This window comes from Chionomys nivalis, chromosome 24 (genome assembly GCF_950005125.1).
Source record: "Chionomys nivalis chromosome 24, mChiNiv1.1, whole genome shotgun sequence".
Lineage (NCBI taxonomy): Eukaryota > Metazoa > Chordata > Mammalia > Rodentia > Cricetidae > Chionomys > Chionomys nivalis.
In genome coordinates, this window is record NC_080109.1 from 16,391,481 (window position 1) to 16,679,838 (window position 288,358).

General features: G+C 40.4%; 3 protein-coding genes across 4 annotated transcripts; 2 read left to right on the top strand and 1 right to left on the bottom strand.

Annotated features, from left to right (window-relative positions):
- Positions 1 to 836: 836 nt before the first annotated feature.
- Gpr149 (G protein-coupled receptor 149) lies at positions 837 to 58,542 on the top strand. The gene is made up of 4 exons (XM_057756882.1): positions 837 to 1,814; positions 2,682 to 2,874; positions 9,160 to 9,611; positions 55,277 to 58,542. The coding sequence occupies exons 1-4, from the start codon at positions 837 to 839 to the stop codon at positions 55,844 to 55,846; spliced, it is 2,193 nt and encodes a 730-aa protein (XP_057612865.1). The 3' UTR covers positions 55,847 to 58,542.
- Positions 58,543 to 64,111: 5,569 nt separating this feature from the next.
- On the top strand, positions 64,112 to 96,667 carry Dhx36 (DEAH-box helicase 36). 2 transcript variants are annotated; one of them, XR_009056275.1, is made up of 26 exons: positions 64,112 to 64,390; positions 67,197 to 67,321; positions 68,461 to 68,695; positions 71,625 to 71,663; positions 73,172 to 73,342; positions 74,400 to 74,479; positions 75,274 to 75,348; positions 75,607 to 75,773; positions 77,121 to 77,202; positions 79,016 to 79,156; positions 79,407 to 79,509; positions 79,838 to 79,925; positions 80,704 to 80,759; positions 81,564 to 81,628; positions 82,320 to 82,463; positions 84,587 to 84,704; positions 85,468 to 85,566; positions 86,845 to 87,018; positions 87,157 to 87,243; positions 89,140 to 89,223; positions 91,659 to 91,758; positions 91,894 to 91,984; positions 92,683 to 92,803; positions 93,412 to 93,564; positions 94,052 to 95,647; positions 96,416 to 96,667. XR_009056275.1 is itself a non-coding variant. In XM_057756880.1 (25 exons), the coding sequence occupies exons 1-25, from the start codon at positions 64,163 to 64,165 to the stop codon at positions 94,235 to 94,237; spliced, it is 3,012 nt and encodes a 1,003-aa protein (XP_057612863.1). In that variant the 5' UTR covers positions 64,112 to 64,162; the 3' UTR covers positions 94,238 to 96,667. The 2 variants fall into 2 exon arrangements, 1 of the variants encoding a protein (XP_057612863.1); XM_057756880.1 differs by having other exon boundaries at positions 94,052 to 96,667.
- A 3,936-nt stretch (positions 96,668 to 100,603) lies between these two features.
- Arhgef26 (Rho guanine nucleotide exchange factor 26) lies at positions 100,604 to 204,534 on the bottom strand. The gene is made up of 14 exons (XM_057757367.1): positions 202,934 to 204,534; positions 201,994 to 202,033; positions 198,560 to 198,705; positions 179,949 to 180,005; positions 176,187 to 176,347; positions 144,773 to 144,925; positions 140,731 to 140,860; positions 137,912 to 137,986; positions 135,566 to 135,655; positions 131,755 to 131,909; positions 113,430 to 113,639; positions 104,564 to 104,631; positions 103,288 to 103,392; positions 100,604 to 102,595 (listed from the first exon to the last, which is right to left on the bottom strand). Exons 1-14 carry the CDS (start codon positions 204,008 to 204,010, stop codon positions 102,453 to 102,455), a joined length of 2,610 nt encoding a protein of 869 aa, XP_057613350.1. The 5' UTR covers positions 204,011 to 204,534; the 3' UTR covers positions 100,604 to 102,452.
- Between the last annotated feature and the right edge of the window lie 83,824 nt (positions 204,535 to 288,358).

Sequence of the window (288,358 nt, forward strand, 5' to 3'; positions counted from 1 at the left end):
ACATGCATGTCGCACCTCTCCAGGGAAAGCCTCTCACACAAGGAAAGCCTGGATAGAGGGTAAGCAAGGATTCCAGGTATGTGTGTAGCTTATACCTGTTGGTAGTGATTTCCGTAGTTCAATCCAAGCCACGGCAAGTATTTGGACTAGTTTTATATGCCTAAATCAAAAGGCCCTATTTCTGGTTTCATATAAGCCAAGCTGAGAGGAGAAGCTACAAATCATTTTGTTACAACACTGAACTCTCTCTCCCCTTAGTCCCTGCTTCTCTCCTGCTTGCAGCTGACTCCTCCTTCCTGCAGCTCCCAGGATCACAGGCTGATTAAAGAACACAAAGGTTTGGTGAGAGCCTCTGTTCAAGCTCCCTATGACTCTCTCTCTCTCTCTCTCTCTCTCTCTCTCTAGCTGAGCCGAAACCTACCTGACAACCTCTGCCTTTGAATCCAGCTCTGGAAACAGATACATCATTTTATTGTTCTCCCAAGTGATTGCATCAACCTAGAGCTGCTCCCAGCATCCAGGCATGGGGACTTGGCAATCTGCCTGAGGCTTCTCTGCTTTCTTGTCTGAAATGTGGTGGTGGAACGAAGTTTTTCCTTGGCTTATTTACTTAAAATGCTGAAAAGTTTCTTATTGATGCCTGAAACGGATCCCAGTTTTAAAACATGGGTTGAGTCAGATCTTTCTAACTGAGACATGTCTGACCATTTCCTGCTGGACCAACACATGGAACATCTAGAGAAACTTGGCAGGAGAAATGACATCAGATTCGCAAGTCTCACGCTCTGGGAAAACCATCAGACTCGTTGAAGAGGGGAATTAAAATATTAAGGACAATGTCTTTCCTTCTCAGCAACTTAACAAATGACTCTAACCTGTGGAAAGTAAGTCAGAATTCTACGGACCTTGTGAATTCGCCAGCAACTCTGACTCTTTCTCTTTTCTGCCTGATATGTTTAATGACTCTCGCGGCTCTGGTGGGCAGCGTTTTCTCACTGTTTTCCCTGCTGACCATGCAAAACAGAACTGTTGTGTCCTTGCTTGTGGCTTCCTGGTCTGTGGATGATCTCTTGAGCGTCTTTTCAGTGGCCATCTTCATGTTTTTGCAATGGCCAAAAGAGACTCCAGGCTACTTCCAGTCCTTATGCACCACCTCTGCCTTACTGTATTTGTGCCAGGGCCTCTCCAGCAACTTGAAGGCATCTCTTATAGTCTTCTACAACTTTTATACGATGCACAGGACAGTGGCGAGTCAGTCAGCCTCCTTGCGATCAGGACAGGTGCTTGGTGTGGTACTGACTGTGTGGGCAGTCAGCCTGCTGCTGGCCACGCTCCCACTGTGTGGCTGGGGCTTCTTCGTGCGCACGCCCTGGGGCTGCTTGACCGACTGCTCCAGTCCCTATGTGCTGCTCCTCTTCGCCGTGTACGCTTCCGCCTTTGGGCTCCTGGCGGTTCTCTCCGTCCCTCTCACTCACCAGCTGCTGTGTTCGGAGGAGCCGCCGAGACTCCACGCCAACTACCAGGAAATTTCTCGTGGCGCCTCCACTCCCGGGACTCCGGCTGCTGGGGGAAGAGTGCTCTGTCTGTCGCCAGAGAACGTTGCGATCCCAGCTCTTAGATGCGCTGGAGGATGCTCCCCGAGCTCCGACTCGGTGCCTGGCCCAGGTCAGTCTGCTGCCTCCGGCTCCGGAGCCAGCAAGCGAGAGAATCCCGGGACTCCCCATGGCACCAGCAGCTTCCCCGTGAACCTGGCACAGAAACGCTTTTCTTTGATCCTAGCGCTGACGAAAGTCATCCTTTGGCTGCCCATGATGGTGAGTGCATGTTTCACGCGCGAGTGTGTGAGCTGAGCCCAGAGGTAGGTTTGGGGAGCCACCCAAAGATGCGCGGATAAGTCCGCTTCCAAACGCTTCTGTTGGAGCTGAAGAAAGCAGTGTTAGGCACCAAGCCTTGGCTGTTAAGTGTTTCTCAATTTGAGAAGGGTGGAGAGCCTTTTCAATCACAGGAGACTTGGTTTTCCTTGATCATGGTCAAAGATCTCTTAAGGCAAAATCTGGGCGTATTCAGAAAGAGAGGGAGGAACTAAAAGGGTTTTTCTTTCAACCTTCTGCCGTCCAGTTTCATCCCTTGTTTCCTCCTGCCTCATAGGGACCCCGCCCACATCCAGCACCAAGAGACAGAAAGGTGTGATCAACATGGGGGGGGGGGGGCGGTGAAAGGAAATTAGCTTTTGTTCCGGGCATCCTGGAGTGAGGTGGGAGGAGAGGAGACAGTGGCGCTTGCTGTGACCAGCGCACGAGGGTGGATGCCTGGAAACAAGAAGTGACAAGTGCTTTGGAGTTTCCAGTACAGGTCCCACCGGTTCCTGGCCCTTCTCTGCGTAGCATCTCTAGGTTATAGATTGCGTACCTCCTGGGGTAGACATTTCGAAGGGCAGCAGGTGCAGACAGAGCATTCAGAAAGGAAACCACTACAACCTGTCTGCTCTGGTGCACCGAGATGTGTCCCATGCATTCCAGAGATCCTGCCACTGAAGCCCCGGGGGAGTAGCCAAGAAGCAGAGCTCCTATTGATCAAGGAAGGGGTCTTGGATAGAGGACTTCAACGGAGTGAGGGCTGCGAGAAAGACTTCGAGAGTGGAAAAGAGGTATGAATGGCTTAAGAAGTTCTTTGCCTTTCAGATCCACATGGTGGTAAAACACGTGGTGGGATTTCAGAGCCTTCCGGTCGATACCCTCAGCTTTCTACTAACCCTGCTGGCCAGCGTTGTAACCCCAGTGTTTGTCTTGTCCAAACGCTGGACCCACTTGCCTTGTGGCTGCATCATCAACTGCCAGCCAGATGCCTACTCCGTTGAGTTCGATGGGAAAAAGTGTAAGTCCTCCCCAGTGGCGGAGGGGGAAATGTACATGCATACACTCAAAAGCAGAAAAAGACCCACTGAGAAAGTTACAGGGGGCGGGATGTGAGAATCCTAGGACAGATACACATGGTAAAGAACGAGAGGAAAGGATAAAGTTTCAGCTTAGTGTTGGAAGAGATTTCAAACAATCCTGCGAAATATTGATTCATTCGTGACTTTTACAGATAGAAGGGGGGGCATTCAACTCAGCCCTTTGATATCAACACAGTTCTTTTGTTACCTCCTTCCTCACCTTTAGCTCTGAGTAGAAAATCAATCTCTCTTCCCAAACCTGCATATGAGGAGCAGCATTGCTGAGCAGCCTGAGTTTGAAAAAAGAGGAACTCCCCAAAAGAACATAAAATTCCCTCCCTGAGCTGTTTCTATTCAGTAGAACAGTAAGAAAGGTGTTTTCATTATTTTGATGCCGATTTCCCCCTAAGATATTGGAAAATTTCTGTAGTATGTAACCACCTTGCCTGAAAATAGCCCCCCAGTAGATGTTCACATTGTTCCCCAACTGCTAGAAACACATTACACCCCTAACATCTACCAATAAGCAAAAATCCCCAAGCTTAAAAAGGGGAGAAGGTTTCTGGTTGTCCTTGGTTTTGTAGCTAAGAGTCTACCCACGCTATTTACTCTAAGAAGTTGTTTATGTTGCTAGAAGGGGGGGAGAGAGGGCAGTTGTTGCTGTATTCAGGAGAGGCAGGAATAGATAGAGTCTGGTCACATAGATTCCCATAGGTATAGAGATTAGATAGAGCCTGATCGCATCTATTAAAAGAAACAATATGATTCTTACTCTTCTCAATGAAAAGATGATGGGGGAGGAAAACAAGACCCAGAATGAGCTGTATATTTTGAGTTACTAAAACTGAAAGGGCATGTTTTGTCATTCTAGACGAAAGATAGGCACTAGACTGAATGAACCAGATGATTCGTTAGTGTATGATCAATAGCTTCTGCTAATTGTCCCTCACACTGAATAAGCAAGTATATTTTCTTTAACAGAAAAGAAAGGTTAAATAAAAACAGTTCATTCCAGATTATTTTAGGGTTATAAAATTTAGAGAATATTAAAGATAGTGTTTTTCTGTAATCAATTGAACAACAAGGTTATTTTTATAAATATTAATTACTGTCAATTTTCATGTGCTATTATATTTAAATTGTTGACTATCCAGATATTTTCCAATTGATGGATATATTTCTATTGTCAGAAATATCATTGTTTTATTGGTAATAGATGGTAAATTTATTTGTGTCTTTAAAATAACTATAACATAATAATGATGAGTTTCTAGAGATTAATAGCTAAAGCAATAACCACAGAGACAACTGGTAGTAAATTATGTGCACAATTTACAAATTTTTTGGTGGTTATAGCAATTTATTTTCAGAAGCGGGTCAGGCAAACAAAGAGAGCACTCATGTAAGTTACTTGCCTCGCCTTAGCTTATGTGTTTAAAGAGCCTGACATAAGCAGCAATTGATCCAACAGGTGTTAACAGTAACACCAGGAGAGCACAAACACAAATATTTCTTAATTTAGGGAGACTAAGAAAACATTAGGAAAGTTCCAGTCTATAAAGAAAACTCTTCACCTACAACAAAAAGTCCCAGAGTCAGTTTGGCCATCGTCCTAGTCTTTCTTCCCCTTTAACTTGGGACCACCAGTCGGTTCTGCCATGATGATCTGATCCTCTCTTAGTACAGTGACCACAGTATTAGTAGTCAATTTAATAGCCCAGCATTTTGTCAAGTAAGTATCTAAAATATTGGCTTCTAACATATCCTTTACAGCCAGAACTTCAGCCTCAATATCCAGTCACACATTTTTGTTTCCTCCTTGGTGCACTGCATAAAGTTTAGGGATAACTTCACTGGCCTTCACACCAGAATTTTCTGCCACTGCCCACGGAATAGCTTCAAATGCTTCAGCAAACTTCTTAGTAACATACTGGTCAAGTTCAGGAAATGTCTCTCCATATGATGTGATTTTTTTTGGCTACTTCAATTTCTGTTGCTCCACCTCCAGGTACAAGCGCTGTACTATGGAACAGGAAGAAATTATTTAAAAGCCAGTTCTAACAGTTGACAGATGTTATATTATTATTATATTAGGGCAGCGATTCTATCTTAGAAAATTTAAGATTGTGAAGGAGGTAAGCTTGTGCCAGTGGAAATGAATGAAGTCTTGGTGAAGTTGGTTAGACAAACATATTTAAAAACTGGGAAGCACCCACATCAGAACTAACTAATGCCAAAGCAATGTTACCAGCCTCTCGTTCAAATAACCAAGAAACCATATGTCTCAGTTTCACTAAATAGAGACAAAAAGACAAACAACCAGAAAAAGCAGGAATAAGTATCCTGTTTTGTTTTGGATAGGAGTTTTTATATTATCTCAAAACAAAAATTTTATATAAATCTTAACATAGCAATTTTATATAATATAGATATGGTTTTACGATTCATACTTTTTGATTGATAGGTTGTTCTCTTATTATAACAAACAGTTAAAAATCAGGTATTCTCTATGAAAGTCACATTTTCAGCTAATTTCTTCACAGAATCAGAGTGCCTCATGATATATGTGAAAATCGTTTATTTTATAAGATAATATTTTAAATTTTGAACTTGTCCATACTGTGATTCATGGTCTAAGCTGACGAGAACGTCTGACCAGGTCTCTTCCTCATAAGCTAATGTAATTATTATAAAATTTTAGTTGGTAAGAGATGGCTGATATATGCTTGATGCAGGATTTAAAAACAGTGAAGCTGTTCTTTTTCAGATTTCTCAAAGTATCAGACTATTCTACTGGTCTTTAGACTTTTTGCAAACTATTAATCAATTAAAGCTTCTCTATTCAAAACCTTTAAAATATTTTTAGATTGTGTGTGTGTATATATATATCAGTTTTAGTTAAGTGCCAGAATCTAAAGATTGGCCTATTTCCTATCAAATATGTGCAGCTGATTCGATCTTGGAATTATAAGTAGCTGGCAATGCTGCTCCCCAGCAAGTGGCTAGAACTGAGAAGCCTGGTTCAGAGTTCTCCCATTACCTATATTTCTCTAGACTATTAATTATTAATGTTAACTAATTGACTCCTGTAGACATTCAACTTTTTCTATCAAATATTCATAATTTAAAAAAGACATAGTGCTTAAGGAAACTGAAGGTGGTAGAGTTTTTGTTTGTTTGTTTGTTTGTTTTTCGAGACAGGGTTTCTCTGTAGCTTTGGTTCCTGTCCTGGAACTAGCTCTTGTAGACCAGGCTGGCCTCGAACTCTCAATCCGCCTGCCTCTGCCTCCCGAGTTCTGGGATTAAAGGTGTGTGCCACCACCGCCCAGCAGGGTGGTAGATTTTTACTTTGATGCCAACATTTCAGTCAATGTAATTTTAACTATCGTTTTTTAACTATTGTGTGCTGTGCTACTCTTGTGTGTGTGTGAAATGTGAGTGTGAAGGTCAATATGTGAGCATACAGAGGCCAGTGGTTGGCTTCTGATGTCTTCGCTCTCTATTTTACATTTTGAGACAAGGTCTCTCATTAGACCCATAGATCACTGTTTGGGCTAGACTGGCTAGCCAGGAAGCTCCAGACATGAAAAACTCCAGTGCTGGCAATTTAGAGAAGCATCACTAATACCCAGCTATTACATGGATCTGAACTAAGCTCCTAATACTTAAGCAACAAACATTTTACCCACAAAATATCTCTCCAGCCCCTTCATTGTTATTTTTAACTCACACAGTTAACTGTTCAGTATGATTGTAATAAATCATCTCCATCAGTTACCTCAGCCAGAATTTACCTTTAGTGTTAATGGGAGTCATTAAAAACAGAAGTTCAATGATTGGAAAATATTTTCGTTGTAAACCAATTTATGTACAGACTCTGACCTAGAAATGTTGTATCATGCCTTTCTGCTCCCATCATTATGTTCCTTTCACAAGTTTAAGCAAAAATAAAGTGATTTTATGTGAAGGAAATCGCTTGGATTCTGTAGCCAGTTAATTTTAAGTTCATATAATTTTGTAAGATAAGTAATCAAAAGTAGCTTTCCCTGTTAAACTCAGCTTTCTCTACAAAAGAGGATGAATAGCACTTCTATTATGTAGACAGACCATGAGACAACATGGTTGATTTACCACCTCATAATTACTATGGCAATTTTAATTTCTTTCTTCAATATGTATTTATTATTATTGTGTGAGATATCTAATGTATATATGATTATATGTGTAAGAGAATAACTTTTGGGAGATAGCTCTCTCTACTGTGTGAGTGAGGCCTGGACTCAGGTCATCAGATTTGAATTGCAAATATCTCTGTCTACTGAGTGAGCCTTTACACTGGTCCCCATTTTTCTTGTTACCTCAAACTTCCTTGTGTGTTCCTGACCTGGAAGCAGATGCTTCAGTAGCACATTCTGATCATGCCTTTAAAATGTTAAACATTTTTTACTCACTGTATCTCAGTGACAATATACAACTAACACTATACAGTCAGGTATTAATCATAAAATTGGTATTTTATGAGCACCCTTATTTTCTGAGTGGTTCTAGATTACAAATTTTTCACTTTATATCTCTTTGAAGAAGGGTAACTGATCACTAATTATGTCATCCTGTAGTTCCTCAGCTTTCAGTCTGAAAGCACCTTAAAAGTTACAACTTAACTTTACTGGACTATATTACTGGAAAAATAAAGTAGAACTATAAATGTCACAGTATACAGGATACAATCATCTGCTTCTACTTTTCAATTTTTTGATACAAATTTTTCTTATTTATGTTCTGGGTCACACAAAAATGAAGGGTATTGACTAATTCTATTTTCCAGGAAGCAGAACTGAGCTGTAAATCTTTGGCTCTCAGAACATTTCAGTAATAGAATGAGCAAGTGAATGCACTAGAGTGTGTCACAAAGTGAATCAAATTTTATGTGTTATCCCCATAAAAACTTTATAGCCTTTCATAATTTTTCTACCAAAGATAACTAAATGCCTAACTGTAAAGCATTGAGATATCAGAGCAGAAAGTTCTCTTGAAACAAATCATGTCTTAAAAGATAAAAAATAAAGTATCAAACTGCATTTGACTATCACTTTGATATAAGTTGATTCTTAATATATTAAAGTTATCTATTATTGACTGACACTTATACAAAAAAATTGCATCACTTTCTGGTACACTGTCTTCCAAGACTTTGAGCTATACCCATAATTAGTAGTGTGATATTTGGAATACTTGCTCTTCTAACTGTTTAATAAAATTTATGTATCCTTGCTAAATTTACCTTGTAATTATTCAGATTTGAGAGTACTCTAAAAATGCATCCATTCACAAAATCACACATGCATTCATTTAAAAAAACAAATGTATTCTCAGTTTATTTGTATGAGAAATGTAAAATTTGTCAAATATGACTTACGCCTGTGGCCCAAAAATTGAGAGAGAAAGGCCAAGAGTTCAAAACCAGCCTGTGCTACCTGGAAAATTCAACACCACCCTTATCTCCATAGTGACAGTCAGAGAGAGAAGATTTATTTACTTATTTAAAGTTTAAAAGCTACATGGCAAACTATGTTCTCATTTTAATGTGCATAATTGCAAATATAAATGTCAGAAGTATACAGATAAAACAGCTGCAGTGATAATATCTTCATAATAGATCATAATATGAAGATTATTTTATAATCAATTTCTAAGGCAGTAGACAATATAGTACTTTTTAAAGTAAAAAATAAAAACTATAAAATTGGTGAGTTGAGGGGCTGGAGAGATAGCTCAGCAGTTATGATCACTGCTATTCTTCCAGAGGACCTGGATTCAATTTCCAGCACTCCCGTGACAGTTCCATGGGATCTGACACCTTCACACCCATGCACATAAAACAAATGTAAACAAAGTATTAAAAATGATGAACTGAAAAACTGAACCTAAATATATTTGAGAATTTTCTAATTCAAAGTTAAGTTTTGGTCATATGAAATACCTTAAAGGCACAGTCTAAGATTGGCTGCTTTTCAGACTGCTCTTTGTGTAAGAGAAATTAGGCTCAGAGTAATAAGACGATAGAGTTTTGTAAGGCATATTGCTTTGCATGTATTACAATAACTAACTGAAGATATTTTATTCCAAGTAATCAGGTAAAAAAGTGCCTGTTCAGACTCATTATTTAAATCCAATGATGTTTATGTCTATCATATTAATTGTGGAATTTTGTTATTTTCATTCAGCCAAGAGGAAAGGCTTTGAATTCAATCTATCGTTCCAACAAAGTTATGGAATTTACAAAATATCACACGCAGATTACTATGAGGATGATGAAAATTCCATATCCTATCACAACCTGAAGAACTGTGAGTGCGAAGCTACAACGGAACCTGGGGGAGACAACCGCAATGTCTTCAATGCCATTACAGTAGAAATCAGCACCACGCCACCGGTGGACAGCACCACACTGTCGGGCGTCAACAAGTGCACCAATACTTCAGACATCCCAGAGGCCAAAGCCGGCTTGAACGGGGAAAAGAGCGCTTTTTCTGTTCAAACAGAAAGTGATATTAACTATGAAGAAACCACCATTTTTGAAGGTCCAGAAAGACGATTGTCTCATGAGGAGAATCAGAAACCTGATCTTTCAGACTGGGAGTGGTGCAGAAGTAAGTCAGAACGAACCCCTCGCCAGGTAAGTTCTTCTTCCAAGGAAATTAAAAGTGATGAGTTTATTCCTTCATTTAATCAAACCCAAGGGTGATTTCACTTGTCTCAATTGGTTTCCACAGCATCTCATTTTTATTACAAGGCCTTTGAAATATTCCATTTATTTATGTATCTTGGTTTTGCATTTCATGTGTGTGTGTGTGTGTGTGTGTGTGTGTCAGTAGACATACATGGGATCTTTGAGAAGTATAAGACATTTTATTTTAACCTCAAGTAATCTGTTAAATTCACACTCTACTCCAGAGCTCTGGCTCCTGAGTCCATTGGTTAAATAAGTTAACATGTTTGTTTTAATTTTTTACACACACACACACACACACACACACATGTCATTTATTTCAGGATGCATTCTTGTGAGCCATTTCAAGCCTTGTCAAATGTCCCATTTCTTTAAGTATAAAAATATTGTTTGATGATAATTTAAAAGCAAAAAGAAATTATATGTCGATATTCTTCTACTTTCTCCTGATTCCAGACTTATGAGTGATGAGTCTCTATTCGTGTTTCAGCAATATGTTCATCTGAGCTTGTTGTTTCTAAACCCTCACATTTGATAAAGTCGCCCTGGTTTGGGGGGCTATAAGGTTACTGGGGAAAAGGAGGGTTTTTCTGCATTATGTGCTGGAAACATCTGATCACTGGTCTCAATCTCTGAAACCAAAAGCTAAACTCCAGAAATATTTTGCTAGGATTAATGTATTCATTGATTAAATGTATCATCATATAACACAAGTAGGAATATGCATTTCTATGTATGAATAATATATTTTCCTATTATCATTCTCACATCACTATTTCAAAAGTAGTAGATTATCAAAACAAGAATATAAAACACTGGGGAAACATGCACATTGTTTTAGAACTTAGGAATCTTGGAAAAAATCAAATATTTGTCACAAATTTAATAGTGCAGACAAAAGAAGAGACAAGAGAACAAAATACTCCACATTTTTAGAACAATAGGAGTCACCAGCTTACAGAAGATATCTCACTCTTTCCATCATTGGTTTACTTCTAGATCATACGAACCTTTGGTTTTCTTGAACTGGAAAACCAGTAATTCTCATGATTGTGTGTGTGCATGTGTGTGTGCGTATGTGTCCAGAACCTACCCTACCTCATGTGCTCTTCTGTTACTCTATCTTTCAGCTTGACCCTTAAAGATTGTGTCTCTGTGCTATTTAGTTTTTATTGTCAAAGAAACACAACTCATCTGGAAAGAAGGAACCTAAACTGAAGGATCTCCTGGGTTATTCTGGCTTGTGGCTGTGTCTGTAGGATTATTTTCTTGATTAGTAATTGATGTAGGAAAGTCCACTGTGGGCAGCACCATCCATAGGCAGATGATCCCATCTATGTAAGAAAGTTAGTTAAACATGTAATTTTTACTTTAACACCTGCTTGAGAGCCTACCCTGTGTTGTGATAAATGTTACTTGGAAATATAAGCGAAATAAACCCTTTCCTTCCTAAGTTTTAGTCATGGAGTTACCACAAGAAAAAAAAAACATGCTAGAACAGTCTGTCATGGATCTTACTTATTCTTCTTGTTGTCTTACTTTATCACAAATGTATATTTCCAATACAATATGGTTTTTATGTTTTGTAAATTTAAGTTTCTTAAGACAATATAACATTGTATATAGTTTTATATATTGTATATAAGAGTTTGTTTTCAGCAAACATTAAATTATTCATTTTTTTCTAAATTGCATATTGTCAAAATTGTCACAGGTCACCACCAGAGACATGGTTATCTGGTAGAAGACTAATCCTGTCATGAACCTGGTGGTTTGACATCTGAACACTAGTTGCCACCTGCTTCTTATGGTCTGTGACACAAAATATTAAGAATTACCTCAAATTCACAGGTGATAGCCATCATTTACAACGTTTGGTAGTAGGAATTTCAATGGTCTAACTACACCTAGAAAAAAATGAAAGACCTAACCTGTTTTCACATGTTTTCCTATTTACAGTCCTCTTTAAATAAAAAGTAAAATAACACACCAACATAAAAAACTTTGATCAATCTAGGTAGCTTTCAATCATAAAGATTTGCTGATTGCATAATATCATTTTGACATTTATAATAACCAAGTACTTTAGGACATTCATATAAAATGATGACAGTGAGAAAGATGATTGGTAGTAAATCAAGCTGGTGGTACAAGGCTCAAAACAGGTAAAAAACCTATAAGAAACCAGTTGACATCAAGTATCATATTATCATGAACTTTAATTTGCATAATGAGTTAACTAGAAAACATCTAACTAAGAGTAATATACCGAGAAATACCCATGCAGTAGATTGATGTGTTGGTATGACCTTATACTCACAAAATTATTTATGATTTTTAAGATTAGCATTTGGTAAAATTATAAAATATTCATTTTTAATTTTGTAAGGCATTTTAAATTTTTTATTCTAAATATCAACAAAATACAGTGGAGCTGGACGGCTTATGAGAACTTTTCCTATCCAGGAAAATTACATCTTACTAATAACATCCCGTGGATGTAAATGGTGACATTTCCATTTTTAACCTTTTCTTCCAAGTAGCTTCTTCCCTCTGAAAACAATAACTTAATAGCTTATGCAGTAATATATTGAGCTTTAGAAGACTCTACAGTTGCTATATGATACCCTTACCCATTGAAACATTTAGACTTGGTTTCTCAGTTGACATCTAGCAGGACTATATTGAATACTGTCTGTTTGTTCTTGAAATTGTAAGAGCCATAGATTTTATTTAAAATATATTTCATAATCTCCAGGTTTTCCTTTTGATTTGTTTAATTTTAATATTAGCGTTTAAGTAGCGTTAAGTTTAAAATAAGTGAATTTTAAGTTTATTTTTTAGAACTTCAAAGTATAATAGTTAGGATAGATTTAGTAGATTTAAATACAATTTAATGTAAACCACAAATCAAGAATATTTGTAATGTTAAAATTAGTGTTAAAATTGAGTAGAAAATGCTTCTTTTTGGATGTCTATGTAATTCCTATGTGGGTCACTGTTCATGTATGTGGAAGGGGTAGCAGACGTGTGGATCATTCAGTTAGAAAGTTTAAGTGTGATGATCATGGCATGACTTTGTTGCTGAAAAAAAATGATAGCTTGTCCAAACCTAAAATTCCACCATTTATCAATCATGAAAATCGAGCATGAAATTATTTAGCAACTTGTGTGTCATCTCCCTAAATACTAAGCTCATAAAATTACCCATGATTCCACTTTTCCTTTGATCTGATTTTTTTTTAAGAGTTCTATACTCATTTGTTCTTAAGAATCAGGAACAGCTGGGCGGTGGCGGCCCAAGCCTTTAATCCCAGCACTCGGGGGTCTCTGTGAGTTCGAGGTCATCCTGGTCTACAAAAGCTAGCTCCAGGACAGGTTCCAAAGCTACAGAGAAACACTGTCTTGAAAAAACTAAATAGGTAGATAGATAGATAGATAGATAGATAGATAGATAGATAGATAGATAGATAGATAGATAGACAGACAGATAGATAGAAAAGAAAAGAACTATATAGGCAAGAAGATTGTCAGAAGTTTGTGGCCAGCCTGTTCTACCTAGTTTCCAGACCTGCCAGGGCCACATAGTGGCCTCGTATAAAAAATAAAAAGGTAAATTAAATGAATACAATAATATTTGAGAAATAAGAATATGTAAATACCACTGTTTGAACTCTAATTACTAAATAATGGACCTAAGCTTATAGATCAGAACAACATTAATTCTTCCTATTAATGAATGACTTACGAAATAATGCTATAGGAAAATATCCTGAAACACATATTTTTCCTACTCCTAAAAAACACAACTGTTCACATTTTAAAATAAACTATTAGAAGGCTAGATGCCAGTGTTTACAGTAACACTGTCAGTTTAATAACTCCAGAGGCTAAAACTAATCAAAGAATAACTATTGACTTCCCTAACTAAAATTACCAGAGTCAAAGAAAAATCCACTTATACCTCTATCTGGAGCTTCTACTCAGTTACCCCAGCACAGATGACTTCTGGGAGTTTATATATTTTGTTTTAACTACTTATTTTCATTTGAAGTGGTTAGTTCATCAATCAGAGGTCAGAGACCTGAAATCTATTACACTAATAAAGACAACCTTTACTGCTTTATTGTCAGAAAAGTAATGTGGAATTACTACATTTGGCTTAAAAAACAAGACAAACAAAGAAAATACACACACTCCAGTCATCCAGACTTAAGAAGGTTTTATTTTGTCCTGTAAACAGTGGGTTCTTTTCCTAGAACACAATTTTGCTTTTGTCAAACATGCCACATGGGCTGTTTTGGAGTCTGTATTGCTCTATTCACCAGAATAATTTTCACCTCCAGTTTCTGGCTATAATGAATAAAGCTGCAATGAACATTGTTGACCCAGTTTTGTTGAGACAGAATGGCGCTTCCTTTGGGCATATGCCCAGGAATGGTATAGCTAGCTGAATCATGAGGCAGATTGATTCCCATTTTCCTGAGGAAATCCATATTGATTTTTATATTGGCTATACAAGTTTGCACTCCTACTAACAATGGAGGAGTGTTCCCCTTGCTCCACATCCTTTCTAACATGAGTTGTCACTTCTATTTTTTTATGGTTTATTTAACTTTTTATTTTGTGTGCATTGGTGTGAAGCTGTTAGATCTCCTGCAACTGGATCTTCAGACAGTTGTGAGCTGCCATGTGGGTGCTGGGAATTGAACTCGGGTCCTCTGGAAGAGCAGTCAGTGCTCTTAACCACTGAGGCATCTCTCCAGCCCTGTCACTTGTATTTTTTATCTTATTCCCTGATAAGTGTAAGACTGATTCACAAAATGTTTTGATTTGTATTTACTTGATGGGTAAGGATGCTTAAGATTTCTTTAAAAGTTTCTTGACTGTTTGAGATTCCTCTGTTGAAAATTCTCTGTTTAGTAATGTACCCCATTTTAAAAAATTGGATTGTTTAGTTTGTTGACATTTAGTTTCTTGAGTTCTTTATTTATTTTGGATATTACCCTTCTGTCAGATATGGAGTTGGTGAAAATATTTTTCCATTCTGTATATTGCCGTTTTGTCCTCTTGAGAGTGTATACATGCAGATATCAGGGGACTTCCTTTATTGCTCTTTGCATTATTGCCTTAAGACAGTATCTCTGAACTAGAAGATCACATTTTAGCTAGGCCAGCTGACCAGTGAATTCTTAAAATCCATCTATGTCTGCTCCCTGTGTGAGACTACAGCATGAACAGCCTGGCTTTTTCTGTGAATGCTGTGGATTCAAACTCAGGTCCTCCTGATTACAAAGAAAGATCCCTTACCCACTGAATCATCATTCTGTGTGGCTTTTCAATCTGTTTGTTATCATGCAGATCTACAGAGTGTCCGAAATTAAACAGTATAATGAGAATGTGGAAAAGTAAAGACTCATATAATACTACTGGTAGGGCTGGATAGATGGCTCAGTGGTTAAGAGCACTTGCTATTCTTCAGACGATCAGAGTTCGGTTCTCAGCATCCACATCAAGCAACCCACAACTGCCTGGAGATCTCATATTCTCTTCTGACCTCCAAGGGCACCTGCACTCACATGTGCACATACCCACACAGATAAATGCATGCATACATGTAATTTCAAGCCACAAAAATGAATGTTAAAGAAATGAATTCCTTCTGAGAGAAATTCTTGAACTCCTTTGAAAGAGAGGGTGGTGATAGCTCCAAAAACGAGATAGATAGTCCCATATTTCACCAACTGCTCTTTCCTATATAGCTTAGAATTGGATGGTTTCTTAAAGCTACTAATCAAACGTCTTCTTTCAAATATGAAATGATTGGTTTTTACATTTTATATCTGTTTCATGAGTTATACTAGCTGCAGCTCAGTGATCAGTGGCTGGTGGCTACAATGTTGAAAAACTCAACTGCAGGGTATTTCTATTCCGTATTTCTCTTAGACATGTTGCCCGAGGATGAGTGTGTGCTTCTTGATGCTTTGTTTCAACAGCACAAGCCCCTGAAACACACACAGAATGAACAAAATGAAGTTTCAAGTGCGAGAACTGCATGTAGAAGTGTTATTTCCCATGGATCCAGAGGGCTTGACCTTTTGGCCTTGGACTTGTTTTGCTCTCCTTAGGAATATACAGAATCTTCAAAATGCATTCCCATGGCATTTGGTTTTATAAAATTAATTGAACGGGTGTCTGTATTCTTTTTTCCTAAAGAATACAACTCATGCAAGCTTCAGGCTCTTCAAACGGCTTCTAGTCCTGATTTTAAAGGAAAGCTAAAGGAAAGCTACACAAATGAAATGAGTTTTGCAAATATGAATTTATAAAACACCACATAGCCAAAACCAACTCTGTAATATTTGGTGGTGCTTGAAAACATAATAAATTAAATGGTTCGAGGATATGTGGGGAAGTGATAAAAGTGTGCTGTAGAGCTGGAGGTGATTATCGAAGAACTCTGTGAACTCTTTGCTTGCAGGAATGGTCTGTGACCTAGAAATCACACCTGTGATCCCGCAGAGATGTTGACAGTATCCCCCCTCTTCTCTTAAGGAATGACTATGCTCTCACAGACTACACGTTTATGCTGAAGTCTCCCCTGCTTGTGTGTTCAAGTTCACAGTCTTTTAAAGATTTTAATACACGTGTGCATCTCTCTTGCTCTCCCCCCCCCTCTGGTACATGTGTGTCTGCATGTGTGTGTGTATGTGTGTGCTTATGCATATGTGTGTGCTGCTATGGAGGTCAAAGAAGATGTTAGATGCCCTGAAGCTGAAACAATTGTGAGATCACTGACTTGGGTTCTGGGAACTAAAGTTGGGTCCTCCTATAGAGCAGCAAGAGATCTGAACTTAAGAGTCACTTCTGAAGCCCCTAATTACAAATTATAGAAATAAGTTTAAAATAGATAAAATTTGCCAAGCTAATTTTAAGGAGCATCCCCAGCCTTGGGCCTCTCACCAAATTGTCTTTTGTCTTTGGCCCTATCAGAACCTCTCTGTCACTCAGACTTGCTGTTAAGAGACGACAGTTACCCAGCCATGGCACATTTCCCATTCTGGTTAAACATTGCCCCTCTCTTCAGCACTCGATAGATGTACTCACAGTCGTCCACAGCCTTTCTATCTGAAATCCAGAAACAAGACATTTCTGATTGATCCTTGAAGAAACGCAATTATAACACTTCTCTGAATGTATATTAACTCTAAATTCGTTTCTTCGGAAGACACGGCACACTAATTCCTGGTGTGTCTATTTATCAGCCCAAATTCTTAAGTCGTTTTAGGCTCCTGTTGCTTAGCCACAGAACTATTTATTTGATACTTATGCTGACTCTTGTTTAAACCCATTTGTATCTCTTCCCTGTTAAATGTCAGCTTGGTGCTATCAGGTAACTTGCACTGCTTCTGACTGCCTTTTCTACTGGGGAGAATGTTCTCAGATGATGATGTTATGGCCAGGTACCTGTACCATCCTTCCTAAATTTGTGTCACCCATAGATCTAAGAACTTATCTTTTATGTTTTGCATAACCTTGCTCACTAAACATTGAAGCAGAAAAAAAAGTTGATTTTATAGAAGTAAAGAGTAGAATATCAACAAATCAGTAAGAATATAAAGACAAGTCAATGAAACAAAATGATTTAAGGATAGGAAGGGAGGTAGGGAGAGGAAAGAGGAGATCAAATAACAGGAAGTTACAGTGAGATGGTAAGAATGAGATCTAGTGTTCTCCAGTGCAGTAGAATTGACTGTAGTTCAAAACAGCTTATCAAACAATATATAAAAACTAACTGGAAAGTGTTGGAAACTTCCCAGCACAAAACAGCAACCAACATTTAAGTTGACAAACAATCTAAATATCTTTTAATGCCATCATTAAAATTACTACCCTATATCTCATCATAGGAACAACTAGAAAGTAAAGTGGAAGAAACGTGACCAATGAGAGAAGTTTTATACAAGACATCATAATTTTACTTTATTAAAAAGCATGACAACCAAGTGAATTTAGAGTTAATATGCATTCAGAGAAGTGTTAAAATTGAGTTTTTTGTTTGTTTGGGTTTTTTTTGTTTGTTTGTTTTTCGAGACAAGGTTTCTCTGTAGCTTTGGAGCCTGTCCTGGAACTAGCTCTTGTAGACCAGGCTGGCCTCGAACTCACAGAGACCCACCTGCCGCTGCCTCCTGAATGCTGGGATTAAAGGCGTACGCCACCACCACCTGGCTATAATTAAGTTTCTTCAAGGATCAAAGATGGTCAAAAATGCCTTGTTTTTGGATTTCAGATAGTTAAAAAGGCCATGGGAGGCACCTACACCATAAAAGGAGAGAACTGACGTCCACAAATTTTCCTGTGAAACCCAAATCTTCATGGCATGAACTGTCTCTCTTAATAAAAATAAATGTAAAAAGCAAATGCCAATGTTGTTATTATAATCCCCTTAGTTTCCCTTGTATTTAATATAGCTTTCCTCCTCTTTTTTGGCAATGATTCCATTAGTAACATATTAATATAAATGTAAGAGCGAGTTTATTTGTTGCCATTAATATGCTTGTTTATTCAGCAAGCATTTTTCACAGAGCAGCTGTCTATATGAAGTTGCAAGCCCCCTGCCTTCCAGTTACCTACAGCGCATAATGAGTGTGGGCAGCTGACTTGCATGCAAATGACTGCATCTCAAGGAGAAAAACGAGTGTGAAGAATGAAGATAAGGCTCTGTAGACTCAGGAGATGGGGAAATGGAACCAGCATCCTTGAGAAGGTGTAGAGCTGTTTTGAGCTCACACTGTGCCCTCATCCCAAAGCTTTATACTCTTGTCTTTCAAATTCTTTTTTTCATCTGGGGAGCTTGGAACCATTTAAAAAATTGTGACCATTTCTTGTCTCATTTTTAAGTTCACTTATTCCAATGTAAAACATTTCTACATTTTGAATATGCAATCTCTCTCCTACTTCCCTTAAGGCTATGGACAAACCTGTTTAGAGATGTCAGGGTCTTGCACAGTAGCAAGGCTCTCCTTTATGACTTCTTGTGTTAATTTGGACCCTTATTTTCATGAATATTTTCTCGACATTTAAAAATTTCCTCAAGAATAAAGAAGCAACCAGAAGCTGAAAATACAGTCTTTTTCCATACTGTCTCTTGACTCAATGAGACTAGTGTCAATAGTGAACCTGTTCCCTTCTGTGATCTGATGTGAACATACGATCCAAAGACCTTTTTTATTGCTTTGGTAGCTTTGCAAGCTGTGCTTTCTCAGTTTCCCTAAGATCAGTCTTATTGTCATAGAAGTGATTAGCATAGGCCCTCTGCCAGGGTCCAGCCTTGATGGGGTTTGCACATATCCAGGGTAGGGGCAAGAGGATTAGAATTATTAAGCAAAAGGAACAGAGATATGACAGAAATAAAAGAAACACAGAACACCAGGAGGGAAATTCAGTGAATACTGAAATCGCCCATGTTTATTTTCCACATACCTCATTCCGAAAGGGGAGGGGAAGGCAACAAACTTTACTAACATAATATAAGGAATAAACAGAGCATCCTTAGTCAAGCATTCTGTTGTTTGGACAGGACGTGTAATGACCTCACCTTAGACCAAGTATCCTGAAGGCAGTCACTCCCAGGAACCTCCTGTTAATCTCCTTGAAGGAGCAGGAATAGACTTGAATTCTCTGACTTTTAGTCAAGGTGGAGCAGAGCCACCTCTATACTCTAAGTACTAATTAACCACACCCTAGGACAGCATCTCTTATTTGTACCCACACCTGCTGTCAACAACTTTGAAAGAGCAAAAATAAACTCAAACTCTCTGACCTTTAATCAAGGTAGAAAGGACTCATATCCGTGGGCCCTGGAAGTCCTCCTTAAGCCTTCTGAATTGACCCACCTGAAATTTAAGACAGATCTTTCTTCACTATGCAACTGGATCACTGTGATTATACTGGAATCACAATCTTTAACACCAAGGAAGGGATCTGTTCTCTCTTTCCCCAAATTTGCCTTTTGAAAATTTAGAGATACCTTGTTTCCTGCGGCCAACATCATAATAATACAGATATTCTGTAGCCTAGGAATACCTACTCATTTTCCTCTTCATGTGTCCAACCGTTTCAATGTTGTAAGCCTCCTTTTCCTTCTCACTGGTCCGTTAATAAACTGCTCTCTCTGTCTACTCCACTCTGATAGATAAAACTTCAAGGAAAGTGAATCTATGCCAGGCGATTTGCTTGTAGCTGAATATGCCTTCGAGCAGGAGCATTTGGAAGTGCTGCCTTGCCTCTGGGCAAACAGATTCTTCTGTATTCAGAACCAGAGCTTTGTTCAAGAGTCATCATCTTTCCTACACTGAAAACTTGACCTACAGATCTACACTTCATTGAATGGCAGTATATGCTAAGCCAGAAAACTATTTTAAACACCCAGAAAATGTCCCATTTACTATAGTCCATGATAAGATCCACGAGTTTTATGCAGTTATACAAAAGACAGAATTTTAGAGAATACCAGCTATTCTTGAACATTTTATTATTTGGAAAAAGATGACATTTGAGCCAGTTCTTTCCTGCCACAGATCATACAACTTTGTAGTAAAATCTAAATGGAGACAAAGTTATCATGATCCTATGAAACAGAGTATCTACAATTTTAATGTGTCCAACATATGCTTTGCCAGCGTTCATTCATTTGAGAATAAACATTAAATAAATTAGATTGATTTATCATGGCAGCTTAGCTGTTTATCACTGTAACAAAATTTCTAAGAAAAATTGATTTAAAGAAGAAAAGATGGTTTTATTTTGGGTCATACCTTTGGAATATTTAATCCAAGATCAAATGGCACCATTGCTGTGGGTTTGAGGTGGTGAGACAGCCATCATGGTGACAGGGGATGGTGAGCAAGTTTACTAACTTTATGGCAATCTGGAAGCAGAGTGTCAGAAAAAAAGAAAGAAAGGCAAGAACCTACTTTCTCTAACAAACTCTAACTCTAATTTCTACTAACACCTAGTAGAATGCCATTAAATTGTGAAGCTCTTTATAATAACTAATTAATAATAAACTATCATTGATTATGTCAGGGCCCTCGTGATCTGTTACTATTTCTGAATTCACAAAAAAAAACAAAAAACAAAACAAAAAAACACACACACACACACACAAGCCAGGGACCAAATCTACAACACATGAGATTTCTAGGGACTTCTTTGTATCCAAACCATAACAAATGTATCTTCAAAATCAATAGTTACTCTGTATTTTCATTTTAGTAGTGACTACTGTAATGGAACATTTTAGATAAAACACTGGCTTTAGAAACAAGCAAACCTGAGTTCTGTCTGGGCTCCTCTTCTCTGTATTCCTAAATTTTTATTGAATATATATATATATATATATATATACACAAATCATCTTATATATACATATATACACATATACAAATCATCTTATATATGCACATATATACATACATACACATATAAAATGATTTTATTAGGTTATATAAGCCAACAGAGGTCAAATAAGATGGATAACAAACACACCATTGTAATGCCATTTCATTTGTATTTTAATAAATAAAGCTTGCCTGAGCTTCAGAAAAGTAAAACAGCCACACTGGCCAGCCATACAGACCAGGCAGCAATGACATACACGCTTAATCCCAGTAGCCACACTAGTTTGCCATAGAAACCAGGTGGTACTGCTGCATGCCCTTAATCCCAGAACTAGAGAGGATGATAAAACAGGAGAGACAGCTCTCAGTGTGAGTCTCATTCTGAAATTCTTGGAGGCAGGATCACCATTTTGGACTGAGGTAGAGGTAAGAGCCAATGGCTCACTGTTTTGGTTTTCTGACCTTTAGGCTGAACCACAATTTCTGTCTCTGAGGTTTTACTAATTGTGCTTCATGTTTATTATTATTCCAGTCACTCCTGTACCAATCAGGTATTCACTGAGTGTATACTATCAGGCACTATACTTGAAGCTAGTGGTAGAGCAGTTGATACAATGAACATTTTTTTTCTGCCCTTGTGGAGTTAATCTGTAGCATAAAAGAGAAATTTAAATATACAAATTTTTATAGGTATATGGCACTATTTGATAGGAAACTTAGAAAATATTTCCAAGAATATAAGTATTGAATGTGAACCTCAGTGATAAGTAAGATTTAGTAAGAACAAATTCTTGAAAATAGTTCAGGCCCCAAAGTATTCCTTCATCTCTAAATCTTAGAACAATGGGAAGAAGACAGGCATCCTACACATATTTCCTCAAATTGCTAATGAGTTCAGTTGCTCTGAGTACTTCAAGTCTGCCTGCAAAACTATTTACCATCTACATATGTCTTAATACTATGACTTTAGGAAGGCAGCTTTCTAGCTACTGATTCATGGAAGTAAACAGTGAAGCACAAATCAAGTGGAAATAATGTGCTAATGTCAACAGAATATAGCAATGTGCCATCAAGAACGGCTACATTCTTTATAGATTTATACATAGAGATATCAAAATGACAGTTTTGCCAAAGAGATACCAAATTGAATTACCTTATAGCAGTTTGTACTAAAGGCTCACTGGTGTCCACTGGAGAGCACGTTCATTAAAGTGTCTCTGTGAGCATCAGTGAAGTCTTTTGAAAAAGATACTTAAAGCCCACCCCCAAGTTGTGTCTTAACCAAACATGGTGTGTAAAAAAAAACATCATCTAAGGAAGCAACAGCTTTTCTAACATTTGTTAAACTCATGGGACTGCTATAAAGATTGGTTACTGAGATATAATTTATTTTAAATATATACAACTATCAATACATAAATTATACATATGGGAGAATCAGAAGGAAAACCGTAAGTATAGGTAAGAGTTTTGTTGACTGAATGAATGTCAGTCAAAGCAACTACATTTTATGCTCAAATATAGAGGTGAATTAGATGTTAACAACTAGGTTGTTTCCCTGCTGTTTGCTTAAAAAAACAAACTCAGGGTGTCAAATACAGTATCAACGATTTCTCAATAATAATACTTCAATAGTAAGCCACATCATTCCTTCAAATGCTTCTAGCAGACTTAGCAAATAAGTGGACATTAGTCTATGCCCCAGAGTTGCCAGTAACCTAGGAAGCACTCTGAACTCTGAGTGGGCTTTGATTCGTCATGGAGAGATGACAATTCCAGAAGAAATTTAGTTTCATGAAAAAACCCAAGATGATCAGAAATGAGGATCCTAGTCTAATCTAAGGATGAAGCTGTTATTTATTTCACCAAACATTGATGGACAATTTTAAAATGTTTTTTGAGAAAGGATAAGGTCTTCCCAGTAATTTTATCTTCAAAAATTAATTTTACAGAAAATTTTCTTTGCTTTTTAATGTTCTTAAGCTCAACTATTATATGAGAATTAGCATTATTTATTAATTTCCTTTTGATAAGAAATTCATTTTATGCCTAGGCTTGCTGGCTTGTACTTCACAACTGTGATCTCTGAAGTCCCTGCTAAACCAAAAGAATCTTATGTCCTGCTAGTGACTCTTATTCACATCTGGGCATTAAATTTGCATAAGATAATATAAAAATTAGATAAACCGCAGGGCCACTTCAAACTAAGCAGTTGCTACTCTTGGCGCATCAGCTCTAGCTTTTGATGATATTTATAAATAATTGCTCCCAATGAGCTGCCCAAGCTGAGTATCATTAGGTCATTTTTTTTTTAATCAGCATTGTAAAGTAATGAAAAAGAAAACTAAGTCTAGCTAGATTCCCTCCCTTCTCTGCTGGTCTTTATTTCAGTCACACTGAGCTCTGCGAATAGCTCAAGATGTTCCATATTTTAATCTGAACAAATGGTAAAAACTAAGCAAGGTTTACTTCATCTGGTCTCCCTTAGCTCCACAAAGTCAACCCAGCAGTGATAATGATGGTAGTCCATGAACAAATAATATTGCTTCTTCTGAAATCATTTCCACATTGATGAGATGAATCAAGATATTTTGATTCAGGGGTATTTATAAGAATAACTGATCCTTAGACTTGTTCTTCAGTCAGATTTCAATTCTCGCAATCGTTCTGTCTACCCCACCTCCTAATGGCATACAGAATCATCGATGCTTCTTTGTTTCTGAGCAGTATTGAACTGCTTCCTGTTCTCAGCCTTATATACTGGGAGACCATACCCATACAATTCAAATGCAGTCATGACTCTATATAATCTATCTAGCAGTTTAAGAAAAAGATTATTTAATCTAAACAAGGAAATATCAGGTAGATGAATTCCCCATGATTTTATTGGCTCTATAAAGCAACCTTTTCTTCAGTGAGTCTTTTTAAGAATTAAGATTATTTTTTTTCTAGCCAAGCGGTGGTGGTGCATGCAGCAGAGGCAGAGGCAGAGGCAGATAGATCTCTGTGAGTTCAAGCCCAGCCTGATCTACAAGAGCTAGCTTCAGGACTGGCTCCAAAACTACACAGAAACCCTGTCTTAAAAAACAAACAGAAAAAAAAAAAGAAAAAGAAAAAAGAAAAAAAGAAAAGATTCTTTTCTATTAAAGCATGAAAGACAACATGGATGAGAAGAAAAATAGTTTAACTTTTTATTTGCTTAATACTTAATAGTACATAAACATTTACCTATTCTTATCCTTTATCTAACTAGTGAGTGCTAGTTCCTTTGGCCCAAAAATATAAATAAATTGAACTATGATCATCAGTCAAAAGTGTTGACAACTAGGTCTGTAATAAAAGGTTTATGTTCATATACAAAAGGTACATTATCTACAAATAGTATTAATGTAGATACCACTCTTTATTGTAACTCCATATCATAACTTGATTTTTATAAATACTTGATTAACTTTTATCAATATCTCATATACATAGGTAATACAAGTGCAAATTACAATTTGAGTTCTGTTTAATATTTAAGATACCAGTAAGTGAAATGAAAATTAATCAACAAAGACACATGTGAAACTCATTTTTCAATGATACAAATTTCTATTTGAATCAAAAAATGGCTCTATTTTTCATATTGTTCATAACATAATGGCTACCCAAAGAATGTACTTTTTACTTAACCAATATTAATAACACTTTTGCATTTCTTTCTAAAGTTTAGATAGTCAATAAAACAGTAAATGGGCTCTGACATACACCATGTCCTGAATTTCTTGGCCTAAATACTCTACTCTACTTAGTTTCATGGTCTCCGAGAGATATTACTGAATAATGGGTTGGGAGGTATATATCAGCACATGTATCCTAACAGGGAGATAAAATAGGAAAATATCTCAAGATGAAAGATAATCATGAAATGCTAGGCTTCCTGAGTCCCCAGGAAAAATTGAGTGCATTATTTGCCACTCTGCAGCCCCACAACACAGGACAACCCAGCCTCACGATGCAGGACAATCAGACGTGATAGGGAGTCAAGTAAAAGCAGGAACTCAGCCTATTACTGTGAGCAGTTGCTTATAAAGGTTAAGCAACATCCTGTGATGTAAGGGTACCTCCAGCCAGTGAGAGGCAGTCAAACCCTCCCCCTGGCTGGAGGGGCGTCTACCTAGGTTTTGCTGTCTCATCCTCACTCAAACTTGAGCCAGGCTTTTCTCTGTCCTACAGGCCCCAAAGTCTAGCCCCTGAACTTGAGCCAGGCTTTTTTCTGTTCTATAGGCCTTAAGGTACAGGCCCTGAGATAATTTTGGCCCAACAATGAAATATTATGGAATTGATCAGGTGTCAGTTTTGAGGCTTACTTTGTTTTATTTTACTAGCATTCATTAAATAGTAATATTGTGCATTATAAATCATTATGATTTTAAAAATATAGGGCTGGCAAGACGGGTTGATGTGTAAAAAGTGCCTCCTGTCAAGTCAGCTGACCTGAGTTTGCATCTTGCAATACAGCCACAGTCCTTCATTACATATCAGAACAAAGAAAGCTTACTTCCTCATTTTATTTCTATTTCTTGTCCAATTATGCTGGCTAGGAATTCCTACTTCCATCTCCAACAGAAGTGGTAGGAGTAGACATCCTTTCCTCGTTGCTGATCTTAGAGGAAGGGCATTGAAAAGAAATTGTCTATTAAGTGCAATGTAAGCAATGAACTCATTCAAGGAATTTGCCTTTCCTAGTTTGCTGAGTTCTTATTACAAAAGGATTTTTAATCCAGGCCACCTTTTCTCTATCAGTCAAAACGACTCTGTGATATTTATTCTTCATCTGGTTACTGTGTGATAGAGTACCCCTCTTGATTTTCATATTGACCAGTGCTTGCTCCCCAGAACTAACTCACACTTGGTCATAATGTGTGCTCTGTTTAGTGAGAAGTAGTCCCCCCCCCCCAGTTTGTTTGCTTTAGGTCTCTGTGGACCCATTGGCCTCAAACTCATGACAGTTCTCTCACTATTGCTCCCAAGCGCTGGGATTACAGGCATGACCCGCCATGCCCAACACCCTAGTCTCATTCTTGTTCTATACATTGTACAATACCCTAATGAAAAGCAACTTAAGGGAAGAATGGTCAGGGGAGGGGGGAGGCTGGCTCACATTTCTAGGTTAAAGTCTGTCAAGTGCTCGAAGCAGCTATTCACATCACAGTTAAGGGCAATGAGAAACAGATGCAGGAACATTGGTATTCAGCTCACTCAATCTTCTCTGTTACAGCCCAGAGCCCCAAACCAGGCAATGATGTCCATACACCTTCAGAAGGGGTCTTCTCATGTCAATTAAGGCCATCAAAAAACTCTGCCACAGGCACACAGACATACCCACAGGACATCTGATCTAGATAATCCCTTAGTGAAACTTCTTCCCTGGTGATTCTATGTTGTGTCAAGTCAAAAATTAAAATGAATAATTACACTTAGGCTGCAGTTTTGATCTATTCTTATTAGAAAATTGGCTTACAGTTTTCTTTTCTTGTGGCATTTTGGTCCCGCTTTATTGGGATAGTAATGCTGGCTTCATAGAAATTAGTTTCAAGACATTTCATCCTCTTCAGTGTTTTAGAAGCTTGTGAAGGGCTGTTGCAATTCTCTGCATGCTAGCTCTAATTACCTAGTGTGATGCCATCTGGGCTTTCTTTGATGGAGTTCTTTGATTATTTATTCAGTCTTTCCATTAATCACAACTTTGTTCAGATTGCTTATTTTTTACAATTCAGTCATGGCAGGATGCTTGCTTACAAGATTTTATTTATTTCTTCTGTGTCTTCTAATTTATTACTATATAGTTGCTTATTATAGTTCCTTACTATACGTTCTTATTCTCCTTTCTTTACTGTTAGTCTACGTAATGGTTAATGCTTTTCTATTCTCTCTCTCTCTCTCCACTCAAACATTAAACTCTCAGGAAGCTAGGAGTGTAACTCAATGGAAGAAGAGCTCTTCATCCCCATTCTCCAGAACAAAATAATAAATAATAAATAAATAAATCAGTCTTGCTGATTTTTTCCCTAGTTTTCTGTTCTCTATTTCATCTATCACTAATCTTTATTAGATTTTTCCTTTTTCGACTTTTGGGCTTGTTTCATTCTTCTTGTTCTAGTTACTGGAAGCACATGGCTGTGTTATTTTAGCGCGTAAACATCCATTTTAATATTGCTTTGCCCTATCCAATAAGTTTGGGTATGACACTTTGAATTTTCATCTGTTTCAAAGTATTTTGTGACTTCATTTCTAACTCATTAGTTGCTTAAACATATGTGTAATTGCCACATTATTTAAGTTTTCTAACCTTCCTCTGTCAATAATTTCTAGTTCTATTTCACTATTATTTAAAATGACATTTGGTTTGATTTCAGTCTCCTTGAATGCATTAAGATTTGTTTTGTCATTAAAAATATGATTTATACTGATTTATACCGTGTGTGCTTGAGAGGAATGTGTATTCTGTTGCTGAGGGAGTGTTACAAATAGTTCTATCAGCCCCACTCGTCTGGAGCTTATCTCACAACATCTATTGTTCACTGATATTTTTATGCAAACGCTTTATCTTTTATTGAGACTTAGATATTCAAGTTTTCCATCGTGATCATATTGGTGTCAGTTTTTGACTCTAGCCCTACTGGTGTTTACATGTTTAGGGGTTGTGTTATCATGAGTGGGGGCAATACTTTCCAGTAAGGTAAACCTCACATCACTTCTCTCTTTCTCAAGGCAAACACCGCTCCAACTCTCTGAGATAATCACTTCTCGGTTTCCTCTGATGCTTTTACCATTTTGGTATAAACCCCAAGGGGATTTAATTTAGTCACAGCTGTTCTCAAAGCATATTAAATATAATAATAGCTCATTCATTTGTATCACAGGTAGAGAAAAAGAATTCCCAGTTTTGTTTCAGCATTTTCTTCTCAAGGTAGATTTATCAGTACTCTGGAAAGTGCCTGAAGTGAGCTTGGTATACTGATGGCATATTCTAAGAAACCCTGGTTCTTTAGATGTGTCTCATTCTTTCCCACATTGCTATAAGATAGGAAAAGGTCTTCCTTTTTGAAGTTTAATAAGATACCCAGATATAGTGATAGTTCTCAGGGGGGGATAATTTAAGCTCACTGACTCAAATTCTTCAGAAAGCCCCTAATACTTGTCATCTTCCACATCTTTCATAGATAGAATTTCTTTATATGCAATGAAAGGCTTTCCAAAGCCTGTCCTAAAGGAACCAGAGAGGAAAGTGGTCTCTCCTGAGGTCAGATGCATGTTGCACAAGGCAGCTTGTTTACACTACAAATTGTGTCCTGTGCAATAGGGGGATGAACGGTGGCTTCACTCGGAGCTCTGATCGCTTTTAAAATAAATATTTAAAACGTTTTGTTGAGGATAACGGAATTATGCAATGCAATACTAACACTTAATTCCTGATAGTGCGTCGTTGAGATTAGACCTGAAGTTTTTGGTGTCTGTGTTAGGTTGTCAGGCTGATCCTAGCTTGGAACTCCACAACTGATATCTGCTCAACATTGGGAGTATTGTACCTGGGAGTCTTTGTACTCAGACTTGGGCACAGGAAGGGTTGAATTTTCCACTTCTGATCCACAGTTATGTGTTTGATCTGTCTTGTCCCTCGGTTCCCTAAACTGAAAAAGACTGAAAGAACACTTATATCCAACAGCAACAAGAGGAAACAGGCTAAAATCACGATGTTTTCAAATACTAGATCTTTGTTATTAAGAACCTAAGCACTTGTACACAGATAGTTAACATTTCTGTGAGTCATTTTTTACCCCCTTTCCCTCTCCTAAAAGAGTCTGAGTTACAGAAATTTGTCAATGTAATTGTGTTAGACAATGGAGATATTAGAATATATGGCGGCCCCTTAATGACCTCCTAGGGACATAGTCTATGTGTAGACTTGATGCGAAGAGCTCCTTTGAAACTGCACAGTAAGTTAATAGATAGTATGGACAAATTCTACCCAGTGTCTGACTCTAAGATTAACTTTCTACTGTTCATGCCCTACTTGTTCCCTGAGAATAGCTCTGCATAGACTTGACAGTAATCACTAATGATTGGTGGAATGCAATCATACAAAGACATTGTACCCGATGGTATTATGCCACTAGTTAAGTTCCTCTTTCAAGTTTTAAGCTTTTTAGTGCTCACAAGGATGAGAAGTATGAAAACTCCCTTTAGAATTTTTATCTCAGTAAAGCTCCAGGGATTAGGGATGATAACCAGGCAGAATAATCCCCAAATTCATCAACCTTGTCTTGCCTGGGTCCTTGTAACAAAATACCACAAATAAAGTAAATTTATATCTCAGTTGTAGAATTTGAGAAATCCAGGTTAGATATCTTCAGTTTCAGCATCTGAAGACGGCTTTGGTTCACAGACAATTGGTTGATTGCTGTGTTTCTTTTTCTGATTCGGGCTGAATCTCTCACAGTAAATATGGACCAGCTTTTCTCTATAGAAGAAATCTATCAACAGGTGCCTGTAAGCAAAGAAAAGACAACTTACTACGTGGGCTATGGTGATTGATTGTGTCCTCTGGGCAACTTCTCAGCCTCATCATTGTTTTCCGTTTCTGCCTTCCACAGTTCTCCCAAACTGGGTCTCATTTCATCTTCTGCAGATCTAGGCTAGATGCTTTTGGAGCCCTTTGGGCTTTAGCAGAATATAAGTATGTAGCTAGGGATTCAGTTCTCAATCAACCAGAATTATTACAGGATCCCTTTCTAAAGGTTGGCCCCAGATACAGAGCATAGGAATTATGTCCTGAGTTGATATTGTAAGGTTTTATTGCTGAGAAGGGACACCATGACCATGCCAACTCTTATAAAGAAAAACACTTATTTAATTGAGGCTGGCTTACAGTTCAGAGGTTTAGTCCCTTATCATCATGGTGGGAAACTTGTCCGTTGTCAGGCAGCATATAGTGGTGTATTATTTGTGTTGTAATAAATAAAGCTAGCCTGAAGATCAGTGCAAAGCAGTCACACTAGTCAGCCACACAGGCCAGGCAGTGGTGGCACACACCTTTAATCCCAGCAGCCACACTAGTCAGCCATAGAGGTCAGGTAGTGGTGGTGCATGTTTTTTAATCCAAGCACTAGAGAGGAATATAAAATGGGAGGAGACAAGTTTCATTCTCAGTCTCAATCTGAGAATTCCTGGAGTCAGAATAGCCATTTTGGTCTAAGGTGGAGGTAAGAACCTGTGACTGTCTGCTTTGCTTCTCTGACCTTCAGGTTGAACCCCAATTTCTGTCTGTGGGTTGTTGTTATTCGTGCTACACAGGCATGTTGCTGGAAAGGTCGCTGAGAATTCTGCATCTGAAACCACAGGGAGCAGGAAGACACAGTGAGCCATTAAGCCTGGTTTGAGATTCCGAGAGCTCAAAGCTCAGCTCCAATGACACACTTCTTCCAAGAGCCACACCTCCTTATAGTGCCACCCTGTGAGCCTAAAGGGCAATTTTTATTCAAACCACTACAGTTGCTATAGCTCAACCCAAATTAGAGCCATTCTGTATAGAATTTGTCATTCCAGCCCTCCATTCTGTCCACATAGAAGACAGACCAGTTCATCCAAAATAAATTCCCTAAAGGACCAATTCTTAATAGATTAACTGCTGAGCTTAATAAACCCAGAAGCAATTCTTTTTAAGGAACATTTCTTTGAAATGTTTTAAATTATCTTGGATATGTTAGAAATTAAGGCTATATGCAAGGATATATTTTGCTTAGGTGTAAACAAAAACATATCCTTCTGAATATATTGAATAAGCAGAAATATTATGAACCTTCAGTTTAAGAACATTCTTAAAAGAAAATAAACTGTTCTTAGTTTGGCATTTGATAAATAGGAAATTATTACCAACACAGAGCAAAACATGATCATTAATAGAATGCATTCAGGACCATCCACCAGGACTCAGATTTTTAATCTTTTTTTTAATCTTGGATCATTTACCAAACTATTTTTTTCTTTGTCTATCCCCTAATTTCTCTTACTTTCTCTGCATGCTCCACCCACCCAACTTTATGTTCTTTTTCTCCCTATTTCTCTTTCAGAAAAGAAAAACAAGAAACAAAAAAAGCACAAAAATAATGCACAAAATGAAAATTAAAACAATTAGGCAAAAAATTCCAAACAAAGTAAACAAATGAAACAAAATCAACAAAAATACTATTGAGTTAATTTTGTGTTGGTCAACTAACTACTCATGGGCATGACACCTGCCCTAGGGTGTAGTTGATATATCCAATGAGATTCCATTGGAGAAAACTGATTTTCTATTTGCCAATGAGTACTAAGTCAAGATGACATCTTGGTAAAGGATAGGACCCAATGTCTACTTTCACTTCTCATTGCTGGGATCCTATCTTGAACCTGTGGAGGCCCCATCTCTTTGAGTTTATATGTGCATCATAGTCTTTCTAGATTCAGGTGCACATCAGCCCTTTACTGTGTTGGCAAAGCATTGTTTCCTTGAAGTTATCCATCACCTCTCGCTCTTACAACCTTTCTTCCTTCTCTTGCACATAGACCCCTGAGCCTTAATGGTCAGGATTTTATAAGACATCCCATTTAGAGTTGAGTGCTCCAACATATCTCTCTGTCTCTCTCTCTCTCTTTCTCTCTCTCTTTTCCTTCCTCCTTCCCTCCCCATGTGGTCCAGTTGTGAATCTCTGTGTTAATTCCTATATATTCCAAGAAAAAGCTTTTCTGATGTGAGTTGAGTGAAGCATTGATCTATGGGTATAGCAGCCTCAGGAGTCATTTCATTGCTGTGTACTTTCAGCAGAATGAGAGCATTAGGTTTTTTGTAGGCCCATACACTATCTAGTCTCAGGTTCTTGGCCCCCTTAGCAGTGTCAGGTATAGGTTCCATCTCACATAGTAAGCCTTAAATTCAATCAAAAGTAGCTGGTTATTCATACCACTGTGCTGTTATTGCACTAGTATATTTTGCAGGCATATCACTGTGGTAGGTCTCAGGCAAAATGACTTTTTAATAAATTAGCTTTCCCCAAAGTGATTTTTGGCAAAGTAATCTGGAGCTCTTTGAATTCAATGCTCTGAACTTGGTGCTCAGCCTTCTGTACTTCTCTCTTCTCAGCCTTCTGTTATTCTGTCTCTTGTAATCCACGGGGTCCACATCTGCGGATTCAACAATTTCATGATTGAACATAAAGATCATTTGATGCTTATAAGAGCAAAGATTTAATTGATATACAAATTCTGTCTTATCTTATAGAAAACACTGAACATCTGTGGATTTGGGCAACCACAGGGATTCCTAGAACCAATTTCATACAGATACTGAGATGCTGTATTTCTCCACCCTTTGCCTCATGTGGCTGCCTGTTATTAACTAAGACCCTCTCTGAAGCAGCTCAGACTTACATGGTTGAAACCTCACTGCTGACAATTCCATTCTGTACAAATGGGGCCATATGAAGCTCAGAGTTCCAGGACTTGCTCCCCACGCTCCTCCCACAGCTCTCTGGTAAAATTCCCATATCAAAAGAGCCCAAAGCCTGTGCTGCTCTACTTACAAGAGCCAATTTTAGTTCTTTCTTTGTCTCTCATACCAGTGCTAGAGTTAAAAGAAATCTTGGAGACTCCTACAAAGGCATATTGTAATTCATTTTCTTTGTTGAGAAGAATTTTTCTGACTTCCAGCAGGGTTATTAGTCACTGTTATAGTGTAGTGACAAATCACCAGGATCAAGACAACTCATAGAAGAAAGAATTGATTTGAACTTACAGTTTCATTTACATAAAAGGAGTTGGGAAGGAAAGTAGACAATTTTAGTGTACATTTAATCCATTTTGGTTGGCAATATTTTCCTCCACTTGTTTGGACAAATACTTATTCTTAAGCAGTTTTTATTTCTACAAAATAATAGATCTTTATAAAACATAGTTAGTACATTGTACCAAACTCAATTTTGCATATTATGTCAGAGTTACAAACTTTCACATTTTTATTGATGGAATTCATTGTCACCATTTCTCCAATTTAACATGGTGAAGTTGTTATCTTTTCTACCTTGTATCTTATGGTCTACCCTTTATTTTGGGTCCTCACTATTAATGACTTTTATACCAAATAAAGAAAGCAATGAGACATTGTTGTTATGGCCTCAGACATTTTAAGATAATCATCCACTATACGATAATGTAAATTCCATGTACTTGAAGACCAACAGAGCTGAATCAATTTGTAAAGATAGTAGAACAATCAATGAAACCTTATTTTGTAAAAGCACTGCCTGTAAAAGCAAAATGTCTCGGATGAAAGTGACAGAGCAGTTGCTGATTGGCAACATTTATAATGCTCAGTCATCTGAAAATGAATATGCAAAGAGTAACAGGAACACGTCCAGTTTTCTGCCCGTTTTCATTTATATTGTGGCAGAGTGCAACAAGCTCATAAGAACGGCAATTGCGCTGGAGCCCAGTTCTCAGCATGGTGCTCTGTGCCAGAGTGAGTGTGCAGTCAGGGAGGCAGAAAGGGAAAGGGAAGAAAAAAGGGAGGGGGAGGAAAGGAGGGGAGGGGAGAGAGGGGAAGGGAAGGGCAGAGAGGGGACAGGAGGGGAGGGGAGGGAGGGGAAGGGAAGGGCAGAGAGAGGACAGGAGGGGAGGGGAGGGAGGGGAGAGAGGGGAAGGGAAGGGCAGAGAGAGGACAGGAGGGGAGGGGAGGGAGGGGAGAGAGGGGAAGGGAAGGGCAGAGAGAGGACAGGAGGGGAGGGGAGGGGCTTTGTCCATTGCTCTCTGTCCCTAGAACCTGCTCACCGACTTTACTCTTCCTGTTTGTTTTTATTTTTGTTTTACAAGACAGAGTTTCTCTCTGTGTAGCCCTGGCTGTTCTAGAACTTGTTCAGTAGACCACACTGAGATTCACCTGACTCCGTTTCCCAAGTGCTGGGATTACAGCTGTTCCTGTTTTTAAATCTCATCTCTGACACTGATTTAGCTCAAAAGACGCTGAGCTTGGGTTTGCTGGAAATGCATTTTGATAGCAGCCTAACAACAAGTGCTTAATCTAATAAACTTCTTTTTTGAAAGAAAACACATATAACAAAAGCATCCCACCCATCAACAAAGCCTTCAAAAACTCTCCACATGAATAATCTAACCATTAAATACTTTGGGTTTTTAGAATCAGATATTGGCCATTTGAATGTTTTTTTAGATGATGATTTTTATTAGTTTTGAAAGAGTTTGAGGCACTAAAACAGAATTTGTTTTAGTTCATTCTCCACCCTCCCCTGGTCTGTGCTCCTGGCTTTCCCTGCCTGTCTGCTCTGTTACCTCCCCACCCAAGTCTCTGCCCTTGCTAGTGATTCTGATCTTACAGTAATTAATTTGTGTTCATTACAAATTCAGAATTTTAAATTTACAATGCTCCTTTCAAAAACTCTGATGCTTAAGGAAGTGGTTGATCTACTGAGGTGGTAAAGGGCTTCTTGCTGAACGAGAGATTCCAAGAGCAGAAATGCGTGCTGAGGGGACAATTCTCCAGCCAGAGTAGGGTTCAATATCTCACCGGGACAGATGTTTACTTTAGTTTTCTTTTTCATGAACGACTCTGTCTACGCTTTAGTTAAGGTACAAGGATAACCACCAAGTGCTGTTAAGATTCAGCAACAGTTTGCCTGAATTCCTGGACCTCCTGGCTTTAGTAATAAATACAGGATAAGGTAGTGGTCCATACCTTTAAAATCAGTACTCGGTCTGGGAGATCTGAGTTCCAGTTCAATCTAGTTTATATAGTGTGTTCCAAACTAGCCAACACTAGATAGTGAGACCTTGTCTCAAAAAATAACAAGAATAGCAACAATAATAGTAATAATTCAATAATAATGGCAGCCTCTAGATAATGAAACTGTTCATGTGTGATCCCTGATCCACATCTTAGGATGGTATTTAGGGGTGTCACTTTAAAGCGAGAGATGGGACAAATACAATCAGGAAGCCAATGAAGATATCACAGTTATCTCTGTTGTTTCTGTGATATGAAAGCTAAATGAGGGCTTATCCTCAGTGGTTCTCAACCTTCTTAGTGCTGCTGCAATGCTTTCATATGGTTCCTCATGTTGCAGTGACCCCCAATGATAAAAATATTTTGTTGCTATTTCATAACTATAATTTTGATACTGTTATGAAGCCTAATGTTAATATCTGATATGCAGGATATCTGATATTTTATACAAAGTTTTTGAGCTACAAGTTGAGAAACCCCTACCTCAGGTGAAATCATGTTGTTTTATTTTGACAACACACAGGTCTATTGCAATGCGATGGCATAAATGCAGGACTAAGTCAGGTAGGTGCACTTCGGTTGCAGGCCATGGTTTGCATTTCTCCTACTGGTTTTGCTTTCTTTCCTGTTTAAGCTAACTGGTGGTGACAACTGTGAAGAGCTGGCGCTATAGGGCATTAATTCTGTGGTGGAGAAAACCTGGTCACACATGAGTGATTTCACAGTTCATCATTTGGGTACTTGTTGTGTATGCAACCATCACTGTAGAAGAATGCCAGCAGAAAGTTTGGTTCCAGAAAGAACAAGGTCTGACTGGTATCTTCAAGTTGAACTAGAAACCTCACCCTTTATACACACTTTATCAGCTTCATTAATGAACAAATGCTGAAAAATATAAAACTGTGCATTGAAACAAAAGCCATTTGTGTTCACTTGCCATTTGGGCCCAATTCTTAGTTTTCTAGGCAATAGAAGTAGGATGGGGTGTTTTGGGTTTTCGTTGTTTCTTTTTATTTATTTCTATAAAAAATAAAGGACTTGCGTGTACACACACACATGCTATGACTTAGTCTATGCTGAAACTTTGTATTGAATCCCACATCAAAGAACAATTTAAATCACAGCACAAATAAAACAGAGTTGCATGACTTAAACTATCCAGTTTGAAAATTCACAGGAAAGACATATAGCTTCGAGACAGGCATAAAAAGATTCGTCGTAGAATTGCTTCTCCCTCTATAACAAACCAGGAAGTTCAAAGAGATGCCATCTGTGAGAAGAAGAACCTAGTTAGTCTGTAGCATCCTCAGTTACCTGACAAGCAGAAAAGCAAGCTGCTATGAGCCCCGCCCGAGTTCCCGATCCTTAGCATTGGCCCAACAGGGTCAGTCCCTGTTCAAGCTCAAAAACTGGAGAAATAGGAGTGTGGTATCTGAGGGAAGGAATTCAGATGTTTTGTCAAAAACATGAAAAAAAAAAAAAACGGTGTATTCTCAGTCTCTTTCCTCAGCCCTCAGACTCTGGTATTGGTGGACCATTCCCTTACTTAGTCTCCTGCTTCAAATGCTAATCTCTCCCAGGAACACCACTAGCAGCCAGCTAGGCATCCCTTCCTCTAGACAACTTTGCACCTGTAATGAACTATATCCACCTTTTACCATCAAAAATATAAACATGTGTCTGCTTTCAGCATAATTCACTTAGCATGAAATATAAGTCGTTAGTACAGACATATGAATTACAATAAAATATAATTTAAATCATGATAACTTAAAGGATTATGCTCCCTTTCTCATCTTCAAAGCTAATATTCTGGCATGTCTAGCTTCCCAGGGAAAATAATGTTCTAGTTTATGGCTCACAAAATCACCTAAAACACCTTGGACTGGAATTTACACAGATTTAATACGGATAGAAATGTCCTTAGGTAAACTGTGATTATGGCCTTGAATCAGTTTAATGGGAGGAGACAAACTCTTGTGGGAAAAAAAAAACGGATGAACACATTTGAAAAATGCAATATTTATAAAATTTAGTGTTTTACTATGGAGTTATTGAGAAGATATTCTCTAATATTATTAAATATTTAAAGTCATGACTGCTACTTACCTCAAATAAAATTTCATACTAAAACAGCAGTGTTCCTTAATAAGAAAATAAGAGGGAGAAAAGAGCAGTATTTGTAAGTGGCTCTTACGTGAACATTTGAGCTAACATTTTATATTAGATATTTCCTAAGAAACATACGGCATCTGAACTTTAAGAAACAAACTGCTATCAAGCGTTGTTATTTACCTAATACCAGACATCCATCATTGCTTAATCTTGGTGACAGCATGTAGCTTGAAAGTCTACACAGAGAAAGGAATGTCGCTGCAAAGCAAGCAGACAGCTAGGACAGAGGAGGTGGCTGTCAGAGACATCGCCTCCCTAATGATTGCTTGACATCAATGCACTGAGGGCTGGCGCTCACCACTTCTCAAACTTCCTTTGCTTCCAGTTTTTTTAGGAATGATTTTACTTAAAACTTGACCTTGAATTTACAATATCAACCCAAGCCATTTGATATGCCTGCATTTATTTTCATTTGAATCTAGGGTTTAATTTTTTTCTATAACTACCTTCAAGGACTCATTTTTCATTGAGTAGTGTGTTATTTAATCTCCCATGATTCTGTGCATGCTCTGGGGTTTCTTTTGTATTTTTTTGTATTTGTATTTTTTTCCATTGTGATCAGATCGGATAAATGGAATTACTTTCATTTCCTTGTGTTGTTAAAACTTGCTTTATATTGTAATAGAAGACCTAATTTAGAGGAAGTTCCTGGCCTGCTGAGGAGAATGTATATTTGTGGTTTTTGGATGGAATCGTCCTTAGATGCCTGTTAAGCACATTCGATATATGATGTCATTTATTTTGCATACTTCTCTATTTATTTTTGGTTGGGAAAAACTGTCAGCTGCAGAAAGTGAGGGATTGCGGTCACCCATTTCTTTTATGTTAGGTTTAATCTGTAATCTCTACATATAATAGCATTTTTTTTTTATGAATTTGGGTGCACCTGTTCTCAGAATTCCTGTTTCCAACTGCAGTATCCGCTTGCTGAACTGCTCAGTCAAAGTGAAGTGTCTTCTTGTCTTTTATCACCTATTTCGGCTTGAAGTTTAGCTTGTCAGATGACACCTGCTTGTTTCCTCTGCCCACTTCCCTGAAACATCCAGTTGCATTCTTTCATTCTAAGGTAGGATCTGTCTTTTGTATGCATCTTTTGCATCTTGATGACATGCATTTCTTGGAGGCAAGAAATAGATGGTTCCTGATTTTCAATCCATATACTCATCTATTATTGTGGGATTGGTAAATTTTGGAGGAGTTAGGTTTTCTTTGTTTTTCTTATTTCTTAAGTTACTATGTTGGAGTTTATACATCTTGGGTAATTTTGTTGCTCGAGATATTTTTTTAATGTCTGTATTCTTTCAGTTGAAGTGTTTGCAATTTTATATGACACTTTCACGTGGAAGATTGAGGTGCATAATTCAGATACTATTTCCTCAGTCCAGGAGCTCACGGTGATTAGTGCAGACCCTATATTATTTTCTGAGTACAATATTAATTGTGAGAACTACCATAGCTACTTCTTATTACCATACAAATGCTGTGCTAATTAGTTAAAATCATGGCCCTTATGACTTAAGAAAACTATTGAAAGATAAGCAATCATAAATAGTATGAAATACATTGGAGGTAGTTTTAGTTAATATGATTATGGTTGAGAAGGAAGTGTGAGGATAGGAATAAATACTAGATCAAAAGTAATAAAACTAAGGTGGATAAAGTAGCCAAGGGGGGAAAGTTAGAATATCATGAGGAAACACAAATCTTATAGATTGTAAAACACTGTGAAGATTACAATTCAAAGGTAAAAAGGAGAGGGATGAAAGTGAGAGGAAGAGGGAAAGATATAGGAATAAGAGCAGATTATTTGAGATAAGGGTGAAAGATGTAAGAAAGAGTTCCTTTTAGTAGATGGAGAAGAGAGACACAGATACAGCAACACTACGATGGAACTGAGAAATATGCAGACAAACATAAAAGCACTATGAGACATCCATACGGAAGGACCTGCTGGCACAGCTGCACTGAGTTGAAAGGGGAATGTCTTAGATTCCCCCTGGTTCTACCAGGCTCCAGATGTGGGGGTGGTGGGAAGGACCACTGAACTCTGCAGCCTCAATGTTCTGTGTTGTTCTGACATTTGGAAAGGGAAGGTTGTAACTCCTTTTCCTGTAGTTCGCCAAAAACATGGAACGCAGCTGTGGCCTATTGGAGGTGAGAATATACAAGGAACAGCACTTCCCTTACAAGCTATTACTGCTGTCCCCTAGAAAGCTTAATTCACTCAGTAGGTGCCAATTTGAGGGGATCTTTAGCTGGCTTCTTATTCTTAGCTCTCCCACCTGCCTTTCTGCAGAAGCCATGCCTGACTTGATACTATTCATGTACCACCCTGTCTCTTGGAGGATAAAAATGTATTATCTTGACTGTTTTCTTTCACTAAGTTTCAGTGGCAATACTTCTAATCTGCCACTGTACCCAGAAGTCCTAGATTTAGTAAAGGAGCAAGAACATTTTTCTATTCCTGACATTGGAATGAGTGTGTTTACTATTCTTTTCTCAGAAACACGCCAATACAGTGTTAATATTGGTTGTTAACAGGACTTAGAACCCCCTAGGAGACAAGCCTTTCACCATCCCTGTGGAAGCATATCTAGATTAGATTAGCCTTAGAGTATGCCTGTGTATTGGTTACGTTTCATTTGCTCCGATAAAACTCCACAATCAAAGCAACTTATATAGAAGAAAGAGTTTATTTGTTTGGGCTTACCTTTCCAAAGAGATAATAGTCCATGATGGTAGAATAAAGGCCTGGCTATGGGAGCAGGGAGTTGAGGGCTTTCATCTTCAAATCACAAGCAGGATACCCAAAGCAAATTATAAACAGCATGAATCTTTTAATTCTTAAAACCGCCTCTTCCAAGGCCATTCCCCCTAAGCCTCCCAAACGGTCATTAAATGGGAAAGCAAACCTCAAATGCCTGAGACTATACAGTCATTTCTCATTCAAACCATGACAGCCTTTGAGGGGTATCTATATAACATTAAATGAAGAGGGGAAATTAGCTTTAATTGTGAGTGGCACAGTTTGGGATTCTCTGGAAAGGAGCCCTGGAGTGAATAAAAACGAGAAAGGAAGAAGAACACGAGTGTCCATTACTCCCAGTTTTCTAACTGATAAAATGTGATAAAGGATAAAGGATATCCTTTAGAGGATAAAATGTGAGTTACTTCAATCTGCAACCATCGCTGCCCCACCATAATGGAGTGTAGCCTGGAACTGTGAACCAAATAAGCCTGTCTTTCCTTAAGTCACTTTGTGAGGTATTTTGTCACAACCATGGGGCAAGTTACAATGTGCTTCCCAGAGTAGCAGCTACCAGTTTTCAAGCGCAGCCTAAAAAGCATTAAACGAGAAAGTTCAAAATCGTGAAAATTTAAAAAAAAAAAATCATCTTTGAGTAATGATGAGATTTTGTCTGTCCCTCCCAGGCTATAAACTGTCCTTCTATATATTCTTTTAAATATAGTTAGTCACTTGTAGCCCTCTCAATCATCAAGTCTTCTGTTGCGGTTTACCAGGCCTTGTGTTCAAGTAATCCTTTCTTTACTTACTGACAACCCAGATACAAAAGTCGTGATGCTAATGAAAGGAAGAATGTTCTCAATTGAATAAAGAAAAGTGTGTGTGTTGGGAGGCAGCTGTTGAGACTGCTAAAGATCTATGGGAAGAATGAATTTCCTGTCTGTGAAATTAGGAAGGAGAAAAGAAGAATATGCCTGATTTGCTCTCATGTCTCCAGCAACAAACGCTATGGCCATAGTGATCAATAAGCGCTCGATTAAGATGGAGCACGTTCAGTCTGCATATCTATAAGTAGAGGGGAAGCATGGCATTCAGACTCAGCACTCTGTGATTTCAAACAGCCAGTGAAGATCTTTTCTTGTTGTTGTTGTTTTCTGGTTTTTGTTTTGTTTTGTTTCAAGACAGGATTTTTCTGTGTAACAGCCCTACCTGTCCTGAAATTAGCTCTGTAGACGAGGCTGGCCTTGAATTCACAGAGATCTGCCTGCCTCTGCCTTCCAAGTGCTGGGATTAAAGGTGAGCAACACCTCTGCCTGGTGCCAGTGAAGTTCTTAAATGTGTCCTCCATGGATATCAAGCAACTACTACAGTTGAATATTTTACTGTTACAAAGTTCTTATTCAAGGAGGCCAGTGCTTAAGTTAGACTGTGCCTGTGGCTGATGTTTTATGGATAACTTCATCACTAAACCCACACCTTTTATGAGATCCAATAATGTCAGTACATTTTTCTTTAAATTTTTCTACAAGAATCTTTGTTATAATTTCTGATTGCTCCAGTATTTGCCTAGTTGGGAAGATTCTGCAAACTTCGCCTTCTAAATCACTTTTAGTTTTAGGAAACAATTTCCATGTATCACATTCTATAGTTGTACAAGTAGTAAGTAGGAGGAAAATAGTTCAGGAAGTAGAGGAGAGAGGCTTTTCGACTAAAGAGCTGGATTTTACTTTTCAATTTTTTTTCTAAAGCAAAATGATCTGCATTGAGTTTTGCCTTAATAATGACTTTAGTTTTTACATAACAATAGTGTAGTGAATCTTCATTATTTTTTAAAATTCAAGCAATATAACAAAGCTCTGAGGAGAGAAAACAGAGTGAACTAAAGTGACACACCCAGAGAGAACTACAGATTGGTCTGCATGGAGATTATGACAGGCGGACAAATGTGTAGTTATTTTGTGACTTCAGGCATGGAAATAGGTGCTCAATTAAGATATAAGATAACGAAACATAGTGTATGATTTCTTTCCCCAGAGCCGTCTGTCAGATTTGAATCCTGGCTCGCCCACTTGCTGTCTGAAAAGGTGTCCTAGTTTTCTCTGAAAAATAGAGATAATAGTGTTCTCCATTATCCAAGGTGTTTTGCTAGTACATCTGTGTGTGTCCCCAGAAGCTGGAAGAGAGTGTCAGATCCCTTGGAGCTGGAGTTGCAGGTGCCCGCCATGGTGCAAGGGATTAAAACAGGGTCTTCTGGAGTAGCCATGCACTCTCCTAACCAGTGTTCAAGAGCATGCATGGGCTTTGTGGATATTCTTACTCTGTGTGCACAGTGATGAAACATACAATGATTCCTCATTGAATTTTATGGCAGAGCCTTCCTTCATGCTCACACACCTACTTTCCTGGTTATAGCTTCTACACCATCAGTGATCAGCTGTGTGGTGAATGTGACCAAGAAAGCCCCAATGGCTGGCACAGCCCCCAAGACCTTTTTGTTGTCTGCAGACCTCACGTCGAGTACCAATACCCCCAAACCACCTCTTCAAAATGAAATCTGCACACCAGGTGATGGTGACACTGCTTTTATTCTCACCACTCAGGAGGCAGAGGCAGACCTCGGTGAGGACAGCCAAAAAAAAAAAAAAAAAAAAGGAATCTATATCTGCAACCCTCTGACTGCTTAGTAACCTTTCTGTATACTTGTTTATGTCAGGGATGGGTCTTTTGTGTGTTCATTTGTTTCCTTGTGTTTCTTTTTTTTTAAACACCATTCTTAGAGGTTTATAGTTTCGTGGCTCTTCTTAAATTCTATGATAGAAGTTCTATGTTCTACATGATTGGAATGTGTTCTGCCCACGTCATCCCCTTGGATCCCTTGGGCTGGGAAGAAGAACCAGCAGGTAAAAGCCTGAAAAACACAGAGAGGAGGAAGAGAATCCTGTCTGGGAAGTTGTCCTCTGACCTGCACATGTGCTATGGCAATAAGAACCTATGCGCACACACAATAATGAGGAAAATAAAATAACATCAATATTTTCTTTAATTTAGTTATGTTTGGGTTTTCTCTTCTTTTCTTTTTTTAAGTACGTACCAGAGTAGCAGCTTATATCAGCTGAATGAATGAATGACACATACGCCCTGGCAATGCTGAAGCAAGCATGGGCATCCTCTATATGGTGATTCTGTTGAACTTGTCCATACTGGGTTTCATGGTCTGAGTTGATGAGGATGACTGACCGGGTCTCTTCCTCAAGAGGGCACCAGATCTCATTACAGATGGTTATGCGCCACTGTGTGGTTTCTGGGAATTGAACTCAGGACCTTTGGAAGAGCAGGCAGTGCTCTTAACTCCTGAACCTTCTCTCAAGCCCATCTCTCCAGTTCGTATCAGTAAGGACACAAAAAACAAAAACAAACAAAAAAACCAACCAGCCAAACAAACAACAAAAAAAGCATTTCAATTAGTATTATGGGATAAGAAATTTATTTTAGAATTGTTTAGAAATCTGGGAAGTGAGTCTTTGAGATAATTTAGAGGGTAAGAGATAGAGTTATGTTTTCTCATTCTGAGAACCCAAGTTTGCCTAGGCACAAAAGATATATCATGAAGAAGAAGGGGGCTTGTGGAGATGTCTGTCAAAAACTGTTGTGAGGGCTGTAGAGATGGCCCTGGGGTAAAGAGCAGTGGTTGATCATTGCCCATTTAGAAGTATATATATTAATATATATTATTAATTTAATATATATTAAGTAATTATATATATTTAATTTAATATATATTAAATTAAATATATATAATTTAACTTTATGAGCAATTGTACATACTACTGTATTTTCAGTTTTTTGGGGGGCACATATACATTGCTGGTATAAAAAACACCAAGGATCTTGCAAAGTTCTATCTTACAATCTTATTTAGATCTATGCTTAGTCTTGAGTTTTTTATGATTCCCAGGGATTTTCTCTATGAATTAATCATGCCACCTACAAATAGCTACAGTTTCACACCTTCTTTTCTGATCAAATCCTTTTTGTTTCTCTTCCTTCACTGTGAGCTGTGCTAAAACAGTGCTGAACAGAACAGTAAACACCTTTGTCCTTACCTTGCTCCAGCTCTTAGGAGAAAAGTCTCTTTCTCCATCGAATGCAGTCAGTTACACAGCTCTGATTCTACCAAAGTGAGGGGAGTTTCTTTCATTCCTCTTTTCGTATTGTTTAATCATAAATGGATATTTGATTTTGAAAACTGATTTTTTTTCCTGCATCAGTTAGTATGAGCATTGTTTTAGTTCAGATTTCTATAGCTTTGATGAAACACCATGACCAAAAATCAAGCTGGGGAGGAAAAGGTTGATTTGACTTACACTTTTACATTGTACTGCATCACTGAAGGACAGGAACTCAAGGAGGGCTGGAACCTGGAGACAGGAGCAGATGCAGAGGCTGTGGAAGGATGCTGCTTTGCCTTGCTTCCTGTGACTTTCTTAGCCTACTTTCTTAGAGAACACATGACCATGCCCAGTGCTGGCACCACCCACAGAGGGCTGAGCACCGTCCGCAAATCAATGACTAATAGGGAAATTACCTACAGACCTGCCAACAGCCCATTCTTATGGAGGCATTTTCTCAACCGCGGCTTCCTTTCCTCAGATGACTTTAGCTAGTGTCAAGTTGACACAAAACTAGCCAGCACAATCATGGAATTTTTCTTTTTTAATTGTGGTAGATCTCATTAATATATTTTTTTTAAATTATAAACCAGCCTAACATTTCTGTAGTAAACTTTACTTGGTCATAATATGTAATTATTTTATTAATGACTGAATTCTACTTGTTAAGATTTGTTCCAGACATTTGCATTGGTATCTATGAGTGATAGCAATCTCTAAGATTTTCTAATACTATCAATATAGCTTTGGTATTAAAGCAAAATCAAGTCTTTGAAACAAAGTGTCCCTTACTCTTTTAGTTCCTGCAAGAAAGTGGATTTTTATTGTTCAACTGTAAGCTGGTAGATTTCTCCAGTGAAACTATCTAGGCCTTAGGGTATTTCGCCTCTGGCGTTTTTCAAATTTTGGTTTCAAATACCGTGGCAGTTCCAGCGGACTTCAATCCCTGTTTAATTTTAGATGCACTGTGGTAGTTCTGGTGCTTTCAGGGGGTCAGTATGTTTCATTTAAGTTGTTGAATTTCAGTGTGTGATGTGTGTGTCACCCCTCGCCATCCTCCCAGCAACCAAGGTTATCACCTGACTCTTTCTGATGCAGGTCATCTGTACCTTCTCCTTTTTCTTTGTCAGTGCACCTAGAGTTTTCTCTGTCGTCAATCTGTTAAGAACCAACATTGTTACATGAACTTTTCTCTGTTACTTTCATTTACGTGATCTCTGTTGTCTGTCTTATTTTCTCCTTCATTGCTGCTCTGGCTTATTTTGTTTTTGCTTTTCTAAAAAATGAATCTTGCTGAACGCTTAGACTTGAGACTGCTTCTGCATTGTAATGCATGGGTTTAGTGCTTTCAATCCCTCTCTCGGTGCTGCTTTAGCATGGATTTTGATACGCTGCATTTATTTTAATTCAGCTCAATGTGCTTTTATTTCCCTCAGCATTTCGTCCTTGAGTCATAGACTGCTTCATAGTGTTTACTTAGTTTCTGAGAGTTTGGAAATGTTCTTATTATACTCTGGCTACCCTGATTCCACAGAGAGAACAATACTCTGCATAATTTTATTCTTTTAAAATGAATTTCCGTTTCTTTCGTGTCATTTAACAAATTAAAGATAACCTCAGAGAATACTAAAATGCATCCCTAACACATTAACAAGTTAAAGCAACGCCACTTCCTCTGAGATTAATTTGACCAAGAGTGAGCCCATGTTTGAATTCTCTAATCTACCTATGTCCTCCAATGGTCTATAGTCTGTGGCTATTAACTGATCTGTGAGTTCTCTGTTGTATGAGTCTGCTCTGTCATTGTCATGCCTGTCTGAATGTCCGTGTCTGATTTGTGTCTAACCCTGTGTCTGTCCATGAAAAGGACTTACTCTGTATTTATTGAACAGCACAGAAAAACTAGCCCGTGAGCGGGATGAGAAATTCTTTACAGAAATCCTTAGCAGAGTTTTACAATGGAAGAAACTGATCCCATCTGACTCAGAAGAGCAAACAAGCCTGCATGCAGATGTTATCCAGCTTTATCTATCTTGTTTGCAACACTTATGGTGACTATTTGCTTTAAAGATGCTTTCAACCTGTTGGCTGTTTTGGCTAACGATTACCACAACACACACATAGAACATTCTGGGTCAGGGTCAAGGAAGAGTACCTAATTGAAGATAAAAAGCTATGTATTTATCTTAGGTTTAAAAGCTCAATTGTATGGGAAATCCAAGGCAACCCATGTTGGTTACGTTGTTCTCTTAAAGGTAGGTTAAATTTGAACAGGCTGAGGACACAATAGGAGAGGAAGTTAAGTACACAATCTTAAAAGATCTGAAGGGGAATTATTAGTTTGCTGAGAGGTCTGCCAAAAGTTATCTTGGAGCCAGGGGTTGAAAAAAGATTTTCAAAAAATACATATCACTACATTGTTCTATGAACTAGAACAAATTTTCATCCACATTTCACTAACATTTGAAGAAAATATGTATTCTACAGTTGTCTTAAAATCTTCTACAGATTGATTAGATCCCATTAATTGATGAAATGTTTTCTTATTCTTGATGATTGTCTGCTTAGTTCTCACTTGTTGATACAGTGTTGACACCTTCAGCTTTGTGGAGAATTTTTCTTTTCAGTATTATCAGTCTCGCTTCATGTATTGCACTACTCTGTGGTTTGTTGGGTCCATTATAGGATTGCTATGTCTTCTTGGTGGATTGATCCTTTAGGCACCAGGTAATACTCTTTCCTGTCACTGGAAGGTTTCTTCATTGCAACGTCTATATTTTCTTTTCTCTTAAAGATAAACTATTGTATCTATGTGTGTGTTCCTACATGAGTGAGTGTACATGTATCACATGAGTACAAGAGCTTTTGAAGGCTGGAAAAGGACATCAGATATCTCAGAACTAGAGTTACAGATAGTTGTGAGCTGCCACATAGGTGCTGGGCACTGAATGTAGGTACTCTACAGAAGCATTAAGCTCTCTTAACCACAGAACCACCTCTCTACCTCCCTGAAACCTGTAATTTTCACTATTAATATAGCCACTCTTATTTGTCTTTATTTTTGCATGGTGTGCAATTTTTCATTCATGTATTTCAATCTATTCATCCCATTATAGTTGAAGTTTCTTAAAGACAATGTAATGGCTTGATCCACCCATCACTCTCTGGCTCTCGCTGACTTAGGTCTTCAACAAAGAATACTGTGAAGGAATAGACTCATATGTAGATAAAAATGTCTATGTCTTCCTCATCTCTATTTCTCAAGTCTTGATGAGGGACACAGAGGACAGAAACTTCCAAACATCATGGGCCCCACTGTTTTCATGTCCCGAACAGCTAGTACTCATGTGGCACTTCCTGTATGTGAAGTGTTCTACCCATTACTTCCTGCGAATTAATTTGTGTAACGTTCATGTTTCCAAATGACAAGCCTAATGACCAGAGAACTGAAGATTACAGTGATGGCGACTCCACTGGGTTCAAAGCCAGGTAAACATGACTGGGCAGCAGAACTTCAATACAATCATCCACAGACCTGAAAGTTTTGCCTTGGAAGTGTCCATGTATCCCTCAGTCCCTTGTCTGACACTTTCTTCAGGAGCACTCAAGTTCAGGTCCTCTTTCTTTTGCACATACAATTTTAAAACACCCCGTTTGCCTCCCTGGCACCTCATTCACCTTCTCTCAATCCCTCTTTCACTGACTTCTCAGTTATCTTCCTAGACCTGAGCATCAAGAATGAGAGGATCTGGAATCTGAACTGAGTTTAGAGTGCAATCCCACCCCACCTATGTAGCCTGGGCAAGTTGACTGAGCTCTTCAGGCCTGAGCTTTTTTTTTTTTTTTTGGATTTTTTGAGACAGGGTTTCTCCATAGCTTTTTTGGTTCCTGTCCTGGAACTAGCTCTTGTAGAACAGGCTGGCCTCGAACTCACAGAAATCCGCCTGCCTCTGCCTCCCTAGTGCTGGGATTAAAGGCGTGAGCCACCACCGCCCGGCAGGCCTGAGCTTTTGTCTGTAATATGTTATTGATTTCACTATCTTCATGGTTATCCTAAATTAAATTTCACATGTAAAGAGCCAGATACTGTGTCTGCCCAGTAGATATTCCACATATCTTCATTCTCTTCATAGTTGTAGAAATAAAGATCAGAATTTCCTCCTTGCCTATGGTGCACAAAACTAAAATGTTTGTCTTTGAATTGAGGACTATCATCCCTGAATGTTACATGCTCATTTTCTTCTCCTTGTGGCCCCACTTATTTGTTACATCCCAGGACACATTTCCCCCATCTTATCCCTGTTAAATAATCCTTGTGAGGTCCATTTAAAAACCTTTGTGTTAAAGTTACTTCTCTAAATACTCTGTTAGTTCCTAACATAAAGAAATCCTTTCTCCCTCCATGTTTCTCTAGAACACTGTAGATTATGCCCGGATGCAGAGAGTGAAATGTTAGCCTTGTTTATCTCAAGGTTGCAAGGAAGCAGACAGAGTGACGTGTTTCACTGCTTGGAGTAACCGAACACTTAGAACAAAAGGCATGACACAGGTGATCTTGGTCTTGGATTTGACTGGGATTTGAACTTAATTGTGCTACCTCCCACAACTCAATGACTTCATCTATAAGTTTTGGATCATCAGGGCCTTCATTTTATCAGATGACCATGGATAGTAAGTGTGAAAGTGGAAGTCCCCACCAGGAGGTGTGGCTCATGCTCCGCCTGAGGATCAGTACTTGTCATAGTGAACATCAGTCTTCCTGTTTAGACTTTCACCAGTCAAAAGGCCTGGGATGAGGAGATGTTTCCTGGGCAAGCCTGAAACTTGAATATAGAGACCCAGAACCCACATATAAAAGCACTATATTCTAATCCCTGTGCTGTGAGGTATGAATCCTGTGGCCAACCAATAAACCCAAAATAGTGTCTTAAACAAACAAAATGAAAAAGTGATTGAGAAAGGTCTACCTCTGACCTCCACAGGAGCCCACATAGGAAAATGAACCTGCCTATGCATCAAATTAAAAGAAAAAGGCTTAAGGCACAGGCTGACAGTCTGGGAGGGTAGACTTTGCCATACATCTTTTCATGTGAAAGTCTGGTATTAAAGATCTTTATATCCTTTCCCAACATTTTCTTGTTTTAATTAGTTCTTGTGTGTTGTTATACTTTGGTTCACTAATCATACAAAGAAGACATGGCAGGACAAAGGATTTGAGGAGCTGAATATATGAAAATATGTAACCTTTATAATGACTGAATTTCCATAAAGCAAATTTTAGTTTTCTCACGAATATCTTTTTTCCCCCATTGGTTTTTGTTTCCTTTCTGGTGTGTCTATTCCATCTTCCCCTAACTGCTCTAAGTCTTGCTCTACTTATGCGCCTCAGTTTATATACTCTTAAGTCCAAAAGTCACTGACAGGTCAGCAAATGACTTTTTTATTATTAAATTTGTCAATCGCTTTGAATATTCATGAGTTAATGGTACACTCCAGCTTCCAATTCAGAGAGCCCATGACCGACTGTGGCCTTGGGTTACCTGTAACCCACTGTGGCTTTGGGTAGGTGATGACCCTGCCTGCTGCCACAAGCCTTGCTTAAGTTGCATAATTCAGAAGCAGCAGAAAGTCTCACCTTGTTAGGATAATCACCTCGAGAGACTCTTTTTATATTATAATTTCACCCTGAATTCACCTAGCAGCTTAACTGTGAAAAAAATAAAAGGCATTTTGTATACCCAAGGTCGTCAAGTTTGAATCAATTATCATGAAAGATTATTTGTGCTAACGTGTTTACGTGGCAGGCTCTCTTGAAGTATTTGTGAGGTTCAGAAAAGCTTTTCATTTCCAAATGGAGGGAAAAAAAACCCTCCCAACCACCTACACTCCCAAGCATACTGCAGTAATGGGCTATCATTATTCCCAGGCAAATGCTAATTCGTTGGCTTTAAAATGGATAGAAAGCACAGACTATGAAATGAATCATCTTAGGTTATTTAAATAGGTTATTCTGATTGCACAATAAAATTGATGTCTTATTAAGTCCCATAACTAAAATGTTTTATCAAAGAAAATGCTGAGAGAATCTTCCCGTGCACGTACACCTCTTACACAACACTGTCAAAATACAAAAATGTGTACTGGACAGTGATACTGTTTTGCGTTAAGATGCAGTTACCCCATATATAGTTACTGCTCTTGCTATTCATGGTTGTTTTGAGCCAGGGTCTTGCTTTGTTACCCAGACTGGCCTCATAGTCATGATCTTCCTCCCTCTACCTTTTAAGTGCTGAGATTATAGATCTGTGTCACCAGACTACACTTATTTAGAAATGGCATCTTCATCAGAGACTGTACCTGGTTTCTTGTCCATTAACACCTAGAGTGAATTATTATAGCTTTAATGTTTAGAAATTTATCACACCAGTATGTTTTCATAGTTTCTTGCTTACTCACAAGCTTATAAAAATTTTCAGTTTACAAAGGAGAATTTCATTTTAAAAATGTATTAAATCCATAAATATAAGAAAACGATCAGATTTATAATACATCTAAGTACTACCTCTCTTGCCTTCTGTTTGTCTTTGCTATTTTTTTTTTATTAGAGCAGCATTGTCTTGCCAGGTTTCACATAGAACTGTTGTTTGAACCAAACCTTCTTTACTTTAAATGTGGGTTTTAAAGAATTTTGTGTCTGAATGTTTTGCCTGAGGTATTCCTGGACTTTGTGTGCATGCCTGGTGCCTAACCATGGGGGCCAGAAGACGGCATTAGATCAGATTTCCTGATATTGGAGTTACAGATAGTTGTGAGCCACTATGCAGATGTTAGGAACCAAACCTGGTTCCTCTGTAAGGACAGCAAGTGCTCTTAACCACTGAGCCATTTCTCCAGACTCTGGAATGGGGGTTTTTAAAAACATATTTTGATTGGCAGCTGTCAGTTTCTTGGTTTTACTTAGAATTCATCCGTCGTACTACATTCTGTCATTAATTCTCTCTCATATTTTTTTTCTCTAGAATTTTTAGGTAGGAAACACTTGCATCTATCAGTTGTTTGTCCTTGTTTCTTCCTGCCCAATGCTGATGCTTCTTATTTCTTTTTCTGGATTTCCAGCAAACTAAGACATTCAGAGCGGTACTGGGTATCACGAATGCCAGAGATTTCCACCATCTTTGAAGAGGTAGTCCTGCTTGGGGAAGGCTTTTGGGTCTCTTTTTCTTGAACCCAGTCTAAGTGTCCTTTTCCCATGACAGCCCTGAGTCCAATCTTGCATCGTCACATAGACTGCTCTTGCTGAGGAGATTGAGTCCCTCTGCAGTTTGTGGGTACTTAAGGATGAGCGCATCTTTGCTCCACTGTTGGAGACCAGCCAGCCTGTCCTTCACTCATAATAGTGACTCAGTTAGCCGTGTTCTCTATGCGTCAATAGTGCTAGAAAATTCTTATAAGTTAACTGGGTCTGTCAGTTCCTCTCTTGTATCTCTTTCCATGCCATGGTTCTCTGTTCAAGATTCAATTTTCTTTAGCCTAGAACAGTTTTCTCTAACGTAAACAACATACAAGTCCTGTTTAAAGGAGACAAATAATTTTACAAACAATGCCAGATTTTTATGATTTTGCTGAACTTGCCTAAAGGTGAGATGATCCTTTGGGGTTCCTGCTTCTTGAAAGAGTCTGCTAGACATTCTGCAGGACACGGAAGAAAGTGACTGACAAACTGCCAATAGAGGTGGAACTGTCTTGGAAATTTCCTGCTTCATGGAAAACTGCTGGATACTATGGGCCCATAGGCTGAAGACTGGATACCTCAATGTTACAGAAGAACTTTGGGTGACTGTCCAGGCAGCAAGATGTCTCTGTAAATTCTAGAATTTTGGAAGTTGCTTACACTTCCTGTTTGCTTAGGTAATAGTATATCCTTCTGGAGTCTTTGATGGAGTTGCAGAATAGATAGAAAGTAGATATAGTTTTCCTTAGTACGATAAAAGATAAAGTAGATATAACTATTATAACTGTGATTTTTACTTACTACCTGTTTTGTTATATGTAATTTTACCCCATTAAAGTTAAAACCTCCTTTTTTATTTAAACGGATAAAAGAGGGTGATTTTCGATTCCCCTCTGTATGCTGTGATTACCTTTAATGATTAAAGAAACTGCTTTGGACCTATAGCAGGGCAGAACTTAGTTAGGCAGGAAAAACTAAACTGAAAATGTTGGGAGAAAGAAGGGCAGAGTAAGGAGAAGTCATGTAGCCATGCCAGAGACAAATGCTGAAACCTTGCTAGTAGGCCATGGACCTTGTGGTAAAATATAAAATACTGGAAATATGTTAATACCAGATGTAAGAGCGAGCTAACAATATACTTATGTGTTTGGCCAAGCAGTAATTTAAATAATATAGTTTCTGTGTGATTATTTTGTGGCTGAGCAGTTGGGAACAAACAAGCAGCTCTCCTTACTACACATTGCCATGTCTGTGTCAGTTTGATCTGTTTGATACCTCAGTTTTCTCATGACTTTCTTTTTTATACACTAGTATACTACACAGCATTGTGTTTGTAAAATATAAAATGTCAAAAAAGAAAAAACCTTAGAAGTGACTTATTGAAGTAATAAGGTAGGTCATTTTTCCTATAACAAATCATACTGCAAGGAATTCAGCTTTCAGATAAGCTACTGCTTAGAATACAGAAAGAAGAGAGGAGGCCATGTTTACAACTCACATGATGAGACAACACTCAGAATTCTGTGTGAGTGTGCCTCTGTGTGTGTGTGCGCGCGCGCACACACTTCTGTATGTAAGGGTACATTCACACACGCAGGTGTGTATAAAGGTCAGAGATGGACCTTGAGATGTCTGCCTCGATTGTTCTCCGTGTTTGCTGCTTGACACTAGGTCTTTCACTTAGGCTCATCATTTTGGTTGGATTCCACTGAGCCCCAGGAATTCACCTGTCTCTGTTCCCCAATGCTGAGGTTACTGGTGCATGCCACCACACATGGCTTTGTACTTGAGTACTGGGGAGCAGAAGTCAATTCGTCATGCATGCACAACAAACTTGATCACTGAATCATCTCCCCAGCCCAGACAGTCACATTTTCTAACTAAATAATGCTTTAGCCAATTTTGTAGTAAAAATTCATAAATCTCTGTCTTTGATAAGAAAAACGTTTTGTTCAGGATAGGATTTTTCAGGATGAACTTTAAATTTTTTTTATTTACTTATTATTTTTAAAACATAATTCTTCATTGATTCCTTGGGAATTTCACATCATGCACTCCAATCCCGCTCAGCTCCCAGCCCCTCCATATTCTTCTCTTACCCCTGAAGCATCACTCCCCAAAGCACCCCCCAAAATCAATTAAAAACAAAATAAAGCACACACACACACAACCCCACCTCCTTTCTCCGTCTTTCAAATACCTCTTTTATTCATCCTAATGGCACTGAGTGTTACAGAGTGTCAACCCTTTTGTCCAATCAGCCCCACCCACAAAATGTTCATTGCAGTGAGTCATTAGTCTTTTTCAAGTCTTCTGGCACACCAGCATCACTGGACCCTCACTGGAATTCCTCTCAGATATCCTGATGTTGCCCTGAGTCATGGAGATCCTGTGGTTAGCATTCAGTAGGACCAGTCCACTTGTGCATTCCAGCAGATCATAGATGTATTAGTGTAGGCCAATCAAAGGCCTAGGATTTGGGTCTGAATGGTAGCTGAGCTGATTGGTCCTGGCCACTGAACTGCCCCCTCAGGCACACTGTGTAGTCAGTTCTCCTAGGTCCGAGCCTTAGGCACTAACTCTTCCATATCCCCGGTGTGGGGTGGGAACATCTCTCCCCAGCTCTTCCTTGGGAGGAGCAGGGTCAGCTCTCCTGCTGCAATGTCCAATGGAGGGCAGGACCAGCCAATCCCAGGGAAAGTGAGGGGTGGGGTGGTTCACCCTTAGGTTTCAACATGCATGATTCTTATGACCACCCTCCCCCCCCGTGGTAACACGGGCCATGGGCATCATCCCAAACCCCCAGCTACTGCAGGACAGACTCAGGCATGGCCCTCAGCAGCAGCTTGGTCCCTAACGTCACCATAGCCCCAATGGTAGCACAGATCACCTAGATGAGAATGGTCAAAGAGGTAGAAAGTCCTTGTATACCAACATGATCTCAAGTGTCTTGTCTAGACCCTGGGCAACTGCACAGTTTTTGGTGGCAACAGGAGCCATGGATATCAACTCAGACCCTGGTTGTTTCTCGGATACTGTCCTATACATGGCTATAGGAAACAGCCCAGGCTGTACAACACCAAGACCACGCTGAAAGTATAGGCCACCCAGGTCAATATGGTCACAGTATGCCACAGTCCTCAGGCACTAACATGGCCACAGATATCAATACATATGCCAGCTGTGGTAGGACCACAAACCCAGACATAGTTCTCAGCAGCAGCATGAACCTGAATGTCACCATGGGCCCAGGTGGCAGTGCATGTCACCCAGATTGGCAAGGCTGCAACAGTATGGCGCTCAGAAACCAATATGGTCCAGGTGGTGGCCCAGACACCAGAGTTCAACACTACCCTTGACTGCACCAGGAGCCATGAATATGAACACAGACCCCAGCTGAGGTAGAATCACGGACCAAGACAAGGACCCAGTGCAGGCCACCCAGACCAGAATGGCCCTGGAGGCAGTACAGTCTTTGAATGGCCACAGGTTGTTGCCTAGACCCTAGGCATCAGTGTGACCTTTAGTGGCACCACGGCCACAGGCGTCGACATAGACACTGACTGTGGGAGGACCACAGACCCAGACATGGCCCTCATCAGCTTTTCATGGTTTGATGTCACCATGGCCCCAGGTGGCAGCAAAGGCCACTAAATTTGGCACCATCCTAGCTGCAGAGTGGTTCTTGGGCCCCAACCAAACTTCAGGTCTATGTATACTTTTAAATGTAACTGGATATGTAGCAGAAATATAAAAGCAATTCTACATTGTAAGTATGCATTTAATTTATGCCCAAGTCCTACCCTTGGACAGGAACATCTATTCTACTGCTTTCTATCAGTACCCTCATTTCTCTTTCAACTCTGGAAATACCCCTTGTCTTCTTTTAAGTTGCTACACTCCTTCAGGTATATTTGCCCTAGGAGATATTCAGCTACAGAAGGAGAATCTCATTATCTGTAAATAGTTTCCAGGGAAATAGATCAAAAGTAGAAAACTTACCACTCTGCTGCATAAAATGAATGTCTATGTGTTGATTTCAATAATATAACCTTTATGTTTCTGTCCCCAGCGTTCCAGTGGGCTGGCTATTCCCTTATGTGCATTCCAGGGGACTGTGTCTCTCCAAGCACCTACAGGGAAAACCCTCTCCCTATCTACTTATGAGGTCAGTGCAGAAGGGCAAAAGATAACCCCAGCCTCCAAGAAAATAGAAGTCTATCGATCGAAAAGTGTGGGCCATGAACCCAACTCAGAAGAGACTCCCTCCACGTTTGCGGACACCAGCGTGAAAATACACTTGGAGGTCCTTGAAATCTGCGACAATGATGAGGCTTTGGACACCGTGTCAATCATCAGCAACATCAGCCAGTCCTCAACCAAAGTCAGGTCTCCTTCTTTGCGCTACTCACGGAAGGAGAACAGATTCGTCTCCTGCGATTTAGGAGAAACTGCCTCCTACTCCCTCTTCTTACCCACAAGTGATCCTGACGGTGATATCAACATCTCCATCCCAGACACCGTGGAGGCACACAGACAGAACAGTAAGCGGCAGCATCAGGTCAGGGAAGGCTACCAGGAAGAGATCCAGCTGCTAAACAAAGCCTATAGGAAAAGGGAGGCAGAAAGCGAGCTTAGTTAGGGATTAACCGGTCTTACAGGGTCAGACAGCTCTGCAACCCTGGACTGCAAAACTTGCCCTAGTCCTGAGACTCATTTCCCTCTTCCTTCTAATCATGGGCTTATATAAGCTTTCCTGGGTCTTAGTTTTTGGGGTGACTTGCTGTAGTGCATACATACAGTGCATTTCACACACTACTTAAAAATCATACACTGTGGTAATTTAACAACTTTGTGTCTGGTTTCTCAAAACCTTCCTAAGCCAAATCCTGATCTAGTTTGCTAATATTTTGCCTATTTATGAAAAGAACATACTGTTTTCATGCATGGGTTTCTGCACACAGGCTGCTTTTGACTGCAAGAGGGAAAAGTGATGTTGTGGAAATGGAAAAAAAATACACCAAACTCTGAGTTGTATCTGAATGCATATTTACCTAAACACGTTTAGCCAAATGAGCTTATTTCAGTTACTGCTTTGCCTTTTCAGTGGTCTAGGAAGTATGTTCTTGTATAATAAGGCAAATTAGCTTCTAACATGGAAATTTAGATGTAACCCTAGTCTATTGTTACTTCATTTATTGTTATAAAGTACAAGTAGTTTAGCAAGTGGTTCTGTTTGTTTCTCTTGAATATATCAGAGGTATTCTTTTGCCTATTCACTGTGTCAAGATCACTCTTAAATATTCTGTATATTGCAAATGGCATTAGAAATAATCTTTAATTCAAACATCTCTGGAAAAAAAGCTTGTTAGGTTTCTCTTCCTCCAACAAATACCCGTGATATGCTTTATTTAAACTCACGTGTTGTGGAATATTAGTTAAAGATGAGTTACATTTGTTTATGCTGTGGAACATTTGTTTAATGGTGCAAAGATGTGCTGTATTTTTTTATGTTGCATTTGTTTAACTCTGTGAAGCTGTGTTACTTTGCCTTCTAAAACACCTGATTGGTCTAATAAAGAGCTGAATGGTCAATAGCTGGGCAGGAGAAAAGATAGACAGGGCTGGCAGGCAGAGAGAAAAAATAAGAGAAATCTGGGAAGAGGATCAAGGAGCAAGAAAAGAAGAAAAGAGAGGAGGACTCAGGGAGCTAGCCACCCAGCTACACAGCAAGCCACAGAGTAAGAAGTAAAAAAACAGGTGTATAGAAAGATAAAAGCCCAGAGGCAAAAGGTAGATGGGATAATTTAAGATAAGTTGGCTAGAAACAAGCGAAGCTGTAGCCAGACATTTATAAGTAATAATAAGTCTCCATGTGTGATTATTTAAGAACAGGGTGGTGGGCTGCCCAAAGAGTAAAAAGAGTGAGACAACAACACTCATGATCTGTCTACTCTGTGACTTCTGGGATGTGACACACGGTGAAATGAGTTCAGGGAAGAACATAATCAATCTCTCGCTTATGAGAGCAAAGGAAAGGGACCAAGATGTTCCATAACCCTTTCTAGAACGTGTTGCCATGGCTTAAAGACATCCCATTAGGCCCCACGTCCATTTACCCCTCTCCTAAAAGTACTTTCCTGGGGACTACGACTCATGATATTAACCTGTAGGGTCCAAATTAGAGCAAGCCATAACCATCCTGCCATCCCACAACTGTTCTATTTCTTTGAATGGAGACTGGGAGAAAGTCCTGTCACATCCAATCCTGAGAGGTACAGCACACCAGGGCAACAAGCTTCTGGCTAAAGAAGAGAAAACCCCCAAGTCTAACCACAGAAGTCTGTTCCTGTGCTGAAGATTTCCAAGACTTGCTTTGCCATTCTTGAAGCATAAAAAATTTACTTCAAATATTATTTCTAGATTAAGAACTTTAAGATTTCCTCCCTAAGGACAATGTGTTATCTCAAACAATAACCAATTCAACTTGTATTATATTAAATGATTACAAGGAATACAGGACAAGATTTATTTTTCAGATCACCTTATCATCATACCACTGATGTATATTTCAAAAGTGCTGATATTTTAATTATTTTCTAATCTTAATTTTAAATATTTAAAATTATTATTTCCATATACTTTTAAATATATTACCTAAATATTTATTTACAAAAGTTCTTGTTTCATGTGCTTATAGATTATGCATACCTCTATTGTAGGCATATATGTTATTTACAGATTAAATTAATTATATTTAGAACAGTTCATTTTGGTTTCTATTTCATTATACTGAGTTAAAACTCTTTTAAAATTACTTTACATGAATATTTATATTGTTTTGTTCTCCAGAAAGTATTTGCCATCAAAAAAATTCTTCAAAAATGAGTATCTCAAAATGAATAAACAAATACATAAATAAATAAATGGTAGTTGTGATGGCTCATGCCAAAATTTCCAGCTTGAAAGAAACCAGAGAAGAGATGCAAGTTCGAGCAAGCCTGGGCCTTGCAGTGAGTTTTAGGCACCTAGACTACCAAGTAAGACTCTGCCCCAAAATAAATAAAATATTGCAAGAAAAACAATACAATTCAAATAAAATGATCTCAATGATTTTTTTCCATCTCTAATTACTACTCAATACCTCATTATCTAAACTTAAGAAAAGGTAGTGTCACTATTCATGTTTATCAAAACAGACCTACAATGTTATACATAGCATATACATTTCAACTTACAGGATTTCTCATTATAAATATATTGTTTTAAAATGTTTTCACCAAAATTGAGAACTATTGAACACAATGATAGTTTGGCAACTCTGTCTGCTTAGCATGCATCTGGGTTGGTAGAGTCTTTCCAAGTGTGCACCTGTAGTTCAAGATCATTCTCTAATTCCTGGAGTTTGAGGCCAACCTTGTACACATGGGATCCTGTGTCCAAAGGAGTTTTCATTAAGAAAGGAAGGAAGGAAGGAAGGAAGGAAGGAAGGAAGGAAGGAAGGAAGGAAGGAAGGAAGGAAGGAAGGAAGAAGGGCAGGCAGGCTGAGCTGGTGACATACACTTTTAATCCTCAAACGCCAGAGGCGGAATTGGAAAGCAGCCTGGTCTACAGGGCAAGTGTCAGAGCCGCCATGGCTGCATAATTCAACCCTGTCTCCAAAATAAAACAATGAGAAAGACGGAAAGAAGAAGAAGAAGCAAACAAACAAGGAAGATCTAATTGAACATTCTAGAGAGAATTTTTGGCAAATCTAGATGTCCAATTTTCTTAAGAAGAAAACAATATAGCCATTTTAAATGCAATTTTTGACTGTAAGGAAAAATTTTAAAGATCATGATTAAGATTTGAATGTAAACAAATCATTTTGGAGCCTTTGATGAGATGATGAAAATAAAGATTTCAAAGATTAGGAGACAGTACTATCTGGATTTCTGACTATATTCCATTTTCTTTTCGCTGGATAAGCTTAGGCTGGGAAAACCAAAAAGTAAAAAATAAAGTATATTCCTACTTAACTACCCTTGTTTCTTATGCTATACAAGGGATATTCTTTAAATGTTTTCTGTAATAAAGAGTACTGTGATTAATTATCTGAGACATTATTTAAAAGACTAATAAAAAATATGTAAAAAAAATTGTAATACATGTGCTGGAGAGATGGCTCAGTGATTAAGAATACTGACTGCTTTTTGCCGAGACCTGAATTGGAGTCTCAGCACCCACATCGAGTTCCAGGGGATCAAATGCTTCTTTTGACTTTTTCAGACTGCATACACATCATGCAGAACCATACATGCAGGCAAAACACCCACACACATTAAATTAAATTAAATTTAAAAATAAATTGTAACAACATTCTGAGCCATCTGTATTGCATCGACGAAAAAACACAAATTGGGTCATGTAGAAGCATAAACATCACCTCCAAATCCTTGTAACGAGGGAGAAGTTTTAATTACACACACCTACTTGAGCTTATTTACTCTTTAGAGTGAGGCTAATCATGAAACTCTTTTGACAAAGGAAGTATCTTGATATTTTGTACTATATATAAATGTCTTAACTTACCCTTGTAAGATAAAGTTATAAAATTCTCATTATTGAGAAACAGTAAATTAGGCAGAGCTTTTCTGTCTGTAAACTGATACACCTGAAGATAAAAACTGGGTCATTGTTAGTGTCACCATCTGGTGGTGACTCCTACCAACTGCAAAAGTACAATGCCTGTAGAAACCAAATAATTTAAACACATACTATATAATCCCTCATACTTCTGACAGCTGATCTTGACAGAGGCAATTCATTTTAAAGCAGAAAAGCCTGTTGTATTTCTCAGAACACAAGGGGAACTTGGTTGTGCATTATTTCAAAGCTCTTCTGATAAATTTCTCTGACATTAGATTCCATAAACAGATTTTCTTTGACTCACTTTTTTAGCTTATTTATTTTTCATTATTTTTGCTGTCTATTATTTACTATAAATTTTTCTAAGTGCTTGAGATTAAAATTCAAATAAAACAAAACACACAAGTATACATATGACAATTTAAGCCATATAAAGTTAGTGAATAGAGTCCACACAATATCAATTTTATGTTCAGAAGATTCTCTTAATTACTGTCAGTTCCCACAATTCATCAGACAGACTCATATAATGCATAAGTATTTTCTATTACTTGTATCTCACTGTCTCCTTCTTTTATTGGTCCCGAACAAACCAGACAATAATAGACTGGTTTATAAAGAGAGCTTTTGGATCTCCTTATATCAGCTTGAGCATTTGAGGGACTAGAAACTTGTGTTTGTCACCTGAACAGTCTACCAGACCCAACTCTGCTCTTCCTATGATGGAGTCACAACAAGCATTCAAATGAGCTTGTTGTCACGCAGAGAAAAGGAAGGTTGTCCATGACTCCATGAGAAAAGTACAATAGAAATTCTACACTTGGATCTTTTCCTGGAGTTTGTTCTATTCATTTCTTCCCCTGCCTGATTCTATTTATGTAATTTTCTCCTGTTTTAATTTTTATCCCATTTTTAAAATTTACAATTAATTCTTTGAAAATTTCATGTATGTGTATAGTACATCTTGTTCATAACCACTTCCAATTTCCCCACCCCATCCCCCAGGATCCTCTTCAATACATCACCTCCCATTTTTCATGTCTTCTTTAAAATCAAAAATCCACTGAGTTGGTGCTGGGCAGTGGTGGCACATGCCTTTAATCCCAGCACTTGGGAGGGTTTCTATGAGTTTGAGGACAGCCTGCTCTACAAGAGTAAGTTTCAGGACAGGTACCAAAGCTACACAAAGAATCCCTGTCTCGAAAAAACAAAACAAACAACAAAAATATCCTCTGAGTCCAATTATTGCTACCTATATGTACATCGGTGTGGGTACATCTATTGGTGCATGAGCAACAGTATCCCCAAAGAAAAGTGACTCCCTGTGTCCCAACATCCATAAATGTCCTTGGCTGATTTTAATCTACATTTTTCCTTGAAAAAAATTGTAGCCATCACTGCACAACTGTTCAGATGACAGATACCATTAACTCTTGTTGACCTATAACAGAGCGGTCCTTTCCCAGAATTTTCTCAGGACAGACCAATTTAAACACAATTTCCTGACACATAACATAGATTATATCTGGAAAAGCATGGAAATAAGGCAGAAGCCCATATCCAGATTCAGGGTATACTGACCAGATCGGGTTCTATAGCTATGTTCTGACACCCAGCAAGAATAAACATGTTCTATAAATTGAATGTCAATGTTTGTCACAGGGGACATGACATCACATCGAAAAACTGAACCTGAGGTAAAAACCCTCTGCCTTTTCCCCCCTTCAGCCTCTTTCACAGTTCTACTAAGGTTAGATGAGGTAATTGGGTAGGAGGATTGGGCCCCAAAAGCAAACAATTGAGTCAAAGACATCCCCTGCTCTATCTGCTATGAGTCTCAGACGAAGACCAAGTTATACAGCTGGAACATATATTGAGAGGACCTAGGTCAGGCCCTTGCAGCCTCCCTGGATGTCAGTTCAGTCTCTGTGAGCCCCTAGGAACATAGTTTAGTTGGTTCTGGTTTTTTGTTTTGTTTTGTTTTGTGTGTGTGTGTGGTGCCCTTGACACCACTGGGTCTTACAATCCTTCCTCCCTCTCTTCTGCAGGATTCCCCGAATTCCAACTAGTATTTTGATGTGGGTCTTTGCATATGTTTGTACCAATTTCTGGGTGAAGTGTCTCTGATGACAGTTGGGCTTGGCACCAATCTATGAGTGTAGCAGAGTATCATTAGGATCATTCTATTGACCATTTCTGCCATTTGTATTTGATTCTATTCTGGATCTCTGGGGTATCCCACTTCTGTTTCTCAATGGGGAGCTCCCGCTCAGGGTATGGGTCTCTAATTATGCCAGTCATCAGTTGGTCACTCCCATAGTTTATGTGCCATCTTTACCCAGCACATCTTGTAAGCAGGACAAATTGCAGGCTGAAGGGTTTGTGGCTGGGTTGGTGGCCCAGATCCTTCATTGGAAATCATGCCTGGTTATAGGAGATGGCTGATTCAGGCTGCATATCCCATAATGCTAGGAGTCTTATCTAGGGTCACCCTCATATATTTCTGGGAGTTTTCATTGCTCTAGGTTTCTAGCTCATTGTAAAGATGCCCCCAGATACCAGTTGTCTCTCCCTGTACTTGCTCCCTCCATCCTCTCCCCACCTGATCCCTACTGGTCCCATTCCCATTCCCGTTTACTGATCCCTCCTCCAATCCACTAACAATGTCTATTCTATTTCCCTTTACAGTGAGCTTCATGTAGCCTCCCTTGGCCTCTCCTTGTTACTTAGCTTCTCTGGCTCTGAGGGTTGTAGCATTTAATTTACAGCTAATACTCATTTATGAGTGAGTACATATCACGTTTGTCTTTCAGGGTCTGGGTTACCTCACTCAGGAATTCTTTTCTAGTTCCATCCATTTACCAGAAAGTTTCTTGATGTTATTGCTTTTAACAGCTGAGTACTACCCTTTTGTATAAATGTACAACATTTTCTTTATCAATTTTTCAGATGAGGGCCATCTAGGTTGTTACCAGTTTCTGGCTATTGTTGGCACTGTCAACAATGGGCTGGATCCTTCCACATTACTCATCAATCAAGAAAATGCATCACAGTCTCGCCTACTGGCCAATCCGAAGAGGGCATTTTCTCTGCTGAGGTTCCCACTTCCCAAATACTCTAACTTGTATTAGGTTGACCCAAAACTGCCTAGTACAAATTGTAACAACACCGCATAGCTTTCCTCAACTCTTAAACAGTTCAGAAAGGATCCAGATGCTCCTCTATAGTACACAGGAGATAAAAGGTCAAGAGTTGTTGCTCAGTGGCAAAGGAATTACTGGGATGGATCCAAGTACCCATAAAGCTGACGTCAACTGAAATTTTTGCTGGTAAGCCAACCAGAAATGACAGCCATCAGAACACCTGTTGATGATACAAGGTTGAATTAGCTGCACACATTCATCAGACTGTCATAGTCTGATTTTATCAATGAGCCCAAATATGATATCAAACCAGCAACTCTTAGAAATAAAACACACAAGCAAGGACTATTTGCTACAGTAACAAATCTCCCAACTCTCTTGCATAAACCCTTATCTTAAAAAGAAGGAAAAGCCTAACAGAGTAAAACCTCACAATGACCGAAAGAAGAAAATTAAGGGCTCTGATTTTCAAGGAGAATGTTAGCAGTAAGCCCTATTCCTGGGCCTTAATATAGATGTGAAAATGGGCCAATGTGCTCCAATTATGGAGCATTCCAGATTTCATGACAACTAAACTATGTAGTATCCCATTATTACTACACCCTGTGGTTCTGAGTGGATCCCTCTTGCTACATTCTAATTAGTGAGTAGAGTAAAGGATATGGAGATTGGGTGTTTATGAAAGCTAACACCCCAGTTCCAGTACTGAAGATTTTTTAAAGGTAGATTCCTGTGTGTACTTATATGACTAAAAGAGGTGCCAGGCAGGTTCTAAGACCGATGACGAACTTCTTTGGTCTTTGAAGAGCATACACATTGGGCCACGCTTTTGTTGTGCATGTATTTACTATCCATGGCTTTGAAAACAAATTCTTCGTTTTACCAAAGGAATGAAAATTTACAAAAATTTCCTCCCAGTCTAGGTTAAAAACCTTGCCGTACCGGAGCCGCTCTCCTCGCGGTATCATCCAAGGGGACCCCCGCAGACACAACTTCAACCTGAGCCACACTCTCAGCATCACCCGCCCGTGACGCCACCGGAAATGCCTGTTTGTGACACTCAAAGGACCGCCCTCTCGCGCTGGGCGCCGGAAGCCAAGCCGACGCGGATGTGCGCCCGCTTCCGGGCCCGGACGCCATTTTCAGCGGTTGAGTTTTTGCTGAGACTCGAGTGGTCGTCCGGGACAATGAGCTACGACTACCACCAGAGCTGGAGCCGCGACGCGGGGCCGCGGGGGTCCGGCCCGGGCTCTGGCGGCGGCGGCGGCGGAGGGAGCCGGGGCCCGGGCGGCGGAGGAGGCGGAGGTGGCCGCGGGGGTCGGGGACGGCATCCCGGACACCTGAAGGGTCGCGAGATCGGCCTCTGGTACGCCAGGAAGCAGACGCAGAAGAACAAGGAGGCCGAGAGGCAGGAGGTATGGAGGGCGAGCGGGACGCGCCGGCGTTGGCGTTACCGAGCCTGTGGTAACGGGGTGCGCGTCCTAACGCAAGCCATCCCTGCTGCAGCCCCGGTGCATGCTCTGCTTGCGGATTTGAGAACTGGAGGTGAATGCCTAATTCAGATTCCAGCCCAAGCAGACTTTTTTTTAGGAATGTCATCTTTTCCTTTAGAAAACTTATTGCCACTTTTAAGTTCTTTGTCTGGAGTAGCCAACGAAAGCAGTAACACCCTATCACAAATAGTTTAGCTAATAGTTTTAGCATTAAAGTGAATCACTTGCTCGACTCTTTCCTTTCTCCCTTTCGTTTCTGCATCTGAATTTTTTGTTGAGTAGTAGCTCCTCTTGAAGACGGAAACTTACCGTGCCTGCAAGGAAGACTCTATAGGGCAGTATAATCTCATCAGGGGATTGGCAGTTTGATTTGTATCGTGAAGATCTGTAGTATATGAAACATGATGCTTTTTGAAATGACCCATTCTAATGAAAAATAAATCATTGCCCCAAAGCTTTCGGGATGACATTTTTTTGGTGACTTAATGAAAAGCACCTTTTATAATACGTGGGAAATGTAATTCAAACACAGACCAGGTTTTTTCATTTTCTCCTTAACCACCTCCTTTTCAAAGGCGCATTTGCAGCTTTTAAAATTTATCTTGATACTTGATTACCTTCTTCATTTTGAAAATACATGCTTTAGTGACCTTGCTTCATACCTGGCTTTAGAATGCTGATTTGGGGGTGCTGAAGCCCTTTCCATTGTAATAGGGGGAAGGAAACAACATAAACAAGTAAGTTAAATAAGTGAAAGTTATTTTTCTTCGTGCATACAAAGGGTGCGCGTAACTTGTGCACTGGATATTAGTGGTGTATAGCGCAGGCTGACCTAAGTGCTGGGATTTCGTGTGTGTACGCCTCAGGGCTGGGCTTTTATTAGCGGAACCCTTGACTCCCAAGTCCATCCGCAAAGTTCCATTTGCCGGTGCCATTTATTCACTTGCCAGATGGAGATGAACATTGACTTTTCTTTTTCATTTTGCCAAATCTGTTAGCTCTGCTCTTTTGCTTATCTCTACAGCACTTACGGACCTGACCAGTATTTTGTTTTCTTTCCATAGCCTCTGAACTACTCATTGAATTATAGAGCCTCCCCCCACCCATGATGGTCTCAGAAAAGGGATTTTTGGAGCATTTTATTCTTTACTTTCCCATCTTGTTCTCTAAGCCATGCTCTTGTGTCTCATGCTCGCTGGCATTTTCTGGGAATCGTGGGAATCTGGGTTTAACGTACCTCCGTGAGTTGATGGTTCTGAGCTCAAGCCCTGAATCTGGTATAATTCTGCTCTTCATTAAGTTTTATACTGTTTTATTCTCTAAAATACGTCATGGGATTATCTTTGTGTTTTTCAGTTGTGTAATTTTCCCTTTCACCACTCAGCTTGTTATGGTTGTATCCTAGAATTTCCATTTCTTTACATTAAAAAAAGCCTGTACTTAAAAATGTATTCCACTGCAGCCTCGTTGTTCCTTCAACGTCTATGCATAGGAAACTCAATTTTTCTGAGCTGGTATCTTAGTCACTATGTTCATAATATAGCATACCTGATTTACAGAGATAAGTGTGTTGGGGGACTTAGAAGACAAGGTTATTATATAGAGAATATGGACTATCTATTCAAATGGGAGAATTTTAAAAGATAGAGTTTGATGGTGTAAGGCATACAGCGAGGATTTCAGGATGGCTCTGATAGCCTAGAGCAGTCGTTCTCAGCCTTCCTAATGCTTCGACCCTGTAATGCCATTTCTCATGTTGTGGGAACCCCCAAACTATAAAATTATTTTTGTTGCTACTTCATGACTAATTTTGCTACTGTTGTGAATCATAATGTAAATATCTTTTCTGATGGTCTTGGGTGACTCCTGTGAAAGGGCCTTTGGACCCCAAGAATCAGAACCCACTGGTTGAGAACCACTGACCTAGGAAATCTTTGACTAGAGTTAGCATTCCCATGGATACTTTTGAAGTGAGGGTTCACAATGAAAAGAACACCTAGTTTCTGAAGTTCACAGATTTTACTTCTCAAACTTGAATATGTGTGGGATTCACCTGGTACCTTGTCAATGTCTGACTGAGACCGGGCTTGAGAGAGTCTCCTTTGCTAACAGGCTTCGAAATGATGCTGTGCTACTGTCTGTAAAAGGTGCAGAAGGAGGCTGGAAAAGAAGATCAAAGGTGGACTAGCCAGAGGTGGGAAGAAGAGTGTATAAGGTGGTAGTGGCAGGCAGTGCATGGCTGTCATAAAGATGTTGATAAAAGCAGCTATGGAGACGGGTCAGTAGAACACTGCAGTGGGTGTCGAGAAATGGAAGGGTGAGGAAATGGAGCATTTGGCAGCAGCTTTGTTGGGAAGAAAGAAAACTAGACCATAGGGCAGAGAAATTGAAGGAATTCTTTTACTTTGTATCTTGGTGAAGAGATTGGGCATTAGTGACCACTTATTTTCTGTTTGGGACTGAGAGCATGAGACCAGCATGCCTTTCTCGGTGGCCATCTTTAGAGCTGATTTAGGAGACATGTGTAAACTAAGAGGTCTAGAAGGGCACATAAATGTTGCCATGAATCTGACTTAGGGAGTGAGATTAGGTTAGAGAGTAAGCGTGGATCACCAACTTTCTTATATGTATTTGAATATAACATTACTTTACCTTTATCTTTTCATTTTAGATGTAATTTTATGCATGTTTACATTAACAGATAACAATTTTCTTTTTTACAAAACAGAGAGCTGTGGTACACATGGATGAACGACGAGAAGAGCAAATTGTGCAGCTGTTGAATTCCGTCCAAGCTAAGAATGATAAAGATTCAGAAGCACAGATATCCTGGTTTGCTCCTGAGGATCATGGGTAAATAGAAAATATTCTCATAAAGAATATCGAAAAGGGGGGGCTGGAGAGATGGCTCTGTGGTTAAGAGCATTGCCTGCTCTTCCAAAGGTCCTGAGTTCAATTCCCAGCAACCACATGGTGGCTCACAACCATCTGTAATGAGGTCTGGTGCCCTCTTCTGGCCTTCAGGCATACACACAGGAAGAATATTGTATACATAATAAATAAATAAATATTTTAAAAAAACTGGGAGTGTAATCAGGCGGTGGTGGTACACTCCTTTTAAAAAAAAAAAGAATATCGAAAAGGGAAAGTTTTGTTGTAGCATTGACTAGACAAAACGCAAACAAAAAAAGACAAGACTTCCATTTTTAGTCTTTTCAGAAGTCAGAGTTAGTTTTCAAAAATCTTTTTAAGTGTGGTGCAAATAGATTTGAAGAAAGAAAAATGCATTTTATTTTTTTGAGACAGGATTTCTCTGTGGCCCTGGCTGTCCTGGAACTCAGGCTTGAACGCAGAGATCATCTGCCTCTTCCTACTGAGTGCTGGGATTAAAGGTGTGTGCCACCACACTTGACTCTAAGAAAGAGAAATTTTAGATAGTGTGTTCCCTAAGTGTCAAGAGTGTTCACTCCGTGTGAGATATTGACTATTACTTGTGTTACCTGCCTATCATCTTCTCTTTCCAGAAGTCTTCTGTGGGGCAGGTCTACATAAAGTTAAATTGCTGCTGTTTCAGAAGGCTGCAAAAGCCATGTTGTTTGTTGGAAAAAATTAGAAGTTTTTGGAGACTATGTAATGTAGCTTCCCATTTAGATCTCAGGAAGAACAGCAGCAGAAAAAGAAGTTGTCAAATAAACCAAGTCCTTGAAAAATCAAGAGAAGCAAAACAGTAGAAAGGGCCGCAAAGGATGAATGGCTGTTGTGTGGATTTTAATTTCTCAAATACCACAGGGAATTAATTATCTGTGATAATCCATGTAAAAATAGGGAAAAGTCTGAATGTGCTGTAAGAATCTAAGCGTAGTTCATAACTGCATTGTATTTCTTTCAGTGTTGGAGATTTTGAAGTATTTGGAGAATATAGTGCTTTGTTTTGTTCCAGTCCCTGAGTAGCTCTTCATCTGGTCCTTCTGCTCTTTATTCTGTGGTTATAGGTATGGTACTGAAGTGTCTTCGGAGAAAAAAAATAACTCAGAGAAGAAATTAGACAACCAGGAAAAGAAATCGCTGAACCAAGAAAAAAAGACTTTTAGGATCACAGACAAATCATACATTGACCGAGATTCTGAGTACTTACTGCAAGAAAATGAGCCAAATGGAGGCTTAGACCAGCAATTATTAGAAGATTTACAAAAGAAAAAATCTGACCCTCGGTATATAGAGATGCAGGTAATGGGAAGCAAGCGGTGAGAAGTCAGTCATTTTCCCTACCTTGGGAGAAGTGGGCTTATGGTCGAAGGTTAGTGCCTGGTATGGTTGAGTGCGATTCCTCAATAAGACACCTCCCTCTATGAGCAGACTTTGTTGGGTGGCAGAGAAAAGGTGGGTGAAAATTCTCTACAACCTATGCTGTATCATATTTACACAGATGCATATGGGTTGAGAAGAATTGCTTGAGATTGCTAATGCCTTTGGGAACACAGTTTTTTAGGCCAGTCTAGTAAGAAATTGTGAATCCAACCAGATTGTCAGAATTATGAAGTTTCTTCCAGCTCAGGACTCCTCCTTTTACAGATGATAAATTTTAAAATTTCCAAAGCTAGATGATCCATCTTTTGTTTGCCAGCATTTAAGTGTGCTGCTGCAACAAGGGCTGAAGTTGTACAGATTATTGTGTCGACAATCTGTTTAAAGTCCCCTTCAATCCAAACGTAAAATTGTATAATTAGTGGATGTTCTAGATGTATATGTGATAAAATATTCAAATGTGCACACATACGTATTTAGAGGAATATCAAGGTTATTTTGGGATCCATATCTTATAAGTACGTATTGCTATTTTTGAGAAGGCACACTATCCAATCTGTGAGAAAGTATTAACCCATTGGCTGCGTTGATAGAGGTTGAATTTCCTACTAGAATAAGATAAGCTGAGGTTGGCCAGGGTCTAAATTGTGTAGCTGTTTGATGCCCATTATTTGGAGCAATTTGATTTGGACACTGGTGAGACTTAAGAAGTGAATTATTTCAGAATCATTTGGCCAAGAGAACTTTTACATTATGAACAAAGAATTAATTACTGTCTCTCTTTGCTTTGTATAAGATGCAAAATTCAGATGGGTGACTGTTCTAGCCTCAAAAAAATGAATCTTCCTCTTTCTCAGTTACTAGTAAATGTTTGATTTCTATTAGAAAATTAACTATATTTAAAATTCAGCTTTTTTGTTTGTATGTGTATGTGTGCATATGGAGGCCCCGAAGTATCAGTCCTTAGAATCACCCACCTTGGGTGTTTAGTTTGTTTTTTGAGAGAGGGTCTCTGTAATGCTCACAGAGATCTGCCTGCCTCTGGCTTTCCAGTGCTCGGATTAAAGGTGTGCACCACCATGTGTGGTGTCATCTTGGCCTTTTTGGAAAAGGGTCTCCCAGTCTTTTGGAATTCGTTAAGTAAGCTAGGTTGGTTGGCCAGCAAGCGCAGTGATCTGCCTGTTCTTGCTTCCCTAATGTTAGCAAGCTACACCTAGCTCTTGTTCCAAATGTTGCTTTTGGGGAATAAACTTAGTCTTCATGATGGCAAGGCAAGCAAGCACTTTATTGATATTGGAGTTATCTCTCTATTTCTAAAAATGTTCTGAAGACTTATTACTTGAGAGAGAGACAAGACTCTGTGTGTGTGTGTATAGGCAGCTGCAGTGGCGAATGTGCTTGTGAGTGCAGGTGCCCATGGAGGCTAAAAGAGGGCATTGTATTCTCTTGAGCTGAAGTGACTGGTAGCTGCTGATCAACACATGGGTGCTTGAAACTCAATTCAGGTCCTCTGGAAGAACAGAAAACTTTCTTAATGGGTGAGCAAAACCTTACCTCCCAAAACCACTTTAATCATTCTTGCATTCTTGATAATACACACTGTGTTTCTCTCTCTCTCTCTCTCTCTTTCTCTCTCTCTCTCTCTCTCTCTCTCTCTCTCTCTCTCTGTGTGTGTGTGTGTGTGTGTGTGTGTAGGTATGTACTTGTGGAGGACAGATGTTGATGGATGTAGGGTACATTCTGCCTTAATTTCTGAGACAGGGTCTCTGAAGCTCATTACAGAAAAGAATTGACCATTGTAGTTTAAAGGCCGTGTAATAGTTTGTACATTAAGGTGACTGCATTTGATGTCATTGTGTATTAGGATTTTTTGATATTATGAAACAATTTTTAAATAACTTAAAAGTTGTAAAAGAAAAAAATTTTTTAAAAGATTGTAAAAGAAAAAATGAAGATACATGTAATGATTTTTGTAACTTTTAACCCTAAATCCATCACATTGACTGTCTTATTTACGGTTTCGAGAAAAATAACCTTACCACAAACAAGTGTGGTAATAATGTCCTTGATTACCTAGAATAGTTCCAATTTTTAATTTTCATGTATTAATACTTGTTTTTAAATTAAAAGTTATTTTGTTTTTCATTAAGACAGATGTTAAAACTGCCTTGTTTCTATGCTGCTGAGGATTGTTTTCATGACACAGGATGGAGCTAATTGAATATAAATTCTAATACTTATTAGTATGGGTCCAGGGTTCCAGAATAGCTTTAAACATTCTCAAGAAAGTTCACATCAGTCAAATAATTTGCTCTCTTTATATAACATTTGTTATCTACCAAATTGTAAATTTGGTAAGAAGCTGTGTGAGTCAAAAACTGTTACTTATATACATATATGTGTGTGTATAAAGATTTATGAAAGAGCTCTGTGAAATAAAACCCATGAGGTGTTGATGCCCAGAAATTGACTAATAAGAATTTTAGTATTGAAATGATAAACTAAATTTTCTATAATTGTCGGATCTGCTCCAGTGCCTATTGCATAGTAAATGGTGTATGAATGAATAGGGAAAGGAATGATGTAGAAACCAAATCTATGCTGATTATCTAGAATAAAAATAGAATAAAGTAATAGAAGAATTTAGAGGTTGTTACTGTATTACCAGGTGATGGGTCACTTGGCATTCTCTAACCTAGAAGAACACACTTCTAGTAAGCGTCTTGTAGTTAATTCTGTTTGTGCACTATGACATAGTGAAAAATTCTTTGTCTAACACATTTATCTATGATCTATTCTGATTATAATTTGATGATGTTTATTCTGAGAATGGTTTTTGTTTAAATTTCAGCATTTCAGAAAAAAACTGCCTTCATATGGAATGCAAAAGGTAAAAATGCTTTGTGCTCTTTGATTTTCCCGAAAGTTTAACATATTTTTTAATAGAAGGTCCACATTGTGAAGAAACCAAAGTTAGTGAACCTTTTCTTATAGGGATGTTAACTGAATGCTTTAGAGTTTGTAAAAATATATGAAGCAGTTTTCTGATATTTTTGTCCAAAGACTTAAATTAAATTCTAAAAGTAGAATTTCCATGTGTGTCTCTGAAAGATTTTGTTCCTCTTAACTCAAGATCACGCTCTTGAATTAAAATTAAGGAACTACAAGAATAGTGTTATTGATGGATGGGTCCCATTCATCACACACTCCCTATATAGAATAACATAGTCCTTTATCTGGCTCTGTCCTCCCAATCTTAGTGATTTTTTTCTTTTTCTTTGCTTTTCATAGCACTTATTACACCTGACATCTGTGTGTTCCCTTCCTAGTCTAATGTAAGTTCTTGAGGTCAGGGTCTGTTTCGTTTGTTCTGTATCTTAACTTGGAACAACACTTGCTGATACATTGGCAACCAGAAGCTATCTGTTGAATGAGTGAGTTACATTCCACTTCAGTGTTTGGGGTATTTAGGTAGCACAAGCCTGAAATGTTCACATCCTTATTAATGGTGTTCTATTTTCATAGAAGCTGTACATGTTCTCCCACATAGTTGGAGTCATCTCTAGGTTACCACAGCACCTCTAGTAATGTATGGAAGTGCTGTGTAGTTTTTTGTGGTTTTTTTGTTTTTTGTTTTTTTTTTTGTTTTTTTTGGTTTTTCGAGACAGGGTTTCTCTGTGGTTTTGGAGCCTGTCCTGGAACTCGCTCTTGTAGACCAGGCTGGTCTCGAACCCACAGAGATCCGCCTGCCTCTGCCTCCCGAGTGCTGGGATTAAAGGCGTGCGCCACCACCGCTCAGCGGAAGTGCTGTGTAGTTGAGTACTGTATTGTTTAGGGAGTTATGGCAAGTTCAGTGTAGGTGTAATTGTTGTTCAAAAACTTTTTATCTGCACTTTAGTTCTCCATGTATAGAAGCCATGGATGGATTTTGAGGATCAAATGTTTACCACCTGTTTTAGTGTTTAAACTTGAAATGATAACACATTGTTAGAATAGATAGGAAAAATTTAAATGTAAATGTAAGTTTTATATTAAAATACATAACTTTTTTTTTTTTGGTTTCTCTGTAGCTTTGGAGCCTGTCCTAGAACTAACTCTTTTGGACCAGGCTGGCCTTGAACTCACAGAGATCTGCCTGAGGGCTGGGTTAAAGGCGCAGGGCAAAAATACATAACATTCTTGAAGCAGCAGGGTGATTGTTTTGTTAATATAGTGAATTGTTAGTATGAACATTATTAGTGTGTATCTAAAAGTTTTAAGATATCTTTTCCTCTAAGATTTATATGTGTAATTTACTATATAATTAGTCTTTATTTACCTTTAGTTGGAAAGAACTTGAAATATTTTTTCAGATTGAAGTTAGTAAGTGTTCTTCACTTATTTTCTCTTTTGAACTAGGAGCTGGTAAATTTAGTCAATAGCCATCAGGTAACAGTAATAAGTGGTGAAACTGGCTGTGGCAAAACCACACAGGTTACGCAGTTCATCTTGGATGACTACATTGAAAGAGGAAAAGGGTCTGCCTGCAGAATAGTGTGTACTCAGCCGAGAAGAATTAGTGCCATTTCAGTAAGTAAACTGTCACTCACTTGTGAAAATTCTTTCTCTCCTCTCCAAGGAATTTTGATTGAACCTAACTGGTTTTTAAGATTTGCGGTGATTCTCTATTATACGTAGGAATTGTCCCTATGAGAGCAAATGCTTAATTGGCAAATATTTGATAGTACCTGAAAAGTGGATAATGTCTCCTCCATCAATAGTAGATGCTTGCACACTCAGGAACTAATTAGTTCCAGTACAAATCTAAAAACTGAAAAGCCAATAAAATGTTTATAGAATTGACGAGAAGCTGTAGTCTTTTTCGTGGGCTTCTGTAACTTCTGCCACTAGACTTACTGAGTGTTCTTTCAGTAATCTGTCCTTTAGTGTTTGAGTACAGGAATAATAGTGACCTTTGAAGCCTTGGTTAGTATTTGAAGCTGTATTTCTGTAGACCCTGAGTTTTGAATGAAGCTCCTCAGAGGAAGCATATGAGGGTAAAAGTAAGATATTGTTTCAGATGTCTCCTTTTGCTGTAGTGGTTTAGAACAGATAATCTGTTAGCCTACCATTGTAAGGAGTGAAAGAGTCACCAATGATTATAACTAAATTTCATTTTCCATTTTGATTTGATATTTGTATTTGCCTTCGAAAACAGGCAGCCAAGGAGTTAGACACCAGTCTCTGCTACACATAAATAGAAGAATAGATGAGAAATTATCAGTATGTACTTAATTTCAAATTGCAGTTTTCAAGTTTGGACTATGGTCTCTACTGCAGAAAAGTCAAAAAGAGTAATTAGTCAGAGAGTCTCATGGAAAGATGTTGTGGAAATAATGATGAAATAAGAAAGAATTTAGTCTTGAAGGTCTTTATTAGGATAAATGAGAAACAAAAGAAGCTGGTATTGTTCCATCCTCAAAGAAAACACCACATAGTTTTAGGTAACTCAGACATCAGGTGAGTGTTTAGTTTCTAACCTCATTTGAAAATCAACTACTTTTTAAAACTTCAGATTGTCATGACAGTTAAGTGCGTTTTTCTAAAGGAATTTGTATTTTATTTACAACTGTGTTTCAAATTAAAGGTTGCTGAGCGAGTAGCTGCAGAAAGGGCAGAGTCTTGCGGCAATGGTAATAGTACTGGATACCAGATTCGTCTCCAAAGGTAAACAGTGTTCACTTTGGTTCACTTTTTGTATGCAGGTAGATTTTCCCCCCTCTTATGTTGATTCTTGTTTTTAGAATTAACATATATTTTACATACTTTAAATTATGTTTATTTGTTTTTTTTTAATTTTTTAAATTATGTTTATTTGTGTGTGCGTGCATGTGTGTATGTATGTGCATTCCTTTAATCCTAGCACTCGGGAAGAAGAGGCAGGTGGATCTCTGTGAGTTCGAGGCCAGCCTGGTCTGCAAGGGTTAGTTCCAGGACAGGCTCCAAAGCTACAGAGAAAGCCTGTCTCGAAAACCAAAAATACCAAAAATTACAAAAGCAAAAATGTGCTTTCCCATTATAGACTGACTGAAAATGAGTTTTAGTAGCCGATCATTATTCCTGTTAAATGGGTGTTGTGTACCTGTTGATCCCACTTGTCTACATGATAGATTCTATTTAATGATATTTGTGTCATTAACTTCATTATCTATTTCTGCTAAGTTTGAGCTCCTTTTTTAGAGCTCAGGTCGATCTGTTCAAGTGAACAGATTTCTATTTACCAAACTAGACTCTTAGGTGATCCATAAATTCATTCAATCTTTGATTGTTAAAGGTTGCACCTGTAAAACAAATAATTTTAGTGTCAAAGTAAACTTAAGGGTAGTATTTCTCATTACTTCATTGTGGTTCATGCTATTATAATTAAAAGCTAAGTATAAAGATTTCTCAAACTTTTGTGGAAGTCAGTACTTCCTTAGAAAAGAAAACCAAGAATTAATAATGTGTATCTTCATTTACAGTCGGTTGCCAAGGAAACAAGGTTCTATCTTATACTGCACAACAGGAATCATTCTTCAGTGGCTCCAGTCAGACTCGTGAGTATGTTTCAGTAAAGAAGTAAAAAACATAGCATAGAGCTGAGTATGCTAGCTTATGCTTTTGACCCTGGGCTTGAGAGACAACTCAGAAATTCAAGTCCAGCCTTGGCTACATGAGACACGCACCCCTCCCCAAAGTTATATAAACACCAACACTTCACAGATGTCCAGAGACGTAATTATTAAACAGGACTGTGTTGTTAAAAATGGTTTTCAGTTTTAAACTGAGTTACAAATTTCACATTTGTCTTCTAGGCGTTTGTCCAGTGTTAGCCATATTGTACTTGATGAAATTCATGAACGGAATCTACAGTCAGATGTTCTAATGACTGTCATTAAAGATCTTCTCAATTTTCGATCTGACCTGAAAGTAATATTGATGAGTGCAACACTGAATGCTGAGAAATTTTCAGAATATTTTGGTGAGTAAAATTTGATAATTATACTAGAAAAGGTATCACAAAACAAGTAAATAAACTTCAAAACAACAGCAACAAAATATATACAGTACTAAATGTAATAAAATCGAGTGTCTACTAATTTATTGTATTTTAACTGTATGCTCTAGTTTCCTAGATAAAAGACCCATGCCTGCTGTTTTAAGTGGTAGCATCCCTTCTCTCCCACTCTGAAGATAGCTAGTTTCTTGGTGCTGCCGCCAGACAGTGATGTGGCATCACTGAAATCAAACCACAGGAATGAACATTTTTATGGCCTCTCTCTTTGTGTGCATGCAGATCTTCTGTAGCATTTATGTTGTGTCACAGGCTTGGCTGACAGTTTGCTAGTGTCAGTGCTCACTTAGAGAGCGATTTCAGTGTGCCATGTAGTAGTGAGCTACGTTTTCACTGTTTCTTGGGAAATCTTACGGTAGGTACTAGTATTGCTTCAGTTTTGCAAATGACAGTGCAGCTTCAACTGTTAAGTGACTTATCCAAGGTTGCATAATTAACAGGGATTGCCATTTCATAGTTAACAGAGACTCAGAAGCTAGATCTGACTGCTTGGGAAAGTACATTGTGTAGAATTATTCCTCATTGTCTTTCTCATAACAGTAACAAATACTTGGGGGAAGGACAAGAAATTGAAATGGTAGTATCAATTCAGTTGTTTTCAGTCTTTAAGAATGCCTATAGAATATATCCCAGCTCACACTTCATAACATGCTCTAGCTGGGGAAGGTCTTGTCTTTCTGGTTGTTAATGAGGCACCTGGACTTGATAGGAATAACTCGGTTTTATGCGGGTGAGATGCAGAGCAGGGACAGCTCAGGCCTTCTGACCTCTCCTGCTTCTCAGTGTTTGTTTATTGTGTACTTGAGTTGCTTGTTCTGAGAGACAAATAGGATTTTAACGGCAGAGATAATCTGTTAGTGACCTTAGGAAACATTTCAGTATTTGATTAGTTCCTGCTTTAACTTTCTATCAACACCCATTCTGGCTGCCACAGAGAACAATGCTTTTTATCTTGTCAGTTTAACTAAGACTCATCATTTTGTGATCTTGAATAATAGATTTTTAATGTATTTTGAGTTTAATCTAAAACGGCTCTAATATTCAGTTCTTACAACTATGAGCGCTTTATCCAGTTTGTAGAAGTAAAGTAACTCAAAAAACTAGACTTTGTAAAGTCGAGTGGGAAAGTAGAAGATGTAGCACAGAACTGTGTCTTGGGTCAAGAATTTTGTGCTGTCTTTGGTGTAGTGTGTTGATTTTTAATTTTGAACATTGAATACAAAGTCATGGTTATGTTTTTGTCTGCCGTTGTAGGTAACTGTCCAATGATACATATACCTGGTTTTACTTTTCCAGTTGTGGAATATCTTTTGGAAGATATCATTGAAAAAATAAGGTAAATGTTAGGCAGTAAAATCAGTTAAAAAGTACTAACATATCACTCTGCTTGTGTCAGATTTATTCTTTTTTTTTCCTCACTTTTATTTTTTTTAAAAAAAGAAAACAAATTATCTTTTCATTTTTACATACCAATCCCAGTTCCCACTCCCTCCCCTACTTCCATCCCCTTCACCTCCCCCCTCCCCATCACTCCTTCAGAGTAAGGCACATTGCTCTGAGGAAGGAACAAGGCCCTCCCCACTATATCCAGTCTGTATCCATCTAAAGAGGATGGGGTCCAAAAAACTAGTACTGGCAGCAGGGACAAATTCTGGTGCCACTGCCAGTAGCCCTGCCATCTGCCCAAGCCATACAACTCTCATCCACATGCAGAGGGTCTAGCTTGGTCTTATACTGGTTCCTTTCCTGTCTGGCCGGAGTTGGTGAGCTCCCATTAGCTCAGGTAAGCTGTTTTCAGTGGGTGAACCCATCATGGTCTTGACCTCTTTGCTCATATTTTCACTCCTCCCACTCTTCAACTGGACTTTGGGAGCTCAGCCCAGTGCTTCGCTGCAGGTCTCTGCCCGTCTCCATCAGTTGCTGGATGAAGGTTCTATGGTGATGTTTAAGATAGTCATCAATCTGACTACAGGGCAAGGCCATTTTGGGCACCCTCTCCACTATTGCTTAGGGTTTTAGCTGGGGTCATCCTTGTGGATTCCTGGAAATTTCTCTAGAGCCAGGTTTCTTGCTAGTCCCATAATGGCTCCCTCAATCAAGATACCTCTTTCCTTGCTCTCCGTCTCTGTCCTTTCCTTATCTTGACTATCCTGTTCCCTCAAGGTCTCCTCTCTCCTCCGTTTCCCCTTTCACCCTTCCTTTCCCCCACACTCCATGCTCCCAATTTTGTCAGGTGATCTTGTCTATTTCCCCTTTCTAGGTAGATCTATATATCTTTTCCTTAGGGTTCACCTTGTTACTCAGCATCTCTAGGGTCATAGGCTATAGTGTCGCCACCTCTTTCATGAGTTCCATTTTGGGATTTTCATCTCCCTGATAGATTTTGTGACTTAAATGTCATGTGAGACATTTACTCTGTCTGAGACAGATGTTCTTTTGATACTGAATTTAGACTCCATTCACCCTCCCCATTCCAGTCTAGATGCTATCCTTTAAATTCTGAGAGCCTTTGGGGTTAAAGTAGCTTTAGTTTTCCTTTGTCTCTTCCCACCCTCTCTCTCAGAGTGCACAATGCAAGTGAATAATTCTTGGACGCATGTACCTCTTTTGTTCTGAAAACTACGTCTGCCTCTCCCCTTCGCTGTCACGTGACAGCAGAACTGCAGTGCTAGCATGTGTCTGATACTCCTGGAGTATCTAATTGAAATCCTTGGGTTGAAGTCATGCATTTAGAAATCTTACATGTTTTACAAGGGATCTTATGCACAGTTTGGTTTGAAAAAACTTTCAGAGTCCAAATTATTCTCTTAAGCTGTCATTAGGTCTTACTTCGGACTTTCTATTAAAAAATTGTATTTTGGAGCAAACTTAAAACTAAAGATAAAGAGTAGCTCAGAAATCATTTTTCATTTAGATTGTTGAGCTGGCTTATAGATCTTATGTGCTTTAATAGGGAATACTTTTTATCTTAAATGTGAAGTTTTATGTATTAGTACTTAAAGTAAATTAATATTTTGGGTAACATTTCCTGGAAAATATAGCGACAGTGTTCTTTAGAATCTGGTTTGAAATCTCCATTGTAAAAGCAGGTATACTTAAAGCCATAATGTTTTAAATGTAGGAAGATACATAATACTCTTTTATTTTAGATATGTTCCAGAACAAAAAGAACATAGATCCCAGTTCAAGAGGGGTTTCATGCAGGGTCATGTAAATAGACAAGAAAAGGAGGAAAAAGAAGCAATCTATAAAGAACGCTGGCCAGCGTATATAAAGGAGCTGCGAACAAGGTGAGCATGTGCTTGAGGGTAGAACAAAGTGACTGAACAACTGAACCAACAGTGTGCTTGAAGGGAAGAATCGCATTTCAGCTAAACACTGCCAATTTGGCTTACCTGTTATTATCCCAGTAATTTTAATTTTCTCTTATCTGTAGATTGGTTGTTCATATGCGGACTGAGTTAACGTTAAGGTTTTATAGCTGATTAAGCTACAGAAAACTTGCAAAGCATGAAATGACTTTCTGTGTGATCTTGGTAGATACTCTGCAAGTACCGTAGATGTTTTGGAAAGGATGGATGATGATAAAGTTGATCTGAATTTGATTGCTGCCCTTATTCGATACATTGTTTTGGAAGAAGAGGTTAGTTTTGTTTAGTTTTTCTTCAAGTAATGCGGATTTTAATTTTATTAACATATCAAAGTCATGAAAACCTCACTTTCCTAAGTGCTTTTAAAAAGTGGACTGGAAGGAAATCTCAAATAACATATTTTAGGCATTTAACCTATTTAAAGAAAAGACTAAACAAATTATCTCTGGATTGTAAATCTGAGTTTTTAAGGGGATCTGTATTCATTTAAATAGCTAAAATTCAGAGCTGCTGTAATTTTAGTGAGGATTTAAGTGTGCATAGATTTGTTATTGTCATTATTGATGAGGTTCTTTTAATAGTGATTTCCTGTCTATATAGGATGGTGCAATACTGGTCTTTCTACCAGGCTGGGACAATATCAGCACTTTACATGATCTCTTGATGTCACAAGTGATGTTTAAATCAGGTATTACATAATGTATTATACTATAATTCCAACACTGCTACTTGAATTCATGTAGTATGTGAAGAAGTTGTTACTTATGGGACTACGTTAGTAAAGGATTTTGAGGGTCTAAGACCTGATGGATTTTTTTATTTAAGAAATTGAATGTTTTCTAGAAGTTCTGAGTGATAAGTGAAGATGGGATACACATTTTGAAGCTTTTTAGTTTTATGAGAGTATTATTTTACCCTTTCTTTGAACTTCCTTAATAAGATTGAGCTTTAAAATTAAAATATTGGTATTTATGGACTTCAAATTTTCCCCTCTCATTGGAGGTTTTATTAATAGGATACAATTAGTGGCCTTTCCTGGGTGTGATTTAGAAAGCTGCCTCCCACCACTGAAACAAATTCTAAGAATTTGGGCAGGAGCTAGAGTTATGGCTCAGTGGTTAAGAATGCTTGCTGCTTTTCCAGAGGGTCTGAGTTGAGTTCCCACCACTCCACATCGAAAACTGCCTGTAACTTCAGTTTGTCTTCTGGCCATCACAGGCACTCGTTCACATGGCATACTTACAGACACACACTCAGGTTCACGTTAACAGCAATTAACAAATGAAAATGTAGAAATATTAACTGGAACTCATTGGGGACCTCAGAAACCCATTGTAGAAAAGCTCAGTTTGACTATATGTAGAAATTTATAAGAACTGTGTGATTCAACAGCTAAATTTACTGTTTCATACATGTGCCATATATGTTTAATGGAGCTTTAATTTAATTTACTTTTTAATTTTCAGATAAGTTTCTTATTATACCTTTACATTCATTGATGCCCACAGTAAACCAGACACAGGTATGTTCTTCAATTTGTTTTTTGTCTGGGATTGAGGCTAACTGTACAGCTGCTTACCGAGTTTTGTTTATGTTCTGAGACAGAAGCATTACTTACAGTGTTTTCCCACACTTTTTCCTTCCTCTCACCTTTCCTGTGCATCACACACAACACTGCTCTTTCAAATTCATGACCTCTATTTCTGTGTTGCTGGTGGTGGAGTGTGTAAACACATTCTTAAATATATAAATGTGACCTGCTGAGTATGTATAATATTGGTTACGTGTATGTGATTTTTCGGGCTGCCCACTTGGTATTGGTTAATCAGCTGGTGTGCTCTTTCCTGAGAAAGACCGTTTCTCCTGCTTGCAACATTCCTTAGGTGTCTATAGTTCTCTCTCTAGGGTCGAGGCCTCAAGGCTTTCCCCTTTCAATGTTAGTATGTTTATCGATGTTGTCCTTGATCAGGCCTTGTTTAGGCAGTTGTGTTGAAACTTCATAGATCTTGCTTCTCTGATGTTTCTTGTCCGTGATTAAAGAGCTGTTTTTTCTTACTTTGCTCACCAGCTTTCGTTAAGGATGTGGTAAAAGTGGAGTGCCTCTGTTTGCCTCTTGTTTGTGATATATTTATAGCATCTGTGGGAGCTAACTTACTAAAGGAGGATTTCCTCATGTTGAAAATGAGTGTGTTAATGATAGATTTGTAAACAAAACATATGGCATTTAATAAAGAGAAATGCTAAAATTGATCACAATATCTCAAGAAGTAACATTGTAAAAGTATGTCAGAAATTAGTATACTTTTGATGTGTTTTTTTCTTACAGGTATTTAAAAAAACTCCCCCTGGCGTTCGGAAAATAGTAATTGCTACCAACATTGCAGAGACTAGGTAAGAACTATTTTAAATATCAGCTATTGGTGATCATATAAGTTTTGAGCCCCTACATTATTAGCATACTTAAACCTTTGTTCTCTATAAGATACTCTGTAATCCTTTTAAAAAATCAAATGTAAACCTTAGTTTTCTTTTTAAAGCTGTTATACTGTTTTCAGTTTTCTTTTTTGATGAAGACCTTTAAGAAGTTGTTTTTCAAAACTTCTCTAAAGAAACATGGGAGCTGATGTAGGTTTAGTTTTCTTTTCTGTTCTCCAATTAAGGACAGTATTTTATAATTAATTACATGCAGCCTTAGACATTTCTAATGTTTTAATGAGACATTTAAAGCTCAGTTGCTGAAACAGATTATTTTCTAGAAGCTGCTCTTAGACCCTAGTCCTTTAGGCTCTCAGAGCTGTCATAAGGTAGTGGAAATGGTGCGAAGATGGCTGTGGGATGATAAGGGTGTAATCGCTGCATAAGCGCTGCAACTACGGGATGATGCCGCCTGCTGTGGGCTTGGCTACTGTAAAACTGAAACATGGGAGAAGAGTAGTGAGATTCGAACTACTAAAACCATTCGACTCAGTAAAAAAATATTTTAAGTAAAATTAAAAATTATTTTTAAAATCTATAGGCATGGTATAAGTTAATGGTCCGCTTGATGTACTTACAATATTTTATGTATCTATTTTCCAAACAGCATCACCATAGATGATGTGGTTTATGTAATAGATGGAGGAAAAATTAAAGAGACACACTTTGACACACAGAACAACATCAGTACCATGTCTGCTGAGTGGGTTAGTAAAGCTAATGCCAAACAGAGGAAAGGAAGAGCAGGAAGGTAAGAGGGAAATAAATGCTGTCCAGGCCCTTGAGAACATGGGAAAAAATCTGAGCACATTTTACTGGTGTGATGTAGAAGTATTAGTAGGAGAGTTACCTTGTGTACTATATTGAACTCATAACACTTTTGGGCTGTCAGTATTTGATTTTTAATTGGCATATAAAATAATAAGGTTGTAAAATCTCTTTTACATTTGTATGATTACACTTCCCCCTTACCCTTTTCCTTTACTCAGACGGTTCCTCTTCCATGTAACATACCCCCTCTTCTCTGTGCCCCATATTTCCTGTGTTTAGACTTCTTCCTTTCCACTTCTTTTATATTTTCCTATGACCATCTACCAGCCTATCTAACCATCATCTGTCTAGTTCATGTGTATATAAGTTTACATTTAGGTTCTGCGGAGGGGAGAATGTTTGGTACTTGCCTTTCTGAGTGGCGGGCTTAACATATTCCTGCAGGTATCATAATTTCATCTTTACAACACATCTTCCTTATCAGCTCGTCTGTTGATGGGTAGTTGGTCTGACTGTGTATCTTGGCTATTGTTGAAGTACTTTTGTTACGTGCTGACTTAGAGTCCTTTGTGTGCGTGTGTGTAGGGAGCAGCACAGTTGTGTCATGTGTTAGTTCTCTAGTTTTTTGAAAACCCTTCATATTGATTTGCTTGGTACCCCCAGAAGGTCCTAAGAGCTCCTTTTCCCCACATGTCCACTAACATCTGTTTTCTTGGTGTTAGCCATTAACACCAAGTGAAGACGTGAGATGGGATCTCAGTGTAGTTTGCATTTGCGTTTTCCCACGCCTACCTGTTACAACACATTTTTTAAATAAGAAAATAGTTTTATTCATACTTTTTTGGGAAATATCTGCCAAGTTTCTTATTTTATGAATGTTTTCTTTGACAACCTAGTCTAGTTAGTTAAAATTAATGGCCTGTTTTAGTTACTTACAGTCTTGTTTCTGTGTCTATTCTTAAAGTATGCATTACCTAATAATAATTGAGTACCAGCTCCTCTCCTAAATGCTTTATGTGCTTGATTCTTACCTCATAGCTAAGCTATCAACTATGTGCTTTTAGAATAAGGAAACTGAGGTATAGAGAAGTTAAATGACTTCTTCAGAGTTCCAGTGCTTTGTACACAGCAGAGACAGAACCTGAATCCAAGCAGCCCAGCTCCACAGTCTGGGCTTCTAGTCAGTGTCCTTTTAAGCAGTACTGATTCTGACTGTTGATCCCCAGTAAAACACAAGGGAAGCACTTTTTCTCCTTTGGTGTAGTCATAGAAATAAGAGCATTTGTTTAGTGATGAGAACAGTATTTGTCTTGCCTTTACACATAGTTGTGCTGACTGATTTTGATTTGTACTTTTGGTCATGTTAGTAACAGTCATAGCTGATGTCACAAAAGGTTTTCCTTTATCAGTTAAAGGTAAATAGTCACTGTCTTACATATGGACTCATGTTAGAAAAGGAAAGTTAAAGAAAACATTATTGACATATATATATGTATATATATATATATATGCCTTTGTTATATATGTGTGCTCAGTCTATAAAGCTCTGTATTGCTTGCTATAACCTTTACAGATTGTCCCTATTTAACCTGATTTCCAGATGGTTTCTTGTATTGTGAAGTTGATGCTTCACAAAGCCTATAGATTGATAGTTTCTTTGGAGACCAGAATACAAACAAACAAACAAAAACTACTATACCATGTGATCCTTCTGGAAATATGGTTTCTTTCTATGAGGTGAAAGATAATATTAGGTCTATAACACCAGAGAAATGTTAGATAATAGATATTGAGTCTTTGTAGATATAGGCAAAACAACAAGAAAAACAACAAAAAACTGAAAGTTTTAGAACTTGTATTCTATAGTGGCTAGAGCCTTCCCAAAATACTAACCTGCTCAGAAGTATATAAATTCTGTCATATCACTTGTGGCACTAAATTGCAAACATAAAAGAGTTTCCAACGTCTGAGAGTTCACTATATAGAATACATTTAAATATGTTCTTTAATTAATAAAGGCAGGCTAAGATAGTAGTTTCCCTGCCTGTTCTTTTTGTGGCATTCTAAAAGTCATGTTCTTATTATTGCTTTTTTCTTTTTAAGAGTTCAGCCTGGTCATTGTTATCATCTGTATAATGGCCTTAGAGCAAGTCTTCTAGATGACTACCAGCTGCCAGAAATTTTGAGAACTCCTTTGGAAGAACTTTGTTTGCAAATAAAGGTATTTGTTGGGAGAAAAAAAAACTAAATGGAGGGCGATGCTCTTGTTTTCAGCATTGTTAGTACAAGAAAGTGTAGTATGACCCTACTAAAAGGGATTCTTTTTATGTGAGGCAGCTACTTAAACACCTTCCCATATATGTCTAAGAGGTGATAATGTTAGGGTCAGGGTATCTGTCTTTGATTCTCACGTCCTACCTGGAAACTTTGTTCTGCTTTAGTGAGCAGATATTTTAAGTTAATATAAAGTTCCTGTATTAAGACAGTGTTAGATGTATAATACTCGGTGATTGTTATCTACTGTTATTTAATTTTTGTGGTTCAAAGGATTGAACCCATGGCTCATGCTAGGCAAGCTCTCTACCACTGAACTAACTGCCTTTGCGTGCGCGCGCACACACACACACACAGTGTTGGTATTTTTTATTTTTTTATTTTTATTTTTTTGATTTTGAGATGGTCTCAATAATTGGCTCAATCTGACCTTAAGTTGTTGATCATCTTGCCTTAGCCTCCTGAGTAACTGGTATTATAGTCCTGTACCACCAGGTCTGTTTAGCTGTTATATCTTCAAATACTCTACCTTCTGTGTGTGTACATATGCTCAGCTAACCCTGTTTCTAAAGTAATCAGTAACCAACTTGTTGGGATTTTTTTTTTATATAACTTTTCTCACTAGTTAATTTGCTCTTGGAAAATGTTATATAAACTTTTACGTGCATGTTTTATGTCTTTGATCCATATTTAACTATTTGTCTCCACAGATTTTAAGGCTAGGTGGAATTGCTTATTTTCTGAGTAGGTTAATGGATCCACCATCAAATGAAGCAGTATTGCTCTCTATAAAACACCTAATGGAACTGGTAAATTTGATTCTTTTTTTAAAAAGTATAACTTGGATTTAGATGTTACAGTGTATACTAGCTTCTTAAAAGCTTATCACTCCAGAGTCCAGCACTGTCAGGCTTGATACAGCACTTTTCTTATGTTTTTAAGATATAAGACTGTGTGTTTTGTTCATGTACAAGACTGATTTCAAGATACATGAAATCTTGACATTTTTCTTTAGTGGTCTTCATATGTATCCTTGAACTGTGTTGACTTAATTTACTCCTTCTGGTTACCATGATATTCTCTTGTCATATTTAAGTGTTTTTATGGTAGAATAGACATTTGATAAAAACAAATTTGATACATATTTTGAAATATATATAAATGTTTTATTTCTATGATGCCGTAATAATACTTGGAACGATCGTTCACTATTATAGCTTATATCCACAGAACAAGATTTTTTTGGTTTTGTTATTTCATTCTTATGTTCTGAGAAACTCTTAAGTGACTGTAATTGACAGTCACTCTCACCATGTTGAGAGGCACAGGACTGGCCATGAATTAATGCCCAGAGTAGTAAGAGAAGCACAAGAGATGAGAAAAGTGCTGACTACTATTGTTCGCACCTATGTGTGGTGATTTGGGTTATGAGTCAATTAGAAGTTCATTACCTCAGCATATACATATGCTTTATAGCACCTCTCTGTACTGTACTGTACCATGTAGAAAAAGAATGTTTTTGTTTATTTGCAAAGTCATGTTGGTTAGTGTTGGGTTGGAGGGTGTCAATGACATGTCACAGGTTTGGAAGCTATCCATGTGGATAATTTTAAAGATAGGCTTTTAAAATAATAAACTGCTTAAAATAACACTGTAAATTATCCAGCCATGTCCTTATATTTCCTTGGTGTCTTCAGGATACTTTTCTAGCTGCCCTCATTTGAACCAGTTTACCCAGGGAATCGAAACTGAACTCATTTCTACGTATGCCCCTTACCTCTTTTTGCATCGTGGCACCTAAACTAGACTCTAGGGACTTTGCTTTCCACCCACTTCTCTTTTCATAACTGCTTTACCACAGGTGATTTTCTTTATTTCTGACATTACATTTCCATGTTGTAGATCAATTAGGTTTGTTTGAATAAGTCACTAGCCTTTGCTGACGTCAGAATTTTTTTTTTCTTCCTGTTGAAGGCACCTAAAACAGTGCCTGGGCATTTGGGAGCTTAAGAGAATATTTTACAGCTAACTACAGTAGCTTTTAATGTGCTTTGCTACGCCTGCTGTAAGAAAATTCTTTCTTTCAGAGTGCTTTGGATAAGCAAGAAGAATTAACACCTCTTGGCGTTCATTTAGCCCGATTACCTGTTGAGCCACATATTGGAAAAATGATTCTTTTTGGAGCGTTATTCTGTTGCTTAGATCCAGTGCTCACTATTGCTGCTAGTCTCAGCTTTAAAGATCCCTTCGTCATTCCACTGGTAAGAAAGACGGGAAAAAGGCTGGGCATTTTTAATGCTAAAACTATTTACTGCTCACACGTATTTTTCATTATATTTCAATAAAATACCCATAATTATTATGTCAGACAAATTTAAGCTACACCTGTTAATTTTTAGGGAAAAGAAAAGATTGCCGATGCAAGAAGAAAGGAGTTGGCAAAGGAGACTAGAAGTGATCACCTGACAGTTGTAAATGCATTTGAGGTAAGAAAAAACATTGTTCTTCTTTATAGAAGATTATTCAAGAGCATGTATTATAATACTTTTAAGTGACCATATTTATATCTTAAATGGTTGCTGAGAAATTGTTAAAATTTGGCGAACATTTTATAAAAGTTTCTGTACAACTTTCTCTGTTGTACAAGAGTTCATCTTTGTTTTGGGGAAAGGCTTATATAAAAAGTAAGACTGAAACAGATGAACACATTATGTTGTTTTTCATATGTAACGTTCCTCGTGTCTTTTATCTCCATGACAGTGTGTCTACTAATGTTCTACTCTTGGAGTCAGTAGTACAGCTTTTTGTGCGTATATTGTGTGTGTGTGTGTCTGTGTGTGTGTAAATACAACCTCAGATCATAAAATGGTACTTATATATAGAAATTTTTCATTTCTTTTACATTTTCTAATCTGGTGGAGTTAGGTCTCTAACCTATTTCTTTATAGTATCTTTACCTTCTTGGTGTCTGTGGTAATGTTTCTGTCTTCATTTCTGAGTCTGCTCATTTTTGTCCTCTTTTTGGCCTGTGGGTTGGCAGTGGATAAGTATGTCTTGGCTAGAGTCTGGAGGTTGGGGGCCACACAAAGAGGTAAGCCAAACTAGGCCAGGGCACTGGGTATGGCACTTGTGCTCAATGTAGGCCTTTGAGAAGGGTAAATGGGGGTAGAGTCAGATGGGCTCACCCAACTAGATCCTTATAAAGGATATGCAGGGTCTGGCTCAGCCAGGACTCATTTAATATATCTCTTTCCCTGTTTCCTTGTTATTTTTATTTATTTCCCTGTTTAGTTTTATTTATTTTTGTTAGGGGAGTGTTATGTTGGTACACATGTCACAGCATGCATATGGCACAGTCAGAACAATTTGTGAGAGTTTGGTATTTTCTTTTACAATATAGGGGGATCAAGGGATCTAACTCTGGTTGTCAAGCTTGGGTGCAGGGACTTACCTATTAAGCCGTCTTACAGACACCCCCTTCTTTCTCCTTCCTTCCTTCCTTCCTTCCTTCCTTCCTTCCTTCCTTCCTTCCTTCCTTCCTTCCTTCCTTCCTTCCTCTCTTTCTTTCAAGATTTATTTATTTATGTATATGTCTGCATGTCAGAAAAGGGCATCAGATCCCATTATAAATGGTTATGATTCACGATGTGGTTGCTGAGATTTAACTCAGGATCTCTGGAAGAGCAACCAGTGCTCTTAACTTCTGAACCATCTCTCCAGCCTGCCTTTTATTATTCTACTTAAAAAATCTATGTTTTGAAATTGAAAATGTATGAGAACATTGAAATTTATTTACTAATATTCTTTTTTATGAATACTTGATACACCATGGAAAGATTTTGTGCAAAATACACAATATGTTAGTATAACTTACACTATTTTGCACTTCAGTAGCAATGTTAGGTATTAGAATCGTAAGGAGCTTAGTTTTTTTTGTTCTGAGTTTTAAAGTCTTTGACGTCTTTGCAGAGAATATGGGACACCAGTGAATAAACTGTTAGTAAAATAAAGGTGGGAACTGCTAAGTAGTCGTTGGTGTGGTGGTGTGGGATTCCCCTCTGTATGCTGTGATTGCCATTAATGCTGGGAGGAGGGAGGTCGAGTCAAAGAGAAGACATGAGCCACTGCCGGAGACAGATGTGCTAAAACTTTGCTTGTAGGCCATGACCTTGTGGTGATGCACAGATTAATGGAGATGGGTTAAATCAAGATGTAAGAGTTAACAAATAAGAAGCTAGAGCTAATGAGCCAAGTAGTGATTTAACTAATACAGTTTCTGTGTGATTATTTTGGGAGTCTGGGCAGCTGGGAAACAAGCAAGTGGCCCTCTTACAACAGCATAGAACCATGAAAGTGAATTTCGTCATTTCTTTGTCCAATAGGGTTGGGAAGAAGCTAAGCGACGTGGTTTCAGATACGAAAAAGACTACTGCTGGGAATATTTTCTGTCTTCAAACACGCTGCAGGTAACGCTGAAAGATTTGCACTAATCATATATACTAGATTAGTATATGTGCAGGCATTTTGTTCAGTTATATCTGTAGTAAAATTAACTACATTCAAAGAGTATGGGTGCCTGTCAAGAAATTGACATTCTAGTAAAAAGTCCCAGTCATCAGTAGAGTGAAAAGTGATACGACAACTCAGAAAGATACTACAGCCAAAAATTACAAAGGACATAGGATATTTCCAGAGAAATACGTTAATAACTCTATCATAGGATAGGGTTCCTGAAAACACTATACATTCAGTAAAACAAAGGCAAGAAAATAAGGCAGTAAGAGTGAGTTTTCAAGGGACATGGGGTTGGGGTCTGCTAAGAAGGCAGATTGAAGACCAAAGAGCGCTACAAAACAGACTCCTAAGAAAGAAAATTATTGGCATAAAGGGAAGCTTTAGGCATTCAGGATATGCAGCTGAAAGCCACAAAATTCAAGTGATAAATGAAAGTTAAGGATAAGAACGATCCATCAGTGCAGTGAGTATCACTGCATAAGAATCGTGTGTAGTGGAAACTTGCCCAGGCACTTTTCCTTGACCGTTCCCTGAAATGGAACCATATTGTGGAAAGATGGCTAAATTCAAGTCATCTGTGAGAATAGCATGTCTATTTGAGATCTGTCAAGTGTATGACAAGGGCGAGCACTCAAGAAATGCTCTTCTCTGAGTTCCTGAAAACAGCCACTGACAGACAAGGAACCAGGGAAAGTTACATGTCCCATGATTGTCAATGCATGCTGAAACTGTTTAGATACAAAAGGAAAAAAAGGTAGTGAGGGAACTAAACAGTGAGGACTGTATAAGATCATTTCCCTAAAATCATAAGGCTATAATGACCAGGAGGATGTACCTGTCAGGCTCATTTAGAAGAATTACACAGGGAAACCAATTTATACCTTTTGTCAAAAGAAAGACTTTTTGGTAACCAGTTGTATGTTAAACTTGAAGGAATTCCTTAGGAAACATTTCTGTGGTTTTGAAAACAGATTGATCTGGACCATTGAATTTCATTTCTGTGGAACTTCTTTCATTTGAACTAAAAGTTAGTTTCTCTTTATAAAAACTTGTTTTGGGGATGGTCTTGCTTGCAGCCCAGGCTGGCCTGGGGCTCCCAGTTCTTCTCTTTCAGCCTCCTAAGTAACTTGGATTACAGATTTGTATCATAATGATTGTTGGAAAAAAGCTTTCTAATTTAAAGGCTCGTTTCAAGGTGAAAGTGGTATAATATACCTATAATCCTAACACTCAAGAGGTGAAGACGGGGAGCATCAGGAATTCAGGGCTAGCTTCAGGGTCATAGTGTGAGACCAACTGGGCTATATGAAATTCTGCTTCAAAAGTAAGGAGCAACACAGTGGATCTCATCTTAAGCTACACTTCTTTCTTATTTCTCTTTTTTGGTGTGTATGCATAATAAGTGTCTGCAGTATTAATGATTATGAAGATAACAGGTGGGCAACATTTTTCTTTTGCTGTACTGAGCCACCTATCATTTCTGCTTGACTCATGGTTTCTCTTAAGAAAATTTCTCCTGTGCAGTAGGCTAACAGTAGTTAATCTTGGTAATTGTTTGCATTCTTTTGTTATTGTTTCTGCTTGTTTTTTTTTAAAGAGTAAAAGGCAATTCCAAAACTTACACGTCTTGCAAAATGGATTAATTCTTTAAACCTTAATGTTTTTCCTCCCTTACATCATGTAGTTTTTATTCTCCACCACCACCAAATAATAAATTTAATCTTGCAGGCTAGTATCTTAAAAAACATTTATCTTTGTTATTAGAGTACAAAAGCAATCAGAAAGAATAGACAGTAGAATATAGATGTGTTACAGTAAAATTTATTTACGGAAACTTGATTTTCCAGTTCCCTCACTAAATGATCACAGTTAAGAGCCGAGCTGGAGAGATAGATAGCTCAGCAGTTAAAAGCTCTTGCTGCAGAGGAATCAAAGTTTTCCAGCACATGCATCTGGTGGCTCTTAACTGCCTGTACCGCCAGCTGTTGGCGGTCTGAAGCCTGCAGGCTTGCTTCCACAGGCACCTGAATGCACATGAAAAGAACACACGTGTATTAAAACTAAATGTTGTTGCCTGGCGGTGGTGGTGCACGCCTTTAATCCCAGCACTTGGGAGGCAGAGGCAAGCAGATCTCTGTGAGTTTGAGGCCAGCCTGATCTACATGAGCTAGTTCCAGGACAGGCTCCGTAGCTACTGAGAAAGCCTGTCTTGAAAAACCACCACCAACAACAAAAACACCAACAACTAAATGTTGTCTTAAATGTATCACATTTTTGTACCAGTGTTTTTGTAAAGTAGGAGAAGCTAAAAACTAAATTGAGGTGTGTGTGATTCGTAGGCTCTGTGTGTGAAGAATTCTAGCTGTTTGTTACCATTACCTTCTAGATGCTGCACAACATGAAGGGACAGTTTGCCGAGCATCTTCTTGGAGCTGGATTTGTAAGCAGTAGAAGTCCCAAAGATCCTAAAGCTAATATAAATTCAGGTAAAGCAAAGCAAAGGATACACACACACACACACACACACACACGCGCGCACACACCAGTGTAAAATCACTTTGCCCTTTAATGGTCTCAGTATTTTCCTTTTTTCCCTTCCTCTACTTTCCTACTCCCAATAGATAATGAGAAGATAATTAAAGCTGTCATCTGTGCCGGTTTATATCCCAAAGTTGCTAAAATCCGACTAAATTTGGGTAAAAAAAGAAAAATGTAAGCATTGAAGATTGTTATGAACTATTTACAAGCTATTTCTTCATCTTTGGATGTAGAAATGTATTCTCCTGGTTGCTGGATTCTGTGCATGTCTGATAACGTAGATACGTGGGAATTATTGAGCATAGGGAAGTGTCCTCACACACAGATTAGTCACTCGTCTGACCCACCCATTCACATAACAGGTTAAGAACGTGGACCTTCTGTAAACATCCATGGCTGACTGAGCAGTGTGAGAAGCAACACCTGACGAAAAATTGGCTAGAATGGATTTTGTTTTAATATCAAATATATATTCACTTTTTGGAGAAGTGGAATCAATTTCTACATAGCCTTAGTTCCTTCTTCGTCCTTCACTGTGCACTGTGTACTAACACCATTAAGTTAGAGTCTGTCACCTGTCTGCTGTGTTCAGTTATTAAAACTGTGAGTGGATTTGTTGTTAGCATGTAGAAGAATCATATTTTGCTCATGTGCTTTGACCTGTCCTTAATCAGATTCTATTTTCCTCAAAATTTGATTTTGAGATTATGTACAGCAGACATGTACTAAACTCATGTGTGGTATATTTTTTAAGATTGCTTCCATTGTTTGATTTTTACTAAGCTGCCTGTTATTTTTTAAACCAATATTTTATAGTAGTAAGGGAAAAATGCCTTAAGATACTTATGAACTGTATTCTAACTTTTTTAAAGGGTAAAAGTTCACACAAAGTCTGACGGTCTGGTTTCTATTCATCCTAAGTCTGTCAATGTGGAGCAGACAGACTTCCACTATAACTGGCTTATCTATCACCTGAAGATGAGGACAAGCAGTGTAAGTGCACATGTAGCATAATCTGAAAGTCAGTGTTGTACTTTTATGCTTTAAAAGTTGTATTTTTTTCTCTGAGATGCAGTGTAGCTTTATTTCCATGAGTAATGTACTTTTTGTGTATTTTCATGAGGTACATGAGTTACTTGATTTGCGTGGGTTTTCTTGAGAGCCTGCTTTCAAGAAGTGCTGTCAGAATAAAAAATTTAAAAAAAAAAAGTGCTGTCAGGAGTTTGCACTATGTAAAAATTTGTTGGCATGACAATATATCTATCTATGTAATAAGTTAATAAGCTTAGTAGTGGTCAAAATAGAAAGTGAGATTCTACTTTTTATATGTTGATATACAAATAAAGTACTCTAGGCTTTATTTGTGTTCATTAGTTTTGGCATTCAGAAAATGTTCAAGGGAAATCATATGCTTTAGAACAAAACTGTAAAATCTCAAGGAGTGAAGAATGGTTTATTTAAAATGTTATTTCTTCAGAATCATTTTAGCAGGTTAATACCTCTTTTAGAAGGAAGCTATCAGTGTCTGAAATGTTGAATTGCTGTGGTAGGAGTCCGGTCCTACTTCCTCATGCACTTGTCTATGTTAACACCCTTCACAGATATACTTGTACGACTGTACAGAAGTTTCACCATACTGCCTGCTATTCTTTGGGGGAGATATTTCCATCCAGAAAGACAATGGTCAGGAAGTTATTGCTGTAGATGAATGGATTGTGTTTCAGTCTCCAGAAAGAATTGCCCACCTTGTGAAGGTAACTAGTATTAATGATTGTAAGTTTGCAGGCAAATGAGTGTGTGCTCTTGGGGACCACCAGATGGCTCAGCATGTAAAGCAGCTTGCAACTGAGCCTGAAGACCCAGTGACTTGCATGTTTGGAGTACACATGGTAGAAGTTTTCTCTGACCTCCACACGCAGTCCACGGCACACATCATGGCCCCCAAGATAAATACATGTTTCTAAAAGGAAAGTTTCCTGTTCTATTGGAAGAGAGACAGTGTTGACTGATTACAGTTTTCCAAATTATTTTTGATATAATAATAAACTCTTCCAAAGTCTTTTGGAGATGAATGTTTGAATCTTTTAACGATACTTTTAGTTGGTTGCTCTAAGAAAGGCAGATTTTTGCCTTTCTTTCTAATAGTTTATGAAAATTCTTGTCACCACAAAAGTCACATTTGTCTTTGACATCTAAAAATCCATCTTCCCTGATGAACATGTCTGCTTCCTTCAACCTTAGGGGCTAAGAAAGGAACTGGATATCCTTCTGCAAGAGAAGATTGAACACCCTCACCCTGTAGACTGGGACGACACTAAGTCGAGAGACTGTGCAGTACTGTCAGCTATTCTAGACTTGATCAAAACCCAGGAAAAGGCCATTCCAAGGAACTTGACACCACGGTCACAGGAGGGCTATTACAGCTGACAGCTTTCTGTGAAGACCTGAAACTCACCTGATGTCCATGGTTCTCTCTCTCTCTCTCTCTCTCTTTTTTTTTTTTTTTTTTTTTTTTAGGTTTTGGGAAAGTTCCAAGCCTTGGGTTATGAATCACTTTTGCGTGTAAGATAGAAACTTTCAGTGGGTAGTAAAGAGTTAATGTGCATGATTAAACAGTGTCATCTAGCTCCTGTAGAGACACTGGGAAAAGCTGTATGCTCTCTGATCATATACTCTATTGTAGATATGTCCATACTTGGGAGAATTCTTCTTCCGTATATTAAGTGTTGTAACAATGAGAAATTCCTTTATGCCATTATGTAAAATTAATTTTCTGTCCATAGTGACTGTCTAGAGACAGTAAAAGTAGTATGTTTGGCCAAAAAAACAGTCTGTAGTTAAGAATTTGAATACAACCACTTTTTAAAAATCTACTTCTATTACAAGTAAGTTTGATGTAATACAGCCCAGTATTTAATAAAATGTACAATGTGTAAATCTCAGCTAACTTCTTGGTTCATTTTCTAGAAGTCTATCCATCACTTAGCTCACTTGGTTGTTATTTTTGTTTGTTCTTAACCACCTTACTGTGCTGTGTAGAACATTGTAGCACCTGAGCACATGTGGATGTGGTGGTGGATGTTATGTCCCAGCTCAGCCTCTTTTCCTTATCTGAAGGACAGGTAAAGGTTGTGAGGATTACACATGCTAATATGTGTAAAGGACCACAGACTAGTGTCTGATGCATATAAGCCTCACACAGTCTTTGTTACTATTTGTCCATGCAATATTTTTAACGTTAAATAATCTTTTTACCATTTATATTTTGTACCGAGGATCCTGGAGATGGTTGAGCCAAAGGCTTCACACATGCTTGGCAAAAGGGCTGGGTAACTGAGCCACATCTCCAGCCTATAAAACACCATTCTTATGCTTCTTTACCCTCTTGGAGGAGTGTGACAAAACATGGCTGTTTTCAGGCTTGTTAGAACTGTTGGTTTTTATCTATTTTGACTCCCTTCCTGGTTTCTTGTTTGAGTCCCTAGCTCTAGCTTAATGATGTTGGTTTTCTCATTGTAAGATAATCAAGTGTGGTCTTCCCTCCTAAGTAGTGAGATGGCCAGGGTGTATGATTATGGATTTGCTGACTGCACTGGTCCAGCTACTCCTCCTGTGTCTTGAGTGTATGTCACCTGGCACTGTGTGCGAAGATTTGAATGTACTGCATCCTGAATTTGTTCTTTTGGATTATCTCACCAAAATTAAGTCTGCCCCTGAACTCTTTAGAGTGACAGTGATGTTACAATACATATTAGTTTTGGCCCTAACGTCAAGGTGTGTTTCAAGCAAGTATTTCTTCTCCACAGCAAAGGAAGCATGCTTCAGAACTGTTTACAGGTAAGCAGTTCACAAAGATTAAATGTGGTATTGCCCTCCCCTCCCCGCACCATGATACCTCTGCAGCAGCCGGTGGGGGAGGCTGGGGTTGAGTTGCTCATCACTCTGAAGGTTCTGCTACTGCTGTGTACAGACTGTGGTTGCTAACTGGAAAGTGCATTCCAAGCTTCAAAATGACTTGTTCTGGAGTAGTCTTGAAAAATAGGTCATGAAAAAGAAAAGCCTGTGTGTGTTTCATCACTTTGCACAACAGAGAATAAGCTGGAACACCACTGAAACAAACTTAGGAGGAGACACGAAGAATGTTTTAAGAGCACTGAGTTCATGCACATGATACTTTCTTAATTAACTGACCTGGGAAAAAGGCTTTGGGTAATTTTAAGTCAGTTCATTGCAAACTGTATTTTGCTGCATTTGTAAAACAAAATCTACTTTAAAATTCTCCTTTTAATATTCATGCACCCAAGCTAAGTAAATGATGGCATATCCATATATCTGTAATAATCTTATTTGTTAAACAGCATTTTTCTTCTGATTTTTTAAAAACTATCTTGACTGGAGAATATTTGAAGATGTATCTAGCAAAGTAAATCATGTTACCATTGTTAGTTTTTGATACGTTCCCATACCTTCTTAAAGCTTTAAGTTATATATTTGAGTATAGCTCCAGTATGTTGTCTCTACTGTGTAAAAACATGCAGCTAACACACCACAGTCTTGATGTAGAACATTCTCATCAACCTAAAATTGTCTTTGTTGCTTTTGCAGGCAAAATTGCCCTTCTCCTGTGGCGCCTGGTGATCAGCATTTCATCAATTTTGCCTTTTCTAGGATTTCCAGAAATGGATTCACAATGTCTACATGACTTAATATAAAGCATTGAGATAACCTATATACTTACTGTACATATTAATGATTTTTATTGTTTAGTATTCTCTTTGTCATTGTATCCATTTACGGCTTGATGGACAGTTCACGTATGTTCAGCATTTTTGCTGTTAATAAATAAAGCTTCTCTAAATGTGTAGCCAGTTGTCATATGGTTCTATGTTTTCACTTCCTGTGTAAATATCCTGAATTAAGATCATTCCATCAGATGGTTAAGTGTGTATTTTTTAAAGATTTTTATTTTTATTCATGTGTATATGTGCCTATATAAGTTTATATGCATCCCATGTGTGCTGGTATCTGTGGAGGCCAAAAGAGGGCATTGCATCCTCTGGAGCTGAGATTGCCAGCATTGTAAGCTGCCATGTGGGTGCTGGGCACTGAACTCAAGTCTTCTGACTCAGATGACTGAGTCATCTCCAGCCACCTGGCACAGTATGTCTTTAATTAGAGACTACCAGACTTTCCTCAAGTGACTATACCACTTTTGCTTGTGTGGTGTCTTGTTTGTACTTGATATTTTCCATTGGTTTTTGGTGTGATTTTTAACAGTGTTCTATTTCATTTTTGCTTCAGTGATTAGCAATGAGCATCTTTGAACATGCTCAGTTGCTTCTTTGCCTAGTTGTCTTATACATAGTGTTTACATTCTTCACCTCATGTCAAAGGAAGGGTTCTAAAGTATTCCTGTTTAGGGAGAAGATTGGTCACTTTGGATAGATAAGCTGTTAGTGCTTGTTTCTTGACCTTGGAAATGGTCCGATGTGCCCAGAGAACGTGGCACCAACCGTGAGGGTCGGGCATCAGAACAAAACTGGGTGTTGAGAATACTGTGAGAGCGAGTGTTTTGGAAGCATTACACAAGCCGTGTGCATTGTGTAATGCTTTGGAAGCATTACACAAGCCGTGTGCATTGTGAATGGAGCCCAGCCAGTCCTGCATTGAGGGAGGGGACATCTTTTACGTTGTGACCTTCTCGGTGGTCCTAAATTTGACTCAGGAATTTTGAAGTTCAAGATAGAATGAGTAGCGTCTTTCTGAAAACAAAGGGTGCACAGATAGGTGAGTCATTTCCTAGAGCTTTAGTGCAGTAGTTTTGGACTTGTTCTAGGCATTCTTCCTGTATTGCTGACTTTTTTTTGTTTGTTTTTCGAGACAGGGTTTCTCTGTGGTTTTGGAGCCTGTCCTGGAACTAGCTCTGTAGACCAGGCTGGTCTCGAACTCACAGAGATCCACCTGCCTCTGCCTCCCAAGTGCTGGGATTAAAGGCGTGCGCCACCACCGCCCGGCTATTGCTGACTCTTGAACAGCATGGGTATGAAGAATTTGATGAATTCACCAACGTATCTTGGAGGGCCAGGGCATCAGAAAGATTTGATTTGAAAAGGTTGCACATTTTATGTTGAACTATTGAAAAGTTTATAAAGGGTATCTCAATGTATAAAATAGATGTGCATAATTATCAAAATACATAGAAATCGATTATAAAAGTTAAAAATTTACCAAAACTTAGATTAAAATTTCAGAGTATAGAGAAATGTAAGCATCAAATCTAAAACTAGAAGGGTCATGCTAATATGGAATGATACACTACAGCAACCTTGTAGTCACTTCTGGTTGCGCTTGCTTCCATAACTCGTGGACCACTAGTGGTCCAGGACTGGGGATGTTAAAACGCACACACTTCAATTGGAGAGGCTGTACCATGGTGGTTACTTAGAGTCACTACTGCTGCGGTGAAACACCAAAAGCAAGTTGCGGAGGAAAGGGTTTATTTTACTTGTGATTCCACACTGTAGTCTATCATCGAAGGAAGTCAGAACAGGAAACTCAAGTATCCTGGAGGCGAGAGCTGAAGCAGAGGCCATGGAGGGTGCTGCTTACTGACTTGCTCAGCCTGCTTCTAGAACCCAGGATCACCAGCCCAGGGATGGTACTGCCTGCAATGGGCTGAGCCCTCCCCCATGAATCACTAATTAAGAAAATGCCTTACAGCTGGATCTCACAGTAGCATTTTCTCAACTGAGGGTCCCTTTCAGGTGACCCTAGCTTGTGTCAAGTTGACACAAAACTATCCAGCAGAGTGGTATTCAAAGGGTCAACTATGTTTCCATATTTCTTTGCTTATGCTTTGCCGTAGCTTCCAGTCGGACTTTTAAAAAAAATTCAGTTGTTCGTATAAGGCAATTATTTTCCTTTAAGATAAAAATGGATGGTGTCTAGCTTATCCACTCACTCAGAGCCTTTGTGATTGTGAAAACAGCTGCTATAACATTGATACACATTTTTGTGTGAATGGACATGTATTCAACTCACTTGGATAAAACCCAAAGCCTGTTAATTGTGGTAGGGATGTTTTGTTCTGTCAGAAAGTGCCAAAAGGCCTTCCCAGGAGGTTTCTGCATTTCCACCAGCAGTAAGAGTTCCTGTTTTTGTTTCCTCATCTTTGTTAGGGATAATTAGAGTCTTACCTTGAACTCAGAGAGATTCACTTCCATCTGCTTCTCCAGTGCTGAGATTGGGGTTATAATTTTCCACAACCATGCTGGTCCTCTTTTGGCTGTTTCAGTGTTTGACAAGATCAGTCTGCAGCTCCGACTCAAGCTGATGTTCTATGTGAGTTCTGGTGATGTCCACATCTGTGCCATTGCTTAAAGTTGAGATTGTTTCTGATCTGTGTGTTAAAATGTAGGAGTTCCTAGTACATTTCAGATGAATACCCCCATTATATTTTTATTAAAATCATATTCTTCTCCCAAAACCTTCTAGATCTGCTTTCCCTTCGCACCCAACTTTACTTTCTCAAAACAAACAAAACACCAGTATAACAATATCCCCAAAGTCAAGATAACAGAATACCCCCCCCCCAAAAAAAAAAACACCTCACCAAACTGCAACAAACACAAAAACCTGTGGAGCCCATTATATGTTGGTCAATTACTGAACAGCCTGTCCTGGTGTGGTTGATATACACAAAGTTGCTAATACACACAAAGTGGAGAAAACTGATCTTCCCTGTCCCAGCAGGTGTGACAGTTCAGTTTTTAACCTTTATCCTAGTGGCTATGTTTCCAGGCATTCATTCGGTTGTTTTTTTTCTTAGAAAAATATAACAAAATGAAATGTAAAAACTATCACAACAAAGTTGGGCAAGACAAACCAATTGAGAGAGCACAGGAGAAGGCACAAGAATCAGAGACCCACTCGGTTCACACTCGGGAATTGCACCAAAACACTCAACAGGAAGTTTACATATGCAGAGGACCTGGTGCAGACCTGTCCGACCCTGTGCACACCGCTGCAGTCCTTAGTTCCCAAGAGCTTTACTCGTGTTGACTTAGAGGGGCTTGTGTTCCTTATATCCTCGATCCCCTCTGGCTCTTGAGACACTTGCTGCCTTCTCTTCCCTGGGGTTCCCTGAACCGTGGGAAAGAAAAGGAAGGATTTGGTGGAGACATCCCATTTAGGGCTGAGTGACCCAAGGTCTCTCTGTACTATCTGGGTGTGGTTCTCTTATTTGTCCCCATCTGTTGCAGGAAGAAGCTTCTGTGATGACAACTGAACATGGCACTGAATAGCAGAGTATCATTAGGAGCCATTTCCTTTTTCAGTGATAACTTGCCAAGCTTCATCACGGAAGATTTTTTAGAGACATTCGCTCAGTTTACCCAGTTTTCTTTCGTGAATTATCCTTTTGATGTCTTTATCACCCAAACCAAGGTCACCTAAATTCTACACAGATGCCAAGTGAGTATTGCTTCAAGTCATTCATTTTGTGGCACTCTTATGCAGTAATGGGAAACTAACATAGAAGGGTTTGGATTTTTTTTTCTTCCACCATGATTTACTAGATGATAAATTTTATAAGCACAAAGACAGTAGAGAACCAATTCTCCAAAGCACCTGTTTCCTAGGTAATCTGATGCCAGCGCATACCCAAGACTCCAGGTGAATCTTCTGTAAGGCTAGCTATAGATAACCATCTCAGTACAGCTTTGATTTAACCACACATCCCCAAAACCATACACTTCACCCCACGAGTAAATTAAATCACTCCAGCACAGAAAGGCAAATATATATAAAATCTTTATCAATTCACAAGCTTTGTTGCAAGTGTACAAGCAATTTCAATTTATTGGAACAATAGTAACATTTCTGTTTTGTAGGCATGAAGTCACTGTACAATTCAAAGAAGGCATTTTAAAAAGTAAGTCTGAAAGAAAAGCGCTGTGTTAAACACAATCACAGTTGAAATGAAACACTGTGACTCTTAAATACCAGCTATACTGGGACACTTTAATAACAGGGTTCAGCCGCTTGACTTAAAGGATATGCATATTTCCACACTGTTTAACACTTATAAATTAATTCACAGGATCCGTAGTGTTACTTTATAGCTCCAAATCAGTATTAGCAAAAATAATACAAAATGATTCTTCTTGCAAGCAACACCTTCTGTCCTAAGTAAAACATAACATTAGATTAAACTGTAATTTGTTAGCATTTCTTCTAAAAAGTTTGTGACATTACTGAATAGAGAGATTTCCTGTTTTATACTCTTAGGACATCTTTTGCTGGGGGCCACTGCTATTGCTCCAATCACATACTTACGTACATTTCGAAAAACTCAAGGCCTGGAATGTCTTGCAAGGAATACATGTAGAGGCAAAAGGAAAGCAACTCAAAGGTGAGAAAGCCCCTGGGACCTCTCTTCTGGCTTACTGCTGGGTTTGGGTTGCGGGGTATGAGCCAAGCACACCTACACACGGGCCTTCTGGAGCCTTATGGTTTGGTGCTGTTTAGACAGGAACATGGCCACCGGACAAATATCTGAGCCCTCCATAATGTATATTTAGATTTTATTTCGTGAACAGAATAGAGAGTGGGTATAGCTACCAATGAAAATAATTTTTTTCTATCTTTCAAAACTTCATTACTGTTCAATGAACTCTACTATCCTATCTTGTCTCTTTGTACTAGTAGAAAAATGATGTTCTATAGGAACTCACTCACAGCTAAGAGAGACTCCAAACCCAGCCGTCAGGTACTGAGTGCAATAAATTCCTGTTAAGGTCAAAGTATTTCAAATGAGTACCTTGTTGGCATCTTGATAGCGTCTAAACTTAACGTTCTCTTCCTTAATGTGTGTTCCAGCCACTCTGGACTTGAAAACAAGTAGAACAGTCAGGAACCTTGTGCTGCTGAAGGAAAAGCAGCCTCAGGTCAGCTGTTTAGCAGGCGGCCCCTAATATCCTGTCTTCTGATGTCCTCGCATATGGGAACTGTAAAGCCCGGGTCATTTTAGTAGCTTAGGTTTATTAAGCTAAACTTATTTAAGACCAATATTGAATGAGGTGGATTTTTACAAATCCTCACTGGGCAACTCCTCACTTTCCTTCTAACGAGGAAAATGATAGCAAAGTTCAAGTGTCAATTTCCCTTTCGTAGAAAGAGGTTTACAGTTTACAGAACATGACAGCTCACCTGCTGAACTCTTATCAGTCCCTTTCGGAATTAACAGCATTAGGCTAAGACACCAAAAGTATTTACAAAATGAACAGTCCTTCCAGACAAACAGGCTGATGCTGCGGGACTGTACAAAGGAGAAACTTAAGGAGGAGAGCAATGCTCTAAGTGAAACAAGGACAGAGAAGCCAAAACACAGCATCTTACATAACAGCGCAAGTGGCTGGAGCCAAGGACTATTGCTATCCCTGCAGCCGACTCTTCAGTGGACCCGGAGAGGTTTTCAGGAGTGTCAGCATGCAAAAACAGCTTTGTGGACCAACTGCATCTCGCAGCTGTTCTTCCGAGAGTACAGAACAACTTGGCAAGCTTACAGGCACGTGTTCCCATCCTTTTAATTAAGCAGTGATAAGGGGAAAACTAGCCCCTATTCTGTTGGTCATCTGAGAGGTTACACGTTGGTTTCCAGTCCTAACAAACGCCCCATCCTCTCCACATTCTTATCAATAGTCGCTTGGCACGTAATCTCCTTTGCACATTCCATCGGGAACCAGCCCCTTTCTCCATCTCGAAGTCGTTCCCCTTCATACCAGCCTGCAAGGAAAACCAGGTGGCATCAAACAAGACAGGTCTGGAGGGATTTTACTGTGCCAGCTCACTCTGAAGAAGAGATGCCCCATTCAGAGGTGGCTTTCTTCTGTGGGTTGGGTGACCATGGATAATAGGCAAGAAGAAACTTTAGTACAACAGATTCCTGTTCAGGTCAAAACAGCTGAGGTGAAACAGGACAAGGTTTCAAGAGACAATGGGTGATATACCAAAGACTGGGCATGAGCAAAAAACTCGGGAGGAAGCTAAGAGAGGGTGAACTGATTGGGGTTCCAAAGGGAACCCTTTGGGTATGAGAACAGGACACCCTTTCTTTTTTAAGTAAGGGAGCAGGGCAGAAAAGCCTTTTGAGTTGAGAACTACAGGACTGCATGACTGGAAAGAAAAGGAAATTTCATAGTGACTGCCTCGTCTTTCAAAAGCAAACAGAGAAAACAGAAGATGCCCACGAGGGGGCAAGGAAAGGGTTTTCAAATGGATTACTTCTAAGCACTCAACGGGGCTCTGAAAAGCTTGTGGTTTGGAGCATGGATTGTAAGGAACAGAGATTAAGGATTGGACAGAGGAGCTGGAGTCAGGAACTGGAATACAAGTATGGATGACAAAATTAAATTCCGTGCACCCAAGGCTCTGTGAGTGCCGGTCTCCTCTGTCCCTATGAGAAGAATCCTACTCACCATCACCAACACGCTGATAAATGAGGACCACGTCGGCCACCTGTAGGGAGAGCTCATCTGGCTGTTTGGCAGTAAAAGATCTAATGATTTCCACCTGAGTCAGTGCTGTGGAGGAAAGGGAACACACTGAGCTTGCGGAGGCTGAGGAACAAAACTCGTACAAAGCAGCCACGTGCATTCACTCACTCGGCTCTGTGATTCCAGGGCTGGCACTGGCCGACAGAACCAGGCTCCTACGGGGAAGTGACTTTAAGAAGCCTCATGCTTGTTTCTGAACTTTAGAATTTTAAAATTGGGGTTCAAGAGGGGTCTTATGATGCATGAATACGCTGAGCGATAGCCTTGATCAGGAGCCATTCATAGTATTATACACGGGAACTGCCAATCCCCATGGGACACGGGAAACTGAGGCAAGGGAGTACCCAGATCTCTCTCCACCGCGTTCTCACCCTACCAGCAACTAGGTATAAAGGCTGTGAAAAAGCTTAGAAAAATGAGGGCTCCAACCAAAAGGTTGCCAGACAAATTTGGAGTACCCTAAAATGATGATTTGCAAAAACACAACTTCAGCAGAACTGACTAGCATGGCTTCATTATTTTTTTTAATATAAAATTTAATGTTGCACCAACCACTTTTGCTTTGACTCTAAAAGCTCTGATCATTGGCCCTAGAAACCACCTTTGCAACCCCCATTCTTCAGTCCTCCAACTGAGGCAGAGCATCACAATGAAAGAATAAGAATGAGAGGACACCAGAACAATGGAGCACATTTTCTTGACATTGCCATTTACACTAAAAAAATGTAATTTTTTTTAGATCAAAAACTTGTAACTAGACACCCTGCAGTTCCAGCATTTGGGAAGCTGAGGCAAAAGCTTGAGTTCAAAGCCAGTCTGGGCTAGTGTGAAAGCAGGCCAGGCAGAGCTACAGAGCAAATCTTTTTAATAATAATAATAATAATAATAATAATACACACCACATTCTTCTGCATGTACTCAAACCCATTAATAACAGCTAAGTGTAAGCACTGCACAATTCAAGCAGGGTTTCACCCTCTGTAATTTACCGTCCTCACAATAACCCATGGTGAACCCCATGCCTCTGACTCATGGATAAAGAAACAGACTCACGAAGGCTAAGCAGCACCTTTTCATGTTTATCTAACAACTGCACCTGGGAGGAACCTTGCAAAGCAGGTAGAGATGGAAGTAGTGTAGTAACCACGCTAGCCAGCAGGGGGCAGAGCCCTTCCATGTTCCTCTCCTGGAAACTTACTGGTTCGATCTGGTGGCTGCTTCCCACTGCTGTGTCCCAGGGCTGTGATCCAGCGGGCTCGCTCACTCCTAAACACAGAGAGCAGTTGCAATTCAGATTCGTCCCTTAGACACCCGAAGTAGTATATCCCAGATAGCCAATGTAAATCCATTTCCAAAACATAAAGGATCCCAGAGGGTATGGGGACTGACCCTTGAAACAGGGGAAGGAGTGAGTTTCAAAAAGGCAGAAGCAAGCAAACATAAATCTGGCTCATTATTGGCTAAATGGAACTTTTCATACGGCAGTTGGAGATTTAATGAAGAACTAACTGATCCCGCCAGCACATGAAAGCGCAGATATTCAGCACATGCCTGGTCTGAAGTTTAACAGTTCAAAGATCAATTTCACCTGTACGCGAGCCTGCTCCCACACACGCAGTCATTCTGGTAAACAGGACAGGGAATCTGACATAGTTACAGTTATCTCTAACACAGGCACCTTTGGTCAGTGCGAGCTTTACTGAAATACAAATTCTGATGTGTTGAAACTATTCCCAAATGCTTTAAAATGTTTTCATGAGTATAATTAGAACGAAAAATAGCCAAACTACTTTAGTATCACGCTAAGGTGTAGCCGTACGAAACAAAGTTAACCATGACTACCACACCCTAAGTCTCGGGTAGGTAAGCGCCGCTCCGTTACTGTCACCCTTGTGTCTTTAGAAACCAGCATGAGCGCTGCAATTCATTAAATCACACTACACAGATTTTCATTCTCTTAAGCACTCACTGAATGCATATAAGTCAGATATATGTACTCAGCATCCATTACTTCATATAATCCTTCCAAAACGCCATCTGTGGGATGGGGCTAGCATTTTTGAGGTATGTAGTTTAAGCTAATCACTGTGCCAATGTGCCTTCTCGACAGATGTCTTTATCCCTAAATACTTAAAGAAAAAAATTAAAAATTTTCCCACTACCTCGCATCTAAACGCGTCTCTACAACCTAGCTTCACTCCCCAACATGAATTCCCCTGCCACACCATTCAGGGCAGCCCACATGAGACACGGCAACAGTGCACACTACCCAGGCTTCCCGCTGTGCTCAGCAGCCTTGCCTGCTCATCACTGCCTTCTAAAAACACTGCCTCTTGGGGATGCTGAGACAGAACAGATAGGTGACTGCCCTTGTGCAGGGCCCGAGTTCAGTTCCTAGCATGCAGGCAGGATGGCTTACTGTTACTCCAGCTGCAGGTGATCTTCAAACATCACACTCACACGTACATCCCCACACATAGACACATACATGGAATTAAAAATAAATCTTAAAAAAAAGTGTCACAAAATTTAAAGAAAAAAAAAAAACCAAGTATTTTAAGTATACTCAACTCTGCTTACGCAAACCCATGTCTATATGTTACCATACCAGGACCAGTCAATGTCTTCTGTCCAAAGAAATGTCACTTTAATTTTCATCCCACATATTAATCTTCCATTTTATATAATAGGAAGTGAGGTTCTACATGCATTTCTGTTTGTTTTGTTTCTATAGTCTCGATATTGAAAATCTAACCTCACCTCTTCCAGGTAACTTCCCTTATCCCTATCTGGTAGTCTGTCCACTGGGGCCCTCTGTCCAGCCTCAGCATATTGCTGGCCCACTGTAACCTCCTTAAAGCAGGCAGTGGGGTGGCCTAGTTAACTGGGTTATCTCCAGAGCACTGCTTAGTCCATAACCGGGGCTCAGTAAACATCTGCTGACAAGAGAATCAAATTACCAATCACACCCTGAACCTTGATCATTTATCAAGCCGTTTGTTCCTATGACCAGATCATAAGCTCTGGCAGGGCAGGAATCAAGTCTCTTTCTTAAATATATAGAAAACTGCACAAGTTAAAGGCCTCTCTTAGTAATATATTGAGACTGACTCAAAAAGAAAAAACAAAAATAAATAAATTGATACATGTTTAAAAGTAAAAATAATGGGTTAGGCATTTCGGATGAAATGGGTATGCTCAAATAATTTTCTTTTAAAGAGTGAATCAAGGGGCTGAGAAAATGGCTTTGAGGGTATAGCTCTGGGCACGCATGGGTTTGGATCCCCAGAACCCATGTAAAAGCTGGACTCTATAGTGTGAGTTCCTGCAGTCCCAGTTCTCCTGCAGGGACATGGGAGACAGAGAGAGGAGAGCCTCCGGAAGGTTTGGAGCCACCCGCTCTGGTGTACACAGTGGCAATGAAGCCCTAGCTCCAATAAGGTGGATTTCCACCGGGGACAGACCTCTGGCTGGCATACACTGGCATGCGCAGGTAGGTCCACACTCACACACAGAAAATGAAGGAGATGAGGTTTCAGGCAGTCATACATAGAGCTATTAGAAGCCGATGATACCATCCAGCTTCTAAAAGTGTTGTCTTTCTAGCGCAAAGGAAAATGCTTTACCTTGGTTTTGTGAGGCCTAAGTAATAAACAGCTTCCTTTAATCTAGTTCCCAAATAAACACTTTGAATTCTGCCATTTGATGGGGGAAAAGATCCTTATTATGCCACAGGCTCAACTAGATTTCCCAAGTACAATGTCTACCAGAAGGCGACTGGTTTACTAAGAGCAATGTCCACAGCTCTGTGTCTCCTTGCCATTTCAAAGGCATGGTAGGCCTTTACCCCACGTCTTATCCTGACCAAATAAATGGCTGCCTTCCTGGAGCACTTCGGAACTGAATCTTTTCCACAGGACTCTGCAGACAAGGCCAATCTCAAGATCCAGCAGCTGTCCCCTGCTACTGACTGCGCTGAGCGGTCCAGATGAAATCATTCACCCCGTGCCATGCTGTCTGGATACTAATAGCATCCTGTAGACAGCGTGGCCCCTTGCTGAGACTCTAGAGGACAGAACAAGCCACTTGTTGTTGCCTTTGCTGAATGGAGCTGTTTCTTGAAAATGTTTCAATTGAGCCAGTCCCACCCCCTCTTAGAAGCTGTCAAACCACACCACTTCCCCTGGGGCTTCTAAGCTCCTTGCCAAGGGGCTGCCCCACAAGGAAGATGGAAGGACCTATCTATAAAGCAGGGGCAGAGCGCTCACTGTAAGACAGAATCCTAAAGACAGGAGGACCATTATTAAAGCCAAGGCTCACCCTCTCTCCAAGGACAACATGAAACAAGAGGAATACGCAGCCTACCGCCCGTGCCGTTCAGACTTCTCCCGCCTGTGCAGTTCAGACTTCTCCCGTTGCTCAGAGTAATCGAGTGGGAAACGTTGGGCTAATGCAAACTCATACCTGCGGGGCATCGAATTCCAGGGCACAACTAACCCTTCTCCAACCGAGCTTCACTGCACACACAGGCTCTGCACTCGACTGGGGGTACAGAGTGGACAAAGTGGGGTTCTCGGCTGTTCACGGTCCTTAATACAATGGATCAGACAGAACAGAATGCATCCTATTCAAGCCTCAAACAGGATGCAATATGCTGGGGAGAGACTCTCCTTAAACAACATCTGACCAGAGGAGAAAGAACACGAAAGGGCGAAGAGACTGCCCAGTCCTTCCATCCCCTGGGTGCCTGGCACTCTAAGATGCCATTGCGCTTTCCTCATGGGAAGTCAGCAGCTGAGCACCCTGTCCTATCCCTTAACAGAGTAATAGGCACAGCAGGTTTAAACGCGATTGCAACAAGTCCCAGACCCAGGAGTCCAGTTTCTTACTGTATCTACTAAAGGCTGGATAAGCATTAGAAAGGAGGGCTCTAAAATGACAGCACACTGCATCCTCACACTGCTGGCCATCCCAGCACTCAGGCTGAGGAGACAGCATCACAAGTTCCAGGCTAGCGTGGGCTGTATAGGGAACCTTGTCTCGAAAATAAACAAAGCCGGGCCGTGGTGGCTCACACCTTTAATCCCAGAACTCTGGAGGCAGAGGCAGGCAGATCTCTGTGAGTTCGAGGCCAGCCTGGTCTACAAGACCTAATTCCAGGACTGGCTCCAAAGCAACACAGAGAAACCCTGTCTCAAAAACAAACAAACAAACAAACAAACAAACAAGCATTAAAGGGCAGCCTTATTTTTCCAACATTTTAAAAATAGAAGCGATCATTTAGAAAATAAGAGTAATTCAAATTTATAATTCTGTCACATGCAGACACATCCACACACCCCCTCCAAAGTCAGATTGGCTGTGATGCTGTTATCATGCTCCATTTCAATGTGAGGGTTCAGTGTAAGCCCTCAGAGAATCAAATGAAGCCTTCCGTAGTTTGGTCACCCACCCAATAAGTGTGTGTGCTCCCCGTGAAGCTGGAGAGATAACTCAGTGGTTAAGAGCACTGACTGTTCTTCCAGGAGACCGGAGTTCAATCCCCAGCTCCCACATGGCAGCACACAACTCTGTAATTTCAGTCCCAAGAAATTGGCACCCCTGCCCAGACAAACACATAGGCAAAACATCAATACCCATAAAATAAAAATGAACAAAATCTTTCAAAAATTTTCTCTCCATTTCTACTTGAAATATCTTACTTGTTTATGAAAGGTGTCTTTCATGAACATGGTTTTAATTTGGCTTAGAAGAAAAGAGACAGGTTGTTTGAGAAACACTATTCTCTTGCAAAAGATCATATTTTGACCTAGACTCTAGATTCAAGATGGGGAAAAAAAATACTGTAACCCGAAATATATTTTTCCATTATAGACTGTCTACTTTATATTGTGATTTTCCTAAAGGAAGGAAGATTGGCTCCGAGATACCATTTACAGTCTTATTCCATCCTTTTACTTCCTGTTGTAATTAAATTATTAAGTGAAGCAGGAAGAGAGGCAAGGCTCCCTGCAAACAATGCCTCTTTGTCCCTTGCCCAGCACCGGGTGGTCTGGATGGCTGACAGCACCGGCCACACTAGTTAGACTCCCGCTTTCTCTGTGAGAGACATGCAAAGAAGGATCTCTGATTGTGGTTTATGACGATTCTGTTCTACAGTTACAGGGACGAGGTGAAGAAAGTGTGTACCCCTCACTGAACACACACTAGATGTCTCATTCCTCCATACACTGGACTTGAAGGACAGCACTACTGCAAATGCAGGAAGCCAAGGTCATCACTTGCTACCTACAGTTGGCTGCCTTTGGGAGCTGCAGCTGTCTGGGCTTCATTGTAATGAAGGCAGACAAAGGGGACTCTCCATCTCCCACCATCTTCTTGAAAAGTCTCGAGGGAAAAGATCTGACAGTAAAACATTCTTCCCTTGTCTTTTCTTGAGGAGTAGCTCTTTATATTTTTCAAACTCTTGTCTGATTAGCGGTACAAACTTAAGGTTTGTGATAGCCCAACAGACCCAACACTGTGGACACCACTAGGCGTACATTCTACAAAATGCTCAGCAGTGTTCTCAGGAACAAACTGAGATCAGGAGGAACTGTGGCGGAGGAGTTGCTCCAGCAGCAATGCTTATAGATGCCAGGAAACTAGGAAGGGGCCAGTGGGGAGTAGCACATCTTAAGGGATGGGAGAACAGGCTTAAGCTCTGGAGGGGTGGGCGATTGGGAAAATGAGAGCATGAGGGAGGGCAGCCGAAATGAATAGTGTGTAATACTAAAATAATAATAAAGTAATACGAAAACTAACATTTTTATAAGCCCATTAAAAGTATAAATTAAAATAAGTAAGAGTTGGAAAGGAGATACCCTTCCTAGCTAGAGAATCTGTTCCTAGAAGTCACGGTTATGAAATAGGTATCACAGTATCACATGGAGAATCCTCTTGTGAGTTGTCCCAAGGGTCCCCCACATAATGCAGGTTCTTGCCATTCTTCCTGGTTATCCACCGGAACTAGATGACAAGACGCTATTGCTGAAGATACCATTTATCTTGATTGCAAAATATAGAGAATTAATGTCAGAACTGAGCAGAAAGCTACATCCCTGATGGCTAGCTTCCAGGATGTTAGGGAGTGCTCTAGCATAGGAGAGCTGAGGCTGGGAGAGAAAGGGCATCAACCTTGAACCCTATGAACTATAACAGCAACCACTCAGCAATAAGTGCCCACTGCTACTCTAACGGCATGACCATCATAGGGGCAACCAATGCTCTATGGTCAGAAGCGGGTCTGTTCCACGAGAGGAAAATCAAGGTTCATACTATGAGTTCAATCAAAAACCTGCTACTGGGAAAAACATACGCCACAAGAGGCAACATACTACTGTTCTAAACACACGTTTATTCTCATAGACAAATGCTACCCTCAGCCTTAATCAGGGAGGCTTCTCTTTACAAGTAAACATTCATGAATACAGAGATGTTTTGTTGCTTGGGTAAGGGACAGTTGAGTGCACAGCCCTAAATGGGACATTTATAAAGTTCAGAAAATACTGAGGTAGAAGCGATGGTAAGAATGGAAGAGCCATTTGGTAGGAATGGAGAAGAGCAACAAAATGACTATCTCCTAGACATGGCACAGCCATTGTAATCATGTACTCACGACAGCTGTGGCTGCTTTCACTGGGCTTGCACAAGGTTCAACCTGTCAACAATTGTGGATGGAAAAGGGGCTAATGGGGCACAACTCAGCCCTGCTGAACTACTTACTGGTCACTGGTTCTGGGTGAGAACCATTTGTCAGCCCACAGATCCAACCACTACTTCACAAATCTCAGATGCAAAGAACACTCCTTACACTGATCAAAACTGAGTGTTCAAAACCAGATAGACCACATCATAAAGACCTGGCAAGTACGTGTGAGCTCGAGATATCTAAGTTGATTCACACAGACCATAATGTGCACATTTTATAGTGCTCAATCAGTTTGCTCAGATTTTATATTTCCAGGTGTAAGCTTAAAACAAATAAATAAAGAAATAAAAGAAAACAGAAAAGCCAGTAACTCACGACCAATCTACAGATATCCACTCCCAGCGTGCAGCAATTTGCTAGACATTTAAACAGCTAATTGTGCATGAGAGTGTATGTGTTTTAAGGAAAGCACACTCGGGAGTCATTTACTTTTTACCTCTACCGGTACTATTTTGTATATTGCCAGCATCTGTCTATTTATCTTCAGAATTACTTGTTTACATTATGCCTTTAAATGTTTTGCCTGTACATATGTATGCATACTGCAAACAAGTCTGGTACTCACAGAGACCAAAAGAATGTACTCTAAAGCCCTTGGAACTGGGCTCACAGATAGTTGTAAGTCACCATGGGGGTGCTGGAAAGTGAACCCAGGAACTCTGTAAGAACAGCAAGTGCTCTGACCACTGAACAATCTCTCCAAACCCGGTCTATTCATTTATCTCTCAGCTGTATTTGAGGGCAGAGAAGGGAAGAGAAGAATGACAGTCACTCCTTCTGTTCTGCCCCCTCCCGTCCCTTCTGGAATGTTCTCTTGCTAGTAAAGAGAGAATGACCAATATGAGTCATACTCATGAGTTCGTGGGTGACATAACTAAATATTCTGAGAACATGTCTGATTCAGAAAATGGGTAACTGTTCAATCCAAGGCAAATCAAAGGCAAGAGAGCAGAACAGATTCTACGGTCCTGGTATGAAAAGAGCAGGACATTGCCTTGGAATATTTAAGAAACAAGTGATGGAGATTTCATAAATTATGGATGAGCCAGTCAGGAAGAGCTCTGCTGTGCACTGGCGAAGCCTGAATGAAGACCAAACTGTGAATAAAAGAAGAAACAGGCAAAAGCAGCACTGTCTACATCTCTAAGTACAGAGGGGGCACTTCCATGAATTTTCTGGGACATCTGAGCAAGTATTAACCCCCAAAGAGTTTAAGCTTTTCTTAACGGTACACAAAATCCAGCATATTAATCCCATTTTTTAAAAGAGGTTCCCTCACACAAAGGACACCGAATTCTGCCTCTGCTACCCAAGGATGCCCTCCTTTCGAAAGCAGCAGACATAGAAGGCAATGCTAGGAACTCTTGTGGGTTTTTCTACAGCCCTCGGGGAAGAAGTGCGAGCCCATAGAGCAGGACTTCGCCGGCAAGAAAATACTTTAACATAAAGACTTAACTAGAGTTGGGGCTGTTATTCACTATTATCGGTTGATTCATTTTAACCTCTCTACATGGGGATGCTGACAGATGATCAGGTGATGGAAGGAAACAAGCAAGGACCAGAGAGGACCCAGACTTAGGGAATCCCTTTTCCTCCCTTGCTCTGTTTCCTAATCCAACATAATACTTGGTCTATGACCGTTCGTGTGGGAGTGGACCGCACACTAAGTGTGGGTGAATCTATGGGTGCACACAGAATGCATGATCTGCTTTTAGAGATTGGCTGGAAAGCGGAATCAGGAAATGTTTTCCTAGGCCAGGTATAACTCCGAAAACCCTTGTGCTCTGTCTGACTTGAGACAGGTGATTCAAGATTCACTTCAAATTCAATCCCAAAGAAAGCAGCATTTGCTTGGAGTCTCTAGCATTTAATTTTTCTGCCCAAAGAGGGTGAGCCATTTTTCAAGGCTTCAAAGTGCAGCAACTATAAGGTGTTCGTGTAAAATGTTAAGCAGCCATGTCCTAGCTTTTGGTATTAGAAGCAGCTCCTCTAGGACTGCAGAAAGACAAACGGAGGTTGATGTAAAGTTCCAGAATATTCCAAATGAACTTGCCGGAATAAATAAGAAAAAGAACTTTATCCTAATGTTTTTGTTTTTCCAAATGTCAGTATTTAGGGTCCCAAAATGCAACATCCTACCCTAGAAATCCTCAGGAGATCATATCTGCTAAAAGCACCTGGATGCTGTGCTCAGCGCACAGGAGGTATACAACAACAAAAATAAATACCAGCCGCTGTCTGTGTAGAGGAGGAGCAGGTGAGTGAAGAAGAGGGAGGTCGGGGAGCTCTGAGCCTTCACCCTGTGTGCACTTACTGGGTCTCAGCCCCGAGCAGCATGTCCACCTTCTCATTGGCATGGTTGCTGAGGACCGTCAGAGTGAAGAGGTGCGTGGCTGAGCTCTGTCTTGAGTAAAGCATTGTGGAGGTAGTCTTCCCTGGGGAAGAATTAAGCTCCTCATTGTCGCAAGATTCCACCAACAGCTGATCCCTTAAGGAATAATCAGTGACGTTGTAACTCTCTTCACTAAAAGACAGGGAGGAGAACATGTCAATTAGCAGCAACGACTGTGAGAATGTCACACTTCATTCACGTCACTTTTTTTTTTTTTTTTTTTTTTTTGAGAATTGGGCATCCAGAGGAAGGAGAGAATGGCCTGTCTCATAACATGAACTGGAATCTGAATTTTATCTGTTGATTACTAATCATGAGAAGCACCAATACTCTATAATATGGAGCACACTAAAGTACATCTCAGATAAAAGAGCAATATATTTCTGAAAACACAGATCATTTCTTACACGGGCTTAAAAAAAATCAACCTAAATCCAAGTTGGGTGCTTCTTGAGTACAAACTCTGAGAAATTTCTACCGAAGATCCAAGCATCTAGCAGGCAACACCGCGAGACTTGCGTTCCCACTTCAGGAAGAATAAACAAAGGTTAGATCTCTGAAAAGATGAAGCATTGGATAAATTAACCCAATTCAGAGCCTCCTAGGTTACATTCGCCACAGTTCTCTAATTGTTATAATCAGTGAGACTTGCATGCATTATAGTTCATAAATGGGCTTCTCCCCAGCTTTTATACCCACCTTCAACACAGAATGAAGAGGGGACTGTAAAACCCTGCCCATGCACAGGAAGCCCAGCTTTCACCCCTTACCCCCAAATGACCACAGCAGAGGATGGAAGTAGAATCCCAGAGGTCTGCTTGCTCTGGCAAATGCCCAGTCCATCTTCTCTGACATTACAGACTCCCGTTTCAGAAGCCACCAGACTCAATCATGTTGTGTGCCCATCCTTGCTTATCCACCCTCAGACTGTGAGCAAGGCTAATAATTCCCTCTCAGGACAGCTTGTTCTGAATGCTCCCCACTGTGCCCTCCTGGAGTGCCCTTCCTTAGGGAGTTCAAGAGAGTCTGAGGTCTCGGTTTCTGAACCTTTCCTCTACCTTCTAATCAATTATGCTTCTTCTAACAGAATCTTGGTCTCTCTAGGGGATGCCATAACCCCTGCTGTGTCTCTGCTCACTTCTAGAAAATAATCACTTCTGGCTCCCTGGAAGGACTAGACTTTGGAGTTCACACTATTAGTCTCTGTCCTAATGACCAACTTCTACATACTTCGGGGTCTCCCAGTCCTCCCTTATGACTCCCAAACCTGTTGTCTGTCTCCAGCCTTACTTCCTTCTTTGCAATCCATAATCAGCTCCTTGTGGTCTCTCAGTTCTTTGACTTCCTCAGTGGCTTTGGGCCTGCTACCTCAGCTACCTCAGCCATGCTTTATCATCGCATCAAACACAGCCTCTCATCCATTTCCGTGTCAGCGAAGACAAACCATGCTCTACCTGGCACACCACATCTTACTGGCTCACCAAATCCTCATGCCCCAAACTTATTTTCACCTGCCAGTTCCTGCTCTTTGACTCTATGACCTTTTCCTCTGTTGGTTGATTAATTCCTCATGTCCCCTCAGTCATGCATATCAAATTACCTAGCCTGGAGTCCTTGTGCCCAGCTAAAATCATTTCTTGTACACAAGCTCATCTTCCAAGCCTGAAATTGCCTGGGAAATTTCGAATACAGCCCTCTGCTCTTTTCCATCCTCGCAGATACACCTCAACTGAACTGCTACAAATGACCCTACAATAAATTCTAACATACTCTAGAAACAACGATTATCTCATGTAATAGCAAATATAAGTATATGAACTGAGAAGAGCTGAAAGAAAACCCCCTGTGTCTAAATATACTCGAGTTTTTAGAACAAAACATTTTGTTCAAAGTTCTGAGGCTCAGTAGTAAACATTCTGCCTTGTAAATGTCCTTGGAAAATTTCACAGTCTCTCTCTTTTTTTTTTTGAAGTTTAGTTTGATGGATTCTCCACTCAGAAGACAGCACATACAGGCTCCACCTCTAAAAACAGAACACACCCCTGACCAGATCTGTTGTTAGGGTCATGTCTGTGTTTACTGGAAGTTCCCAAAGCTGTCCTGGGGCTGGCACACCCAGGAATATAAAGAAGTTCTCACATCTACAATGAGACCTATAAAAGTGCACACTGTGCTCAAAGGAAGAAGGCAGGACAGAACACCTTACAATCAAACATGGCTGTATCTTTAAAAGATCTTGTTTACTAGAAACAAAGAAGTCAATTGTTTGCAGCGCAGAAAATGTTTACAGTGTCAGGACATCTCAGACATAAATCTAACAGCCCAGGAGTCAGGATGTGTACACACACACACACACACACACACACACACACATACACACACACATACACATACACACACATACACATACACACGCACACATGTGCACACAAAGAGAGAAAGGAGGCAGAGGGATAGAGGGGACCCCTCTAAGACAAAAAATAAATAAATTAAAACAAAAGCAACATCTCAACAACAGTAACAAAAACCACATAGTAAAGGATTCTAAGCTCCTGCACCTACATCGGACAGTTTTGTTTGTTAGGTTGGCCCTGAAAGAACTCAAGAACGGAGTTCCCAGAAGACAAATGAAAGTTATAATGCTTAGTTTTTACTCTTCTTCATTTTCAGAATTCATATTCCTTGCTATTCTCCTTTTCCTATCTACTACCCTCTCTTTGATCCAAATCAAAAGCTACAAAAGATTATCACTCAATAGCAGGCCACTTGTTCCCAGTGAACGGTCATTCTCTGGGCAGAGAGATTGAAGAAACTGATATTGTAGAAGTGGGATGGCCAGGTAGGCCCCGAATAATGAGAGTTGCAATGATACTGAGGTTACATCCAAAGAAGCAAAAGTCAGGAGAATATACACACGACAGTGTCCTAATTTAAGACCAACTCAGCTCCTGCACCTCCAGCTTCAGCCACTTTTGCTCATTAGGTTGTCCTTGGTAGAAAAGGACTGAGTTCCCATGGGACAAACGTAAGCTATAATGTTTAGTCTTTGCTCCTCTTCATTTTCAGAATTCATACCTCCAGGGTTTACCAAAATTAAAAAAAAAAAACAACCCAGCTATCAAATTTCAAAAATGCTTTGAATTTTTTGAAAAGCATTTATTCTAAAAAGAACTATGTGCTTTGGTATTTCAAGAGCCAATAACCACCCATCACTAGTAAGCTAAACACCGGATCCGAAGTACAAAAGCACAGACCCATTGGCTCAAGGTAAGAAAGAGGCAGTGTGCAAACCAGCAGAAGACAGGGAAACCATCCCCTTCTCCAGAAAGGTGCCCATAGGACTGTAGGTGAAGTTTTAATTCTTAGCCATCATTAAAGCCAGAAACAGATACATTTTTAAAATGCACATTAAGTTTTCCTTTAAGCAATAAGTACAATGCCACTGATTACTAGCTACGGTAGTTGTTTGAACCAGTTTAGACCAGTTGGCCCTTCAATTGTCCACTATGGATGGTAAAACGGTGGTCACCCTATTCATAGCTATGGAACTTCACCTCCAGTGTTTGTTCAAACTGTGTTAGGATGGAGAACTTAGCTTGATCCAAAGCAGTCTCCAAGAAAGATGCTTTCTGTCTGTCTTTTAAGCATCAGGGCCTAACGCTTTTTAAAAGTGGGTTTCACATGAAAAAAGACCTGGCATCATGCAACAATAGGAGAGTTAAATTGGTTATTTACCCTGATTAGCTACTTTCAAACCCAGTGAAACAAAACTGACGAGCGGCTGGCTCCCTCTTGGAAGATACTTCTGGTGTGTTCTCTCATAGACTGTCATACTGATATTTAAGCTCCCAAAGGCTTAGAATAATGGCCATTATCCCTCTGCCTCTGAGTCTGCTGCCTGTTACACAAAACTCATTCTTCTGTTAGTCAGCACGTACAGTTTCCCTCCAGTTCAGAAGGACAGCTGATTACAGGGTGTGCCGGAGAAAGAAGAAGGAAGCCTACCAACAGGCACCTCTAGTCCAGGCTTCCCCTTCTGCTCGCTCAGGTCCCCGAAGGCTGATTGAAATGGGATAGAAACATTGCCTTTCCCCGGGGAGGTTGACTCTAATCAGACTTCCTCATGTTTGTCTCCATCATTTAGCAAACACATGGTTGACACAGTTTCTGAAACAACTTGAATCGTGTAATTAGGAAGCTGAATTGCTCAGAAAAAGGCAAATGGAAAATCCACCTTTCCTTGCCTGAACGAGTTTACACGGGGACTTCCTTCCATTGTGCCGCAGCCACTCTGCACTTGCAGCTGCTCATGCTCCCGGCTCTGTGCAAGCGGCTCTGCAAGCGGCTCTGTGCAAGCGGCCTCAGCTCAGGGACAGGGACCCAATCAAGTCCACAGAGTCCGCTGCTCTGCGTCTTCAGTGATGATGTGCCTCCCTGTTGAAACCCACTTGAAGGCTCAGTAAATCCTACCCACACTCTTCTTTAAATTATCATCTTAAATAAAAGAAATAAATATCCGCAGAGAGCAGGCTATGATGCTAATCACGCATCCGGTTATTTTCCCTTCTGGAAGGAATTCTGCGTTAAGACGTTCAGACGTCTGAATGCATGCCACACGTTGCTGTGGTGTTCAGACAGGAGCCTGATTGTAAAGAGGTCCTTTTAGCTTTTCCGTGGTGCTGGGAATGGATCCCCGGACCCCGCACAGGCTGAAGCAGCACTGAACCAATGAGCTCCATCACTGGCCCTCCCTTTATTAGTTGAATAATTATGGAGCACTTTAACTTCCTGTCCCATAGTTTCTGCAAAGGTTGCACACTTCTCATAGTGGAAAATTATTTATTATTTATTTACTTGGAATAATTTCTTTTAGACCAAAAGGACATTTAAACACCACATATAACAAGTTTGTACTTAAAATACCCAAATGACACAGTACATGAACATCTGCAGCATTGAGCACAGAAATAAGCACCTATTTCAGGCCCAGATGAGGACAAAGGGACCTTGATCTATGGTTTTGTTCAACTTGGGTTTTCTTATTGACTTAAGAAAAAAGTGTATTTCATTAAGAACTATGACAAGCTGGGACAATGAATGTGTTAGTGTGCGATGACTTTCTGTACAATTGACCTATTTCAAAGTAAAAGTGGAAAGAAAATATGTTTCACATCAAAAGTGCACAGACATGAAAATTATCAATATTGTCACTTCAGGTGTCTGTGGATGTCTGTGATTCAATTAACCACTAAGTAATGGGATGTCTTCTTTATCCCACCAACTGCTGACTGTCCGTAGAAATCATCACTAGTTGTAGTATAACCACAAAGTGACCATGAATATTACGACTAAGAAAAAAAACTGCAAATCATAGCTCTCTTAAACATCAATGATCCAGTTCAATATGATCCATGAGGGCCATTGAGATGGACTCAGGGATAAGGGTTACTCTGAAGAGCTGAGTTTGGTACCCAAGTCCAAAGGCAAGAACTGAAACCTATAAGCTTTCTTTTGGCCTCTACACACATGCTATGGTCACACACACACACACACACACACACACACACACACACACACACAGACATATACACTAAATAATTTAATTTTTGCAATAAAGTTTAAGATAAAATATAATTGACGAACCCACCTCATTTATAACATCAGAAAATCTTTTCAAATATTTATGATGATGCTTATCAGAATTTTCTGCAAGAAGACAACCTTGATATAATTAAGGTATCTGTTCTTTCTAACGTAACTTACAATTTTAATCCAGTCAATCCAAATGCAAATCCAAACATGGTTTTGTAAGAAGAGCTGAATGGAGGGGTTTATTTTAAATCATGAAATAGTGAAAAAGAATCTACAGAACTAGATGAGAATGAATTGGCTCTTGGACATCCTAAGAAGACATTTAAAAATCTATAGCAGTTCAAGGATCAGGACAGAGCATGAGTTGACAGATGGACTAGTGAAATAGAGTGATGAGTTCATACACTGATTAAAACATAACTAGGGACTTAATATAGGATACAGATGGTTTCTCAAACGTGAGGAATTGATAACCATTAAATAATTTTGGGAGATTTGGAGAAACATCTGACATTGCTAAAAAATTTCCATTCAAATCCTTAGATTGTGTCTGTCCAGGTCTGTAAGGAGTCCTAACACGGTGAACAAGACAAGTCAGGTCTGCCTTGTGGTAAGACAGAGGATTTTTAAATAGGTGTTGACCTTCTGGAGGACTCTCACCCTGACCCTTACTAGCTATCATCCTAGAGAGCGACTTTTGCTGGCCAGAAAAGGAGAAGGGATGCTTGAGCAAAATGAATCTAGCGGGTGAAGGAAAAAAGTATTGCCAGGGAAGGCCAAGGGCTGTGCTGTAAAGAGCAGCTTCCCTACTGTTTAAGGCACCAGATGCTTGCATGCTTCACATACTGTTCTAAGAACCTATTCCATGGACCAAGAATGACTGGCAGAAGCCTAAGCAACACTTTCAACTGTTCCTTTCATAAACACAGTTAAATTAAGAGAAAGTGGTGTTACAGAGATTTATCAAATATCCAAACAGCACACTGACTCCTAGCATATATCCTCAAGGTAGCGGCAAGGTTTTTTTTTTTTTCTTTCTTTCTTTCTTTCTTTCTTTCTTTCTTTCTTTCTTTCTTTCTTTCTTCTCTCTCTCTTTCTTTTTGCCTATTTAGTATGCCTTTTCCATAGGTTTTATCTAAAACATTCATACGGCCTCTGTCCTAAAATCAAATAAACAAAAAAGACTCCAGCACCAAGATGAAGTCTCCTGAACTAGTAGTTGCTTGTGTTTCCTCAGACCAGCACTCAGACTAAGGAAACGGTTCCCCAAGGTCACCAGGGCCTAGCATCCCACGAAATACAGTGCCCGGGGCATTGGCATCATTCTTCTGGATGCTGGCAGAGAAGTCGATGGGGGCATGCACCTGTGGCATTCTGAAACGCTATCCTCCCCAGTGCGTCCCATGGCATTTCCCAGGCATCCCTCTTCGGAGCCATCCTACAGCCACAGGGATGTCATGGTCTGTCACTCTCCCAGGAGAGCTCAGGCCAGGAGCATACAAGACTGCAATCAATGACAAGAACTCCTTTTTGTTTTCCTGAGGCTTGTACAGAGCTCTCCCTCTGCAGATTCCAACTTGTTTCCTTGCTCATTCAGTAGCATGACTTCAAAATCCCTATACTAGCTTCTGTGCTTAACTGGCATTAAAATGCTCCAGTCAAACAGAGGCCCTTGAACAATGCCAGAATTTACTTCAAGCTAAGGGATAAAACAAAACAAAGTGATCTACCTGGTTGAGACTGATTTCATGCAAAGTGTGGCTTAGCACACAGCTAACAAGTTATTTTATAAAATTTTCAGAAGTAATGGATTTCAGCATGGCAGGTAGGCTTACAGAACTGACTCAGCCGGCCTGCTTAGAGCAAGCCCATCACACACCTGCTTTGTGAACCTGATCAGGGCTTCAACCCTCTCCATGCGTCACTGCTCTCATCTGTGCAATGGTGGTAACAGCACCAAGGCACCAGGTTGTTGCGGGGGATTAAGTGAGATAATAGGTGTATAATTACCTCCTTGTCGTGCATAATGCTTCTAATCACTCCTGGATCACACCCAATGTTAGCTATTAGTTTTTGTTTTTCTAACAGAATACCATCCATTTCCACTGCCTGGGAATGCCTCAAAGGCCTGATAATCACATATGCCCTGCAAATGGATGAGCAGACTAAGCAGGATTCAAATTAAATACTCATATCAGGAGATTCATGATCTGCCAAGAGCCCTGACTAGCAAAGACACGATATTTACATTGACACTGATTTCAAATAGCCTTTCTTATTCAGTTCCTCAAAATAGTTCTCAAGACTAACAAACATGCTACACACTTCCTACCCATTGTCTGGAGAAGAACAAAGGGGAGAAGTAATGAGGCCCTCATTCGCTGGGATGAAAAGCATCTGTTGTGATTAACAGCCACCAAAAAAGACGGCCAGAGTCCGCAGGAGGGCCAGATTCCACAGCCCAGCAGCTGCAACACCTATCATCCTTAACCAAGAGGAGACAAGCAGTTCTGAGAGCTGTGCGCCTCTTGCTAGAGCCCCTGGGGTGATCAGGAAGTGGCATGATCAGAGAACAAGCAGACAGCCTCTCACATAGGTAACAAGGTGACCCCAGATTATAGGAATCACCCCACTCTGGTATAGGCGTACGGTCATTGATTTACACCACAAAAATGAAAAATGTGGTTGAGTTGTTCTTTACTATCCTGAGGGAACTCTCAAAGACGTCAAACCTGTGAATAAGTTATGTTCCTCATTCAGAGCTGCATATTCAAATATCATATTTTCAAATATGCTCAGCGTATTCTATAACAACTAGCACGCTATGGAAATAATTGTTATGCCATACCATCTAAAGAATAACAATATGAAAACATCTGCACAAGTGCAATACAGCAACTCCCAGCCTTAATTTGCCATCTACCACGGGCTGATTCCATGCCCATGGAGGCTGGCTACGATAGGAGTATTCCCAAGTACGCAGGAAGGGAGGGTGCTGAGAAAAATATCCCCACAAAAGCACTCACGAGTCACAGCTCTTTGGGAAGAATGAGGGTATGTCTCTAGTTATCCCTGCCCTGATGGCTAAGATGGGTGATGGGGAGAGACAGGCACTTATTCCTAAAAACTCTAATTTCAAAGGGCAAAAATTCAGGCCTAGTCCTGCAGTATGCTGTAGTCTTCCGAAGTGAAACATGGCCTGAAGATTTCAGACTAGTTTTTAAACAGTAAAAAGTAGTGTATGGGCAGTAATTTGATTTGTGACAAAACTTTTTAGAGAGATAAACACAATGCTGAAATTAATATCGATCACATCAGTTACTTCATAGGGATTACTGAAATAGCCAAGACTCTGTGCGTACTGTCTTACAGAATTTGAATACATTCCACACTAAAGATGACATTATCACTCCTATTTTACAGATAGGGACACTGAGATGCTGAGAGGCTGAAACTGCTTCATGCAAGGTCACATGGCCAGGAACTGAACCTTACTCTTTCTGACCCTATACATTGACAGTGTGCTTCTTAGGTGCCTCAATTCGCCTTAGAGACACAGAAGAAAACTTTTTGGAATGGTAGAAATAATGAAAACTAATTGAGCCTCAGGTATTAAAGAGACTCGTGCCACCAGGGTTCTGATGAAAAGCTTTAAAAATGCATAGTTTGAGCACCCTGGGCCCAAACAGCATGGTCAGAAGGTTTTAGTATTTAGAATTTTTCAGATTGAGAATATTTGTGTACATTGAATGAGCTATTGGAGGGACCAGTACTAAAGTATGATTCAAAATTACTAATGTCTCACATATGCCTTCATACACAGCTGAAGGTCAAAATATATATTATATAACCTGTCCCTTAGTTTTCATATTTTTAATTTATTCTTTAAGAATTCCATCAGTATGCATAATGTACTTTGATCATTTCCACCCCCATCCCCCAGTTCCTTGTTTCGTCTCTTACAGGATCTAAGTACACATAGCTACACACTTTTCTGCTGGGCTGGTGGTAGGGATCAGTGTGTAAAGGGGCTTGCTGCCAAGCCTAGCAAACTGATTTCAATCCTGGGGCCCAAATGGTGACAGAGTCGAGCACTGACTCCCGCAAGTTGTTGTCAGAGCAAAACAATGCATGAAGAGAAGCTGCACAGCACGGGACTTTCTGCTCCCCGGCCCTCATACGATTTTAGATTTTCTGTAGCATTTCGGATTTCAGAATGAGAGATACTCAACCTTAGGTGTTTTCATCTATAACATGTCATTCTCTGTAACATGACGAAGATTGTAGGAGACCGCGACAATGGTGCTGTATTGCATACACATTCAGAGTAGTGTGAACTGCAAGCAACACATGTTCACCATACATGCGCTTCTCTGTGACCATTGATCTAACTAGAAGTAGTCACATGGCTGATGGTTGTGAGGGGAGGTAATTAGGAGATGAATGGAAAACAAGCCAAGACTACGTAGGTTTCGGCATGCTTCTGATATTATGGCTAGCAGTCTGACAACGCCCATCTACACGCCAGCTTAAGTGTCTGGCAGGTGCACCTGGGCTGCTAGGAACAAAGAAGCCCCTGCCAAGCAGATACTCAGTGAGCCATAGACAAACAGCCAGTGTTAGGAAGAGGATGTGAGTCTAAAGCTTCTGTCACTGTTCCTCATCATCCATCCATCCATCCTAAAGGCAAGGTGTTGGGACTTCAAAGAACTCTTCTCATTCTCCCAAGAAACTTGTGTTAAAGGGTGACCTACAGGAAAGGGGTTCTAAGGTGTGGTTGTCACTATCTAGTACCTAATCGGTTCTGGCTTCATTGACTCAGCTCTGCCTTCATTGACCCAGCTCAGGGACACTGCCCGACTGAACCAAAAGAAGCATTTCTCTTCTAGTCCTTTCTGACAAGCCTGCTCTGGATCCTGTCTGTGGAGTCTTCCCCAGCCAACACAAAAGGAAAAGCCACTTAAGGAAAGCTGCCCTTTGGGCAATCATTTCTACATAGTTTCCTATAACTGGATGGCACCCTGCTGCTGCAGACACGGGCAAGCATGATGCTCTATTCATAGGGCCAAAAAGCAAGCCTGGATCCAGCATTAGCTGTGGATAGGAAGAGGTTGAGCTTTGGATAATGAATAAGCCTGGTTTCCAATGCTCATGTATCACTTGAAAAACCAACCATCACTATTATTCGAGCTACTGTGATTTGGGAATTCTGCTGAAAGCGTAGCAAATGATCCAACAATGAGTCTCCCAATGAAGAAGAGAGCGTGCATGGTTTCCCAAATGGGCTTCATTTTCTGGCTTTGTCTTTGGGCTGAGAGGGGGTGATAATTCAGTATTTCTACATCCTAAAATCTTTGGTATGAGGACACATTTACTGGTAGCCTAAAACACTCATCAATGCTATAATAAAAATCAGAAGCAAATAAAAATGGCCTCTGTGGAGTAGTTTTATGAATTAAAGCTACGTGGCATTTACAGAAGTATATGGGTGATGTTCCAGAAAATGTCAGAAGCCACATCACTTACTAGGCAGAGTCTAGTTTTTTATTTTTTTTTTAATCAAGATTAAGTTATTACTGTTTATTTAGGAACTGGGATATAGCTGAGTTGATAGAGGTCCTGCCTACCCTGTACAAAGTCCTGGGTTCTATTCCCAGGAGTATATAAAACTGCGGTGGTCCACACCCATAATCCTAACACTCTGAAGGTAAAGGCAGGAGGATCAGGAGCACAGTGCCATCCTTGGCTACAGGGTGAGTTAGGAACTAGCCTGAGATATGTTCTGAAATGAAGGAAAAAAGAGGAGAAAAAGAAATAGCACAAAAGTTTATTATTTATAAAGACAATACCCAAAACAAAGAAAGACATAAATATCCTTCCTGAAGTCTGAGCCAAAGCAAAAGTGAATAACAAGGATACAGAAGGAAAGGCTCTCTCTCTCTCACACACACACAGCCACACATCAGCCACATCTAGTCTACCTAAGACACTATAGATGGGAGTCAGCACAATATCCTCAAAAGGACTCCCAGGAGAAATGATCTGGATCACTGACCCATTAACAACTCCCAGGAGTACCAGCTCCACCATGAGGAAGACAGAAGACAACTCTATACACTCTGGAGGACAAGGCCAGACCAAGCCAGTCTCCAGAAGTTCCAGACACGAGACAGAATGAATAGGGCATCCATGCAATGGGGCTTCTGTTTGGCCACCTGTGGTGGTTTGGGAGGGACAATGGCCCCCACAGACTCATAAGGAACCACACTGAAAGGATTAGGAGGTATGGCCTTGTTGGAGTAGGTGTGGCCTTATTGGAGGAAGTATATCGCTGGGGGATGAGCTTTGGGTTTTCAGAAAGCCAAGCCAGACCCAGTCTCTTTGCCTTCTGCAGTAGATCCAGATATGGAACGTTTAGTTCTTTCTCTGGCACCATGTCTGCCTGCACGCTACCGTGCCCTGCCATGGAGACAATGAATTGAACCTCTGGCCTGTAGACCAGCCCCATTTCAATGTTTTCCTTTATAAGAGCTGCTGTGGTCATGGTGTCTCTTCACAGCAGTAGAACATAGGACAGGATCAGTCTGAGTGGCTCGTCCTCAGCAAATACTTGTCATACAAGTATTCTTACAGTTAAGTGCCTGGTTTCAGCACAGGGGACATAAAGGTCAATCTGAGACACAGGCTCAGAATGGACATTAAATGTTACAGCCAGGAAAGTGTCCAGTTTTATCAGATCACAGGGAGGCAGAAAATAGACTTAGGCAGTAGAGTAAAACCCCCAGGGGATGTGGCCATTAATGTAAGCCTAAAAGATGAGAAAGTTGCCTAGAGAAGGTCTGAAGTGAGGGGAGGGCAAGGCAGAGGGGAAGCATTCCAGGTAGAGAGAGAAACCTGTGTTAGGGCTGCCGTCTAAAGTGGGGTGAAGAGGCACAAATGCAGGACAACAAGGACAATGAGGAGGAGATGGAGATGGATGTGCTTGCGAGGCATTTGTGCTGAAAGCAAGATAAGACACGGAGGCTAAGTTTTGCAAAGGGTGAAGCTAAGTAGGTTCATCTTTAAAACATATTCTGAATGTGGAGGGTAAGGAGCAAGGAGAGGAAGTGCCTGGTGCCTGTTGGGTCTATCTTGTCGGAAGAAGTGGAAAGCACCGGCAGAAGGGCGGTGGTGATGTGGAAGAGAAGGATTTCACAAGCTGCACAGAACCGCCAGCTACACTGAAGGCTGTGACAAACCAACTGCCTGTGGGAGCCCGGCAAACCCAGACAGGAAGGTCACCTTTTAGGTTTCCCATAGCAGCCAGAGGACAGAGGGGCCATTTACTAAGAAGGGAGTGGAGCCGGGAGAAGGTGAGAGGTGATGGAAAGGATTTGAATATGAGCAATCTGTGAAACCACCAAACAGAGACGTTCAAGTCGCATGACCATGACAATATTCTGGAAACTATTTTAGAAAATGGAGTGACTTGGTGTAGAAGAAACATGTGGTCCTGAGCTACCTTAGACCATCACTGTACATTTTTTAATGGTGTTTAAGTGAGGTGACAGTAAGGGGCTAGGTATGTAGTGGGTTGAATTATATGCTGCAAAGAAGAAGGGTGGAGTCCTAACTCCTGGCACTTGGTTTTTTTGTTTGTTTGTTTGATTTGTTTTTTGAGACAGGGTTTCTCTGTAGCTTTGTAGCCCGTCTTAGAAACTAGCTCTTCCAGACCAGGCTGGCCTTGAACTCACAGAGATCCGCCTGCCTCTGCCTCCCGAGTGCTGGGATTAAAGGTGTGCGCCACCATTGCCCGGCACTCCCGGTGCTTTGAAATCTGCTTTATTTAGAGATAAATCCTTTGCAGATGTAACCCAGTCATACTGGAATGAAGTAGGCTCTGCATCCAGTAACTCAGTAATGAGAGGTGGGGGGCTCAGAGACACACAGAGGCACAGGCAGCAGAGAAGCAAGTCATATGGAAACACAGGCAAACTGGAAAGAATGCCTGGAGTCACTGAGAGCTGGAAGAGGTGAGGCTGGACCTTCTGGACCCCTAAGTCACTCATTTCTTAGTACTGTAATACGGCAGCTATAAAGAGACCAATCATGAATGAAAAGATGGTAAACTGTCTCCCAGACTTTGAGAGTTTTAACCAACTAAGGTCTTAGATTAGGGCCAAACATACTTAACTTCATAAGGCTGAACATATGGGTAGAGTCAAGAGCCAGCTTATTGTGTTATTCTTGGCATGTATCAGCTACAAAATGATAGTACTTATCAACCCACTACTATCTGATAACCTATCATGTTTATAATGCATTATTTCTATTACTGCTGTGTCAAGCCATGCACTGACATGCACCTGGTGTAGGAGCTCCTTCTGTTTATGTGTTGCTTTCATTGTTAATGAATAAAGAAACTGCCTTGGCCTTTTGATAGGGCAGAACTTAGGTAGGCGGAGAAGACAAAACTGAATTCTGGGAGGAAGAGAGCAGAGTCAGAGAGAGACACCATGGAGCCACCAGAATCAGACATGTTGAATCTTTCCTGGTAAGCCACTGCCACGTGGCAATACATAGATTAATAGAAATGGGTTAAATCAAGGTGTAAGAGTTAGCCAATAAGATGTAAGAGCTAATAGGCCAAGCAGTGTTTTAATTAATACAATTTCTGTGTGGTTATTTCGGAACTAAGCTAGCTAGGCAGCAGGGATGAACAAGCAGCTCCTTCCCCTGCAACATGTGCCAGTGGTACTGAGAAAGCAAATCTGGGTGTTCTGAAGAGGCTTCCACCTGGGGGAGGCATTAGGCAACTTTCCTGGAGACAGTTTTATTACCACAATGGGAAGAAGTGATATTAGCAAACAGTGGATAGAGACCAGAGATTCTGTTTAATACTACATCACAGGATTCCCCGCCCCCCAACAAAGAAGCACAGGCCCTATATCAACACTGCTGAGGTCAGAATCTAGTGGGGTCTAGGTAGCTTCCAGTCCCAGCTTCAAGCACCAACGAATTCACATTCTGATCAAAAGAAGTCAAATTAGATGTATCCCTTTGAAATTTGGCAGAATAAACTATTAATAAAATGACTAACTAGCAACCCAGATAGGATAAAAAAAAAATTATGTTTTCTTCCAATCTAAAAAATGTGAAAAAAGAAAGAAAAAGAAAAAAACACTATCTTTGAAGACAACTCTATGGGGCTAAACCACCAAGTCCTGTTCTGCAAACACCAGCTATATGGTGAAGGGCCACACACTCAGCAAGCTAGGAAATGTGTATAGTACGGCCTATGCAGCAGTCTGGAATGGAGGGGAAAGAATAGCGGTCTCCCATAGAGCCAGTCTCAGTAGGTAGAAAGAAAGCCTTCCCATGCTACAAACTACTGGCGTCCATGCTAAGCTCCTTGCTGGAACCTTATAGTTTCAGTCAGTCTGTGGGTGGGTGGTTGGACCAGCCTGAGAGAGCTGGCACAGATAAGGAGCCCTTATCTCTCTGCCTTGTAGATGGTCTGAATTATTGCCTGACTCCAAACAGCTATATCTCCTTCGTTGCCTCTGGCATGCAAAGCATCTGCAGTTGCCTCCCTGACGCTACTGTGTAAATACAGCAGCACATACTGTACATTTCACACCCAGCCTGCTTAGCAAGCCTCTTTCCCGCAGAATCGCGTTGTGAACCAGCAGTTTCCAAGGGTATCTCCTCAGCTGGGAGGACTTCAGACATACGACGAACTTACTGATGGGGCAAGAAAATGCCAGTTTTGACAAACGTTAATTAGATGCTCAGGTTGCCCTTTCTGTTGGGAAAATATGCCTTGCTCTTTCTGTCATTCGGATTATGATTTCAACAACGTACTTGGGCCCACAAATTTGGCGTAGCTGTATCAACATGAAATGTAGTGGCAAAGCCACCTGTGAGGAGGACAATCAGCTGCTGAGTGAGAAAACACCTGTCCGAATTCTGCATTTACTGCCTAGCTCTGTGCAAGTTCAAGAATAAAAGCTGTCCTGTACTATCCTGGTTTTAGAACGGCCTCTAAAGATGATAACTCTCACCAATTTAATCAGTCAACAGTCAAGACGACTCTAATATTTAAAACTGGCAGGCCTTTGTCAACCTTTATTTTATCATTCAACTCAGAAGATTAGATAAAACTGTGGGTCCACGTGGGAAGACAGCTGGAAGATGTTAGAAATCAAGAGTCTGACACACATCATTGTGCCCCCTAAAACTTACTTCGTGTTGAAAGCCAAGCTCGGTGTTACACAGTGTAATCCCAGTATTAAAGAAGCCAAGGCAGAAATGATTGACAGAGGCCAACCGGGTTACACAGTGAGCTTCAGGCTAGCCTGAGCTAACTAGAAAAAAACTGTCTAAAATCCCAACAACTCTGAAAAACAAAATCTTTATAAAAGTCAAGATAACATGTTGTGCTTGCTAGGTTTTTAGGAAGAGAGAACCTCAACTAAAAAAAAGAAAAAAATGCCTCTACCTGACTGACCTGTAGAAAAGCTGGTGGGACATTTTCTTGATTAATGATTGATGTCGGTTGGTACATCCTTATAGCGGGCACTGTCATTCCTGGGCAGGTAGTACTGGGTGTTATAAGTAAGCCTTGGACTAGCCAGTAAACAGCACTCCTCCAGGGCCTCTGCATCAGTTTATGCTTCAGGGTTCCTGCCCTGACTCCTCTCTGTAGTGAACATTTATGTAAAAATATAAAGTAAAATAAACCCTTTCCTCCTGGAATTGCTTTTGGGGATAGATCACCAAAGTTCCTGTTCTGCTGTCCTAGATATATGTGGTAGCTTGAATGAAAATGATCTCCATAAGCTCACAAGGATTAGCACCATCAGGAAAGGTGGTTTTGTTAAAAGGGGCATGGCCTTGTTGGAGGGAGTGTGTCACTGTGGGGGCAGGCTTTGAAGTGTCATATATGCTCAAGATTCCACTCAGTGAGACGCAGACTACTTCCTGTTGACTACAAGATATAGGATTCTCAGCTACTTCTCTGGCACCATGTCTGCCTGTATGCCAGCATGCTCCCTGCCATGATGATAAGGGACTGCATCTCTGAACTGTAAGCTGTCACCTCAATCACATGTTTTCCCTTGTAAGAGTTGCTGTGGTCATGGTGTCTCTTCACAGCAAAAGAACTCCCAAGACAGTATACACCTGAACAATTCATATCACAGTCTAATTAAAGAAGAAGCTCAGTCTCTATTTTGTTTTGATTCATCAGTTAACAAACTCAGCAACTCAGAACTAGTAGTAGAATAAATATCCCATGATAAATTTGGACATTTATTGAATATTTTCATAGGTAGGCTATTTCTATCACATGCCAACAGTTCATCCCATTTCCTTCATACATGGAAATGACCCGCAGGCTGCCATTTTTATTTTCAGACTATAGTCTAAGAAATATGTAAAATATATCTTATACCAACAAGAAACATAGCTGTATGTGAGTAATGTCATCATGTGGTACATGTGACAGAGAATGTGCCCTGGAGAAAGGCAGAGATGAGAGAGAGAGAGAGAGAGAGAGAGAGAGAGAGAGAGAGAATGAATGTATTTGATGTGTCCTGGGAATGGGCAGAGATAAGGAATGTGTGTGTGTGTGTGTGTGTGTGTGTGTGCGTGTGTGTGTATCCTGAGAATGGGAACTGGTTGAGATTTTTAAAATATATACTGTAAAGATATTAGGTTTGTATGAAATGCCTCTGGTCATCTCCTCAAAGAAGGACATGAATGCCAAGCAGAAAAGCAGAAGGAGAAAAAACACTTGTCAATCAACTGAGATACTTCACTTCCCCAGGGAAGGAGCATGCTAAACACCTTGCCATTCATGGGCACATTTCTTAGATTAATAAATTAAGTCACAAGGCACACCAGAGTTGTTCCTAGCATGTCCTTAACCATTTATTTTGATTTATCCAAATGCCCTGGGACAAAAGAAGCATGAAAAAATGTTGTGGGGATAAAGTGCAGAGCCTCACCAGGCATGGCAGGAGAACTGAGCGATGTGGAGGTGTCAGATGCCCAGAGCACTGGCTTGTCCCCAGTAAAAACTCAGTAGAGGATGGCTGTGATTACAAGGTTCATAGTGACGCAAGTCTTAACTATACTTGTATTTAGAGACAGTGATGGAGGAAGGTCATTGGCTAATAAAGAAACTGCTTGGCCCTCCTAGGTTAGAACATAGGTGGGTGGAGTAAACAGAACAGAATGCTGGGAGGAAGAGGAAGTGAGCTCAGATGCAGGGCAACTCCTCTGAGAGACAGACACCATGCTCCCCTCTCCCGGGCAGACACGATGAAGCAAGCCGCCAGGTCAGACATGCTGAATCCTTCCCTTTAAGCGCACCTTGGGGTGCTACAGAGATTATTAGAAATGGGCTAAATTAATACGTGAGAATTAGCCAAGAAAAGGCTAGATATAATGGGCTAGGCAGTGTTTAAAAGAATACAGTTTGTGTGTTGTTATTTCGGGGCATAAGCTAGCCAAGCTACCGGGAGCTGGGGTGGCAGGCACACAGCCCGCAGCTCCCACTACAAGACAGTGTAGGACAGATGTGACTTTGACTCAACACTTAGGAATTACACAACCTCCACTCAGGCTTTCGGAGGACGGTGCCCTAACAGGCCACACTTGACCGGCTCACCTTTTCTTCTTAGTGATGATGAGCACGTCGTTGAAGAGGAAGAAGTAGACCTGCTGTTTGGACATCCTCTTTGAGAACAGCACCGTGTCTTCCACGTAGGCTATTAACTCCCCTCTTTTCACCAACCACCGGGAAGAGGAGACGAGGGGAAAAGGCTATAAAGAGAGAAAAACTCAGTGCCCATATCCAACTGAAGGCCAATAAGACATTATAATCAAAAGGTACATCTGATGAGATGCATCATTATTTTATAGGCAGATGGTGGCAAATTGCAATTGGATATGGTATATTCTCCAGAAAACACACAATTATTTCTCAACATAAAAATTTACTAGCGTGTCCATACAAAACTGAAACCCCAAGAAAATGTTATTGAGCCACAAAATTATGACTCTTCTATTAACTCTGAACTTCAAAGGAAAACAGGTGCCACTTGAAATTCAAAACATTTAGTGGCAAAATCTATCAGTTATTGTAGATAGCTCAAAGCTGAACATAAACATATGGAAATCTGTAGATACCTGTAGTTACCAAGAGACCTCTCAAAGTCTGTGTTCACTTTCTGAACTACAAAAGGATTTTTCAAGAAGAAAAAAACCACAAAACTTATGTTTTGTCTAGAGAAATCTGCTTAGCCATAGACTTGAGAGCACCTGTTTTTAAGTTTATGGTGTCTCCACTGTGTAAACACGCCCCTGAAAACCTCACTCCACTTTCTGGCTATGGAAGTCGAGTTCTTTTATGGAACCCCTCAATCTCACACAAAAGGCTGCACCCAAGGAATTACATTCTGCCTTTGCTTTATTCAGTTTTGTACAAGCCAACTGGAAAACTCCCAAAACCACAGAATAATTTCTACCCTTTTGAATTCTTTCCTTTTTCTAAAGAATAAAAAGTAAAGTTACTAGAAACGCATACTGCCAAAAATTTAAGAGCATATATCCATAAAAGAAGCAACAGTTCCTAGACACATAGTAAACAGACAGGCACAGTAACGTGGCACAGCACACGGCATCCTGGTAAGTGAAGAATGATTAAAAATGGCTTAAGGAAATTGAGGATATTAAGGAGGAAATGAAGAAGCAAAGAAAGGGTTTCATATTTTTCCAACTTTATAAAGGGCTTTTATAAGAAGGTTATTCATCCGCTGTATACAAATTCAACAAGGAAGATCAAAGATTATGGCTAAACCCAAACTTTGCAAACTGGCTTCTAAGGGAGGTCCTGGGGTTTCCAGCCCCTTAATCGGAAGCACACAGTTATGTAATACGTACAGCAGAGTCCTGTAAGGTCAGAGGAGAAAGAATTGCTTAAGGTAAACTCTGATCCATGTGCTTAGGAATTGTTACAAAAACACATACATGTCAGGTTAGGTCCTGATTGATGCAAGCGTCGGAAGCTCAAGGCTGTCCCCCATTGTGTGTTGGTCCTGGGTCTGAACCAAGGACACTTATGATGATGCTCTACCATATATGCTGCCCTAGGACAATGCTTTGTGCATCAACTAGGTAATGAGTTTATCATTGCTTTGTTTTAAAGTAGATTGATTTTTGTATAGTCTGCATATTCCACTAGGAAATATCAAACTTTCACTTATTCACCCCAAATTGAGAGTAGCTTTCAGAATGTCTATGCTTCCTTTAAAAACTAAAGTGTGACTGGGCGATGGTGGCGCATGCCTTTAATCCCAGCACTCGGGAGGCAGAGGCAGGCAGATCTCTGTGAGTTCCAGACCATCCTGGTCTACAGAGCTAGTTCCAGGACAGGCTCAAAAGCCACAGAGAAACCCTGTCTCGAAAAAACAAAAAAAACAAAACAAAAAAACAAAACAAAACAAAACAAAAAAAACCAGTGTGTTGTGAATGAAGCATTGTGGGAAAAGCCTCCTCTTCCCCACCTCTCTCACCTACCCAGGTCCCACACTCTGCCTTTTGCCTCCACAGGTAATGACAGATGCTAGATCCTTCGTTGCCTCTCCAGAAATTTCTTCGGCAAAAGCACTTTTCTTAACAACTATTTTTTTTTAACTTAATGATATACATGATTACCTTCATAGGTACCCAAGAACCCAACCATCCTTTGTTTCCCCCAAAGCTAAGTGGGTCTATTCTGCTTCATTTTAATGCAATAAGTTCTCTGTGATAAATATCTGGATTGATTCCGATCCTCTGCTAAAACAGACTGTGTGATCTTTATATTCCCCAGTACAGAATAGACTCCTGGAAATAGACTTGCTGGGTTTGCAATAACTTGCTTTGTAAAAACGGCAGCAAGTTCCATGACTGCAAAATGCCGTTCCTATAACCTCAACTGTCTTCTCACACTTCTGGATTGCTTGCTGCCCTAATGCCCATTAGCAATTTCTTTATGAATGAAACCAAGCCATTTTTCAAAACCTTAATCATCCTGTGTCATTCCCGCTCTGGCAGCAGCTCCCTAACTTGTCATTTCCAGTGTTGGTCCCTTCTCCTTTCCTCGACACTCTGACTTTCCATGTGAGGTACGGCATGCATACTGAATGAACAAGGCTGCAGCTACTTCTTCCCCTCTGCAGGCTGCTATTTCTGTTTTTATTGTTCCTGTACAGTGAAAGGTTTATACATTTTCACCTAATGAACTAGGCATTGAACTAGGCATTGTTTTCTGTTACCTATTTATGACTTGTAGATTGATTATGTGTTAAAAGACCTTCATTACACCGCTGATGTTATCTTAACCAAGCATACCTGATTGCGTCCATACTTCTGGGACAAACCAGTACAACTTCTTTAAACTTCTAATTTTCTCATCTTTACAATGAACTGAATACAAATGTGTATTATTATCCACCAAAATAATAAGATATATCTTATTATCCAACTTAAAGGTCACAAGTTGTGCTAAATGACATTTCTAAGTGGTCTGAATTAGTCGACAATCTGTGTTTTGATTTATGAATCTGTATTCAGACAACTGTAGTCAGGGTATTACAAGGGAAGAGTTCACACCACCCATCAGTCAGGACGCCAGGGTCCTTAACCTGACTTCACATTGATCTTGATGTGCAGCATCATTAGTTGAGTGACTCTGTTGCCAGCTGGTCTCTGGGTTTGTTTTTCTGGTGTATACAATAACTGGCCGTAGTTGTCCCATATCAGTGGGACAACTGTACTGTGGCAAAGAATGTGGCTTCTGCAGAATACCATTGCATGTTGATCACCAGGACACTACTGTGTAAGTTAGAAAGTTTGGCTAGGAAAAATATAGGGTCATTTAAAATTGCCTGATTAAATTTCTGTGTTATATAACAAAAACTGAATCACACTCAGAAGCTTATCCATTACAAACTCCACCAAAGAATGAGCCGTGACCCAGGTTTGCCATTAGCTGCCACTTTCTGCTGGTCTGGGCATTCTGATCTGTTCATGAGCAGTGTCAGAAAGGTAGCAGAAGCGGCACAGATGTAGAAAAGAGCTACACGAGAAAACACACTTTTAAAAAAATGGTCCAATAACTCTCTCTTCTGCAAAAACAAAGTAGTAGTCTCACTTGGCTTAGAACACCCTAGTCCAGCCAGGGGGCACCATTATATGGCAGAACCTAATGACAACACTTGAGGACTCTCCTTTATCAACTATTTTAACTGTCCAGTGGTATTCTGAGGAAGGTCATACCGTCATGGCTTGGTGAGACGCCTGGAGACTACCCTAGGCATCTAGGGAGTCCTCTGTCTTTTCAATGGACATTCCTTCTTAGAAACACTAAGTCCAGCCTTCTCTGCTTAGATGAGCTTTAAGCAGCACTAACATGATAAACGCAGACAGAAGGCTACCTTAATTTTAAATTCCAGCTGGGAGTTAATCGTGTACATCAGCTCCGTCCTCTCCATCTTCCGTGCTCCCTCGTTGCACAGCCGAACCAACTGGGAACACAGCATAGGAGAGTGAAGAAATGCGAAGAGAAATTTTATTTACTTTCTTTTACTTTGTATGGCCCTTTCTCCCCTCCAAGAAACCTCATTTTCAATCTCAGATCTCTCCCCCCAAATCATCTAATCCTTAGAAGTTCCAAGAACTCATTTCTGGTCATAGAACTCACCGTGCCACCCGGCTGGGACATGGTGCTCAGATGTGGAGCGGGTAACCAGGAGTGAACAGTAGGGGTGAGGGTTGGGTAAAGGACTCTGAAATTTTGTTAGAGTGGTTTCCTCTGTGGCTCCACAACCTTCATACAAGGTTTCGCCACACACTCTAGATCTCTATCTATTCTGCTCCCATCCTCTGCCTAGCTTGGCTTTTACCTATGAGAACCCCACTCTACCACAAGCTACAATGCCTCCTCTCTTCCAGACCAGAGCAGCAGGAAGCAGACTACCAAGTTCAAAGGCAAAGTCTAAGCACAGTGTTATGTAAAGCATGAGACCACAAAGGGATGCCAGAGGAGGGAAGTCTCGGCAATTCTTCAAGAGCATCCAGCTAAGAGACGCTCTGCTCAATTAGAAATAGTGCATTATCTGCAAAGAAATGGATTCATGGGCCATTGATGAATACTTAGTAAATATTTGGGTCACTGGACTAACCCTAAACTTTGTAAAATGGCTTTCAAAGATAAGTAAAATAATGAGTGTACTTAAAGCTGATAAAAAGAAATAGTATTTTATAATAAAGTAGAATGAAGATCTTTTCCCCATTCATGCAGGAAGTAAACAACAAGAGATAATTGGAAGTTTCTGGCACGCTCAGCGTCCATTCATCTAAATCCTGTTCATATGCTACTCACGGGGGTGACCACACATTTTCAGCTTTCTCAGCTACCGTGTGCCTAGCAGCAACAAACACACAGCTTTCTGTCTTTAAACATTACTTCCCTTTCAGTCACAATTCTTTCTCTCTCTCTACTCCAGGCCTGATTCCTGAAGCAGTCAGCCCCGAGGGGCAGCTGATCGTACTGCTACACACCCAATTCATTGCTCAACATATTTCAATGCGGTTTCTGTGCCATTTACCTGTGGATGAACCCTGTAAACAGCTAAGTCATACTTGCCTCTTTCTCAGGAGCACCCTTGAGCTATTTAGCCATTTTTGCAATGCTAAAATCTGTTCTGTTTTCCTTTACTCTGGCATGTCTTATTTGTTTTTTGTCTCCTATGCTGGTTGCTTTCTTCCAAATAAGACTAAAAATTGGTATTCCCTGGGGTTTTCACCATGGGCTGCTGCACTTACTATCCTGTATCCTCATCGTGGGTAAAACCCTTCACGCTCCAACCTCGAACTATCATCTGTGCTGATGGTTCCTGAACCCAGGTCTCCAATTTGATTCTCTCCTCTGAGCTCTGATCCAAAATACAAATTTTATAGAATCTATATTATATGTCCAAAATGGAATTTATCTTTCCATAGTAATAAAAAGAGAAAGTGACCCAGTTGTCTATAATCAAGGATTATATCTCTTTGATGCCCGTCCTACAAAGTGCTCACCAATTCCAAGCCTACTATACATATACATTCACATACACACACAAAAATTTCTTTCCATCTTCTTACATGAATTCATAGCTTTATCATCATCTTAGACAATAGCCTCCAACTCTCTAACATTTTTAACAAGCTCCTTGCATGTCTTCCCTCCTTGCCTCTCTCCCTTCCACTTTCCCTCCTTCTCTTCCTCCCTCTCTTCCCCTCTCTCAGTGAGTTCTTCAGACTCTCCAACACCTGGATTTGGGTCTCTAGATGCCCAAGACACTCCTTCCACCTTCTACCCCCGGCTCACAGTTATTCTCGCTGTAGATTTCAGCTGAAACCACTCTGTACTTGCCTCCCACATCCCTCACCACCCTTGAGTGTAATTCTATTTCATGTGTGTCTTTCTCTTTATTCTGCACATACCTTAAATGCAATAACCACACCTGCCTTGTCACCAAATATTCAGAGGCCAGCGTTAATCCTGGTATAGTGGTTTACAGTCAATAAATATTTGTTGAAGGTAAGAATCAACAGACAGCTATTAACATACCAGACAAATGAGCTATGGATGGGCACATAACACAAAACCTGTCTGAAACAGTCACCATTTACTTGAATATGGTTGCAGAAATTTTAGTGCTTATAGCAAGGACAGGTCTGCTGGACTCTTCGAAGCTCTCTACATGGGGTTTACTGTTATCATGGTAAGCAGTTACCTTGCTCACTTCCTTCAAGGCCCTTTTGCAGACTTCATACTTCGGAGAGTCCTTAGGTGTTTTTTGACATATAGTCTAAGAAGAACGAAAAGAAGCAAAACCAATTGATTTGTCACATGAAGCCAAATAAATTACTACTCAGCCGTTTCCTCTTACTCACACAAACCACTATTTCTGGACACAATATTAGGGCGAGGATATTAACACACAACTAACAGAACTAGAAAATATTCTTTAAATACATAAAGACTAAATGAATCCAGCTATTTAAGAAAGAAGATGTCAGGGGTCAGTAGGTTGGCTAGCAAATCTCAGACCTGCCTTATGATAGCTATTTAGCTGTGGGCATGTCACTGGCCCTAGATAAGCATCATTGATCCTCTTTGTAAAACTGAAGCAAAGACAGACACAACACAGGCTATTGGTGCTTTGCCTTTTGTTCCTTGTGCAGGGATCCAACCCAGTCTCACCCATGCCCTGTTCCAGGAGTTAAATGGTAAGTGATCTACACATCCTAGCTGAGTGCCTGGAGTATGGTCATCACCCCCACCCCAAAAAAGTGTCCCAGTTCTGATGACCAGCTTAAGATAAGCTGAAATACAGATGCATTAAATATGAAAATCTGAAATTCTAAATCTTTAAAAAGGCAGAACTTTTTGATTGTCAGAACAGCACAAATGGAGAACTCCACACCAAAAACTGTTTCATGCACACAATTACTAGATACATATAACTGCCTTTAGAATATGTAATATACAAGGTATGCTTGAGACACAAATGAATTCCATGTTTAGTCTTGGGCCCCTTTCCCATGACACCTCCTCATACAAATGAAAATATTCCAAAATTATTCAAACTGTAAAACACATCTTTCTGCAAGCATTCTCAGTAAGGAACACTCGGCTTGTACATATAACTTTGAAAGCTCAGGGAACCGATGGAATTGTTTTAAAATGTCCAACCACTCCGACAAATTTAAGTCAATTTCCTAATGAATGAAGTTTAAGAGGCAGTGCTTGAAGCCGCCTGGGTTCTCACATGTGGGAAACAGATGAGGACAACAGTCACCAGGGAGGGCAGCAGAATGTGGCTAATAACTAGCAGGCCCCCATGTCTTAACGACCAATGAACGCAGTCTGTAAATCTGGAAGTCTGGCAGTGGAACTGCTACATGAGAGAAGTGCAGAGCGCATCACATGCGGGCTTACAGTGATGATTCTTCCTTTCAAAAGTGTGACCTGTTATAAAGAACACGTTTATACTACAAGCGGTTCCTATGTGTATGTAAATTAGGCAAGGTTTTTAGAAATAATATTTATCGACATTATAAGTCATATCAAATACTCCATATTCTGTTCTGTTGTACTTTGAAAACTCTGCTCATGGTTCCACAATCAATTCTGTCCCCTTTAATGGATATACAAAGCAATATGAAAAATATTGGGTTATTTCTAGGAGGGCAGACATCCTTCCCTGGAATCTATATGATAAAAAGTACATAAAATTATGTGCATACATTAATAATCTCAGAATCTCAAACAGGATTATGACAGAACAGCCTACTATGTAACCATGCCATAAATATCCAACATTGTGCAGTTCGGTGTGATAGAAAGAGGAATACCATTCTGGTCTCCAAATTTGGTTTAGATAGGATAAACACTGATCTAAAAAAATTATTCAGTTATTTGAAACTCCAAGTTACACACTGGGCCAATGACAAACTCCATATAAGACTTACAAGGTGATTTCTCCTGGGGAAGCTGAGGTTGTATTAGTAGATACTCCTAGTTAGATTCACTGACGCTACATGGCACCGGCATTGTGAGCCATGCGTTTCTCAGACTGCTAAGCAGCTGTGCCTATGTACGTGCAGGAAACAGTTTCCTAAACTACAGGAGCAGACACAGTAGACTGAAGTGACTTGGAGAGGGCAAAGGAAGGGCTTATGAATCAGAATTCTGAAATAACTGATAAAGCCTTCACACTGCTGTGGCAGAGTGAGGGTGACAATAACTGCACTCACTGCACACCTCACTTCTGTTTGAGAGTATCTCAGCATCTTATGGTGGAATATGGACAATAGCATCTACACTTGCAATTTTACTCAAATATGTATCTCTGATAAATTTTCATCCCGTGTGTTGGTCTGTAAAATCAAATACCTAAAAACTGATACCAAGCCAATATAATGACCCAATTTTAAAGTGCATCTGTGACAAACTGTCCTAATTAGATCAAAAGACACTATTTGCCCCCGGGCTAAGCAGGTCCTATCACAGGCCAGATGGTCTCCTCCTACTTCCCTCAGCAGGCCTTGCCATTATTCAAAGTCAAAGGCTTCTTCCTCTAGGACTATTACCTAATACCGAAAGGATGTTGGGCTTTTTACCATTTACACAATGCATGGTAGAAACTAGCTCACACCTTATCATGCCAGGAGAAACAGGGACCAAAGCATCTTGGAATGTTCAAGATGCAAGGACCCAAAAACAAAGTGACTAGTCCAAGGTCTCATGCTTAGTGGTTCAGGCAGAAATGGAATCCACGTCTCTTGACCTCAAAAAGCTAATGTCATTCCCATTCCAAAAAAGAGGGTAATGTAAGCAAGCTTCACCAAATTGACCATACAAGTCTAAATTAATGATAAACTCCAGTGATCTCAAACATAGACAGACTTTCCAACCGAGTAGCATCTTCTCAATGAAGGGGTTTTATAAAAGAGATACGCATCAATTTAAGCAGAATAACAGTGAATTAGTTACTAAGATTTGTAGCAGCGACTATCCAGAGGACAAAGCCATCAAATCCTGCCTTACATCCATCAGCAGGGGAAGGCGAGTCACTCTCTGCATGGGGAGAATGAGGAAGGAGATCATGGGTAAGTTCCTGCAGTCTTCATGAGACTCGATCCGCGACAGTACTTCCTTAAAGGAAGGGTTGGTGGCTCTGTGGGGAGACAAAGCAGAAAAAAACTTCAAAATGTTTCCTCTGCAAGCTCAGAAGCAAACAAAAACATACTACCAAATACTGAGGTCAATTCTCACATTACCAATGATTCTTTTTTTTTTATTTTTTGAGACAGGGTTTCTCTGTAGCTTTGGTGCCTGTCCCGGAACTAGCTCTTGTAGACCAGGCTGGCCTCGAACTACCAATGATTTTTTTTTTTTGGTTTTTCGAGACAGGGTTTCTCTGTGGTTTTGGAGCCTGTCCTGGAACTAGCTCTTGTAGACCAGGCTGGTCTCGAACTCACAGAGATCCGCCTGCCTCTGCCTCCCGAGTGCTGGGATTAAAGGCGTGCGCCACCACCGCCCGGCACCAATGATTCTTATACATAAGCATAACATAAACTGTATAATAAACACCCTAGTAAAGACAAGTGACTTTTCTACCTTTTATATTTAATGCTAAAAATAAAACATAGTACCCATTAATAATATTAATAATAAAATAAACATATGAATTAGATCTTTGTAAAATTGGGGTATTAACAAGAGGACACAGGACTGTAAAGGAGAATATGTCAATCATGAGTTAGCATGAACGGATCAGATCTCATACTTGATCACGTACAAATCACACACCAGCAACACAATAATCAAGCTTCAAACCACTGTTTTGGCCCTGGGTAGAGCCAAGAAAGAAATATTAAGAGGTTTAAATCCCCTGGAAGTAATGCCGCCGCCGATATAATAAGTCAGATCAGATCAAATGAGTTGAGTTAATCCGAGTTTAAGCAAAAAAAAAAAAAAACCAACTCCTGGGAGACTCTTGGGAAGGCAGGGGAGGAATCCCATGGCAAATATGGCTGCCAGGTCTTATATAGCCTGTAAGCGTGATCTTGAGCAGCACCAGGGAGGGGCTGATTTTTGACAGGCTTACTCAGAGGCTGTATTTGGAATGAGAGGAGTGAGACCAGAATTTGGAATAGGTCCCCTAGCTGGAGATCCCCAACAAATATCACTTAGGCAAGATTTTCAAGGGACATTTGACCGTTTTAAAGTTAGATCATCTTTCTAACAAAGGAAACTCCTTTTTGTTTGTGTCGCTTCATTGTTTGAGGGTTGTAGATTTTTTGGAGGGTGATGCTCTTCAAGCTAACCTCCAGCTTGCAATCCTTCTGGGTCCTTCCTTGGATTATAGACATGTCTAGCCAGGAAACCCTTGGGCCACATAAACCAGAATATTTCTCTTCCTCTCCCACTGAGTTGAAAACGGCCACGATACTGGCATATATCCATGTAGCGCTGCCAGATGCTCCATACAGAATCTCAGTGGAGCTGTCTGTAGAACCTTACAGGAGGATGAGGTGGAGATTCCAAGAGAATGGCGCTCACAAAACTCTAACTTGCAACACACTTAGCAAAAACAGCAGAAAGAAGTCAAACTGAATCTATCTGACCCTTGGTCCCACCTTTCTTCCCTGCTCCTGTGGTGGTCTGCAGCATCCACAGCCTTCTACCCATGGGAAAGGAAGGCTGCAGAACCAACCACTGGACTCCAGAACGAGAGAGGAAGACAGTGCCCATCAGGACCATTTTATTTAAAAAAAAAGTGACTTGAAATTCATCAGATGATGTGGTTCAAGGCTACTAAAAATAAAGTGTGAAACACCTAGAGTAGCAAATTAAGAGAAATTACACAGAGCTGTCTTATTTTTTATCTTCTCACAGTGGGATTTTTTTTTTTTTTTTTTGGTTTTTCGAGACAGGGTTTCTTTGTGGTTTTGGAGCCTACACAGTGGGAATTTTTAAGTATCCTTTCCTCAATAGTTTTCAAAAGATTTCTAGGAAATTAAAAACAAACTTCATGTAGGTTGCACCTGTATCTCACTCAGGTCCCAGGCTCCTCCCACACCCAAAGGGTTCTGATTAAGACATCTGGGGTGGACTAGAGAATCTTGGTTGGCTGGGTTTTGAAGACTTCTGGGGTTTCTAACATGCGGAAGTAGAAAGTTCCCCTAAAGATACAAACACTAATTTCCATTGGAAACCTCTCATGATGGTTTGATTAAGGTAATCTAGACAAAATCTATTTTTGAGAGTCATAGAATACAGATGCTGTAACTAATCATATATATATAGTCCTGCAAAACAAAATGAAAAGCAATGTCCACCCTAATTCAGGGCTTTGCTTCCAAGTATGAACGTATATGTTCAGGTACAGAGCCCTAGCCCTGTGTTGGGTAAAGGAAAATGAAGGGCATGCAAATCTGGAGACATTTCTGGCATCGAGTGGGTGGAAGCCAGGTATATGGCTAAATACTCTGCCTCCCTGAGAAGCCACCACAACAGACTTAACAGGCTTTGAAATCCCCAAAGTACAAGTGAGCCCTCTTCACATGGAAAACCTAATCACAAGGCGGCCGGCTGGGGTTTCCATCCTACCCATGGAGCACGACTGGGGGGGTGACAGGAAGACAGCATTATCTGCCCCCCTTACCAAGTTGGGAACGATCACTGTTACCAGGAAAACTGAGGTCTCCTTCCGGTTATAAGTCTTCACTAATAAGATAATTTTAAAAAATACTTGGAAGGAAGTTCATAGGCAATTGTTAGTGTGAGAGAAAGATCCCATGGGTAGGCAAGTGGAGATCTCAGCAGGTGCTTGGAGGACAGAGATGTGGAAGAGGAAGGCAGAAAGTTACACCTTTGGCAATGGCTGTTGACAAGGAGTTGAGTGGCAAAAAGGTAGGCCCACAGAGTCTGGGTAAGCAGGCTTAGAAGTGCTAAGCCAAGGAGCTGAGTTTGGGGCGGGTGGAGGGGGCATATGTTTATAAACAGAAATACGAATACCTTGTTAAGAAAGGGAAGAGCTCCCAAGAGTGGGAGCCCTGAGCAGGGAAAGTGTTGAGCCTCCAGGGGCGTGATTCCTTTGTAGGCCATTCACGCAAACAGCAGTTGCTCTCAAGTTTGTATCTGAAGAGCTGTTCTCACCGGTGATGACTGTCACCCGAAACCCACGTGGGGAAAGTTACCAGGCTCCCCACTCCCAACTGGCTCTTTTTCCATATGTTAATCTCCATGTTTCTGTCTCCAGGCCCCCATTCTCCTGACACACTGTCACCATCCCCTTAGGCTCTTCAAAGATCTCACACCTCGCCTGGGGTGGCAAGAGGCACCATAAACGTCACTACTCTTAGGAAAGAGTGAGAATGACAATAGCCAGGAAGTCCTAAACTGGGTGGTGGACAATGACAGTATAAAACAGCTACTTATGATCATTGGCGCCTCTAAAATAACAAAGCAGTATACAGAGAACACTTAAAAATTGTTGATTCTCCTATACCTCAGTTCCAAACTATAAATAATCTAAAAAGGAAAGACATGTGGTGAGAAGCAGAATGCTTGGCTCCTTATGGTGGCATAATTAAAATCTCCACGCTTCTCTTATTCTTCTGTTCTTTTAAACCCTCCCACAGCAAGCAGCTCAGCCCTATCTACCCAGGGAAGGAGAAGAGGGATCCTGCAAGTCCTGTAAACAGTTTACAGAGGTTAGAATAGTAAGGGAAACCCTGGATCCTAGGGACTCGCCCTGGTCCACTTAAGAATCCCCTTATGCCGTCTGGCAAACCACTTAATGGCCAGTTACTTGTTTAGAAAAGTGGGAGGTTGGGTGATGATGAGTCAAGTCTCTGGACAACGGAAGGGATGTGCAAGGGGGAGGGGGCATGACTTCAGCATTCTTTAGGGAGAAAAATTCTCCACCACATCCTCACTCAAAAAGTAACCCTCTTACACATTGCTCAAGGAGCAAACAGTCTCCTAGGAGTCTCATGTCTACGATTAATTAATCTCTATCAATGAACTCTAATCAAAAGTAGGTTAGACGATCAAAACCCGAGCCTTCAACCCTGCTTACAGCAACTTCTGTAGCGTCCTCTGTTGGTAGACTTCATTGGTGCAGTATTTCACATAGGGGTCAAAGGTGGACGCCGTGTGCTTTTCTACGATGTCACTTATATCGTCTATGAAGATGTTATTCTGATGTCTTGCTTCTAACTCTGTAAAGAATCTGGGAAAGAAAAAGGAAAAGCATTTACACTTCTTTAAACTTTTAGAAATAACAATTATCTCCATGGAGGGTTTAAAAATAATAACAATACACAGTTTAAGATTTTAAAGTAAATTTTTAAAAATAAAACAATTCCCTGACAAAGAAAAAGCATTGAAAATTTTATCTGAATTTAAATCTACTGTATAATAATATATATTGTATATAAATATTGCTTTAAATTTTGATCTTTAAACATTGATAATCCTGTATATTTCTCTGCTTTGGGGGCGTTTTAAAAATAAAGAGGTTTTCCTATATCTTAAGAGCTCCCTGATGGAGGAGGGAGGGCCTTGCTTACAGATTGTCTTGCCACTTACAGCAGAATGTGGGACACATCTTTGTAATCCCAGCACTGGGCAGGTAGGGGCAGGAAAATCAAGAGTACTGGTCAACCACTCAAACCCAGTGAGGCCCTGTCCTCAAACCAGACAAGAGAGAAAATGCAAACACACACCCAAGTGAACGATGACAAAATGAATCTCTCACATGCACTTGCAAAATAAAAATTTTGTCTTAAATACGTTAATATGCACAGTATTTAATATGTTCACAACTTAATCAGGCTGCAATTCAGAGTAATCAGATCTTGTCTAGGAGGCAGATGGAAGAGTAATTTAAGGTTGCCTGATTTAGTCATTACACACACGAGAATAACCACTGGTTATACAGTCGTTGTTGATGGTTCTTTTGGCTACTGTGACTGAATAGTCTCATCTAACTATCTGTTTGAATCTCTGCTTTCAGCTCTTTGTGGGTATAACCAGGGAGACTGGAATTCAGTAGTGAGAGAGTATCCACCAAGACAGGACCATGTACTACCAAGAACCAGCACGGAAGAATCTGGGTCATTCGCCAGGGAAAATTAAGTCACTGAAGGAAAGCTGAGGAAAAATGACCCTTCCTCCCTCAACACTCACAGTAGTGGCTGATGGGAAACATGGGGGCAATTACAATAAAGCAGAGTCATGGTCTGATTAGAAAAAATAAAGGCTTCGTTTTCATTCCTAGATTTTTGAACACAACTCTTAAAACTCTTGGCATCTCCATGCCAACACATGTCTTTCATATGATGCCGGGGAGGCACTTTGAGGTTGGGGAAGCCTAGGTATGTTCAGGAATTGTCAGCCTGCATCCTAGGCTGACAACTAGAAAAACCAAACCATTTTTATAAAGATGGAATTCTCAGGTGCTCTCTCCTCACAGGCGCTCTCTCCTTACATCCAAGGCGGGAAGGAAGCTGAACTTCAGGTTCATTTCCCAAGTGCCTGTGGCCTATAATGCCGATCCGGTACCACCTTTACAAAGACCCTTAACAACAGGCTTCAGAGAGGGCCGGATGCACTGGCCACCCACCCAGCCTGGAGAGGGCGTGGAGGCTCTGTATCACCTGCCCCATCCCCAACACTAAATATTTCTTCTCTTGGTTCTCCCTGAAGTTCCTCCCTTCTTAATGAGCTAGTGATAATAAGAAAAATGCATTCATGCATTCTGTGGGCTGCTCTGGCAAGCCAGCTGCCAAGAAAGGGAGGAGGTTTGAAGGAACCCCTGACTTTGTAGCTACATAGGGCAGAGGGCGTGATAAATGGAGACCCAGTGAAAACTCCAAAGGTGAAGTCACCATAGGTGAGGAGGCTTTGAGTTGCTCAGTCATCCCTGAAAAGAGGACAATGCAGTGGAAGTAGAGGAGAGAGAGCCATGTGGCTACAGTCTCTCATTCAGGAAATGGGGAGTTTATGCGGCTGAAATGCAAACCACAGAATAAATAGGCAGACAGAGACGCCTGCGGAGCAGATGAGAGGTGCGCTGCAAAGGTTTGGCTGTGTGTGACCTCAAGAAGGACTAGAAAGGGGAACCAGAAAGTCATCAATCAGAGTCAGAAGTGGGACAGAGAGAAGGGACAAGACAGATGGCCAGCAGCAGTCCAGGACGGTGGACTCATGACAATACAGAGAGGGAGCACAGAATGGGCAACAATTTGGAGGAAAAACGAATAGAATTGAGATGCTCGAGGAAGATGCTAAGGTTTCTGAGAGAGGGTTCCACATGCAGAGCAGGTGGCTCATTAAACCCTGAGTGGAGACAGGGGCTTCAGAAAGGAGAAACAGTGAGGAAGCTATTCATTTCGCCGGGGTGATTTCTAGGGGACAGCTGAAAACACACATCTGTGAGAAATCGGAGGAACTGGAATTCTAGGCACAGCAGAGCCAGGACCGGTGCATTTTTAGCTGATTTGACATAAATGCAAATACGTGTGATTTATTTGAATCCAACTGTTGTAAGAAAATATTCCAAGAAAACTGATTAAAGAAGTTGCTATAAGTAATCACCATGCAAACCCAGGATATAAATATCTAACAGGTGAATAACCTTCAGAGCTTTTTGCCTTATGCAGTCGTCAACAGCCTGAAGAATGCAACCGCTAAGCAAAAAATGGTAACTTTGCCTTCCCTAGTGAAAAAGAAAATCTCATTTATTACTTGAGAAAGTTTGTCAAAATGCAGAATTAAAAACAAGGTACTAATAAAATATCTGTTCATGTGACTTATTTAATACAATATAAGCCAAGTTATATTCCCGTTGTTTTCACATTAGCATAACAAGGACACATTTTAAGGCTTTCGATATTAGAAGACCTGTTGGTTATTTGGAAAATCTACATACTCTGCTAATCAAGCTGAGCGGCAAGAAGACCAATATATTTCTGGAGAAGGAGTTGCCATCTCAGTAACCAGGAAAGCTGGTGATTCAAACCAAATATGGAGCCAAAGAGAAAACACTGAAGTTCTGAATAAAACAGGACCAAATTCAAGAAGCAATCTGGCAGACAGCTCTGAAATGGAAATTTGGACTTTGGCTCTCTGAAGTTTCTTCCTTCTGCAACAATACCATATTCTTCCCGCCTTACAAGCGCCACCAGCCAGACTGTTTTACAACTAACCAAGCTGTAGAACCACCCCACCACCAACAACAATACAAACAGCACTGACAGTGTACACCACAGAAGTCACCAGGGGGTCAAAGGGATCTCCACCAAACACCTCCCTGACCACAAACCTATTTTCCCTGCCCATGTGGCTCTTAGCACACCATCACCAGAGCACTTCACTCTGCCAGATTCCTCCAGTGCTTTCAAAGACAACAGCCAGCTGCAGTTCCTCAGCCAACAGTCGGATTTGCTGAGCTCAGTGTCGCCGTGGGTAGGAGTTCCCAAGGACTCAATTAAAGAATCCGTGTGAAGAAAGCCCGATGCAAAACATACTCCTGGTGCATAATCCATCCCTCAACATTCCCCAGAACTCCAGGACCGGATTTTCTTCACTCTTCCCAGGCTGTGTTCTTCTATAGGGCACTACACTTCTGAGCAGGAAACAAATTCAAGGGTAAAGTAGTTCCTTGGATGCACAACGCCTGTGCTTACTTTAGCTCCCCTTGCCCTTGTTGAATAGGTAAGATCGACTATGAATGAGGCGTAGCAGCGGCCTGCAGCCCACTACTGACCAATAGATTTCTTAATGAAATCACGAACTCTGCAGGTAAATGGGTGGAACTGAAAATTATTATACCGAGTGAGGTAACCCAAACCCAGAAAGATGAAACACCATATGCCCTCTTCTTATTTGCGGATCCCAGCTCCAAATCTTTAGATTTGAGTATAATAAATGAAACCCCCAAAGAAGTCAGACAAACGGGGACCATGGTGGGGGTTGGGGAACATGGTTAGGAGAGAGTGAGCTCTAGAAAGAGGAATAATAGGAGACAGGCCTATGAACATGCATGAAATAAGGGGAAAATAGAAGGCTTTAATTTGTGAGAAAGAGGAAAAGGTAATACAAGGAAAAAGGGCAAAAATAGAAAGGATGTTTGAAAGATCCATAGGGCTACATACGTCTTATAAGCTTAATTCTAAAAGTGTGTGTGTGTGTGTGTGTGTGTGTGTGTGTGTTGAGGCACACCCACATCGGTGAAGCCCAATCCAAACTGACCAATCATGGACATATGTACTGGACACAATACTAAATGGAGGTGGGAGTACTTTTGTGATACACATACGCGCTTGCGCGCGCACACACACACACAAGCACACATGTACACACACAGTAACTATTAAAGGCGACAATAGATGGGGGGATTCAAGATGAGTTGGGGAGGAAAACAGGAGGAGTGATATAAATACAGTGCTCATATACAAAGTTCTAAAGAAAAAAGAAAGAGCAGAAGTTAATTGGTAATGAAGCCGGCTCAGCAGATGACAGCCCTTGGAAAGATGGCCCAGTAAGGCCAGTCATCCAGAGAGGATAAGAGATCCCGTAACACAGACCTACAGTTTGCTGTTCAGAATATCCTCCAGTGTCTAGCACAGGAAAGCAGGCTCTGGTGGACATCAGGGAACAAACCCTTCAGTCTTTCACGCCTCCCATACAGTCTCAAATTCAGTCCTCACACTCACACCTATGGTACTTATTTTAAAGAGACGCAAACCAAGACTAACAGAGCGTGAGTAAGAATTCTAAGCACCTGATCTTAGTTTGAACCCAGAGACAGAGGCCTTCTGTATTCACTGCAAAAATCTGCCGCCTCTGCTCTCCTGTGAGGCTCATCTCGCCTACCTGATGGTACTGGCCAGCCCTGAATACACACATCCAGGAAGCAGAGCAACAGCTGAGACTAAAAAGAATCGTTACTTTGCAAGGACAGCTGTTGACTAAGTCGATTATGCAAACAAATGGTGTGGGAGGTTCTTCTGTCTATGTGTTGCTTTTACCGGTTAATGAATAAAGAAACTGGCTTGGCTTATAACAAAAGATGAGGAAGGCAGAGACAGAGAGAAGCCATGGAGCTTCTGCCAGAGTCAGACATGCCAAAACTTTGCTGGTAAGCCACTGTCATACGGCGATACACAGATTGTTAAATTAAGATGTAAGAGTTAGCAAATGAGAAGCTAGAGCTAATGGGCCAAGCAGTGATTTAATTAATACAGTTTCTATGTGGTTATTTTGGTTCTGGGCACCAGGAGGAACAAGCGGCCTCCTCCTACAATCAAAGACTGCAAAGACCTTCCCAGGAGACCTAAGCCATGGCAGTGTGTGATGACAACATTAGGGGGGCTCAGCCTCCAGGGGAGGATTGCAGCCCACAATGGGAGTGAGTCCTAGGCCAGAAAGAAGGAGCACAGGCCTGCAGTGTCTTGTGGAATTGCCCAGGAACCATTCTTTTCCCGCTCCTTGCCCCTTGCAGCCCTTCGTTTTGCCCGGTGACTCTATACTCATGTGTCAGATTTCATCCCACAGGCTACAGGCAGCCATCTCCAACTCAGGTGGGCTGGTTGTGCTCCCTGTCTTCTACCATCCTTCACTCTTCCTGCTGTCATCACAGCTAAATATTTTTAAATTTCTATTTCCTTCTGTCTGACTCAAGTCAAAGAGGGGGAAGTATTGTCTTGTTGTGTTCACTGTTAATAAAGACCTGCAGTTAGGTACTTGAACTTTGGAGACAGTGTTTCATAGGTATATAAGTGGAGAATAAATACAATTTATTGTTTTAAATTGGGCATTCATATAAAGATGAAATCTACCCCCCTTTTTTTGCTTTATTGTTATTTTACCAAGAATGTGCTAAGCGAAATTGAAAGTTCTCTTTCTAGTTTTTCTCCCTAGTAAATCAAGTCAGCACACATTTATAGACTGTGGCAAGTTGGGCTCTCAGAACTACCTAGAAGTAGTTACGGCCATCACTAAAGACGCAAACTAGATGCAGTTCTGCCCACTACCAAAGATGCAAGACTCCCAGCACATTATTTTACAGTCATATCAAACTGAGACACAGTGAAACCCTGGGCAGCCCAAGTATCTTCAGTTCAAGCTCTGCTTTCTGAATAACCTGCCTGACCAGCCCTTCTTCCCCAGTCTAGGAAGGGTGCCAGCAAGGCTGGGCAGCCCAACTCTGGAGGAATCACAAGTGGAGTTCTGGCAACCATCACCACTGTCTTGTGTCCCTGGAATGGCATCCTTCAAAGGATGTTTCCTACACTAACATCCATCTCCCTGAAGCAAACCCAGGTCACTCCTGAACTTTTCTACATCACTGAGCTGTCTGTCAACCTAAGAATCTAAGCTCTCTGTCACTTTCATCTTGTGACAGTGGCTCACCAGACAGGATCACAGTCAGTCAGGATGAAAACACAGAACACATCAGGCAGTCTCCGCATACCCAAGTTGCTGTTATATAATGCAATATCTTCTCTAAACACAAATATTTCATCACCTATGTGCTCCTCAGTACTCTTACAGAATCGCCAAAACATTCTGTACTCCATCAAAATGAATTTATATTCTGTTATAGAAAAGTAAGACACACACACATACACACATAGATTTCTTTAAATATCATTAGGTGTATATGATTATGCTGGTTTCAATGACAAGTGTCAGTTTGGTTTAACACATCAGACTGAGGACAGCAGAGGAAAGAACTGCCGCCACCAACCCACAAGAGTCATTATTAAGGGACTGTGGGACCCTGCCCAGGGGTACAACCTGGACTCTAGGCAGCCATTATCAATCAATCTAACTCAAAGACAAAGATCATATCCATCACCAGACTAAGGCTGAGAAAGTAATGTGTTGGTTCTACAAAACTATGGGGCTGCCACATCTCAATCAGAATATCTTGTAGTCTGAAATGGAAAAGGTTTAAAGAGGTTTCTCCTCACTAAACAAACAGACAGCAGACAGATACATACACACACACACACACACACACACACACTTGCCCATCTGGTGCTTGAGTGTGTGTGTGTTTCTGTCTATCTTCTTACACTCTTTTTCAGCTTTGTATTTTGACTCTAAACTGATAACAAAATAATAAAGGTGAAAGTTAAAGTGGTTCAGAATAAGAAAAACGTCCTCAAAGAAGAAGTTCTCAGAAACAAAAAGGAAAACTGCCTCAGTGACTTGCATTCCCACTTTATTTTACGTGTTTTCTGTGTGTATGGGCCGGCATGTGTCGTATGTGTATGGTATATTTTGTGAACGCACCCACAACAGTCTACACTGTATGGCTTTATCATTCTCCACTGTATTTGAGATAGCATCTCTCGTTGAACCTGGGGTTCACCCAGTGACTAGACTGGCTAGCAGCAAATCCTAGGAACCTGTCAGCTCTGGGATTATGGTGCATTCTGCCACTACTACCATTCCCAGCTTTTCACAGAAGTGCTAGGTATCTGAACTCAGGCCTTCATGTTTGAGCACTGAGTCTTTCCCCAGCTCCTCTTTCCCATTTTAATAGCTACTGCTTGCTCCACTAAAATCTCTAGGCTAAGTTTGGCTACAAATTCTTTTTTAAAAGTTTATTTTAATCTACGAGCACACATATATGAGGGTGTGCCACATGCATGCAGGTTCCTAGGAGGGCAGAAGAGAGGGTTAGATTCTTTAGAGCTGGAGTCACAGAGGTTGTGAGCTGCCTGATATAGGTACTGGGAATCCAACTAGGGTCCCCTGGAAAATATGGCAAGTGTTTTTAACTACCAAGCCATCGCTCCAGCCCCCTAGGAATTCTGATAATTTTGTTAAGACTTTTAAGATGTGTCTGAATTGTGTGAACATACCACGGAGGTCTATATCAGATATCTTTATCATGTTCCACTGTAGCAAGAAAAGAGAAAAGACTGAGGCAAAAGAGGCAAGCCAGGTGCTGATCAAAGGGCTGCTTATCCATTACACCATGCAGTTCAAAGCTTAGGTTTAAATCCAAGTCCTTACAGTAAAGTTCAGTTTGCAATCCCTCCCACCCCTGGGCAAAGTCCACAGAAAGGTGTGAGTTAAGGCTAGAAGAGGAGGGGTTAAAACTACAAAACCCAGGTGTCCCTGGAAGCTCCCACAGCAGTGAAAGTTCAACTTAGTCCATACATTCAGGGATGACTTATGTTCTAAAAGGAATATACACAAGACTATATAACTATGGTAGTATTCTTAAAGTTTTTGAAACTTAATGCCATTCAGTTTTTACTTAAAAGTAAGAATGCAAAGTACTTGTCATCAGAAACTTCTTCATGAGAAAGTACACACAAAAAAATTGCTGGTTTCCATGGCAACTTTTGTACATACGTGCACCTAGTGTTCCGTGCTGGTCCACTCATGCATATTCTAATTTCTTCTGGGGGAAAATAAAGGATAAACTGTAAGAAGGACACAAAGCACGTGATAACACTCTTATTAAATGTCCTTAGGAGAGATGGAAACCTGGGTGGCTCTGGGTTGTTAGGAAGTTTTCCAGTTTCTGATTTTCTTCCTTAATATCCATTGCCATAATTAAAGCCTTGCCCCCACAGATATATATGACAATGAAGACGTAGACCAGCCATGCGCGGCTCAGGCAATGTCTAGGACCTAAGAAGAAGGAATGCTCCGAGAACACGCTAAATGACTTCAACTAGCACTTTCCAAGGAGAGCACTAGCAACCAGCCATACCGAGCAAGCGCCCATCAGAAGTAGCATAACGGCTATGGTCAAATATGAGGGTCCTGCGCCCTGGGCGGCCTGGAGTGAGGCAGTGCTGAGAGGCTCTGTCTCTGTGGCCAGGCAGCCTCCTTAGCTGCCCTTATCTCCCTACATAGCATCCTCGATGAAGGGTGAGGCTCTCCCCAAAGACTTCCAATTCCATCCTAGCAAAATTCCTCAGAATCCCCCAAAGTAGAACAGGTTTACTACTTCAGAAAGGCTGTTTCCTTTTAGTGGGCAGTGGCTACAAAGAGTCGTGACCTTTTCGCCTTGGCTGCCTGGAAGGACACTGCTGTGTTTAATCCTCGCTGGAGGCAACTCCCTGGGGAGAGGTGGCTTGGCCTGTTTGCTGTCTAGGTCCCTGCTGTGTTTTCCACGTCCCACTTTAACAGCCTTATTGTATACATGCCATGGGCAGTAAGTTGCCTGAAGCTCTCCACGGGTACCATTGGGGGTATAAATTAAAAGCAAACCAGGCAAATGAAGATTCTTGTCTGGTGCCTGGAAACACTGCTAACATGCTGGAACGAAGAGAAATAAAACAAGAAGGGCCCTTATGCCAATGGCTTCTTTCCTATGCGGGTTGGCCATTTTGGGATGAAATTACCATAGGAAAGAACACACACTCTCTGAGCTCTACACCGAGATCCCTTGGAGGCTGTATATACAATATTTTAAATTACAATTTAATCAACGGGCACAAAATAACATGTAACATCAACTCCAAGTTCCGCTCACTGAAATTTTCATGCTTTACACCTCAAGCCTATCATCCTAAAGAGACAAGACTTTAAACACCCCGGCTCAGGCACCGGAGCTGTCAACTTGAAGGAAAAATAATCCACTGTCTGCAAAAGGGAAACAGAATTGCCAGGTTTCACTGCATTTCAGAGCCGCTCAGGCTTAAGAGGCAGCCAGCTCCTGCTTGCCCAGTTTACAGCCAGCAGCCTCCTTCAACTTTCATGGCCCTCCTTTTCAGATGTCTATTATGGCAGGCTAGAGAAGCACCAGAAACATGGGATTTGTGGTGAATGTAACTTCTTGCCCAATTCAGGAAAAAAAATAAATTCCCCTTTCTTATTGAAGCCAAACAAGCAACAGAGCACAGAAATCTGAGTCAATAATCTCTCCAGGCCTGGTACAGCCATCAGTGCTCAGAAGTCAACTGGGAATTGGGAAAGAAACAAGTCGGGAGGAAAAGACCCAGTAACCCAGCAGAGCATGCTGGGAAGGAGTGGGAAGAGGCGAGGCGGTGACTATCGCGCACGCACATACAAACTAAAAACCCAGGTCAGGCATTCTGCTCTCTCGTCCTAGCCTTCATGTTTTTCTTTCCCTTGGGTGCTGATGCCCAGAACCTTTTACTATGGAAGTATACTGAACAGGAGGCCTGTAAGATATGAGGCTTCTGGGGAAAGGCCATGCCACAGGTGACCCGCTGCTTATAATACAGCACGGCTAATGACTTAGCCTGTCTTCAGTGTAGGCCCTTAAAGCCAAACTACGTGGCTCAAATCCCAGCCTGTCTTTCACTACCCATGAAACCCTAGCAACTTATTCAATGTCTCAGTGTCCCTATTTCCCCATTTATAAAATGGAATGATCACATGGTTCTCAGGACTAAACACTATCAGGTAAATATGACACGCCCCCACTCCCACACGAAACCACATGACTTACAGATGATACCCTATCAATTTCTTCCTTTCCCAGCCCACTCAGTTCAAGGACTGAGTGGCCTTTTTCTCTTTTTCTCTATTTCTAAAAATTAAATAGGGGCAGAGAGAAAGAGAGAATCCTGACTTGGTCCACAGCTGATGGCACTATTTGGGGGGGACCTGAGTAGGTGGAGGTAGCTGGAGGCCTTAGCTCACTGGGATTGTGGCATTAAAGACTGTACCAGATTCTGAAATTTTTTTCCTTTCTTCTTTCCTTCCTTCCTTCATTCCTCCTTCCTTCCTTCCTCCTCTCTCTCTCTCTCTCTCTCTCTCTCTCTCTCTCTCTCTCTCTCTCTCTCTCTCTCTCTCTCTTTCTTTTTTGGTCCACTGTGGTAGAGTATCATGTGCTCCTGTAGCCATGTTACAACAAAATGACCCTTCTACCCTAAAGGTGTTCTGTCAGATATCTTGTCTTATCAAAGAAAAGCTGTTGTGAATATTACTTAACTAAGTGTTAGTGTGCTGCGTTTGTTTATGCTGCATTTGTTTCATTATATAAAGACATGTTGCTGTTTTACCTTGCCTCCCTAAGGCACCTGACTGGTCTAATAAAAAGTTGAAGAGCCAGTAGCTAGGCAGAAGAAGGATAGGTGGGACTGGTAGGCAGAGCCAAAGTGCAAGGGAGGAGCTAAGGAGACCAGTCACCAGCACCATAGGGTGCACGCTGAAAGGAAGGGGGAGCACCTTGGCACGTTAATTTCCATGAGCCTAAGGAATTCCACTCTGAGGAATGGGCCCAAAAGACATGAAAACCTAGAACACAAAAGCTTACACACAAATGTTCACAGCAGCAAATTATAGTAGCAGAAGGAGAAACAGCCCTATACCCAGGAACTCGTGAATGCATAGGTAAAATACGGCAAGTTTATTAGCAGTAAAAGTGAAGTATCGGAACAAGTGCATCATGGCTGACTTTGAAAAGACTGTGTTACTAGATGAAGCTGCTCCTGGAGGACCACAATTGTGTAGCTTCGCTAATATGAATTGCCCAACAGAAAAGAAGCCAGAAGCTGCCTAGTGCTCAGGAAATTCGGGGCAAGTGGAGAACGCATGTTAGTGAGCACAACATTTGTTTCTGAGAAATGAAAAAAAAGAAAAAAAGTGATTGTGATGGCTGCACAATCTGCGAACACAACCAAAAAAATAGTGAGTTATGTGATTGAAGTGGGGTATTTGTATAGTACATCAATTACTCTCTCAACAGAGACTGCTTCAGTAAAGAAGACCAGAAAATGCATAGAGGGACAAGAGCTAAAGTCAGCTACTTCTGTTCACATACAGAAGCCTCCTTTCTGCTGCCCAGATGACACATGTAGTGTGTGCTTCATTTCCTTGCAACGGACTCCTATGAAGTCCCACAAGAAGCAACAAAGGCTAGCTGTTCTTCTTTTTTTTTTTTTTTTTTTTTTTTTTGAGTTTTTCGAGACAGGGTTTCTCTGTGGCTTTGGAGCCTGAACTGGAACTAGCTCTGTAGACCAGCCTGGCCTCGAACTCACAGAGATCCACCTGCCTCTGCCTCCCGAGTGCTGGGATTAAAGGCGTGCGCCACCACCGCCCGGCTAGCTGTTCTTCTTGAAGCAGGGTCAGGAGGCCCCAACCCAGTTGTTTGCCTTCTCTGACACCCAGACTAGCAGACACGAAAGTGCCTCTAAGCTCATGGGATGCAGTCTGAAGCCATTCCACACATCCCTAATGCTGAGATACGTGGGAATGCTAAGCATGTTTGTAAGGAAGTCAGCCAAGAGTCCTGTCACGCCCGGGAACTGGAAACTGTATGTCCTCACAGAAGCCAGCCTCATTCCAGCGAGGGTAGCCCTTCAACCTAAGACACAGCCGTCAGCCTTCAGCTCAACCACAGTGAGACCAGCGTCAGGAGAACCGGCTACATTTATAGAAAGTTGGGCAAGTTGGCTTCTATACCTCCTCACAGGCTTTCTGAGAGCGTCTTCAGTGGACGCGACATAGTCTAGACATAGTGCTAAAATGTTGAGAAAAATCTCTTTCATATCCCAGTCTCATGAAGTATTTGAGCATAATCAAGGTCCTGGCAACCTTTAACTTCAATAATGGTGGGGTTTTGAATTGCAAAATAGCTTACTTACTCCATTAGAGATACATCCATAGGATGGATCCCCATAAATATGCATTTCCTGCTTCCTGACCTCATTTTATAAGCCTTAAAAAACGAATGTCACCGTTGTTTGATCACTGTTTTATACATAACCCTTTCCTTCCCTTACTCCTTTAGTTAAACCCTGGTCCCAAGGCACACAGGCTCTTTGCTCTATGCCCAATCCCTCACCACGCTCTGACCCTCTTTCCCAGTTCTATTGAAACCTTGCCTTCTAAAATCTTCTCTGTAGTCATCTTATCCCTCTGAACAACAGCATGACCTACGTTTCCCAATCTAATTCCTAACTACCAGTTTCTAACCGCAAACCACCCAGCGAGGCCTGTGGACATAAACCTTAGCTGGCTTCCTTCCTATTCAGCCTTCTTAGTCACTTAATTCAGGCCACTCTAAACACCTGGACCTAGCTAAATCACACGGAATCTTATCTTCCTGAGGATGCTAAGGAGGGCCATAGCAGATCGCCATGGCTGTATCATTCACAAGGATACAAAGCGCTTGGTTCAAGGCAAGATGGTCATTTATAGCTTGTAAGCAGTTAGCCATTATCCGGCTTCACTGATGTTTCTACAACTCTTATCTTGATGTCAACCAACTGGAGAAAGCTTGTCTGAAGTTCAATGCATTCATGCACACACATACAAACACGCACACGCGCATACGCACACTTACACACACACACACACTTTACATCTGGTCCTTTCTCCACCAAAACATAGTCCCAGTGCATTTTCCATTCTCACCCTCTGCCACTGGAGCAGAGCTGGCCCTAGCCAATAGTAAGAACTGGAGAAAGATCAAAGAAACCACCTGCTTGTCATTTACTTGGGAGGGCTGCCCTAGAGTCCTTCAGGAGGGATGGAGGTAGGTATGTCTGTGTGAGGGAAGGGGCAGGAACATGACTGGATAGCTGGATGATAAGATTCAGTACCTGCTGGCATGTGTTAAGGCTCTTGTTACTGGCAGTTCTTTCTTCTCTCAAACATAAGATCCTGAAAATATCTTGGGACCCGTGCTAACAAAGCCAGCATGAACCTGAACTAACAATTCTCCACTATTATACCTGATAGATATACCTTGTAGTGTTTTATTTTCCATGTGGATATTGACATATCGAACTGTTAAACTGTATCATTTCTAAGTGCTGCCCTTAGAGTCCATTAGAACCAGGCAAAAGAAACACACACTGGGTTCTTTCTCAAATAAAACAGGATAAGATAAAACAAAAGCCAACGCATGTGAATATTTTTTTATATGGGTCTATAGGAAGAGGATTAAAAGCCTAGTTCAACAACAGAGAACAGTTTTCTCATTTGGGCTATACAGGAGCAATGAAAAGCAGGTGTCTTAATTAGGACCTCAGATTTTGCAAAATGAAATTTCAAAAAGGTTGCTTTCTTTTACAAATATCCAGATTTGTGTAAATTAATTCCTTGAGGAACTTTTTATTAAAGCTAATCTAAAGGTTTATAGTAGAAAAATAAAAGAGGGAAGTTTTATTTCTGTGGGAAGTCAACAGAACTCTTAAGCTTTTATTTTTAATCAATTTATTTTTATGTATGTGTACGGGTGTTTTGCCTGCATGTACGGCTGTGCACCATGTACATGCAGTACCTGCACAGACCAGAAGAGGGTATCAGATTACCCTGGAATTGGAGTTACAGAGGGTTGTGAGTCACCACGTGGGTGCTGGGAATCAAACTCCTCCAGTTCCCTGGAACAACAGCAAGTGCTTTTAACCACCCGGCCATCACCATAACTCATGAAACAATCATGCTTCAGGTTAAAATGGGAGGGGGGGTGCGCAAAATGCCTGCTTCTTTCCAGCAGCAGCTGCTGCCTGTTCTACACAGCATCCAGACTGCCAGTTCTGACGACAGCACTAGCCCCTCAGCATGAACTAAATGCAGTGAGCTGCAGGGGCAAGGACAAAGTTCTACCAGCACCAAGTCATCCATATCTATAAAAGTCTGAAAACAAAAGAAAGGGATGCCCACCTGTATCTCTCTCCCCAGACTTTCAGAACCCAAACTTCACCTGCACTCTGACACAGAGTGGCGAACTCCGTGTTTGAGAAGAACAGAGGATAAAAGTATTCTACGCAGGATGCCCTCCATTGAGGACCTGGGGATTCGATATGAACATGGTGTTTTTATCTTCATCTTTTTTTTCAGTGTTTACACAATTTTTTTTTTTTTTTTTTTTTTTTTTTTTGGCTGTGTATTTGTTGAGACGGGGTTTGTCTTCTGCTTCAACCTGGAAGTGAAGGTCTTCCTGCTTCAGCCTCTTGAGTGCGGATACTACACTCATCCCCTCCACACCCAAGGCTTCGTTCTCATTGTCGTACTCATTAATCTCAGTATTTCCTAATATTTTATGTTCCTATAGGCCAACTCAATTATAATCAAAAAAGGATGAGTATGGTTATACATACATACATATAGATGCATACATGTATACCTAATACATTAGATGCGCTACAGTGTGTATTTTTTAAAAATCTTCCTGAGAAATTTACTCAAAGCTCTCTATTGCACATGAGTAGAGAAGAGAAATGAGGGAAAGTAAGCATATTTTATCACTGAAAACCACACAGTTGTATTTTGTTCAAAATTTATGTCTCAAATTATATAAAGGTGCTTGAAAATATTTATGTGCTGGGCAGTGGTGGCACACACTTTTAATCCCAGCACTTGGAAGGCAGAGGCAGGAGGATCTCTGTGAGTTTGAGGCCAGCCTAGTCTACAGAGCTAGTTCCAAGACTGCTAGGGCTATACAGAGAAACCCTGTCTTGAAAAGCCAAAGAAGAAAAGAAAACATTTATGTTTAACTTCTCTAAATCATGATGGCAGCGCTCACCCTCATACTTTAAGACATATTTTCCTACCCTCTACTCTGGGCTGAAGATGTACAGAGGGTCATGAGGACCTTTAAGAGTGTGACCCTGAACATTGGCACAGGCTCTACCCACTTATCGGGCTAACTTAAACTAACACAGTATGCAATAGACTAGTAACTCATGGCAGAAGGACTCAAGGTGTATGCAGGAGGACTTAATTTGTTTATCTCTCAACACTGAAAATGAAGAACGCATACATATCCAGTCTTCCCTATTTTCCCGAAATGTTAGGACCTAGGACAATATTGAGATCACGGTAGCAAAGATGGTGAAGGCTAAACTCGCAGCCCACTCTTTGGAGATCTCTTGCCACTCGGCACCATCCTAACTCATAACTTCCTCAGTCACAAGAGCAGCTAGCTGGCTCTGCCTCCCTATAGGAACAAGCTTGACCCAGATGTGGGTCTGAATGCTGGCCTCAATCCTTGTGTACTGTTATTCTACTCTGTGGTCTGGGAGGTCCTTCTGTCTATGTATTGCTTTTATTGGTTAATGAATGAAGAACTGCTTTGAGCCTATGGCAGGGAAAGCTAGGCTGAATGGTGGGAGAGGGAAGAGTGGAGTGGGAGAGAAGCCATGGAGCTGCTGACAGAATCAGACATGCCAAAACTTTGCTGGTAAGCCACTGTCACGTGGCAATACACAGATTAATAGAAATGGGTTAAATTAATATGTAAGAGTTAGCCAATAAGAAGCTAGAGCTAACGGGCCAAGCTGTGATTTAATTAATATAGTTTCTGTGTGATTATTTCAGGTCTAAGCTAGCTGGGCTGCTGGGAACCAACAAGCAGCCTCCTCCTACAACTGTGTCTGCTGAAGAAGATCACTCCTCCACAGGTGATGGTGAGATTGAAAACATAAAGCAACCTACAGAAATAGCAGTTGACATATTATCATCAAATGACTAAGACACGCTAGTGAAGAACTTCCATAGAAGCCAAAATGATTACAGCAATCTATTTCAATTCTTCCAATTTAGAAGCAAATTTAGTTATTAGGGACTCACTAGGCTTTTCCTTCTGCGTGGCAGGAACCTGTAAGCACACATTCTATGTCAGAAAAGAAACAGACTCTTATGTGCAACTTCTGGTTTCTGTTTAGTTATGAAGAAAAGCAACACCTTGTTCATTGGGAAGAATTACATCTATGTCAACCAATCTGTCCCACACGTGAAGGGTTTCCCAAATTAATATAAATGGGAGCAACGACTCGTAAGATTTCACAAATGTTAACAGTGTTATTTTTACCGTGAGCAAGAATTAATTACTGCAATTTCCATCACATTTTGACAGATGTATACTTGCAAGATATTTGTCTTTCATTAGAAAGGCTTTAAAGTTTGCAATTTTCAGTAATTGACGGCACTGTATGTAGTTTAATTAATTGGGGACATTTACAGTTCAGTTACAGATGGGGGTAAGTGAAAGAAAAAGTGTGCCTGGCCATTTCTTCATAATCTTAATGTGGCCTGATCAACTGTTATCAGCAGAAAAATCTTGCCAATGTATATTCACAGTCTGAGCCAGAATAAACTATATTAGAAGCTAAGTCCAATTATTTATATCACTCTGGCAAAACTCCAAGGCAGGAACATAATCAATTTTCAAGGGAGTGTGGCAAAGAATCCACGAAACCTTGATGATAAATTTTTCCTAAATATGAAAAGACATTAATAGCACCTGGTTGAACACACTATATTCTGATATGTAAACTATGCTATAATAACAATTTCTCAACTGTTAGTTTTGGCTTCAAGGGGCATGTGAAAATTCGTATGGACAAAGGCCTTATTTAGCTGACTAATTCCCATGCACTAGTGAATTATCACAAGACCTGAAAAAGGCGGCTCTTTTTTCATCTCCCTTAAGGTTAGTAGATGAATGCCGAGGCCCAAAGAAGCCAGGCATCATTGTCCTCAGGCAGCTACCCAGCACAGGTGGTGACACAGGGCCTGGAACCGGGCAGACCCATGGCATATTTAGGTACCAAGCTAAGCCATTAGGACACCACCAGCAACATTCTAATTGTCAGTCTTTAGGATGTTGAAAACAAGCATTTAAAAAGTAATTAAAGTCTCTAACAGTTCTGAATCACTTCACTACCAGGGTGTTATTTTCCTTTCTCATTACATCTAAACTAAGTTATTTCTAGTTTGCCCTAGGATATAATGAAAGAATACAAATAAATAAAGCCAAGTAATCCTAGCACGGAACTGGACATTTGTGGTTTTATAATATCCATAGTACTTATGCTCCACAAAGTTGCTATGAACGTTGAATGAGTGAAGGCTGAACTAATTAAGCTGCAAGTGGAAACCTGAGTCAAGCTTCTGGAAGCCTCCAGTCACAGTATTTTCACCATATACAACATTGTTTAATGTGCTTTAACACATCTTATTATATACATATACATATATATAGGGAGACACAAATATTTGATTCTTTAATATAAACTAACCCCAATACAACTGGAACTATAATCACAATTGTGTAAATATGGTAATTTCTTGACATTCAACTTGTGCTAACAGCATTAAAAATGCAATTTAAGGGCCAGGCGGTAGTGGCGCACACCTTTAATCCCAGCACTCGGGAGGCAGAGGCAGGCGGAACTCTGTGAGTTCGAGGCCAGCTTAGTCTACAGAGCTAGTTCCAGGACAGATAGGGCTGTTACACAGAGAAACTCTGTCTCAAACAAACAAACAAACGCAACTTAAAACATGATAAAATGTGCACATTTCCTTCAAACGTGTTCCACAGCCATGTTGTGAAGGAATACTACATACTTGATAGCACTCCAGTCTGCTGATCTGAGACCATTTCAAGTAGCAGAAATCACAATTGAAACATGAAGATGCAACAAATATGTCACCAGCTCACCAGAAGGTCCCTAGTTAAGGATATGACAGCCGGTGGTTGGTTTTGACTATGAACATGACTGGTCATTCGTGAGGTACGCCCTTTGGTGTGGCTGTGAAAGTTCTTTTAGAGAAGATTAACCAGGAGAGGAGATTCACCCCGAACATGAACACACTGATCCATGAGCTGGGGTCAACTGAATCAAAAGAAAAAAAAAAAAAAGGAGAAAGCCAGGCAAGGGCCAGCATAATCTCAGATGTGAAGCGCGCTTCAGCCATGTACTCTTGCAGCCATGAGAGTTACCACATCTGCCCAGCCGCGGTGGACGGTGCCTGCCTTCAAACCGGTGACAAAGAAGCTGTTCTCGTAGGTCGCCTTTTGTCACAGGCACGGGAAAAAGCTAGTACGGGCAGAGCGCCCTTGTTCAACTTCAGAAAGCTGGGAATGGGTACATGGAAGAAGTTAATCGCAAAGCAAAGTCAACATAAGAAGAAGTCGGGGGTGCCGTGCAATTTGTTATGAGAACTAGACTCCCAGCGGTCGCGGCTGCCTTTGTCAGCCTCATGCTCCTGCTGCGCGTGCGGCTGGCGGACTCTGCTGTTTACATTTCCAGTTGCGAAGGAGCTAACTGGGTATTTTAAAAATAAAGTGAAATCTTGACTTACAGAAATTTTAACAAAACTAAGCATTCCCTGAGGACATGATGTAAAAAGGAGATTTAGTGAGCATGCATAAACCAGATGCCTTCTCCCTAAATTGTATCAAGTGCCTATTACCAAACCCTGGAAATGTATAAACCCTCCAGAGACAGGGAAATACTTGAAAACTATACATTCAAACTAGACATATGTTTAGTATTTTGAACTGTAGCATGACTCAGGTTTTGGTTTTCTTTAAATTATATATGTATTATGTATGTATGTATGTATGTATATGTATATATATATATATACACACACATACACATATATATTTGTTTTTCAAGACAGGGTTTCTCTGTGTAGCCCTTGCTGTCCTGGAACTCACTTTGTAGACTAGCTGGCCTCAAACTCAGATCTGCCTACTTCTGTTTCCCGAGTGCCGGATCTAAATGCATGCACCACCATGGCAAGTTTAAATACCGTATCTTCATACTGAAAATAAATAATTAATTTATTTGCAGCACAGAAATGTTGGTTTCTTAAGTAAGCTATGTTCCACACGTCAGTTGTCCAATTTTAATGAAGGTATTTTTAAATATAAACAACTAACCTGTGATGAGAATGGTATTTCTAGACAGGTGAAGGCCAGTACCTTTTGAGGTCAATCTCATGAGGACCAAAGGCAGGAAGAGTAATTACGAGGTGAGGAGGGTCACTGCATGGTTTCCTGCACCAGGTGTAGCTCCCAGTTTCATGCACGCTCATCTCACCAGGTCACAAGAATAGGCATTTTGTCTACTAAGTTTACTCTTCTATGTCCAGGGCCTGGGCCCATAGTAGGTGCTCAACAGGTAATTCTTAAGAAAAAAAAAAAAAAAAAACTCATAGCCTAACTATGTTATGAAAGAAAAAGAAATGATGCTTTAAAAAGTCCTATACTTACAGAAATGACTATTATCAATGTAGAGGTACTCATTACAAGTTCCTAAAGTGGGGCCAGTCAGAGGGCTCAGTGGGTGAAGGCAAAGAGCCACCAACCATGCAGGCCTGATGACCTAAGCTCAGGCTCAGGCCTTCTGAAGTCACGTAAAGCTGGAGAGAGAACAGAGAACTGTTATCTGTCCTCTGACATTCAGGTATGTGCCACGGCATTTATCCATCTCTCTGTCTCTCTGTCTCTCTCTCTGTCTCTCTCTCTCTCTCTCTCTCACACACACACACAAATAATAATAAATAACTTTTTAATTTCCTAAAGAGAAGAGAACAGAGAAAGTGCCAGCATATTTGGAGAGTAGAAGGGAGGAAAGGATACTCACTGCTACTTTCATGTCAAACTCTGGCTATGTGACAGACCAAAAGTCACCAGCATCGTGCCTAAACTCTGCCTGTGCATCTCTGGAAGCTACAACCAAAGCTACTTTATTAGGGATTTATTTTTCACTGCCTAATCCTCGATAGAATTTGAATTTTTCATTTATACAATTATCATTTTGAGTGATCGAAGGCAGAGTCTCTAAACCACGGTTCCTGGAGTGGTAAAATAGAGTAACTTCCTCCAGATGGGCAAATACAGAGCACGCGGCTAAGGAGGGAGATGCGGGCACCACAACTGGGTCAAAGGCAGTTCTGGATGGCGCCTATTTTAATGAAATCGTATTTTGCCTACAAGTCAATGCCAGGCCTTTTAAAAGAAACCCGGTAACTAAAATTATCAAAATATTGTGCTGTATTTCCCTCGAAGAAGGGGCAAAGCCCTCTTTCTACCTGCTTTTTAGAACTTCGACGTTTACCCTCAGAAAATAATTTGCAGAGCTATCTCGTGTAAGGACAGTGGTTCTCAACCTGGAGGTTGCAACCCCTGTTGGGATCGAACGATGCTTTCACAGGGGACACATATCAGATATGCTGCATATCAGATATTTATATTACAATTCAAAGCAGTAGCAAAATCACAGTTATGAAGTAGTAACAAAATAATTCTATGTGACAACACAAGAAGGATGACACACTAGGAAGGCTGAGGATCATCGGCTTAGATTATTTGCTGTCATAAACTCATCCCTGCCAAGTTTTAAAAGCATTATAGTGACACGTACAGCGACACTGTTCAAGACATCTCCAAGGCTCTCACCACTTTCAGACCCTAATATGAGACACATGAACCTTAGGTAAAGTCTGCATGTGCTATCTCTGTGAGAACCACATAGCACTAGAAAAATCTACAGCCAAGGGAAGGCAGGCACTGGCAGGAATTCAGAATTCTCCAGTGGGAGTTAGTGATAACAAGGCTTCAGGAAAGTCCTAAAAGCCGTGGTTTTGGGTCCCAAGGTTATTCTGATAAACATCAGCTCTCTCTGAGGGAGGGCTCACTCAGCAGCTGATAGGCAGAGGGGAAGTGACCCACTCAAGGATGAGATTGACACTCTGGCTCCATTATCGGGAAAAGAAACATGATCAACAAAAGCCAGCCTTCAAAGTTGGGAATTAGTTAATGCCTTGAAAGCTGAAATAAAGCAGGCAAAGGCACGTGTTTCTCCACTATATAACCCTACAGAATACGGGAGGGGGGTGGTATTTCGCTCAACAGCTTGTAAGGAGAGAGAGTTTTGAATTTTTTTTTTCTTGCTTTTTTGATTTTTCGAGACAGGGTTTCTTTCTGTAGCCTTTGCTGTCCTAGAACTCACTCTGTAGTCCAGGCTGGCCTCGAACACACAGAAATCCACCTGCCTCTGCCTCCCAAATGCTGGGATCAAAGGTGTGTGCCACCACCACCTGGCAAGAGTTTTGAATCGAAATAATAGCATTTTTTTCAAGAATAACTCACGACAAATAGAAATCACCTGGTCCAAAAACAATAGTAAGAGGGTCATGACGCTGCAAACTAACTCCATTCTGATCACAGATGGAGTTCTACAGACATAAACTAGTTATTGGCCAGGAAAGCAGGAAAAGGTAAAGGGATAAGGGTCAAATCTAGGGGTGGCAATAACACAGCCGGGGCAAACTAACTGTTCCTTCAGAAAGAGAACATCTTGGTGCTTTGTTTTGTTTTGTTTGAGACAGGGTTTCTCTGTAGCTTTGGAGCCTGTCCTGGAACTCGCTACGTAGACCAGGCTGGCCTTGAACTCACAAAGATCCACCTGCCTCTGCCTCCCAAGTGCTGGGATTAAAGATATGTGCGATCATTGCCCTGCAGAATGAGAACTTCTTTTTTTTTTTTTTTTTTTTTTTTTGATTTTTTGAGACAGGGTTTCTCTGTAGCTTTTTGGTTCCTGTCCTGGAACTAGCTCTTGTAGTCCAGGCTGGCCTCGAACTCACAGAGATCCACCTGCCTCTGCCTCCCGAGTGCTGGGATTAAAGGCGTGCGCCACCACCGCCTGGCCGAATGAGAACTTCTTAAAACCTTCCCCAAAGTATCAGTTGCTCCAGAGTTAAAGACATACAGTTAAACCTGTGACAGGGAGCTTAACAAAAGCATTCCTCCTAAAAGACCTTTAACTTAATATTAGAGACAGCTAAAAAAGTAATTTAGTGCCATAATAACTTCTGATTTTGTTTTGCTTTTGTTTTTTGATTTTTTTTTCAATAAAATGGAGTCAGGTAAAATTCAACTTGGGAGATGGGTGGTTGAGGACAATGGAAGGCGACCTGCACATATTCTTCAAGGGCTCCACATACACAAGCCGAGACCTGTGTCTGTATAAGTAAACGTGCATCAAATGGTGCACGAGACGCAAAGAATGAGAAGCAGGGCCGCTTCCACAGGCGGGCACAAACACTGCTATTGTGCCCTGGGCTGGTTCTCCAGATGGGTCTCCTCTGCAGAGAAGACATTCCAATGAACTCCCAATACAAAGGCAGCTTGCTAGCTACAAGGAGACCTTTGTCTGAGTCTCCCACAAGTGACAGGGTCAATCTCAGCCAATCTTGACATTCCCATGGAACCTTTCCACAAAGTTTTTTTGGAAGCCCAAGTCATTTCCCGAAACCCTTTAGAAATCCAAAGAAAACACTGTGAAGATAAAGGCTCCGTTAAGAACCGTACCTAACGCCATTCACTAAATATATGAACCGCTCAGAATATTCTTCTTAGACATTCAATGATTTAATCCAGATCCTGGGAAATTGTAGAGAATGGTAATAATATGCTGGGTTGATAATTAAGATATTATTCATCTCTCTTCCTAGAATACAGAAAATGAATTTTTAACTTGTTAAGGGAAACTGTTATTTTCACAGCTTTTTACACGAAGTTGAGGCCTTAAAAAATTACAATAAAACCTGACCACAGATTGCTCAATATTTACATTACCACTTTAGAGTTAAATAACCCGCTCACTTTCAAACTTTTCTACAAATGTTTATTTTGGAAATATATTTCTCATACTGAATATCAGAAAATCATAAATCTGAGTTAAGTCTCCACTTTCCAAACATACAGTTTCCTTGTCTTCCTCAACTCACTGTCGAAGTGGTTGAAGGAATTTAACACAAGCTTTTGTATTAGATGTCTTTTTCATCTGGTGAACTACGAACTGTCCGACACTTATACAGCCTATTTGCTTATTTTCAGGTTACACAGCAGCCCTGCAATGGGGCGGCAGGAGGCACAGTCAGAGACCACTTATGGCAAAGACACTGGACAACCGCCCTTGCTTACAGCGGCAATAGGACATGTTAACAGGGTAATGAAAACAGCATGTCCCAGAGCACGCGATGCCTTGGCTTGTAAGACCTACATATTGGAAGAGGTCAAAGTCATTCAGATAGAAGAAAAGCATTTACAATTTTCCATTGGAGGACATATACCAAGGATGCAAATTATAGTCATGTGTGCATGTGTGTGCATGTGTGTGTGTGTGTGTGCGCGTGTGTGTGTTTCCTAGAACCCTAAATTGAAATTTAGTTCTTCAGACTAAAATCTCTTTGGTTTTCTAAAAAGGGTTTCTCGGCGTAACCCTGGCTGTCCTAGAACTCATTGCGCAGACCAGGCTGGCCTTGATCTCACCGATCCGCCTGCCTCTGCCTCCCAAGAGTGGAACTAGTGGTATACCACCACCACCTGGCTAGACTAAACTCTTACTGGCAACACATGCGTGTTTTTGTTAGCTTGCCCAGGGTAAACGCGTCTGAAGAAATAAGAGTCTCTCTTAACCAAAGTTAAGTAGTAGAGTCACGTAATTACTTTTGGCTCGATATCTTTACTTGGAGGTGGAAAAGGATGGTACTTGATAGTATCCTAAAAGGATCCAGACGAAACGTCCAGTGTTAGAACATGGAAAACTCACACTACGATGCTTATAATGAGCACACAACAGCTAGAAACAAACAACCAGAACGCTCACAACTGCTGGCCTTTGCAACTTCATTCATCAACCATCCCCCCTGTGCTTAAACCAAGTGCTAGATTTAACTTGGCTAGATCTTCAAGTTTACATTAAGATCTTTCCCATTGCCAAAAAATAAAATAAAATAAAATAATAAAATAAAAAACTGGGTGGTCTTGCTTGTTTTACTCACAACTGGCAGAGTCAAAGAAAAAAAAATACATGAACTGGTTCAAAATCCACAGCTGCAAATGGAAGGCAGATGAAATACTGCAACTAAACCCCAGTCATTGTTTCTTTTTCCAAAGATTTCTACTCTAGTTTAAGGTTGGTCAGAGTGAAACACAGTTGCTAACAGTGTAGTGGGCTCCAACTGGGATCTTTATGTGAACTTAAATCTCTGTGTGACAACTCAGAACTCATGGGCTTGAACAGTCAATGCATGTAGGTGAAGGGGGGTGTATAGTCCCCAAGTGCCTGCACGAAGGCAATCGGAATAGCCTGGCTGGCAGTCGTAGCATGCCATGGCCTTTGCCAAACACGGAAAACACCAGGTTTTAGTTGCCAACTACGTCCTAGCTAACATATTCTGTACGATGACAGTAGCCTCCATTTGCTTTGGCTCTGACGTCGGTCAATGTCAAAATAAAGCAGACAGTTAAAAGGGATTGATAATATGCTGTGGCCATCACAACTGTCACAGGTTCACAGCCCGGCTGCTGTGATGAAATACTGACAGGGCCAGCTTGGGAAAGGAATTTTCCCAAGGGTTTATTGGCTTACACATTCACATCACAATCCATCCTGGAGGGAAATCTCAGGGCAGGGATCTCTGGACAGGAGCTGAAGCAGAGGCCATGAAGGAAAGCTGTTTCCTGGCTGATTCAGACTGCTTTCTTATACAACCCTGACCCAGGGTGGCCCTGGACCACAGGGAGATGGATCGTCCCATAAAGATTATGACTCCAAGATAATATCCCACAGATATGCTCCCAGGCCAATCTGATGGAGGCAGTTCCTCAGCTGAGGTTCTCTCTTCTAGATGATTCTAGTTTAGCCTCCTCTTAGTCTTGACTAAGGTTGGCAGAGACAATTAAATAGAAAAAAATTTTTTTAAGCTGGAAAAGCAAAATCCAGACATGTTTCATAAATCTCCATGGGTAAGGATGCTTGTCTCCAAGACTGATGACCTGAGCTCCATCCCTTGAACCCAGGGAATGGACGGACAGAACAGATTCCTATGAATTGTATTCTGTCTCCATTCACAGGCTGTGGCATGCACACTTACACATACACAAACACATGCTCCCACCCTACTAAATAAATGCCTGAAAGTATTTAAGATATCTGAAAAGGAATTGTTATATGATGGCTTACATGTCATCCTAAAAACTTTGCATGTAGTTTTTATCATCAAAACATTTCAGAGAAAGTTAAGGGCATTTTTTTTTTTTTTAGAAAGAGGGGGAAAATACCCTAAGATTTAGAATCAGTAATCCCTTGCCTGATATTTTCCTAAAATGAATGTATCTTTGAATTTGAGGGTTACGTGTAGGAACCATAATTTTCAATGTGTTGTTTCTTGCAAATGCTGGTAATAGTAATAACAACATATTAGAGCATAAATACTATCAATGAAGTTTGCAGAATGGTTCAAAATACAAGGGCCGAGGGTCCACAGGTACCCGGGTAGGGGTGCTCTGGAAGAAGAGTGGGAATAAAATGTTCCAAGTGTCCACTGTTGCAAGATCCTAAGTCCACAACTGGGCCTGCATCATCCACCCAGGGTTCACTTATTTTTCTTTGTCTATGAGGTCCAGAGGAGCATCATCTAGATATCACGCAGATATGCCAAATCAAAGACGGGTCCAAATTCTGACTGCTTCTTAGTCTTTCACAGGGTTGAGTCATTGATACCTTCACCTCAACGTCACCTATTTCTGTCCTTTTCAGAGCAAAGCATATTAAATGTAAGCAGAGTATGATTCTGGCTAATTTTTTTGGCTTCCTTTACTGTCAATTTTTATTTAAACTTTTTGAGTCACCTGAAATAGTAACTGAGCATCCAGCTTGGGTTTTCTAGGCCCCAAAATACCACTGCCAGCACCCATCCCAATGAGTTTGCTATTTGATGGCCCACATTGTCTTCACCGGGACTTTAGAATGAGTTTGTGTTTCCAGCTCCCCACATCTCCCCAGCAGCACCTGCTACTCATCTTTACAAACCCTCAGCTCGTCCACCTGCTTCTGCCTTCTTAGCTTGAAGAACTACATCCATGAAAACATCAGTAGCCCTCATTATTGCTTGAGATGACTGCCTATTTCTTCTCTTGTCACCTCCCACACGTTTGTGTGAGAGATTTGCAGAGAATTTCAGATAAATTCCTGGGACATCTGTCTCCAGGTGGAGAAAAGGCCCATAAAGGTCACAGAGAATGTCTGTGAAGTGTTGGCTGAAGAAATTGGCTTTAGAAAATAAAATAAAATTAAAAAAAAAAAAACCTACACACATTTATCTGTTTAATAAAGGCAAGAAGAGCAATGGGTTTCTTTTCCAAAGATTCTATGGCAAATTATATTACATGTTGAGTAAAGAAAGAACATTTGCTAGCAAGAAACTCCAGAACAGCCATCATTTCAGGGCAAAAGCTGAAGCAGGGCTCTGGATCTAAGGAGTCCTGTATTCTCTGGCCCAGTTAGGTTTCATATGCTTTTCTTTTAGAAGTTGGCTGTATGAATCAGATAAAAGGGGAAACACTAATACTAATGCCATTAAAGACTTCAGGTTTACCGCCATTTGGTTAATGCACTAAAGCTCAGAATTTTAATCCCAAATAGAAAACATATTTCAGAATACACATAGGCTGTGCCAGCATTTGAACAAAATGCCATTTTTAGTACTATTAGGCAATTTCATAAGACGTGTGCAGTTACAATAATATTTAATGCTCCTTGATATCTTAATTTGAATTAACTTGATATAATGGATAAGCAAATCAGGTAAGGGTTGTTTAGTGTGTTTACTGTTGTCATAGCTTATTCCCTAAACAAAGCGGGAGCTTGAAGAGTTAGGATTTGCTGCTCATCATACGCCAGGAACAAAAATCACCTCCCAGAATACAAAAGCACATTGAAGGACAGTCTGACTGTACTCTGCAGAAGACAGGAATAGTTTCTGCTTCAAATGGCTTTCCAACAAAATCGTTTATTTTTTTATTTTTTTAGTGGGAAAAAAAAGAAGTAGCTTTTTCCACTTGCGAAACTCTGGTGCTACCTATTTACATGTTGAGTAAAGAAAGAACATTTGCTGGCAAGAAACTCCAGAATAATAGCATGTAGCACGGTTAGTATGACATGATATTGAAAATGAAAGCACAGAATTGGAGGTAAAAATATATTACATAGAACAAAGAACCATCTAATTTTCATTTTGCAAAAAACTTCCTAACACAATTGGCCCTTGTTTAGACCGTAGTTTCTGACCACAACTGGGTGACTAATACTTTGCAGCAATGAGTGATTTCCTTTAATGACAGTATCCAATCTTCAATAGGGAAATAGTTCAAGTTCATAAATAATTAAAATTGGATATATTCTACTGAAAATTGACATAAAGCAATAACACTGACTATTAATACAGCAATATTATATGCACATTATTAGTAAATGGACACCCAAGCAAGAATTAAAGGGAACCACTTAACAAGCAAAGCACATGCCAGGTGTGGTACCTATTTATGAAACAAACTCATCTGTTTTTAAATGGAAGAATATAGCAAATGTTTCTATTTTCATAATCAGGCTTTTAGAACGTCATTGATCCTTAAAGGAGAAAAAGACTATGAGTCAGGTTATCTCATGAACTTGAAACACAGTCAAGATGTCCACCCAGTGAAGTTGTAAGTAAGATTGGGAGTCAAAGGTCGTCCACAGGCTGGCCCAGAACCATCCCGGTACCACAACTTTCCAGACTTTTCTCTAGTCATTCTATGAAAACAGAATAGCATTCCTTTCTAGGAGAAAACACATACAGAGTCAGCAGGAGGCTAGCTTTCCCTTCATAGAGACTTCTAACCCTGAGTTAGACAGCAGACAGCTGCCAGGCCAAAGCACCAAAAGAGATGCGATCTATAAGGAGACAAATTTTCTAGGATCAGAGGCTCAAAGGTCAGAACCCACTGTGTAGTTCTCATACTACCTAGCACTTATGCCGGCCACAGGCTTCTCAAATATTTCTGGGTCAAAATTTCTGATACTCATCTTCTTTGTTTCCCAGCTATAAATTTGTCCAGGACTATTATCAATTGTACCCAAACCCCATCTACTAACGTCAAGTCACAGAATTACCCCCAAAAATGCATTTCCTTGGAGGTATCTGGTTTCATCATCACCACTTTAAAAACTGTTCAAACACTGATAAGTTATTTAAATCCGTAGTGACAGGAGTCACCTTTGTGACTCAATTCTGCACTACCATTCAAGACTTTAAAGTTGTTTCACTCCTTCCTTCCTTTCTTCCTTCCTTCCTACCTCCCTCCATCCCCCCTCCTCTTTCTTTCTTCTTTTGTTTCTTTGGGACAGACTCTCACTATGTAGTTCTGGCTGTCTTGGAAATCATTCACTACGTAGACCAGACTGGTCTCAAACCGAACTCACAAGAGATCTTCCCGCCTCTGCATCGTGACTACAGGGATTAAGGCTTGGCTCACCAGGCCCAGACAGGTTTTCTTCTTTCAATTAAGACACCTTCTCTGTATGTGCCACATTTTCACGTTTAATAGGTCCCATACAGGAGTCTTTATCTCCTTCCCTAAGTGTCAACCGCATACATAGATCCTCCAACCAGTCAGCCAGGCAGAAAACTAGAAAGCCAATGAAACTTTCCTCATTCTACCAAGTCCTCGAGGATTCATAGTCTAAACATCTTCTGAGTTCTTCGTTCTTGTCTGTGTTTACCATGTTGCCATCATAGTTGACTATGCTACTAAAACCACCTCAAATCTCTCACCACCGGTTGTTTCTCTCTACAATAGATTCGACACTGTTCTTTCCAACACCAACACTTAGCTCCCTATACAATCGCTAAGTGTGAAATTCCTCAGCAAACAGTAGAAACCCAGCCCTGTGAGCCTTGCCGTCCACCAACCCTCTTCCTCTCCTTTGACCTCATCATGGCCCATGACCTCTAGTGTGACCCAAACATTCTTGTTTCCAGAGATGTGTTAGGCTTCCAGGTCCCTCTGCACACATGCTAGGGTTGTTCTACCAGCCACCGCTAACTCCTCAATACCAGCATCCACAAGGCAGACACTGGCTAACCTATGGTGTAGCCCTTAGCATAGCAGAAGAGGAGGCTCTGAAAGGGTGACTGAAATGAGTGATTTGTCACATAGAAGAGAATCTAAAAGGGAAATACTACTGACAGGTGCCTATTTATAGACTTAAAATCAGCATGGTCTTTATTCTTGCTGCTCGTCCATGTGCAAACAATGCTATCTCACACGGAAGGGTTCCCTGGTGTTTAATCAGCAAACAGAGGAGCCTGAGGTGCCACCAAGGGTACCAGATGTCAACCTAGATGTCAACAGTGTTCTGACCTCAGTCTACACTAAATATGCTAGCACCGACGGCTACCTCTTTCATTCCATAAAAGAACAGTCACGCCGACAAGCCTGGCTTTGCTGCAGCCACAGTGCTCTCCTCCATTGGCAGTGTCCGTTGTCCGTAAGGAACATTTATCTGTGGTCTTGCATTTTCTAACACTGGAGAGTCTTCCATGAGTGCCATGTTTAAGATCTTAGGAGTCACTCCTGATGTTCCTCAAGTGGATGCCCGGCAAGTCTTTTAAGCACATTCCATTTTGAAAAGGCTATCTATGAAATGGCATTCCAAATTTAATCAAATAAATGCTTTGTCACTGGAATTGTTATAATATAAATGCAGAGTTATCAAGCAGAAGGGGCTCAGTTGAAATATAATAACAGGTCACACAACATGGGCAGCTCTCCAAATCAGAGAACTGCATTGCCAGGGAAACCAAGAAGAAGTACGATCAATAAGGGTGCTTCTGGTTTTATTTTTTGTAATGAAAACTGAGAAGTTATACACTTAGTTCTTTTGTTCAATGTTTTATTTTAAAGTTATCTATTTTGTGTGTATGAGTGTTTTGCCTGCATGTGTACAGGGAAGCCAGTTGATGGTATTAGATCCACTTTTAGGTATCTAAAAAGGAGAAACTTTTAATTACAGACTTGTAATGGTTTCCAAAATTTAAATGAAAGGGTTATGGGGAAGAATGGTTTCCCACAGAGTGTTACCATTTAAATAAAATGAGAAAAAGTATATTTTCTTACATAAATTTTCATGTACTTTGAAGGATACGTAAGGAAGAAATGTTTTCTCTATCTGCTTTTCAGGCAGCCAGCAGGCAGTATATGAAGGGAATTCTTACCATATAACCCTTAGTGACATCAGCATTTTAAAATAAATGAACCTATTATATACAGACCTCTATACACATAAAAAAATAGAATAGCATCATAAACCAAAGTGTAGTAATATAAGAAAATATTTTTCATTATCAAACACTGAGACACATCAAATATCCATCAAATATGATATGTGTCTACCTAGAAATATTTAAGTGAAAAAAGCAAAGCTGGTAAAAATGTTAAATTTAAGTTCTGAATGTATGAAAATATATTACACAAATGTAACTTCTCATGGCATAACTCAATGTGAAATAATTAAAAAAAATAAAAACACTGTTACAGGTTACCCAACTATTTCATACAGAAGATGAAAACCTGAAGACTCTCTCTCTTCTTACTAAAATAGACAAGTGACACAGCCAAGCCCAGAAAGGACCCCTTCTCCGGTAAATGGAAGAAACAAAAGAATAAATGCAGGGAAGGAGAAAGGCTAGAGAGGCCTGGGCTAGCTCCCTGCTGAGACAAGGAGCAGGCACAGATGCTCAAGACTTAAATCTCCAGCTCAAAGCCCATCCTAAAACTGACTTCATGGGGTGAAGACACGGGCCAGCTGGGTGGAGAGAGACTGCCTAACCCCAGCAGCTTCTCAGTCAGAGGACACACTCGTAAGTGCTGTGGCAGACTGGCCCCAGGCAAACTGAAGCGTGCTTACTTTTTGCTGGCCTCGCAGACGTCTGTGATGTTGGAGAAGAGGTGGTGCCTCTCTGTTTTCGTCATCGTATCGCTCAGCTCTTTAGATTCTTTAAACATCCGAATCAAGATCTCCAGGCTGAGTAAGTAGGAGTGCTCAGAGGATATGACTTCAAAGATGGCCTGACAACGTGAAAAAAATGAACACCTTCTTAATGATTGTAACTGAAGAATTCCATACAGCTCTCACTGTTCTCTATAGGAATGACATGGAAAAAACACATCATCCTTAGAGAAGACATGTGTACCCAAACTGAGGACTGTCACTGCCTCTCCATAGAAAAAGCTAAGAGCCAGGATGATTTTCCATGGCATCCTGAGGTCATGCCTTTGCCACAGGGTACAATCTATGGAAGGAAGTAGGGCATGCCATAAAATCTCACTGTGACACTAATTAACCCTTGGGGTCACCTCCTCTAGCCCTGCTTTCAAAGCGCCCTGCTTGAGAGACAGTAAGAATTTGTGGTCACCATCTCACAAGAAGTCCCCTGCTCCTTTCTTGTATTTGTTCCTTCTCTCTGTGTTCTAATACGACTAATTTGCAGTTCACAGCAGCAAATACTGTGTGGCGTGGCCGCACCTACCCTTGGAAGGTTCTTAGCAGCCACAGGAATTCTTTTATATAACTCATACAATTGAAAGTAATTCCATCTGCTCAACAAGCCACCCACCCTACTCTCGTCCGTGTCTCAAGAAGGAACAAAGCACTCTCGGCAGAGACCCTTGGTGACAAACACGGATGCTTCTGATAACTATGAATGATGTAATCCCAGGCCACAGCCAAAGAGACACCCACACCCTGTGTAAAGAGATCATCTACCTCTTCAACAAAGTCGGACTTAGATTCTCTACGAACCGGAATGCTAGGAGCATTTCTCAGTGTGGGGTGGGGGGAGGTGTAAACATTCTTACAGGCCTGGATACCTTGATCTTTAGGCCTTATTTCCTTCAAGACCCTGCACAGAGAATGAAGGCTGGGTTGGGGGACAGACACAGGCAGGAGGATTCCCAGCTGCTCATGGCTGGGCTACATCTTGTATATCACGTTAGCAGAGCTAACTTGTTCAGGGCTAACAGTGTTCACTGCCTCTTTTATTTATTTCTTAAATATTTATTTATTTTTTAAATGTAGGGTTTTGGAGGCCTTCACCTTAAAAATTCTGGTCTGGCCTCAGCTAAGCTCCAATGAGTTAACTGACATACCTGTTTAAAAAATAAAAAGTAAAAGCAGTAAAAGTTAGCCTGCAACTTGTACAAGTCCATGCAATCAACACAGCTGTCCCTAAGAAATAGAAAACAAACTCAAGAAAACTCTCCATTCATGAGCAAAAAGAATAGGTAACAGGTGGCTGATGGATTTTGTGCCTTGGAATTGACTTCTGATATTTTCAACAGCAAAGGCTTCTGCAATCATACCCAAAATGCAAAGACAGACAAAGACACATTGGACTATGCACAAGAGATCACAAGCAAAGGGAAGGAAGGAAAAGTTTAAGAGAGTAATGGCTGACTACATCCCTAAAGAGACATTCAGTACTGAAGAGCAAAGAAGGGAATGCCCGAGGAAGAAAAAGGAGTTAGACCACAACAAGACTTAAGCTGCCATGATATTTGTTTGTGAAACCTCAATAAAGATTTACAATAGAAATAGTCAAAATCCAATCTAAAAGACAGATTGTTTTAATAGACTGAAGACTATGGAGAAATTCTTGAATTTGTCAATGAAGAGAAAGAAATATCATTTATTCCATGAAGCATGATTAATAAAAACTCGGAGACAGAAACTGGGGTTCAACCTGAAGACTAGAAAAGCAAAGCAGCCAGCCACTGACTCTTACCTCGACCTCAGTCCAAAATGGTGATTTTGCCTCCAGGAATCTCAGAATGGGACTGAGCCTGAGAGCTGTCTCCTCCCATTTTATAATAATCTCTAGGGCTTGGATTAATGGTGTGCACCACTGGGATTAAAGGCATGCATTGCCCGGTCTCAATGGCAAACTAGTGTGGCTACTGGGATTAAAGGTGTGTGTCACCACTGCCTGGTCTGTAAGACTGACCAGTGGGGCTGTTTTACTCTCTGATCTTCAGGCAAGCTTTATTTATTAAAATACAAAAGAAATATCACCACAATTCCATAATAAGAAGATTGACAAAAGCTCTAGCCTCTGCTAACCTTTAGTAAAACTGAGGTAGGCGCCCGGCGGTGATGGCACATACCTCTAATCCCAGTACTTGGGAGGCAGAGGCAGGCGGAACTCTGTGAGTTTGAGGCCAGCCTGGTCTACAAAAGCTAGTTCCAGGACAGGCTCCAAAGCTACAGAGAAACCCTGTCTCAAAAGAAAAAAAAAAAAAAAAAACCCTGAGGTAGGCATTCAGAGAATGGAGCACCACATGGAGGCTCAAACAATAATCAGAAGGAATATATAGCATCACAGACAAACCCCTAAATATGCTGAGTGCAAAAAGTGAACAGGCTAACATTTAATGCAAATATATGTACATGAAATACATGATTTTAAAATACAGATTGAAGGATATACAGTAACATGTAATTAAACTTACCTCTGGGGAAGAGAGAAAAGAATTGAACCACAGAGAACACAAAATTTTATTAAGTTGTATTGTCTTTTAAATGTGAAAAAGGAAATAAGCTATATTTGTTAATTTTCCCCTGTGGGTATCCCCAAGTGCTATGCTGTATTCCTTAGTCTTTTTTTTTTTTTTTTTTTTTTTGGATTTTTTTCAAGACAGAGTTTCTCCGTAGTTTTTGGTTCCTGTCCTGAAACTAGCTCTTGTAGACAAGGCTGGTCTCAAACTCACAGAGATCCGCCTGCCTCTGCCTCCCGAGTGCTGGGATTAAAGGCATGCGCCACCACCGCCCGGCTTCCTTAGTCTTTTTAAACTTAAAAATGTCATTATTATGTACCCACATATTTTTCCTTTATTCTGTGCCATTTGAGAAAGACAAAGGTACTTGTGCAGAATTAGTTTACCTGTATGTAAAAGAACATGTACATATACATACTGAGATACATAAAATGAGAGAAAGTGCCAGCTTCACTATATAGTAAGAATGAGCAAGGCAGGGTGTGGTGGCACCTGCCCTTGCTCCCAGCACTCAGGAGGTAGAGGCAGTGGATCTCTGGGAGTTCAATGCCAGTCTTGTCTACATTGTAAGTTTCAGGAAAGCCATAGCTACATTAAAACAAAAAAAAGCAAAACAACAACAAAAAGGAACAAAAAATTTAAAGTAATGATTTAAATTTCAAACTACAAAGTCCTGTTATCCGCCTTTTCCTTATGGAGACTTCATTTTTTGGTGCACTTCCTAACGTACAGAACATTTGCAAAGGCAGTCCATAAGTCCCGTATCCTTTCCCCAGTTACCCCATGCTGTGTGCCCTACACCATCAGCGTATACTGTGTAGCGACTAATAAAGTACTAGATTCTGAGTTTGGCTTTTTCAACTCCTGGATCGACCATCTCTGTATTTCAACATATTTCTTCCAGGGGCTTTATTGTTTAAATGCAAATGATGTTAAGACACTTATATTACTTTCTCTGTTCTGGGGGCTGAGGTGTGTGACGCTTCATTCAAGGACAAAACCTGCTTGTGTTCATAGAAAGAAAGCAAACATGTTTCCAAACACGGACCAAGCACACAGAGTAGATGCAGGCAAAGGTGTGCGTGCCACCATGCATCACTCAGAGCGGGGAACATACCTCTTGTCTCTTTCTTTCCTCCTGGCTCACTGCGTGAGATAACCCATTTCTCTTCACCTAGAAGAGGAAGCAAAGGAGAGTTTATTGCACTGGCTTCAAATGAATGAAAAGAAATTATATCCAACATGGGATTATAAAAGTTCAATGTAAACACACACACACACACACACACACAAATGCGTGCTACAATGCCATCAGTTCAGGTTTTTGCTTTAGCCTCTAGTTATGCCTATTTCCAGAATATCCAGTTACCTCCAAGTCATAAGGAAATCAGAAATCAAAGGAAATGATTGACGGCTCTGAGTGTTAACGGTCCAAGTTTTCACCCAGAAGTCATTCCATCACTTAACCACTGTCTGCGTTCTTTACAGAGCTCTAGTCCAGAAAAAGCTCCTCCCACAACTGTGCCCAGCACCAGAGGTCTCAGCAGATTTCAAACTGATGAGCAAAGATGTCAATCTGCCTGTTCTGTGAGAAGCAGCAGTGTCTCCAATCCGCATGGGCACGAGCAGTGTACTAGATGTAACACTGTCGAGCAGTGTACTGGATATAACACTGTGGTGTCATCGTTTGAGTGGCTGAAAGACTCATCTCAACTACCACCCTGTGTAACTGCTGTAGCTACCACCAAAATCCAGTTGCTAAACCTAAGAACAAAGGAGGCTCACAAACTCCAAGAAGCGGGTTCTGGTTTTCTTCTAGCATTCCTGACACTTCTGTCAGCACAGGAAAGATATTCCTGATTTTCAGTCCTGGACTCACTTACCAGAAGGTCGTCATGAAGAGGAACAGCCACCCCTGAGCATGACAGACAGAGCTGCAAGAGAGGAGCCTGAGCTTCTTCGAGGGGGAGAAATCGACAGTAAGGAAGCGGGACTGTCTTTAAACCTTGGGTTGTCTTACTTTCCCCAAAGAGTAAGAGCTGATTCTCTAGGCTCATTTGAAACCGACACCTAACATTTTTCATCATAAGCTTAAAAACCTAAAAGAACATGGCTGATACTGGTTGCATCTTCAAATTTTAAAACGCATCCAAAGAAACATGAAGATTGTAGTCATTTGCTATCCTCTATCTTCCATGTAAACAAAGTTCCTCAGCAGCTGGACAGTTCACGTTGTTCTCTTCTCTACACCATAGTCTCACGCCAATTTCCCACGAAAATTTCATAATGTAATATAAAAATCTAAGTGTCAGGGTCCCCTTATTAACCACTGTTAGAGTACTTTGAAATCAGAGATATTTTTCAAGTTTAATTTTCTAAAATTCCCTTTAGTCCCTAACAATCCCTCTAGGGAGTCCCAAGAATAAAGAAATTCTCCTGAAAAGTGTAATCCCCACAGATGTCATAAACAACCTAAGATCAAGGCCTCACAATTACTAACAATTGAGGGGAGGTTGTTCGTTTTTTTGTTTTTCAAGACAATGTCTCACTATGTAGCTCTTGCTGTCCTGGAACTGACTATGAAAACCAGGCTGGCCTCAAACTCACGAAAATCTACCTGCCTCTGCCTTCTGAGTGCTGGGATTAAAGGAGTGTACCACCATGTCCGACAATTTTAATTTATTAAGCAGAAAAAGTAAAATATTTTTTGCGAAGATATCTCTCATTAAAAGGGGGATTAGATTCCCGATGCCTTTAACAAAGAAGATTCCATTAAAACCAGTATTTCGAACTTACTGGGTCATCGGGGTCCTAGTTTCACACCTCAGAACAAAAATGTTACGGAAAGATTTGAGATAAGAGAACCTCTGTGTATAAAAAGGGCAAGAAAGTAACTCTGAAAGGGCAGTGGGGATGAGGTTCTGTCATACATACTATAAGAAAAATACTCAGGAGCTGAGGGTCTAGAAGATGAAACCTTTAAAGCATTCCTGGCCATCAACACGTGCTCTTCATGAGGTCACAAGAGAAGGACACATACCCTATTGTGAAGGCCAGGGGAGCATAATTCTCTCTACACAGCACTGTCATGGAAACTACAGACATTCTGTTGTCCTCAGTTTGCTTTTGATAACATTTTTTAGAGAGCAGTAGAATAGAGTGATCCTAAATCAATGGCAATGATCATTTAACACTCTTATTAAATGCTAGGAACTGGGTTGAGCATTTTATGTATTTTCCCATTGGATTCTCATAAAAATTCTGGGGAATGAATGATGTTCACAGATGGTGGCAGCTGAGGCTTAAGATCCAAAAGAACACAGCTAGCAGGAGGAAGGCCAAGACTGGGTCTACGTCTGTCCAACTGCAACCTTTGATGATTTACAGTAAGCTTCTGCTCTCTATGAAAGGCGCCCCGTTTTCAGGGCGGGGCTATCATCACCAAGACTCCTTTGCATGCCAGCTCCGCAACACAGTTTCCATGTGTTTTGTGGACCATGCCCATGGTGGAACGCTCTTATCTTTACCGACCATCGTGACCTGAAGTCAACCTGCCAGCAAGAACTCATGGGTAAAAACAGGCTTCCGTACGTGTTTTAATAAGGCAGGAGAGTGGCCAGAAGAATGAAGCCCTTCAGAGCTCCATTTGGTGAGCCTGGGCAGGAACTTCACAGGATTTCCTGCCTGACAAAATCCTGGCGGACGGATGTGCAGGAAGGCACAGGGCCCACAATCCCTACAGGTGAGGTCATCAGCAAGCCTTTCCCCACTGCTGGCTTCTCTCTCCCTCCAAGTGGACTTTAGATCTCAAATTCTGCTGGGGAGGAAAATGAAATACCCTGCTAAGAGGCCCACAGAGATGGCAGCTGGTCTTTCTGGGAGATGAAGAGTACTTCATCCTCTCCAGGGGAGAGAAGAACAGCTAACACAATTACCCTATTGAGGAGGAAAAGTAAGTATTTTGAAGAGGTTGAACGATCAGTGCAAAGAATTACCACTCCTCTGTAATATTAATGCAATGAATGACAAAATATTCCTTTTACCAAGTCATGAATAAAAACCAGCGGCGTCCCAGACAAACGGAGTGCCAAACAAAGGCTCCAGAAAGTGTTCTTGAATTATGACTAAGGAAACTGAATTGGAGCACATACGGGGAGGCTGAAAGTTCATTCTTGTGAGTTACGACAAAGTCGCCCCTTGCGGCTCAGGGTCACAGGGCCTGTCCTCCTCGTACCAGACACTCACACCATGGACAGGATGCAAGAAGAATCCTTTGTCTACCTGAGGGCACTTCCACATTCAACTCTAAATTTAGCAGTCATCTGGAAGCACAAGGTCGTGAGCAGGGCAGATAAGCTGAGAAAGAGGAGGAGCGTGGAGAGAAGACCAAGGACGGAGTGATCTGCAGAGCCACCCGGAAAGAGTGGCAGAAGCCAGAGAGAACTGAAGGCGAGGAGAGCACAGAAGCATAACGTAAGAGGGATGGCAGAAAGAGAAGGAGGCGTAGCGCAACGGAAAGGGGGAAAAAAAAAGAATGTATACAGAAGGTCCTTTAAAAGAAGATATTCAAAGTCAGAAACAGTGATCTTGTTAGTAAACTGAAGCCAAAATGACTAGAAGGACCAGGGCTTTTTTTCTTTTTTAATTTTAAAACAATAAACTGTGCAGTTTAAATGATTCACACTTTCTGAAGTTTGCAAGCTTTTGCTCAGAGAATCTAATGGTCAAGTTTATTCCATGTCCGCATGTGTGTTCCTTGTTTCGATGTGTGGAAAAGGAAAAACAACATAGTAGCTACCGAGACATACGAATCCCAATTTGCCATCTAAAGTCAAAGGACCTAAACTGTTCAGCATTATTTTTTTTCAGCATTCTTTTTATTCCTATTTTTTAATCGCTTTTTTTTTCAACACGAGAATCACAGTGCCCACTTCATTGACTTTATTGATACTACTGCTGGAGAATGGGGTTTAGCCCTGGGGTAGTTTCTTCTTTCTTGCTTCCATAAGCCAAACATTCACACTCCCTAGATGCTGAACAAGTTCCCAGTCCACTCCAGAACCTCCTGGCAAGACTCATGCATGGCCTCTTTGTATACATCCTATCCAAAGCCCCAGCTGGGTACAAATGGAAGCACACAGTTGAGCAAAGTAACTGCATGTGAACTTTGTTGCTTAACTAGATTGACTTATCGTCAATAAGTAGAATTTTCAAAGTGTCTTCATGAAACACTTAAGAACTAAAGTCAGTATGTCTAATTTTTACAATCGTAAATTATGTATTTGCTGTTGTAATCGGAAATTCTTCTCCTTTGATCTTTGCGATCTATATATTTTGAATATCTGAATGATAAATTAACAATTTGCTTAACTTAATAAAGAGCACTTACTTGGACATGGAACTCTCTAGTTCCCCCCCAAAACAGAGTTTACCAAATCTCTAAAAGGTAAACACCTCAAAGGAAACACCCACATGTTAATTCCTGCCAATTTCCTCCCTGAAGTCTGAAGTTGGGTCTTCCTCTAAATTCACATTCTGAAACCCTATCCCCCAAGTTGATGATATCAGCTGGTAGAGTCTCCTAAAAGGTGATAAGCTCATACAGGTGGGGCCCTCATAACTGGGACTAGCGCCTTTAAAAACAGGCCAGAGGGAGACAGACCCCTTACCCCTGACACCCAGCAAAGATGCCCCAAACGGAAACTGAGTCAGAAAGCAGCCCCTCATCAATCTCAAATCTGCCTTGAACTAAACTTTTCAGCCTTCAGAGCCATAAGGAATACACTTCTGTTTGTGCTATCTTGTCATAACAGACTGGACTATTGCACTCTGCAAGTCCAAGAGCCTCAGACAACTGTCACAGGGAAGGAAGATGGGCTTCTCCATCCGGTACACTTCTGCAGTCGGTACAGTACACTAAGAATCTTCACACTGCAGAGAGCTGTCCGGAAATCCATAGGCTTTATTATATTATGACCCAGGACAGAATTATCAGTCATGTTCTCTAAGAAAGACCCCTAACACCGAACCTGCCCGTGATCCTGTCTGTGCAGAGCTGAGACCAAGAGCACCAGTACTTAGCTCAGTAGACCAACATTTCCTGTAGTGCAAAGACATGTTCTTGCTCCCCTGTGATGTAAGGCTCTTTCTGGATAAGATGGATGTCTGTATTGCTTCTATTTCTCCACCACTCAGGAAGGACAGAATAGAGGGACCCATGTAAATGGGCCAACCATGAAGACGCAGAAATGTAGTCAATTTGAAATGATGCTAATAAAATCACACTGGTTTCACAAAGCAATGTATACCGGATTCCTATTTGAGCTAAGCCATTTAAATGCGCCAACGTTTACTCAATTGCTGAAAATAAGCTGCTTGCTCATCTCCAGCAGCCTCCGTCTACTCACGAGTGCCCTTCTCAACAGCCCAAGTAGAGAGGGGTTAAAAAGAAAATATGATACTATAGAACACAGTCATTCCTGGATCCTTTCAGCCCGCCACAACTGAAGTCACCCCTCAACTATAAATGAGCCAGACATCTCTCAGTGCAAAGAAGACATGGCAACGGCAACAGCTTGCAACAATGACATAGCTGGCAGAGTCCAGAAATAGTGCCCTCTTCTTAGACTCCATAGGCATTCTCCATTCCCACTTCATCTACAGAGAAGGATCCTGAGACATGAAACTAAAGAAGCTACATCCCTCTTTCAAAGGATCAAAGTCCTACATATCTCAGAACAGACACATAAGGTCAAGATGGAGACAGTGTCACTCTCCTGGAGAACAGTGACTCAGTAGAGAGGATGCTATCTGGAGGGATAGAAACAAGCAAGACAGGAAATGAAGGGTGGAAGAGAGAGAAAGAGCCAGTAAAGAACTTACATATTTTAAGTTTGAAATATATCAAATAACATGCCAGTGACTTCTTGATTCCTTTGTTCAAAAGACCAATACCCTCTTCTATCTTCTGTTGTAAGATCAACTCTGTCACCTTCACTAAAGTCCTGGGCCCCCAATAGCAAGCATGCCTTTTCAAGCAGGTAGGATCAGAACTGTTATAACAATGGAAAGCCAGATAACACAGGCTGGGGATTGAGGTTTTGCAGTCATATACTGGCCAAGATTCCCAAATGAACTTAAGTTATTTCAATTTAGATCTGAGGCTGAAAATCCAAGCAAACAGGTAATTAAATGCACAAGACTTACCTGCTAAGTTAATTAATTCTTGAGATGTAAGACATGAGCATGCATTCCTTCCTTGGTAGCCAGCTCTCACTAGCCAGTAGTTTCCTGTGTTTAGCCAACTCCTGATTCAGAGTTCGTGGTTATTACCAATATATCAAATGTTTCATACGCACCAGGCACACTTCATGCATCTTAAACCCACACCCATGCAAGGTAATTACTATTATCTCTAGTTTACCAGTTAAAAACTAGGCATAGAAATGTTTGCCTTTCAAATCTAAGCTTCCCTGCCTGCCTATCCCACAGCCTGAGCTCTCAGCTACTGCAGCACACTGACTTCTTCTTCTTTTTTTTTTTTTTTTTTTTTTTTTTTGCTTTTTTCGAGACAGGGTTTCTCTGTGATTTTGGAGCCTGTCCTGGAACTAGCTCTTGTAGACCAGGCTGGCCTCGAACTCCCAGAGATCCGCCTGCCTCTGCCTCCCGAGTGCTGGGATTAAAGGCATGCGCCACCACCGCCAGGCTAGCACACTGACTTCTAAAACTTCTTTGTGTGTGGGTTTGGGTCTGTTGTCATTTGTGGGTGCATGTTTGTGAGTGTATGTGTAGAAAGAAACCGGAGGTCAAACTTAGCTGTTGTTCCTTGGGAGCCAACCACCTGTTTCTGAAACAGTCTCTCATTGGCTTGAAGCTTAAGGGTTAGGCTAGGCTCACTAGCCATCAAGACGTAGGAATTCTACCTTGGCGTCCCCAGTACCGGCATTAAAGTGCATGCTACCATCTCAGGTCTTTTAAAATAGGATCTAACTCAGGTCCTCATGTTTGTTACCTGTCCTGGGCCCCTCAGATTTCTTTTTTTTTTTTTTTTTTGGTTTTTCGAGACAGGGTTTCTCTGTGGTTTTGGAGCCTGTCCTGGAACTAGCTCTTGTAGACCAGGCTGGACTTGAACTCACAGAGATTCGCCTGCCTCTGCCTCCCGAGTGCTGGGATCAAAGGCGTGCGCCACCAACGCCCGGCCTCAGATTTCTTTATTGAGGTCAGAGTCATGATTGGCAGCTACCCCTGCCCAGGTTCTCCCCGCCAATGCCCCAGAAACTATAAGTCATTAGATACCCAGCGTCAGCTGCAACAGGAGCTGAGCTGTCAGCAGGGCCTCCTAACTGAACATGGGTCCTGATGTTCCTCCCACTAAACAAATTCCTCTCCTTTATTTACTGTTCTCTCTAACCTACATCCCTTCCCAACAGTTTGCTTCGGAGTTTGAGCCCAAATGTATTAATTTTCTTTCCCCAAATAAGTGTGAGCTGTGCTTTTTATGTATACACCATGAATCAGAAAAGAGTATGAGGTTAGCTACCACATGGAAGCTGGAGACACAGAAGCAGAAAGCACACGAGGCTGTAAAAGGGAAATTCTATAGCGCCATTTAACAAAGAGGAGTAATTTCAAAAAGAGGACTATTTAATAAAATAATGACGAGCAGAGGGGGGATAGCAATTTGCGGTTGAATAGCTGGGACTCCGAGTGAAGATGGCAGCTGCAAGGAAGTGCATTTGCATTGGGTCTGCAACTAAAAACAAACTACTTTATAGACAGAAGAGAGAGTTCAGCACTTAAGAGCACTTGCTGCTCTTGCTGAAGTTAGCTTCCGTTCCCAGCACCCATGCAGTGATTCACGACCATCCGCAAGTCCAGTTCCATGAAACCAAAGCCCTCTTCTGTTTCCACAGGTACAGAAAAAACATGCCCCTAAAGTTTTAAAAATAAATATTTTTACATTATTTTAAAGATGTTAATATTAAAGTTTTAAACAAATAATTAGAAACTAATGGCAAACCGTAGGAAATTAGTTAAAGGAACTAAATTTCGACTTGCTTAATGAAATAGTTTATGGGCTTTAAGAAGAAAGCTTGATAATAGTAAAATTCATATGAGGCAGTGCTAAATGAAAACAGAAACATGCATTTTATTACTGCAAGTTCACCAACACAGATATTGTTAAAATAAAAAATAACAGGTGGCAAAGCTACTTTTACGTTATTGAATTTATGTTTAAAAGAAAATATCTATCTCTCTATACATATTCTTAAAAAAATAATTTTAAAGAATTCTTTTACTTTTAAGAATGTATATTTGTAGGGGCATATACACATGAGCACAGGCACTTATGACTAAAGCAGAGTTCCAGATCTCCAGGAACAAGAATCACAGGCAGTCGTTAAGGCACTCAATGTGTGTACTAGAAACAACTTCAGTCCTCTGCAAGAGCAATATATGTTTTTAACCACTGAGCAATCTGTCCAATCCCTCTATATACACATTTTTTAAAAAATTATTATTATTATTATTATTTTTTACATACCAATCCCAGTTCTCCCTCCTCTCCTCCGGCCCCCAACTTCTTCCTACCCCCTCCCCACCCCGTACTCTTCTCAGAGAGGATAAGGCCTCCCCACCTCTTGGTCCTTAGAGAGGACTAAGCTCACACACACACACACACACACACACACACACGTGCTGCCCCTGTGCCCCCATGCCTAGGCTGAGCAAGGTCTCCCTCCATACAGACCTTGGGCTCCACATACTGCCCAAGCCACACCATTGTCACCTGTATACAGGGGGGCTAGTTCAGGCCTATGTCGGTTCCCCAGTTGTCAGTCCAGAGTCAGTGAGGTCCCACTACCTCAGGTCAGCTGATTCTGTTGTGAGTTTCCCCATCATGGTCTTGACCCCTTTGTTCATATCATCGCTCCTCCCTCTCTTCAATTATATATACACATATACACATGTATATACATATAAGATGTATATACACATTTTTTTAGAGATCAAAGAAGTTATGAAACAATTTTCAGCAGTAATCAGACAAGGAGAGATATCAATTAATTTCAACTTCCTTTTGTCTCCTAGTAATTCTTGAGACTCCTATAATAACTATGTCTTGACAATGAAATGAAAGGATCACTTTCAATAACAAAAACTAAAATGTGTTTTAATATCTTCCATCCAAACAAAGAGAAACAAAACAAGTAACACATGCGAACAGAAGTGTTTAAGGATGTCAATGGTAACAGTATTTCCCTGTAAAAGGGAAGCCAGGGAAAGGAGGAATGGCCGTCAGCAGCTTGAAGAAATGAAAACACGAAGATAAAGGGAGGCAACAAGACTTGAATCGGGTCCCAGCCAAGCAAGGCTAATGAGGCTGTGCTGAAAATGATGGTGACAGACAGAGCTGGGAGTTCCAGAGATAAGGAGGAGGATCAGGCTGGAGTCAGCATACCTGAGAAGGAGGCCACGACACATAGCGATGGCCTGAGTCAGGAGGGACCGAGGAAGACGGGGTGAGATGCCTTTCTCAACAGAAGAAAGAGCAGCCGCTTGCACAGGCCGTGCCAGCACCTTAGCTGCTGCTGTACTGGCTTTTCTAGTAAAGTGGTAGTTAGATAGGAATGGCAAAATGCAAAACGAGTTACTTGAGCAACACTCACACTGAGGTTACTCTCCCGGGTTTGCAAGAAATTTAACTTGAGCACAATGTACTTCAGAAAAAAGTGGGTGATAAAACTTGAAGCTTTCTATTAGGCTTACGAAACATACAATAGTTTTTTTTTTTTTCCAAGATGCAAAGTAGCTCATCATCCAGAGACCCGAGGAAGAGACACAAAATTCTGACTCCCTTCTCCCACTGGCCTATATGCTAAACATTATGACATACTTTATACAAGTATCACGTCTATTCCAGCTTTTCTGCTTCTCTGGCCTGTTTGACCTGCGACATCCCATGAACAGAACTCTCCGAACCTTTCCTGCTCTCTATGTTTTCTATGTCACTCACGTCCACATTTGTTACATATTTTGCAAACATCACTTAGGCCTTTCATAGATCATCTTCTAAACGATACTCCAAGTCCCTAGAGTACAGGCTGGTTTCAGGACTGTTCTATCGGTACCGTTTATCACAGCGCTGCAGAATACAAGCAAACTGCGTCATGAGATACTAGCATTTTCCCCAGACATTACAACCTTGTAGTGGATATAGTGACTTTATTACTTAAATGTGTGTGCGTGCACACATACACACACATGCAAACACACACATACATACACAGAGCACAATCAATTTGTCATTATACTACACTGATACAGACCATAGTCGCAATAATATTCCTACGGACCCTATAAGAAAAGCTAGACTACAGACACAGCTTCTGGGCTGCGGGGAGGATAGATGAGAGAGAGAGAGAGAAGAAAGAATGGAGGAGAGAAGAAAGAGGAGTATCTTCATTAGGATTTCTATTGCTGCAATGAAACGCCATGACCCAAAGCAAGTTTGGGGAGAAAGGGTTTATTTGGCTTACACTTCCACACACTGTAGTCCATCACTGAAGGAAGTCAGGACAGGAACTCAAACAGGGCAGGAACCTAGGGGCAGGATTTGATGAAGAGGCCTTGGAGGGGTCCTGTGGGTTGCTCAGCTTGCTTTCTTATAGAACTCAGGACCACCAGCCCAGGGATGGCACCATCCGCAATATCCAATCAAGTTAAGAAAATGCCTTACAACCAGATCTTATGGAAGCGTTTTAAGTTGAGGTTCTCTCCTATCAGACAACTCTAGCCAGTGTCAAGTTGACATAAAATATCAGGTCAAGGAAAGAGGAAAGAGGAGAGAGGTGATTTCAAAACAGCAGTGGCTGCTTTGGATGACAAGAAACCGTACATTTGGAAGTGCTGTTCAGAGGTGTGTGGTTGCGTGCTCACAGGGCAATAGTGAGATTACAGATACAGAGACTCATGGATCCGAGTCTCCACACTAGTAGCGGTCCTATAAATGCTGGCATGAAAGCTTGGGACCTTCTATGGATCATCAACATAATGATTAATTCATGTGTAGTTGAACTACTGACCACACTGATGTGCCAGACAGATGTTCCTCCACATGGAATCCCCAGACAGATGTTCTTCCACATAAGATCCACAGGGGATCCCCAGACAGATGTTCCTCCACATGGGATCCCCAGACAGATGTTCCTCCACATGGGATCTCATGGCATGATGACACATTCCTCATAGCTTGACCAAAGTGGGAATTTCGCATTCATTTATGAGAATGCTTGACATTTGGTGTCTGCTTCATGGTATTGGCAAAGACATCAAAGCAAGGGATTCTTGCTCTAACTCACTGCTCAGCATAGGGACTTGCAGAAAGTCAGTCCTTGATAAAGACTTGATAAATGAAGCTGTCATCCATCAGTCTCTCTCACTGGATTTTTACTCAGTGAAATAATATCCTCTTTATCTGACTCCCAGGAGCTGGCTTTAGGTGCTTATATTATCAAAATGAAATAACTATGCTCATCTCTTCCCACTTTCTTGGGACAATAATTTCTACTTTCCTAAGGCGCGCGCACGCGCGCGCGCGCACACACACACACACACACACACACACACGGAATGAAGCGGAGTGGAGTGGAGGAGGAGGCAGAACAGAATGGAAAGGCCCAGAAAGAAACCCACACAACAACACCTGACTTTTGATGAAGTCCATAGTGCTGGGGAAACACAAGAAGAATAAAACTAGATCTCAGTCTCACATCCTGTACAACTCAAGGAATTCAAAACGCACCCAAGGCCCAAGTCTAAAACTAAAACTGTTCGAGAAAAACACTTCAAAATACAGGGTGTAGACACAGACTTTCGGGAAAAAAAACTCAAATAACTTGGAAGTAACTATAAAAATTGACAGACGGAATTTCATAAAATCAAAAACTTCTATACATCAAAGGAAAACAACTGAGTGAAATGACAGACTACAATGTGGGAGAAAGTCTTTCTTAGCTATGCATCGGATATAGACTACTGTCTAACACACAGACACAGTGCATCAGATATAGACTACTGTCTAACACACACACACAGTACATCGGATATAGGCTACTGTCTAACACATACACACAGTACATCGGAGGACTACTGTCTAACACATGCTTACACACACAGTACATCGGATGGACTACTGTCTAACACATACACAGTATATCAAATAGACTACTGTCTAAGACGCACACAGTACATCGGATAGACTACTGTCTAACACACACACACAGATACACACAGTACATCAGATAAACTACTATCTAACACACACACACAGTACATCGGATAGACTACTATCTAAAGTATATAAAGGACCACACACACACACACACACTCTAATTATCAAACTAAAACCCGACAACCCAATCAATAAATGAGCTAAGGCAGTTAGCTCATTTAGTTCTCACACAGATAGTTCTCACAAGATGCAAAGCAAAAGATCAGCAAACATATTAAAGTACGCTCCACATCTGTGTCCACCAAAGAACGCAAACTGAAATTATGACAAGAAAACATGCACTGGTGAGAGTTGGGAGAAAAGGAAACAGAGACAACAGGAATGTAAGTTAGACGGGTGCTATGGAAACCAGTATGTCGGACCCACATAAAACTGAACATATGATGCAGCTAAATCAATTCCAGATATATCCAAAGAACTCTAAGTCAATATGCGAGAGATACTGTCACAATTCTGTTCATTGTGACTCTGTTCCCAATACATAAGTAACGGGGTCAGCCTATGTGTTCATCAACAGATGACTAGATAAAGAGAATGTATAAACAAACTAATGTAAAAAGGTTGTATGGACACAATGTTTTATTCAGTCATAAAGAATAAGAAAATTACATAACTTACTAAATATGCAACTTGAAGTCATTATATCAAGCAAAGTAAGTTAGACTCAAAAAGACAAATATCATGTTTATTCATTAGTGAACCCTAGGTTTTATACAGAGACATGTAAAACCATTATATATAAACATAATATATACATATATGGTATAGCAAAAGGAAGGCTGGGAGAGGAAAGAAGACTAACACAAGTGAGATAAAAGGGAAGTTATGGAGGAAATAAAGTCAAAATACATGATACGTTGCATAGAAAACATCTTTATGAAATCCAGCTCTGCATATAATGAGTACATGCCAGTCAAAAGAAAAAGTAAAAGTATTATACATAAATCCTACAGAATAGTGAAGCAATCTCAGCAATGTCAATCATTTCACCTATGGACCTCAAATGTTTGTAAGACTCACGAGTCAGAAAAGGCAAATGTTATCTTGTAAACGACCTAATTATTTATGTGAGCATATATAACCTATTTTTCTTAAATATGTATGTAGATTTTATAAAGTGTTACTAAACTTAGAATAACTTATCTGTGGGAAAGGAAAGAAAATTGGGATTATAAAAACATTTGGATTGTGTTCTCCATAGGGACCATGTTACATATTGCTTATGTAAGTTAAAATTAATTTTCAAAAATGCTAAGAGAACACTTCAACATAATTACAGCGACATGCTAAGACCATGCCTAGAAGTCCTATTATCCATCACAGACATGTGACTAGTACTCCAGGTGACCATATATCAAGGGGTAAAATAGTCAAACATGAAGGATGGTTAATGTCTATACTTTAAACAGAGATGACAGGCAAGAGCTCAGAGGGACTTGCTGACCTTACTTCAAACCTCATTTCAAACCCTGGGACCTGAGAAAACCAAGCCCAAGTGTACTCTGACCTCCATGTGCCCTAAGGTACGCAAAGGCATGGGTCCATGATTGTGGGCACTAGATAAATGAGCTTAGTAGAAAATTAAGATCAAAAGATATTAGACAACATCAATTGCTATCAAAGGTTAAAAAAAAAACTTTATGAGATTGCTGTCTTACAAAACTATTAATGAAAACATATTGGCCTGCAGAAGCTTCTATTTTAAGCAACAATGTGGGCAAGTGTTAAAATTTAAAGACCAGAATGAACATTTTCTTTGGCTTTTAAATGTGTTAAGTATTTCTCCAAAAGGGAATGCTATTCATGGCTTTTATATTTGTTCATCTCTGGTTTTAAGCAAAAACAGTATCTTCTGCAATACATGTAGGCTAAATCCTAGAAGAATAAGTCCCATCTGATTATACTGCTAAAATTCAAAAGACGCGCTTTATCTTTAGCCTAAACAAAATTATTCTTGTGAATGTCCTGGTTTCCCTTTCTCATTTCTGCACGTTCCAAAAAGCCTTCCAAAGGTTACTACCCACATGCAGAAGCAGAGAGTATAAGATCCTAATTCTGGATTCCACATCATAGCATTAGCCAAAGCACTCTGATGAAAATGTAAAACAACAATGCCTGACTGAGAGCTTGAATTCTTTAAGCACAGGGAAGAAACATCTGAACTGATGGCTGATGGCTGATAAAGCTGCACGCCAGCAAGCACAGCAGAGTCCACGAGTGGATGACTATATTAGGTGTGGAAAGAATGCCGGCATGTTCCAGCTTCTGCCCCGGGAGCCTGAACACCCTGCTCAGAGGTACCTGGCACTTCAAGGTAAGAGAAATTATACAAACACACCCCATTGCAATGGGGTCAGGGCATGGCTGGCAAGGGTTGCTCTGGTGCTGTCACTGAATGTAACTGAACAAACACGGGTTTCACAGGCCACTTTCTAAATGTGCCAGCATGCGCCTGGGGTGAGAGTTAACGACGAAAAGCAAAAGTCCATGCAGAAAAGAGCGACACTCCTGAGATCCTAGTAATGACAAAACTTTGGAGGAAACCAGAGCTCACTTTCCACCCAGAGCTCAACTGGCAGTGCACCTGGCACTCAGCGTCACAAGTACCCAGTGTTCTACCCCTGACTAACACAATCAATATTTCCCTTTAAACCCACAGCTTTTCCCAGAGACCCAAGAACTGCTGGCTCGGGGTCCTGCCTTCATGTTGGTGAGTCACTCAGCCATTCACCTGTGTGAGGCAGGTTCCCTGCCTCTGGGCTCGGTTCCAGATACCGAACCCTTGAGGTCGAAACAACTTCACGATCTCAAACATCATTTAAACAACTAAACCCTGGGTACTGAGATGCGGTACAACCCTGAAGGGAGGCACTGACAGCGACAGTCAAGTGTATGAGGTCTGAGCCTGCTCCACCCTAGGAAATGAATGAATGCAGCCACTTTCTGGACTACAATATAATTCTATTTCTACACGGGGAACCTGTGGGCTGAGATAACATTGATAAACGCATAAACCACCAGTTCGCTTGAAGTCTGTGCAATCGAAATGCTCATTCCAACGAGGGAGTAACTAACCTCTCTTACATGGGTCTGCCTCTCCTTTATCCCTAAATGCTCATAACACCGCAGTTAAAACTGTCCCGTCCCTGTGTTAAAACTGCCTGCACCTGTGTGGCTGAGCACTTCCCTTCCTGGCAGTAGCCAATAAAATCAAAAGAGTCATATGCTTAAAAACACACAGATAAATTACACTACAGAACGAAGGCCTACAGAGCTTATATAACTCATAAATTACTGCAAATTGCTGCACATCAAGAGACTTTGGCATACTGCATGCTCCGTACAGTCAACAGATAAGAAAATTGCATCATGCTAGGAGGCAGGCAGGTGTTTGCCACACAGATAAGAGCTTTTTCAAAACTAAACATTCAACAATGGCCAGCGCGCATGTGCGCCCACGCAGGGACCTCTTAAGTGAAAAGTTAAATGTGTGCCAAATTGAGACATGCCAACTACTGGAAAACTGCTTGTCTTGTTCTCCTTCAGGGATCACGGCTACACTGAAGGAAGAGTTTGGGTAAAAGTGATACATGCAAGGACTTTACGTGGGGGCGACACCACTAACCCAATAAAAGTTAAGTGTGGCAAGATGATACCAAGACCAATCTCAGTAACAGAAGTCTTCTAAGAACTGTCTTCAATGCTGTCTCTGCTGTCTAAGAAAGCATCAGGATAGGAGGGCAGACAGATAAGGAGGGACCATGACTACTTACCCTGACAATGTTACTTATTCACGAAGCCTCCTCTACTTGTGGTCCCGACTAAAACGTGCCCATTTATTAACACGTGCTAGTAACTACCTTTTAGGATTACAGGATCAACTCTGCTGAGTTCCAGAACTGGTTCCACCTTTGTACTAGATAGAGTTCCCACCTCAGCTAATCCTAGCACTCAGAAGACTATGACAAGATAAACTGAGGACAGTCTGGGCTAAACACAGAGACTGGATCTTAAATAGTATTTTAGAAAAAGGAAAGCCATATGAGGACAAAGACCCTCAGGATAGTCATTCTCTGGGGAGAAAAAACAAGAACACAGGAAAATAGGGGCATTGAACTTGACTGCCTCAAAAGCAGAGACTGAGAAATAGGGGTTAAAATATTAATATTCATTGTTTATAATTGGTGAATACATGGAGATCTACTACCCTTATGACTATCTGTTTGGCTCTTTTTTTTTTTTAACTTTTCTGTATGTCAACAGCACTTTATAATATGATAAAGTAAAATGTTAATGAAAGGGAAATAGAAAATTTGCAAGGAACATGCAGATTCATATATAAGCATTTATGTAGGTGGCAAAAGTCTGACCATGCAACAGCCAAAGAACTCCATAAATACACATGAGCTTCCTGGGAACACTCAAATCAAAGACGCCACACTCTAAGTTAAAGGTGCATCAGCATGTTTCCTCCCGGCCAAGTGAAAATACAAGCTCATAGGCAAAGTTGTACTGAAGGACATCCAGCCTGACTTAACTGCATTGTGTTTGTTCACTGCAATGAAAGTCAGATGCCGGGAGGTCACGAGCATGGCAGCCTCAGTTTTAGTGTTGAAGTTAAGCTGGATCAAACGGTGACACAGAAGTCACATTTCTGCTGAGAATTCAAAAGCCATCCCCAGGACTTAGGCTTACAGCAAGTACAGCGGCTGTCACAAGTGAAAACACAAAAAATAAAACAAAAAAAATTCTCCCACATCCTTTACCAAATGGTCCATATCAACAAATGAATGGGAACTGAACGACAGTTGTTAAGAGCTACATTTTCCAGGTATCTGTTCTGATACACGCATATCATCAGATCATTTTATTAGGGTATAACATAACTAATACACCAACTTTCTGGAGACATTTTACCACCGAGCCCCATAGAAAAAAAATCCTAGGAATGTCATGGAAGAGGCGCACAATTAGTGGAGAAAATACAGATGGTTTGCTGGATCCACATAACATTTCCCTAAAACTTAAATTCAGCTCATACTCACCAAAGTCTAGATTTTTGTATCAGAGCACCTGGCGTATTATAATGAAGCTTTGAAGAAGTAGTTGTTCAATTTACAAAGGCCTACCCATCACAGCCCTCACTACTCCCTATCACCCACACTCAAAAGAATCACTGGTTCTCACTGACTACCCTGTTGCTATCAGCATTGTCATTCTGGGCATAATTTCATACGTACCACAGCTTGGATGTACCACAGAGGAACAGATTTGCCATAGAACAAGATTAGGAGAAGAAGATGACCAGGTGTGATGGCACACATCTTTAATCCTAACACTGAAGAGGCAGAGGCAGGTGGATCTCTGAGTTCCAGGATAGCCTGGTCTACATAGAGAATTCCAGGCCAGCTAGAGTTACATAGTGAGACTCTATCTCTGAAAGATGGAGATGGGGGGGGGAGGGGAAGGGACATGATTCTAGACTTTGAACTTGCATACAGGTTAGACGAGGAGAGACGGAGCCTAAAGTAGAAGCTGTGCTCCCCCCCCCCCCCCCCCGCCTTTAGCACAGAATTTCCATGATCCTGGCTGCACAGCACCAACATGTGCAACTGTGTGCTAGGCTGGTGGCTTCTCAAAACCCATGAGGATCAGGACTGAACAACCCTCAGCACGGCTTAAGAGGGAGCTGCCTCTGTTCCGATCGTGCCTACGACACTCAGAGCTTCACTGGCCTGCTTTGGATGCAGTGTCTTTACCACCCTTACCTAGCCATGGGAGCTCCTTCCAATTTGCTAATGCACCAGGCAGTCAGACAAGGTATGCCCAAACTCGATCAGGAAAACACAGTGACACATGGCATTTTATAAGCCAGGGAAAAACTGACTATGGCTAAAAACAAAATATGTTTGATCCAGAAAGAAGAAATTATAGATTATTACAAAAACATTAGAACCACATATACAGAAGATGTACAGAGAGCCTCACTAGCTAATTTCAAGAAAATATCCATATGGTTATATAAAATAAAATGCCCAAGAACAACTGTAATTGATTCTCCATTGTACATACACGCAAATAAACATATATATCTATACAGCACATTTATATGTATATATATGGGCAACTATGAAAACATCCGGGCTATATTATCATTACATGCATACTGAATGAGAATTCACTGAGTCCACACAACATCAGTCTCAAGGCACGTTCTGTCATTTTATCAAACCTGCTTTTCCTGACCAGAAGTGTCAAACTCCACGTTCTTACTGGTCTGCAGTTTCCAGAAACATTTTGCAATGCAAAGAGTCTTTTTTTTCTTAGAATTACAGGATCATCGGTAGAAAAAAAATAAAAGCCGCATTCATGCACGACTTCCACAAATTGGCCTTTTCCTCGCGCACACAGAAGAGGAGAATGGAAACACTCACCGCAGAGAGCTGGCTCCACGTGGACCTCAGTGGCTTATGGTGAATCACGATTTTCTCCTCTGGCTTCTGTTCTTTGGGCTCTGACTCTTCATCAGAGTCGATATCAAGGGCCTTTTCTTTGTAGTTTTGATACAGGACTGCATTTTCTTCAAGAAAACAAGTCAGTTAAGTCACTAGTTGCCCCCAAATAGCTCTGTCACTTGCTCTCAACAAAGGGCTGCATTTATACAATGGTTAGTGCTGGCTTAATTATTAGTTGGGTGGGGAAGCAAATATGTTTTGTCACAAAAGAATATATGGCATTCCAAGTTTCGATATCTCTGTCCACTGTTCATAAAGCATGGTTAGCCTCAACCCACTGTAACTCATGTTAAATTAAGTCCATGTTATGTTTTCTCAATGCCTATCACTGGTCCTTCCACTTATCTATTTAGCAGACACTTACTGTACATCTGCAATGTTTTACTTTCTGAAAATAAGGGGAAAGATACTTGTTATCCCTCCATGAACCAAAGTTAAGTTAGCAAAAAGAATGAACCTCATAGTCACAAATTTATTCATCCTCCTGACATTTAGGAAATGTCTACTAGATGCCAGCAACTGCTAAGCAACTAGGAATACAATGGACAAAAAAAGATAAGAAATCTCCATGCTCATGAAGCTGACATAAAACGAAAGAGATTGAAGTAAACAATTAACTTTCATAGTATTTCAAATATGACTATGTTGTCATGGAGAAAAAACAAATGATGGAAGGGTTAGGAATTCTGGGAAGAAAGGGTGGTTTAGGAAGGCCTCACAGGACATAATTAAGGCAAGACATAAGAGGTAAGAAGGGAAACCATTTGTACAGCTAGAGAAATAGGTGTGTGTGTTGGGGGGGAGGTGTTACATACAACACACCTGAAAAATCAGAAGACAACTTCTCGTGTCCGTCTATGCTGTCCACCTTCTTTGTCACTATACCAGCTCACCAGAGGAAGACTTGTATTACAGATGTGTTCTCCACACCTGGCTTCATGTGGGTTTGGGTAACACAAACTCAATTCCTTATATTTGTGCTGTAAAGCACATTATCTGTTGAGCCCAGGAAAGAATATTTCACTTGAGTGAACCCCAAGTACAAACACCCAGCGGCAGGAATCTGCCTCCTGTGTCTGTATGGACAAGAAGCAGCAAGGCCAATGTGGCAGGAATACCAGCAGAGGGTTGAAATCCCAGAAGATAAGAGGTGAGTGCAGGGCAGGTCATATGGGGCCACCAAAAGGACCCTGGTTTTTACCCCAAGTGGGATCACAGGTTATTGAAGGGTTTGTGATCTCACATAAACACATAGTGACAGAAGGGAACATATGTGTGCAGAGTTGTTCTGACAGAATCTGATCCAGCCTGGGTGTCGGAGAGGCGTCAATGAGGACAACCGCAGCTCTGAAAGTAGAAAAGCAACAGAGCTCACGAAAAAGCAGATGGTCACTCTCTGAAGCAAGAATAGAAACCTTAGGAGGTCTGATGAAGGTCGAGGCAGTTGTATGAGGGCTATGGACAGTGCTCAGAAAATGCAAGACGTGTTTACAGAGATGAGCCACACAGTCCAAATCTAAATCTAAATAAAAAAATTAGATTTTATCCTGAGTGCAAAAGGATTCAGTTTCTTTCACACTGCAATGATTGTATTTTATCCTGAATGCAAGGGATTCTGTAAGATAGAAAGCAGAAGACAGAAGATTCAGGAATGATGGGGAAGATTCTGAGTTTGGTATAGGGCTTAGGAAGTTAGGAACGCTTTCCACATCTGCTTTTTCTCTTGGCAACCACAGATAGCTCTGTGTGCACTGTGTCTACAGTAGCACCGGAGTCGATGCAAGACTTGACTATTCTGGGATTGTTCTGCATGTGCAAATAAGTGAGTCAAACTCAGTTTCTGCAGTTCTAGAGTAGTTCCAGGGGAGGCACAGATCGTGTATATGAACATCGAGGCAATTTCTCACTCATTCTCTGCAGTAGCATCACCCTCATTTCACGAGAGACAGGGCTTGATGACGCACACTTCTTGCATCCCTGCCACTCAGTCAATGACTAGAAACATTGAGAACCCGGCACCACAAGCTCTCACCACTGGACAACACTGCCTCATACGTGCAATCCTCCAGGCCACCTTGCACTCTTCCCTTACACGTGTCAAACAAAAAACATATCTACACCATCGTGTATAAGAATCGATAAGATACTCAGACAAAGCTGACACAAGGAGATGACACGCAAGCTGCCTATTCTGACTTTAAAACACTCAAACTTTTCAACCCTTTAATGCCTTCACAGAATCGAGCTCAACTTCCCAGAAGCAAAAATTATCCTCTGAAGGAAACGCAAAGTGGAGAGTTGCTGACTTCACATCGGTACAATAGTCCAGGAAACAGCAACGTGCATTAAATCATCAGCCCTAAGTTCCACAGTGTCCTCAGGGGTGTCAGTGGGGATGAGTCACTAAGATTCTCAGGGCTTCTGAATTTTCCCAATTATAAAATCAAGGAGATGAATTTCCCTCAGCTAGTCCAAATACCGTATCTGGGTTTCTTCTCCACATCGCAATTACTTTCTACAGTTAGCACAATGACTTCATTAATTACCTATTTGTAGCTATGCGGGAACTATTTTACAATCACCCAAATTACATATTTTCAACTTTCGTGGCTTTCCATTAGCTTTTCTTATGGAAGGGCGGGCCTTCCTTCTCTATCTATTTAAGGGTGGAAACTCTCAGCATTTCGAAGCATGACAGAAAGTAAGTCCACTCACTGTCCTCAGGAGCCTCCGGGCTGAGGCTGAGACTGCTCCCTTCATGCTCCTCCAGTTGGCTGACACTTGACCGTCTATTTACAGAGCCCACTAATCTGATTAGCATGTGGACACCTGGCTGAAGCCACTACTGTTTCTGAAGTCCTTAATAACCAATAATATACAGACCACAAATTCTTAAGGTTATGTTTTATTTTTTTTCCCACCAGAAAAGCTGCATTGCCCCAAATATGAAACTTGGTAGGAAAACAGGAAGTCAGAAGTGAAAATCGAAGGTGAAAATAATACTAAGGAACAATAAATAAATAAATAAATGAGACCTAAGGAAATACCACGTAGGATCCAAGCATCAATTTCAGAGTGCTTGACTAAAGAGCTTGCTCTGTTTTGAGGCAGGTGGGATGGAGCCAGGGCAAAGAAGAATGAAAGTTCCCAAGATGTGAACCAAAAAGGTTACCAGCTTATAAAAAATGCCCCCTCTAGGTAAAAACCTTAGCTTTATACTGTATAGTCCAAGACAAAGTTGGGCGATTTTGTTTTTTCATCACAAGCAGTCTTTGTTACTAAAGTTAGGTTTCAACTTATAATTGATGCACCATATTGTAGCCGCAATAAAAGTCTGGAAATTAAATGCTTACCTTCCCCATCAAATGTTCCTTGTCCTTTCAGCATTTTTTTCTAAGAGACAACAAAAACAGAGAGGAGAGAGAGAGAGAGAGGGAGAGAGAGAGAGAGAGAGAGAGAGAGAGAGAGAGAGAGGAGAGAGGAGAGAGAGAGAGAAGCAAACTATGTATGAATGAGCCAAGTAGAAAATACAGCTATTGTAAGCAAATGCCCCCCCTTTTTTTGTTATACCCTCAGATTTCCAAAAGCACACTGCAAAGAATCCCATGCCAATTCACAGTAACAGTAAAATAAAATGTACAGCATCCCCCACATCCTGTTAAGCCAGACCAAGGACCCTAAAATTGACTGGCAGTCCCACTTGCTGCTGTTAAACTGAACTTTGCTGTCCTTGACAGCTGGGGGAGGGGTTTGGACATAAAATGTAAAGTCTTCCCTTCAAGACCGTAAGTCTAAAAGGAAACAGGCTTGTTCCTGTATTACATATGTGACGTTTATATAGACTGGTTCCAGTTCTCTGATGAATCAGGAGAAAAATGTGACTGCCAAAGGCAGTCTTGGCCCTCTTGCTTCGATCTGTCTTGTTCTAGGAAAGCGGCACATCAAAACATCCCTCTCTAGTTGTCTTTTTTCCTTTAGGTCCCGGTAGAAAAAATATTCAGTAAGTGCAACGGCCAGCTAGGCCTGTATCAGAGTACATAACTTCACACCCTCACTCAAGCTCTAAGCTACGAGCTTGTCAAATACACCCAATGATTAACGGCAATAAAATATTAAAAAGGGACAAGGTGACTAATGCAAACAAGAGAGGTCAGCGCATTGTTCCACCATTGAGACACTGAGTAAAACCCAACTTACTTGAACGTTATCACAAGTGCTACGATCATTCAAACCTTGTCGCCAGCACATTCATTTTGAGTTTAATGAACGGCATGAGAGCCTGCCCAGTCCTACCTTTATCCTTCCCAGGCTAGAGAACTTCTCCTTGTCTTCCATGACTGCCTTCAGAACAGGCTGGGACATCCTGTTCTTCTTCTTTGAGCTGGTAGGGCTATCAAAATCAAACCCGCTGACCACTGCCCTCCGGTAAGAAGTGGACCGCAAGCCTCGCCGAAGGGAGCCCGGGCTGTCCATGTCGTTGTCGACTTCACCTTCGTCCCCTTCGTGGCCCAAGGGTGCTCCCAGTCCCTCCACCATGCTGCGCACCTTGAGGAGTCTCCTGTGGGGCTCTACGTTTTGACTGTTGGATTTACTCAGCTTAATCTCCGAGGCAAGGCTTTTCGGGATAATCTGCTGCTTTCCCATCTTGAGGGCGGCCGGGCTGTTGGTACTCAAAACTACGGGAGGGTTCTGGAGCTCATTCCCTTGGGAGGACAGCCTTAGGAGCGGCAGTTTGTGTTCAGAAGACCTGTGTTGGGGAGCAGGGGAGAGTCTCGAGGAGCCCGGTTCCAAGTCCCTAGCCGTCTGACCAGTTTGAGAAGGTGAGCCAGGTGAGTCGCTTTTCGGGACAAGGCCATTGGCAATGGGCGAAGATACCTTACTGGCAGTTATCCCGGTGCGGTCCTCCTCCGGGACGTACGAGGCAGGAGGGTCGGGAGTCCGGGAGGCGTAGGACAACAGCACCGTAGGCGAGGCCACCGTGCCATTAGCAGGGGACTTCGGGGAGACTCCCGACGCCGCGTGAAGAACTAGGGGTGACTTGGGCCGTCGAAGTCGAGGAGAAGCAGCTCTATAATCCGGGGACACCGTGCGGCCATTGGTCACGGGCCTCCGGTGGGCGCACAGAAGCTGGGGGCTCCTGGACACCGTCCTGTCGTCCGGGGCGGCGGGCACGCGGGCGGGAGTCTGAGGCGCGGGCAGAGCGGCCAGTTCTTCCACCGGGAAGTCGGTAATCAGCAGCCCGCTGGGGCTCTGGTAGGATTGTGGCCTCGACTTGCTCCGGCCGAGCAGCTGGAGAGGAGGGGTGGACCGTCTCCGCCACAAAGGGGTGACGCCGTTGCTGGAAAAATCCACCTCGCTTTCGCTGTCCATAGCGGGGCCTTGGGGCCGGCCCCGGGAGAAGAAGAGCTGCTCAGGTTGCTTAAAAGGAAGAAACTTTGCCTCCGGACAACTGGTCTCGTCTGGGAACCTAGCCGGCTCCCAGTTTGGCAGTCACCCGAGTGTCGCGCGGGACTCGGCAGCGCCGCACTTACCCGCCCTTTCTCGGGCACAGCGCCTCCCGCCACGCTTGGCGACCCCGGGCAGAGATCCGTCCTGCAGCCGATAGGAAGAATCCGGTCTCTTCTGCGTTTTTCCCGCGCCCAAAGCCCGCCGGCACCTAGAGAGCCCACTCGCAGAGGGTAGCCGACTTGGGAAGAGTTCAGCTGGCACCGACAGCTCGCCGCGGGACGCTCCCCGGCGCTTCCATCCAGCCGCCCGCTCCGCGCCAGTCCACCGGGCCCCGCTGCACGGACCGCAGCGCGCTCACCCTTCCGGGTGTCCAGAGCGCAGATCAAGGAGTGCACCGCGCCCCGTGGGTGGCCTGGGTCCGCACCAAAGCTCCCGGCTAACAACTCCGCGCAGCGCAGCAAGGCCCGCGGCGCCAGCTCCGCCCCCACGCTAGGGCCAGCACCCCCCTGGCCCCGCCCCTGTACGCCCGGGAATCTTGTTCTGAGGAGTCCGGGAGTACCAGTCCCCGCCTACACCAAGTGCACTCTGATCTCTGCCTAGTGGATTTGCACACCTGAGCCGGGTGCTAGACGCGGGTACCAGAGTGTCGAAGCGCAGGCGGTGGCCGCAGAAGCCAGCTGGAGGGCGCGGTCGTGCCTCGGAGCACAACGTGGGAACCGTCGTGAGAGTTTGGCCAAGGTATACTTTCTTTTCTTTTCTTTTTTTTTGGTTTTTCGAGACAGGGTTTCTCTGTGGTTTTGGAGCCTGTCCTGGAACTAGCTCTTATAGACCAGGCCGGTCTCGAACTCACAGAGATCCGCCTGCCTCTGCCTCCCAGTGCTGGGATTAAAGGTGTGCGCCACCACCGCCCAGCAAGGTATACTTTCTGATCCCTGAGCCCGGGAGGAGGAGGTTGAAAGGGTAAACCACGTTTGAGCAAGGCGCTATGCCTTTTGGAATGGTGAACCAGGTGGGAACGTGGTTCCACCACGCTGCGCCACCAACAATCTTCAAAGTGAACCTCACTCCCCTACTTATAATGTTGTGTGGACTATTGACAGATTTGCTTGTGGGCACACAGAGGAAAACTTGCTCGGAGGCCAGGTGGAATTATTTTCATAATCTTTGGACCTTGTGTGTTTGAAAGTTAAACAGTAAAAATAAACAAAAGACCAAAATATGTATTGAGTGTGCAATTGTGTGTAATGCACTCTGAAAATGAATGTGTAGAATAGTGTACAAGGAGTAAATTCCAAATTCTTATCAGAGATTAGGAGGCCGATTAGAGGTGGGCCAAGCCTTACAGCCCAGTCCCCTCCCTACCTGTACTTAACCAACCCAAGTCCGAGGCCTTAGAGCCTTCACTTTCTTGACCTTCTGGGATGTCACTCCACCACAAAGGTCCCCTGATCTAGAACACTCTGTGCTGGTTATTTCCCCAACCCACCTGGTCTCTTTCTTTACCACACTAACCCAATTCTGTAAATCTGCAAGCTTACGTGTTTATGTGTTAATGCTTAGCCTTTGCATTGTAACCTTGAAGAAGGCAGGGGCCATGCACCCAGTAGACGGTAAGTATCTGTTGAGTAAGTGAGGAGATGAGTAAGAAAAACGAGCATCCCTCCCGTAGCTGTTGGCTGCCAAGCTGACTCTGTCTTGGTGAACATCCTGATGTGTAAGAATAATGAGGCAACCTGGAAGCGAGATGAATTTAGTTGGTTGAGCCTGTAGAATTGGTGCCGTTAGCAAGACACACACATGGGAGTCTCCAAGCTGTCAGCATTCGTGCGACCACACACTGTTTACAAGCTATGCTTCTTTCTGTTTTGGGTGGAGAAAGGGAGGGTGAAGTTTGTCGTGTTTCTTTATATGTTTCTATACTCACCAAAGCTGTACAACTTTGATATGAGGAAGTTTTGTGAGCTAGAAGAAATGGCATCACAATGTTTACCAAAATCATTTTTAAAAAAGAAATTTGCCAACCATTTCGTAAGGAATGAGCCAGATTCTGTGTTCATACACAGGCCCTTAATATAGGGAATTTTTTATTATTAATGTTAGCCTTATGTAATAAAATAAATTTAATTTCAGAAAGTGTGGAAACTGATAAATGAGGGTTTAATATGGATGACAATCTTATCTGTAACCTAAGTTAAAAGCCTATAAGTAGTGACGTGAGAGTTGGTGTCTCTGCGAATTATATTGGTTTTTCAGTTGTGATTGGTGTTTATGAAGAAGTCCCAGATTCTGCTTCCATCTTCCTGGGCAACAGCCTAATTCCCAAACAACAATGAAACAGCAAATGCTGTTTTTTCATTCAGGGAAATTTTGGGACACACAGACTGTGTGTTTTAGCCTTCGGTCAATTTATTGTATACTTTCAAATCTAAGATATAGTCAGTTGGTTGCCAAGCAACTAACTAGTTAAAATATGTGTAGTGTTATGGAACTCTTTACACTTACTGAAAAAATAATTGTAGACTTGCTTAGACAAAATTTTAGTACCAAGCACTAAATAAAAAGTGTAAAATACAAGTAGAGTAAATTAGTTGAAGTTTTGTACACCATGACTTAAGATGTGTGGCTTCACACACACACACACACACACACACACACACACTAGCATCAATAATAACAGTGTTTTTAAAGAGCATGTTGTAGTCTTGTGTCTGGGATTTTCTTTCTAGCCATTAATAAACACATCGAAAATGTGTTGCCTTCGTTATTCTCTGATTAAAAGACAGAAATTTTTATACAATGTAAACTGATTGACCTAATATCTCTGGCTTCTTATTAACTCTTAGAACTTATATTAGCCCATAATTTTTGTCTGTGTTAGCCATGTGGCTTGGTACCTTTTTCATTGAGGCAGTCACATCTTGTTTGCTCTGTGTCTGGGTGACGATTGCAGATGGAAACTTCCCTCTTCCCAGATTTCTCATAGCCCTACCTCTGCTTCCTGCGTGGTCATCCCGCCTACACTTCCTGCCTGGCTACTGGCCAATCAACATTTATTCAAAATACAAGTGACAGGGTACAGACCATTGTCCCACAGCACATATTGAATTATTAGAATATCCAGTGGTATATTGCAGGATATATTTACTTTTATTGTTGTGTTTAGCACAATAATCTAGCTAATTTAAAGTGCACTATGTTGATTAGACTTAATATCTTTGCTGGTATGTCCATGTACCTTTAAGTAATTTAGCTACACTTTCCACAAATACTGATTGGGTGCAGTTGAAAGTGAAGCAGTGGGCCAGGTCTACTCGAAGGATCCAACTTGTCTCAAGTGCCTGAAGCATCAAAATGACAACAGAGACACTCAAATTGAGTAAGATAAGCAGAAAGCTCCCCGTTCTATGAAAACCTCTGTTATAGCAGATATAACTGGGCCAAAATATTCCAAGCAGAAAAGAAGGAATGGGCTTCCAAAAGAGACGTTCCAATGTGAGCAAAGTGTGGGGCAATGATTAGACGGACAACATTTCTTAAGTGCCAAGTGGTTGCTAATCTAGTATATATATCTGATGATTCTTATTTAGAGTTCTACCTGGATGATATAGGGCAGCCAACTGTGGCTACCTCATAGAGACTGAGAGAAAGGATGTGGGCAGGCATTCGGCTCAGGGAAGACAAAGGAGCACGCTGATCCTCTTTGTTCCTTTACTGGAGAGCCTGAGGATGGCCCCCTAGGTGTGTAGGTCTGTAGGTGTGTGCAATTCCAGGGCACACACCTACGGAACTGTAGTAACTGCCAAATGGGAGTCTGTAGGTCACCAGAACAATACCAGACACAGGTGCTGTGGGTTGAGGAGTAAGCTAAGTGTATGTGTGTGTGGGGGGGGGGGGAGGATTGTCAAAAAGTACTAATTCCATGGAAGATTCTGGCACTTAAAATTCCCAATTAATAATTTAGGAATTCTCATCCTTTTTGCAGTGGGTCTGGAGTCATCTCTGGAAAGCAGGGCACGGCAAAAGGAAGTGTGTAGCCTACGTGGTTTGCGATGTGTTGATCTCTAAGCACGCCCGAATATACACCAGATTCCTGTTCCACCCTCAGTGCATAGGTAAGCACGTGTGTGCCCAACATATGCTTCTTGGCATTCCCATCTGCTTGATACCAAGGACTTTCTGGACAGTTTGGACATTGCTGACAGGAGCGTGCAGCATTGTCCTGATCTCTAAGTCTCTGGTTTAAGCTTTTCTGATACAAATAAAATTCAGACATGATAACCTGGGATATTGACAGTATCAATTTAGGTTACCCAAGATAAAGAATTCTCAGTTGAAGTTGGTGGGAAGGTTCTATAGCATGGACCTTTGGGAAAAGGAAAGTTCAAAACTGAGGGTTTTCTAAGGGTCCAGCAATTCAGTGATTTCAGTGCCCATGGCGACAAGACCCAGCCTTTGGCGTGGCAGAAGCCCTCTTTCTTTCCCCTTTACCCATTAATATGGGCCTGACAAAAGACAACTTGGCTTTTCAGAGATACTTAGGATTTAGTTATAATCCTTGGAAAGTAATAGCGAACTCTGCAATATTTATTTATTTTCTGTCTCTTTCTGTGTGTATGGCTTTCTATGTATATGTGTCTCTCTGTATCACTGTCTGTCTCTGTGTATGTGTCTCTGTGTCTCTATCTCTCTGTTTCTGTGTTTCTGTCTGTCTCTGTCTCTCTCTCTCTCTCTCTGATCCACACTAGATATATTATGCTATAAACGTAAGTTTTGTGGAAATGTTCCTCCCTACTTTTCTGACTCCGTAGGACTGATCTAGTCATTGTGCCAGGGCACTGCCTGCCTCCTACTCCAGGGACGCAACCAAACTAGAGAAAGCAGCATGGTTGAGGAGTGGGTCTTGTGAAAGATGAATCATAAGGGGAGCTCTTCCTCCTGTCTTCTGCTGTCTTCAGTACTGTGAAGGAATTCTTGCTAAGAGGCAAGGACCGGGACCTAGGTCATCTCTCATCTCTGAGCAGAATCTTTGAGCTTGCTGGTCAGAAGTCTGCTATTGTGAACACTCTCATCACACCCTCTATAAGGGACAGTCTTTTTCAGGCAGGTCCCTTTGGACCTTTTGACAACAAGAGCTTTCCAGTTGTTGGATAACATCTGTCCATAGGAAATAGTGTATGTAATGGGAAGTGGCAACCACATATAAATTCTGCCCTCTAGTGTGCCTCTTGAGTAAGGGTTTATGAAGGGAAGAAAGTGGGGTGCTAAGGTTAGCAAAATGGTGCTGCTTTGTTTGAAGTACTTTTCTTACCTCATCCTGTAGCCCAGAAAAGGGCAGCTGCATCTGTCTGGCATGGCCTTATGTTCTTGCCAACTGCACTACCTGCCTGCCACCACTCTAGAAGACTCAGGAGACATTGTCACCATTCCTTATATTTGGATTGGAATGGGCAAATAACTTAACTGTTTTGTATTGGTAAGACAGTATCATATCTAAGCATTTTTCTCTGCTTGACCACCTTGCTGATAGACTTTTCTGCTTTGCCTGCATCAGTTACATCTTCCCTTCTCTATTTGGACACTCACTGCCTCCTCTTAGGTCTTAAGCAGAACCACAAAGACTGAAACAGGAATGGAGTTAGTCCTGATTTATTTTCTACAGTCCTTTCTGTTAGGTATCTTTCTTGTTCCACAAGGAACTACCTGGGCTGCATGGACTGATCTGGTTGCATAACCTAGAGAGCTAAGGAAACCTCAGTGCTTAGGCCTTGGCAGGGTTACCACCTTTTCAGAGTTTTCCTCCACAGACTTCGTCACAGGTTGCTTTTCAAATTAAGAATTATGGAAACATTTTAAACGGTAAAGCTTAATAGAAACTAAAGTAATTTAGAATTATCTTTGTCTTTGATTTTTTTTTCTTTGTGAATACATATTCCTCTAAGAGACTTCCAGGAAAGAGGTGGGATTTAATTGGAAATATGGCCTATTTCCTAACAATATTTTAGAAACAGAATGAAAATAAGGACTAATGCAATGGTCCATGGTCCACTCAGTCTTTCTTCGGGCGGAACTGCTGAGATCACAACGTCTGCTTTTCTTTTCTTTTCTTTTCTTTTTTTTTTCGGTTATAGAAGGAAGATGTGGGAAGAACTTTTGAGTAATAGTTGGTGCCTATTATTTCTATTATTTCCTTCTTGCGTTTATATTTGGTTCTGGTTTCTCTCTTATCAGCACCAGTAGAGCAATAGCCCCTAGTCTGTATAGATAATAAGGTGGGCTCACTACAGCAGGTGCCGGAGGGACAAATGGCTTTTTAAGGACTAATGGTTCCTAATACAGGTGACAATAGTTAGACACGCTCGCTCTTTCTACTGTCCTGCTTGGTGATCTCAGTTGAATGATTGCATTTATCAGACTGGTGTGCAGGCATGTCTGTAAGAGACTGTCTTGATTGTTAATTAATGTAAGAAGGCCTAGTTCACTGTGAGCAACACTATTCCCTGGACAGATGGTCTTGGTCTTATAAGGAAAGTGGAGAAGAATGAGCTGGAGGGAGCCAGAATGTTCCTTCATGGGTATGCTTCAAGTTCCTGCCCTGATTTTCCTCAGTGATGGACTATGACCTAAAAGCGTAATCACAATCAACTTTTGTCTCCTAATTAACTTCTTCTTATGGTATTTTTTAAAATCATAGAAACAGAAAGGAGCCAGGTGGCCATGGCTCATCCCTTTAATCCCAACATTTAGGAAGCAGAGGTAGGCAAATCTCTGAGTTCAAGGTCAGCCTGGGCAACAGAGCGAGATCAACAACAGTCAGGGATACACACAGAAAAACTGTCTCAAAAAATAAAACAAATCAAAAGTAAAATAAAATAAATTGCAAAAAAGAAGAGGAGGAGGGGGGGAGGAGGAGGAGGAGGAGGAGAAGGAGGAGGAGGAGGAGGAGGAGGAGGAGAAGAAGAAGAAGAAGAAGAAGAAGAAGAAGAAGAAGAAGAAGAAGAAGAAGAAGAAGAAGAAGAAGAAGAAGGTACCACAGCTGCATTCCTTTCCTCCTTTTTAATGAGCTGTAGCAATAACTCTCTAATCCTGAGTGAGTGTATAGAAAAAGGGTTGCTTCAGCTTCCTGGAGTTTGTGGGCTTTTCTCCCATGCATTCACACCCTTGCCTGCCAGGGGCCACCCCAAGGCACCACTGCATGCTGAAATCCTTTGACAATGGGGTGGGGTAGGTGTGAAAGTCGCCACTAGTTTATTTTGGGGGGGGGGATTTTTTAGTTTTTATTTTTTTACCTAAGTAATCCATCCTATATCAAGAAATGATTAACTCTGTGGGATCTCTTTGTCTTTAAGGCTACCCATGAAAATAAACTGCATCTCTCCATCTCTGAATAGAAATAATACACAACCTTTTGTTTGAACCATTTCTCCCATTCTTGATAATGGGTGACTTGGAATTCTAACTCAGTTTTTTTTTATAGTCCGGAGTTTGAATACTGAAGAAAACAAAAACAAAGTTTCCCGAGAAGGAGAATTCGTATTAATGAGTTGTAGGGAGTTGATTTAGCTAACTATGGTTATGGGTAAAGGAGACGGCACAAGCTGCCAAACAGACTAAATTTTTACCTGAGTAGCAACTGGTAGTCCCTGGAGAACTTAAGTTTTGTTCTTTTCTGAAAAAAAAAAAAAAATATATATATATATATATATATATATATATTTGAAGAAAGCAGACTCAGAATCAAAGAAGCAAAAGATTGACAGACTATACCACCTGAATTAATGCCTTTGTGCATTAATTCAAGAACATAAATCCATAAATCTAAGGGATATCTCTTATGAGCAAGCTACAGAATATATTTAAATATACATTAAAATAAGACAGAAAATACATATTTGTTGACAGACGTTTCTGTCCTGCCTGGTCCCACAGCCATTCAGACCCAAGTAAACACATAGAGACTTTTATTAGGTACAAGACTTTGGACTCACTAAGACAGAATAGATATGGAGCAATTTCTCTGAATTTGTCAAATGAAAATGAACACTTGATGGAACACAATTTGCGTATGGTGTAATGCTGATATACTTAACATAGAGTCATAATGGGGAAATCACACACCAATATCCTCTAAGTAGGTCTGGTCATTTTTGTAGATATTTCCTTATGGATGCTATGGCCAATGTCATTTTTCCTCTGGTAATTATCTTCCAGTGTCTATTCACTTCATTTTCTGAGCTTTCTCGTAGTCTAAGTTTTCTCCCGGATTAACGAAAAACAGCGTTTAGAGTCGCAACTCTTGTTTCATGGATTTAGATAAGTAATTTGAACAGAGGTGTACCTGAATAGGCCACACTGTTCCTTTGTGTGGAGAATTCTATTTGCAAGCGAACTCCAGATAAATCAAATTTCTGTGTGTGCATTCCTTTTTTCCAGGTAAAATTATATCAAGAATAATGTGGAGATACTTAAGACTGGTCGGTACTTTCAAGTTTTTTCCTGCCCAGATTTGTTTGGCAGAAATCCTTTCTTACCTATCTCAAAAATCCAGCAAGGGGGGAAAAAACAGCTGAAATAAATTGAACCCTGTGATTATTTAGTTCTCTGTTTACCTAGGCATTCAAGCATTGCATACAAAATAAAATCTTTTCAGACGTACTTTTTAAGCTCTCTTTTGCCATCAAGTTTTAGTTGGACACAAAAGGTAGCCCCAAAGCAAAGCTTTCTGTGCTGTGCACATCCAGACTCACTACCAAGCTACTCTCACCCAGTAGTGACAATCAAGTCTGAAAAATACTTTCCCAAGTGGCCATCTGCCACCTAGCAACCACTTTGAAATGCTTCCTGCACTGATTCTAGATGATTCAAAATGCCCTGTTTTGAAACAGACCAAAGCCATTAAAGGACTGGAACTTTGTTTTTAGGGTAAAGACATGCAGATTAGGGGCATTGTTTCATTTAACTACTCGACTGATTTTGGAGTAAGGTTGGCAGATAAAATACAGATGAAAGGTTGCATCAGATTACAACACTAAAAATTACGTTTATTTTTTATGGGGAATTTAGTTTTGGCTAGGAATAGGGTATTCCCATTCATGAAACCTGGCGATCCTATTTGAGAGAGACTTCCGTGGTGAAGTGTATAGCGACATTTGTAAATATGTGTGTCACATATATTGATTCAATTCCCTCAGGGCCCCCGAGCGTCTGTGCATAGGACACCTGTCTCAAAACACTTACTCCTGGGTCTGTGAAGGAATCCAAAATATGAGGCCATGAATATGGGCCCAGCAGAAGTTCTCTGCTGAGTACAAGCGATGACTCCGGGGTTGGTATACAGGAAAACCAAACTGAGGAGAGAAAAGGAAAAAAAGATAGGTTGAGCACACAGAGATAATGGTACCCTCCAAGGTGAATTGGTGTGTAATGAGGTGAGAGAGATTTGCTCAGAAATTGAGGAGGGAGTGCAAGTCACAAGAAATCAGCAGTTACTTTACTTCTGAAGAGGGAGGAGGAGGCTGAGGAGTTGAGCCCTCTGCATAAACGTTCACTCTGAACATCACTGAGGTGGGAGAGATAAAGCCTGTGACTGACCGGAAGCCATTGCCCTGTAAGCGCCCCAACATTCCTCATCCTGCTTGTATCGGCGTGAGGTGTCCCCTTTGGATCTAGAGGTTTTGTCCAGGTCCTTCCCTTCCAGCTTTGCCTGGCCAGCTCTGAGCTGGGGAAAGGCTATCATTTATTCTTGGTTTGCCGTTCTCTTCATGGCCTGTAGCCGTCCTTGGCTGAGTTCAGCAGTGCAAAACAGAGCACTGAGTACAACATAGCCTCTGAAGGAGGTGGCTGGCTGGGAGAGGTGGATTAAAGGGAAGTCTGTAAAAGAGCAAGAAGGTTTGTGGCACATCTTCTGCGTACTTGTTTATTATTCATTTTGCTATGGGTCTATGTTGGTGACATAATATCTAAAGAGCGTTTAAATATAGTGACAATGTGTAGACCAATGTAGCTCAGAAACTGGCTCAAGTTTAATTCGTGTACATCTTTGTTTTAAAATGGCCAATTGTGATGAGAAAATTTTAAGTAGATTTCTTCGTAGTCATGAACTATCTGTATCTGTGAGAGAGGCCTGCATCTGGCATTGAATGAACGTTCTGGAAAACGTGTTGCTTTAATCAGTGACAAATCAATAGCAACCTTCATAAAATCCTTCTGTGCATCTTCTAAATGTTTCCTATGATTTCTGTGTCAGGTGATTATTACATATAAATATACAGATATTCAGAAACAAAAATAAGGGTCGAAAATGTATATAAATTAAAAATATAAAGTAAAAAGAATTATTGAGTATTCCCTTGGAAATAGCGTTAAGAAGCATCTCATTGTTCTCTGTGGATCTCTGGGCATTAGAGTAATCTTAGCTCATATAGTCGTTATAAAACACAAGCATTATGTACATATACACACAATAGTGCATCCCTTCTACCTAACTAGCCAACTTCTCTGCTTCTTAATATAAAAGAAGTCATATATTTACCGTGGAATAATATTTTCATTATGAATATGCTTTCTGAAAAACTAACACCAGAAAGATTGAGCAAACCAGCCTTGATATGAAGGTGTATGCCCAGCTTTATTGTGGCCTGTTATGCTGTGTTTGCTTGATAGTCCTGGGAGACCTGCTCTTCTCAGAAAGGAAACAGAGAGTCAGTGGAATGGGGAGGAGGGTAAGTGGAGGAAGAGAAAACTGCAGTCCAGATGTAGTGTATGAGAGAAGAATAAATAAAAAAACTACATTAAAATTTATTAATGTACTCATTCACACAACATGTATTTATGATGTTCACAAGTTTTACAGTTTGGATGACTATCATTAAACACGTTAATGCCTAATTACATGAAACTACAGCTGCAGTTATGATAATAATTATGAAAAATTGTTCTTTGAAAGTATATAATTGATAATGAACACAAAAGACTATGTCAAACAAGACCTTAGGTTATTCCCAACTCCAAGCAAATTTTCAACCATTTTTGTTGGAAATACTTCAAGGTTGCTTAAAAATTATTTGATCAAGGTGTTTCCATTTAAGATATATCCCATCCCATAAAGCATTTGATATTTTACTAACTAATAAAATAACTTGATTTTTTTTAAAAAAACATAAGCATGTGTTAGAAAGAATAGGAGAAAATGTTTTAGAAAGAATGGGAGAAAATATTTTGTACAAATATAAATGGCAAAAGATTAGGGTCGAGACATAAAGAGCACAGTCCAATCACAGAGGAACGGTCGTAAAACTCTTCAGGTGACAATGAAATACATGCATATAAAAGCAAATTCTAATGCTTTTAAAGCAAGTATGTAGCGCTCAATCTCATTAGTCATGAGAGAAGCAAAAATTAAAACCATACATGCCAATGGCTGCCAAAGACGTACCAGTCTCACAATGCTAAATATTAGTGATCTCCCTGAATTCTGTGTCTTGTTCTTTAAAACAGAGCTGATGCCCAGATTGGGTGTGAGCACAGAACTGGGGAATGCTTGCAAACATACCTTTCAGGTACTATAAAACAAAGTAGATGTTTATTGACAACAAAGGCAGCATTCTCTAAGTCAAAGGCACACATAGATTGAACCAGAAGTTTCGTCAAGGCACCCAATACCAGTTTCCAACAGGAACACCCTCGTTCTCTGCTTCTCATCCTGTGTTCTGGGCTAGGACCCATAAAGCTGCAGGGAAGAGGCATCCAGGTGGTTTTGATGCACTTGACTGGGGATTATTCGGGGATGTTCTGAAGAGCTTTGTACAAAGCTGTCTCTGGTGTGTTGGTCTTACTGTCCTATAAGAGAAAATTACTTGTCCCATAAGTGACACTCTAGCTTACTATGAAACAACTGATAAATAGAAAATGGTTTGTTTGTTTTTATAGTTACTGTGTTTAAAGCCTAATTACTAGGGATAAATGGAAATTGGTTTAAACTTTCTAAAGGTTTGAATGTGAATGCTCTGGGTTTTTTTTTTTCTATTCTCCTCCTCATAATTTATTCTCCAGAAATGTTTACATATACATATTGTCATAAAGTGTTAACTGCTGTTACAGATTGTAAAAACTAGAATCAAAATGTGTCATGGTATGAGAGTGAGTAGACAAAGCAGTGTGTACAAATACAAAGGATTATATTATAGTCATCTAAAGTGCTGTTATAAGAGAGTGTTTAAAAAACTAGAACTCTTTATAATATATTATTACCTGGTTTAAAAAAAGTTTCAAAAATGGTTTAACATTAACTAGCTTTTTAATGCTCTTTCATGCACTAGAAAATTGCATACCTTCCGTATGATAAGTATTCTCTTTATTGCACAATTTTTACTTCTCTGATTTTATATTCTTGCTTTGTTTTATTTTTGTTTTTAATATAAAGTCTTTCTATGTAGTCCTGTCTGTCCTGGAGCTCACTATGTAGATCAGGCTGGTCTCAGACTCACAGAGATCTGTCTATCTCTGCTTCTTAAGTGCTGGGATTAAAAGGCATGATCCACCACCATCTGACTGATTTTACATTTTTATGGTTTTGAGTATATATTTTTGAGGATGATCTGACAGCCTCATTCCTATGATTCAGAGCTGGTCAGCAATTTACCTACTTTGAACTTATTTTATATTACAAAATCACTACTTTCATACACACATTGATATGCCATCTACATGGAAAAAATAATTTGAAAGCTGATACTTCGCAAAAATGTGGACTTGGGGCTGGAGTGACAGCTTAATAGTTAAGAGTTCTCTCTGCTCTTCCAGAGGACAAGGGCTATCTTCCCAGCATTTATGGGACAGGTTATAACTGTCTAAACTCTGTCTCTAGTAATGTACCTCCTTTTCTGGCTTCCACTGGCATTGCATGCATATGTTACACAGGCATACATGCAGGCAAAACACCAACACACTGGGAAAAAAAAAAACCAAAAAATTTAAGTACAGCAAAACAAAAATCCCATGGACTCATAATGTATTTATTTAGAATCCAATGACTCCCCCCAGAGGTCAAGTGTCAATGGTCCTAAGGACCATAAGAATGGAAAACAAGAGGGCCATCTGCCAGTCAAACATAAAAGGATTAGAGAGGTGTCTACCATAGGAGGTAACTATTCAGAACCACATGAAGGATCAGAAATCCATGCATGTAGATAGCAAGTCCTAGGGGGTCTATCTACCTCTGCTTGAGAAGCTATTGACAGTTGATGACTGCAGAGGAAGAGTTATTCTTCTTTGTGTTTATGGCCAATGCCAGTATATGAACCAGTATATGGCCCTACACCCATGGCCACTAATGGGACGTGGGGTTATTGAAGAAAAGAAGAAGGAATAAAATTGGGAGGGGATGTGTTGGAGGGTAGTCAGAGAAGAATTGGAGGGATAAATGGAGGATAGATATATTCAAAATACATTGTGTATATCTATGAATTTTTGTTTTGGTTTTTAGAGATGGGGTTTCTCTGTGTCTTTGGAGTCTGTCCTGGAACTTTTTCTGTAGACCAGGCTGACTTTAAACTCTATGAAATTCTTAAAGAACAAATAAAATATTATATATGTGTAGAGTGAGTAGTCATACATAGTAAAATTTAGACAAAAACCATAAATGAAATTTTGAACTCCCATAAAAGAAATAGAAACTTCTGTGTAACCTATGTTCTATGTATGCAGAACTATCTAATCAGGAGTACTTTTAAGCTACAAGGAAGAAAAAAAAGGCAGTTTTAGAGAGACAGTAGGATTTCCATAAAGACACTTACAGACCCATAGATACACAGACACACCGTCAGCTAGAAAGTGGGCTGCACAGCCAACAGTGACAGCCAGAATTTCAACACAGCTTTGTCTTAGTCAAAGCACACATTCATGATCCTTGCCAGAAAATAGTCTCCATTATGATTTGACTTTTGGATTGCAAAATACTTAGGAATGTGAATTATGTATCTTTCATCTCCCATGACAAAATCCATACCACCATTGTAGAATCTTTCATTACATGCTGATTAGCCAGTATTATATACAGTCGTGAACTATGTAATGATGTTTTGGTCAGCAATAGACTGGGTTTATATGATGATGGCTAATATAGCCTTGGCTGGTATTGTAATACCTTATAGATCTGTGTAAGTACACTCAATGGCATTCGCATAATGATGAATCAAGTAACATTTTCTTAACGTGTCCTGTTATTAAATGATACATGCCTACATTTACAGCCCTAATGGTCAAATTTTGAAGGCTCTATGTATTCCTAAGTATTTAAATCTGTATAATTATACACAGATATACAACTGAATATCTGTAGTATCAGTGTTACTCTCCACATTGACAGTACATCCATGATACATTCCTGAATGGTTCATCTTTGTCTCATGTTTAACAGAGCGCCTGATGTAGAGTCTCAGTGATGGGGTTCTCCATTGAAACAGTCTCAAACACATTTTCATATAGATATGGGTATACTATTTGTGTTTTAATAAATAAAGCTTGCCTGAAAATCAGAGTACAAAGCAGCCATACCAGTAAGGCACAGGCCAGGCAGTCTGCACACACCTTTAATCCCAGCAGCCACACGAGTTAGTCATAGAGGCCGGGCAGTGGTGCTACACACATTTAATCACAGCCCTAGAGAGGAATGCAAGGTGGGAGGAGACAGGTGTCAGCTCAGTCTCAGTCTGAGGATTTGTGGAGGCAGATTCACTCATTTCAGTCTGAGACGGAGGTAAAAGCCAGTGGCTGGCTGCTTTGCTTTTCTGATCTTCAGTTTGAACCCCAATATCTGTCTCTGGGTGTTTATTATTCATGCTACACCTATATGCTTATTAGGCATGCACCCATTATCACTAAAGTGCTGCTCTATGTTACCCCAGAAAATATAATCTTTACAGTAGCTCTAAGCCCACACTACTTTTCACATTTTACATGTAAGGAATGTAACTTTCAGGGCACTAAAGAGAGCCTGCAAAGCCTACAATCCATTCCACCAGAACGTGCAAAGATGTCACAGCTAACAGCAGACCACAAACCCGTTTTAACATGTGGAGTGGTGATGAGACAAATTTTCCTTTAAAATTATCCATTTGTGAAAGTTTCATCCATGTACACAATGTGTCTCCATCTGATCCATCCACCACTACCTCTCTCTACCATACATTAGGGTTCCCACCCTCTCTCCCAACTTCACATCCTCATTTCATTGTTGTTAATAACCCCCTGAGTTCAATTAGTGCTGCCCGTGTGCACATGCATGAGGACCATCCTCGGGGGCATGTGCAGCCCACCAGTGGGTACGTCTGCAAAGCGGAGTGAGTCAGCTCTTTACAGTTAATACCATAGGTCATTAGATACTTGCTTTCTGTTGTCAGTGAAGTCGTCACTCGTTAGGGATACATTTCTCTGCATTTTTCTTTCTAGCTGGATGGTAAAGCTTTAAAATTTATTACTTGCTTCTTTTGTGTGCATGTGTGTGCCTGTGCCTGATCCACATGAACTACATCACACATGTGCCGATCAAAAGAACACTTGAGGGGGTTTGCCTTTCCTCCTACAACATTTGTTGTCTAGAATTGAACCAACATAGTCAGACAAGCGCCTTTACCCACTCAATTGCCGTTCATATTTTAAAGATATTTTTTTAAATGTGGGTTTGATTTTGCTTCACATTTCTCTATTCTTTCTTAGATATTCAAGAGTCTTTAGTTAGATTTCTGAGAAGGACCCAGGGAAAGAGGACACAAGACACTGAGGATGTAGGGGCTGGAAGCTGCTGAACGGTGACTGTGAACTGGGTGGCGCTGGCAACAGGCCCGTCTGCGGCCCATCTCCACATGACGCTTTACAGGCTGCAGGGAATAAAACTGCCATGAAGAAAACCTGTACTGCTTTGATTAACAGAATAGGAAATTTAATTGAACACAGAAAGTTCTATGTAAAGTAGTAAGAACCCCAGGATTCTGCACAGTGCTGTGCAGACGGACGTTTCGCTCCCACCCACCAGTTCCCAAATAACCAAATGTTGAACTAGAGGCTTAATATTAACTGCAAATGCTCGATTGACAGCTCAGACTTGTTACTAGCTAACTCTTATGCTTAAATTAACATATTTCTTTTTTTTTTTTTTTTTTTTTTTTTTGGTTTTTCAAGACAGGGTTTCTCTGTGGCTTTGGAGCCTGCCCTGGAACTAGCTCTGTAGACCAGGCTGGTCTCAAACTCACAGAGATCCGCCTGCCTCTGCCTCCCGAGTGCTGGGATTAAAGGCGTGCACCACCATCGCCCGGCAAAATTAACATATTTCTTATGTATACTTCACCATGTGGCTCATGGCTTGTTATTTCATTTTCTACACATCCTGCTGGTTGTTATCTCTCTCTCTCTCTCTCTCTCTCTCTCTCTCTCTCTCTCTCTCTCTCTCTCTCTCCACCATTCTTCATCCTAGTATCCTCAGTTTGTTTGTCCTGCCTAACCGTATCATGCCTTGCTATAGGCCAATTACCTTCTTTATTAATCAATGAAAACAATGCATATTCCCGGTGTGCAGGAGGATTATTCCATAGCAGTGGTGATCTTCTGTGCTAGTGAGATTTTTTTAAATTATTATCTCCTAAGTTTAGTTGCTAGTTGAAGCTTAAAAGAAATGAAATTATACCATCAAGGAAGTGGTGTCTGCAATGCAAGCTAGCAGGTAGAAAACGCAAAACAAAAACACTGAAACACAACTTTAAAGTGAATAGATATATGGCTTTGTTTTACATGTTAAAACGTAATAGATATGACTTAAGAACCAGAAAATCAAACAAACCATGTAAGTAACATTAGAACCCAGGAATGAAACAATGCCTGATGGATTTTTTTCTCCCCCTCCTAAATTAACTGTATCAAGAATATAGGAGAGGTATTTTACCTTTCTGAAAATCAACATATTTCACTGTGTGCTTCAAAAGTGAAATGACAGTAAAAATTCCTTTCAGTTATAAAACCAAAGAAACTTCCTCCTAGTGATGCATCTGAGGATGACCCAGCGGTGCCCTCTGGTGATCATTTCACCCTTTGCTTTAATAGAGCATCAACCACCTATCAATCTCAGAAAGTCCCTCCCAGTGGCATAAATATAAATGTTCCCCTGCACGCAGGTGTTGAAGGGACTCTGGCCAGCTCAAGCAGGGTGGGCATGGCTCTGGGAAGCCTTGCCCTTCTCCCCGATTCCCTCTGCCTTGCTAAAAGACAGATTACACTCCTAAAGTTAGCTCCCAAGGTCTATACAAGAGGACATCTGTTGTATCTGTGATTCAATAAAGCACATTTACGAAGAAGTTAATAAAAGCGGAGGGAAACGGGACTCCAAACAACAAACATATACACCTGCTATACTTATAAAAAAAAGTATCATCTCAGGAACCCAAGACCAAGTGCTCAACACAAAGGAGATTTGTTTGCCCCAGAGTGACAGAGGACAGGGAGTAAGAGAAAAACAGGAGATAGAGGACTGAGGAGAAGGGGAAGGGATCAAGGAGGAAGGAGCAGGGGTATTTGTCTGAGAGGAACAAAGAACTGCCTCCAGACAGAGTGGAGTCAGGTGTGGTGCCTAGGAAAACGGTGGTTTATAAAGGTAGAGGGGGAACCCCATGTAAGGATAAAGTGTTTAATTTAAATTGGGCATGTTAATTAGGTGAGACAAAGTGGCTTTTGATTACTGGACTTCAGTACTTTGATAGCTGGACCTTAGTAGTCAGCCTCAGGAGGAGGAAGTGTCCAAATAAGAGGATAAACCTTGGTGTCTAGCTTTATGTACTTAATCCAACAGTTCCACAAGACAGAGGGAATGGGGGAAGGGCAAAGTCTCCCCAGCCCCGTTTGCCATACATAGGCTTAGTAGAGCCCTTCACAATATATGGCAAATACTGTTGGAAAAGTTCATCTCAGGTTAATATGATTTACATTAAATGGTGTTACAGATTCCAAGAGATGGGAACTTCTGAGTAGAGATTCTCTTGTTGCCTTTAATGAAGCATAGTATCTTCTGTCCACAGCATTGAGAGGGACAAAGTCAGTGGGTGGCCTCTAAAGTATCTGAGGAGCTCTCATTTTCGATTCCAAAGCCCTCAAGCAAATAGACCCTGCCAACAACCATGAAGAGCAGGAAGTGGACCACTTCCCACTTGAGCCTGCGCATGACCTAAGCCATCTCTCCAGCCCTTGACCGGCATCTTAGTAACAGCCCAAAGCAGACATTCTAGTTCCTGCCTAGATTCCACACCCACAGCCCTGTAAAATAACAAGTGTGTGTTCTGTTAAGTTCTTGGCCTTGTGGGAATTTGCCAGACGGTAATCAAAAATAGATCTGAAGAGCTGAACTTTTGTGAGCCTGAAAGTGTTGTGTGGCAGTTTTCTCAGAGATGGAAAAGGGTCTTAAGCTGTCAGGGAAACAACTCTAAAGAGCTTCAGCAAGTCCCTGAAGCTGACCAGATTGACTCAGTTCCCTTTCTCCCAAGAGAGAACAATAATGATCGCCGAGAGTCGCTCTCAGATGAGCCCAAGTGCCTGGAAGAAACCAGCTGAGCAACCTGAAAGCAGCAGAAACCGGCTTATCTAACTGAACAAGATTCAGACCTATGAAGGCACCTGAAAGGCAGATTCTCCGACCTGTTGAGCTGCCTGTGGGCTGTGCCCTGTGCTTCAGGTTCCCAGCTTTTGCGAGCTGTTACCCATCCTAAGGTGGGCTTTGATGATACAGCTGTCTCTAGGCCATTTGTGCTGCTATAAGTAGACCCTTACCCATATTCCTCTAAGTAACCCCAATAAAAGTCTTTGATTCACTGGGTTGGACTTTGGTGATATCCATACTTTGGTCCTTCATGGGTTTCCTACCTGGGGAAAGGAGATATATATATATATGTCTTGCATCTCCTTAGAAATTGTCTTGACACATAACAGAAAGTTCTTTTCTGATACGCCTAGAAGGCAATAAATAGTTTGACTGTGTAAGAATTCTGTATTTTATGTAAACATGTGTGTTAAGGTTGCATCTTTTTTAGTTTTATTTTTGTTAGGAAAAGTCTATCATTTTGTGTTTTTATATAATTTTATCGTTTTTTCCTTATTTTTGATGTGTTTATAAGGGTGTTCCTTGGAGATAATCTGTTTACAGTCTGTCTGTCTGTCTGAGATCATTCCCTCTAGGAAGAGTCTTATTTATCTGCAGTTGTGGGAGCATCATAGCTAATGACGTTTTACAGCTGTTGCTCCATCTCGCTCATCCCGATGTCTGGCATTTCCATTATATTGGCTTTTCTCAATTTCATATTTCTCTCTTTTCCCTGCTCTTGTAAAAATAGAACAAATCTTCCCCAGTGCTTTCTTCTATGTGAACATCTTGAGTTACATTTTTTAATTTTTTTTTTTTTTTTGGTTTTTCGAGACAGGGTTTCTCTGTGGTTTTGGAGCCTGTCCTGGACTAGCTCTTGTAGACCAGGCTGGTCTCGAACTCACAGAGATCTGCCTGCCTCTGCATTTTTTAAATTTTTATATCAGTTCCCTTTTTACCTTAACCAGGAAAAAGAATAAGCACTCTATTTGAAGGGACTCTAGCCGGCCAGAGCATGACCAACTAGAGTATGACAAATATGGCTCTGGCAGGCTTTCCCTTCTCTCCCATCCCCTCTCTCTTGCTAAAAACTGTTAGATTATAGTTCCGAAAGCTAGCCCCCAGGGTCTGTTCCCTTATTTAGTAACTTCCTCCTCCCAAGGCTAACTACCAAAATCCAGCCATCAAGGTATTAAAGTCTAGAAAGCAAAAGTCCCCTTTGGCTCATCTAATTAAGATGCCCAATCAAAATTAAATATTTCATCCCAACACAGGGTTTCCCCTTGTACCTTTATAAACTGCCATTTTCCTATGTGCCACTGCTCTCTCTCTCTCTCTCTCTCTCTACGCAGAAGCAGTCCTTTGTCCTCCCCTATCTCTTGTCTTTGTCTCTTATTCCCTGCCCTTTGTTTCTCCTGGGAAAATAAATCTCCCTTGCGCTGAGAACTTGATTTTGGGTGCCCTGAGCCCATACTGATCCTTCACTACTGACATGGTACATTTTTTGACTATGCTTTTCTTAACAATATGTGTGAGGTTGAGGTGTTTTTTTCTTTTCGCTCTGTATCATTCTGTTTATGCCTTTTGCTTTGGTGTTTCTTGTAACTTTGTTTTGTTTGTTTAATTTTTTTTTTTTGAGACAGGTTTAATCTTGGTTGTCGTGGGGAACTTGCTCTGTAGACCAGGCTGGCCTTGAACTGAGAGATCTGCCTGCCTCTGCCTCCGGAGTGCTGGGATCAAAGGCATTCATCACCATGTCAGATGCCTGGCTCTTGTAGCTTCATAAAAACTCCCTTTCTCACTAGATGTTACCCATCCAGCGAGCCTGGCTCCAATTCCTCTAGCCTTAGCTCTTTTAAGTCACTATTTATCAGTAGAAGCCAAACTTTCCACAGTCATTTTCTACTTCTGTCCCAGGAGCCTAAATGGTCTTTAATACACTTACTACTTTTCATTTTGACTCAATTTCCAGCCTAGGGGCATGTTTATTTGATTATTCATATTCTCACTCACTCATTTTCATCATTCTTGTTAACATTTTGAAGGAAGATACTATTCCATTTAAAGACATTTTGGTGTCTAGAAGAATATCAATAAATAATTGGGAATTTAACATCTTTGCCTTTAATCTGCACTAGTTCATTTAATCCTCACAAGAGCACTTCTAGGTGAATGCTGCTTCTATTATCTAGCATTATTCATTTCTGTATTACTTTAAGGAGTGCCGAGGCCAGTGGCTACATTAACCAGGGTAGGGTAGTTCATTCTCTCACACGTGGAGCAACCAGGATGCAACCTGGCAAGAGGGGCCAGAGGAGAGTAAAAGAAACCAGGTTGAGATTAAAGGATTGAATGGCAGGTGATGCCATTCATGTCAATGCCTTGAGTGACAAGTTTGAAGGACTCAAAGCAGAAGAATGCTGTAGGGTTATGGAGGTCATCATGGTCTGAGAAAAGGTGGCCTTATCAGCATTGTGGCCCCGAGAGTACAGCAGAAAATATAACACACAAGCCTTGAGACCTTGCGACTGGTTCGAGATGCAAGGGAGAAGCATTAGCTGTTTCTCTTGCTGCTCTAACCAAATGCAACTGAAAGATAAATGCAACCCAAGGAGGAAGCATTTATTTTGGTTGCAAATCAAAAAGGGCTTTGGTCCTGAGAAGAGAAAGCAGGGTGATGGGGAATATGGCCTAGCTGCTTATTTTGTGACTACAGTCAGGAAGCACACAGTGGCCAGGAAGAGGATCTAGGCTCCACAGACCTCAGGACTGTCCCCAGTGACTCACTTCTTTCAGAGAGACCCCATCCTTTACACGTTCCACAAGCTTCAAAACCAGCACAGTCAGCAGGCACTGAAAAACAGGGCGCTAAGTGTTCAGACTCATTCAATCTTAGGGGACATTTCTTAGTCAAACCACAGAGAAAGATGTAAAAGGTGTCTGGAATGAAAGATGTCAGGGGTGTGTGTGTGTGTGTTGTGTGTGTGTGTGTGTGTGTGTGAGTGTGTGTGTGTGAGTGTGTGTGTGTTGTGTGAACATACACATGGAAGCAAGAGGATAACTTGGGTGTCATCCCTTAGTTGCCATTTGAGAATTTGAGAAAGTGTCTCTAATTGCTCTGGAACTTGTCAAGTAGGCTGGGCTGGTAGGGTAGCTAATCCTATCCTTTACCCATTCAGTATCTGTTCATTCTACAGTAACATAAGTAAGTTTAAAATTAAATGTCTGTTTTTCTAATCAGTTCTTAAAATGAATGAATGATTGAACCAGCTCTGTATAGACTGGCCCATTTCCTGTGTTAAATTTTCTATTTAGAGGAGTATACTATGGCTTGTTTTCAGTCATTATACAGAGTGTTACTGATGTCTTTAAACTTTGAAAAAGATTTTCATAGCTGAAACAAGAATAATTGACAGGGCAGAATTGCACGAGAAAGTAAGAAGATAGTGAGAGTTAACTACATGGATCAAATATTATCAGTTTTTTTTTAAATATTTATTTATTTGTTATTTATACAATATTCTGTCTGTACGTATATCTGCAGGCCAGAAGAGGGCATCAGATCTCATTACAGATGGTTGTGAGCCACCATGTGGTTGCTGGGAATTGAACTCAGGACCTTTGGAAGAGCAGGCAATGCTCTTAACCACTGAGCCATCTCTCCAGCCCCAAATATTATCAGTTTTAAAAAGAAATTGCTGTGTATAGAGAAGGAGATGGGGATGGGGAGGATGGGGAGGCTTGATTTTCATCATTGTCCCCAAAGTCACTCCCAGTAAATTTCCTGTCAAATATCTTTAAAAGCAATGGATTTATGAGGCAAAAATACACTAAAAGTCTCACAGAAAAACTTCTAATAGAACTACTCTATTCTATTGAGTGCTTTTACACAAAAATTTCATTATATGGAAGTATTAACTTGATGGTAGGCACCTGTCCTATTGTGGAACTATCATCAAATGTGTTTGAAAGAGCCAGAAAAACTCATTGACAGAGTCTCTCTGTGTAGTCCTAGCTGTCTTGGAACTTGTAGACCAGGCTGGTCTCGAACTCACAGAGATCTCTCTGCCTCTGAGTTTCAAGTGCTGGGATTACAGGTAGGTGCCATCATGCCTGGCCCAATAAAACTCTCTTAACAAGTAAACTCTTCTACTATGATTTCATTAATGGAGATATAGTGTCATAAATGATATGCCTGGAAGTTGCCTATACTCTGATAATGGAAAAATATGACTCTTCGCAGACCATCTTTATTGAAATAGGCCTGCTTAGATATAGGACAGTATGTGAGGTTGGTGGACCTAGATGCTAAGATACATTTTCTTCGTTTCAGAATTTAGCATAGAAGTTATAGTAAGATATATCTATATATCTTATACATATCATATGTCATAAATACATGATTTATCTTACTGCAACATTATATATATGTATATATATACATATATATATCTTTGGGAGAGTAAGTAAAAACCATTTTTAAAATGAGTCAGTAAAAGACATGTTTAAAACCAAATATATCTGCCTCCAAAAGATCATGGACCTTTCCACAACTGGTTGGTTGTGTGGTCAACTATGAAACCTTGTTCATTAATTTACATGTATACTTGGATGAATAATTCAATTAATTTCAGAATTCATCTTGACAATGGTACCTCATCTGCAAAATGAAGATCTGTGTTTCTAGTTGAGTGAGTTGCTACTGAGTCATTTCCAAGGGACACCATGGTTGTGTATCTTTCACCAGGTACATATAAGCAAATGACCCTCCCCCCCAGCCCATAGGACATAGATGACAGACAAAAAACTGAATCCTGGTCAGTTGTGGGATTCCACTCAATATGCTATGAATATGTTTTAATGCCATTGGTTAAAAAAGCAGCTGCTTTGGCCTATGGCAGGGCAGAATATAGGTAGGTGGGAAAACTAAACTGAATGCAGGGGAAATGAAGGTGGAGTCAGGCAGATGCCATGTAGCTGCCTAAGAAGCAAGAGGTAACAAACCAAAATCCTCGTGGTAAAATATAAAATAATGAAAACGGGTTAATTTAAGATGTGAGAGTTAGTTAGTCAAAGGCTTGAACTAAATGGCCAAACAGTATTGTAATTAATATAGTTTCTGTGATTATTTGGGTCTAAGCAGTCAGGAAATGAAAGTACAGTTTCTTATTACAAAGTCCTGCTTAGTGACCCATTGATCTTATTGTGGTTACTTAAAGCAGTATAGCTGAGAGATTACTTGCAGAATATCGGTGAGGAGCTAATTACTTACAATCTATTCTGATGAAAAACTTCCCAGCTCTGGGATCATCTCACTTTGACACTTGTTACATTTGTGTCTCAGATGAATGTTGCTCAAGCTTTTAAAAGCTTCCAGAAGCTCCTTAGCATAGCATGTAGCATTTAGCCATAGGAACTCTGGATCAACAAAAGTCTTGCTACGCTTGCCTGCAAGTGACCTAGACAAACCCGTTTACTTTGTCTTTTTCTCACTTCCCTTTAATTGCACTTTGGAAGCCCAGTGTACATGCTGGTCTAAGTCATTCAGACTAACTATATAGAGTCTTATACCTGGTAGGGATTTTATCCCATGGTGCTACTCAGCAAAGCCTAAAGTCTATTGCAGTCCTGGGAGAAAAGGATTTATTTGGCTTACAAATTCTAACCCACTATCAAGGGAAGCCAAAGCAGGAACTCAAGCAGAAACCTGAAGGTAATAACTGGAAAAGAGACTGAGAGGTGTGCTGGCTAGTTTCTTGTCAACTTGACACAAGCTAGAGTCATCAGAGGAGAGAGCTTCAATTGAGAAAATTCCTTCTTAAGATTGGGGTATAGTAAAGCCTGTGGGGTATTGGGCCCAGTCTATTGTGGGTAATGCCATCCCTGGGCTGGTGGTCTTGCGTTCTGGAAGAAAACAGACTGAACAAGTCATGAGGAAAAAGCCTGCACTCCCCCTGGCCTTCTGCATCAGTCCCTGCCTCTAGATTCCTGCCCTGCTTGAGTTTCTGTCCTGACTTCCTTTGGTGATGGACGATGATGCGGAAGTATAAGCCAAGTAAACCCTTTCCTTCCCAAACTGTTTTTGCAATGATGTTTTTATCCCAGCAATAGAAACCCTAATTATAACAGGAGAAACGATGCTTACTGGTTTGCTACTCATAGCTCAGCCACCTTACTTTCTTATACAAGCCAGGATCACACTCCCAGAAGTAGCATGGCCTACTGTGATCTGGGCTCATGCCGTATCAATCAAGAATCAAGAAAATGCCCCTGTCAGACATGTACAGAAACCAGACTAATAGAGGCAATTCCTCAGTTGAGGTTCATTTCCCAAGTGACTTCAGTGTGTCAACTTAACAAAAAGTAGGCAGTACAAGCAGTGTTATTAAACTCAGGGGACACAGACCTGTGCCCCAAGTCAGGTCCAACCACCTGTCTCCAGTGAACCAGTAAAAGATACGAAATTAGTAGTGAGTGGGATTCAGAAAAAAGGAGATTTATTCAAAGTGGACACACTTTGGGTCAGAAAGATCCAGCACCCCTTATGCCCTTCTGTCTTTCAGGTCCTGAAGTAAGATCCAAATTTAAATAGAGGGCAAGGATATGTACTTGCAAGCAGTGAGATCTACCCATCATCCCATCATTGACCCATCACTGGCTGGGCTTCAGTTCCATCCTGTGAGGTGGTCTGATAAGTTGCTAGAACTCTGTGAAATCTCCTTCCTTTCTCCCAGTGGGAGATTCCTGGGGAAATTGCTTTAGTGAATCTTTAGGGTCTGTGGTTCAAAAGCAGATAGTTACATTGAGAGACACAAGTGTCTCTATTTCTGCCTCTTGAGTTACAGCAGGCTTTACAGTTTGATTTGAAGTTTTCACAGCAAAGAGGGTTCTTTATTATATCATATACCTTCAAGTACACAGGACTGGTGAAGTTGTGGTGAGCTCAACGGGAGCAAAAGGAAGTGTGGCTTAATGGGCTGGAGATATAACTCAACACAGAGTCCTGGCCTCCCAGGTTCAAGTCTTACATTTAGTCCCTAATACCACAAACAAACAAACAAACAAACAAACACAATTTGTTTTAAATCCTGAAGAATAAAATAGGCCATATCAGACGTGGTTCTTTGCGTTTTAAAGACCATCAGTTTTTACTTAAAATACATGAGTCCTTTAAGTTGTTTTTAATTTGGAGAAATAAAAAATTTCATACCTAAAATCCTGAAAATTCATGTGGTTAAAACCCCTTGCTTGTGCATTTTAATGTGTCCTTGCTCTGGCTAAGCTAAATCAGGATCATGTAAATAATATTGTGAGAATCTGGCAAATGGGGCAGAGGAGGAAATACTTTATAAATTCTAGAGTGCTGTAATTAATAGACAGAAACACACAAGCCATTTTCGTGTAATTAAATACACATGAAGAGTCTCTGCTTGCATCATGGGTATGGATCTGAAGGGATGGGAAGGAAAGGAGCCGACTTTAAAGATGTTTATTATTTTGGCATATGGAGAACATGTGGAATTAACTACACAGAACATATATCCAAAACCTAAATAACTACATCAGCAAGTTAGTATTCAATTCTTTAAGGCAAAAGAGAGTTTTGTTCTTTTTAGTTTTCAATTATTTCCAACAGTACTAACTACAAGTCTTTTTTTTTTTTTTTGGCTATATTTTGAGGAAGAACTTCTTTCTCATAAAATAATTGAGGAAGCCTTACCTTTGCTTGATGATGAGAAAGGACTAATCATTTCTCCAAAGTACTAACAGGACTCAAATGAAAAACAGCACACTTTCATGAGTGCACTTGGGGGTCACTCTTTTAACAAATATTTACTCTGTTCCAATATGCTGGATAATATACCAGGGCTAAGACCACTATGAAGAGAAATAAGACTCTCCTTCCCCTTAGGGAATATTGAAACCAAAATGGAAGATAAAATATACACAAACAAATGCTAAAGAAGATATACAGCAATATAAAGGGTTTTTTTATGTTATGCTAATAGTCAAGGGATGTATTGCTTTGGACCGATTGATCCCTATTACTTGCTAGTCTCTTTTAAAAAAATCTTTTTCACCCATGATGGACTTTATTACTCTTGCTTCATGGTAAAACAGGCTCAGAAGAGTATGTTTGTGAAGAATTTGGAGCTGGCACTTTGTGCTGGACACATAGTAGCATTAATTTCCCCCTGGGCTGCATGGTCTTTTAATTACCACATGATCCTGTTCAGGATCAGAAAAAGTTAATGAAGAAGAACATGCAGATTCTTCTTACAGTGAATTCCTGGTTACTTTCTCCCGCTCCTCCCCACTCCCTAAACTAGGACAATTAGAGTCATCTTTTGAGAATTTTGAAAGCTGAGTCTTAGAGAATGGAAGTAGTCTTTGTCAATGTGGGGGCCATGAAAATGTATGCTGGGAACCTTTGCCTACAGGATGCAAACTGTGTAAGAGATGTTGGACCAAATTGGAGCTGACATCTGAATGAGAGCAGAGATGGGGATACAGATGAAATTGTGAGGAGAAGAAAACACTGTCTAGTGTTACACAGACCCACCTTTACATCCTCTCCCGGATATGGGAAATATTCCTGTATCCTTCTAATCTACTCCACTAACAATAATTCGCTTTTCGATCTTCTGCAGACAAAAATATGAGTAGGATCATCTTTATCACAAAAGCTTCTTTTTGCAGTGAACTGTGTATAAACGGAAACTGTGCCTTCATTTTCCAAATGCCCAGACCCAAATAATCACACAGGAATTTTATTAATTGCAACACTGCTTAGCCAACAGTTTAGGCATATTCCTTTTATATCTTAAATTAATAAATAAAATTATATCTTAAATTTACCAATTTTTACTCATCTGTATATTTTCACAAGATTTGCTTACCAGTAAGGTAAGGTTCAGGTGTTTTTCTCCTTTGGCAGCTACATGGTGTCTCCCTGACTCCACCTTCTTTCCCTATCTATCTCTGCTTGGACTTCCTACCTTGCTATATTCTGCTCTGCCATAGGCCAAAGTAGATTCTTTATTAACTAATGGTAATAAAACATATTCATAGGATACAGAGAGGCATCCCACATCAATTGTGCATAATATGAAAACTCACAACAGGACCAAGTACAGAGAACAAGTGTCTGTGGAGTCCTCAGTCTTAAGTGGGACCACTGTATACCCCCCACCCCACTGCTGAACAGCTTGAAGAACCTGAAACATAAGGGAACAGTGTTTTAAAAGAGCCAGTTTCCACTGTAAGGTATTGTTGCTGGAGTCTGAACCCAGGCATTGTGCACAATAAGTTTGCACTACCATCTAACCGCTGTACCGTTTCTCTATATTTTTCTTTCTTCTTTTGAAACAGTGTCTCTACTCACTATGTATCAGTGGAAGACCTTGAACCAGAAGGGCCTTAAATCTTCACCCTTTAATGCTAGGATTGCAGGTGCATGCCACCGCACTGGGGTTTATGTTGTGCTAGAGAATAAACCTAGGGCCTCATACATGTTAGGCACACCCTCCACCAACTAAGCTACATCCTCCAGTCTCTCCACTCCACCCCTTACTTTCTTTAATAAAACATAGAAGAAAGCAACAGTTTAGAAGGGACATTTAGCTTGACAGAGAGACAGAGACAGGATATTTGCCTAGGGTACCTCAGCCACTTCTATAATACTAGACTAGTTCTTGGTACTATAAAAATGTTAATGATCCTGGCTTTGGCTAATTCATAATTTATATTAACCAGATGGAACATGGGGTAAAATTTGTTTTCAAACCACTTAAAAGGGGGTGAAAGGGTTTGAAAACAGCTTAACATTATAAATGAATCGGCAGATGAAATGTTTATGATGATAAAAAAGAACGAGCTGTTCCCAAACCTTCTAGAAGCATGGACTTAAATAAACACACGAGCCGCGGGGCAAGTTATTTACAGACATTCTAAATCTTCTATTTGGAAAGCACCTAACCTTCCGTTTTCCTTTATCGAATTCTAACTCCACCACGTTACGTGTTTTCATTTCGTAATTCTTTGCTTAAAATGCTATCAGTAAATAACAAAAACGTTAAAGCACTATATAATCCTGGCTCTTTTTTTCAAGAACAGGAGTTAGGAAGTTGCTAATAGTGTTCTGTAAACGATGCAACACCACAGCACATATGGGCAAGTCAAGAAGATGGGGAGTGGGTACCAAAAGCATGGGTTGTGTTGATAATCAGGACATCTGTTGATTTTTTTTTTTCTGGCTTTCCTTTCCTACCCACTAATGCAGGTCACACTATCTCCTCTTCATCTGTAACTAATGTTTCCCCAAGTAATATCTTTTTGTTGTGTCTGCCAATCAGTTGCCCATCAAGAGAAGATTCTCACTTCTCTGAGTTCTGTTGACGGCATACAGTCTTCTGTAGCCACCTGGCCCTTCCCAGACCCACAGAAGCAGGCAACCACAGCAGGAGAGAATGGAGCCACCACACATAGAAAGGAGTAAAGCCAAGGCATGGAGCAGCCCCAGGAGATGGCTGAGTTCTGCTCAGCAGTCATTCCCTGAAGCTAATGTGTTGGGAAGTTATGCCTGGCTAGTGAATCTTACAAGGAAATCAGTTTTCTACCCTACTGCCTACCCCAGTTTCTGCCTTTGCATATGCGAAATCAAATTATCTCACAAACAACAACAAAAATTAGCTACATATTGGTATATGTGTGTGTGTGTGTGTGTGTATTGTAGAATGAACCAGATAACATAAAACAACCATTTTTTTTAAGAGACTGAGAATCCTCAAATGAACTACACATACCTCCTCAACACTAGTGAATAAGTAACAGCCAAGAAGGAAATACTTGTCTTCTTATCTCTGCTCTAGGAATAGAAGGAAAAGGATGCAAATCTTGTGTGGTCTACAGAGAGCAGCATCTCTAAGGACCAGAGTCCAGTGCATATACCGTGGATTTCTTATGTCTTAGTTTGGACAGCACAGCACACAGGACTTGTGGCAGGTGGAGACTGTCAAGAAGGGCTGTGTTCATGACTTAGTTTTACTGTCTCCATTATCTTCATTATTAAGTAGTACTTCACAGTGACATCTCCAGATAAACATTTCTGTTTTACTTTCCTTGGGACCTTAGGATCACAAAAAGCTTAAGAAATAAATAGCTTGACAAGGTCATAAAGTGAATATATTTTGCACGCTTTTCTTTTTGTTTACTTATTTTTTGTTCTGTTAAATAGACACTCCTATACTTATCTTTGTTTGCTCTTATAATTCTATTTACTGCTTGATATTTCTATTCAATGTTTTCAAGATACTTATCCAAAAAAAGCAGATTTGGGCTAGAGAGATACTCAGTGGTCAAAATCATTTGTTTTCGCAGGGACCCAAGTTCAGTCCACCACCCACATGGTGGCTCACTACTGTCTGTAATTCCAGGACATCCTATGGTGTCTTTTGACCTCCATGAGCACCAGGCATCCACATGACAAACATGGATTCATGCAGGCATACACAAAAAAATAAATTGATGTAAAATAAAAAAACTTCATCTTCCAATATAGCATGCAAGCCTAACTTCTCAGATATACTCAGTCACACACACACACACACACACACACACATACACACACACACATACAAAGATCAAATAATTTTTATATGCATCATTTACTATCTATAATATGTTTTGTTATAAAAACAAACTGACTTTTAGAGAAAGTATAAAAATTGACACCTGTGGTTCTGAGATCAAACTGTGGTATTCAAATCAATCAATCAAACTTTTGAAGTGATTATATTGGCAAGGGATTATGATAGATCCAGAATAACAGGTTGCTGTATCCAGGTCTCACACACAGCCAGACTGATGGCATTTGTTACTGCAGAACGACTCCCACAGAATAATGGCCAGACTTAGCTCTCTCTCTAGAACCTGAGTTTTGAGGAAGGAGACCTGCAATCATGTATTAGACTGACCCTAAAAAAACACTGACCATGCATGGGCTGTTCCTCAGTACAGCCATGAGCGAAAGGCTTGCCTACAGTAACTAGAGCTAGTAGACTGGAGGCAGAGAACAAGCAATAGTTCAGAAGGACATGGAAGGTCATAGTGGTGTTGAGTATTAGGTATGGAAGAGCTTAGGGCTATAATCATGAAGTGAGCTATGCTACATCAGAGCAGGGAAGAAATTGAATCAAGGGAGTAAGTAAGTGAACAGTAAGAGGGCTATAGTCTTGATTTTCTGATATATATTTCTGAGGGCTCAAAGAAGCCATTTAGAAAGGGACATCTTCCTATATTGGGTCTATTTGTTACCGTGACAACAAAAACAGTTTGAAGAGGAGAAGCATTCTTCATCACAGTGAAGACGTGAAGAAGTGGTTCTGTTTACTCCATGGTGGGCCAGGATACAGAAGGAGAAGAATGTACAATGTCAGTTTGCTTCCCCCTTTTCCTTTTCTTGCATCCTTGGTGTGCATGGGGTCTTCCCCTTCAGTTAATTCTCTCTGGAGCAGTCCTTGCAACCACAGTTTTATTAACACCCTATGTTTCTCTTACCCAGATCAAGTTGACAAAATTGACTATTATAGGATGTATTAACTAATAAAAGCCAAAATAGAAGTAATCAATTAATTAACTTATAGCATGCCAAGTAGCTTCCTTCAGTATTCCCCAAGTTGGTTACACCAACTTATAGCCTACTTATTGAATATGTAAATTCCATTTGCACCATAGTAGTTGAGATGAGAGCCAAAAATTGATATCACCAAGTTTTGAGTGTTTTTGAGTAACTAATATTTTAAAAAGTTATGAATCTCATAGTTGAGGACCAATTTTCTTTAGTATGAAGGAATAATATTATATAGAGGAGAACAGGTCTTGACCTGTAAAATAGACGTGGGAAAATTACTGAACCTTTGTGTTAATTAATCTTTCTTTGGAAAAGCAGGCTAGTACTTTGCCAGGTTATTGTGCGGATGTCAATAAGTTAGGGCTGCAGAGCACACTGTGTTTGCACTGTTAACTGCTGTTACTATAACTTTGCCATGGAATCAGCCAAACAGTGTGCAAACATTCTTGGGCACGCTCTTCTGTGGGTTGTATTAAGGAGGAACAAATGTTCCTGAACTCTACAGCTACAACAGCTACCAACTCATCTATCAGGCACAGAGACCAATGCACAGCATTTATTTGGTCATTATGTGATGATCTAAGAACTCCCCCTACTCCCAAATTATTCATGAGAAAAAAATTGGTTGGCTAGGAGGCAAGAGAAAATGAAGGTATTTATGCTCTTTATAATTCCCAACAATACAAAAATTTTCAGAAACATTATGAGTCACTAAAGACATTTTTTTTTCAATTTAAACCAATAACTTAAAATATTTGACTTGGTTTTCTAAAATTAAGAACTAGAGTAGGGGCTGGAGAGATGGCTCAGTGGTTAAGAGCATTGCCTGCTCTTCCAAAGGTTCTGAGTTCTATTCCCAGCAACCACATGGTGGCTCACAACCATCTATAATGAGGTCTGGTGCCCTCTTCTGGCCTGCAGACATACACACAGACAAAATATTGTATATATAATAAATAAATATTAAAAAAATTATAAAAAAAGAACTAGAGTAGATAAACTCAATTTTAAAACTCATTTCTCTCATTGTACACACATATAAGATAATATATATCAAGTTATACACTTTCTGAAAGGTTGTAATTTCACAAGATAACAAGACAGATGTTATTATTGGGAGATATGGTAAGGAAAACATAAATATTAAGTTTATAAAAGCAATTTTATGTCAAATAAAACATTAAGCATGCCACCTAAAATGTGAACATTCGTAGTGATAAGCCACACTAGTTATGCCAATGTACCATGTACACTTTAAAGTGAAGATAACATACTGACTTGTTATTCAGCAACTAGGAATAAGTATTAACTATATTTTAATTTTAAGCCAATCTCGCAAGTATAACTTTTTGTTACCTGCTGTATAACCTTTTGGATGAATTAGAATAAAACATGTTTTGTGATTTTTGTCTACTCTAATTTTTAAATATTATTTCATAAATAATTTGAAAATGTTAGCATGCAGTAAAACTCTAGTATCCTTAATTTTGGGGCCTCTTATTTGTATGTCTAATAGATCTAAGAGTTTAGGTCTCACCATAGAAACCCCATTGATGAGTCCAGGTGATCTTAGATATAATGCTTGGGACAGCTGAGACAATGGGTCCTGCTGTTTGTTCCTCTCCCCAACCATTCTTCCCAATCTCCTTTCTCAAAATAATTCATATTTCTTCCCCAGATTTGGATAGTATTGTCCTTGATAGCTGTAAGCCAATCAGGATGGGGTCCAGATGGATGTGGATAAGTCAAGCCCACCAAAACCCATGAGACTGTGCTCCAAGTGAGAAGCAGACTTCCTCTTTCTCGTGGAGGCAGGTGGGCTGGAGTCCTCGACATCGCAGAGAAAGTTTTCTGGGGATGAATTACCAGTCAGGACACAGTGCTGAGAACCAAGAGTCATTCCAGGCCCACTGAATGAGTCACCAGACAATACTTGCCTCTGGATTATTCATATATGTGAGGTAAGACTTTCTTTGTGTGTTTAATGCAGTTTGAATTGGGATTTTCATTATTTGCAAACATAGGCATTCTGGAAAATGGACTGATATGCCTGCAATGCTGCTTTTACATGACTCAGCTCCACGAGGTGGGTGGAAGAGGTACACAGATGTCCGGTTCTTGCTTGTAGTCTTCTTTCTTGTAATCACCATGTCTGAAAATGGAAGACTGAAGGAATTGACATCCAAGCTTGATGTTAGAGAATGTAGGTTTCAGTCTTGGTTCTGATACTGATTAAATGAATTGTAATTCATAAAATTTGTTTTTGTTTCTTTGTCTATAAAATGAAAAGGTGAGTTCCAATGTATTTGTCTGTCTGTCTGTCTGTCTGTCTGTTTATCGCTTATCTATCTATCTATCTATCTATCTATCTATCTATCTATCTATCTATCATCATACTCACTGTGTAGGCCAGGCTGGCCTTGAATTTACAGAGATCCACCCATTTCTACCTCTGAGTGCTGGAATTAAAGGCAGGTCCCGCCACTGCCCGACTTTGAAACACCATTTTCAATCATGATTTAATCCTTATTTGTGGTAAAAAAAAAAAAAATGTACTTTAAAATTAAAGAAACAAATAATAGAGCCCAGAGTGTCTACTTGTCTTGAAGGTCAGGAACTGATGTAACAGGTTAGGCAATGTTCTGTGGCCTTCCTGTTAGAACTATTTCTAAAGTTTAAATTTACCTGGAAACTGTAAACCAACCTAAAATTAAGAACTGAAACCACATAGGAGGTGCCGGACATCTTTGAACACAGATTCAGAGTTCTTGTTCATGTGCTCAGCTGATGTTCCCATCCAAGAAGGCTCCTACAAAGGAATGCATTTGACAATCAGAAGACATACAAAATGGGCACGATCACATAATTATTGTTTCTAATAGTAAACTCCTCCTCCATCACTGGCAAACTCACAGGAGTTGGATTTTGAATCAATTTTTCCTCTGTCAGGCCAAACTCCATGGTTTGACCTCACAGATCCTCATAAAAGGTTTGGTATAGCTTTGCTTACTTTCCCTAACTCTGTTAATGAGATATTAGGACATAATTTTCTCATCAGGTGGATTATAAGGACCAATCACTACAAATTCCTCCACAAACACATTATTACAAGCAGCAGCGGTTCTGATGTGCAGCCTCTGAAACCAAATCAGGAAGGGGCCCCATAAATAGGTGGCAAAAAATTCACTTTACTTTGATTCTAAATACTTTCCGTTGCTCTATTTTTTTTTTCTATTTATTAAGGGAAACCTTTCCATGTTTCAGTTTTAAGAGAGATTAAGCACAGCCAATCTCATTATGCAACCTGCTGGCAAGTGCAATCGAAATGGGAAACACTTTGCTGGTTGTAGTTCACAGTTGCCACTGGAAACAGAGACAAGTTTGGAAAACTGCAGCGTCAAGTCGGAGCTCTGGTATTGTCTTGCCTCAGAGAAGGCATTTCCTGGGCCAGTTCTTTTCTCCCTGTCCTCTTTGTATGCATGGCGTGTATGTCCCCACTGCTGTTCCTGCAATGAGTTAGAGCTAGAAACAGATGCATCCAGGTGGAAAGACTGCAGGCATTAAAAAAAAAAAAAAATGAAGGAAAACTTTAAAGCTTACACAAAACCAGTAGATACAATCCAATACGGCATGGGATCTGATGCAGGGGGTTCAGCCTCCTGCAGGTCAGAGAGACTGGGAATGAGATGAAGAGTCAGCAAGAAAAACAGACTCCTTTTCTGGGGGATAAAAGCTTCTTCTTTATTATTCTTTCTGTCCCTGTTCCACTCTATTCTTTGTTGTTGTTTTGTTCTTCTGCCCTGTTCCCTTCCACTTTCTAGATGACTTCCTTTTCACTCCTTCCTCAGGACTTCCTTCTCACTCTTTCCTGAGGACTTCCGTCTCACTATATCCTGATGTCTTCCTTCTCACTCCTTCCTGAGGACTTCCTTCTCACTACTTTATTTTTCTCTTACAGCTTATATACCCTAGCAGAATCTTTTAAGTATTATAAAAATTAGGATGTGATTGATTGCCTTCTATTTTTCAAGTGAATGACTACAATGAACACAAGTAAAAAAAACAAAAACAAAAACAAAAAAACAGCATGTTTTCCATGTCCCTTACATGATTAAACATTTTATGTAGTGCAGGTGAAAAACTAATTATCCCCAAGAACCCACAGACATTCATGTCCAAGCAGGTTATTATAGATTAACAGAGTGCATGCAAGAAGGTATTTGTCTCAGCCAGTTTTTTACTTGCAGGCTGAATTTTGTGGTTCTGAAAAAAGGACCAATGATCTTATTATTTATCTCAAAGGGTAACCTTATAAACAATCTTAAAAGAATCACAAACCTTAACTTTTATATATGAAAACAATCAGTCATTTGTACTTTAAACCCTCAGGGTGGGCATGCAGTCACACAGTTTTTATTAAATTGTATCAGGAATCTGAGGGCAGAAATGGGTACAAGGAATTAATCATCACATTGGCTCACCAACCCATCCTAGCAGGAAAGGTATTGTCAGCCAGCAATAGCCAGGCTGCCATTGTTCTTGTTCCCTCACCTCAACAAGTCCCTTTCTCAACTATTAAAAGTGTGTCTTTCTAAACATTAAACGGTTCCCCAAGATTTTCTACTGCAAAGTCATTAGCAAAAATATCCTAACCTAAACTTAAGTTATATATTTAAAACTTTGTTTTTGCTATGATATACATTGAAACCAATGAACACATCTCCCAACAATAAGATTAAAAGAATTTGAGGTAGTTTAACTTCTGGAACAAGTCCTTGTTCCTATTTTCTACCTTCTGCAGCCTCTGCTCTACCAGGGGTGGGGCAATACTACCTTTACCGGGATTAATCTTCCCATGAAACTAAACTCCATCATAATCTCCTACCTACTACGTTTGTTAAAAACCCTTAACCATCAAAATCCGACTTAAACTAACACTATTACATTAACAGCATACAATTACTAACTGTATACAATCACTGCTTCAGTTAAACGGTACAGCTTAAGAGGAAACGATATTCATTATGATCTATGGGTAAAAATGCCCAGTAGAATGTGATCGTTCCATGAGATAATCACACTCCATTAAAGGCAGTGGGAATCCTCCCACACCCACTCACACCATGCCAGATACCAGAGAAAAGTGGCAGCGGCAAGCATATAAAAAGGTACAGCAGTGGCACCTGACAGTGTGGAGCTAAAGCCCGGGCGGGGGGGGGGGGGGGGGGAGGGGACACGGACGGACAGACGGACGGACGGGAGCAGGGGCTCCCTATTCGAGATTCAGCCATCAGTGACTTGCTTCCTGGTGGATCCAACTCCTCAAGCTCAATTGCCACCTGCTGTTCCTCGGTGATGGCCACTGGCAATCAGAGGTATCTTCTGCAGATAAAGCACAAAATATGTGATGTCAGTAAACATTAGTTGTGAGCGCATTTAAAACACTTCCGACTTCCTCTGAAGCAGCTCAGGTGGGCCGTACCTTTCAGTCTCTACCCAAGGATGCAAATTGTTTTCAGGTGTGGCAGAGACACAGTCTCCGTGACGACGCAAAAATTCCCAATCAAGCCAAATCAAAACAAGCCGAATTAAAAAATATCCAGGTTTAATGGGAGATCTGCGCTCTCCCGTGGCCCCGAGGGGGAAACGGGGAAGCCGCAGAAAAGCGAACCCCCGGGGAGGAAGAAAAGGGGACCACGTGTTTTTCTTTTGGGGGAATCACTTAAGTACCCTGGGGAGTGGTCTTGACCCCACCCCCAGGGAGGGGTCAGGACCTGGCCTGCTGGGATTTGAAGTCCAGACCAGGCCTGGGATAGATGCGAGGGACTGGAGCCTAGGCTCCCAACCTAACAGCTTTTATTCTTATCCATTTGAGGTTAAAGGGTAAATATTATTTCTAAGAATAAATTTGCAGATTATTTTGAATTATAGACTGGGTTTATGTGATAACTCCCAAATATTTTGGAAGTGAGGCGGGAAAGTGCTGGAGTTAGTATGTAGAATATTAAAATGCACAGTACATTTTCTGTGCATTGAAAGCACTCCGCCAGGTCCACAGCCCGTGTGCTGTTTTTCTTTCTTGGTCTGTACGAGTTCCCATGTGCCTTGTCCGACTGGACTCTTTACAGCTGATGAACAGGTAGGCAAATCCCTGCAAGACAACTTTCTCTAAAACTGAACTCGGTGCTAACATCCCTACCAATTCTGAGCACTCAAGTCAGAGGTTCCCAACCTGTGGGTCATGACCCCCATTCTCTTTACATTATGATCCACAATAGTAGCAAAATTGCAGTTATGAAGTAGCAACAAAAATAATTTTGTGGTTGGGGGATCACCACACATGAGGAACTGCAAAAAGGGTTGTGGCTTAGGAAGGTTGAGGACCAATGCCTTAAGCATCCCTCTAGGCAGTTTTCCTGAGCTTCTCACCTCACAAGAGAGAGCACTAAACTGTAAGCAGCGAGAGTTCCTTCACTTTTCTGGCCAGGAATGCTTCTGTTCCAGCGTGCCTTCAGGCTGGGCCTCTCTAAGGCACTGCTTGGAAAGACATGATTTATGCAAATCTTGAAACCATTAAATTTGGTTTCTCCGTTCTTATTCACATCTTTCTGCTGTACTATGATGTTCTACACAGACCTCCCAAGCCGGAATCAGCCCACACACATACACACATAAAATACCACAAATAAATAATTATAACTAAGGAAAAAATAGAAGAGAAAGGAGCCTAGATTTACTGAGCATATATTATTTGCTCACTAACTACAGTTTCTCCCTTAATAGTACATTTAGCTGTGTGCCCATTTTGACAATTGGATGCCAGGATGCTCCACGAAGTGGACTCACCGGCCTGAGGATGCACAACTAGTAAGTAGTACCTTGTACCGTCTGCCTCTTTCATTTCCACCCATCTCCCAGACATTCTCTCCTAAGTAGTCAAGTATCATCTTGGACTTCTGATCTTTCTGCCTCCACCCTAATGCTGGTGAATGTCCCACCACAGCTGGTTTTACACAGTGCTGGGGATCAATCCCAGGGCTTTGTACATGAGCTCAGGAGAGCGCTCCATCATCTGAGTTACAACCTTGGTCTTAAAGTCCACATCTCAACCATTCTACCTTTCTATCTGCTCAGCTCAGGCTTAGGGACCAGGCTTGGCGGGGATTTCAGCCTGGAGTACTTGTTTGTAAGGCTCCCATTTGGTCATGCATGCATTTGGATTGCCCAGGCTGGGCTCTGTAGAGAGAACATCTAATTTAAAGGAATTATTTATTCATCATTAGTGTTGTGTGTGCCTCTGTCTGCCATCATTGGGATGTGGTGGAGAGAAGGCAACTTTCGGGAGAGGTTCTTGTTCCCTCCGTGAGTCCTGTGATTGAACTCAGGTGGCCAAGTGTCATAGCAAATGCTTTCTACTCACTGTGCCATCCTGCCAGTCCAGCAGGGTGAACTTTGACCTTTGCATTTGTCCATATATTTGTTTCCGTCTAGGCATCTGTCTTCACCGCGTTTAGCAAATGTCTGTTGGTCACATACCACTCATAAGCTCCCTGCTGGGAATTCAGTGCTAAGCAAAAGTAGACATAGTTCTGTTTGAATGGTTCACAGAGCTGACTGAAGGTCAGAATATCAATCCCCCCAATGAATCTAAAATGAGAAATGAGGTCATTGAAGGAGGAAGGACACACTGCAGTGATAGTACAGATTGGGCTGAGAAAGGAGCAGGAAATATTTCTCCCAGATCTGTGGTCTGGAAAAAAGATGTGGAATATGTTGCCAAAATGTAAGAAGGTGTAAGGAGACCTTTCCTGCTGAAGAAGCCAAGAAGGTGCAGCATCTCCCTAGAAATACAGGCACTATGAAAAGAACAGAGAAAATGAGCAGGACTGAGGGAGGCGGTGCGTATCCGTGTAAGGATTCTGGCTGGGACTAAGAAGCAACAGGAGCTTTGAAACCATCTTGTGAAGAGCTGATTTAGGAATATCTTTAAGGGTCACTTTGGCTATAGAGCTAAAAACATGAGCATCTGCGTGGGAGTAAGGCTGACAAGAGAAGCCCCGATGTCGGGAGGGGCTTAGTTTTGGTGGGTACATAATAACAGATGCGAGAGATTTCGCAAGGAAAGACTCTGGACAATAGAATGTTCAACTAGTCATACATGGGTTAGAGGGGAAACACTGGAAAAGTCTTCCTTTTTAGAGAACATCAAGGCAGTCTGGGGAAATTTTAGTCAGATACATTTTTACTTCAGTCCTAATACATACATTCTTCCCCAAGTTGCTTATGCTCAAAGTATTTTATGACAACCAAGAACCCGCTCCTCCCACAACATGAACTGATACAACTGAGAGCAATGGCAACAGTCTGTATTGCTTGGGGGGATTCTATAGTACCCCTCTGACCAGCAAATTGAGGGAATATATCCCCACACTCCGCACCAAATATTTTATTTGGCAACCTATGTCTTCTGGAAGAAGCATTCCCAATATAGGATTCACTGCATTTAAATGCACATGCACACACATATAAAATATTAGGTTTCCATATGGCTTTTTCAAACATTCTTTGTATTAACCTCTTCTTGCCCTTTCTTCTGCCCTATCCTGCCCTGCCTTCCTGATGGAGAAGTCCTATCTTGGGAATTTTTAGCAACAAAATTAAAACTTTGAAACTAACTAAACCAGTCAGACAGTGGTGGTAGCAGGGTGGTGGTGGTGTGTGACTTTAATCCCATCACTCAGGAAGCAGAGGCAGGTGGAGCTCTGTGAGTTCTAGGCCAGCCTGGTCTCTATAGAGTGAGTTCCTGGACAGCCAGGGCTACACAGAAAAACCTTGTCTCAAAAAACCAAATAAGCAAATAAAATAGAGAAAAGAACTAACTACCCTTACTTTAAATGCAAATTACACATTCTGTTGAGTCAAAACATTAATAATAAATTAATTCTGAAGTTAGTATTTACAACTTACCTTTTAACTCATTCCTGATGCTTAAAACTGAGAGAAGTTAGACTTGATTCTGATCTGGCTTCCTCCCCTTGCGTTGTCTCTTTCCATCTGTCGGTCTGTAGCTTTTGACTTCTTTTTGAATATTCTGTCTCTGTCACCAGGGAGTTCAACATGTGTGGTGGCAGGGACTTCATTTCACTTTGTGATGGGAAAGGAATCTGCTGTTTGAGTCTGACCTGGAGAAGCCCCCTATTCCCTAAGAGCTGTAACTTTATGATTACACCGCATAGCCTGTTGCCCTGCCCTCTTCTCAGAAACCCTGAAGGGTATTCAGCTGTGTTAGAAGCAGTATTACGTGAGTTATGTAGATGACAAAGATTAGACACGTACCCGCAACTTTACAGAAATAGAGCTCAAAACTAAACTGAGAATGTAGAACCAGACAGATGTTAACCCTCCCTTTTCTAGTTTCTTTTATACCGTTTATGCCAGCTTAGACTATATTACATGCTATCATTCTGCTTTGTTTATGCTGAAATATGCTCTTATCAATTAGTCCTGGCAATTATTATCTTGAGTTTTTGTTGTTGTTGTTGTTGTTGTATTGTTTTTTTGAGGCAGGGTTGTTTCTTTGTGAATTCCTGGCTGTCCTGGAAATCACTCTGTAGGCCGGGCTGGCCTCAGACTCACAGAGCTCTGCCTGCCTCAGCCTCCCGAATGCTGGGATTAAAAATGTGCACCTGGCTGATAAGGTTTTATATTATGGTGAAAGTCACCACCCAAATTCACCTGTACAAATTGGGAGCAAAATAATCGATGAATTTGGCTAGGAAATTGCCCTTCTGCTTTAGCAGATCTGATCCTGCTCACCATATGGAGTGGGTTTTGGATTATCCAGTCATCTGCTTCCTGATTCCTTCTTATTAGCTGACAAGACTTGGGTTTTAGTTCTGCTGCTACCAAATTCTATTGGGTTCCTTTTGATGATTCTACGTTCCCAGGCTTGACCCTTTATAATTAAATAAATTAATTATAGCAAGACAATATGACATGGAAAGACAATGAATTTAGACAGTTATAGGGTACATTGGGTACTAAGACAGATTGATAAAGCTTGTTTCTATTGTGGACAGTTGACATAAAAATAGTAATTTATGCCGGGCGGTGGTGGCGCACGCCTTTAATCCCAGCACTTGGGAGGCAGAGACAGGCGGATCTCTGTGAGTTCGAGACCAGCCTGGTCTACAAGAGCTAGTTCCAGGACAGACTCCAAAACCACAGAGAAACCCTGTCTCAAAAAACCAAAAAAAAAAAAAAAAAAAAAAATTGTAATTTATAAGTAGTTCCATTTCTTCATAAAACAAAGAGTTCATAAGAATCACGCATATACATATTTTTTCTAGCTTTTATTAATAGATAGATTGCTACAAAACTACTTGACTCATCTTTGTAATATATAGAACTTTCTAGAAAAATAACTAAAATTATTTAACTGTTCTGTCATTGAATCTATAATGAACATACCCATAATTTACAAGTAAACACTGTTAATAATATCAATAGTTGATTTTCTGTTATTAATGAAGGAAAAATATCTCATTCACTGCCAAGTAGGTTTGTTATTTTCTGCATGTCTTTCCTAAAGCATATAGCAGATAATGGCGAACAAACAATTTGGAGGAAACGAACTAGGAGAATGCAAGCATTCTCAGATGTTAATGTAGTTTAGGAAAAAATGTGTAAAATCACAAAATGCTGCATGTTCTTGTAATTGACCAATAAAAATAGAAATTCATCTTTTGTTCGTTTTCTACTTAAAGTTTTTCTGCCATACAAGCAAAAGAATATTTTTTTGTCAAGGATAACACATGAGTACTTTCAATTGTTTATTCTGTTTAGATTTATAGACAAATATCATTAAGTATCTCATTATTGGTGATGCTGTTTCATTACATGCTTAAGGCTGTGACTGCAAGACTTTTCCATTATAAAGATCTATGCTTCTTTCTCAAGCTATTAGGGATTTTGTAGGGTTGATAATTTGAGATTCATGAATGTAATCTTCCACAGGATTACAAGCCATTGTTTTTATAACACTTGACAATCTTCTTCCAGAGTCGATTAATAAACCATGGCTTGTGATTGTCTGATTCTCATTCCTTCATTGTTAACTAATACCAGCGAAAGAGTCACTTCCCCCTCAGACTTCTGATTATCATGCAAAGCCGCTTCCGCCCCTGTGAACAGAAGTAGTGTCACCTTACAGTGAGTCTGCCACACGCCCTCAGCCCTTGCCTTCCACACAGAATAGCTCTGCACAGTTCAGTGCTCCTTCAACAACTATCCCTTCAATCTTTTGCCTAAGTTAAAGCAGTCTTAAATAGATTTTTTTTTTACGCATAGCAATTTTGTAAAATACAAAACTACATGGGCTGGAGAGATGGCTCAGTGGTTAAGAGCTTTGCCTGCTCTTCCAAAGGTCCTGAGTTCAATTCCCAGCAACCACATGGTGGCTCACAACCATCTGTAATGAGGTCTGGTGCCCTCTTCTGGCCTGCAAGCATACACACAGACAGACTATTGTATACATAATAAATAATAAATATTTAAAAGAAATACAAAACTACAATAAAGGTAATCGTACTTTGAAAAGATTTGTACCCGTTGGAATGCAAGCTGTAATTACAATAAGGTAGAAGTATTTAGTTTTACTGTTTTCGGTTCAGACATTTAATCAACTTCCTGCATAAAACAGGAATTATAACTACTTAGAAATTCTCACAGATATATTAAGACTTTATTGTGTTTTAGGGATAAGACTTGTGATAGTGAGTGAGAATGGGGTTCTCCTTTTGTAACGTCTGGTCCACTCTGAGACAAACATTTAAGCATGCAATTATACTAAAGAACTTGAATCTCAGCGAATCTTGGGTGCTTCGATAACTTTTATTTCTTTATAGCCTCCAGCAGAATGCTTTCGTTTGTCACGATTGCTATGTGGCTAACAATGTTGCGTGTAAAGGATGTGCTCTCTTTTCAGAACAAATACACAGCTTGGAACGATGAGACGTAGCAGTCGGTAGTTTGCTCAGCAGTTGGAAATGGCACAGAAAGCATTTCTGAGGGAAGTGGGGTCTTGCCCGGGAAGTGAGTGAAATGTGATCGGGGTGGATGGAGAGAGTGGGGAAGAACTTCAGGCAGAAGTCACTCTTTTTGGGGTTTCTGTCATTTGAAATCATGACTTTGGAGACCAAAATTATAATTTAGTATTTTATTTTTAGCAGCAATAATTCTCTAAAAAAAATTCTGTCTGGATACCTAATAGGACAGTTACTCTAGTCAAGCGACTATAGTTTTTATTCTTACATTACCTCCTTTCTTTTTTTTAAAAATATATATATATATTTATTTATTGTGTATACAATATTCTGTCTGTGTGTATGCCCGAAGGCCAGAAGAGGGCACTAGACCCCATTACAGATGGTTGTGAGCCACCATGTGGTTGCTGGGAATTGAACTCAGGACCTTTGGAAGAGCAGGCAAAGCTCTTAACCACTGAGCCATCTCTCCAGCCCTCCATTACCTCCTTTCTTGACGGGGCAGCCAGGAGTGCCACTGGAAAACGCAGCTGAGCTTTCCTGCATAGTCTACAAGAAAATGTAGCAGGCTCATCCGGGCACCATCTGAAGTTCTTCCGTCTTTAGTATTACTGCACAACTGGAAAGTGACAAAGTTTGGTTCAATACCAACCTGATTCGTTTTTCTAGAATGTTTTTCTTTCCTTGAAAATACTCTTTTCTCAGGCAACATATCCCGACTATAGTTCCCCTTCCCGCTACTCCTCCCAGGTCCCGCCTACTCACACCTTATCTAGATTCACTCCTTTCTGTCTTTCATTAGAATATCTCAGCTTTCTAAGAGATAACAGATACACATGACAAAATAAAATATAAGACAAAGCAAAAGCTTCCTTATTGAAATTGGACATGGCAACCCCGAAGGAGGAAAAAACCTCAAAGAGCGGACCGAAAAAATGAGACCCCCTCATTCTCACAGTCAGGAGCCTCCAGCTTTAACACGTATGCAGAGAATCTGGTGCAGACCCATCTAGGTTTTACTCTTGCTGCTTCAGGGTCTGTGAGTTCTTAGGAGAATTGTTTGATGAATTCAGAGGGCCGTTTTTTCCTAGTGTTCTCAATCCCCTCTGACTCTTACAATCGTTCTGCCTCCTCTTCCACCAGATTCCCTGAACTCTGAGGGGAGGGCTTTTAGACTCTTTCTTTGAATAATGTCTGATTGCGAATCTCTGCATGTGTTCTTAACTGCTACAGGGGGAAGCCTCTCTGATGATGGCCGCATAAGGCTTTGATCTATGAGTATAGCAGAATATTATTGAGGATAATCTCACTGATTTTTTTGTTTGTTTTGATTAATCATGTTTGCTTTTAACCTAGGACTCAGGGATACCTAGTCTCTGGTTCTTGTTTACCTAAACAGTGTCTGGTACTGGTTCCTTTTCATGGGGTGGGCATTAAGTCAAATCAGACATTAGTTGGCTACTCCAATATATTCTGTGCATCTGTCTTAGTTCTATCACTGTGAAAAAACACCATGACCACAACAACTCTTATAAAGAAAAACATTTAATTTGAGGTGGCAGCTTACAGTTCAGAGGTTCAGTCCATTATTATCATGATGGAACATGGCAGCTTGCAGGCAGACATGCTGCTGGAGAAGTAACTGAGCATCCTAAAACTTGCAGGCAACAGGAAGTGGTTTGAGACCCTGGGTGATATCTTGAATATATGAGACCTCAGAGGCATCCCTAGAGTGACACACTTCCTCCAACAAGGTTACACCTCCTAATAGTGCCATTTCCTTTGGGGAGCATTTTCTTTCAAATCACCACATTCCACTCCCTGGCCCCCAAAGGCTTATAGACATATCACAGTGCAAAATTGCATTCAATTCCACTTCAAAAGTCCCCATAGTCTGTAACACTCCCAAGCTTATTTAAAAGTCTAATGTTCAAAGTCTCTTCTGAAACTTATGCAGTCTCTTAATTGTAATCCCCTCTAAGATAAAAATCAAAAAGCAGATGACATACTTCCAACATTAAATGGCACAGGCTATACATTGTCACCCCAAAATGTAGGGAAGGGAAATACTGGAACATGAAGCGAGGAAATATAGGAACAAAGTAAGACTGAAAACTAGCTGGGCAAACTTCAAACTCTGCATCTCCATATCTGATGTCAAAATGCGCTTCCCTTCAGATTTCCAGCTCTTTTGATTGTTCTTGACTGCAAAATACTTCTTTCTTCTGGGCTGGTTCCACTCTTGGCAGTTTTCCTCAGCTGGTATTCCACAGCTCTGGCATCTTCAGCATCTTGGGATCTCCAAGGCAATCTGGGCTTCAAATCCACAGCTTCACAATATGACCTCTCTGGGTCTCTTTTCAGGGACACTCCTGATACACGCCTGGCCTCTGTGGCTTTCCTTAGACATGAAGGCAAATTGCATAATCATTTCTTCTATCCTTGACCAGAACCACGTGGCTGAAGCTGCCAAGTTCTGCTACTTGCTGGGGCTAGAACATGGCCTTATTGAATTACATCTTTACTAGTTTTCTGTTTCACATGGTTTCCATCACTGCCTAAACTTGGCTGTTCTGGAACTTGCTGTGTAGACCAGGCTGGCCTCAAACTCAGAGATCTGTCAACCTTTGCTTTACAAGTGCTGGGATTAAAGGTATATACCACAATACCTGGCTCAAAACTTTTCTTAATTTCTTTTTTACAAGTTGGGAACTTAGCTGGATCAGTGGGATCTTGCACCAAGGAACTTCCCATTTCTTAAACTCTTTATTTCCTTAAATGCAGTATGTAGCTCTATTCCATTATTCAGTGCCCCTTTTCTCAATCTGTGCATTTTGTATTTTTATTTGCTCAACTCGGTCCTTTCCATTTTATATATATTTATTAGCGTTATCACTATACCCACACAATAGAGTCTATACTAGGTTGTTTTGAGATTTCTCTGTCAACTGAATTAATATGAAACTCTTCACTTTAGCATCAGGCAGATTCTTCTGACAAGGACAAGATGCAGCTACTTTCTTCACCAAAATATCACAAAAATGATCGCTAGACAAAAAAATAATAAAATTCTTATTATGCTTACCCTACCAATCTATGAGCATGAGAGGTCATTCCATCTTCTGATATCTTCTTCAATTTTTTTAATTCAAAGACTTGAAGTTTTTATCATACAAGTCTTTTGCTTGGTTGGTTAGAGTTACTGAAGATATTTTATATTATTTGAAGCTATTGTGAAAGGTGTTGTTTTCCTGATTTTTTTTCCTTAGCCTGTTTGTCACTTGTATATATGAGGGTTACCAACTTTTTTTGAGTTAGTCTTGTATTTAATCACTTTGCTGAAAGTGTTTATTAGCTATGGAATTCCCTGGAGGAATTTTAAGGTCATTTATTAATACTATCACATCATCAACAAATAAAGATACTTTGATTTCTTCTTTTCCAGTTTGTATAACCTTGATCTCCTCCAGTTGTCTATTGTTCTAGCTAAAAGGTTACGTACTACACTGAATAGATATGGAGAGAGTGGACAACCTGGTCTTGTTCCTGGTTTTATTGTAATTGCTTTGAGTTTCTCTCCATTTAATTTCACATTGGCTATAGGTTTGAGGAAATTGCCTTTATTATGGTTGAGGTATGTCCCTTGTATGCCCAGTCTCCAGTACTTTTAATCATGAAGGAATGCTAGATTGTGACAAAGACTTTTCTGCATCTAATGAGATAATGTGCATATTTCATATCCTAATGTATGTGCCTGGGTGTGTGTTTCCCTTCTTTTGGTTTTGCTAGTATGGGATTATTTGTTTTCTGTATTTTCACTGGTGTAGATAACCCCTTAGATTGGAGTATTCTTTCTACTGCCTTCTGTAGAACCTTGTTTGTAGATAGATATTGTTTAAATTTGAATTTTTCGTCAGATATCTTATTTTCTCCAACTATAGTGATTGAAAGTTTTGTTGGGTATAGTAGTCTTGAATGACATCTGTGGTCTTTTATAGTCTGCAGCACATCTCTCCAGGCTCTTCTGGCTTCTAGAATCTCCATTGAGAAGTCAAGAGTCATTACAATAGGTCTGCCTTTATATGGTGATTGATGTTTTCCCCTTGCAGTTTTAAATATTCTTGTTTTGCTCAGTATTCTTAGTCTTTTGATTATTATGTGGTAAGAGGACTTTCTTTTCTGTTCCAATATGTATATTTCATGTACCTTTTGGTGTTCTCTATGTTTCATGTACCTTTATAGCTATTTTTTTTCTTTTGGTTAGGACTTCTATCATCTTCATTTAAATGGTTTGAAGGTATTTTTCTTGGTTTTCACCTATGTTGGAATATTCAGGATCTTCTCTGGTAGGATAACTGGGCTCTAGTAGAAACATATTTCCTTTGCTGTTGTTGATTTTACATTGACATCTAAGCACCTGGGTTTGAGATGATTATGTGTCTAGGTAATAATTACTGGATTTGTCTTTGTTGGGTGGGTGCTTTATTTCTTGGTTTTGGTTTTCTTTCTGGATTTTCAATGAGTTTATATGTTGCATGTTTCCCTGGCCTCCTCAATGTTGCTATCACGGGGAAGGCCTGTTGTTATTAGAGGCTGGGATACTGGGATGGGCTGAGTAAAGGATGGAGGAAAAGGTCTTTGCAACCCCCCACCACCGCACAAAACAGAAGTAAAAAAGAGAAACACACGCCAGTGAATGTATGTGGTGTATATGCTTTTGAAAGTGTGCGTTTATTTGATATTGTTCTAAAATTTTTCTCAATTTGAAAGGTAAATTATAAATCTATACCATATATAATAAAAATTAAACCATCTAGATCTCTAAGAAACAACCCAGTACTTAATTTTCTTTAATCAGTTTAAGCCCTAAACTGATTTCTGTATTCTGAGATGAGAAAAGCAATATTCACTTTCATGGCTACTATTTATCCCTATGAGATTACATGTGAATCAAGTACATGTGTACTTAAAAATTGTAGCAAATCTCAACCTCTAATTGACCTCACTTGCTGTTCATTACAGAAGCAAACACAGACTCTTACAACTCAGTAGTTCTGTGTTTCGATGCAGCCTGTAGAACACAACCCCTCTGTAAACTTGCCTCATCCCTGAGGCTTTGTCTGAGAGCAGGATCAAAGTTTTATAGAGTTCTTAACCCCATCATTCATGTCCGACGCCTGAAGGAAGACACAGACCCGCATCCACACTTATTCTTAAAGACACTCCACAACAAGAAACATAGTAATCTCTAATGAGTATTGACTTTCCCAAAAGATTACCTTTGAACAGGGCCTTTTGTTCCTGGCCCTGCAGATATTCCTAAACTTTGACACCCAATAATGGAGGCTAGTTTATGTTGAGAATGGGTAAGATTTGTAAGACAGTTTACTGCTAACTCTGTTTCAAAGTAGAGCATACATGCAAGGAGACATAGACACAGTAAGCAAGTACAGTCCTTTCCTATGTCCCTTCTGTCTTATGAAAGGGTCCCTAACCTCAGGATGTTGGAAGCCCCTGCAAGGAAAACTATCCACTACGTTGTAGGCAGGCTCACTGTCATCTACACTTCTAGTTCCGTTAGCTCAAGAATGTATTGCCATAGAAGGACATTTCCTCTCTTCTAGGAGGCCATGTGAATTGTACCAAAAATTTGCATTCCAGGACTTAAAATTGTTGCTTTGGTAGTTGGGGGGAGAGTTCCTTATCTGAGTTTCACATTTAAGTATATTTATGGTTTTTATGTGGGCAGGTCTGGCAATGGCTACCACATAGAGGGAAAGATATTAAAAAGAGTTTGTCTGCCTTTTTGGAAAGAAAGAAGGAAAAATACAGAAAAAAGAACCTATTAATATAGATTTACTTCTGCCAAACATATGTAAATATCTTTTATTATGCAGAAGGGGCAAATTACAGCATGTACGTGGAAATGTTCGGACAAATGAACCGTAGTCTTACAAATATTTGGTTTCTGTTTTTCAAATCATGGTTTCTGAATATCCTGAGTGAGGTTTGTGACAAAGATGCAACTTCCTTTAAGAGGACTGGATTTGTGAGGTTTCTGTAATTCTTCATTTCAGGAATTCATTTCTTATTTAATGAGTAAGATGATGTAATATTCTACATACTGAGTTTTACTATACTAAAAGAGAAATACTGTTAAGAAAAAACAAGTGTCAGCAATTAACTAGAATTATATAGGGATTTGATTACAGTTACCAATCAATTAACATCATGTGTTCTCTTTGAAAGTAGCAAAGTATGATCGATGAGCTTTCTGTATCAACCAGTCTTAGTTTGGGATTTTATTGTTGTGAGGAGACACCACGACCATGGCAACCCATATAAAGAAAACATTTAATAGGGTGGCTGGCTTACAGTTTCAGAGGTTCAGTCCATTATGATCCTGGTGGGGATTTTGGCAGCATGCAGGCAGAGGTGGTACTGGAACTGAGAGTGCTACATCTTGCAGGCAACAGGAAGTTGACTGATGGTCACACTGAGGGAAACTTGAGAAAAAGAAACTGAAAAGCCCACCCCCGCAGTGATACACTACCTCCAACAAGGCTGTACCTCCTAATAATGCCACTCCCTTTAGGGGTCATTTTCTTTCAAACTACCATAACTGTCTTGCAACATTTAAGGGGATAATTAATTGAGGCCATTTGCCAAATTCAAATATCTATCCATAGGCAAAGCAATCATTTCTAGTTCTCTTGAACAATTAAGAAGCTTTTTATTCATCATGAAGCAGCATGGCTCTTAATTTGAAAAGACGGCTTAGTCTGTTCACCACTGTGCTAGAGGTATGAGTTTCGCAAGTCTTCTTGGAGGTCATGGAAGTGTAGCTGGAGGTTTCTTGTACTGCCTGGTCCCACAATCATTTTTTAAAATAACCACTCAGAGGCTTAATATTATTAATATTAATTGTATACTGTTTGATCTATTAGCTCAGTAGTGAAGAGAATATGGAACAGTTGGAAACAGTCATCCCATGTAGTCTGGTGAGTGAAAAGGACAGAATCCAAGAGGTCAACTACCTTTGCAGGCTTCTCAGAAAATTTAGGATTTTGTAATTTCTAATTATAAAGGTTACTAGTGGCAAAGGGCCAATGGACTAGCTACTGCCTGTTATCAACACCAAGTTGGTCCACAGAGTGCTATGGAAGGTCATGGAGTCAGCCCAGCCTGGCAGCTCTTCCTTCTGAGACTATGTGCATATATGGAGGGTCTCCTCCACCCCTCTCCATCTGCCCTCCAGGACCTCTCATCCTGGGGGTACCTGGGGATAAAGTGGTGGGATAGAAAAGAACTCCTCCTCCAAGGTACAGGGGTGCAGTAGGCAGTGGTCTGTAACTCTTTTAAAGTGTTTGACCCCATAAACACAGGTGAATTCAGTATTCACTGGGTTGCCTTCCTGACTCTACTCTGTGTCTCTTCCTTTTGTATCTCTGTTTTTCTTGCCTAACTCTTCTAATCCACACACTCCTACCCTGGAATGTACAAACTCGTCAAAGCTGGACCCTGACAGATATCACTCAGTGTGGGACCCCAGTAGCCAAGATGGTATAATTAAAACTTAGATTAAATCAGGGATACTGTTTATTTTGAGTTTCTCTTAAAGTTGGAAGTATTTAACTCTTCTTTGGGTGCCTCTTTAGAAATTCCAGGATTCTCAACTTTTCCTTGAGTTCTCTTTAGGTTAGATACTAGTTCCCTGCCAGATGTAATAATTTCCCAGGAATTGTGCAGGCCTCGAGCTCAGGTGACTAATTTTCTTTCAGTCTGTGATGGATAACCTTACTTCTCAAACTGATGCTCCCAGGAAGAGAGTCTTGAATGAAGAAGTGCTTTCACCAGGCTGGCTTATGGACATGTCTTTGGGGCATTTTCTTGATTGCACATTCATGTAGGACAGTCTGGCCCACTGTGGTGGTATTGCATCTCGGCAACTGAGCTTACAATATATAAGAAAGGTACCTGAACAGGAGCCTGGGAACAAATCAGTCAGCAGATGTCTCCCTTGATTTCTTCTTCCAGCTATTGCCTTGAGTTATTGCCCTGACTTCCCTAGATGATGGACTATAATTTGTGGGATGAAATGAATTCTTTCCTTCCCATCTTGGTTTTGATTATGATGTTTATCACTGCAACCAATGCAAACATAAATACAGGCATTCTTTAAGACTTGTTCTGAGTATGACAATATAATGTACTTACCATGGTTTTAAATATATAGTTAGAAACAAAAAGGGGCTAAACCAACGAGAAACCAAGGTGTTTAAATTTGCCTATTTAGACTGGAAAGTTCAGGAGGTCCCTTCCCTACAACATCACTTGAGTTAATTTCAGAAATTGTTTTGAAGGTTAGAGAGTATATGTAATAGAAAATTTTTAAGTTTCAAGCACAAGATTCCATAAAAGTACATGGGAGAGAGTGGCCAGGTTCTTTTTCCAGAGTAGCCTGAGCTCGATTTAGGATGTCTATATCTTGTTTTGTCCTATCTTTGAACTCAAGACCCAGGGTTTACAGGCTGATGGGGGAATGTGTAGTGGGGTTAGCCATGCCCAAACTCCTAACTAAATGAGTCACTGTTCAAAGAGTGTGTGCCCTGGTACAAGTGAATTGTTTCTCATCCGCTCTCTAGTCAAGAAGAACATACAGCAGCTAGGTATGCACTGATGACGTTGTGGTGGGGACAGGAGATCTAGAGACTTCTCATGGACCTGGCCAGGGTAAGTGGAAAAGTGTACATAAGAAGCAAGAATCTGGGAGTTGTGTACTTGTTAGAACCAGATGATGGGTGAAGGCAGAGGTGTGTATGAGAGGTCAAGGATCCAGTTATCTCTTACCTGTTACAGCCTGGTGCTGGCAGGGCGGCCTGATGATATTTTAAAAAGTGTGTGTGTGTGTGCACGTACGTACACGCACACATGTGCATATGGTAAGTCAGAGGACAATTTGTTGGAGCCAGTCCTCTCCTTCCACCATTTGGATGACAGGACTGAACTCAGTTCATCAGGACTTGCTGCTGGAACCCTTTCTGACTGATATATCTTGCTGCCACCAATGGGATTTTTGATTAGCAAAAGGTTTTCATTTTACTATAACTGAATTTGCCAGGTTTAACCTTTTTATTGTTGCTCCCTCCGTTAAGAACTGGTTAGTTCAACAAACAGGATGCTGAGTAGAGGAAGTGACAATAAATATTCCCTTCTTTCTTGATGCCTGAAGAAAAGCTTCCGGGATTTCACTGTTACATGAAATGTGTGTTGTTTGACGTTAAGATTCCTGGGCAGGTTCTTGATCCAGCAGCACTATGATAGCAAGGATGATACCCAGCCATGTGTACGTTCTAAGAACACTTCAAACTTGGGGAAACATTGACCTAAAGATTGACGTTTTATGCCTGAAGCTCAGAAATGAAGAGTTCGTATCTGAGCTCAGAAGCACAGTCTCTTCAGTGACATTGCCAACGCGCTGTCCGGTCAATATCCTCCGTCAGTTGGTTCCTGACCTCCATCACAGTTTTCCCAGTTCTGGGAAAGAGCTCCTTTTCAATCCTCACCCCCCCCCCCTTTTTAAGCCAAGGAGAGATTCGTTCACATTTACAAAGTACTCCGAGTACATTCCTAGAGTGGAATTAATATATAAAAACATTTGATAGCAACTAGAGACTACCCTTGAGGGGGCTCATGGGATTGTACTTCATGCTTTTGGACTCTTGAATTGAAGTGCTCACCAGCTGTGCTCAGTCAGTGTGTCTTTCACATTTGAATGTGGTCCCAACTTGGAGGTAAATGGCTCAGAAATAAATTCTGAAGTGAGTCGGAAAGAACATTAACTCACCCATCTCATGCCTCCTTTTCTCTGACCTGTTTTTTTTAAGCCCCCGCTAATCCACAAATCCTCGATTCCACTTGATACTTGGGTATAAAACATTAAAGTATTGCTTGCGAAGTTTTGTTTTCTCAGGGTCAGGAAAGGGTTAGGGCATATTAAGTCTGGGATTCATTCTTTCCTGTACTTCCTGTGTAATTTAATGCTCCTCCATCTGTGTTCAGAGGCTGATCAGAGTGAAGCAGAGATCTGGTCTCCCTTGTGGGTATGTCACTGTGCTTTTGAGTGGCAACTTCCCAGTGGACTTGCAGCAGTGCTTACATGGAAACAGTGCTCATTTATGGCTTTGGGAGAATGCCTAAGCATGTAATTTTTTCACCTAGTATACCCTCAATTTAGAAACAAGCAACTTTACCCTCACATACGTCATAATGTTTCTTCTCCAAATATAAGGAATTAAAACATCTGCATATTGTGAGTTTGTTAGGACGGTGGCATAACTGTGGGGTAGATGCTGTTATAAATTTCCAACATCTTCTGTGCCTCTCCACCAACAACATATAATATATATGCCTGTGTATACATGTACATATCTATGTATGTGTCTGTTTATATTTCCTACTATGGCTGAGTAAAAGTGAGATTTAGTCTTAGACATTAGGGGCATGCTTTTCCACAAACTCACCCCCCTATCTTTCTTTAAACAGAAATGGGTATTATGGGATTCTGTTCAAGGAGATGGGACACAGAGACTTCTTCAGAAAAATATGTTATCAGTCTCAGTTGAACTCCTGGGCAAAACACTGTGCAAGGAGGACAGTAAAATAGGGCTTTTCATAGGATTCTTCTTTTTTTGTCTCCCATATATGTTAACACGTAATTCCATTGGTTGTTTTAAAACCTTAAGGTAGAATTTTGAGGATCACTTGGGTTTGGAGGAAGGGAAGGTCACTAAAATAATCTAACAAGGTTTCACAGAAATATATTGGCAGAGACTAAAGTACATGGTGGCTTCTTTGTTCATCAAAGTCCCTGGGAACGTTCACTAAGCTAAGTAAAAAGAGAGTTTCAGGAAGGTTGTGGTGAAAGTCCATGTACATTCAAAGACTTTTTTTTTGTTTGTTTATTTTTGGTTTTGTTTTTCCCTGGCTCTTAGGTGCCTTCACCACATGAGTTCAGAGGTTGATTAATGACATCACCCAGGAAATTAGTCTTCTTAGGTCATCTCTGTTGGCATAGGGTGGAAATTTGTCCCTTATTTCTGTGGCCTTCTGAATGGAAGGATATGAATCCAGGGTCACTGGCAACTGTCCTCCACGTGATATGGCTTGATTCTGCTCACGAGAGACAATGAGGCACACCCGCAGATGGCAGAGAATCTGAGAGGAAGGATCTTGATGGCCACAGATTTATTTGTGCTTAATATTGGTACCAGTTCGTCTCTTCATACTTTCATAAATTTACATATTGACTTTTTACCTCCTCTTGAATTGTTTTTTTGTTCTTTGTAGTTGAAAATGTCCAAGCTTAAATTAGGAGCAGCAACCAGGAAAATGAAGATTTTTTAAAAAACGTATATGGAGATCCTTTTATTACATACTTTTCCTAGATTTTTCAAAAACATATTTTTCTTTAATAATTTTGGTAGTTTTATTTATGTTTGTGTATTTACATTTATTTATTTGTTTGTAGAGGGTTATGTGGAGGTCAGGGGACAACTTTTGGGAGTCTGTTTTTCTTTCTGCTATGTCCCTTCTGGTGACTGAGTTCAGACTGTATGGATTGGGGGAAGGAGCCTTACATACTGAACCTTCTCACCAGGCCTCTCTTGCTGACTGTTTTTGTAGCCAATATCAAGAACTTGTTTTTTCTTGACCTGGGAGAGAGAGAGAACTCATAAGACTATGCTTAGGCAGGTCACAGCAGAACAAAGTTCCTAAAGTCTTTTGTGACTTGGGTATTATCGTTCTGTTAAGCTTAAAAGCAAAAAGCCAGTATGGACATAGAAATGGAGAAACCTCTTTCTTAAAGTGAAGATTCCAGAATAGAGTAGACTTGCTTTTTTTTTTAACACTATTTATTATCAGACTGTAATTTTAAAAATGACCTTGAAATAATTTTATATTTGACATTGTGGCTGCTATCTTAATGCCCTTATGTAAGACAAATTAAAGGTAGGATGCTGTTTGTCATGCGTACCATGAAAAATGAGGGAGTTTTCCACTAATAATTCGACCTAGGACAGTAGTTATGCACTGGGAATGCGTAGGGGGAAAAGTATGTATAGAAATACTGATTTCTGAATTGCTTTCACATAAAAAATTGCCTGGAAACTTAAAAAATATATACATAATTATTATCTATTAATGGTTGATCAAACTATTTGGAGTGGGTTCTTGGAATTTCACTTTAAAAAATCCTTTGGTGATTCTAATGTTTGTGCAGGTTTGGGCCAGGACTCCTTCCCTCCAGTTCAACCATAATGGTTTTAGCACATAATTATGAACACCTGGGAAAAAGAAGGCGACGATTCGGCCTCTCTGCCATTAGTGAAGTGTGTGGCTTTGAACAAATAATTTTCTGATCTTCACCTAAACAGAGAGGCTTAGTCTAAAATAGCTCCTAGGCCTATTGTAGTCTGATGCTAGAAAAATCGGAGCTCTTTGAAGGGTTCTTCTCTCAAGGCATTAAAAACTCTTGTAATTAGAACCTGCTTGCCCCGGTCTTAGGTAATGACAGGCCAGTACTTGGAAGAAGGGTAAATTGAGTTCGTGTTTTAAAAGCCAAGAATTGTGGTGTAAGTAAAACGATAGAGCAGGCTACTACTGATTAATGCCAGGCCTGTCTGAGAGCATTTTGGGGTCTTCATGCCAGCTGGAAGAATGAGGGGCCTGCCACCTTCTGGGAGATGATGTAACCGCTGCAATCTAATACAAAGCACGGCATCCGACAACGGACATGCTGAAGGACGTGGTTACTTTTCCCAGAAGGAATTTTTTTCTGGCTGTTTCTAATGAAGAGGATCCACACTGAGGGAAGCTCATTAGTGGCCTAATTCAGTGTACTCTTCTGTAAACAATTGGAGACAAACAGGAATATATGATTTATCTAAAACAGAGGGCCTAGTCCGTGAGGCCCAATGTACTTTGCTAAGTCGCTGGAAGATACAAATTCGCATGTCCTTTAAGAGTGATCCGCTATAAGGCTTAATGGTAGCACTGAATTAGCTGGGGAACAGAAACCCAGTGTCAACCTGCTCACTCCCACTATAGAGCCGCCTTCCTGCCTTCTTCCAACCCCCCAGGCACCTCATCCTTTAGTTCATTCTCTAGCAATCCTCCCTTCTCTTTCTTCCATGGAGAATTTTCTCATGAACAGAAACAAAAGAGAACCCCCTCTCAGCTTAGTGTTTAACTCCAGTGTTAACCATCAGCAGCCTGACATCCAAACCATTTTTTTTAAAGTTCCTACTGAATCTTCAGAAAATCCTGTAAGATTCATGTGTCTCTGAGGTGTTTCTTGCGTTTCTGCGTCTTAGCCTTAATAAACTCCTAAAATGATCCATGGTTCCAAATTATGTAATGCCCAAGACTCAGCTCCACACCAGAGTGCTATCTCCTGGCAATGGTATCATTGAAAGTTATGGGGAAATAGATCTGATTAATTATGGCACCTTGTGAATAACAGGCTACTTGTTTGACAGGACAATCCCATGTGCAAGATCGGTACTGTTTCTTATAATGCACCCCTTCATTTCCTCAAAACGCTAAGTTATTTCTTACAAGTATTTAACAGGATAACTTCAGTTGATATTTGGGAGTCCTGGGGGGGGAATCATAATTTTCCATAATGTGTACTTATAAATACCTTGCTAACCATTCCAGAAAAAAAAAAAAAACTAAATCCAACCAAGCAACCAGTGAACTATGACAGAATCCTCCTCTCAAGGATCTAGCTCTTTTCCGTGTCCAATTTCTGCTAACTTGTTAATGTAACAAGTATTCATTAACTTTTAAGTAAGTTTTTCTGAAGAGAAAAAGAATCAAATTTTAGTTAAAGAAGACTTCTGCCAAGCAATGAGTTTCTTAATGGAAAAATAAAAACAGAGGAGCCATGTACTTAGCTTTTCCTTCAAAGAAAGGAAAGAAACCCAAATCTGTTTGCAAATTTGGAAGTCTTTTCCATTCCCAGGGTGCATATTTATTTTTCATAAGGTGTTAGGATACTGCAAGTCTACTAAGAAGGCCTCTGCAGCAGTTCAGATTCACCCATCAGCACTCCATCCTTGTTTCTTGGTCAGTAGAAATGCTGTCTGGAATTGCTGGAGCAGATGCTGCTTTGTACAAGCAAGAGCTTTCTTCATCAGTCAGAAGCTCCCTGTCCAGTGCCTTCAATTCTGCTCCTAGCCCATCTTCATATATAATGCTGGGCATGCCCTAGCACTTGTTGAACTCCGTATGCATCTTCCATCATATCTTCCAATAGGTCCTGTAAATCCTCAGTCTGGTCAGTTTCATTAGCCTGTGCCTTCTTCCCTTTCTTTACTCCCAATGTGTAAATCTGCAGGAAACATGACCTGCTTAACAGCCTACAGGAACGTTACTCTATTACCAACTGCTGCGAATGAGCACAATGCTCTTCTGGTTATATAAGGTTCTTTTTCTGTTTCTTTTTTTCCCCCTGGTCATGCCTTAACACTTTATCTTCTGTAAAGGACTCAGATTCTTTGGTCTTAGTACTTCTCAGGTCACTTGTTCCGAAAACCATAGCTGGCATTACATCTGCTTCAAGAGTTTATAGGTCAGGATTAGACTACTAGATAGGTTTATACTAATGTCTGTGCATTCAGAAATTTCTTCTAAGATATAAAAATGGCATATTTTCAAGTTTATTAAGTAAATGCTTTAATGAAATGCCATTATAATATATATGATGTTACATATCTCTGCATGCATTAATGTTCATATCAGAATATTAAGACACTGCACCGAGTCTCATTAGCAGGAGATTGGTGCTTCCAGGCAAAGGTTTTAGAGAGAGTATAGAAGCCCCCCCGCCGCTTTGCACCAGACCTCCTTCTTTGTAATAATGGAATCAAATTGATAGTCTCCAAGGTTCATTTGCATCCTGGCAATATATTGTGAGACTCATGAACTTGCCATTTCCTTTCCTTACAACAGAATTACTTTTAGACAGAAGAGCCTTTGTTAGAGATGTATTGTGTATGACTGCAGCGCCATGGCAGTCTTGTTTGTACATTTGCTAAAAGAGTTGTAAAAGTATATATTTCCTTGTACATTTAAATAGTTATTGGAATGTTCCATTATATTCTGATATACAATATAATAAATGTAATATATAATCATATACATATATCATAATGCAACCATTTTGGCAGAAACAAAGGGATTCTAAAGAAAGATATTTGTGACCCCTCTTTTAGTTATTGGATTCTTGAAACTCCAGTCCCTAAGAATTTGCCTAGATTTCTCACACTGGAAGAAGAAAAAGGCGTCTGATATCTGCCACAGTAGGAACTTGTTTAAAAGGAAAGGACTCCACATAGCTGTCAGACCATCTTGCAGGAGAGACTGGAGCTCAGCACTGACGGACCACACTTTAAATAGGACTGCTCATTTATGCACACCTTTTTGCAATGAAGCAGCAATGAATAAATACTTCCTAATTTTTTTTTGTTTGTTTTTTCCGAGATAGGGTTTCTCTGTAGCTTTGGTGCCTGTCCTGGAACTAGCTCTTGTAGACCAGGCTGGCCTCGAACTCCCAGAGATCCGCCTGCCTCTGCCTCCCGAGTGCTGGGATTAAAGGCGTGCGCCACCACCGCCCGGCATACTTCCTAATTTTTATCACTATTATCCATCCTTAATTAAAGAGGCAAATTTCTACTGAAGATAGGTGGCTGATGTCCCTTGTTAGGGCTGAGGCCTTTGACACTACAGCTCAGGTAATAGTAACTATAAACTCTTATGGTGAATATAGTTTTCTGGCATGTGTGTGTTCCTTGGTATACTGTATAAAACTGAACGAGGCAAATTTATCAGTGTTTAGAAAATGATTTCTTATTTTCAGAGGTATGATTCTTTTTTAAATGTATTTATTTTATGTGCATTTGTGTTGTGCCTGCATGTATGTCTGTGTAAAGGTGTTGGATCCCCTGGAACAGGAGTTACAGACAGTTGTGAGGTGTCATGTGGGTGCTGAGAATTGAACCTGGGCCCTCTGGAAGAACAGCCAGTGCTCTTAACTGCTGAGCCATCTCTCCAACCCCAGATACTAATCTTATTTCAAAGACTTGAACAGCAGTTAGGTAGCACAGTAACTTGGGAGCAAAATGAAGTTTCACACACTTTAGTTTCCCAACTTAAAGAAGACCATTTTTAGGTTGGAAGAAATTATCAAAGGATTAATTTTTTATTTGAAAATCACACAAAGCCTTTTGCAGCCACTGAGGCTGGGACTGTGGCTGAAGGACCCCTCACATCTCACTTCTCTAGAGACTGTTGTCTATGTTAGGAGATAGAACTTCAGTATGACATTCACACCGAGTTTCTGGGATAGAGCTTGAACAGTTCTTAGATCTAAGCAGCACATGCTGACCATGGCCATTCAGCCTCTCACACTAAAACACCAGCACAGAGACCTATTTGCCATCTATAGGTTCTACTTTCAAAGGAGCCCTTCAAACATTTGATGTCATCTTTCATTCTGCAATTCTACTGTTCTGTGGTTTAATTTTTTTGTACAATCATATTCTCCCCCCTCTAAGATTTGATAGTAAGAGAAAATGGAATCTTCTGTCAGATGATTTTTTTTGTAAGTGAAAAGATAATTGAACATGAAAAAGATGAAAGAGGAGATAGACTATAAACGAAGTGTTCTAAATGGAGAATCAGATCACGAAGATGTTGACACCCTGAGTTATTCAATTTTGTTGTCCGACAACCACTTTTTCCTCAGTTGGTTTCCTGAAAACAGCTTGCACTGGTTTGCAAGAGTCAATTGTTAGCTTTTTAGAAGTCCTGTTGGTATCTTGAAGTGAGTCACAGAGTGAGACTTGATGACTTGAAAACCAGTCTTTCTCTTTTTCTCCTCTCTATCCTTCCCTCTCTCCCACTCTGTCTCTGAGGTTAGGACAGAAAAATTCAATCATTAGTACCCAGGTGGATCCTGAAGATTCTCTGTAAATCAAAGTATATCCTTGGGTGAGAAAGATGAAGGTTGAGTAAAAGGATGCTTTTTCAAAACTCTGAGTTTATATATAGTTTCAGAATTTCTCCCCAGTTGAGTATTTGTCAATAAAGAAAGACTTCATTTAAAACTGAAAAACTTTCTGTTTTGTTTTTAGGACAAATTTCTTATAAGGGTTTTCTTTATGCCCCAGGACTTGAATGCAGAAATCTCTTGGGCTGAGACTTCACCTGAAAGGACCATTTCCTGCTGTCCTTGGTCAATGCTGCTCACATCCCAGGCCACATACAGGGGTCAAGCAAAAGGTTACTACAGTTTAACAAATTAAAGCAAGAGCAACTCAACATCTCTTTGCCATGTAGATGCTGGAGGACTCCAGAGGGTCCTCTGTGTAGGTCTCAGGCCAAAGCACAGAACCTGTCTGTCACACTGGGCTCTTGGGAGCTGGGGCAGAGCTGGTTTTCAAGACCATCCATCCAGGTTGTTTGTAGGGTCATTGTGACTGGACTGACTGCCCTTTCCCTTAGTGGTCTCTCTTCAGCACTTATCTGTAGTATGTCTTCTTTACCATCATAGCTTGAAGCTACGCACCAAGTTCTTGCTTGGAATCACTCTGGTTCCCTCTTCTTTAACCAGCCAGACAACGCTCTCTTTTCAGTTGTTCTTGTGGATATGTGAGACCCACCTGTGTTTCATTAACTCAAAGTCACCTGATTTGATAACTTTAACTACTCTAAAGTTCCTTTACCATATAAGATGACAGATCACATATGTCATGCTTCATTGTGTTTTATAGTCTTGAGTATTAAGGCAAAATATCTTTAGGGCCATCTTAAAATTATTGCCACCAAGGCCTTGTCCATGTTTTATTCCACTTTGCCTTTTATCCCATTTTCTTTTTTACAGTCTTAGAGTCTTGAAGTATAATGAGGTGTTTTTCTAAATGCTTTTCTTTTGAAAATGCCAACAGTTTCTGATAAATTAAAGGTCATATTCATATTGTGTCATTAAAATCATTATCTTTGACAAGATTAATTGTCTTGGCATTCAATAAATAATTGTACTTACATTTTACATTATTATATGAAAAATACTGATTTAGAACCATAGGAATATTAAAGTTATTAATTGATTATAATTGCCCTAATCTCTGCTTTGATTATCTCATCAATTTAATGACGTAAAATAGCTTCAATTTATAAAAGTAAACCACTTTAAAATTTAGTTTGTGCTTTTAAAAGTTAAAGGTTTCTAAATGGTGACGTGATCTTCTGATTCAGAAAATATAATAATATTAAACATTGCAGTGTGGAAGTTAGGATTATTTTGTGTTCAAAGGAGGAAAGTTTGACAAAATACTGTTTCCTCCAAGGAAAACAACTCAAGGTAGTCAACTTTTGCCCCTCTGCTCTCAAGAAACTCTTTATGGTTATTAGAAAGTGTTAACTCTGCCTGCCCTTTGTCTTTCATATCGAGAGGATAAAAGAATCAACTATTGAGCCAATGCAAATTCTATTGTGACCCAGAGTTAATAATATTGATATAATACTCTATAATATTGATACCTCTCATTGCTATCTTGGTCTACCCAGGAAAACAGAACTTTAGACTTCGTAATTTTATCATTATAGTGAGCATTATTGACTCCCAATCTTCATGCATCCTTCGTCTTTCCTTGGGGGCTGGCAGAATCCTTGTGCCCGGACTTTAGTCTTCTGCTAGGCATTGGATGCTCTCTTCCTAGAGAAAAGCCGATTGAGACAGATTTATTCTTGGCATTAAAACTTTCAAGAAATAGTATTTTAACTTTTACTACTAAGATCTTTGGAGTTCCCCAGACCCCAAACTTTTTAAAACTTATTCTATAAATTTTCTTTAATATTTTGAACTTTCAGATTACAAGGGTTTTTTTTTTTTTTTTTTTTGCCCCCTTCTAACTTACCAAGAATTTATTTTCTGTTAGTTCCAGCCAAAGACACACAATTAAGATATTCATTTATCTGTGTGGAAATTCAGTTATATGCACATTAACTTATACTATCATGTTACTGTTTTCAAATTCCTTTTCTCAAGCAGTAAGAAAAGAATTGGTGGAATACGCTGTTTTGTCTACTTGCTGTTTTGATAATTAACTAGTGGCTCAGATGCGTACGTAAATATTCAATATATTTTCTTCTGTTACTTAAACCTCAAACACTAGACCTAAAGAATAAGAAAAAGGTGCAAAGGGCAACTGTTTATGTTTTTGTTTTCTTTTTATCCTCTCCTCCTTCTCTTCCTTTTTTCCTGTTTCTTTCTCTACAATAATCATATTTAGAAGAGACATTATTGAATAAACTTGGCACATTGAAGAACTTTGAATGTCAGAACTACAGGGCAAGGGAGCTCCAGGGACGTGTATTGACGAAGAAGATAGAAACAGTTTTACATTGTGACATTTCTCACACAGCTGTCATATTTAGTTCGTGATTTTGCATCTTCATACTAAGTTGGTAGTTTCTAAAGATTTCTTTAAGAAATTTATAACTATTCATTTGTGCTATAAATTGTAGAGATTTTTGTGTGAAATGTCAGCCAGGTTTTAGAAAGAATCTCTCTTTACTTTGATTTTCTGTAAAATTGTACTTTTGATAATTATAGAACATACTGTGCTGTTTCTGTGCGACCAGAAAAAATTAAATTACGTTTGTAAAATACAGTTCACAAGCACAAAGTGGAGGACATTGCAGATGATAATGGGATTTATATCTAAAAAATGTCATGAAATTATACCGCCAAAGGGATAAACAGAATGAGAAAAGAAGAGGTGTGCTGGTTAGTTTTAAGTCAACTTGATGCAAGCTGTTGTCATCAGAGAGGGGGGAACCTCAGCTGTAGTCAAATCTCAGTTGTAGTCAATCCTGTAAGACATTTTCTTAATTAGTGGCCAGTCGCGGAGTGTCAGGTCCATTGTGGGTGGGACCATCCCTGGACTGGTCGTCCTGGGTTCTATCAGAAAGCAGACTAATCAAGGCCATGGAGAGCAAGCCAGAAAGCAGCACCCCTCCATAGATTATGCATCAGCTCCTGCCTCCAGGTTCCTGCACTGTTTGAGTTCCTGTCCTGACTTCTCTTGGTGATGAACAATATTAACCAATGGTATGCACAATATACAGAGGGGAATCCCACATCAACATGTTAGCATGTCTATTGGTGTTTATCATTGTTCAGGTTGTGTTTAGGCAACCATGTCGGTGAGAATTCATGGATATAGCTTGTAATATTTCTAGGAGACACAATCTCACAGCAAACTCCCAAATCCTCTGGCTCTTAAATTTTCCCACCCCCTCTTTTACAAATGATCCCTGAGCTTTAGATGTAGGAGTTGTGTTGTAGATATATCCCCTGGAGCCGGGCGACGGTGGCACACGCCTTTAATCCCAGCACTCGGGAGGCAGAGGCAGGCGGATCTCTGTGAGTTTGAGACCAGCCTGGTCTACAAGAGCTAGTTCCAGGACAGGCTCCAAAACCACAGAGAAACCCTGTCTCGAAAAACCAAAAAAAAAAAAAAAAAAAAAAAAAAGATATATCCCCTGGAGCTGAGCTCCATAATTCTACACTGTAATTGGTTGTGGTTTTCTGTAATGGTCTCCATCTGTTGTAAGGAGAAGTTTCCTTTATGAGGGGTGGAAACTACATTTATCTGTGGATACAAGGACACATATTTAGAATGTGGTCATGGATTATGCTGGTTTATAGAAGTGGCAGTTGTAAATTCTTCAAGATCCATGACTGACTGTAGTTTTCTAGGTTTCCAGGAGTAGGCATTATTTTCTTCTTGCTGAGCAGGAGGGATTCAATTAGAGAGATGGGTTATTGCCAAGGTATGCGTGCTACTACTGCATTATGAAGGTTGTCATGCCATGCTGATTATTATTGTGGCTAACAGACATCAGAGTTGGGTAGAACTTGGTCACTTGCTTCTTTTTGAGGCTTTCAGGACACCTTCTTGTACCATGAAAGCTATTTTTGAAAACATATGCATGAAAATAACATTAAGTATACTAAGCAGGACATACATACATACATATACATACATACATATATTTATACATACATATTTACCTACATATACATATTTATATGTATCAATTTTTAAAAGAGGCCATGAATTTAAAAAAGAGAAAGGGGGTACATAGGAGGGCTTGGAGTGAAGAAAGGGAAGTGAGAAATGGTATAATTATATTATAATCTCAAAAGAAATTATTTAAATAAAAAATAACTACATAAACTGAATGGCATACATTGTGTTCTGGGGTCCAGTTGATCAGTGCTCGGGTCACTAGGGTTGTTCTTTTGAGTCCTGCTGAGCTCCCTTGTGTATCCCACATTCCCTGAGTCTTTACCAGACTAGAGAAGGCTGGCATGATTAAGGAGCCTTGACTAGCATAGTTCTGCAGTATTGACTTCTTGACACTGATAGAGAACTTTCTATGGAGAAGTACAAGGACAGGAAATAGAAATGCAAAGAGGCTTAGATTGGCAGATTATTCTGTCAGCTAAAGCAAATTACATGTAGGAGCTCCCAGTCACAGTTGGGAACCTCGGCAGAATCACATAATAAATATGGCTATGGTAACATTGAAGGTTTGGGAGCTTAGAGCAATTTGTCATCAACAGTGGCACACTGCCACTCTAAACCACACAAGTGAGGCTGGAAAATGAAGACATTTACCTGGACATGTTGACAAGATTATTTTTTTTCTTTTGTCTTCTCTTCCTGTTCCCTTCTTTGTCAGTGAGCTGACAGTCATCTTTCCCTGTGTAGTGCTGTGGAAGTTTGTCATCAATGTCCCTAGATCTCTTTGCCAGTCTGCCTTTCTTGCCAAGTGGACATTTTTACATCCTGATCATGAAATCCTGTAAGAATCTTACTTCCTGGATGAATTTCTTGCTCTTCCAATGTTCTCTTTTGCCCTTTTCTGGGAGTTTCCTTGATTACTTTCCCTAAATCTAGAAATCTATAGCCGTTTTCATTATTTCCATTTAATGTTGATCAATAGTAAGTAGAGGAAATATGAAAGAAGAAAAATAATACTATTTTTTCAGATGTTAAAATAAATGATCACAATTGTGATTTCATTGGATAAAATGTGGTAAGCAAGAAATAAAATTTTATAAAAGATGAAAGTACATACATATATGACTTATAGCAGAAGACAAATCAATCAGTAGAAATTCCTGGGAGCCCAATGTGGGCGGGGTTTCTTTATGTAGTGCCTATTGACTGAAATCAGCAGAAGTGGAGAGCCATGCACAGTGGGAGTGTCCAGACTTATACAGCTTAGGAAAGATATGAACAGCAACAATAAAGACTTGAAGACCCAGCTTGTAGCCAGAATCAGTGAGCAATGTTTATGACATTTGGAGACAATTTTTGAAGAATCCTGGAAAATTTTTAGAGAATTAGTCTTTGATGTGTTATAAGTGTTTCTTATAAAACCAAAGCTCTATATCAAATCTTAAGTAATTGAAGAATATTGCCTGTTCCCATTATTTTAGAATTTCTCCAGACAGAAATTTGGTTGGTAAAGTCAAGAAAGATTTTGGCACCCAAACAGAACACAATAAAATATACCAAAATGTAATTTATAAAACAATTACAATATCTTCCTTTAAGTTTCAGATTTTAAGAGTGTTATAATTATTTGTAATCCTAGCTATTTTCAGTTGAATGTATTTGTATTGGAAGTCTATATTTTGTTAAAAAGTGTAAACATAAAGCAAATAATAACAAACCCCAACAAAACAGTAATTGGATGACCCAATTTCTGCAATTGGCTCTTACACCAATTTAACATACAAACTTGTATGTCACTTAGTGTCTCTAGGCTCATTTTACATATCTAAAAAGCTGTGGAACAATCATTTATTTATTTTTACGTTCAAATATACTTTATTTTATTAGCTCGTTGAGAGTTTCATAAAATTTGTTTTGATCACATTTACACCCCAGACTCCAATCCTTCCTCACTTTATGCCTCCTTTCCATATCTATTCAAAATTGTGTCCTTAAAATCATCTTTTGAGACAAATTTTTGCTACCCAAATATTTTTGGATGGTGTGTCCTTTTACTTGAGCATGGTCAGCTTATCAGGGGCTACAATTTCAGAGAAAATAATCTCTTTTTTTCTCAGCAACTAATAGCCTTTAGCTCTGTGGCTGTAGCTGGGATTATGCACCCAACACCATCTTCTTCATTGAGAAACAATTTAAAAATGCTTCATTTTCTTAACCATTATATATTATTACTGTTGCTCTATATTCATTGGAACTTAAGGTAAGATTCTATTACTGAAAACACTACATTCTTGAGTCATAAAACATGGAGAAATCAAGCTGGTACTGACCTTGAACCTTCATCCCTACTGGCTAACTTTCATAGTACTGCATAACATCATGCAAGCTACTGAGGAGAAAATAATTATGAATCATATCCAGATGTGAACCCGCTGAGCTATAATAATGACTAGCTTGCAAATGCCACTGGGAAATGGGGGCATGAACACCATGGAAGTAAACATTCACTTTCTGATTGGATGTATATCCAATGTTACACATGGTAAAACCCAAACCTGGCATCATTATTAGATTAAGACCATATGGCTAGGCAGGTCAAAGGCCCTAGGGAAGATCCTACTACTTTGATGGTGCTGAATGGACATAGTACTAAACTTACTTCTACTGACTTATCATTATTCCCATAGAGCATCTCTCATTCCTCATTTGAGAGATTTTATTTGCAGCAGATAGAGACTAGCACCCAACTGGCTAAGGTTCAGGGAATGTGGAATTTTCAACCCTACTAAATAAACAGATAATACAACTCCACTCTCAAGGCTCAGCAATCATTGTAGAATAAAGGCAGAAAGAGCATAAGAGTCTGAAGCAATAAATGCATACAAGGAATCTTTACCTTCTGAACAATCAGGACAACTGTACACACAAATTCACAGTGGTTACAATACATGTTAAAAAAAAAAAAAACCTGTGCAAAAGCCAGGCCAAATAACATGAGGCAAGAGGAATTGAGCACACACTCCACACCATCCCTGGAGCTATTGATAAGTATTACCTGCTGGTAGAGAGAAAGAGAGTTTTCTCTAAGAGTGCAGATTTTGATAATTTGACCACCCTCTAGTAAGAGAACACACATCCATGAATATTTGGGCAACACAAATTGACCTTGAACGATTTAAGAAAAAAAAATGTGACATAAAATTTAGGAGGGGGGATAGGGGAGGGAAGTGAATTAGGAGTTGGGTATGTGTGAAAATAAATAAAGACGTTGTATGAAACCTTATAAAGAACTAACAACAACATCAACAATAGCAGCAACAACCAAACCTCAGTAAAAATCTGTAAAACCATCTGATGCCTGATGGCCTTGGGTTCCACATTCTGCCTCTCAAAGTAGAGTTTGGTCTTATTTGCATTTCTCTGTGTTCTGGTTACCCAGTCCCCTCCCACCCTTGATTTGCACTCGGCTCTTGAACCTCAGTTATGACTGGGGTTTTGCTGAACATTGATTTCTTCTCCCTGCTCTTTTTGTGGTAGCCCTCGTCTCAGTTCAAGCGAATCTTCTCAGGAAACAATGTGGTGACGCTGCCATATTAAATCACAAGAGCGTGGATATTTTTAGTTTTATAGTGCTTTCCCATTCTTCCTCTGTTCAGTTAGACCATAAATGGGCACGTAGGGCCAGTGTGATCATCTGGAGACCATGACATAAATACAGTAGGGCTAGCTTTGGGCTTTCCCAGAATGTTCTCAAACTATTACTTAGGTCTTTATAAAAAAACAAGCCCACTCGGCTAGCTACAGATTCGAGCTCAGACGCTTACAAGAGTGCTATAAATTGTGTTGTAGATTAACATCGGGAGACTATTTTGGAAGATGAGGAGACCTTTTCTCCAACATCTTTTCTGGAATGGAGATTTGTGTGTCAGCTAATTTTCTTGTCTCACAGCCTATTCTCTGACTTGTGGATCATAGCCCCAATCTTTAGATACACAAGTAGCACTCATCCTTCATCAAAGAAATTTCTTTTTCCAGAAGATGGTGACCATTACAGAAACCCATAACTGGTTACAATGCAGAGAACGATTGACCATAGTGTGTCCAATCTTAGTTGATATAAAATATATGACTCATACACTTTAGCCTCAGGAAACATTTAGAGGATACAGAAAGATTATAAGAGCCAGAGGGCCATGTCTGCTTCCAGATAGTATTCTCTGTTTACGACAGGGAAAATCTCAGCACTGTTGTCTGAGCAAGACTGCACAGTTGACATGCCATTGTGAATGGGAGTATAGCATAAGTCTCAGCTTCACTGCTAGGTGAAAAACTACAAGCAATTAGTTAAGGGTGGGGCCTCGGATAGGATACACCCCATATCAAGTGATCAGCCCTAAATACATATGATTATAAACAACACCAAGTAGACTCAGCACCTTGTATATATAAATATTGGTTTTTCAAGAAGTGTTTCTCCATGTCTTACTGGCTGTCCTGGAACCAGCTCTGTAGGCCAGGCTGGTCTCTAACTTGAGATCTGCCTGCTTCTGCTTCTGTAGTGCTAGGATTAAAGGTGTGTCACCACTTTCTGGCGTATTTATTAATATATGTATATATGTAAAATAATAATTAAGAAAGAAAAGATCATGAAAATATTAATTGGTTCTTTCCCAACATGTTACCCTCACTTACTTTAGTATTCTAGTTGGAATCAACTGTGGGTTCCTTCCCACCTTCCCTTCTTCCTGTGTTTGGTGTTTCTGCAGCATTATCTACATTCAAAGAAAATCTTTCACTGACGCATCAAGACTGAAAAACTATAGAATATCGTTAAGAAGTCTGATGAGATGCTATTGCTTGTGCTGTCTGCTGTAGGGAATGTGTGTTTAGAGGCTGCAAGTGACCATGGACAAATGACAATTGGTTAATGAGAGAGGAAACTTAAGGGTGTGGCAGCCAGGCTTGCTATATTGACCTGTCTGCTCTGTTTGCCCACAGTGACTGTTCCCTCCATCTCTGCTACCATGTGGAGGTGAAGATTCTCTATTTTCCAAGTTCCTAGCTACTGCTTGCATCTTTTTTGTTTTGTTTTTGCTATATTTATTCTTCCCTTGAGACATTTATTTATGAGAATGAGTCTGTATCTTCACATTTTTGTGCTATATCTTTATGAGTTTGAGGTAGAGGTAAGGGGTGGAAAAGTGGTCTTTCAGGTGAAGTCATAGATCATCCTGATCAGAAGTCCTTACAATTCTCAATGATAAATCCTCGTTAGGAGTGTAGTGAGTCAGCATGAATCCAGACCTGAGATATAATCTCAATTGAGAAAGATTTAAAAAAAAAATCATACGAAGCATGCTCTGTGGTAGGAATAATGAAGAGATTCTTTTTGGATTTAGATTTCACACTGGAATTGGAACAGTAGCTCTCAGCAGGGCTATAGTGCCCCCCAGGGGGTGTTTTTGAAATTGACCATAGTTATTTTCGTTATTCTAGAAGAGACAGCCAGTATTTAACTGATGGAGATGAAAGGCCTGGTTCATTTCCTACAATGTTCAGGGCCCCCTCACAAGGCAGGTTGCAGAATGACTTCTCAGATGTGCCAAACAACTTTCTGACTTTCAGACAGAAGCTCATCTATGTCAAACAACTATCTTAAATAATCTAAATGAAGACGACGTTCCATATATTAATGCTAAGTATTTTTCACAAGATGTTATTATTAAACAAGTCTTCTAGGAATTCAATCACCATATTAATTCAGTGGCAACTACACATTTTTGTTCCGAACTTTACCAAGAATTATTGACTATTTCAAAAATAGTCATTTCACAGACAACAACAACGTCTATGGTATATAAATCATTGAAGTGATAAATCCTAACTATTTTGTCATCTGTAACTTTCATAAGCAAAAAAGAATATAGATTGTTTTGGAAAGACTGAAAAACTAATATTATCTGACAAAATAACATGAATCAGAAGGACCTTATTACTAACCTGTTTATTACAAGAGTTTCATTTAACAGTTATTATATATATTATATATATATTATATATATATTATATATATATTATATATATATGACTTCTGTATGTGGCGTAGTGATACATATTGAATATATCAAAGCTCCTAATCTTTGTGCTCATGTTATATCCAGAAGGTAGAACACAAATGACAATGGTGCTCTTCAGTCTTTTGTATAGAACTTCCTTTAAAAAAATTAGTAGTAGGTTTTTGTACAATTTTTCGAATGACTTTAATGTTGGCTTTCCCTCCTTTACTATTCTCTTCTGTCCACTTCCTCTCTCCAGAACGCTGTATTCTATTTCCCTTTCATTGTGAGATCTTCCTTACTTGTAGTGGCATTTCAATTATATTTTAATAAATAAAGACTGTCTGAAGATCTGAGAGTAAAACAGTTCCACTGGTCAGCCTTATAGTCCAGATTATAGTAACACACACCTTTAATCCCAGTAGCCACACTAGTTGCCATGTAAACTGTGTAGTGCATGCCTTCAATCCCAGCCCTAGAGAGGAATATAAGATGGGGGAGGACAGCTCTCAGGTGCAGTATCCTTCTGAGATTCCTGGATGCAGGATCGCCATTTCAGACTGAGGTCAAGGGAAGAGCCAGTGGCTGGCTGTTTTGCTTTTCAGATTCCCCGAGTTCTTATTAAATCGTGCTTCACTTACTAAGAGCCTAGCCAGTTGTTATTCAGATTGTATCATACATAACGAAAGATTAAGAGCTAACACCCACGTGTAAGAAAAGATATACAATATTTGTTCTTTAGGCTCTAGGTTACCTCATTCAGTGTGATTCTTTTTGCTAGCTCCATCAATTTGCCTGAAAATTTCATTTTTCTTAACATCTTAATAATCCATTATATAAATGTACCCCATTTTCCTTATCAATTCATCAATTGATGGACATCTAAGGAGTTTTCAATTTCAGGCAATTATAAATTGATAAGTAGTGAACATGGATGAGCAAGCGTCTTTGTTACCATTTAATTTGCGGCTTGCTTACAGTTTTAGAGAGTCCATAATTATCATGGCAGAAAGCAGACAGAGATGGCACTGGTACTGTAGGTGAGAGCCTTACACTGGGATCTGTAGACAGCCGAGAGAGAGAGAGAGAGAGAGAGAGAGAGAGAGAGAGAGAGAGAGAGAGAGAGAGAGGTTAGATTTGGCATAGGCTTTTGAAACTTCAAAGCCTACCCTGAGTGACACACCTCCTCCAATCAGGCCACACCTGCTCAAGGAAGCTGAATCCCCCTAATCTTTTCCAAATATTTCCACTAACTGGATCAGACATTCAAACTTTGGAGCTATTTTCACACAAACCACCACAGTGAGTACCTCTGTATTAGGATTTAGAGCCCTTGGGTATCTGCTCAAGAGGGATGATATACCTGGATTTGGTGTAGTTCCTTGAGAAATGCCCAGACTGATTTCTCTAGGAGCTGTTCCAGTTCCCACTCACATTAGCAATGAGTAATGTCTTCCTTGTATCCTTGTCAGCATTTGCTGCCATTCGTTTTATTGATCTTGGTCATTCTGACTAGAGGTAAGAGAACAATCTCAAATTCTCATTTCCATCGTGGTAAAGGATACTGGGCATTTCTTTAAGTGTTCCTCTGACATTTGTGTTTCATCTTTTGTAAACTTTCATTATGAGTTATGCACTCCACTTTTTAATTAGAAATCTGCTACTGAAGAAAGTTCCATAATATGAAAAGAATCTAAACAGAGTCATCAAATTATATAGGATATAATGCCCCAACTGGACACCACTGAAACCATGTAAAGCCCCCAGTGCCATGAATACATTACATCTTGTTGGCTCATTGGCAAAGGGCTTCCATGGAACTTCTCTAAATACCACAGGCTATTGTCAAAGTAAGTGGTTACTCTGTAAAACCTGATGGAAAGGCCCTGTTGCTGATGACAACCCTTACTTATGTCATCAATCTTGGAAAATTAAAGCTGGTGCCTATCTAGATGCTTTACCCCTACTGACTAGAGTTCATGGAGACAGAAAGTACTCTGCCAGCTATTGGGGGGGAAGTAATCATTAACATCACCCATATACGAACTCTGATCTATAACAGAGATCTGCCTGAAAGATATACTGGTGTGATATTGGCACAAAAGTTATGGAAGTAACTCTATTGGTCAGGGTTCTCTAGAGTGACAGAGCTTATATAATGAATCACTCTGTATAGAAAGAAAGACAATTTATTAGAATGATTTACAGACTGTGGTCCAGCCAATCCAACAATGGTTGGTTATGAAAAGAAAGTCCAAGAATCCAGGAGTTTCTCAGTTCATGAGGCTAGACGTCTCAATTTGTATTCAGTATATGCTGGATCCCAAAGTAGTAGGCACGAATGCCAGTGAAAGAATAGACTGGTTAGCAGGGTGAGAACACGCCAGCCAAGAGGAAGAGACTCTTCTGATGGAGGAGTTCGGCTGGGTGCCGGGGACGCAGTCCTGCCGCTCTTATTGCAACATTCTTCCTTTCATGTAATTATCTAGGCTTCCACCAGAAGATGTGGCTTAGATGAGGTCTGGATTAAAGATAAGGGATTAAAGGTGTGTCTTTCTAACTCAATGATCCAGATTAGAAGTAGATCTTTCCACTTCAAATTAGGCATAAACCCAACATAGGTGCGCTCTCCATTTTTGGGTTCTGGTTAATTCTAGATGTAACCAAATTAATAAACAAGAATAGCAACCACAAATCCACTCCTTGTCAACTTGACACACAATCATATCTCCTTATGTCATAACTAATTTCCAAATGAAAATAATAATCAGGTTATAATGACACCTAAACATAATATAGCTATCCAAAATACAATTGCAAATGTATTATGTGTTTAACCGGATCGTAATTACACCTCGCATGATATAACTATGCCTTGTACAACTGCAAGTACATTATAAATTTAATGAAGGTGGCAATATTCCTTGAGGGACTTTCTTTTAGTATCTGAAACTCAAATATGGTGACCGTTGATATGCTACATAATAAAAAAAACTGAGGAAAAAAACTCTCAAATTTAAAGAAAATATGACAGAGATTCTCAATTCAATTATATTACTCTTTTCTGCAACTGGTCATGTGGCCTTCGCTGCTATTAATAACTACTTTCCCCTACGACCCATTCTGTATTTTCTCCACCTGCAGCGAGCAACTCAGCATGTCTTGGCTCTTTCCTTGGAAGAGTGACCCATACCTTCATTCCTGACCTGCCTGGGCCATTTGTCATCCTGCCTGGATTAGGCAATTATAGTTTCCCATTGACTTTAATTAGAGGCCATGATAACACCAAGAGTGATCTAAGGGTCTCCTGCACTCCATACATAACCTTTTAACCTCCGTCACAGAGAAGCAATCCAATCTCTCCACGGTAATCTGGATCAATCATCCCTCCTAACACCATTATTCCTTTCTTAACCTGTTGTCTTAAGGGCATCAGAAGCCCAAAGGGGTCAGAGAGAAGTTTGAGCTTCCAGTTTAATAGTGTTTGTTGTGACTCCTGGCAGGAATGTCAGACACTGTGAGCCGGTATAGACAGGGTGAGTTTGATCCTGTGGGAAGCCACAAGCAAATCCCTTTCCACTTGTTAGCGGGGCTGGGGGGGGCAGGGTTCTTCCAACACCTGTCAAGTGAGTTCTTCCGTCAGACCAGAATGGGTGGTATGTGTGGTGGGTGGCTCCAGTGAAGGACAATGGGGTTTTGCCCAGGGTAGCATAAGCATTTGGCACATTGAGTGTGAATAGTACCAGATTTAATTGGTGGTAGGGAGCCCTGTGCTTGTTTGACTCTTTTTGGAGTTTGCAAAACTTTTTAAATTGGTAGCCCTTAAAGGCAGGTCCATTGTCAATTTCCATTTGGAGAGGCTTCCCCATAATGGCAAAGGTGAAGAGCATGTAGTTGATGAGCTCCTTGGAGTTTTCATTAGTTGGCGTGGTAGTCCAGGTGAAATGGGAGTAGGGGGTCAATACTGATGAATATAAATTTCTGTCTACTGAACGACTGGATATGGATGATATCAATCTGCTAGAAGGCAATGGCTTTAAGGCCTCTGGGATTGGTGCCCAATTGTTGGGTAGCAGAAGTGTGGATTAGGGAGGCATAACAGGAGCAAGTTTTGAGACTACGTTAAAGGCTTTTTATGTGGAGGTTGGGGAATTTAAGTTGTAGCCCTCTCAAGTTGATATGGGTCAGCTGATGGAACTCTTTAATGTTGAGGGAATGACACAGTGAAGGTCCTGGTTGTGGCAGTCTTGTCGGTTAAGGTATTACCATCAGAGAGGGATCCTGGGAGTGATGAGTGTGAGCGTAGGGGGCTGATAAAAATGGAACATGTTCTAGGTGGAATATTTTCGAAATTTGTATTAGTCATGGGGAGAGACGATTACCATCAAGCTTGACACAGAGCAGGCTAATCAAGTGGACAGGTTAACAGCACAAATGCTATCTGAATACAGATTAAATGGTTCTTTGAGGTTTGTTAGAACCAGGATAATAGCACACAGTTCCTTGAATTGGGGAGGGGGGGGTTATCTGGGAGGAAGAAAAGATGGGACTCAGTGTCATCATCTCCACAATATATTGGGTATGTGGCTCCTTGTGCCCTCGTACCTCATCTGTGAAAGCAGTGGGGGCCCATGGGATAGGTGATCAAGAGAATAAGTGAGGAAAGAGCCACCTTAGCAGCGGTATGGTTGCCAGAAATTTATCCTTGGGGTTATCTATTTGTCCTGAGAAACTGATGAGGCTGTTAGTAAAACAGCTTCTTTTCCTGTGCTTTATATGGTGCCCTCTCAGTTCCTGAGATTCCTGTCATTCCTGTCATGGTTAATTATCAAGGAGCTCCCCCTATTGGTGTACTTAGCCATTTTAGGATCCCCTGAGATTGGTAGAAAGCTCTGACTACTTTGGGGGAGGAGTTGAATATAAGGACCTGGATTGGTTTTTGTGGGTCATAGTGAGCCAGGGAGGCATTTTTAATGTGGCTGTTAGTAGAACAAAGGGCTTCCTTGGCTGCCGGTGTCAAGGAGTGAGAAAAGCAGGGGTCTTTGCCACCCTAAAGCAAGTCATATAGAGGTTGCAATTGGGTGGTTGGTAAGGGGAGCCAATGCCTCAGTCAATTAATATTACCTAAGGAGCTTTGGAGGGTATTTAGGGTTACTTAAGTGGGTTGGGAAAGTCAATAACAGATTTAGAAGGCCAAACTGAGGCTAGGGTAATTTCTGTCACTGCTACCCCGGGGACCAATTTTACGCATTGCATTTAATCCATCCAAGTGAGCAGCAGCATCTACAGCCAGAAGGTATGACCCAAGGAAAAAGGTGACAACAAAGCCCTTCAAATGTGCTTGTGCCCTTCTCACCATTTTGTGTCTTACAGGACTAGTGAAAGACATGTCTTATGGACGTTCCCATTGTGGAGGACTAGGCTTTACACAGCAAACCCTCTCCAGCAATGCAATTATCATAAGCCTTAAAATCCCTTCATCAACACCAAGCTAAGGGATATCAGGCATCTCCGGCTCTATTTCAGTGGGCCACCTTTTGACAAATACTGCAGCCAACCATTCAAACAAACTTTTCACACCTTTTAAAAAGCTCTGTGAGATTCCATTATTGAACCTGTAATCTCCACTCAGAGGGCCTATCAACAAACCCAGGCTGATCCAGTTTTATGTTCCTTCCACCATTATCTCATGTCCTTAAAATCCATTTCCACCCATATTCCCCAAACTTTTGCTTTAATGAACTAGCAAACACATTAAGCTCTTTAGCGCCACCTCGTGGACTAGATTTTCTACCTCCCCTCTAGGAGACGGCTTAGCCTTAAGTCTGGTCTAGGGGAAATTATTGGTGGGCTTGAGGGACGTCAGTATTGCCTTGCCTGAAATTTTCTGCAGAGAAAGACACTGCTGGTTTAGCAGGCAATGATGGATTAATTTCCCCAATCAAAGCCAAAAAAAAGGTGGGATTTCAAGGGGTGTGGCTGAAGATAGGTAGAGAGGCTACTTCCTCAGGTGAGAAAATCCCTTGAGATTGAGTGTTAAAAGTTCTCAGCTTTGATAAGGTCCTCCCATATTTCCCTAACCCAGGTTACAGGATCCCATTCTTTACCCATCGAGGCCCTTACATTAACTGTCAGCATCCTCTGAGGCTGGAACCTGAATTTTTGTTATAATTCAGTAAACCTTATCATGAAGGTTTCCGTGTGAGTTTCCAGAACTTGAACCCTGTGACTGCTGGAAAGAAGATTCTCTTGTACGACACACTTAAAAACCTTTAGTCTATTTATGAGCACTTGGGGCCATCCAGTTTGATCACGGAGTTCATTGTGCTTCACTATATTCTGGGGTGCAAGAACCTGTTTAATTTTTCACAGAACTCATTTTTATCCTTTGTCAATTTATCAGAGATGTTAAGAGCTACTGACCAGCTTCATGATTTTCCTTATTTTTTCCATGAACTGTCAGAAGTTTTATATACGGAGGCACAGAATCTGTTGCCTCCCACAACTGGTGTGAATCAGGATAATTAAATACATTTATCTTTTTAAGTTTATAAAATAGTTCACACCGTGGGCTTTTAGTACTCTCTGACCTCCCAGTGGAGGCTTCAGTTAACTGGAGAGGCTTCGGTAAGTGTAGGTGTCGACAATTTGTCAAGCTTATTCCAGATTCTTAAAAGATTCTGTTGCCTAAAAAACCCTCTGTTGCCAAAACTGGTTTTCCCCTAGGGTCTGGATTAGAAATAGATCTTCCCACTTCAAATTAAGCAGAAATCCCTCACACGTGTGACCTCCATTCTTGGGTTTTTGTTAATTCCAGATGTAGTCAAGTTGACAAGCAAGAATAACCAGTGGGGCAATCAACCACTTTTTGATAGAATTGAAGGTCAACTCAATAAGATGTAGCCCCTACATGACACTGCTCTATTAATAACATGAGATTGATAGGTTATGGGCCTAGGGAACTATCTTATACATACAGACACATAGGAAGACACAGAAACATACAGACACACAGATGACACACATGAAGACAAACATGTACAGAGAAATACAGACACGCATGCACACAGTCACATAGCAACCCCCTCAATCACACACATGCCCAAGATCATGTACAGTTGTGCTTTGAGGGCAGTCAAGTTGAAAGTCAAGCAAGGCAGCCTCGAGGGAAATCAAACCCAGCCACTCCTTCAGCTCGAGGAACTGTTTCATAAAGAAGTTTCTGGTTAAGTCAACAAGTCTGTGAAGTTTGATATGGGAAACCCTTAAAACAAATAGCGATGTGTATGTTGGTAGGTGAAATTGCTTGGGATTACCTGTTTCGAGCAAGTTGAGAGGGCAATGCAAAAATTCTCTCCTTCCTCCCCTTCCTTCCTCTCTCTTTCCTTCCCCTAGACTGTGTGCATGTGTGAACCTTAGAAAATAATGTACTTCTGCCACTTTGCTAGGCCAGAACAATTACTTACAACATTCTAAATCTTATCCTGTATCCACAGATAAGTGTGACTACTACTCCTTTCTGTGAAATAATCCTTCTGTACACTGTGAATATGTATTACTCTCATTGGTTAATAAAAAACTGAGTGGCCTAGAGCTGGGCAGGAAGAGATTGGGTAGGAAAGTCAACAATCTGATTACAGTAGATGGCTAGGTCAGGCACTCTCTCTGCTATTGCTAGGCGTCTTAGCTGAGGTCATTCTTGTAGATTCCTGGGAGTTTTCCTGGCACCAGGTTTCTCCCTAACCCTAAAATGCACCCCTATCAAGATGTCTCTTTTGTTACTCCCTTCTTCATCCCACCACTAATCTGTCTCCCTCGTCCAGGCTGCCCAATCTGCTCCTTCAAATTCCCATCTTCTCACCCCCTCACTCCTGCCCCCACTTTACCCAGGAGATCTCTTCTATTTCTCCTTCCCAAGGAAATCCATGCATCCGTCTTTGGGACCTGTTTGTGATATAACCTTTGTTATATGGGGCTGTGACTTATAGGTGGTTGTCCTGTTCTTTACTCCTGATATCCACTTATGAGTGAGTACATACCATGTTTGTCTTTTTGGTTCTGGATTACCTTACTCAGAATGATTTTTTTTTTTAATATTATCCATTTGTCTGCAAAGTCTGGGTTACTTTAAGCAGAATGATTTTTTTCTAGTTCCATCCATTTGCCTGCAAATTCCATTCGTGATGTGTATTCAGGTCGTTTCCAAGTTCTAGATAATAAAACTATTGCTGATGTGAACATAGTTGAATAAGTGCCCTTGTGGTATGATTGAGTACATGATTGGGTACAGGCCCAAGACTGATATAGCTGGGTCTTGAGGTAAATTGATTTCCATTTTTCTGAGTAACCACCAAATATTTCTCCCATTTATACTACATGTTTGTGCAAAGTCCAGTTCTCAGCTCTATGATTGTAAAAATTAAGATATCGATCATCTCTGAAAAACAAAGTATTCTGTGTCAGGCAGCATGAAACTACTCAGCCAAGATGTAATTATTTATGTAAAAATAAACACATACATTCATCTTACTAGAATGCAAATTTACTTTTATCTTTAATAAGTGGCAAAATTAAACGCATACTGAAATGTTTTAAAATATATTTCTTTTTCATAATTAAGTTTATTTATTAAAGCAGTTTGATACTTAGAGTAATATTTAACAGAAAGGATAGAGTACAATGCCCTGGATCCACACATAGCTTCTGTGCCACAGTTTTATGCAAATATTTAATTTTTAAATTTGATTGTTTTATTTCAATGAGTCTTTACCTACTTGACTATATGTACACCATGTGCATACCTGGTTCCCAAGAAGGTCAGAGAGTTTCATGGATCACCTGGAAACAGGATTTATGGATGGTTATGAACCACCATGTGGTTACTAGGAACCAAAGCTGGGTCCTCTGTTGTGAGATATTTGTACACTGTGTGAAGGTGTATTGCTGTGATTAGTGTAAAAAAAACTGAACAGCTAAAAACATCTAGGCAGGAGGTATATGTAGGACTACTGGAAATAGAGAAGACTCCGGGAAGAAGGAAGGTGGTGTTGCTAGCTAGACATGGAGAGGAAACAGGAGGTGCAAGATGGACCTCCACATGATAGAATGTAGATTAATATAAATGGCCTAATTTAAGCTATAAGAGCTAGTTAGATCAAGCAATAAGTCAAGTTTTCATAATTAATAACTCTCTATGTCATTATACGGGAGCTGGTTGGCAGGACAGAAAAGGAACAATTATATCCTCTGCAAGAGCAACAATTACTTTTTTTGGCAGAAGAAAATAATTTAATTTTTAGGCAAAATTCATAATATCTAATAAAACTAAATGCAATTATATGTACTAACTGTGATCACATCATTACATTGTATGATAAAATAGATTTCATTTTGGTGTATTAACAGTAAATGTTTAACTGGTCTACCTATTTTATACACCTGAATACCTGGAGTCATGTAAACATTTCTGAGATGAAAGGGGACCATGTAGGAAGACATGCTTTGTGGGAGCACAAGGAGCTTCATGCATCACCTTCCAGTGTGTCTGATGCTTGGTGTGATGTTTTGAGTCTGATGACTTTCTTAGTTCTTATGTACTGGTCGTAAGGTTTGTTGTTTACTGTAGCCAGTGATAGAAAGGAGCCAAATACTGACACACCAACCTGGCCTTCAATCAGGAAAGTTCCATGCCCTTGACAAATGTGGTCAGTGCATGGCAGAAACTTTAGTATATGAAGATAGATAGCCTTGATGGCCTCTGTCCTGAGTGGTTTTGTGTGTCTACATGACACAAGCTAGAGTTATTAGAGAGGAAATGCCTCCATGAGATCCACCTGTAAGACAATTAGTAATAAATAGGAAAGGGTTCAACCCATGGTGGGTGGTGCTATCCCTTGTCTGGTAGTCCTAGGTTCTAGAAGAAAGCAAGCTTAAGCAAGCCATGTGAAGCAAGCCAGTAATCAGCACCCTTCCATGACCTCTGCATCAGCTCCTGCCTCCAGGTTCCTGCCCTGTTTGAGTTTCTGTGCTGACTTCCATTGGTGATGAACAGCAATGGAGAAGTAAGTGTAAGCTGTATAAACTCTTTCCTCCCCGACTTGTTTTTGGTCATGGTGTTTTGTTACAGCAATAGAAATCCTAAGTAAGACAGGAACTTTACCATTTGTATAAAGGAGACACCTATTTACATTGGCACAGCCCTCCTAATTTTCATAACTTTCTTCTTCTTGTTTCTAAAATACCTCTTAATCTACTTGGGACAGGTTGAACCTTGTAGGTCTGAACTCAGAATGCCATGAGAATTTTCTATAGTGGCAAAGCATGTATGTCTGACTGAAAAAGACTAGTTTGGGAGACAAAGGGGCAGACAGACTGAAGAGACATGAACTCCTCAGCAACCCTTCTTATGTAGTCTCACAGTTCACTTCTTAGCTGAAAAGGAAGAAGATACTTTAATTAAGTGATGAGATTCTGGGATATGTATTTTCAAGTCCAGAATTTGTTCTAAACTCTATATTTTGATATTTCTTAGTCTTTTTTTTCCCCGAAAACGTACAGTTCGAATACTGTCTGCCCTTACCTTTAGAGCTGTTTACAGACACTTTTGTCCTCAGTAGGGAGGTAGGAAACAAGGGATGCGGAGTTGTACCTTTGACTATTTAGTGTGATTCTGGTTAAAACTTATTTAAAAGCTAGCTTTTCATTTTTGAACACAGTGAGATTCGAGGCAAGACTTTGAACTAGCTTTTATTTTATATAGTCCATGTTTAAATTTAGGTTGTTAAAGCACAAGGTGCCAACAGTCTAGCAGGGAATAAAACCCTCCTGCACAGATCAGTCAGCTTGGGGCTCTGTTGCTGAGGGTCATGATGAGACCAGGTACTAATAGCTCAAGGGCTCACAGCCTCAGCACGGTGCACATGTTTGAGGGGCTGATTCTTTGCAGCAGAGCTATTTCATGCACAGTGGAATGTTTAGCAGCACTGCTGGCCTTTGTCCACTAGATACCGTTATCTCATGTCCTGCTTCCCCAGTTATGTCAAAAAAAACAGGGCACTAGACACTGAAAAATACCTCTGATTGAGAACTTTCTAGTAGCTGGTTAACATTTTGCTCCTGCCTGAGTTTAAGACAGGAAAGTAGAGAGGGAAGCCTGTGGAAGCGGGGATGCAAACCTTTCTTTGGGTTTGTGATGGGGGTGATGGAAAGCACAGCCGTTAACGAGCACCTGTACATAGTAGAATCCCATGGCGCTCGCTTTTAGATAAAATTGGGTTTCTTTTGTTGGAGTGTGAGCTGGAGCTATACCGATGCTTATAAAAACCAGTCTTTACAGCCTTGTTTTTTTTTTTTCTTCATGTGAAATATTGGTGTGGGAGGTACTTCTGTCCATGTGTTGGTTTTATTGGTTAATGAATAAAATACGGGCGTGGCCTACAGCATGGGAGGAGGAAGGCCAAGTTAGAGAGAAGTCATGGAGCTACCAGAGACAGATGCTGATTAGAACTTTGGCTGGTAAGCCACTGTCACATGGCGATACACAGATTAATAGCAATGGCTTAAATCAATATGTAAGAATTAGCCATTAAAAAGCTAGGGCTAATGGACTAAGCAATGTTTTAATTAGTACAATTTCTGTGTGGTTATTTCAGGTCTAAGCTAGCAGGGCAGATGGAACAAAACAAGTGGCCCCCTCCCTACAAATTGGCACCAATGTGGCTATTCAAAATCCACTAAAAAACCTGAGAGAGATTGAAAAGGAATTCTAGACACAAAAGAACAGAGTTTAGCACAGTTTCTTGGTAGCCACAAATTTTTTCTAGGTGGGCTTACTGTGAGCAAGGCACCCCGGGGCGCAGTAAAAACTGCATGGCATCTTACGCCACTAAATCACATTCAGGATTCCTAGAGCTCTGGGATTGTTACTTCTATGACAAAATGTGATCATTTTTATAAGTTACAAACTAAGATGGAGGAGAAAATTTGAAAGACCATGTCTTTTCCTCTCTGCCTCAGTGTGTCAATGAGGTTGACATCATTTCTGTCACTGCCGTCTTTGGGTCTCTAAAATTACTTCTTGGATCTCACATCATAAATTTTCTTCACAAATTCACCTTCTTGATACACCTAAAATGCAATGTCTTCTAAAATGTGCTTCAAAAATCTGTCTAAAACTTGGCAAGCAAACCTCACAGGTTAAGTCAAAGAAGAGGGGGCTGAAATAATCTAAGAGGTCCAGGGTGCCTGCTGAAAGATAGTGTCCCCTAGACATGACTGGAAAAATGCACGCATGAACTGTCCACAACAAGGATGTCTGAATACAAACATTCAAACATAGACAAGGGGGAATTCTGTAAAGTCCTATGCCTATAGGAAAAGCTATAGTTAATGGTTGTGGAGAGAGTGAGAATTAGTTTCCTCCAGGGTCAAGCGCCCATGTAAGTTGTTCAATGGTCAGCCATGAACACAAATGAGCAACACTAAGCAGACTCATGAGGTTGTAAACACATGTATGTAATTGTGTGTATAATTGTTACATATATACACAAATACACATTTATTTCTTTAATTATTTAACTTTAACTATTATGGTTACATGTATATATATACACACACATATATGTAAAGTATTGGTACATACACATACCTATGTAGTAATAAGACTTAAAGAAGAGATCATGAATAGATGGGAGGGATAGGCCAGGATGATGTAGACATTTATATATGATGTCCACTCCGAAACACTTAAATAAGAAAAGAAAAATGCTTGTATTTCTTCCTATAGTTTATGTGCCTTCATAAATCTGCATAATTTTAATTGCATACAAATGAATATCACTTCCTCAGCTTCTCTACAGAGGTAAAACCCGTAAGAACACACTCTACATCTTAGCAGTCCTGTTTATATATCTTTCATTATATGGTTTAAAAGAACAAAATCATTTTCTATATTTTTCTCTACTTTCAATTTTGTCTTCAAACAACTATGCTGTACATTTATTTTTCAAAAGAAAGAGCTCTTTTGCATGGAAATATTCCTTGAATGTATTAATTTTTAACTAACAGTTTCACTAAATTAAGCACCCCTTTGAGTATAATCTAAAATTTGGTCTTTTCTTAGATACAATTAGATGCTTAGTGTCTTGTTACTATTATGTTAAAGAGTAGGCTGTGTGGTCTGTGGTTTCATGGTGGGATACGTATGTAAGGCCCTGGGATCAATCCCAGCATTGAAAAGGAAAAGCAATTCCTATTTATATTTTCCCTGCCAATAAGTTTTGAATAATTTGCAAACATCTTTCTCATTTGATTTAACCAGAAATGTAATAGGCCCTGGTTTCAGCCCTCACTTAAGACTGTTCGTCAATCTTCTTAAGTCCATTTTCTCTTTTTCATTGCATTATACAATGCTTTATAGTGTTCTGTGGAAGACAGTTTGTCTAGATGTGCCATTCTTTGTGGACAAAGGGACTGCTGATTTTTGGAGTGCTCCATCGTGAAGCTGGAAGAAATTGGTTCTATTCTTAGTTTTGGACACACGGTGCTCTAAGCACATTGTGGAGGGCTTTGTGGAAACTGTTGTTAAAGCCAGGGACCCTAGCTACCTTTGGGTGATTTTTATCTGCCCTGTGAAGAATTCTGTAATTTTGACTTACAGCTGAATTTCGGAGTTTTCTTACTGGCAGAAGAAGTGAGAAGAAAGAAAACAGGCTGAAGCTGGGTGCAGGCTAAGATTTTTACCTGTGTTTGACAGACAATGTTATTTGAAAAAGAAAAAATTCACAGTTTTTTAATTAAAAACATTTAAATGCTTTTGCATTTTATT

What these genes read in the sequence shown, in the direction of transcription:
- Gpr149 (XM_057756882.1), top strand. Translation starts at nt 837, where the DNA reads ATGTCTTTCCTTCTCAGCAACTTAACAAATGACTCTAACCTGTGGAAA. An exon ending in TCCTTTGGCTGCCCATGATG is followed by an intron (nt 1,815 to 2,681) that starts GTGAGTGCATGT and finishes TTTGCCTTTCAG; the next exon opens with ATCCACATGGTGGTAAAACA. An exon ending in TGAGTTCGATGGGAAAAAGT is followed by an intron (nt 2,875 to 9,159) that starts GTAAGTCCTCCC and finishes ATTTTCATTCAG; the next exon opens with CCAAGAGGAAAGGCTTTGAA.
- Dhx36 (XM_057756880.1), top strand. Translation starts at nt 64,163, where the DNA reads ATGAGCTACGACTACCACCAGAGCTGGAGCCGCGACGCGGGGCCGCGG. An exon ending in ACCAACATTGCAGAGACTAG is followed by an intron (nt 81,629 to 82,319) that starts GTAAGAACTATT and finishes TTTTCCAAACAG; the next exon opens with CATCACCATAGATGATGTGG. An exon ending in TGTCTTCAAACACGCTGCAG is followed by an intron (nt 89,224 to 91,658) that starts GTAACGCTGAAA and finishes ATTACCTTCTAG; the next exon opens with ATGCTGCACAACATGAAGGG.
- Arhgef26 (XM_057757367.1), bottom strand. Translation starts at nt 204,010, where the DNA reads ATGGACAGCGAAAGCGAGGTGGATTTTTCCAGCAACGGCGTCACCCCT. An exon ending in CGTGGAGCCAGCTCTCTGCG is followed by an intron (nt 180,006 to 198,559) that starts GTGAGTGTTTCC and finishes TTCCTCTTCTAG; the next exon opens with GTGAAGAGAAATGGGTTATC. An exon ending in GCCTTCCCCTGCTGATGGAT is followed by an intron (nt 137,987 to 140,730) that starts GTAAGGCAGGAT and finishes CGTTCTTCTTAG; the next exon opens with ACTATATGTCAAAAAACACC.